The 288,358-nt window shown below is 42.3% G+C and overlaps 7 protein-coding genes across 23 annotated transcripts; 4 read left to right on the top strand and 3 right to left on the bottom strand.

The window, feature by feature from the left end:
* Positions 1-88,577: 88,577 nt before the first annotated feature.
* BRWD1 (bromodomain and WD repeat domain containing 1) lies at positions 88,578-140,850 on the bottom strand. Of its 2 annotated transcripts, none has more exons than XM_035114784.3 (42): positions 140,497-140,850; positions 140,222-140,280; positions 140,024-140,053; positions 139,773-139,832; positions 135,722-135,872; positions 134,263-134,361; positions 132,764-132,924; positions 131,705-131,926; positions 129,887-129,987; positions 129,477-129,547; positions 128,726-128,826; positions 125,529-125,569; positions 123,831-123,929; positions 123,060-123,210; positions 122,794-122,928; positions 122,246-122,374; positions 121,123-121,348; positions 119,818-120,003; positions 118,164-118,347; positions 117,544-117,637; positions 115,151-115,291; positions 114,748-114,833; positions 114,036-114,228; positions 112,674-112,772; positions 111,999-112,106; positions 110,493-110,617; positions 110,320-110,402; positions 109,801-109,912; positions 109,129-109,190; positions 107,841-107,996; positions 107,482-107,602; positions 106,284-106,409; positions 105,115-105,190; positions 104,336-104,377; positions 104,020-104,154; positions 102,032-102,184; positions 100,484-100,653; positions 99,515-99,744; positions 97,890-98,057; positions 95,469-96,362; positions 91,785-92,687; positions 88,578-91,046 (listed from the first exon to the last, which is right to left on the bottom strand). In XM_035114784.3, exons 1-42 carry the CDS (start codon positions 140,651-140,653, stop codon positions 90,007-90,009), a joined length of 7,680 nt encoding a protein of 2,559 aa, XP_034970675.2. In that variant the 5' UTR covers positions 140,654-140,850; the 3' UTR covers positions 88,578-90,006. The 2 variants fall into 2 exon arrangements, with proteins under 2 accessions (XP_034970675.2, XP_034970676.2); XM_035114785.2 differs by having other exon boundaries at positions 123,831-123,951; positions 140,497-140,816.
* Positions 140,851-149,815: 8,965 nt separating this feature from the next.
* HMGN1 (high mobility group nucleosome binding domain 1) lies at positions 149,816-156,740 on the bottom strand. Its single transcript, XM_035114575.3, has 6 exons — positions 156,529-156,740; positions 155,977-155,997; positions 155,846-155,875; positions 155,699-155,749; positions 152,326-152,457; positions 149,816-150,949 (listed from the first exon to the last, which is right to left on the bottom strand). The coding sequence occupies exons 1-6, from the start codon at positions 156,541-156,543 to the stop codon at positions 150,902-150,904; spliced, it is 297 nt and encodes a 98-aa protein (XP_034970466.1). The 5' UTR covers positions 156,544-156,740; the 3' UTR covers positions 149,816-150,901.
* A 133-nt stretch (positions 156,741-156,873) lies between these two features.
* On the top strand, positions 156,874-168,381 carry GET1 (guided entry of tail-anchored proteins factor 1). The gene is made up of 5 exons (XM_035114574.3): positions 156,874-157,503; positions 159,389-159,554; positions 163,171-163,238; positions 164,947-165,061; positions 165,563-168,381. Exons 1-5 carry the CDS (start codon positions 157,381-157,383, stop codon positions 165,634-165,636), a joined length of 546 nt encoding a protein of 181 aa, XP_034970465.1. The 5' UTR covers positions 156,874-157,380; the 3' UTR covers positions 165,637-168,381.
* LCA5L (lebercilin LCA5 like) lies at positions 167,074-182,840 on the bottom strand. Of its 5 annotated transcripts, none has more exons than XM_088667885.1 (8): positions 182,702-182,840; positions 181,153-181,599; positions 176,547-177,052; positions 175,706-175,843; positions 174,239-174,332; positions 171,260-171,357; positions 169,105-169,234; positions 167,074-168,655 (listed from the first exon to the last, which is right to left on the bottom strand). In XM_088667885.1, exons 2-8 carry the CDS (start codon positions 181,574-181,576, stop codon positions 167,901-167,903), a joined length of 2,145 nt encoding a protein of 714 aa, XP_088524011.1. In that variant the 5' UTR covers positions 181,577-181,599; positions 182,702-182,840; the 3' UTR covers positions 167,074-167,900. The 5 variants fall into 5 exon arrangements, with proteins under 5 accessions (XP_088524011.1, XP_034970462.1, XP_088524010.1 ...); XM_035114571.3 differs by having other exon boundaries at positions 182,591-182,719; XM_088667884.1 differs by lacking the exon at positions 182,702-182,840 and adding an exon at positions 182,591-182,698 and having other exon boundaries at positions 181,153-181,914.
* Positions 182,841-183,277: 437 nt separating this feature from the next.
* Positions 183,278-208,716, top strand: SH3BGR (SH3 domain binding glutamate rich protein). 3 transcript variants are annotated; one of them, XM_035114572.3, is made up of 8 exons: positions 183,278-184,615; positions 191,930-192,115; positions 197,225-197,305; positions 200,675-200,749; positions 201,486-201,578; positions 203,487-203,516; positions 205,868-205,998; positions 208,284-208,716. In XM_035114572.3, the coding sequence occupies exons 1-7, from the start codon at positions 184,571-184,573 to the stop codon at positions 205,955-205,957; spliced, it is 600 nt and encodes a 199-aa protein (XP_034970463.1). In that variant the 5' UTR covers positions 183,278-184,570; the 3' UTR covers positions 205,958-205,998; positions 208,284-208,716. The 3 variants fall into 3 exon arrangements, with proteins under 3 accessions (XP_034970463.1, XP_060129555.1, XP_060129554.1); XM_060273572.2 differs by lacking the exon at positions 197,225-197,305; XM_060273571.2 differs by lacking the exon at positions 203,487-203,516.
* A 17,019-nt stretch (positions 208,717-225,735) lies between these two features.
* On the top strand, positions 225,736-235,513 carry B3GALT5 (beta-1,3-galactosyltransferase 5). 2 transcript variants are annotated; one of them, XM_088667882.1, is made up of 3 exons: positions 225,736-225,800; positions 231,374-231,441; positions 233,646-235,513. In XM_088667882.1, the coding sequence occupies exons 2-3, from the start codon at positions 231,418-231,420 to the stop codon at positions 234,609-234,611; spliced, it is 990 nt and encodes a 329-aa protein (XP_088524008.1). In that variant the 5' UTR covers positions 225,736-225,800; positions 231,374-231,417; the 3' UTR covers positions 234,612-235,513. The 2 variants fall into 2 exon arrangements, with proteins under 2 accessions (XP_088524008.1, XP_088524009.1); XM_088667883.1 differs by lacking the exon at positions 225,736-225,800 and adding an exon at positions 230,595-230,700.
* On the top strand, positions 225,737-274,516 carry IGSF5 (immunoglobulin superfamily member 5). Of its 9 annotated transcripts, none has more exons than XM_088667879.1 (10): positions 225,737-225,800; positions 231,374-231,441; positions 244,974-245,053; positions 247,191-247,511; positions 249,289-249,597; positions 254,127-254,243; positions 255,622-255,646; positions 259,414-259,526; positions 263,187-263,263; positions 273,583-274,516. In XM_088667879.1, exons 3-10 carry the CDS (start codon positions 244,996-244,998, stop codon positions 273,676-273,678), a joined length of 1,116 nt encoding a protein of 371 aa, XP_088524005.1. In that variant the 5' UTR covers positions 225,737-225,800; positions 231,374-231,441; positions 244,974-244,995; the 3' UTR covers positions 273,679-274,516. The 9 variants fall into 9 exon arrangements, with proteins under 9 accessions (XP_088524005.1, XP_088524004.1, XP_088524003.1 ...); XM_088667878.1 differs by having other exon boundaries at positions 254,124-254,243; XM_088667877.1 differs by lacking the exon at positions 273,583-274,516 and adding an exon at positions 268,229-269,761.
* The last annotated feature ends 13,842 nt before the right edge of the window (positions 274,517-288,358 follow it).

Raw genomic sequence — 288,358 nt, 5'->3', positions numbered from 1 at the left:
CAAGCCAATACTCATCAGGCCGGGGCAAAACTATGGTAATCAGGTTCCACTGGCTGATCATAATGCCCTTACTGGGCATTGGAGGGGATGGCAGTTGTACAGGTAAGCTGATCCATAGTTATTTAGGGCTTTGTTGCAGAAGCTTAAAGCTGGCTTGATCGTTAGTGCCAATATATAGACATCTATTTTCCCCAATGTGTACTTTGCCATGGAAAAGATAGTATCGCAATTTCACACCCTGGTCTTAAAAGCAGACCTTCCCTCAAAAAGCTTCTGTGTCAAAGCAAAGGAGGAGGCCCTCACTTGATTTTTCAACTCTTAGCCCACTCAAGCCAGAAGAGCTCCTTGATTTTAATGGCATGTATCCAACAGTTCGAGATGGCATGTTTACAAAAATAAAGCTTCAGACATTTCTCTGCAGGCTCAATTAAAAGAATCCAAACAACATCATTGGCCAAATGTCCAGATTTATTTCCTCTGTAAGCCTTACTTCTGCATAAGCAGAAGAGAGGCATAAAAGTATTCCAATTCCTGAATATTTGCATCAAAGGAAGGAGAAATTTAGTCATTATACCGTTCATCTTTTTCTCTCTCTCTTGTAGCAGCAGGGACAGATTAACAAAAAAGCCATAGTCTAATAAAAAAAAGTTTATTTTGGGTGGGGTGGGGGGGAGTAAGGAAAACAAGGTCCCATATGTTTACCATAAAAATAACATGGGCTCCACCTTAGGGTATATAAAAATACAGTCCTCAGATTGTATGTTTTGGCATTAGTTTAAAATGCCTTTGTAAACATATCCTATTAAGTGTTTGACTGCAGCTTTTATCATTTACTGAAGAAACATATGAAAATTCTAGAATGTATTTATCCTCAAAGTAGTCATTTTGACACAGCTTAGTAATAGTAGTGTGTTTCCACAGTCAGAATGGCTGCTCAGTTGCAATATATTATTGCTAAGTCCTATTCAAAGACACCAGTGAAAATTGCCTTTAAAGTATGTCCAAGGATACTGGTTCATTTCTTAAAAAAACAGTGTCAGAGGTTTTCCCATTTTCATTTCATTTTTAAGTAAAGTTTGTACAAAACCTTGAACTGAATGTGTATAGTAGCAAAATGAAAGTTATTAATGTTGCATATAAAAAAAATAAAAACAGTCCCCAAAATGTTAATTAAAAAAAGAAGATTTGCCCACTAAGGAAGATTAATTTAAAACAAAAGTGTAAGTTTGTTAGTTTTGCTAACATATTTAAAACATAGGGAAGGAACAAAGCATTAGATTATTTTAGAAGTGTCCAAAGATTCATATGGAACCCAAATAATGAGCCAAGGTGAGGTGCTTCAGAAGGATTTGGGGTTTCTACAAAGCGAGGCTGGATCTATTCCAGGCAGACATGGGGCAAAACCTGAGTGCTCTGTGGCATCAGAGAATCAGACCAGAAAAGTGTCCATGAAAAGTGAAACTGTGTCTGTAAGCTTAACCATTAATGAAGAGGGGTACAGGGAGTCCACCCGTTTCCTGTCCCATGCCATCAGGGGCCCCAGACTCCTAGCTTTCATTTTTTTAAAAAAGAAAGTAAACAAATCAGACATTTTGGAAGAACGTTAGAGCACAAACTGTGGAGGGAACACTAATGCTAAGGATGTTTAATCACTGTTGCTAAGCAATCTGTGGAAGGGATGCCAACCAGCCCCAGCTGGGACTCAGGAGGGACCCTCACAGAGCATCAGAAAAAGCTGGATACGCTGACTGAAGAAGGATACAGGGGGATACTGTATATGTTAAAGCCCTTGTGTTCACATTATTTCATTCACTCCACAGGTGTGCTGCCTTTACATTATAAAACACAATTGACGACCTTTGATCTTTTTTTTAGTCAGAAGTAACTCCTTTGAAATAAATGTGGTTGCTGCACAAGACCTAGATAATACTATGGTTGGATTTTTTTGTGTTTTCATATTGGTGTGACAGATAGATATTAATAGCAAGACAGGAGCTATTGGCAGGCTTAAAAGTTCTGTTTAGAAGGGTCTAACCATGTCACAGAAAGATTACAGGGGAAAGAGATAAAGCAATGAAACCAACAGATCAGAAAGCTTAACTTAGTTTAGATTTTGGTTAGGAGATGTCTAATATGCATCATTTAAAATTATCTATAAAATGAGGGTTCTTTGTACACCTATATGGAGGCTTATTGGGCACAGTTATGGTGTCCTGGCTGCTTGCTATGACATCATATGTGTAACTTGATCTCAGCTGGTTTGCCCCATAATCCCACACAATGTCTCATGTGCAGGAGCTGCAGAAATTGGCTGTTTCAGACAGGATGTACACCACATCCAAACGTTGCTGATACACTATGCATTGCTATTCACTACATTTTATTTTATTTATTTATTGCCAAAGATGTTTGGGATTTTATTAAAATGTGAAAAAGCATTAAATACAGAGCTTCATTTTAATCATAGGGGAGACTAAAGTGAAATCTATATTTGTTAGAGTTTCTTTTATTAAAGCCTCACTCGTGGTATATTATCTGAAACCTTGTATCTGATGTCTAAAACATAAAATGCTTTTTGTTGCAGGAAAATACCCATGTGGCATTTGGACATATCTAGAGAGAAAAATAAAGCCTTGCTCATAGACTGAGGACCAGCAAATTTTAGCATCTGGACCATATTCCAAATTGCTGATTTTTTAAAAAAATACTACATATGTCTCACCTAGAAAGGATTTGTATACTTTGCATCTGCATGTTATATTTTGTGACAATAACAATTCCATCTTCTAGTACTGTATAAAACTCTTTGGAGGCAATATATACTTGCTGTGATTCTTCCATTTATTTAAGTGTTCTGTCTTGCTTATGTTATCCAGATATTTTCACTGAACATAGTATTCTGCAGCTACAAAACATTAGTGACTATTATAAAACTCCACTTGATTTCAGTAGGACCGATTATAAGATGTAGTTTTGATGGATGAGAATGTAGCTCAGGTGTGGCCCTCCAGATGTGATTCTTGATGTTTGTCAGACTTGCCCAAATAGATGGAAAGTCTCTAGGCAGAAGAGCTTATTCAAACTAGTTGATGGTGCTGGGGTTTAGAATCACTAACATTACAGGTGTGGCCAGACAGAAGTAGTGTTGGGTACCTTCAATATCAGTCTGTAATATATGAAGAAAATCTTGTCTATCTCTTCAATTGATTCAAATCCAATGCAGTTGACAAAGGATGTTCTCTTTTACTTAGTGAAATTAGACATCTAGTATGATGCTGGTGTATTTATTATTTTTTCTCCCTTTTATCTATTTTTTTCTCCTTTAATGGTTTGGCTGACTTTTTTTTAGTATTTAGCTTGGGATATAATTTTGTAATATCACAAGTTATCCTGTAGTCAGTGAGTATGTATACATGCTGAGATATGACAAGCCCTTCAATAAATCAAATGAAATCAATAAATAGGTATCTAGAGCACAGGCAGAGACAGTAATGAAACCATCATTAAGATTGTATAAAAATCAACCCGATCCCTTTCAAGAATCTCTTTGCAGATTCTTAGCAAGATAATAGCATACGGTCACCAGCAAATTTCAAGAGTACTCCAGTTTTGTAGCAGAAATGGTTGACTTACAATGAAGCTTCATGTGTTAATAACAAGAACTGCTGAATTATTGTGGCTCTAATATGAGAAGCTATAATGAGAAACAAGGACTGCTATAATGTACACAGTCAAATCGTCTGTGAGAGACAACAATTACACCTCTGTGTTTCCTAGAAATAACTTGTCCAGTCATGTCTACACAGCTAACTGGAAGGTTTTAATTAGATGTAAATTCCAAAATGTAATGAAAATACCTGAGGCAGGGACTCTGTTTTCATTAATGGTTTAACTGGTAATATACTAACCCTTGCTGAAATATTAGTAACAATATTGAAGAGCTGGGTTTCTTTTAGATACAGAGTGGCAATTTTTCAAGACCACAGTCTCCACACTAAGATCTGCCTCCATTTACACTCATATTGCTAGGAGCAGCCCAGCATCATTAAAACTTATTGCACTTTCCCACTGAACTGACCAGGAGCAGTTTTTCTCCTTGCAAAATCTGATCTGGAAAGGCATATTGTGCAGTCTTTCATCCTGGCCATGATTAAGCCTTTTGCTATTGGATTGTCCCTCCATTTATGGTGTATTTGTACCTGTAATCTAGACCAGCCTCCCCCAACTTAATGATCTCCATATGTCTTCTATTGCAATTCCCATCTTTTCCAGACTCCAATTATCCCCACAGCTGACTGGGGGAGATGGCCTTTGAGGTCCAAAACATATTGAGGGCACTAGATTGTGCAAGGCTGACCTGGACACCATTTCTCTCTGCTCCTTTCTTTCAGCAGGAGCGAAATCTGTCTATTTCATGAACTCATCTCAAGTTTCACTACCTCGCTGGTAGTGGATCTATTTTATCTCAGATATCTAAACAACAACTGCTCATGCACACTCCTACTGAGCACAATGCTATTGATCAGCGCAGCCAACCTCAGTCTTACACTATGCATCAGCTCATTCCATTTTTCTCTTTTTCTTTTCACAGAAAGTGGTGAAGTCATGCCAGCATGAAGTTGAGGGGTATGGTGGTGACTGTTCCTGTGTATTTCCTATCAAGTATAGAGACCACAGCGGGACGCGGGTGGTGCTGTGGGTTAAACCACAGAGCCTAGGGCTTGCCGATCAGAAGGTCGGCGGTTCAAATCCCCGCGACAGGGTGACCTCCCATTTCTCGGTCCCAGCTCCTGCCAACCTAGCAGTTCGAAAGCACGTCAACTGCAAGTAGATAAATAGGCAATGCTACAGCGGGAAGGTAAACAGCATTTCCATGTGCTGCTCTGGTTCGCCAGAAGCGGCTTTGTCATGCTGGCCACATGACCTGGAAGCTGCACGCCGGCTGCCTCGGCCAATAACGCGAGATGAGCGCCGCAACCCCAGAGTCAGTCACGACTGGACCTAATGGTCAGGGGTCCCTTTACCTTTTTATAGAGACCACAGCACTTCCAATTCCAGGCAGGGAGGTGAGATTTCATAGTCACCACTTATGAATTTGCATATTGTCTGAATCCAACACAGAATCGTGGAATTATAGCCTAGAGCAGGCATCCCCAAACTTCGGCCCTCCAGATGTTTTGGACTACAATTCCCATCTTCCCTGACCACTGGTCCTGTTAGCTAGGGATCATGGGAGTTGTAGGCCAAAACATCTGGAGGGCCGCAGTTTGGGGGTGCCTGGCCTAGAGTTTTAGAGTTGGACGGTGCCTCAGATACAATCTAGTCCCAGTTTCTCTAGCTTCATACAGGAATCTCATAACTGCAAAATCTCTGACAAATTGACATTCAGCCACTACTTAAAACACCTCCAGTGAAGGAGAACCTCCCAATTCTCAAGATAGGCTGTTCAGCTGTCCATCACTAGCTACCAGAAAAGGGGTCACAGCCTTTTCACACAGAAGGCCCCATTTTCACTCCCCGGCATCTCTAAGTAGGGCTGGGAATGTCCCATGGAGAGCCTCTGCCAGTCAGTGGAGACAATACTGAGCTAGGTGGACTACCAGCCTGGCTCAGTATAAGGCAGCTTCCTAGGTCCCTAAGTACCATTAGGAAGTGTCTCCTAATGTTTAGCCACAAACTTCTCTTGCACGGCTCCCCAAGCTAGGGCCCCAAACCAATGACAACAACCCTGTTCCAGAAACTACGTTCTAGGTTAATTTTTCAAATACATGCAGACAATATTATCATTCACCTTGGAAAGTAAAAGCTTTATTGGAATAATTCAGTTTCACACTGTATTCCTTAAACAGTATTAGTCACGCACCAAATATCATGTTTCAAGTTCTTCCTCCTCTTCTTTGTTTTAAGTACAAACAGAGAAAGTACATTTCCCAATAAACAACTTCTTGAGGCCTGGCGGTGCTTTGTTTGATTTACCTGATAAGCCCAGGTCTGTAGTTTCATACCCTATTACTCACAAGAAAGGGTTTTTAATAAACTAAAATAGATACCAGGGACCCTGAGTCACTGCCAAGCAGGAATCGGGCTCACCTGCAGATGGGAGACTTTCAGAAACACCCCGGTGCTTGTGAGTCAACTACACGTGACATCACAGAGCTAACATCAATGGGGCACTGAGATGGCTGGGATGTATATTGGTTAACAAGCAAATTCACTAAGAGTCGAACTCCACGCTCAGAAATATCAAGAGGGAACAGATTTCCTGGGACATACTCCAAACTTAGAGGCCCTCATGCAAGAGAACCTCAGTATGACCCTCCTCATTATGGCTGCCACCAGCTTCTGTTCTTCCCCCCTCACAATTGCTGATACCCACTCACCCATCCAGGTGAGAACCAGAAAGGAAGTGGCTAGGGCTCCTCCTAACCACCACCATTGTTCAGGTATTCATTCCCCCTGGGCCAGAAGGAGTTGACAGGTGACCAAGGAGCAGCAATGGGGGAAGAGGAAGAGAAGGGCAAAGGGCTCCTCAGTACAAACTCTAGCAGGAGCCTAACTATGTTAAAAACCCTGATACTGGCTTCGTATTTCAAATCCAGGTGAGGGTGATATGCTTGAATGCTCCTTGCAAACAGAAAACTAGCAGACCAGGGAAAAGGGTCCTCCTCCTCAACATACTAGCTTTGTAGGGTAGGAGTGAGGGACCTCCATACATTGTTGGACTGCAACTCCCATCAGCCCCAACAAGCATGGCCAATGGTCATGGGTGATGGAAGTCATAGTTTAGCAACATCTGGAGGCCCACACCTTTCTCATCCAGGTTGTCGGAGGAGAGTCTGTCATGCAACCAAGCATTGCATTCTGAAACGGCACAGTTTCATGTACGTGGTGTCACTTGTTATCTACCCACTTTGGTGATTCTAAGAGATAGCACTCCCTTCTGAACATTGCCCCACCGCTAGGGGTTTATGTGCATAGTGTGTTTTTTATATGGTGGGCCGTTGGACTAGGGTGGACAGCTGTGGGTCCTTAGTTTCCCTATCTTATTAATTTTGTTCCTTTGTAGTATAGAAAGAAAAGTCGTTGGTGGGGAAAGAGAATACAGAAGCCTTGTCCTATATGGAGTCTGACAACTCTCTTACTAACTGTAGCCCAAGCGTGACTGAAGCTGAGGACAGTTCCTGCCTACTGAGTCACAAATGCCACACTACATTGATGGATGGTGTCACCCGGACAGTTTTTGTTTGCTTTCCTTGGGCTACCCTCTCTTTCTGTGTTCTGAATGCAGCTCCTGAAATGGAAAGCCCTCATGAGCAATAGCTATAGCATCCCATGGGCTAAGATTGTTATGTCTCCTAGAATCTACCTGCCCTCAGATCTCAGATGACACTGAGCACCCTTGACAAACTAGAGCTTCTATGATTATTTGGGAGAAAAATGTTTTAAATATATGGTGTAGATGTGAAGGGTATCTACTGTAACCTCCTCACAGCCAAATCAGAATGAATGCTTATCAAACAGCCAATATAATATAACCTGCCTGTAAATACATCAGGATGAACAAGTCATCTGGAAACAGATCATGTATGTACACCTTATATGCAGAAAGGCTCTGTGCACAACACACAACCTCCCATTCATCACACAACACTTTTAGTGTGAACTGGGTCTCCGAGTGATTGGGAACTCAGATGAAGAGCTTTGCCTGGCTGACACTGTATGGCGGGAGAGACAGGATTGCCGTGTTGAATGTCAAAAAATCAGGGCCAACTTAAAGGGAAACTTACCTACTTTGCACTTCCTGAAACATGTGAACCCAAACAAAGCCATCCTTCTAAATTTGAATTTCTCTAAAAATTTACTGTGCAGTCTTTAGCCCAGTAATATGTACAAAAAATGCATACTCGCAGCCTTGCAGGACATATTCAGGAGAAGAAAAGGCTAAGGAGTAAACCCTACACAAATCCACAGTGGAGTCTCTAAGAGAGGTTGGGTTGAATCAGCGGCGTAGCTAGCCACCTGGCCGCCCAGGGCAGCAATCCCGAAGGCACCCCGCCAGGTGCCGACACATGACGTACGATGCATGCGCTCACAGGAGGGATATGCCATGGCGCCACGGCGACACAGCAGGCAGTGGTGGCCGGCAGCCGGCAGGCCTCCCCCTCTCCCTCTGCCCGTCCTTACTGTGCTCGAGGCAGTTCTCCTCACAGCCAGTTTGCGCTGGCTCCACAGGGGCTGGTCCTGCTTGCCCGCCGCCTGGCTTTCCTCAGGGCCATCGTGGAGGCGGGCAAGGGCTGTGCTGCTGGTGGAGGGTGGCTCCTACAGCAGGGAGGAGACGCCGTGGAGGAGCCGGGCTCGGAAGCCGCCAGAGCTTTTTCCGCAGCGCACCCCAGCCTCACCTCCACGTGGGCAGTGAGGGGCACTCGCAGTGGCGGCAGCCATCAAAGGTGGTCACCCCTGTCCAGCCTGCTGCCCCTCGCCCAGCCTGTCATCTGGGGTGGCACACCCCACCCCACCCCCGCATTACTACGCCACTGGGTTGAATGCTTCTTTCCGGCAACTCCTGCAGCCAAGCTGGTGCCGAACAAGTTGCTCTGCTTTCTTTTGGACCACGGCAGCAGGGCTGAGAGGGGAGTCTGGCCACCTGGGCAGCCCAGGACCTCCATGCACACTGCCAAGGCTTGCACCCCAGAGGTCACTTCGGTGCTGCTAACACAGCATAAACAAGCTGGGAGGAAGCAGTTCCAAGTTACCAGTCTCTGCAACCACAACAGGTGCTGTGATTCTCCAGCCAGGGCCGGCCCTAAGGAGAGGCTGGGTGGCACAATGCGTCAGACCACCAGGGGGTGCCGTGCTGCGGCGCCTGCCAGACAGCCGCACTGCGCCCGCAGCAGCCACATGGCGGAGGCCGGACATGGCACCTCCCTGCATCAGCTTGCTGCCCTCGCCCACCTCCGCCATATCGAGCAGCGCCCTGAGCCTCCGCCCCATCAGAGTGCTGCCTGCCCGGAGGGGCCCTCAGGGCATGGCAGCAGGAGCTGCCAAAGCACCAAGGCCCATCACGACATGCACGTGCTTTGCCAAACCCTTGCAGCGCGTGAGGGCTGCCAGGAGGCAGCCGGCCACTGAGGGCGAGCCCTGGAGCCTCCGCCTCTTCCCCGCTATAAGAAGGTGAAACAGTGTGTGTGTGCGCGCCGGAGGGATCTTTGAAGGGGGGGGCGCCGGAGGGATTTTTGAACCACGGCGCCAGATATCCTTGAGATGGCCGTCTCCAGCAGTTTTACTTCACCCCCTGAGGTGCACTCCATTGTCTCTCAAGGCAGACGTATGCCAACAAAAGATAAAGTGTACATAAAAATGCACACATTAGTAGAAATAACATACAAAAATGCATTCTATTAGGGGAAATATAAATATTAGAGGAAGTTGCTTGCAAAAGGGTGCAAATTAGGGCGAATTTTGTACTGTATAAAAATTTGTATATTAGAAATCTGCAGATTTTCCTAAGGACTTCATTTAAAAAACTGATGGGGAAATATGGAGACCAGAACTTAAGACCAGAAAAATGAGAAACTGAAATTGACAGTCACCCATCCCTACGAATGACACAAAAACAGTCATCTTTTGATCGCAACTGCCATAGCCCTTTAACCCAGGCCATCTGTCATCCAGCTCAGTTTGCAGCCTGCCAGCCTAGAACAGTGTGTCTCCTTGCAGCATCTTTGATGTTCTCTCCAGGTTTTTAAAGCATTCTGTCAAACATCAGCAGCTTCCGGTATTGAACCAAATTGTTTCTTCAGGGGCATAATCCTGCCAACACTTGAGATATAAAGCCTCTTACACCAGACCTCTTTCTATAGCACAATCCCCAATGAGAAAAAGCAATCATTAACTCAGCAGTAAACATGGCACAGATTTTTCACTCCTAAAAAATATTGGTTGATTGCCCATTTCCTGGTGTCTGAGAGCACCCAAGGTGAAGTCATCTTATTAACTGTTATTACTGGTCAACTTTTCTAGGTGGCACCTCTTCGTGAACCTATTGAGGGGACTGAACTGAGTCCAGCCCCAACAGGGTGGATCCCATCTGACTAGGGTTGGCATGCTGGGTGATTCATTCGAAAAGGTTTAACAACCAGCTACAATCAAGACGGGAGAATGGTATAGTCAGTTCAGTCACCTACGGAGCCTCCAACAGACTCATTTGGGGTCGGTGAAAAGTCAACAAGCATTCACCGCCTCCTTTTCAGCACTTGCTAAAACTTTTCTGTTTAGGCAAGCATACTCAGGCATGTAAAAGCTGGTGTGTGTTTTAATCTGTACTTTTAGATTATAGAATCATAGAATTGTAGAGTTGGAGGGGAACCCAACAATCATCTAGTCCAATCTCCTGCAATGTAGGAATCTCAGTTTATAATGTATACTTTTAACCATTGATTTTAGGAGAATGGAATAGCTACTGCATGTAATCAAAAAAGTAGCCAGTGCCAGAAGTTTTCCTCCTTTTCCTAGAAGTCCTACCTACTAATATAAATTTTACATGGCTTGATATAAAAGTAATATTTTTATTATCTTTTTTATTATTACTATTATTATGATACAAAATGTTTTACGGCATTGTGTACATGACTGTCTACTTGCTGAAAATCTGATAGGATAGGTTTTGAGTTTCCCCAAACCCTCCTATGCCGCCATTAAGAAGCAGAGATTCTCCGTTTAATTGGATCTTTAATTGGCTTTAAAGTACCGTGTGTGATGGAAAAGGGCGGCAACAACATGCTGCCAAATATACCAGCTACATAGATCAAAGGTTTGAATTGAGATAAGTTTTTCTTCAGAGTGAGAGTCAATTGGGGAGAGAGAAGCCCATGGTTTGTTTATATATGTTTACTAGCTGACCCGGCCATGTGTTGCTGTGGTTCTTTCCTGTGACCTCACCACCACCACCCTGTCCCGATCCATGACGTATCCTGCCCCTCCTCCCTTCACCCCGGCTCACCCCTGTGTTTCGGTAGGATACCCTTCCCTCTGTTGTCCCTGGGGAGTGTTGGCCCCTCCCCCCTGTATCTCCATACCTTGTCCCCCACCCTTCAAAAAGGAACTGTCAGCTTCTAGGTTCTATTTCCCAGCATGCACTTTTGTCTGAGCCTTCTGTTGTCCCTGGGGAGTGTTGGCCCCTACCCCCAGTATCTTCCTACATTAGCCCCCACCCTTGGAGAAGGAAATGTCAGTTTCTGGGTCCTATTTCCTAGTATTTACTTTTGTCTGAGCCTTCTGTTGTCCCCTCCCCCCTGTATCTCCATACATTGGCCCCTGTGCACGCATCGTGAACATTTCTATATATTTAGATTAAGGATCAGGGGTGCTGATGCGCCCTGGGACACAGAGAACTACTTAAAAAATCCCGATGGGTGTGTGTGTGTCAAATAGCGAAGCCCCACAGCCCCGTAGCAACAGACAGGCCCAGACAGAAGGAGGGGGGTCATATGGACCACTTGGCGCGGGCCTCCAAATCTAAAGGGGGCCTCGGTCAGCATATTCACAATCAGTAAAATGAAAAAGTAACAAAAGGGTTAAAAACAGGGCCACATTATCTACCTGGCCCGGGCCCTGCAAGGGCCTGGCAACAGAAGGTGCGTTCTGAAGCACCCGAGTTGTTCAGTTCCATAAAAAGCTCCCCCCACCCTACGTCAGCCCATGACCTATTTGGGCTCCTCCTCCCCCCACCTCCCACCCACGGCTCCATTCAGGATAGTATTTAAAGGGCTGTAGAACTGAGGCCTAGTCTGTAAAATGGAGCCAAGGCCTAGTCTTTAGGCTGTAAAGTAGAGGCGAGGCCTTGGCTTGGGCTAGTATTTAAATGTGACCCGAGGCCTCCACCCTGTCTCTCCATTCCTTGGCCTTGGCCTGACTCTGTGGGTTGTCTGGTAATAGGCCCCCTTCAGATCCCCCTGAACCTCAGAGTCCCCCTCTTTTACAGGATCTCGTGGCGGAGGCAAGGTTTGTGGGTGTGGCACATTGTGGTGGCTAATCCCTGTGACTGCCCCCACGTGTCCCGATCCATGATCTATTCTGTTTGTCGTCGTCGTCCCCCGTGACCGGCGTATCTCATGACGTTTTGAAGGATGGTATTTATTTTTGTATTGTGGCTATTTGGGGGGATTTGGGGGGGGTAGTGGTGCTAAATTGTAAAGTAAAAAGCCCTTGCTGTGCCCCCAAGTGCGTTGCTGTGGGTTATCTACCCCCCCCCCAGGCCTAGTGGGGGCCTGGCAGGGGCCTACATAAAACAAAGGCCTAGGGATCTGATAATGGCCGCCTTGGTGGTTTCAGTTGCTTGGTTGATGATGTCATTTGGTTTGTGGGTATGGCTTAGATTTCACAGGAAGGGAGGGGTGGAGGAGGGTATAACGCCACTTGAGGGCGCTGTTTGACTTGGTGGAAAACCAGGTTTCTACCTGCCCAGATGTGAAATTTGAGGGTTTTTTGTCCCCAACAACCCTCGGGAAGTGGCCTGGATCGTTGTGTCAAAATTTCAGGACGATCGGTCAAGCGGTTACGGAGAAAACTGCGGCCGACACTTTCAAGATTTTTACATTTTTATATATATAGATGATTCACAACCCTCTCCAGAATTTACAAGCAAGGAAGGGACGTTGGAGTAATATTGATATTAACAAGCAAAAATGGAAACTGCGTGTGATCTGAAATGAATAAAGGAGGGGGAAGGGAAGCTAAATTATCACTGTGTTGGAAAGACAGAATAATTCCCCTCACCTCCAAGAACAACAGACAAGGAAAAAGAGACTGGGATTAGTTTGTGCTACTGACTGAATGTTATCTAAGATAAAGTTTAATTGGGCCATAAATCTATTGCTGGAAGGAAAAGAATTTGGGGGCTTCTTTTGATAAGAACGCTGCGGAGATTCTGAAGGAGTATTAAACCTTCTGCACGTTTGAAAGCTGTCTACCTAGGCTGAGGGAAAAATGGCAAACATCAGCAACATGTTTTACATGTTTTACATGTTTTACATGTTTTACTAGTGAGACAGAATGGTTTCTAGCAGACTGTCGCCTGTTCTGAGACATTGACGCAAGGGACAGAGAGATAAAACCTCTGAAAAACCTCGGGATTCAGTTGTGCCCAAAGCCATGATGGGAGAAAACAGCTGAGGAGTGAAAGAGACAACACCATATATGGACAAAGGAATCTCCATGGATATAATAATTTTCACTCGCAGGACAGAATAAAGATAATAGTTTGAGTTCCTCACTTGAAGCTTTAGAAATTTATATATTGTAACATCATGAATGGAAATCATTAACTATGTACCTGTTGAGTAAGAGATTATTATTATAACTGAAATGTAAATGACATTAAGATTATGGAACGCAATGATATAAGATCGGAAATGCACCCAAACCATCATGCAGGGAGCCTCTTTAACTAAAATGTATTAATTGGAAGTTGATTGGCACTTGGATAATTGTATAATTTGGGAATTAATTGTTATTTTATAATTTGGCTATTATTGGGGGTATATTGGAAAACGAATGAAAACATTAATTTTTTTTAAAGGGTTTTGAGTTTCCCCAGCCTAAGGTGTGGGTGCTAATCCTAAACATTTCAGGTAGGATGTACATAGATGAAGGGAGAGCCCCTCTGTTGATATAGTTCCTTCAATGTCCAGCCTAGTCTTTGAAATTTTTCTAGTGTTCTTAGTCCTTTCAAGTCATGATAGAAGCCTCAAACATTTCTCCTGCCCACCAACTAAGCCAGTGATGAAGAACTTTCAGTATATGTCTGGGGCTCAATACGGTAGTTGTCTTCTATTTTTTTTGAAGTTGTTGCAGATATCACAGCTAAACAAACAGATATCACAGCTAAACAAATAGAAACAGCTATGCTTCTTTGCTTTTTCTCTAGTAACCCAGACAACGCTTGCGCCTTTCTGTAATCCTTGTTGTTTTTTCTTTTTCAAAACTCAATTAAAAAAGCATTTAAAAATCCTTTTACCAATTGAAACAGTAGCACTAAGTTCCTGCTTCCCAAGAACAGGATTTCCATCACCCATTTCCCAAGAATCTTGTCGGCACGCCTGGTTTCTGTCCTGGGCCCCCACCTCCACCTGCACATCGAAAGGCAAGGCAAGGCTCCATAACTCCTTTGTTGATATTATCATTGCTTTTCTAGGGTTTCAAAATCTTGTGACATTTGTAGAAGCAGCATCATTTGATTAGAACAAGCAGCCTTTATTTGAGTTGCCTGCCAGCTCAAAAAGCCTTTTCTCCAGGAAATGGCAGAGAGTTCGAGTGTGACAACCACTTGCAATAGGAGTTGTCTCAGAGATCATGCTAAACCTTTTGTTGGCTAACTCGTGTGTGTGTGTGTGTGTGTGTGTGTGTGTGTGTGTGTGTGTGTGCGCGCATCTAAATAAATAAATAAATAATTTGGGTTTCCAGGGGCAAAGCATCCCCTTATCCCCCTCCCCGCACAGTCATGTACATGCAAATAAATCAGCTTCATAGTACAAAGTACATAGTACATAGACCTCACTTTAATTGTTTGGTTAATAACCACACCTAGTGGTTGGGGTTTGTTTAAAAAATGATACTAAGATGAGTGATTGTGATTGGGACCACAGTATGTGGGATGAGGAGGTATTATTTTCCCTCCCCCAGGCATGATCCTGCTGAAAATGCCCCCCCCCGGCAGTAATTAGTATTAGAAAAGTGTTCCCATTAGTGCCAGTGGAAGGTTCCCCCCCCCTCATTATGAACTAGAGCTGTGCTGAAAACTGTGATAAATTATTTTGTGACCATTTCCTGGTTGGGTGAAGGCAGAATGAAATCCTCCTGAAAAATCGCAGGTGGGGAAGATAAAGTGTTCCAACATATTTGGGTGGGGGATGCTATTTACCTTATTTAACCTTACAAGGTGGCCAAGAGTTTTCTTTTATTCCCTTTTTTTGCAGCTTAAAAACAACAAGAATCCTGGAGTGTTCACAGTAGCACAAGGCTCCCCCTGCAGCTGCCTGCAAGCTGCACATTCCTGGCAATAGCCAGTATGGTAAACAGAAAATCTCTCCCCCAAAAGAAGTTTCAGATAAACTTCTCCCCTGCCCCCAAGAAAGCAGCAGAAGTCACAAATAACATTGTTTTAGGGCACACAGAATAAATACAGACCTAAGTCCCTTCCTAAAGCCCAACAGAGTCCTTGCATGGGGGCAAAAGCAATTCAACGGGTGCTCTTGGCTTAGAACTGATCTTAACCTTAATACATCTGGAATTATTTTGCACATGAGACAGTCACACTCAAGGAAATATTCCAATGGTACTTAGCAAGCACTGGCATTTCAATTGAAGGACTATTTAGCACATGGAAAGTATCACTGTCAACTATGTGGAAAGCTTGTTGATGCTGCGTATAATGCCATTATTTCCCTTCAAAACAAATTGGCTAGGGAAGATTCAGGGTGTTTGTAACTCGGTTGACTCGGTGTTTCAGCATTTCTTGATGAAGATGAGAAGACTTTAGAAAACTTTCATTACCTATAGCCCTGCTGATGCTGCTGGACTCCAACTGCCATCAGCCCCAGCCAACTTGGATTGAAGTCATCATGATAGAAGGCAAAGCCCATCAACATCTGGGTCCCCACTCTTGCCTTAAAAGGATTGCGTGTATGTACTCAAGTTAAGCTGAAACGGAACTCGGTGGTGTAACTTTGGCTCAATGCACATACATTTATCTTCAACAATTACCCAACTGACTGGTGATGTCTTCTTGAGATGATGGCCAACAGGGGTTTGATGTGTCCCTTCCTCCTCCCCCATTCACCCTGAGGATATGGGGGAAGAGAGCTGAACCCTGAAGCATGATGATGCTAGCATTAGTCATTTATCTATTTGTAGTTGCATAAACTGTTTCACAACAAAAAGTTACCAAAGCAGCGCACAATAAAATAAACAATGCAAAAGATTACAAACTTAGTATACTATTTGCTTCATCTATTTCAACAAATTGTGGAACAGTTTATCACAGATCTCTTTAAGTGGTGTACAAGAGACACAATACAATACAATACAATACAATACAATACAATACAATACAATACAATACAATACAATACAATACAATACAGACTAAGAATGAGTTAAAAACTATAAAATCAGAATTCAATTAAAAAGTCATCTGGATTTTTTGTTTAAAAAAGTCATCAATAAGCACCATAGGTTCAGTGGGGGGGGTGCCTTTCTCTGAGCATAACTGGAAGGGAGTTTCACAAAATTGAACCCACAACACTGAACACACAGCTTCTTGTGGATACAAGCCATTCATCTGAGCAATGGGGGACCACTAACAGTGACTCTCTCCAAATCCTCCATGATTGGGCAGTGATATAAGGGATCAGGCAGTCCCTGAGGTATCCTGAACTCAAGCTGTTAAGGCCTTGTAAATTAATACAAGAACTTTGCACCTGGTCTGGAAGTGCATGAGCAGCCAGTGAAGGCCAATGTTATGTGCTGGCAATTCAAAAGGCAACAAAACTATTTGTATAATTGAACACTTGAAGGTAAAGGTAAAGGGATCCCTGATCATTAGGTCCAGTCGCAGACGACTCTGGGTTTGCAGTGCTCATCTCAATTTATTGGCCGAGGGAGCCGGTGTACAGCTTCCAGGTCATGTGGCCAGCATGACTAAGCCGCTTCTGGCGAACCAGAGTAGCGCACGGAAATGCCGTTTACCTTCCCACCAGAGTGGTACCTATTTATCTACTTGCCCTTTGACGTGCTTTTGAACTGGCAGGAGGAGGGACTGAGCAACCTACCATTCCCAAAAATGACTGGGTCACACTTTGGGGAAAGCCCTTTTCAACAGAAACATATTTTAACATCATCAACATCTTTTATTTGTGCTCAAAGTGCCTCACAACGTATCAATTGAACAAGTATAATAATTCAATATTTATATATTAGAAAATTAGGAATAATACCATCAATAAAAACTCTGCAGTAACAACATAGGATTCTTAAGAGGTAAAAATAGGAATAAAATAGGGAATGTGATTTAGCAGAATGAGGAACAAAAGACAGGGACTGACCCTAATACACACGGACAGTTGAAATGTATGTATGACATCTCATTGAACATGGAACTCAAGCATCCAGACGCATGCTTACATGCACTTAAATGATCATGCCCATCTTTCTTTGGACTGCACAGCTGTTTTCTAAAGGCAACTGTGATTCCAAGGGACAAATGTTTGTATCTATGAGTTAGGCCTAAAGGACACATTGAGTCCCGTTTGGTGCTTGCTTGTGCTGCCTCCAGAAGTGAGGCTACTATAAGCAACTGCGCCTTGGATCCACCCACCAAAACGCCTCTTACCTGGCCCATCCCAGGTTTAACTGCTATGGCTACCTCCAAAGGATTCAGAAAATGGTATTTTTGCTATGGTTGATCAGACTTGTTTTATCTGAACTACGTCAACTGAAACGCAGCTACAGTTTCCATAATTCCTATGTTGGAAGCAATGGCAGGTTTGAAAATAGTTAAATGTGCAGCGTTGGTTGGCCGATTCAGTCATGTCCCTGCATTGCTGCTGAAGCCAGCTGCTTGGGCAAGAGCACATGCAGATGTTTGGGAAAGACAAGGGCTGAGAATTCACCTCAGGGAGGGGATAAAATGGAGAGTAGTAGAGTTAGTTGTGAATTCAGGAATTTACATAGTAGCTTGACAGTCTGCTAGTGAAGTGGTTGGCAGGAAACCTGTTCAGAAGATAAGCACAATCACAACACCTCTTCTTGCATGTCCCTTGCATGTCCATACAGGCAATGGGTAAAGTTTTTTTTGCTGAGCAACTTTCCAGAGGGCACATAACAAAGGTGGATAGTACCAGAGGCAAATGCAGGTAGGGTGGTGGTAGTGGGTATCATTCTTACGTTATGCAGTGAACTACATTCCACTTTCTACAGACACACACACCTCCATCCAGGGCAACACAAGGAATTGTCACAGTTCAAGGACACATTCTGGTTAAGCAATAGCAGAAGCTTGTTGCTTGGGAAGAGTGCCAGAAGTTGGCCAGAGAGAGGCTGGAGTCCTGTGTTCTGCCCCAGACCTGGGGTACCCCACCCCTGCACCATTGCCAGTCCACAATGAGTTTGCTGTGAACAGGGCAGCAGGAGACAGTAAATTATTTGCAACAGCTCTCCTGCACCTTTAGTATTCTCCTCCACATTGCGTTAAGCGCTGCTCCCACTGAAACGCTAAAATAAATTATGAACTATTTAACTAGACACTTTCTTTTATGGTCTTTTTTTTTTAAAAAAAACCAAACATGTAAAGTATTTGGCTCACATTAATATGGACAGCTATATGGATCTCATGGGGTCAGTCAATAAAACCTGCCTTTTTTAGTACAGGGGAAGTGGAGGATGTTTCCTGATTCACACACTAGGGCAATTTTAGGTGTGTTTACTCAGCGGTGAGTCCCACTGAGTTCACTGGGTCTTACTTCTGAGTAAGCATGCACATGACTGCAGAGAAACAGTGGCGGCTTTCTTTAGTTGTTAGAAAGGTCACTTTTGCACAGCCATACAAAGATATCTGGTTTGACTGCATTGTGGTCTTCTTCCCCAGCATTCAGAATCATGATAAATGTGGTCAATGAAAATATGGAAAGGAAGGAGAGACATATGCAATGGTGACAGGTGCCCTCTGGGACTAGCAGGATAGAAGACTGGGAGGCCAACAGTAGGTGGAGCCAGAGCCAATGAGAGGTGAAGCCAACTTCACCTCCCCATTCCCCAACAGAGTTCTATAAGGGTAACACTGAGATGGAGGAGGAGGAAGCTGACAGGCATGTGCCACCCCCTAGACTGGTTGTAAGCAGGAAGGCAGGCAGATGAGGGCTGTCTGGGGGCAGACTGAAGCTTGTTGGGCAGTGCTTCATTCATCCTAATAGACCAGCCTCCACTGGAAACCAGTTAGATCTCCACTACTGTTGCACAGAATTTGCATATTTTGGGGGACATGCAATTTTGATCAATTCGGTGCACTGAATTTAATTTCTTCTCCATTCCTAGTCTCAAGCTGATGTAAGCCTCCCCTTGGATCTTCAAATAGTCACTAATCAGATGACAGAAAAGATTGCAGCGTTGACTTTAAAAAAAAACACAAAATTTTAATATATTATAAAAATCCTTTTCAACCTCCATTGTCATTAGCCTGCATTGGATTTCTTGACTGGCTCAGAAAACCAACGTTGACAGCCTTGAGTGATCGTGGATGAATAAGAAACAAGAAGGTTGTTGGTGGAATGACGTGACAAGTATTCTCCATGTACAATTCACACGATCCTGCCAAAGTTATTTATTTATTTAGATTTATATATATTGTCCTTCATCACAAGATCTCAGGGTGGTTCACAATACAAGGTGAAAGCACAAAAAGAAATTTAAAACAAAAACAACAAAACAGTAACACCTGTACCCACAAATACATTTAAAAGGTTATAGAATATTAATCAGCCAAAGGTCTGGTTGAAGAGGAACATTTTCACCTGGCGCCTAAAGATATACATATAAGGAAGTTATGAATTTTAAAGTTCCAGGGGTATTCATGCATAGCTCTCCTAGTGACATCTATGGGACTTAATAGTGCTTAACACTGACTGGATGGTGCCCAAATAGGTCCTGAGGGAAAGTCCTCTTCTAAGTCAATGTCTTCGGGCATATTTGGATTCTGAGCAAGTGCCAATTCTCTCCATCTCTCAGCACCACCCCAAGAGACAGAAAGAGAGAAGGTTCACACAAACACACTTCACTTTTTCAAACATTCTGGGTTAAAGGCAGATCTAGTAGGATGAATCTAAGTCTTGAAAACACATAAAGCTGAAAGACAAAGTGGGAAAGAGCACCACTCTTCCAGCTTCTTCCTTCAAGTCTACATACATTTCAAGGAAGGAAAACGATAGTCACCTTCACCACCTCATAACTAAGGTGGTCGCGAGTTGGGTGGCTAAGAGGCTTGATGGCAGCCAAGGGAAGACCTCAAGACACCATGGCATCCACAGGCACCACACTGGTGTTAAGTGGTTGCAATACAGAATTTTTGAGCCAAAAAAAAAAATGGGGAGGGAAGGGTTGCTTGTTTAAGGAAGAAAAAACTCGAATACAACCATTTCACCTAACTTCAGTCAAAAACATATTTGTGTCAACTGTTTATCAGCCTGTGGTAATACTAGACATTGCCATTCAGGTTATACAAATCGCATACGATGAAATAACAAGAGGGATTTCGCTCTGTGTGATTTTTTTTTAAAGTCCCTCTTGTGTGAAGCAAGAAACCTCTGCTTCAGTGGGCCAGCTTGTGGCAGCAGCAATGGCGGTGGGCAAGTTGCCGAAAAGGGAAGAGTACACATTCATCTTTCTACATTGACTGTTGTACGGCATCGCTCAGTTCCAGGAATTGTAGATTGTAAAAATGATATGTGCTCTGTGGTTTGGCACTCAGACAGAGCTTCAGCTCAGGCACCGCAATGAGCTGCCAACATCTGCAAATTATTACGTGTTAAGAAAAAAAAGGGCCTCAGGCTACAGCGCTGACGTCATTAACTAGTTACACCTACTGCTGACTAACAGGGTGGAAATTTAAACTTGGAGCACAGCCAAGGCAGGTCACTGAGTTTGCTACTCAAGAAACTTCCCTTATAGTAATTCTGTGCTACGCAACAAGGTGCAGCTACCGTGTTTCTCATATTATAAGACATGTCTTATATTTATTTTTTCCTCAAAAAAACACACTATGGCTTATTTTCAGGGGATGTCTTATATTTTTCCTCCTCCTCCTCCTGCCATGGCCGGTATTGCTGCTGTGCCTATCACTATGTCTTATTTTCGGGGTATGGCTTATATTCCTTGAATGCTTAAAAATCCTGCTATGGCTTATTTTATGGGTATGTCTTAAAATAGGAGAAACAGGGTAAATGAAATGAGCGGTGAATGCTCTTCAGAGCGTCATGCCAGTACCTAGAATTCAGAGTGTATTTAGAGACAGAGAAAGAGGTCATATCCACACCATACAGGGAATGCACTCTTACAGCTCAGTACAGTACTGTTCCCAGAATTCTTTTGGGGAAGTTATTACTCTGAAAGTGGTGTCAGAGTACTTTTAAATATGTGGTGCGGATGTGACCCGATTGTTTATGGTGGCAGTTTCTGTACACACTTACCTGGGAGTAAGTCCCATTGAGCACAATGGAACATACTTCTGAGTAAATTTGCATAGTTTTGGATCGAGGGATGCACTCGGAAATTCAAGAAACTGTCATGGGCACTACAAAATACGTGCTTCACAGAAGGTAAAGCAGGCTATGGTCAGTAACATTCCACCATCAGCAGGCAAAACACCTACGCACACCCCAAAATAATTAAAACATAAGACAAAAAAGCAGGAATTACCCCCAACCAAGAACTAAAACATGCACACACAGTCCTCTTAAAAAAATATTTGGGAAAAGCAGAGTGTCTGAGGGTGCCATGTTGGAGACCCCATATTAAGCATAAAATACTAGGCTTTATGCAACTATGTTAATCAGTGTGAAGTGCTACTGATTTTTTCACTAAAGGCAAAAACAGTCCAGGAGACAAAAGTATTAAGGAACTGCACAGAACTTTCTTCCTCCTTTACATAGCTGGCAGTCATGTGTGTTCAGCCAACTAGATGCCCAAACGGTTTGCCCCACAATTGTGCAAGTGAAGCAAGTCTCATGACTGGCAAGCCCAGGGCAGATGCTTGTACAAGAAGTGTTCCCTTTGCCAACACCTGCCTCGTAAGCCAGTGTTAAGGCATCGTAGACAATTAAGCAAGGCAGTGAAGAATACTTCTTGGAAAAGAATCACCTGAGTCATAGGAGAAAATGGGTTGAAGTTGAATTGCTTTGGCTTAATTGTTGCCACGTGAAAAGGGACCAATGTGGTAGGTAAACAAGTTGGTTACAGTCAAACCTTGGTTCCCAAACAGCTTAGTTGCCGAACAGCACAAACCCGGAAGTAAGTGTTCTGGTTTGCAAACATTTTTCAGAAGCTGGACATCTGATGTGGCTTCCGCTTAAGTGCAGGAAGCTCCTGCAGCCAATCAGAAGCTGCACCTTGGTTTTTGAATGGTTTCAGGAGTCAAACGGACTCCCGGGACGGATTAAATTTGAGAACCAAGGTACCACTGTATTTCACAAGAAAAACAGTTGCCTGTTCTGGCTGCCTTCCCCAACCCAGTGCCCACCAGATATTTTGGGCTACAATGGGGGCATGCTAGCTGAGGCTGAACCTCAGGAGGACATTAGGCTGAGGGAGGCATTCTTAATTATTATTATTTTAATCCTCTGCTCGAAGTGTCACAAATGCAAATGCCATGAGTCATTGTGTACTTGGGGTTTCTTACACAAAACAAAGCTTATGAGGAATTTACGGGCTTACGAAAACATAGGAATTAAGAGCTGATTTACAGAACCATTTTTAAAAATATATATTTTCCATTGGTGTGATTCTCCTGTTTGTGATTCAATGTTGACCAGCGAACTGGTTTTTCCCAGTGCTCCAGCATGAGCCCTGATGCCGCTAACCTGCCGCCACACCAAATATTTAAACAAGGCTATGCTTGGAATACTAAATTACAATCTAAGTACAGCTATGACTATTCTGACGCGATGCCAATAAATAGATTTTAGTGAGGGTGGTGGGACAAAATGCCCCTTAATGAAGGGATGTAGATCCTTTTCCCCCCACTGAAAGGCTGCATATCCTTGGGGAAATGTGTCAGGAGCCACAAGATGGGGGCAGGTAAGGTTGGATCCCAAAGTGGTGTGGCTGCCCATACCCTTCTACACACATACCTTCCACCCCATCCCATCCATCCACCCATCCACACTGGCATGCAGGTATACCCCATTCATCCACCATTCAGTAATTCTCTCTCTCTCTCTGGAGAGGACCTGGGGGTCGCACAGGAAATCTCTAAGGGCCACATCCCACTCAAGAATGGAGGTTTCCCTCCCTGCCTTTAAATTTGCTAGGAAAACGTCCCAGAGGGTTTTAAAACAACTGAAATGTGACAGCTAAACATTTGCACACTAGGTCATGTCATACATTTAAAAATACTGCCCTGTCCTGATAGATGCATATAATATTCACCTTCTCTCTACAGTATTTGACTCAGTTTTCTCCATTCACTGCTGCCTCAAGACCTGATTCACCATTCATGCGCATACCTAGCAATCAAACCTATACTGTGTTAAAATATATTGGAGAACTTTTCCAAGCAAAAAGAACTCCAGTCCACGGACTTCAAGGATTACTGCAATACAAGAGTCTGTAAGCAGATACTGAAATTACAATATGCCATCAGATTGGATGGGAATGAAGCAATAGGATTTGTTTTCCTCGCAAGAGGCGGCAAAGCAGGGTAGGCTGTGGCTTATGCCCCAGCAAGTTAGGTGGGTTGAACCAGTCTCTTGGTTCCTGATCTGTGGAAGCAGCAGTTGCTGAGCCAGTGAGCTCACAATGGGCCATTCTATGGCAACACCCAGGAAAGCAACTGACACCACAGAGCTCTCTTCCTTGGCCTCCAGCTTAGCTTAGCTCTTAAAAACACATCTGGAGAGATCACTCTGCTGCAAATAACAAAAGGAGTGACTGCTGTATGTGACTATGGCCAAAACCAATTAAACATGACAGGTATCTGTTCATTGGGATCACTGTGAGGTGACATTAATAGTAGAGCAAGGGAACACATCACCAAGAGGCCAAGATTATTAACTGAACTGAACGATGGAAACCTTTTGAAGGGCACAATCAGGACTTGCGAACTGAGGGTTGATTACCTCCCCTAGAATGTCAGTGTAGTGTTGTGTCCATGCCTCAAAATATAACAAACACTGTGGTGCTGGGCTTTTTTCTGACTGGTTAGACTCAGATTTCAGTATAAAAATAAAAGCATGCCCGCAACTACAGCAGTTATGGTTTTATTTACACACACATTCAGGCTGAGCGTAAGGTGGAGGGGCTCATAGTATTAACACCAATTAGTTTTTATAGAGTCGTAGAGTTGGAAGGGTCATCTAGTTTAACCCCCTGCAATGCAGGAATCACAGCTAAAGAATCCCTGACAGTGGACCACACAACCTCTTGTTCCTACATCAGGTCTCTAGGGGCCCTCCAAAAACATCACTCTGGGTTCAGCACAGAGAACAAGTTAAGCTTCGTTCTCTCAACTCCAACCCCAGGCAAAAGTAGCCCAAGTCTGACCCATTGTTCACTTTCCAGTTAGGATGACTCTACCACCAGCTAGGGGGAGGGAAAGGTCTATCCCTTCTTCTGGAAGGCTGGGGGAAGAGGGGGTGGTTCTAGAGCAACACACCTTGACTTTTCAGTCAGCTGTTTATAATCATGCAAAGAGATACTTAGACCTGGTTAAAGCCATTAACTCAATAAAGAGACTAGCTTGAGCACTTCAACAGTTCCTCCTTCTACAGAATCCCACCATGCAAGAAGTAAAGCCACAGGCCTGGAGGGAACCCAAAGATGGCATCCAGACTAACCTCCCAATCCTATACCAGGAATTAATAGAGCAGCTGTGAGGATAAAATGGGGAGAGCAAATCATGTACGCAGGACTGGGCTCAGTGGACAAGAGGCAAAATAAGAATATAATTAATAATAGGGCCTTTGTGAGATTTCTTCCTCAGCCTGGCCTGCCTGCCTTTCACTTCCCTCATTGCGGTTACCCAGGCTGTAAGCATTCTGTGATGGTTTGTCCATAAGAACGTGAGGGCTCCTCCCATCCAGTTCAGCCTCTTGTTCTCAAAATGCCCAAAGAGATGCCTGTGGGAAGTCCATAAGCAGGACATTAGCACAACAGCACTCTCCCAACTTGTGCTCTCCACAAACTATTATTCAGACGCATTGCACCTCTGACACTGGTACCTTCATCATGGTTAGTAGTCATTGATAATCTTGTCCTCCGTGAATTTGTCTCATTGCCATTTAAAGCCATCCAGTTTGGTGGTCACCACTACCTCTTGTGGTAGCAAATTTAGCTCTGTGTCCCTGATGGTGACTAGTGCCCACTGGGACTCGGAGAGTGGAAACCAGAGGGACCAACCAGGGGCGTAGGAATGGGTGCAGCGGATCGCCCCGGGTGCCCTCACTGAGGGGGGTGACATTTGCCACGCCACCCACCCACAACTCCCAAGCCTACCCTGAGCCATTGGGGTGGGGTGGGGATCTGCGTCACTTTGCCAGTGGCATTCCCCCTTCCCACTTTGTTTTGACAGCTTGGGGGAGGCTTGGGAGTCACGGGCTGGTAGCGCGCCGAATGTCTGCCATGGGGGCTCACTCCACCCCCGTGGGTGGCTCACTCTGCCCCTGGCTGCAGGGCACACGCACCGCTCCAGACACCCAAGCAGCTATCCTGCGCCTGGGAGGGCACCCTCTGCGCCCCGCCCCCTCGGGAGTGCCCCCGCCCTGGGCAGCGTGGGCATATGCTCCACTGCTGGGGCCAACAGCAGGTTCAGCCACAGCGAATGTTAGGCTGAGCCAACTATTTCTAGTTTTGTCCCCATTCTCCCCCATATCGAGTTATACAAGAGTAACTCTGAAACTAAGGACTTCTTTCTTTTCAACCCAATATTTATCATTATTTGCAGGAAACACAAATGTTAGGGAATTCTCTTTTTTCAAGAAGAGGATTTTATATTCATGAAGCTCACATTGCCATCACCTGGGCAGCAAAAATTATTTTCAATTTCCCTGCCTTAACAATAACAAAGTTGCCAATTGGCACTAGTACTTCAGTGGCCAGGATAATCGTATTTCCCACAGTGATATCTACACCCTGTGTAACTTTATTTTAAAATATGTGAAAAATTCATTTGCACTTATGTTCAAGACTGCCTTCAAGCTTTTACAGGTTTGTACTTTGGTTACTGAGGTGAATTTTTGTATCTCTAGATAAGCCCACCTATTCGGCCTACTAGGGAGGTCATGCCTCCTTGATACAGAAGCTACTATATGCTTCTACAGGTAGAACATCATTCTTGTTTATAAAACCCAATTAAAATAAGAAAAATTAAAGAAAGTGGTTAGGGTTCTGGTAGTGAAATATCAACTCTATACTTTTCTAAACCATACCCTAGTTGAAGTTACTGAAAATTAAGCTTAAAAGGTTATCTAGTTACTAAATATATTATCATAGATTTATATTATATCTCTTCTAAAAGCATTAACATATGTCAAACTTCCCTTGTCTGGCTTGCCATTCTGATGGTGAGCTTCTTGAAGCCAGGGACCTATTTCCTTTTCTAAAATTGTGTAAGGTGCCCTACATTGGTGGTACGGTACAATTAATTAGCCTAATAATTAAAATTTCAGGAAACTAATTATGATGGTCCTAAAATGGGATTTAAATGACACACATGATGAAACATTTATACTATGTAAGTTGCACACTGTTGGTGTTATGTTGGTCACAACAACTGTTGTGTGTAAAACACATTTCAAGCAACATCTCACCCCATTGTTTTAATGCTAACAAGCTCAAAGAAGTAAATAAACATGGTAACCTTTTCTCACAGAGTAGTTTCTCCAGCCCTATAAACATTTGGTTCCCTTTTATGAACCTTTTCCAGCTCTACAATATATTTTTGAGAGGTAGTGACCAAGGGCGTACCCACCATGCGGCAAGTTAGGGCAGCTGCCCTACTCTAGAAGCAGGGCTGGTGGGCAGAGGCGGAGCACAGCCCGGCGGAGCGCAAGTTCGCCATTCCCGCCGCACCGCGCCGCACCCTCCCTCCAGCTCCCCGGCGCGCCCTCAGGCAAGGCCAAGCGCGGCGGGGAACCAGGGAGCGCGGCGCGGTGGGCGGGAACGCCGAACTCGCGCTCCGCTGGGCTGGGCTCCGCCTCCGCCCACCAGCCCTGCTGCTAGGGAGGGGCACAGCCCGGCAGAGCGCGAGTTCGCCGTTCCCGCCCGCCGCGCTGCGCCCTCCCTCCAGCTCCCCGTCGCGCCCTCTGGCAAGGCCAAGCGCGGCGGGGAACCAGAGAGCGTGGCGCGGCGGGCGGGAACGCTGAACTCGCGCTCCGCTGGGCTGGGCTCCGCCTCCGCCCACCAGCCCTGCTGCTAGGGAGGGGCACAGCCCGGCGGAGCGCGAGTTCGCTGTTCCCGCCCACTTTGTGGCCCCTCCCCTTCCGTGCCTTGGCCCCTCCCCTTGCCCCCCCTAGTTTTGATCCTGGGTACGCCCATGGTAGTGACCAGAATAGTGTAGTATTCCAAGTGCAGTTGCTCCACAGATTTGTATAACAGCATTATGATATTGGCAGATTTATTTTCAATCCCTTTCCCAATGATTTCTAACTTGGAATTCATCTTTTGCACAGCAGCCACACACTGGGCCAACAACTGTATCAAGCTATCTGCTATGACCCCAAAGTCTCTTTTTCTGGTCAGTCGCTGCCAGTTCAAAGGTGTATATGTGAATTAGCCATTTTTGCCCCAAGGTGTACCCTTGCGTACATTCCCAAGACATAAGTATGTTCCTGAACATTCATTTATTTCAGAAGACCACAAAGAACCAGTTTTCAGCCGGATAGGAATGTTAGATTTAAAAGATTATATAATGTTATGGCAGTGCCAAATTACACATCTAGGCTTTTCCGATATCTGGCTACAGTATAATGAGAAGCAAAGCGTGGGAGCAGTCATATTATGGGTGTGGTTCCTCAGCCTTAATAGACCTGAGCTGAATTAACTCCAGACAGGATGTTTTGGCCATAAATGGATTAGTAAAAGGGTGGAGACGTGCCAAGCCTTCCCTGAATGTAGCCAGAGAAGGCTACCCAGAAGTTGGTTAAGCTACTGCAAAACTTTGGAAGAGCAATGCAATATAATCTGGCAACTGGATCTGAGCCAAATCATTTACTACTAATCGGTGTCTCTGTCCCTATATGATAGGATGGCCGAGAGAGCCATTGAGGGGTATCAGATGCACCTTCATTTGTTGACAGTAGTTATAACACCACTGGTGTTATTTCCACACACTGCAATTCCTATCAGCAGCAGTTATAGCTGCACTCCAGTTGTGCATGAGGCAGTCATAGAATTGTAGAGTTGGAAGGGACGCCAAGGGTCATTCAGATGAACCCTGTGCAATGCAGGAATCGCAACTAAAGCATCAATGGCAGGTGACCAGGCCCATGCAAAGCTTGCCTGAGGTCTGGGGAGGGAGTCTTGTTAGAATAAAGTTATATAAACTCTGCTTAAAAACCTCCAAGGAAGGAGAGTCCACCACCTCCTGTGGGAGTCTGCTCTACTGTCTAAGAGTTCTTACTGTCATAACATCTTCCTGATGTTTAGTCAGAATCTCCTTTCTTGTAACATGAATCCATTGGTTTGGATCCTGCCCCCCGGAGCTGGAGAAAACAAGCTTGCTCCATCCTCCACGTGTCGTGACAGCCCTTTGCACACTGCCAATTGTGAGGTAATAGCACTGTAGGCACAACTAAATTATCATGTCTTTTCAGGATTTAGAGAAGACAAATGTCTACACTACAGCTTGTGGATTTAGGGTAGCAGAGGCTTTCCAGTGGATCTGGAAAGTCACCCACCGTTGTTTTTTACCTAGAATGCCAATGTAGCATTGCAGCAGAGCATGGTGGGAAAATAGCAGTGGTGGTATGCTTTTCAGAAAGTCACTGTTACCCAGTAAAGTCTGCAGCTAGAGGAGAGGGTGGACCAGCTGTGTGTAGGAGGGAGAGAGGGAAGGAGGTGCTCATCCTAGCCATATCCCATGGTGTATATTTATCCTTGCCAGTTTAATATCTGACATCATTTTATAAACCTTGCATGGATTTTAAAGTGCTCTGGTGAACTTTAAGTTGACTTTCATTTTCTTTCACTGTATGGTTCCCTGACCTAACCTCTGGAGTTTTATAAGCATTGTCAGACCTTTTCCTTCTTGTTTCTAATTGTGGCACCAACGGTTGCCAATAAGTCCACAGCCCTGGGTAGGTGTGTCAGGAATGATTCAGAAAAGATGAAATGCGCACGGCTAAAGAAATTGTATCCCTATGGAAACAGAAGAAATGTTACACTCTCCTGCCTATCCAATTTAAAAATCTCTCTTCTGATGTTCAGAGTGGCACGTAGCACTATGCAGCTACTTACTGTAACCAGCTGTTTATCTCTGTGATGCACCTAATGATCATCACGCTCAACAGATGTTTCACTTGAGAGCAAGAAAATGCATCCTTTTATCATACTGGTTGAGAACAACCTTATTAGATCCAGATCTTATCCTTGAAAGGGATAATTTATATTCTACATTATCTGAAATGTGTGGTGTGCACTTAAGTCTCACTGAAATCAATTGTTCTTAAGCATATCTAATGCTGAGCTGGGGTGTACTTTTTCCTCTCTCTTTCAAATAAATCTTCTTGAGATATAGCTATTAATGATAAATCAACATGTGCTATGAAGGTAAGACGGGGAATATGCAGGAGAAATGATTTTGAGGAGATATGGAAGGTATTTGAAGAATTAGTACTGTTGGAACGGAAAGGGGTCAAACCATTGCAAGAGGTGTTGACATTTTGAGAGGTGGGATAGTTACAATGGAATGGTCTCAGGGGTGGGGTGCACAATTTTAATTTTAAATTTTAAATTTCATTACAAGAAGAAGAAGAAGAAGAAGAAGAAGAAGAAGAAGAAGAAGAAGAAGAAGAAGAAGAAGAAGAAGAAGAAGAAGAAATTAAGATTACCAGTATGTTGCACTGGCAGCCACTGACCCACATCTGATCTTACATATGACATCAGGTGAGACAGATGAAGGGAGGTTATGTGGAAATGGGCTCCTAGGCCAAATCGACCTTTTCTGGACCTATTTAGGGTCATGAGCCAGAGGTTCTCCATGCCTGGTTTAAAGGGAAGAGTCTAGGAAAGCATGCATATTTGTCCGTGTTATTCTGAAGACATGTTTAGAGAAAACTACAAATGCTTAGCAAAATGGCTTGAATCTGCTCAGTGACAGTTTCCTTGGAACTAGCAAACTGTCTGACGGGGAGGTGTCGCAGGGTGTCTTGATACAGTGTCCCCTATAGCCAGTTCCTGGCAGAAGTGCCCCACTGACTGATCTGTCACATCCCAACACACACTGTCAATTAACTTTATTACCCAAGGCATAAATCTGGCATTCAGTCAGCCTGCTCTTCTGGTTTAACATTCCAGATTAATAAGCACTTCACAAAGAAGGGGGTGGGTATTATTGTGACTCAAAGGGCCATTATTCTTGTTTATGAGAAACACCTACCCATTTTAGGCTGGACACAACAGGCACATCTCCTTGGCCTCAGACACGTGCCAAGGATGGCACAATATGTGAAGGATACACAGTATTTCTAGTGATGTGAAAGTCATTAAAATATAATTCATAAAACATTTCTTGGGATTTATTTTTAAATCCTCACTGGCAAGGAACAAGTAGAATGTTTCCCAGAACTCAAAGAGGGCACTAGACCAGATGGAGATTCTTTGTAAGCAAATTGAGTATTCTAGCACCTCCTGGAATGGAAAACCATGCTTAAAATTCCAAGTAAACCTCATAGAACGGTGGAATTGGATGGGAACAAAAGGGTCATCTAGTCTAAGCCTCCCCTCAATGTTTCAGGAAACAGAAACTACTGAACAGCCTTTTAGATTTTAAGAGGAGAACCAATAATAAGCCATAACCAATACCATCCCAGCAGACTATTAAAACATCCAAAGACACCACTCTTGGACTAATTTTATTTAGAGCACAATCCAGCCACAGGTAAGCATTACAGACGCGGGTGGTGCTGTGGGTTAAACTGTGGGTTTGCCGATCAGAAGGTCGGCGGTTTGAATCCCCATAATGGGGTGAGCTCCCGTTGCTCGGTCCCAGCTCCTGCCAACCTAGCAGTTCAAAAGCATGTCAAACTGTAAGTAGATAAATAGGTACCGTTCCAAGCAGGAAGGTAAACGGCGTTTCCGTGCGCTGCTCTGGTTCACCAGAAGTGGCTTTGTCATGCTGGCCACATGACCTGGAAGCTGTACGCCAGCTCCCTTGGCCAATAATGTGAGATGAGCGCCCCAACCCCAGAGTCATCACGCCTGGACCTAATGGTCAGTGGTCCCTTTACCTTTAAGCATTACAGATTCTTTGGCAGAGTGGCTTGTCCTTCAAGGATTGGACAACTTTTCCAGTATGCAATTGACACCACAGGTAGCTGTGATTGATCAGCACCTCATTTAACATGCCAAAGCAAATAGACACCCACATCTCACACCCTTGGCTTTCTGACATAACACTAAGAGGTCAGTGCCCTGCTCTCAAACAGCAGCAGCAATCTGGCTTCACAGCACTCTTTTTTTCCCAGCAATTGGGTGTGATTGCAGTTTGTGAAACATGGCAGACAAAAGGAGAGGCCTGACCAGTTCACAAGGTTTTAGAGACATGCAGATAGGCAAAACAACAGGTCAGGCCTCAGCTAGGCAGGCTCATCTCCCATTTCATCAAAACAACCGGAGGCATTGTGCATTGCTCAGAAAACAGCTTCACTTCAAGCAATGCTCAGAGCTAAATGCTGGTCTAATGATGTTGTCCTGTTCAGCATCCCAGCAGTGGATTGTCCAACACCCATGTTAAAAAATGAAACAAAATAAAAAAAATTCTTCCATTGCACCTTAGAGACCAACTAAGTTTGTCATTGGTATGAGCTTTCATGTGCATGCACACTTCTTCAGATACAAAAGCTCATACCAATGACTTAGTTGGTCTCTAAGGTGCTACTGGAAGGAATTTTTTTATTTTGTTTTGACTACGTCAGACCAACACAGCTACCTACTTGTAGTTAAAAGATGAGCACCTGAGAAGGCAAACAAAAATTAAAATGAGGTGAATCCTGATCTGAGAAAGGCTGTAATTGAAGACCCAGATTATTGTGTGGTTAATGGGGAAGGAATGTCTTGATAGGTAAGATTTAAACAGCCAGAGGAGGAATTTAATTATACATGGTAGAGCAAGATACAGAATGAGCAACCTGCAAATATTGTTACACACCACCCCAATCTCCACAGCAGTGTGAGATGCCAGAGGTTCCAGCCATGGTTTGTGCTTCCTTTGGAAATGAGGCACAGCAGAGACTGCGGTGTCTTTAGGATATATGGTTTATTTACACATACTGTATATACAACCTGAGCCTGCAATGGAGGGGTTCAGAGTAGAGGGTCTCTTGCTTCTCCCATAAGCACAGCAGCCTTGGATCCAAAACAGAAATCAGCCATGCTCTCTGACTCCTTTCTGCAGCATCCAAGCAGTCAGCCTGCCTGGTACTGTGACCCCACCCCATGCCTGTCACCACTAACAGACTGAAAGGATTTTCTTTCAACCAGGCAAACCACAATCCTGCAAAACTCAACTCTTCTGGTCTTTTGTCTAACTAAAAACCAAGTTTCACCCATTTGGCTGTCTGACACTGAATCTCCAGGTTTGGCCATTAATCAGGCTTTGTTTCCCTAAGGACCCACACTCAGCGAGCGATAACCAGGCTGACCTGGCTTGTCTTTTTAGCGTAAGCTGAATCCAGGGGTTCAGTGCTTGGCTTAACTCCCTAAACCTTGATTAACTCTGAACTTTTATTGGAACCGGGAATTCAGGGTGTCTTGCACCCTACAAACCTATTGCAATATTTACACCTCATTCCAGGCTACTTGCAAGTTAATTCCCGTTGATGTCAATGGATCTTACTCCCAAGTAAGGATGCTTAATAATGTTGAGCTGATGCCTACATTTAGCTGCATAGCTCAGCTGGTCAGAGCATGATGCTGATAATGCCAATGCTGCAGGTTCGGTCCCTGACATTTGCATATTCCTGCATTGCAAGGGAGTTGGACTAGAAGATGATCCTCAGGGTCCTTTCCCACCCTATGATTCTGTGATAAATTTGGGAGTCTTCTCCCGCTTCCATTAATGCACATTGCCACCATTCACGAGTTACTGTATGTCTTCTTTTCTCGTTTTGAACATCTCCTCCTCCCCACCAGATGGTGCAGGCACAGACATTCTCCCACTTGCCTGTCTCAGCTGATGGCCCAAGCAACCCTTCCTGCTTGCTGGCCCAGTGACATTTCCTTCACTGCCTTGCCACTCTAAGAAACTGAAAGTGACTTAGGGTATTGGAGCACTGCGGGTGGGGGAAGAAATAAGTATATTGAACTAATGTTTCTTGAAACAGGACTTGCTATGCATCTCCTGTAGGGGAAAGGGTGGTCTCTAGAAACAGGAAAAGCACATACTTCTTCTCAAAGGAAACATACAGGAGCAGCCACTTCAGACTTTGCAGGTCTGAAGGGGAATGTCATTCTCCCATTTACTGAAAATACAAAGTTACTTCCAATCTCATAAAGCAAATGCTATGATTAATAATGCCTCATGGTAGCTGTCCAGAGAACCTTGCTGCAAGGCAGGATATAAATTCCTTAAATAATAAAAATAAATAAAAACTAAGGAAGATACGTACATCGAAAATAGGTGGGGACCCTTCCTTCTTTCTGGTCATGCTCAGTTAAATTCAGTTTATGATGTGCATCTTACAAAAGCATAATTTTTTCCCCTGTAAACTCTTTAAAGACCATTCAGTTTTTCCATGTATGCATGTTGTGGAAGTGTTTCTTTAAAGGGTATTTCTATTTCTCCTTCCTCCCCAGCACTTATCTCTTTACACAGGTTTTTCTTTAGGAAAACAAGGGGAGGTGGGGAGACACAGCAAACTTATTTTTAGCCAGCCTGTCAAATGCAGTGACGTGGAGAGCTCCACTTGACTTCTTTAAACATTTACATGGTTTCAACAGTGTCCAAAAAGCTGTAGTCACTGCAGGAAGCCAGAAGTGGAAGGGAGATAAGGAGACTGTTGAGGCTAGGACAAACTCTCTGCCATGTGTGTGTGTGTGTGTGTGTGTGTGTGTGTGTACACACACAGCATCCCATCATGTTCTTGCCTACAAAATGTTTTTCCCCAACCTCAACCCGTCCCCCTCCCCGTAAGAAAAACAAGTTTAAAAGGCCAAGCAGCGGGCAAAGTCTCAACCAATACACTTAGGATAGCCATGCTAGCCTGTTGCAGCAAACAGTTGTTATAGAATTGGGGTTGGGCAGGGCTAGATGTCCTCACCATACCCCTTTTCAGTCCTATGGTTTTTATGGTGGTATTATCTGACCCTGCAGCAGAGAAGGATAGCCTGGCACATTCCCTTTTGTTGGGAGAGTGAGGGTTTGCATAACTAAAGCGCTAGCAGGCTACTAGTGAATGTTACTGTAGGAGGACATACGGGGAGAGCCTTTCCAAAGGTAAGCTGAGGGGGGCATGTCTTCCCCCTCCCTCCCCTGGAGATGACATTCTCAAGGTGGGTGAGGGAGAAAGAGAACACAAGAGAGACTGGAGGTGGGGAAGAGACAGAGGCAGGCTTGACTTGCTCTCTCTGAAAACCCACTGTAATGGTAAAAGAAATCAAAGGGTCTTGTGGCACCTTAAAGGCCAACAAATTTACTGTAAAATAAGCTTTCAGCAGGACGTGGGTGGTGCTGTGGTTTAAACCACAGAGCCTAGGGCTTGCCGATCAGAAGGTTGGCAGTTCGAATCCCCGCAACAGGGTGAGCTCCCGTTGTTCAGTCCCTGCTCCTGCCAACCTAGTTCGAAAGCACATCAAAGTGCAAGTAGATAAATAGGTACCGCTCTGGCTGGAAGATAAACGGCATTTCTGTGCGCTTCTCTGGTTTCGCCAGAAGCGGCTTAGTCATGCTGGCCACATGACCCAGAAGCTGTCTGCAGACAAACGCTGGCTCCCTCGGCCAGTAAAGCGAGATGAGCACCACAACCCCAGAGTCGTTTATGACTGGACTTAACTGTCAGGGGTCCCTTTACCTTTACCTTAAGCTTTCTGCAACTCAGCCCCACTTTGGCAAATGCATGAAGTGAAATCTTCCTTGGCGGTAATTGAATGGCAATGTGATGCAAAAAATGCAGCCAGTGATTTTTGAAGCTTAAATATACATTAAATTGACACACCTTTAACCTTTTTTATAGTAGCAGATAGGTGATAATTGCTGAGGAGATTGTTGAGATAATTGCATTAACACCTGAAGTGGTGCAGGGAACTATGTACAAAAAAAGAGTCATAGATACTGCAGGTATCCTGGCATCTATGAGCTACTTAACACATGTACTGTGAGAAGAAGAAGAAGAAGAAGAAGAAGAAGAAGAAGAAGAAGAAGAAGAAGAAGAAGAAGAAGAAGAAGAAGAAGAAGAAGAAGAAGAAGAAGCCTCAGTATAATCCACAAGTGATGACATTAAACTTCTTAATGAATTCATTTGTTTCATGTTGTATTCTTCCTCTGAAATTCCTTTGTTCCAGAACGTCCACCTTAACGTCAATTCCAGAGCATCTTGGGAGGTTGAAATGTTCTTCCACTGGTTTCTAGATAATACCATTTCTCATGTCAGATTTGTGTCCATTTTATATTTTATTCATTTATTTTATGCAAAGATTCACAAACCACCTATTACATTATGCTTCAAAGCAGTGTGCACATTTAAGCCATTTTCTGTAGAGACTGCCTTGTCTGCCAAGAAGGGCACCATCGACGGATGATGCCACCAATCCCATTGGAAGATGGGTGGCTTAATGCTAAGGCATTGGTGGAGCCCCTGGAAAAATAATGGGGGAGCAGGTTCTATTGGAGTACAGTGCTACCTTGGTTTAAGAACAGCTTAGTTTATGAACAACTGGGATTAAGAACGCTGCAAACCCGGAAGTAGGTGTTTTGGTTTCTGAACTTTGCCTTGGAAGCAGAACATGTTCCGCTTCCTGTTGAGTGTGTTCCATTTGTAAATTGAGTCCCCTGTTGCTATGGGAAAGCATGCCTTGGTTTAAGAACGCTTTTGTTTAATCCGGAACGGATTAAGTTCGTAAACCAAGGTACCACTGTATTGATGCTGTGAACCTTTAGTATATGATCATATAAAGGTGATCTTCGTTCCAAGGAAGCCATGCCTTAGTGATATGCAAGGACCCCTGAAAGCACTCACTACTCAGAGATTGCAGTGCGCACAACATTGTCCTGTGGCAAAGAACAGATTTATTGCCACACACACTGGAACTCTAGACCACAAAAGCTTCTTCTACAATAAACGAAAACACTGTCAGCTTGCCCAGGATTACCCCAAGCCTCGTGACAATCCATGCAGGCATAGGAAAATCAAATTATCTTAAATCTCCCAGAATTGTGATGAAAACTGAAACCTTCGAAACTGAGCAACGGCTGGTGATGACAAGGGGTTGTGGTTTGAGATTACATTTTCCCAAAGAGAATATTTTAACAACTGCAGTAGTTGTGTGCTGTTATTAGAATCTTATTCTGCCAAGAAAGCTGACTATTTTGGCACTCTTACCTTAAGGACCCAGAGAGAAGCAAGACATATGAGTCACCACTGAGCGTCCAGTTACACAAGCTTGAGCCACATTAATTTAAATGGGAATGTTTAGCATATGACTCTTGTGAAATGGATCACAGCCATGCAGCCCAAACCAGTGGCCCCATGTGCTCTTTGAGGCACACACAAAGCTCCTGCATGTGCAAAAGTGGCTGGGAAGAGCTTGGTGAATGTACGGAGCCTCCAGCTTCAAAGCAAATTTCCAGAGCAGAGCAAAATGGTAGAAAGCAGAGAAAGTTATGCACACTCGGGTCCCACTGTCGCCAACCATGTTGTGACCATTATACACACCATTACAATTTACAATACAAATACCTTTATTGGCATTACAAGTTAAGACAGGCATCCCCAAACTGTGGCCCTCCAGATGTTTTGGCCTACAACTCCCATGATCCCTAGCTAACAGGACCAGTGATCGGGGAAGATGGGAATTGTAGTCCAAAACATCTGGGGGGCCAAAGTTTGGCGATGCCCGAGTTGAGACATTTCAAATCCGTGGGATAAATTGAAAAGGGACAGGAGTGAGGCTGTCGAGGGTCACAAGACACTCTATTGTTCTGCTTCACCCTGTCTATTCCCTAGAGGGATGATTCATTAAGAATCCTTTCGGGTAAGATGGAGACTAAAAAGAAAGCCACTGGGGCAGTGACGTCCTTGTCCCTGCCTGCTAGGAGGAACCTCATTTGACTCTCTCTCGGAGCTGTGGGTCGCAGGTCCAGCATCTTGCTCAGCATCTGTTTGCATTCGCAACACAGCATTCACAAATTGATTATCACCCCAGTTCTCCAAAGTGTTTTCTTTTATTTTTATACTCTCTCCTTAAAGTGTTTACAGTCCCATCCCCCACAATTTTATATCATCTGCAAACTTGGAGTTCTCTAAAAAATAATGATGGCAGCTTATTCCAAATTCCTATTAGGTGCTGAAATCCAAAAGCAGGAGTTAGAGAAAACCTCATGTGAGTAACCTTCCAATGATTCCCCGCCCCCTTCCACTAACTTCAAAATGGCCTTCTTTATCCTTAGCTGCCATTTGCCAGAGTTGTTTTTGGCCCTTCGATTTGCCTGCCACATAAACAATCATGGCCTAGATACTCTACCCACAATTATCTGTAGACACAGTTTTTCTTGGCTAGGGGAAGACAAGGCCAAGGCCTAGGTAGTACTTCATTGAGGACATTCAGTGCCATCAATTTCACCTGCAATTATTTGTACTCATAAGTTGTGAGCAGTGAAAAACTGGGCGATCATTTGACCTCAAGTGATGGAATATGCAAGGCAACTAATTCACAGTTTCAAATGCACATAGTGTACAAGTTTAGTGTGTTCCACCCAGTTATGTAAGCTTGTTCCTCCTTCCCTGCCCTCTGGGGCAATAGGTCCCCTATAGAGTTAAATTACTGCTGCAGACATATTGAAAATCAGACAAATAAGCAACCATACAATTACTGCCATATTATCTGTGACCCACTTCTCACAAAATTTATGCAAGCACATAGATACTTGCAGAAAGGAAAACATCCACACGTTACATCCACTGCTGGAAATATTCATGTAGGGCAAGTCAATCTAGCTTCAGTGTTGCTTACAATTAAAGTACTAATAGCATCACTTCTTTCCTTTGGAAGGAAAGGTGTGCTCTAAACAAAAAGGAGGGAAAGAGATTTTTTTATGTGAACTCTTTTGAAAACCACTGTCAGTGGTTTTGATGGCTCCCACCCCAAATACAGCTTTTTTTCTGAAAGAAATAATTATTTCCCAAATTTGGGAGGGACCATATCTTTCCCGTTAATAGAAGATCTGTTATTTTCCTCCAAATTTGTATTCAGTGATTTTAAAACAAGCAAACAACCACCCTAAAGTGAAGTTCAGTGAAAATTGGTTGAGGAATATCATTTTCCAAAAAATTGAAAGCTCACCATTAAAACTCGGCATGTTTTTATGGGTGTGTTTTTTAATTACTATCTATAAATGAACTATAATTGTGCTGTGCTTCATTGCCCTAGTTTGTCCAGAAGATGGTCAAATACGTATCTATCCTCCTGGGTGACATGATTACTGTTCCATGTGGTTAGCCACTTTTGTGAATGAGCACCTTTGTGATTTGCTCTGATTTTAATCACTCCAAAGAAAACCCGCACTTACAAGTGTTTTTCTTTTCTTTTCGGCTTAGTTATTATGAGTCTAAGCCACATAATCACTGCTTCAGCCAAGTGACTAATCCTCTGGAGTGGCACCTACTTGGTTTGCCCTCTTACAGCTGCCACACCAGCACACAGAGTAGCCTATTTAGTGACAATGATGAGTTATTCATCAGGTACTGAAAGAAATCCATGTTAGACAGCACTGTGTTGTTAGACGGCAATCTATGTCTCCTCAGAAAGAAGTCCCATGAAGTTCCATGAGGCTTAGGAAAGTGCAGTTTAGGAGATGTCCAGATGGTACCTTTTGATAGTCCTTGAGCATTGCAAGGAACCACTGTCGGAACAGAAAGAATCACATCCATTTATTTGTCTGGGGAGCCTAGTGTAAACCCTGAGGAAAGCAGTGGCCATGGTCACAAGAAACTAACTGGGTGTCCACTAGGAAAGGGTGGATATGTTGATTCCACTTTCTAATTTTTCCAATCTTATACTCAGTTCTCCACATTTCCACATCAGTTTGCAAGAAAAAAACAACAACCTCATGGCAGTTCACCAGCATTTCAACGTGAATTTCTCCTAATATACAAGTTAATATGCAATTTTGCATAACAAACATGTTTTGCAAAGCAATTTCCTCTAAAACAATGCATTTGGGTATGTTATTTTCACATTCTTATGGACATGACACTGCAGCATATTCATTTTTTGTGCATATTACTTGACGGGAGAACCACGTTGCAAAATGTGGAGAACTGAAAATGTTGAAGGATGGTTCTGGTTCTTCAAAAAGTGTGGATTCAGCAGGTTCACTTTTAAATGGAAACTGAATCAAATTCCTCTCCTTTTCTAGTGTCAGGTGATGAAAACAGCCAATGAGGTTTTCATCTGGCCCAACTGCTTGTTATTCATCAAACTCTGGTCTTGTTCCTCAGACCTTGCTATGCCATAGAGACCAAGGGCTTATCCACATTTACCTTTTTGTCCTGTTCTTTCCAGCACAGGTCCATTATTTAAAGCTCCGTGTCTGAGCACCTTTTTATTTATTTTTCCTTTTCACTTTGGAGATCCCCCCCAAAAAAACCCCCACTCATTAATGTTGAAGCACAACAAGTGGCAATTCAGGTTTTCCACCATTTGCAAGTGTGGATAAGCCCCAAGCTAAGCTACTTGCCTGCTTCACTTCATTGCCCCATTTGGTTGTGACCAGCCTTGTGCTTGCCTATCTCGCCTTGCCACCAGCCTCAACAGGAAGCACCAGAATGAGCCCAACCACCCAGCACTCCTGCATTGCAAGGATCAACATTTGTTATGAAAGCACAACGGATTTTTGCAGTTGGAGCCATCTGAACAGGCTTCCCCTGAAAATGTGAGGTGTGCAAAAATGGCCCTTGTAGGTTCATCCCTCCTCTTTCTACCTCCAAATATTCCAATTAATCCATTCCTTAACTAATGTCAATGCATATTTCTCAAGAATTGTCTTTTTATGTTAAGTAAAATAGTGGGTTAAATTTATCCAATCAAGTATGTACTGCAAAAGGCTCATCTTCAAACTCCTATTTTGAGTTATATTTTGTATTAAGTGCAAGTTTTTATTTATTCTTTCCTCCTCTTGTCCTCCAGATGTTCATTTTTCTAGAAGATTTTATTTACATTTGGAAGGAAAACTCAGCAGAGTATCTCAACCAATGAATGCTACATTGGAAGGTTAAGGTGACCATCCTAGCCTGTGGGCCAACACAAACATAACCCAAAGGGCTCTGTAGGCTTTAGATGGTTGTGCTGCTCACAGATACAAAATAAGCAGACCTCCCACACAAATATCTTCCCACAATCTGACCCTACAATAAACAGGACAAATGCTCTGGAAGGAGACAGTTTGGAATAGGCATTTGGGGTTTTTTCCTCATACACTGGGGGGGGGGGAAGCAAAGCTTGGCAGAGAATCTGGTAATAAGTGGGTTTTCTGGAACAACACACAGTGATCCCCAATACCTTACACAAGCTGTTCTTGGTTCCACTTGCATAATGACTTTGCCATGCTTAGCATTTATAGTGGTGCAGACTTGTTGGGGGTATTTTGAGGGGTGGGTGTGTGTGTGTTCTATGGCAAAAAGTCTGCCTTTTGTGAACAATCCAGAATGGTTCCTCAGTATTTTCATTTGTGTGGCCTATTTGTAAGCATCACCCCACTTTGTGTGTGCAGGGATAATAAAATAATAAATAATAATAATAATAATAATAATAATAATAATAATTTATTTATACCCTGCCCATCTGGCCGGATTCCCCCCCCCCCCGCCGCCGCCACTCTGGAGGGCTTCCAACACACATTAAAATAGATTACCGTAAAATATCACATATTAAAAACTTCCCTAAACAGGACTGCCTTTAGGTGTTTTCTAAACGTCAGGTAGTTGTTTATCTCTCTGACCTCTGATGGGAGGGCATTCCATAGGGCGGGTGCCACTACCGAGAAGGCCCTCTGCCTAGTTCCCTGTGGCTTTGCTTCTCACAGTGAGGGAACCGCCTGAAGGCCCTCGGCGCTGGGTCTCAGTGTCCGGGCTGAACGATGGGGGTGGAGGCGCTCCTTCAGGTATACAGGACCGAGGCCATTTAGGGCTTTAAAGGACAGCACCAACACTTTGAATTGTACTCGGAAACGTACTGGGAGCCAATGTAGATCTCTCAGGACCCCGGGGTTATGTGGTCCCGGCGGCTGCTCCCAGTCACCAGTTTGGCTGCCGCATTCTGGATTAATTGCAGTTTCCGGGTCACCTTCAAGGGTAGCCCCACATAGAGCGCATTGCAGTAGTCCAAGTGGGAGATAACCAGAGCATGCACCACTCTGGTGAGGCAGTCTGCGGGCAGGTAGGGTTTGAAGGGTGTGGTTTTGGAGATGTCTGTTCCATGTCACTTCCCTGTACACCAGGCATCCCCAGACTTCGGCCCTCCAGATGTTTGGGACTACAATCCCCATCATCCCTGACCACTGGTCCTGTTAGCTAGGGATCATGGGAGTTGTAGGCCAAAACATCTGGAGGGCCGCAGTTTGGGGATGCCTGCTCTACACTGCTGTTGGTTTGCGAGCTCAGTTTGGAGAAGAGAGAAGGCAGAGAGATAATGGTCAAAGTACCTCCCAGGACAACAATCATTCTCTGCGTACAGAATTTCATCACAATAACCAGGTTCACCATATCTCAGAGAGACCCGTAGTTCATCTTTTAATCTCTTTCACTCCCACAAGATTAGAATTCCAGGTGCAAGTACAACAGGCTGTCCCTGTGCTCATGCTCATAGGCTGTTGGAGGTTACGCAAAGGATGGGACGAGAGCCAGAGAACTTCTCAATTCAGCTGGAACTCCCCCCCCCCATTCATATGGAAAGGAAACCCCCTAATTCACTCTTTAATAATTGCAACATGTGACCAAGGTGCAGACAACCAGCTACAAATTCACTCATAAAAACATAAGAACAGACAGCAACTATACCACTATAAATGGTAAGCATGGAAAGGCTCTAAATGTGGAAGGAGAAAATGCTTGAGGACCATTCCCTTAGGATGTTGTATCCTGGGCCCAAGACACAGAAATTAGCATCTTCAGAAATATTTTCAGAAACTCGCAGATAATTTATGAGGAAGACTGACATTTAAAAAAAGAAAATGGATCAATTTTTTAGAAGAGGGAGATTTTTATTATTATTATTACATAAGGCTAATTCATCCCGTCCCGCCCTCCCCTTCTATGCTGAGGCTTTATTATTATGAATTTTCCAACTCTAGCTGCTGTTTGTGGCTTAGCTGTGTATGTTTTAGATTGCCTTTAATTGGCCTTTGTAACAACTGGGCTTTTCTTTAAAAAAGGATTTGTTTTCTTAAATACACAAGCATCTTTAAAGCACTGTTAAAGCAGGATATAAATGCAAACAAACAGTCAAACCTATGCCATCTGGGAACTCTGTTAGAGAGGTGGGACCACAGGATCAGTGGCAGAGCTGCTTGTATGCAAAAAGTCTCAGGAGCAATTCTTCCTGACCTCTTAAAAGCAGGGATCAGGTGGAAGGTAATGGGTAATAATTATTCCCTAGAGATCTGCTGCCAGTCACAGCAGGCAATGCTGATGGACTAACACGGTATATATGTCAGCTTCTTATATTCCTATGCAGATTTAAGTAGTGCTTTAGAAATTCCCCATTTGTCGTTGATGCTTTGGCTAAAGCCTGAGTGCATGGCAGAGGCAACGTTTTTAAAATAGGTCACTTATATGTCTGGAGGTGTACGGATAGACATGTTTGTAAAGCACCCAGGGAACTTGTTCCTGAAGGTGTGGTGTCTGTTGATCTCTATTTATGAGTTTGCAGCAATACAACAACTACGTAACACAAATGTACCCACAGCAATCCTGTGTGCTACATTATATGTGGGTCCGCCCCTCCTGGGTAATTCTGTAAGTGGGAAATACCTCCCTTTTTGAAGTGGGGAAAAAAGATCACCCCATTATCCAGCCTGTCCTGAGTGCTGGCAAGGGTGTTATTTCACAAGTGGGTCATTCAGACCTGATGTTTCTGTGTGAATTGGCATGGGAAGGTTTTGTCAGTCGGTCATTGTTACTCCTCTGCTTGCCCCCATGCTTGTCCCCATGTATGGGGTTTTTTTTGGTCCATCCCCTCAATCACTCCTCCCTCCTCCCCAAATTAGCTTACCGTAGGGCTGCCATACATCCAGATTTTCCCAGACATTACTGGGATTTTAAGGGCAGAATTGGCATGGGGGGGGGCCGAGTTCCAAAAGGCGGTGCTTTGTCCTGGATCCTAGCTTACAGGTGCGCTCTCTCTCTCTCTCACACACACACACACACACCTGTAATCTATATATATATATAAATGTTAAAATCTTGAAATTGTCGGCCGCACTTTTCTCCGTAACCGCTTGACCAATCGTCCTGAAATTTTGACACAACGATCCAGGCCACTCCCTGAGGGTTGTTGGGGACAAAAAACCCTCAAATTTCGCATCTGGGCAGGTAGAAACCTGGTTTTCCACCAAGTCAAACAGCGCCCTCAAGTGGCATTATACCCTCCTCCACCCCCTCCCTTCCTGTGAAATCTAAGCCACACCCACAAACTGAATGACATCATCAACCAAGCAACTGAAACCACCAAGGTGGCCATTATCAGACCCCTAGGCTCCTGTCATGCTACTAGGCCCCCACTAGGCCCAGGGGGGGAGGGCGAGCACCCAGATTGCAGGTCGCAGCATGGCCTTTGTTTTATGTATCCCCCTGCCAGGCCCCCACTAGGCCCAGGGGGGGGAGGACAAGCTCATGGATCACAGGCCCCCACTCCCTCGGCTCCATTTTACAGACTAGGCCTCAGCTCTACAGCCCTTTAAATGCTATCCTGAATGGAGCCCTGGGTGGGAGGTGGGGTGAGGAGGAGCCCAAATAGGTCATGGGCTGACGTAGGGTGGGGGGAGCAACTGTCCAAAGCCTCTCCCGGCGGCTGCATTAATAAACGCCTGGCAGCATTAAGCAGTCATTCATCATTTCTCCTAACACGCACTTGGGGGCACAGGGAGAGGTTTTCGCTTTATAATTTAGTGGGCGTTGTGTCACATGCGAGACTCTGGCGGCCATTTTAAGTAAGGGCAGTTGTGTCCCCTTTAACCTAGGCTTTACCGTGTTTCTCTGAAAATAAGACACCGTCTTATATTTATTTTTCCTTAAAAAACCCGCAGTGGCTTATTTTCAGATGTCTTATTTTTTATTACGTGTCCAACCTCGCCTCTTCCTTGGGGCCCTCCAGAACTGCGCCTATCACTAGGTCTTATTTTCAGGGTATGGCTTATATTGCGCAAATGCTTAGAAATCCTGCTATGGCTTATTTTATGGGTATGTCTTAGGAGAAGCAGGGTATATACTACAACTGATTGCAACCCTCTGTGTCTTTTTTTAAAAAAAACAAAACAAAACCCCATGCACTTTCTCTCCCCAGTTTAAGTCCTCAGATATTTGCAGTGGCCACCCGCCACCCCCACCCCATTTACAATCCCCTACCTTCCCCTTGCCACTTCCTGGGTTTTTTTATGGAACTGAACAACTTGGGTGCTTCAGAACACGCCTTCTGTTGCCAGGCCCTTGCAGGGCCAGACAGAGGCTCTGTTTTTAACCCTTTTGTTACTTTTTTCATTTTACTGTTTGTGAATATGCTGACCGAGGCCCCCTTTGGATTCGGAGGCCCGCGCCAAGTGGCCCATATGACCCCCCTCCTTCTGTCTTGGCCTGTCTGTTGCTACGGGGCTGTGGGGCTTCGCTATTTGACACACCCCCGGTCGGGATTCTTTAAGTAGTTCTCTGGGTCCCAGGGCGCATCATCACCCCCGATCCTTAATCTAAATATATAGAAATGTTCACGATGCATGTGCAGGGGCCAATGTATGGAGATACAGGGGGGAGGGGACAACAGAGGGCGCAGACAAAAGTAAATACTGGGAAATGGAACCCAGAAACTGACAGCTGCTTCTCCAAGGGTGGGGGCCAATGTAGGAAGATACCAGGGGTAGGGGCCAACACTCCCCAGGGACAACAGAGGGCTCAGACAAAAGTGCATGCTGGAAAATAGAACCCAGAACCTAACAGTTCCTTCTCCAAGGGTGGGGGCCAAGGTATGGAGATACATGGGGGAGGGGCCAACACTCCCCAGGGACAACAGAAGGCTCAGACAAAAGTTCATGCTGGGAAATAGAACCCAGAACCTAACAGTTCCTTCTCCAAGGGTGGGGGCCAAGGTATGGAGATACATGTGGGAGGGGCCACCACTCCCCAGGGACAACAGAGGGAAGGGTATCCTACCGAAACACAGGGATGAGGTGGGGTGGAGGGAGGAGGGGCAGGATACGTCATGGATCGGGACAGGGTGGGGTGGGGGGTCCCAGGAAAGAACCACAGCAACGCATGGCCGGGGGGGGGGGGAGAGAGGGCGAGAGCCCGGATCGCAGGTCACACATTGCCAAGTGGAGGTAGGGGCCTGCCTGGGGGGGATGGGGGGCCGAATAGGGAGCAGGGATACGTAATGAGTCAGAACAGGGTGGGGGGAGACACAGGGATAAAACCTGCCTTCTCCACAGTATCTCGCCTCGACTCAGGGGGACTCAGGCTCAGGGGGCTCTGAAGGGGGGCTATTACCCTCCATTTCACAGACTAACGCACAGCAACGCATGCAGGGCCAGCTAGTAATAATATAAGAAAAACAAATGGAGACTGCTTAGTGCTTTGACTGGTGTGTGGGTGACCAGCTTTTTGTAGATGAAATAATTCCTCCCCAACTGACATGTAACTTCAGCTTAAAGCATCTAGGGATCCAATCACGTTCCCTCAAGCCGCACCCACCTGCCCCCACACCAAATGTATGTGACGTCAGGTGTGAAGCAGGTACAGAAGCATCTGCATTGGCTGCGCAGCCAAATTCCCCATGGGGAACTCCATCATGCAGCTGCTTCCTGCAAAAAGCAGGCTTGAAACCACCACCCGCCAACTGCGTTCAAGCCTGCTGGATTGGCTGTGTGGCTGAGCTCCCTATTAGAAACCACCATTTCCTGCACCAAGGAACTTTGCCAGTCCTTGGGAGGCACCTTTTTTTTTTTTTTGGCCGACTCCTTAGCTTGTTAACTTTGGGGGGTCTGTTTTATTTGGAAGCTGCTTCTCTGGAGTTGCAGCTTTTAAGCTCATTTTAATATGTTTGATATACGACGGCATTTTAAAATATTTTATTATCAGCCCCCCCCCCCCGGCACTACGTATCATCGGAAGGGCGGGGTATAAACCTAAATCAACAAATGTGTCATTCGGCACAGCACATCCATGCTAATGTGACATTCTGCAGCAGTAAGATGGTGAACATTTTCTTCTCACAGGAAAATGTTTGTGATGATCCTAATCCAAACAATGCTTGGACATTGCCTGAAGATGTTCTGATTGCCGTGTCAACATGTCTTATATGAGACATATTGAGAGCAGGGCTGATGAATCAGCTTGAGAAAGTCAGTAGAAGGCAGCTTAAAAGTGCAGGCACCCTCCTTTTGTCCTTCATGCAAATGAAGCATCAGGAACAAATTCTCTGCTGTTGGTCTTCTGAGCACTTTCTACGCACATATATTGCATAATCCTGTACATTATTTCACAGACCAGCTTACCAACGATTGGCAATCACTCTGAGTGCAGCAGCTCAGTGTGGAGTTTGCTTTCACCATTTGCTTAGTAAATAAAATAAAATAAAATACCCACATTTACTTTTTCTCCTGCTTGTCAAACAAACTAGTTTGGTTTCTTTTCCTGAGGTAAATGATGGTCCAGCAGAGAGACTATGCTTCTAATCAGAGGGGCTTCTAGAAATTTAGGGCACATTCATTTCACCCTGTTTCCTTCTGCTGTGCCACAGAAAGTACTTCAAAACACCAAAGTCTGTTCCAGATCACCATCAGTGGCTGGTCCCTTTTGTGATACAAGGCAGAAAGGCCATCAGTGGGTGGAGCCAGAGCCAGTGACAAACAGAGCCCAAATTTGTTCCCCATTCTCCTCCCTGTTGTGTTCTATAATGGCAACACTGAGATTAAGGAGGAGGAAGCCAACAGCCAAGCCGAGTCCCTGGGCTGGTTGTCAGAAAGAAAGCAGGACAGTCTTGTCACCAAAAATCAGGTACAGTGGTACCTCTACTTATGAATTTAATGCGTTCCGAACGCACATTTGTAAGTCGAAAAAAATTGTAAGTCGAATCCCATAGGAATGCATTGGGAGAAAAAATTCAAAAGTCGAAGCAACCCTATCTAAAAATTCGTAAGTAGAAAAAATCCTATCTAAACCGCATCCAAGATGGCGGACGGAGCTCCATTCATAAGTAGAAACATTCGTAAGTAGAGATACCACTGTACCACCTTCGTAGGTGGTTTCAGACACATCTGCTGAGATGGAACATATAGTAGACTCATAGGCCAAGAGAGTCCCATTTGTGACCCACCTCATCTTTAAAAGCTTGGCAGGAGGGTGTGCCAACTATTGGGACATCTTCAAAGCTTCCATTCAGTGATGAACCTGTTCTGTCGCTCCTGTATTTTGGAATCTTAACTTTGGGACTTTGTGCTTGATGCTGAGCCTGCACTGCTGTTAGACTGAATAAAGATGTCTTACTTACTTACAAGTAAGGGTTGATGTTATTATGAGCCTGACAGTAAGGAATCTTCATGGTATGGTGCACCCACAGCTTTTTCACTGCTATGGCTCTCATGTGGAACTTGAGCTACTTCCTGATCTCTTCTTCCTTTCCTCCATAATAAATAGAAACTCAACCATCTGGCTCAATGGTTCTGGGATACCTTCCCACGCTTTTAAAACACAATCTGGTGCTTCCTGCACAAGGATCTGTTATCTTGAAATGAGAACAACTTCTCTTGCCTGAGCATCTGGCAGAAATGTGGACTTGCAGTGACCAAGTTCTTCCTTGGAATAGGATATGGAGTGAGGCTCCATTAGAAAGATACCATTAGAGTTCATGTGACAAAAACACACTGATTCAGCTATACGGCTTTGGAGTTCACACAATCATCATGCCAGAGAATTTACATCAGTGGTTGGACTGACATTTAAAGATGAAATGTTAAAAAGATGGAAGGAATATTCAAAGGCACATATGCAGACAAACACAAACCTGCATTGTGCTGATCCAGAGCTTATTTCAGCTCACTGTATATTTGCAACAAATCTTAGACATCTACCCCTAACATATATTGCTGCATGTTTGACAAATTCATATGACACAATGTGCCCTTTAATTTCCCTCCATGTTGTGCCTACATAAGACCAAATGGCTATGTGAAAGTGGGGAGCAACTCTGGAACAGACTCTGGCCATCTTTCAAAGATGCTTTAGATGAGATTGCTGCATTGAAAGCGTTTGGACTGAATAACCTTTAGGGTTCCTTCCAACTCTACAATAATTCAATGATTCTAAGTCTCCTTATCAAAGGATGTTCTTTCACTGCTTCTTGAAAACACTGCTTAGGGAAAATTTTCTTTCAACTTCCCTAAGCAGAATAGTTGTCCCAACTTCCAAGCAATCTTTTCAAGAACACTAAAGGAAATTCTGTTGAATCAGAATTGTAGAGTTGGAAGGGATCACAAGAGCTATCTGGTCCAACCCCCTGCAATGAAAGAATATTTTGCCCGATGTGGGGGGGGCTTAAACCCCACCACCCTGAGATTGCTTAGGAGACTTCCTGTGAAACTGTCTTTTTAGGTGTTTGAAATTTATGGAACCCAAGGTGTGTTTCCCTGTGCAGTACAACCACAGAGGCTGTACTTGATTTGAAATAGAGTCAGTCCTCATCTTCAGAACAACTACACCCACCAAAACCCTACTGAGATTCCAAATGAGTAGGCACCTCTGGCTGTATATGCAGTATTGCAAGATAAATTGGTTCACGGTACAGTTTAAGGAAAATTAATGTGCTGCAGTATGAACATTGATACCATTTGCTTCCTGATTACCTGTCCATTAATTATTCTTCATCCTGATTTGTTTAAACAAAGGTAGTGCACAAGTTATTATATGTTCACTATTTATTGAGCATTCATCTGATTTGTTTGTTATCTCAGACTTTCTAGTGCATTTTCCTATCACTTTCCTTCCTGCAAACAATCCGGGGGTGGGGGGGAATGGCATTGAACAAGAAGAGCAGAGAGCTTTATTCTACTTTAAAACTAAATTTGCTGCCATGCAAATGAATTCCTCCTGCAATACCAATGACAGTTGTGATGACCCAACACATAACAGAGACAGCGCTATCAGGCCACCATAAGTTGATAACTCATCAGGGGTGCAACCAACCTATAGAATAATACAGTTTATTCCCCAATGGAATTGCTCTGTGGGTTTGGAAGTACAACATTATCTTTTGCTTTACTGCTTTATATCAGTGTGTTGTAGCAAAGATGAATACAGTACATCAAAGACTGTGCAAACAAAAAAGCACCCCACAGGCCTCAATTTCTCATATGTGTCAACACTTTTCAACCATCCTTAAATCCCAAAATGCATCATGAAGGAAGCTGGGCTCATCTGAAGAAAAGCTCAGGAAGTAAGCTTGAACATTTATCTCTTTTGAAATGTAACTGTCAGGGAAAAAATAATGCCCTGTGTAATATGCAAAGATCCAGCTGGGATTCCAGAAATTTTGCTCATAAAATGCATTTTTAGGATTACTAAAAGCATTCCACTTCTCTGCTTTGTATTTCATTTAGAAATGCAGAACTACAAACATACGATTTGAAGAGGCATCCTTGGTATGTGGCAATAGGAAGGTCAGATCATGGGGGTTCTATTTCTACAGTTTTATACTGCTGACACATATAGGCGAATTCAGAAAGCTAGGAGTTTCAGATAGTCTGGAAACTGTAGGTATTTTCAGATGACCTGTTTAGTGAGCATTCATCCTGATTTGGCTGTGGGGATGTTAGGCAGCCATTTCCCTGTCTTAGTCCTTACCACAAAGAGGCTGATCCAGGGGAGCACGATTATTGCACAAGATCTCACTATCAATTGCCACTGTGAAACCTGGATTTGCTGGTATAAGCTTGAATCCCACCCCAAACTAGCAATTATCTGGAAGTGTCTGGTCTTTTTCTTTACAAAACGTCTACCATTTTTATCTTGAAGACCACAGAACCTAAGATACATGTGCAACACAGTCCACACTGTACATTACGGCAGTCGACACAACATTTGAACCTTGAGTGCTATTGGAGAACTACTTCTGTTGACAAAGATACTGAGATAATCTCTGCTATGCCCCACCCATGATATCACCTTTGCACTGAGTTTTAATCCTTTCTGGTACCCAAAGAAAGTTTCTGGTGGGGAAAGGCAGGAGAAAACCATGGCCAGTTCCTAACACTGTCCCTGGCTGCTAGCATTACAATGCCCAAGATCTACCAAGGCCATCTTATTGGCAAACAGGCCTAAGTAAAATGCCATATTCATGGGGATTCTAAGTGGCCGTTTCACTGTCATATGAGACTCCCTTCCTTGAGAGCAAAGCCTGAGCACAAGCAACTTCCCAATATTTCATAATATGAGACATGACTTAATTCAATAGTAGACTCCTAGGAAAAAACTCCTTTTCTGAAACCCAACAGAGATACTGTCAGTCAGTGTAGACCACGAATGGGGAACATGTGGCCAGTAGTGACTCATGGAGGCAGCAGGATGAGGCAGTGGTGTCCTCCTCACGGGCGTAGGAAGGGGGTGCGGGGGATGGATGCAGTCCGCCCCGGGTGTCATCCCCGAGGGGGTGACAAAATGACACACCGTGGGGGGTGGCACTTACCATGGGGCCTGGCCTGAAGTGTGCCTGAGCTATGTGTCTCTCCTGGGAGTGATGCCGTGGCTCGGGGCCCCGCGCTGCCCGAAACGGCAGCATGGGGCTTGCATCCGCCAGGCAAATCCATGGGCAAATCGCTGCGGTGCCCCCGTGCGCGGATTGCCCAGCCCCATGGGTGGCTCGCCCCATCCCCGCCACTCCAGATGCCAGAGCAGCTAGCTACGCCCCTGGTCCTCCTGGCTCCAGCAGTGCCGTGTTCATCCAGCCAGGGTTGAGGTGTGATGAGGCAGGGTGTGTTCGGGGAGTAAAGGTGGTGGCCACATGTAAAGGTGTGCAGACCAAATAAAATAATCACACTTCTTTCTGTAATTCTTTAGTAAAAGGACTAGGGCCTTCCTAGCCTCACAGATATACTCCAGAGCTCATGCCTTGATATTGGCAATCATTTATAGTCAGTTCACCTAAATGGGCAAGCACAAAATGGCATTTCTCAAGCCTGCCTTCGCAATAGAGTTTTACCATGACTGACCCACTACATGTTCCATGTCAGCGGCAGTTCAATAGAAAAATGATCCAGTTGAATGTACACCTTGTTCACGCCTTATTTATTTCAATGGGAGGAGTTAGCATTAAGCAGGCACATAAATCTCTCTCTGAAATGATTGGGACTTTGAAAGTGCTTCGGTTTGGCTGCACATAGTGCCCTTTTTGCAATATATAATGGCCAATAGAGGCTTTCGGTTAAATAGCAGCCGTTCAGGCTATGGGACTCTAACCCTTCTCTGTCTCTGTGCAAAACAAGAGCTGCTTACCAAAGGCAACTCTGTGGGATTCAAAGCCAGTCTGTTGGCGATTCAAAGCTGGCTCTTGGACATTTAATTCTGATAAGGTTTCTGCACGCAAAAATCATACTGCCCTGTTTTGCATTCCTCTTGCCAGCTCCAGTACTTTGGACAAAAATAAATTCCGAATTACCATCAGGCTTTCAAATATTTCTCAGATGGCTAAATAAGGACTGGTTTGTGCACTGTGTGGTTGCACAAGAGGGAGCTGGAATGAGGAAATGCTCTCTCTTTCTCTAAGCATCCCTCAATCAAGCTGACACAAGACCAAGTTTCCATTTCCAGTTAACTTTCTTATATACTACCGTAAGATTGTGCAATCTTGCCCCAACATCACACACAAAGGCATGTCAGATATGCCTTTCAGTACAGATATGCCATGCAGTACAAATGCAGATACTGTCTGGTTCCCCGAGTGGATCACAGGCCAGCAATCATTCAAAGAGTATGAGCAGGGAAAGCTTGGCTGGGGCCCTGCCCTTCATCTTTATGGGAGCTTTGACACGTGGGCATTACATAAGCTGCCAAACTCATCTTTCAATTGAAACAACTAATCTGGAATTCAAATTCAAAAGCTGTTTGGTTTTCCCCGTCTTAAACCGAACAAGTAAAAACCAATCTCCCTTTTTACCCCCCCTACTAAACAAACAGAATATCTGAAGCCTCCCCGCTCCCCTGCCACTGTCAAAGGAAAATCCCAGGCATGCGGCGACATGCATGTGCAAGCGAGAGGGAATTTTTGCAATTAAAAAACACAGCTCTGTCCAAGTACAGTGCAAAGCTTTATTTTGGGAAACAAGTTAGTTCAGCACATTACAGTTAGTGACGCACAATGGCTAAAGTTATAATTTCGGAAGGGGACTTTCTAAAGGGGTGGTGGTTAATGGTTCCAAAGTTTTACTGTAATATTGGCAATGTAAATAAGCAATATTGAGAAACTTGGCATCTGGTTAGGGTTGGGCTCAGTCTTTTTTTGTACCCCAGGCAAACCTAACATTGCCTGCCCCTGCTCCATAGCTTTTGTTTAACCAATTGCAGCCCCCTTTTCCTTTCCCACTCAAACAGTGAAGATCTGAAATCAGGAAAACGAGAAGTTTGGGCTTGCCCCATCCACCTCAGATGATCTATTCCCAAGGTTCTGGTCCATTCAGTCCAGCACCCTGCTCTTTACACGGCCAACCAAATGCCTGTGGAAAACCCACGAGCAGGATTTGAGCACAAGAGGACTCCCCCATCCTGTGGTTTCCAGAAACGGGTATTCAGAAACATTGCTGCTTCCAGCTGCGGAGGCAGAACAGAGCCATCCTGACTAGTAGCCATCAATAGCTCTCTCCTCCATGAATTTGTCTAATATTTTAAAGCAACCTTGGTTGGTGGCCATCACTACTACCGTACCTCCTGAGCGAGCCCGTTCCACAGTTTAACGATGCACTGGTAACCAGCGGTAGGTAGAATCAGATCCAATGTTTAACAAAGACAACTAATTCTAGTTTCACACACACACACCACCACCACCACCCTGCTTAGTTCTACACGGGGAACACTGACCATTTACAGAGCATAGGAGCCAGTGCTGCCTTCTTGAATTGGATGTAAGCAAGGAAGCAGGCAGGCAGGGGCTGACCGAGGTGGATGGTGGGGCAGCGTTCCTTTTGCCCTTATGGGTGAATCTCCACTGCTTACCCTCCGTGAATTCTCTCTGCAATTATGAAAGATGCACTGCCAGGACCTAGCAAAACTTAAGGGGACAAATATTCCTTAAAAAGCTACCGTCCTTTCCTACAAGCTCATCAAGTACCGCTAATAAAAAAACCAAGATCTAAAGAAAAGGTGGGTTCCCCTCTGCTAGCTCAAACAGCCTCTCTCTTTCAGCCTCCTTAATTGGCTAATGTTGTACACAGCCTCTTGTTTATGTGACAGCGCTTATTGCCACAAAGGCAGCTGTGACACTGCCTAAATCGGGCAGGAGACGAAGCGGGGCTGTTCATAAAGCACAGAGCCAGTGTTTACAGATAGCTTACTAATAAATCAGCAGTGCCTGGAAAACTAATACAGAGAGAACTTTGCATGTGATGCGAGGTTGGTTTTATGAAAGTGGCTCTGACGTGCAGCTGCAGCTCATCTTCAATGACTCATTAGCTTTGAAGAAAATTCCTTTCCCAAAGACAGCCAGACTTTTCTTTGCTAATGAGGATTTTCATTTTGCTCCAGCTTTGCCTTGCACGTGCTTATAATAAGCTAGTCTTGAAGCCACCATGGGAGACAAAAACCCACACAGAGGGAAGCAGGGGGGACGACATGAATTTTTGCAAAGGCTTTAGCTCCACGCAGGTCAGTTCCACAGGCCACTTTATGGCGGATGTGACAGTGTGCCTGCATCCCTGTTTTGCACAGCATCCACATGACCTCATGAAATATCACTTCTCCCATTTAATCTGGATTTGCCATTTGGCAGTGTCCGGACCGGGTGTGTGTGGGGTGTGTGTGTGGATTCCAATATGTAAAAAACCTCACAGAAATGCTAACTTCAGATAATGTCAGAGGGGAGGGTTATACGAAATGGCATTTTGACATGGTATTTGCCATTGTGTGGATGCTATGAAAAACTTGGGAGCATGAAGAGTCCGCCACGTGAAACCGCCTGTTGAAACAGCCAAGGCACAAATTATCATGCACAGCAGCAACGAAAACCTTTGCAACCACTCACATCTGATGAACTTAAGAGGCAGATTAAACAAGTGATATTGAAAGAGGCAATTGTTGGCAGGAATTCCTAAGTGTAAAAAGGGGAGCTGGGGACCATTTTGGTCCATGGGCCAGATCCTTATCAGGACATACTTCAGGATTTCAAAGCACAGCCAAACTGAGCAGGATTTAACACCCTAGGACAGGATGCATGGTCATTCTTGAATTCAATAAGTGCTGACATTCGCACTGCTTTTTTTTTTTAAAAAAAAACAACAACACTGGGTTTAGTTTATGGTTTATCAGGCAACTAATGTAGACCTGTGTGGCTTATGTTGAAAAAGACTGTATAGGACTTGGACTGCTAAAGATTTGTTACTGGAGTGTTTGCATAGATGATAATTATTTTATTATAATAAACTATTTCATTTCACTTTCCCATTTGAGTTCCATGTTGAACACATCCTGCTCTGACCCGAACAATGGATCTTTCACCAGAGACCAGTCTTGTCAAGTTAATTTGCATGGCCCAGCATTTTCCATTTAATGACAATTTTTCTCTTTAGCCCATTTCACACAGCCCTTCAAGTGTACATAATAAAAAAGACAGAGGGGGAGGAGGACGACACCTGTTTATTCTTCCTACCTATCCTTGACATGTTGTCTTTGCCTGCGTGATTAGAGCTTTCAGGTGTACATTTTGTACATATTTTGTACGCATGATTCCCCCCTCTTTCTCTGTATGCATTCACCATCCATGGTTAGAAGACTACAGTGTTTCTCCAAAAATAAGACACTGTCTTACATTTATTTTTCCTCAAAAAAAACAACCACTATGGCTTATTTTCAAGGGATGTCTTATTTTTTTATTAAGTATGGTACAGTTTAACTTACAAGGCTAAACTGCCTATCACTATGGCTTATTTTTGGGGTATGGCTTATATTCCTTGAAAGCTTAAAAATCCTTCCATGGCTTATTTTATGGCTATATCTTATTTTCAGAGAAACAGGGTATTGGGGCTGTTTTGTAAAGCTGATTTGGATGGCTCAGCACTTCCCATTTAACAGCAGCTGGAAGACTGTGTGGGTTTGCACAAATCCTCTCCGTTGTTCTCACAACCCTCTTGCAATATAGGCTCAGCGGGGTGGGGGGGGGAGAGAGAGAAGCAGACTTTTGTCCTAGGCAATCTAATAATCAATTATTTGTTTTATTACACTTTTTAATATTTGCTTTATTTAGACCATTTTTGTACTGTTAAATGTAGAATACATACTCCAAACCAGGAGTAGGCAACCTAAAGCCCATGGGCTGGAAGCGGCCCACGGAGGCCATTTAACCGGCCCACAAGCCACCCCCGAACTGAGCCGCCTGCTCAGTGAGTCCCCGTGTGCTGCGCTAAACTTGCACAGAGCAGGGACTCTCTTCCGCGGCTCCGGAAATCGCTTCTGTGCATGCCCAGACGCCGAAAATCGCGTCTGCGCATGTCTGCAGCACTGGAAATCGCTTCTGCGTATGCAGAAGGCAGAAATCATTTCTGAGCAGGCACAATTTTTTGGCGTCTGGGCATGCGCAGAAGCGATTTCTGGTGCCGCAGACATGATTTCCGGCGTCATGCTGCGCTGGCCCAGCCCACAGAGGATCTCCACGGGAGTGATCCAGTAAGCCTTGGCGACCCCTGCTCTAAACAGTATACAGAAAACTAAAGCAACAACAACAGACAGCTTAAACACCAACAATGCCCAGCTCCATATACAAATGTTACATTAATACAAAACCCCTAATAAAGAAAGACGGATCTCAGTTCCCTCTTATCCCCTCTCAGCCTCCTAGCTCTCACCCAGGACTCCACCTATCTGCTCTGGCTCTCACTCACAGCATAAACAAACTCATAGCTCATACACAAAATCTTATTTTTTCATAAAAGAGAGAGATCCAAGAAACTGCTGGCATCACCCTAGTTCTCTAGGCTTGCTTTTTATGGGCAGAACCAAGGTGGGTGGAGGCTGCTGACAGCTGGGTTCCAGGTGCAGCAGGCTTGGTGAATTTCACAGGGGGTCCCAAGGCTTTGATTTGATTATTTAATTAATTTCTATGCCGCTTAATAGATTTAAAATATCTTTAAGTGGTGTACAAAAAACTGAAGGGCCAACAGACAGCTTAAAGAAAATATTGCAAAAATACACAATTACATATAAAGATGTTACATCAATACCAAGTTACTGATATTAAATCGATATCAATTCACTTTCCATCTGACATACCCTCCCCTCTAGCTTCTCACCCAGGATCCAAACTAACTCTCAGCTCACCTACACCCAACACCCTTTTAGAATGTGGCTTTTTTGGGGGGGGGTTATTGGGTTACTGCATTTGGTTTGATTTTTATGTGTTATAGTCTTGTTGTGAACTGCCCTGAGACCTCCGGGTATAGGGCGGTGTGTAAGTTGAGTTAATAAATAAATAAATAAATAAATACAAAAGTCTCAAAACGGGAAGAGTTCCAGGAAACAGCAGACATCCCCTAATCACTCACTCTAGACTTGCTTTTTATGGGCAGAACCAAGGTGGAGGGTATTTTCTCGGGCTGCGCACAGCTGTGCCCCATTCAGCTGCATTCTCCACACTCAGTTCCAGGTACAGAAAGGATGGCTTGTAGGACAGTCCTCTACTGACAGTTGCTTCCCTGGCCTCTTCCTGCTTCTCCCCCTCCAGCTACTGAACAGAGGTGCCTTAAGTCTCTCCTGTACCTTAAGTCTCTCCTGTTGAAAACTAACATAAACTCAGAGGGCATTAACAGGTCATTCAGATCTGATTTTTCTGGGCGAGCATTCAGCACATTAGCTTCCACCCTTCTCTGTTTTGCATCATGGATGTTATTTGTTCCACCATTTGCCCTCCACACCTGTAGGTGGAGGCTGAATGGATGCACCTGAGCCTTTCTTCATCTGTCGCCTCAGCTACCCCCTTTCCATCTTCCAGTCCCTTTTCCCACTCTGGGCAGCAATGTAGGCATTTCTGTATCAGTGCTCAGAAACAAGTTTTTAAGAAGCACAATGAGTGCAAGAGTAAACTTTACCAACATGTAGTTATCGGCAAGAATGGAGGTTTGTGCTTTGGAGAGGTGGAGTAATATCCATTTCATCTGTTGTTTTTTTAAAAATAATAATAATGAGACCTTGCTCAAAAGTGATACTATGCTATCTCGAACTGCTGTTTGGTGGGGCTGAGGATGGGTGTATATATCCCATAATACTGTACTGGGGTTGCCCTGTAGACCCTCATAATGGTTAAAACCACAACAATGCATGGGCCACACACATACTGATAAACTGCAGCAGCAATGAAATACCAAATTTCTGATAAAGACTTCCATATTCCAGATGTTCTGAATCAGGTTTCAAGGTCTAAAAGCGTTTATAAGACATCCCATTATATTGCAATAGCAAGCTATACCCCTTAACTCCATCTCTTTAGAGAGCCTGTCAGCCAGATGACATTGGGTTGGAAAACAACTACACTACTACTGAAGAGTGCTCTCGGGAAACTCCTCCTTGTGCTATCAAGGGTTTGGTTGTCCTTTGTTACTTTGAATTGGCCAAATGAACAAACATTTGCCTTGGAGTGGAGACCTGGGCCTAAGCTTAGGAAGTAACACCTTCTCAAATATTCTAGTTATTAGATGCCAAATTGTTCCCAGCAATCTGAACTTCTCACAAATACAGCAAACAGGAAGGAAGGAAGCAGGATAGAGCAGCACAGAGTTTGATTTTGCATCGGGATCGTACAAATGCTTGGTGGGTACACAGAAATCAAGGGTGGTACCTGCTATGCAGTGCAGCCCCAGCTCCCCCATGCACGTTCACTGTACACGCACAGAAACACAGGAATATTGGAAACTGTTTTGTACTGATTGTCCTGAACCCCCCGGCCTACCTGGTGGCAAGTCAGTATGTCAAGTCTCCAGTCTGGGGTCACACCACATATCCCAAGTCCCAAGTGAAGCACAGTCCTGTAGAGGCCCTGGAGCATCCAAGCCAAGGTCCATCAACATAAGCAGTTGAGCAGACACAGCCCCTCAACTCTGCTTCGCTTTTGCACTTTGCATGCTGATTGCAGCATCTGGGCTTGATGAGTCATGTGACCCTCACCTGTTCTGAGTCTACTCCAGCTGAAGAATCACACCCCTCCTCCCAGAGCTAACGAGCCCCACCTGGCCAGCTAGGCAGCTGTAGGTCCTTGCCTGCCTCAGCTTCCTAGAGTGCACCTCCTGCTGCTCCTTATGCCTCAGAGCCCAGTGTGTTTGTGGGGACTGGGGTCCCTCTGGCTCTGGTGGTGAGTCCTGCTGCTCCAGTTCCTGTGCCCTGACCTCTATCCCTTCGCCATCCTCCATCACCCTGTGAGTATTTTCTACACCAACCTTTCCTTCTCTATCCTGAGCAGGGGCGTTGATAGCCACTTTGGCACCCGGGGCGTCAAAGCGGAGGCACCCCCCGGGGGCAGGGCGGGGCGTTGCTCTGCAGTGTCATGACATCACAACGCATGGGCGTGATGCCCCCTCGCTGGCACACCCCTCGCCTCCGTCCAGGGAGAGAGAGCGCCACAGCAGGAAGGGAGAGCATGCGTTGGCTGAGCAAGCCCTGCAGCGCCTAGCGAGGTTGGCCGACGCACACTCGGCTGCGGTGCACACTCTCCCTGGATGGAGTCGAAGGGCATCACAAGCATCGCCTCACTGGCCCGCCCCTCAGCTCCACCCAGGGAGAGTGCGTGGCAGCAGGAAGGGAGGCTGAGGGAGCAAGCCAGTCCCGGCAGCCACCCAGTGAAAACCTCGCTAGGCGCTGCAGGGGCTTGCTCAGCCAATGCACACTCTCCCTGCTGTGGCGCGCTCTCTCCCTGGACGGAGGCGAGAGGCGGGCCAGCGAGGGGTGTCATGCCACCCACAAGCGTGATGCCACCTTGTGTGCATTTTGGGTCGCGCCGCACACAGGGGCAGGACGCGTGTTTTGGGGGCGGGGTGGGCAGCCGTGATGGCGCCCCTGGGTTCATGCCGCTCGGGGCGGCCCGCCCCCACCGCCCCTATCTTCCTATGCCCCTGATCCCAAGCGTATCCCAGCCCCAGCTACACCCCTTGCCCAGGATCTTCTTCCTCCTCCTGCCAGTTCATGTCACCGATACACCACTAAAGTCCTATTTCCATCTGTTTTGTTCGCCCAGCTATCACACTACCAGCCCAAGATCAGGCATTAAGAGTCCTAATGGCTTAAGTGAGTATGCATTGCTGCATAAAAGTGTCTTCTGCTCATAGCCTCAGTGCGTGTGCCGGCAGGGCTTCACAACACGCTTAGCTTCTGCCCGCAGGCTAAATGGAAACCAGCCTGGAACCTCTCCAGACCCACAGGGCAGGCCTTCTGAAGGGTCTGTGATTAATTAAGGCTGAAGGAGAGCTTTGAATAACCCTTTTATAGAACAAAACGCACAGTCAAATAACTCTGCAGACAAAACACAACAAAACCAACTTCATGGTTTCGTTTGAGAAAACTATTACAGGTTCAAGCAATGAAGAAATGCCTTATTCAAGGCACTTGTGTGAATCTATTAAGTTCAAATTACAAAGCAGGGCTGCCCAGTTATAATAAAGCACAATAGTGCTTTATCCAGTCGCAGCCATCTGTACAGAAAGCCAGTAATAACATATTAGGTTTTAAATATGTATACAGTATGCACAACTTTGTTTTCAAAGAGGGCATTTAGAAAAAAGAATAAACATTCAGGTATCAGTCATTTTCTGTTGAATAAGAAACATAGTCCTGTTACCCAATATGTCCTTTTCTAGTACTTTGCTTCTGCTATTCAGTTATGTAATTGACTTCTTATAAAATATACAATGTTTAGGAATCTCTCTGATTTACGTCAGAGGCATAGACATCCTTCTGTTTTGTTTGCGGAAAACGTGGTTATATGAGAGTCACATATTAATTGAAAACCGATGATTTATCGGACATGGAACTTCTGTGAGGGTTTTGTTTTGTTTTGTTTTTTGCATAGCATAGTGAAAATGACTAGGCAAAAGTTTTGTGGAAGGGCATTCCTGGATTGCTTAAAAGTTGGTCAGTTATAAGGAGAAGACCAAAGCTGGAGGTTTAGGAGGAATAGTATTCTACAAGGAGCAATTCTACATGCTTCAACGTAATTAGATTAATTACTTCCAAGACTGATAGATTAACCAAAATATATTAAAAGAGTTGGCAGCTATATTGAAATGCATGGATTATAATATGCAGGTGAATCTAATTGTCACAGCAGAGTGCAAAACTTCAAAAACCCTTTGACTCTTTGACAGTGGTCTCAGAACCTTCAACAAACATGCATGTCTCTTACTTGAGGTATGAAGTACTTGTTGAAGATTCACTCCCCATGTCTGCTGTCATGGGATTGTTGTTTATCACATGCTGGTGTATGTTTTCATTCCACAGTGGGAAGTGACAAAGACAGAATGTTTGTGTTACTGTGTTCCCTGATGTGGGACTATTGTCTTTCTTTCTTTCTTTCTTTCTTTCTTTCTTTCTTTCTTTCTTTCTTTCTTTCTTTCTTTCTTTCTTTCTTTCTTTCTTTCTTTCTTTCTTTCTTTCTTTCTCTCTCTCTCTCTCTCTCTCTCTCTCTCTCTCTCTCTCTCTCTCTCTCTCTCTCTCTTCTGTCTTTTTGCTGTCTGATGCCAGAGAGAGAGGGAGCCATGTTGCAGTGCACCATGTGTACTTATGTGTAAATAAATGTAGATTAGCCAGATGCTGAGCTACTGAGTTCTGTTATGCAACTGTGCAAATTCCGCGGATCCCTAAGTGTGCTAATGCTTCTTGGCATTAGTCGCTGTGATGTTCAGGCTTTTGAAGCTCCCAAACGATCGACCAGGAGCGAGGGAACATGCCAGTTCGGCATGTGCTTCTGCCAGGGTCCTACTCGAGTGTAAGTGATCAGCATGAAATTATCCAGTTAGATAGCCCCAAATTGCCAGATGGAAGGTAGGGACAATATTTCATATTTCAGTGAATGAGAGGATGAGCCAAACCTATAGACAGCGTGAATGCCCAGTACTTGTTATATATTTAAGATTAAAGCCCTATTCCAGAGGTGAGAAACCACAGGCCCAAGTGACAAATGCACCCCTCTAGTGGGTCCCTGGAGCTCTTCCCAGGGCACATTCCTCACTGACCCTGCTCTGGCCCTGCTTGAAATATTTTGCCTTGCTGGACTATGTCCCTGAATTTTGATGATGTCTCTTGCTTGCCTGCGACTGGAGAGAGGTGTGTGGCTGCTAGAATGTAAGTCACATCTGTTGCTCTGCCCACTTTGGCTGCCCTTGGCATTCAGCGTGAGGGAATGTGGCCTTCTGCTCTGCCTACAACAGGTGTCTGACCCCTGCCCTATTTTGGGCAACCAAATAAGGCTTAAATTGAGGGCTCTGAAACACTGTGGCAGTAGGATGTCTTATTCCAAAATGTTTTCCTTCTACCCAAACCTATTCGAAGGTGATGTGCCTCTTTGTGTTTTTGTATCTACTCTCACAAGGCAATTCTCTAAATAAAAGATAGCAAAGCTCTATATAACTGTTGAGATTTTTTTAAAAAAATCTTGCTTCTGCCAAACTGTTCTAATAAATAGTCATAGCAGATGAAAGTTCAATTGCAGGTTCTATGGTTTGTGCTAATAGTAATGAGCCATAACTTACCGGGTATTTTATAAGCTACTCGGGGGATGTGTGCACTCTATAGTGATTTAACCCCTTCCATGCATGGCCAAACCTGGCCCTCCAGATGTTTTGGGACCACGGTTCCCATCATCCCTGACCACTGGTCCAGTTAGCTAGGGATGATGGGAGTTGTAGTTCCAAAACACCTGGAGGGCCAAGTTTGGCCATGCCTGAAGACAGAAGTTTATCTTGCCATGTTTTAACCTCTCTTCTCAACTTGGCCACCCTGCACTTTTCCTACTTACACAATCCCCCAGGGACAAGGAAAAAGGATAATAGCGGCAATATAATGCACTGCTTTTATGGAGTAGTATAAATAAGACAGGGCAATAAGGCAGCAGCAGGAGCAATAGTGAGTGCTACAGGAATTTTTCAGCAGCCATGAACCAGCATGCTGCTTGTTTCCACTAAACCAGGGGTCAGCAAACCCCACAAATAACCCAGAGATGCATTTTAAATAAACGCACACATTCTACTCATGTAAAAACACGCTGATTCCTGGACCGTCCGCAGGCCAGATTGAGAAGGTGATTGGGCCGGATCCGGCCCCTGGGCCTTAGTTTGCCTACCCATGCACTAAACCAGGCATCCCCAAACTCGGCCCTCCAGTTGTTTTTGGACTACAGTTCCCATCATCCCTGACCACTGGTCCTGTTAGCTAGGGATGATGGGAGTTGTAGTCCCAAAACATCTGGAGGGCCAAGTTTTGGGATGCCTGCACTAAACCATAGTTTGCTTTAAGCTATTGTTTAATGTGACATGCACACTGTATGTACCTCCACATCTCTGCCATCTCCCCTTAGTGGTGTGCATGCACATGCACACACAATCACAACCTCCACGTTCTGATAGCATCTTATTCAAGCCCATGGGCCTGGTTTGCACATCCAGGAAGCTCCATTTTTTGTTTACCAGCAGTAGTGGACTTCGGACTCTCAAATGGCACCCTGTGGAATGCTTAAATTTGGTGCCCACTGCTTCTTATGCTCCATTCTACAGCATTGTTTTGATGCCCCCTGCTCCAGTTGCGCCACCCTAAACCCGCCTCTGTTGCCAGGACCATGGAGGCTCACTGTTGGTTTGCTCCTTCCTGGCCCTTTTTGACTCCTGTGCCACATTGAGCTAAGACCGAAGGCACAATATTCAAGTGAGAAAGTGGTGTGTCTACACTCAGGCACATTAAACAAACAGATGCTACCTCCCTTCTTCTCACATGGGTGCTAAACTTGCCAGCCTGTGCAAATGTTTGCTTTGATGCTTTGTCACTGGAGATGAGAACCGTTGTCAGCTGGGAAATGCTGTGGCTCAGTAGTAGCACATCTGCTTTACATGCAGAAGGTCCCAAGCTCCATCCCCATGTAGAGCTAAAAGAGAGCCACTGCCAGTCATTGTAGGCAATACAGTTCTGAATTAGATGGACTGTCTGTGCAAGGTACCTTCATATATTCCTCATGCTCATATAGACCAACGTTCATCTCGGCCTCAATGAACTGAATCTTAGTGTAAATAGGGATGCACCTCTCATTGTGGTGCCACATGTAGTAGACACCTAGTTCTGCATAACTAACTAGAGCTGCTCAGTAATTTTTATTTCAGACTGCTTTTACCTTCTGTGTTTATATAGCCTAAAAAAAACACCCCATATTTTATTCTGTTGCAATTTTTCAACAGTTCTAAGTCACTGTTCAACAGTTAAAAGTTATTTCCAGTGGAAGTTATTATATAATATCTTCTTGCTGGCTCCTGCTATGAAAGGCAAGAGCATTACTCCAGCCCTGCTTAAGTATTTGTGAAAAGTTGCAGGCCCAAACCCACCCACCCATCTACACACCACTTCCATATGCTGACAAGGTGAGGTTTCCTACTACTGAATTAATACTAGCAAAAGACATAGGAGAATCCAAATAAACATAAACTGCAGTTTAGACAAATGTCTTCTTTTTAATTTGCAGAGAGCTTGCTAGAAGCCACGTTCCAGGTTCATGACTTGAGATGTCCTCTAGACTTCAGTGGCCTTTGGGCAACCATCTAAAAGGATACAACTTCAGAGTTCATGTGAAAAGTACTCTTTAAATCAAGCATTTCCCTAGGGCCACCCACATGACTCCAGAAACAGCTGAACTGATTCTGCTCAGGCTTTTGAGGAGGACCATTAAACCTTTGGCCTAAACGGAGCATGGAAAGCTTCAGCCTCTAAAGAATGACACTGACAAAAATTATGAGCAGTCTGAAAACAGTAATCACAATGGAAGTTCAAACTTTAGCTAGCTTTGCCCTTACCACAAGCTTTGTAATTGAGGTTTTTATTTATCCTGGAGCTTGTTTGTTTTTGTACCTCCAGACATCTGGGTTTCTTGAAGAAGCTTTTAAAACCAATGTCTGCATTCAGGTTCATACCGGTAGCATCGTGACATGGGGATTTGAATTGTTCGATGCAACTTCACAATCTCTAAATAAATCAATGTTTACATGTTAAAGTAATTAAAATTTTAAAAATTCAGTAGGGTAATAAATTTATTATGGCCAGCTAAAATATCACAAAGTAGGGAGCAAACTTTGGAGTCTGCTCTTCCTCAAGCTGGATATTGCTGAGCACAAAAAGGGCAGAGGGAGGAGCAGCTGTTTCTGGGCATGTGAAAAAGCCCAACTAATCTGCTCTTTGTAAGACGGTGTGGAGGAGGTGTTGTGCAGGCTTAATTAGGCAAGACCATACTGGGTGCAAAAAATCTTTAAAAGTCAATTAATTAAAACCATGCCAGAAAATTAATGAGCTAATCACCCTAACATTGTGCAGAGCAAGAAGAAGAAGAAGAAATGGTTAAGAGCCACAAAAGAACTAAAAGTGCTCTAAGTGTTTTACAGCTTGTATTGTCCCAGCCCAGGATGCTAGTAAAGGACCCCTGACAGTCCAGTCGCAAACACTCTGGGGTTGCACCGCTCATCTCGCTTTACTGGCTGAGGGAGCCAGCATTTGTCCACAGACAGTTTTTCCGGGTTATGTAGCCAGCATGACTAAGCCGCTTCTGGCGAAACCAGAGCAGTGCACGGAAACGCCGTTTACCTTCCCTATTTATCTACTTGCACTTTGAGGTGCTTTCGAACTGCTAGGTTGGCAGGAGCAGGGACTGAACAACAGAAGCTCACCCCGTTGCGGGGATTCGAACCGCCAACCTTCCGATCGGCAAGCCCTAGGCTCAGTGGTTTAGACTACAGCGCCACCCGGTAAGCCAGGAACTAAGCATGTAAAATTGGTTTGACCTCTTCAGCAGTTTCTTTTCCTGCAAAAATGGAATCTTACAGCTGCAAAATCACAGGGTAAGAGGGAACCTCAAGAACAATTCAATTTCAACAGATTGGGAGGGAAAATATTTTTCCCCTGGCATTTTCTATTCCCTTCCCTTTTTAGATTAATCCAGATTTGTCCAGTAGCAAGGCAGCGCTAGACGAAATAGGTAAGTCTGCTACTCTTTAATATTTTAAAAGAAACCTATTGGCGCTGCAGAGTTGCAGTGGCAGAGCAGGGAAAGGAGCATGCATCCACCAAAGGCATCCTTTTTTCCCTTTAGTAAAAAAAAATGGTACAGGGGGACTCGTGTCACTTTTCATTAATGACATCAAGGGCACTCTAATCACATTGTCCCCTTGTTAGCATGGAAAATAATTTCAAAAGGAAAATTGAAAATGTTTGAAAGTTTGCAAGGGGGGGGGGACTACCCAAGAACAATGAAGAATTCAAATGTCATTTCAGCTCTTCTCTAGTATTGTACTTAAAAACTTAAGCAAATGTCCTGCTAGATCAGGCCAAAAGGTCCGTCTTCTAGCCCAGCATGTTGGTCTCACTTTGACCAGCCTGATGCCTATGAAAAGCCCACAAGGAGAACCTAATTGTTGCAGTGCTTCCCACACAACGTATCTGCAAGATCAGAGGCAAAACATCAAAGTAATCAGCAGAAGGATCTATGGCTGTGTGCATATATATGGAATTAATAGGAACAGACGAGGGCGATCATCTGGCTATTCACTGGCTGATCATCAGCAATAGGTTTCAATAGGAACATGAGAAACTTCCTCACACTGAGTCAGACTGTTAGTCCCAATTGTTGACAATGACAGGCAGCAGCTCTCTAGGAAGTCTATCCCAGTGCTTCCTGGAGATGCCCAAGTTTAAACCTGGGACTTTGCTTCACCCCTGAGTCTTCTGCACACTTACTTGCCCCCTTCAGTCACATTTCATTCCGATAAATGTATTTCATAATTGAGCTTTGTATCTTAGTTCTAAATCCATTCATTACAACTTAACTGCCTCGATGTTGCACCACGAGCGATACTAGCAGCAAAGTTCAGTAAGATTCCAAGAAGGAAAGTGCAGTTTCACTTCAGGCAGCAATTAAAAATTTGTTTCCATCTATTACATCAAGCCTGGTCAGCCTACAGGCTAATTGTTCACAGCTTGGTAAAAAAAAAAAATGATACATTGGTTTAAATACCCACCCAGATCACACTGCTATCAGATGGGAGCATCCTCTTTCTACCTGACTGGTTTTCGATAGAGATGGACAAGTCTTCCCCAAGGCCTCCAGTCAAGGGTAGGTGACTTAGAATCACTAAGGGTGACTCACTGGTCCCTATTGCAAACCCAGTCACTTGTTCATTGAAAAGCATTCAGCTGAGCTCCATATGGCATCATCCAGCTGATCCGTGGAAGAAAGACCCAACCACAGCGTTCCCCTTGGTGTGGTGTAATCCTCCCACAAGTCCATACAGATCAGAGAGATGACTATCAAAGAGGTTTGTAACTTCTCATACATCCTATCACAGTAGGGAAGTCATATTAACAAAAGGGTAGGCTTTTGTTTTTAACAAAAACCATCCAGAGGAGATAGGCATTTCAGCAGCATAGCAGGGAACCACAGCCTTCACATGATCTGTTAAAAGGAAAGGAAAAAGTTTGCAGGGTAGAGGATGTGGCCTTGTTGCCACTTTTGTTGCTGAAAGAGCTAGCTGAACTCTCTTCCCACTTGAGTAGGACTTCAAAAGAGTGCTAAGCGGATAGTTAATCAACTGATTAGCATGGAGAGAGAGAGAGAGAGAGAGAGAGAGAAGTTTTAAAAGGAACAGAAACACAGATGCCCTAAAAGAGAGTTGTGCTACTCATCATTAGTTGTCGGCTAGAGCGCGTGGCGAAGAGGCAGGCCCGCGGGCGAAGGGAGCCTCGTGCGCGGTGCTAGTGACACTCATGCAATCACAGTCCACACACATTTTGGGCTTCCCACAGGCTTGATGGTTTCTGCCAGGCATTTGGTTGACCACTATGAGAACAGGATGCTGGACCAGATAGGCCATTGGCCTGATCCAGCAGGCTCTTCTTATGTTCTTTATCAAGGGGAGTACTGGAGAAGAGATTGAAACTCTCAGAGGCAACATTCTGCAGCTGAAGAGTTGAAAATAAGCCTTTTCCCAGCAACAGAGCAATCATTGCCTTGAGCAATCATTTATGGATCCCATGAAGCAACACCACACTGTGCGCTACAACAAAATCACCTGAAAAGGCCCCAAGTTAGGGGTGAGGAACCTGTGGCCCTCTAGATGTTGTCGGACTCCAACTTCCCTCAGCCCTAGCCAGAACGGCCAATGGTCAGAGCTGATGAGAGGCAGAGTCCAACAACATTTGGAGGAAGGCCACAGATTTCTTGCTCCTGCCTTAGGTCAATTCTCCAACGGAGCTTTTCCTGGAAGGATGAGAAGCCACCAGCTGCGTTCAATAAATGCTGATTACATGCCCCAAAGTGCAGTGATGATGCCTTTGTGTGAAGAAATGTTTCCAATGACAAGAAATGCATCAGATGCTGGGGGAGTTTCCAGTGTTTACAGAGGACAGCGTTCATGTGCGTAATGTCTCTGTAACAGAGATTCCAGTCGCATGCCATTATCCCCGTGAAATGCAAATATGGGTTGTGCTTGTACCTGGAGGAATTGCATTACAGGACCAAAGAAACATCGTCGGTGCTGATGAAGAAACAGCTAATACCTATAGACAATTTTAAACCCAAGAATGTGAATAGTAGCATTTGAGGGCAAGGATTGTGCCATTCAAAGACTGGGTAGTTCATGTAACTGTGTACATTGGAACTAGCGTGTGCAGCTGGTTGTGGTCTGGGGGCTGCATTCAGACCCCAAAGCTATTTTATTTGGCTCTTGATGATGCCGTACAAAGTGTTGCCACCAGTAGAAATTCCACATTTTAAAGATTGCACCTTTCTTAGCATGTAATATATATAAATGGGCATATCTGCAAGCTGTGCTGTGTCTGGCTACTTGTGCTGCATAACTGAAATCATTAGTATGATTTCACTCCACTGTCTGGAGAAGAGAGTGGCCTCTGAGAATGCAGAAATTAACCATCTCAACCATACTTGCCCTAAATGCTCAGGCATTCCCATTGGCAGAGGCACAGAAGATCTGGGGCTCTCCAGATGTTGCTGCACTCAGACTCCCATCAGCCCTGGCCATTGGCTAGGCTGGCTGGGGTTGATAGGCGCTGGAGTCCAACAATATCTGGAGTGCCATCGATTCCCTGTCTCTGTGTTAGCAGCTTGCATTTCCATTCTCCCTCATTTGAGATAGAAATATGCTTCAGGCATCACTTATGCAAAAGATGTACAGAATCCCTCTCTTTGTCATATGGCTGTTTTGAAGGAAAAGGTAGAATATGATTATTTTAACAGATACTTTTCTTTTTTCCTTTTGCTATGAGATGGAACAGATGCTTGGTGCTGTGATTCATAGAATGGTAGAGTTGGAAAAGACTCTAAGGATCGCCTAGACCAACTGCCTGCAATGCTAGAATCTCAACTAAAGCATCCATGAGAGATGGCCATCTGACCTCTGCTTAAAAATCTCCCATGAGGCAGAGTCTGCCACCTTCTGAGGAGTCCATTCCACTGTCAAACAGCTGTTACCATCATAAAGTTCTTCCTGATGTTTAACTGTAAAGAGGGAGTAACAAAGGAGCGTGTCAGTGGGTATATTGGCTGGATAGCTCAGTCGGTAGAGCATGAGACTCTTAATTACAGGGTCGTGGGTTCAAGCCCCACATTGGATGAAAGATTCCTGCATTACAGGGGGTTGGACTAGATGACCCTCATGGACCAACTCTGTAATCTGTGGTTGAAGTTTGGAAGTGCTTTGTCAATTGGACAGAAAACCTGCAACCAAGATTCCTATGAATCGGTCATATAGCTCTCTTCCGCTTTTCCCATTCACTAGCAAGCAATTGCCATTGGAACCATTAGTTATAGAGGCTTACAATTGCAGAGCAAACGCTGCAGCCATATGCCTCGTTACTCCTGCTTTGCTATTAAACATTGCTTTGGCGCCCTCTGTACATTTGGTGCTGAAATGCATGCTGAAGACTGAAAAGCTGGAGCAGCTTTCACCAGATGTACGTAAAGGGCAAGTCAGCTCAGTAATACACAGTATGCAGCTACCATCTAGCGGCACTGAAGAACATCCGCTGTGCTGAAGCTAAATGCAGAGCCTCAATAGCACAATCTTTAAGCCATCCATGAATGCAGCATCCAGCATGGCTCTTAAGCCACAGGATGCTGCTTCTGACAAATTACAGGGCATAGCCCTCAAGTGACAGAATGTTACTTCTGCCAAATAAGAGACCCGTAAGAACAAGTCAAATGAAATGCTGGCTGTGTGTGGAAAATTTAACTTGCCCAGGAGCCCCAGGCATCAGGGCCAGCCCCCCAATGAGGCAAGGTGAGGCGAAGACCTCAGGCAGCAGGATCCACAGGAGCAGCGGATCCTGATGTAGACCATAGCTGCCAAGTTTCCTGCTGAAAAATGCGGGATCAGCAGCGGCCCGGCACCAGAAGTCGCTCTACGCAACTTCCGGACATGCGTAGAAGTGACTTCCGGTGCCGCTCCGCCCATGCCTGGGCACCGAAAATTGGGCAGAGCGGCACCAGAAGTCGCTTCTATGCATGTCGCATAGAAGCAATTTCTGGTGCCGCTCTACCCGATTTTTGGAGCCAAGGCATGGGCGGAGCGGCACCGGAAGTCGCTTCTACGCATTTCCGGACATGTGTAGAAGTTACTTCCGGTGCCACGCTACCCATGTCTGGGCACTGGAAATCGGGCGGTGCCAGCACCCAAAATGGTGCCTCCTTGGCTGGTAGGAATGCCAGCACCCAAAATGGTGCCTCCTTGGCAGGTAGGGGGATTGCCGGGATTTTTTTCAATTCGGGAGACCAGCGGGAAATGGATTAAAATCCGGGGGTTTCCCGTGAAAAACAGGAGACTTGGCAGCTATGATGTAGACCTTTATTTCTCACCTTGTTCCTGGTTTAGATCTTCACTTACCCCTTCTTCCCTAGTGGGGAGTGGAGACGCCATTTTGTGATTCACCTCAGAAGCTAAAATGTATTGAGCCGGCTCTGGTAAGCATCATTTTGAGAAAGGTCCTTATCCCACTTCATAGAATCATAGAGTTGGGAAGGACCCTGATGAACATCTAGTCCAACCCCCTGCAACACAGGAATATACAGCTGTCCCATATAGGGATTGGACCTGCAACCTTGGCATTATCAGCACCATGCTCTAACCAACTGAGTTATCCAGGACTCGTGAGCGGCATCCGCCTGGGACCTGGCACACAGACATTGCATACCCATGAGCCGGCATGTGAGGGAAGAAGGTCCTTTGAAATATGATGTTGGATGTGTGAAGCTCCTGCATGGATTGCAGTCTCTGAAGAAGAATACTGGGTGTCCAAGCATTTCCAAATATAAGTTAAGAACCACCTCATGAGCACAATTTGGATGACCCATCTATGCTATGATTAAATACAGAAATGCAAAAAGGACTTAGGGCTAGCAAACGGAAGAGATTAATTCCTCCCAAATGTCCAACTGGAGGGAAAATATTCCTCCCTCGCTACAGTCCCTGTCTGGACCAGCAATCCTCCCCAAAACTGCTATTAAACATATATATGGAGAAACCTATTCACAGCTATCCTTTACATTAGATCAGCTGTTTTCCTAGGGTTCAGATTTAAATAGGAAAGTTATGTGTTTTAAATATGTAGGAGATCCAGCTGTTCAGCAATGAGCTGAAAGTATAAGGGAATGCTTGGCTCTGTCCACAACAACCCCTCTCAATTCCTGCTATTAAAGAGGTACTTTATAAAAGAGTTCTTCCAAGTTTAATTTCAAGCTTTAGCTTCATTTCATGCTTCTTTCTGTTGCTTCCTAGTCAGGTCAATTAAGGGGGGGGGAAACAGGAGAGAGGGAAGAGAACCAAACAAAACCCTTTTTGAAATTTGAGCCACCAACTTTTAAATGTACATAGGGCTTGCAATCTATTTTTGCCAGTTTTGGTGGATTAGTAGGATCGCACCCAAAGTTTTCCAAAAATGTCAGACAGTTTACCACAGCAATTAAACTGTCTACCATCTGCAAAAGATTTAGCCAGGAGGTTTCTTAATTCTCCCCCAGCCTCCCACCAGAATATATTTGATTTAAGCTTTTCAGCTATTTCCCCTCCCATTGAAATCCAAAAGGCGTTTGGTATTGCAAAGTGTTTCGAAGGAAACCTCTTTCCCTTCTCCAGAATTAATTGTGCCGTTGATATAATATGAATCATATGTGCTTACAGATGATATTATTTAGGTGACAGTAAAATGCCCAAAATCTGATTAATGTCAGCATTCATATTCATATTTGATTTATTTTGTGAATGTCGGCTCTCAAGATATATTGCAAATGCCGACAAGCTGATGCACCTCTGAGGTTCAAATTAGACAAGATACCATTTGTTCTATTGCCAATTGTGCAAATGGCTTTTTAAAAACTAAATTTCAGCTACGCACACAATCTGAATCTGGACCCTGATATAGATGGTAGGTGAGTTTAACTCTTCAACCACAATCTTTACCGGATTCAAGCCCCATATGTCTGCTATTTGCTATCTCCAATAGCAACTTTGCCCCGAAGGCAAATAACAGACATGCATCTCTCAATTTGGACTGAGAGGGCAAAGAGTTATCGGTAGTGGCGCCCGCCCTGTGGAACTCCCTCCCATCAGATGACAAAGAAATATACAACTTTTTGACATTTAGAAGACATCTGAAGGCAGCCCTGTTTAGGGAAGTTTTTTATGACTGATGTTTTAATGTATTTTTAATCTCTTGTTGGAAGCTGCCGAGAGTGGCTGGGGAAACCCAGCCAGATTGGCAGGGTATAAATTATTATTATTATTATTATTATTATTATTATTATTATTATTAAAGCCCCCAACTCCCACACCAGGGTCTGACTCTGGATTGGACCCTGTCCCTGAGATTTACTTCTTAAAAGCCGCTCACTCAGTTGCTGGTTGTGCAAGTGGTGTCTCCTCTATTTTGACTCTTTGAGTTTGCAGATATCCACAAGATTTGTCTGTGACTGTCAACGCTTTCAACACTTTGGCCATTCACAGTCACACACACACACACACACACACACCTCTGCCCTTCCCTTACTCTTATTCTTTTTTTTCATTCTTGGGAGATATTGCTCCCATTCTGGAGAACAAAAACATGTCTGAGGAAATACAGCCTGGGGGTGGAGATTAGCACTGCTGGTTCTCCTCTCAAAAGGTTTGCTATTTTCAGAAACATTAGCCCTGGCGTGAATTTAATGGGTCCACTACACTATGTTTAAAGGCTCCCTAAAAGAACACAAGGATAACTCAACCGACAACAGTGGAGTATATTAAGCGTGTCTGGGGAAACATTGCATTTTCTTGGCCAACTTTAGAATGCTACGTAGCCGAGCTAAAACTGACATGAGTGAAGGGTATTCTTTACTGCTACCGCCCATGTGGGTTGCAAGTCTGCTGATTGTTTCCAGTTGCCTGTCTCAGCCGAGTGTTATTTTTCACTCCTCTTGATGGAAACTATTCCAAAAAGCACTAGAGCTATAATTTTAACTCTCTTCTGTAAACACAAATTGCATATGACAAATAATCGAGCTGCTTATGTTCAAGGGCCTCTTTTCTCCTAAGTGTTTATGCGTTTCATCATTAGGAAGGATCAGGCCATACCAGCGGGAATCTCAACATGGGAATAGATGCCCATTGGCAAACCAAATTGCCCCCCACCAAGGGCCATGACATGCAGTGCAACTGCATTTATCTGTAACCATTGGCTGGCTTGATTTTTCAGAGTTCGCTGTGAATGGTCAGAAATTGTGTTTAATATAAAGGACTGGTGCCCCAATTCCCTGAGCTAACATTGCTCAGTGAATTGCACCTTTGTTGATCTCGTTTAACCTCTTTCTCCTGTGTCAGTGTAGGCATGGTGACAGAGAGTGCAGACAGAATAAGGGGACATGGTTTGCATGTGACATCCCATCAGTTGAAGTACATTTAGTTCAGGGCTAGACAATGTGATGCCCTCAAGATGTTCTTGGACCACAACTCCCACATCCCCAACTATTGGCCATGTAAACTGAGGCTGGTGAGAGTTGTAGTTCAGCAACATCTGGACGTAGGTAATTGAATGTCTATGTCTACCACCTCCAGCTGGATCAAGGAGAGTATTGTTCTGGTGCATCAAAGCACCATAACAGCAGAGGGGCAGCAGGTTCAGCTGTGATCAAGGGGACGTTTCCCACTGTAGACTTGTGGCACCCACTTGGGCCTTGGCTCACACACCATAAAAGCCATAAAATAGATGCCTTCTCCTCAACTTACAGAGGGTCCTTTCTTGATTGCTTCTGGTTTACAGAAATCCACCCTAGTTGTATACTGCTCTGATATATCCCAGCATTGTTAAAATGAGCTCTCCAAGCGCCTCCGGGGGGGGGGGGATATGTACCCTCTCAAAATTTACCCACGCTAACTCCACGGAACCCCAGGATTTGTGTTTATCCTGAAAGGCTCATACTCCCAGCTTTACACAGAGACACAGGAAGACAAGTTGAAGGGAAACCTCCATAAGATAAGGAATGTAAAGCATTTTTTCACCATTAAAATGAGAACACATAACAGTTGAATAGGAATAACAGTAGTCTTCGCCCTCAAATCCTGAGCTGTCAGTGGCAATTCCCCAAGTAGGTGTGCTATGTAGAAGCATATTGGTGTTTTGCCAGTTTGTACTTCTGAATTTTGTCATTGCTACTATTACTTTGGGTGTATTAACATTTCAATACACTGCACAGTTTATTTCAACAGTTAATTGCATGTTTTATAGGCCCTTAGTGATCCTTGAATGAAGAATACCAAGCCAAAAATTTTATTACTGCTCTTTCAGGAGCGAGCTAAAGAAAGAGCACTGTATTTGGAACTGCTGGCAGGACTCATGTTTGAGAGCCAATTCAAATGTTCAGAAAAAGCATGTGGATGATGGTATCACTTCATAATGTAGGTGGTGGTTTGTCTGGCACAATATATTCCCTGCATTTGGAAATTAAAACTTGGATCACATATAACCCTAAGCTATGGTTCATCAGCAGCTTAACTATGGGTTGTTTACTGCCTACATACCATGATCTGAAGTTTGTTGTTGGCTTATGAACCTTGGTTTGTTTTAACTATGGCTTGGCATAGTTCCTTAACTATGGTTTGTTTGAGCATTTCATCCTAGATGGTCACCACACTATGAAAGTAGGAACCAAGAGCAGCTACAAAAAAAATAAGTAAATAAACTTTGGTTTGTTTTGTTGCTTCATGGTTAACTTGTGGTTTGTTAAACAAACCATGACTTTGCATTTTGGGAGAATCAGGCTTACACATATCAAGGAGAAATGTCCTAAGTAGCTCACCTTTATCTGACATTTTGGGTTTCCACATGGAGTTTTTGATCATGAGGGAACATTCAACCATAAAGACCCCAGGCATGTAATTTCTGAATGTATGAATTGGATCTGACTGATTGTGCAAAACTGTCTTCTCCAACCTGGTTCCCTCCAGCTCCCATCAGTACCTGATAACATATGGAGGCCACCAGGTCAGGTGAAGACAATTGTAGAACATACTAAACTTAGGGCTAAATAAGGCAAGATTACATTTTTCCGCTAAAGCGTGGGAGATTTCAACTGGAGTCACAATTCAGGGAGAAGGGACCACAACGCATCCCCCATCCCAGCCAGGCACAGTGCATAGGGGAATATCCACTGCTGAGTTCACTTTTTAGCCATGACATCTGTATAGCCTTTGCTGATGCTGCTGTGCCCTTTAGTCATTCCCTTGTATGGAACTATTATTCTAGAGAAACTTGTAATGACCAAAACTGCCATGTGACACCCCGATTCTGGTGGAATTATGATATTACCTAGGAGTTACTTATCCTATCCTACCCTACCCTACCCTACCCTACCCTACTATACCTGAGTATAATATACCTGTAGCTCAGATCTAGGTAGAGTTCCCCCCCCAGTGTTTTTTGATAGATCATAATTCACTCTGCCTTTATTGTTCTGGTACCCTTGTCATCTTTCTCCCCAGCACAGTATTATTATGGTTGCCTGTCCTCCCTCAGCTACTCTGTCTTCCCTGTTTTCCAGACTAGAGGTCTAATGCCATGCTGATTAGTCTGAATGGAAAGGTCCATAGAGAACTTGCTTTGTATGCAAAAAGTTCTGGACTCAGCCTGCGGTGTCTCTTGGGTAGGTCAGCAAAAGATTCCCTGTCTGAAACCCTGCAGAGCCTCTGACAGTCAGAGCAGACAATACTGACCTAGATAGATCAATGGTCAGACATGGTTCTCTATGTTCTTCAGTTCCACCGCTGGTAGCGGTGCTGCCAACGGCAATGGTTCTACCGTGCTCCAGAACTTGAGAGATGCATAGGCCTTGGTCAGATCAGGACACGGCACTCTCAGGATGGGCTTGCAAATATAGTTCTAGTACAGAGGTCTCATGTCATGCTGATTAGTTTGGGTGTATGAATGGACAGTGGGGTTTTATTAAGGAACAAACTGGTGCTTTGTATTTTATAGACACCACATCAGCATTTTCCTCGGCACACAGCAGAATGAAGCCCCGCCGAGCCATTCCTTGGTCACCACACTGAAGGATTTGGCTTTAGTCAGGCAACATGTAGCCAGGACACATTGGCAAAGGCACCGTGGCATCCTCTGCCAAGTCTATTTACTACCAACATTGAAGCTGCCAGGCTCCTGTCAGCCTGATGCCATCTCTCTGGGGTTCTTTGCTGGATTTACAGCTACAGACCAGACCAATGTACCATGATGTAATGTCTCTAAACTCTAAGATATACAGTAGCTGATAGTATTAAACACATATCATACTTAAATGGCTACAGTCGCTTTCAATGAGCCTTAACATTTCTTTCCATTGAAAGCTATGCCAAAGATATCCTAGTAGTTCGCCGACAACACCGTTCCACTGCTGCACATCATCTTATCCTTCCCTATATCCTATGTCTACCTTTCACACGACATTTAAATGTAGGTGCTAAAATGTATATTTTAATTGAGTTGCAACTAAATGGTGTAAATTTGCACTTTAAACAGGACCTACCTTAGTGAGTAGTTCTTCAGAGTGTATCAAATAAGTTTTTGTTAGCGATAGCAAAACCAGGCAATTACAGAATTTCCATTTCCTCATTCTATGCTTAGGGCAAATACACTGATAATCTCGGCTGCAGTAATAGTCAATAGTAGTTAAAGCTCTGAATGTTTGCCCATTTCAGTTTTTGGAGCAAACCTAGTGTGAGGGGGGGGGGGATATTCTCATTGCAACCTCTGCCACTGAGCAAACATGCCTACTTGCTGCCATAGTTTCCCCAACCTGCTTCAGCACCAATCCCCCACTGCCCCCCCCCATTTGCAGCTTTCCCCCCTCCTTCATGGAGTGATCCCAAACTATCAGAGATCATGTTGTGAAGATGATTGTGTCATGATGTGTCATGATCTGCCCATCAGATTTGGCAACGATATGCCACTAGGGAGAAAGAAAGCTGCTTTAGAGTGAGGGCAACACTTCCTGCGTTTGTCATATTGGTGATCCTAGTCAATCATAAATAGGCAAACAAGACTGACTAGGGCAATTTTCCAAATTCAGTGTGTTTCAGGTGAAAGATTTTTGGATGGAGAAGGACTTCAAGCCTGAAGTGAGTAAAGATCTTATTTGTTCCTCATAGAAGTAAATCAGTTGCCCCCCCCCCTTCCCATACATCTGGTCCATATACGTAGCAACATTTATAAAATCTAACTAAATAAGCATATATGGTGGGGGGATGCTAAACGTTTCCAGGCAGTGGGTCACATTGATCTATGGTCCACCTACAGGAGCTGCATGTGAGAGTGAGTGTGGTTGAAGTGTAAGTGGTTGTGGCAAATTTCATTTCTCAAGGGACAGTTAAATGGGGGTGGGGGGGGTCAGAAAAATCTTTCACCTCACCTCAACGTCACAACGCAGCAAGGACTATGGGAGTGGTCAGCTTAGTCACCATTTGCTGGTGGAAGCTTTTGACACTTGCAAGCTTCCATGTGTCAAGCTAGCTTAACTGTTAAAGCTCTCTCTCTCTCTCTCTCTCTCTCTCTCTCTCTCTCTCTCTCTCTCTCTCTCACACACACACACACACACACACACACGGCCCTGTCTCTATCTATCAGGCGCAGCACAGTTGAAGCCTGCATTTGTACCACTTCCTATTAGAGATGCCTTATTTCTCACAAAAGATAACTCTATTTGCAATCTTTGGTGAGCCAAGATCTGCTCAATGGCTTCCATTCAAATGAAAAACATGGAAAGGGATCCACAGCACGTCACCCTTGAACGCAGCAGCAGATTGAAAATTCCTTCAGCTTCCTCTGCATAGCATCGTCTAGAAATAAAACATATGGAGTTAGCACAACGGCTGATTGGATTTTGATTGCTCTGAAACGTAGCCAAGTTTAAAGTGGAGAGTGCAGCCTGAAAGGAAATACAGTAGACACTAGACCATTTATTTGTTTCTGAGAGGGGACCTGGCTGACAGACTGCTTCGAAGGTGGCTAGCAAAAGCAATATGTTTCCATCTGGAAACCATATGGGGAGCTCAGCTAGTATCTTGAAAAATGGCAGAGTTGATGCATGTACCATGAAAACAGAACATCACAGCCTTGTAAACTTGAGTCGGTCAAGAGCATCACACCTGATGAACGGTCCTGATGAAGAATGGAAACAGTTCACCTACAAACAGGTGTCTAGTAAAACATGATATAAGCGGTACACTGAAGAGAACTATTGAATAGGTAACAAGGTGGTGTCGGAGACTGGCAAAACACCCCTTCAAAGAATCTCATTCATTTAAGGCGCATTCATTGGTCCCAAGCGAGTTCTAGGCACATGGAAGGAGTTGTGTGGAACAGCAAAGTGGCCAGGGATGGAGAGAGAGATTCTTTTCCAAACTACAAAATTATGCACCCAACAAGTTCAGTGATTAGTATTACAATGCAGTTTCATGCACATGTCCAGGTGTATATTTGCTGGTTGTGCATGTGTTAAGAAGATCTGTGTATGCAAACTTCCTTTACTGGGCTGGGGCATCTGAAAGCTTATCCATTCAAACAGGGCCAAGGGTGCATTGGGTGTATTTTTGATCTCAGTAAAAACTAACAGTAGCAATCAAACTGCACTTTATGTTTAATAAGTAGAATGCAGTTATGTCTCTGGTTTTTTAAAAAAAGTAATTAGAGCTGCTGGGGCCTGGCTGTAATCAGGATCCCAGCATGAGGGGGGTGGATTTATCTATTCACTCCTGAGGTGCAGTTTCTCCAGAGTCTCCTCCCCACCCCCAGTGACAACAGGATTTTTTCCTAAGCCTTGAAACCATGGGGAGGCCTTATGGCTGGAGAAGGGAGGGATAAACCTCTCCTCCCTGTGTGCTACAATCCCAATAGCCATCCCTCTTGCTGACTCTGATTAATTTAATGGGGAAAAGGAAAGATGTAACTACGTGTTATGTAAGAAATCTTCACATTTCATACTTTTTGCAAGGCTACCTTCCTGAACTTCGTTATTCAAGCACTAAATGACACCATAAAATGATGTCATGGGGAGGCACCCCAAGTGTTACACATCACAGCGGAAAGGAATCCCTCTTTTGCAGCATAATCTTTTTTTATATAAATAAAAATAGAGTGCTGAAGGTGACACAGAAAACATAAAACAGTAAGTGGCAATCAACATTTTTAAAAACCAATTTGCAATATGTGTTATCTGCAACTAAAAGTTGGAGGTGTTGAAATCAATAGACACCTAAACTGGGGAAATTTTGGGCCTCACCCTCTGGTAAAAACAAACAAACAAACAAACATCAAGGGGAATGTTGAGTTTCTTTAGAAACACTATTCCTTGCAATAGATGCCACAACAAAGAAAGCCCTGTTCCATACACTGAAATGCACTGCTTTAAAGAATGGCACATAGGACAGTAAATTGGAGCATATACGGGAGCCTTAAAATGAAAGTGTTCTAGCAGAACTTCTGTTCAGTTCCAGATAATCCAAATATGACAAAGTATGTAAATGTTGGAAGAGGCATGTGAAGGATGCATCTTAGAGGCACAAGGAATCTACATGTAGTTACCAGAGACTGGGATGGATACTCCCTGGCATGTCTGGAGATCTTGTGTCAGAGAGATAGCTATGTTGGTTAGAGCAGTGTTTCTCAACCAGTGTGCCTCCAGATGTTTTGGGACTACAACTCCCATCATTCCTGACCACTGGTCTTGCTAGGTAGGGGTGATGGGAGTTGTAGTCCCAAAACATCTGGAGGCACACTGGTTGAGAAACACTGGGTTAGAGAGTGGGTCTGAATCCATTGCGTTTGTATTAGTTGAGATTCCTGCATTGCAGGGAGTTGGACTAAGGGACCCTTAGGAGACCTTCCAATTCTATGATTCTATTATTTAGGGTTACTCAGGATGCCAGCATTTTAGACAAAAGGAGTTGCTATTTAAATTGGTAGGATATTACAAAAGGGCCCACATATTGAATTTGGATAATTTGTGCAATCAATATTCAGAATGAACATTTACAGTTGAAGCAAAGTACATATGAAACTTCAAAATCCATGTGCCTGTCTGGCAAAAGCTTTCACATACTTAAATGGTGACAGAAAGACCTCAAAACATACAAAAAAACAAAGCAGCAGAGGATTCAATTAGTATATTTGAATGCTCTGATAAAATTAACCTCAAGCATGCTTTCCCCAGACAAAATGAAGGATTCACATTATTATTCATAGTTACAGGTAGATAGCCGTGTTGGTCTGAGTCGAAGCAAAATAAAAAAATTCCTTCAATAGCACCTTAAAGACCAACTAAGTTTTTATTTTGGTATGAGCTTTCGTGTGCATGCACACTTCTTCAGATACACTGAAACAGAAGAGCCAGACCCTTATGTATATTCAGAGGGTGGTGGGGGTGGGTGGGAATGGGTGGTGGGCTGATAGGAGTGGTAAACCTGTTGATGGCTGTTAACGACTGCTGATGACTGCAATAGGTCCTGCGGGGGGAAAACAAGGGCTGAGGCGCTAAAGAAAGCTTGATCATGCATAATGAGATAAGAATCCTATGTCTTTGTTCCTCCCAGGTGGCTCCATGGTTTTAAGCTTGGTAATGAGTTCCAATTCAGCAACTTCTCTTTCTAGTCTGTTTCTGAAATTTTTCTGTAATAAAACAGCTGCTTTGAGATCTTGTATAGAATGTCCTGGGAGATTGAAGTGTTCTCCTACTGGTTTCTCTGTCTTGTGGTTCCTGATGTCAGATTTATGTCCATTTATCCTTTGGCGTAGGGTTTGGCCTGTTTGTCCAATATAGAGAGCTGAAGGGCACTGTTGGCATTTGATGGCATACACAATGTTAGAAGATGAGCAATTAAATAGTCCTGAGATGGTATGTTGGATGTTGTTGGGGCCAGTAATGGTGTTGTCTGGGTGTATGTGGCAGCAAAGTTGGCATCTGGGTTTACTGCAGGCTCTGGTACCAGTGTCCATGTTAAGTCTGGTGGTTGTATTATTGTGGGTGAGGAGTTGTTTAAGATTGGATGGCTGTCTGTAGGCAATGAAAGGTCTTCCTCCCAGAGCTTGAGAAAGGGAGCTGTCATTGTCCAGGAGAGGCTGTAGATATCTGATGATGCGTTGTACTGTTTTAACTTGGGAGCTGTATGTGATGACTAGTGGTGTTCTGTTATTTTCTTTTTTGGGTCTGTCTTGCAGCAGGTTCTCTCTAGGTATCAGTCTGACTCTGTTGATCTGTTGTTTAACTTCATCAGGTGGATATTTAATTCACAAATTATTTGCGAATACATCAACAACTTTACTGCTTGTATGGAATTATGACATAGGCAAAAAAGAAAGGACAACAGTATTTTGCAGAGCAGATCATGTACAAGTGTTTCTGAGCAGCCATAGTGTGAAAAAATAAAATGCTTAAACAATACTGCCCTCTTGTGCTTAAACACAAACTAAAAATTGTCACAATTCCCTCTAAGCCTTCATTAGAAAAAATTCTTGCCATCCAGTTCCTTGACACCGTTAATAGTTTTTATCACGATCCTTCTGTCCTAAGTTATCTTTTTATGTAAGAAATTAGCTATAATCCCCTGATCATTTTGATTGCCCTTGCCTGCACATTTTCATTCTCCTACATATCCTCCTTGATATGGAGACCACAACTGCACACATTCTTCCAGATGCAGGGGCACTTTAGATTATATCAATTCATTAACTCTGCAATCGTAAAGCTGATCACTTGGGCAGGGTGCGTGAAGGCAGTTCCCCACTCAGTTCCAAACCCCTGCTGAGATCTTGCTAGCAGAGCAAAAGTGGTTACAGTGGTGGTCTTGCACATTTGTTCTTTTAACTCCTGACTGGTTTAAATTTCACCTCTATTTGTGTGGGGGCGAGTCCTCCCCTGAACAACCCTGCATACCAAGATCTCTTTTGGCCTTATAGCGACATAGGCCCAGGAACACTTTCTAGGGGCCACAGGACCAAAACAACTTGGGATGCAATGATCACCTTCCTAATAATCCTTAATTTTTTTAAATTAGTTTTTATTAATGTTTTTTTGTCTCTGTTACAAAGCAAATAGATAAGCAGGGAAAGGCACATCTATTGTCTCCACTTTCAGTTCATTGTCTTTTTCACAGTTTGTTTACGTTTAGTGAGAGACACTTTTGTCATAGACATCTTGCAGTCGTGGGAGGGGGGTGGGGAAGAGATGGGAGTATTGTTCTTTCATTCTATTGCCTATTATTGTTGCAGGAGGGTTGTTTCAGTATACTTAATCATCCTTAATGTGGCATTGGCCTTTGTTACTGCTGGCACACATCAAACTGACTTTTACTATTAAGTTCTTCACCATTATATTTGTCCTTGGTAATTGCAGTTAACTCATATTCCCCCAGTGCATTGGGGGGTGGGGGGTGGTTCACACCAATACCCATCACTTTACACTTTGTTATAATGAATCATTACCGGTATTTGACATTTTGTTTCCCATTCACCCACTTTGATATGCTTTCAGGGCTCTTGACTATCTGCTCGATTTCCAGAGGCAGGGAAGACAAGCAGCAATGCCTCCCTCTCGCTGGCGAGAGAGGAGCGTTCTGGCAGTAGCAAGGAAGCGGTAGGGGGGGGTGCCGCCTCTTGCACTTATGCTGCCACAGGTGGGTGCTTCACACCACCACCTTGGTGGGCTGGCTCTGCACGCAATAAATCACGTTCACTTTAGTAAAGCTTTCCATTTACCTGAGAAGTTGCACATTTTTGTTAGATTACCAAGTTCACACCACCAGACCTGGCAACTTGCTTATGTTTACTTTGCCTGTTAGCCTTAGAACTATTATCTCTTGTCGCTTCTATATAATCATCTCAGTTATTAAGTCACAAAAGTGACTCAGATGTTTATCTGCCCAAAATCTTCTACAGTGAACTCTTGGACCATCTTTGCAACCTCCCTATCTTCCTTCACTCATTCACACCTTTCCTATCCAACTATGTCTGTCTCTGTCCAGTTCCTACTTCAGATGCATTTAAATAAACTTGCATTTCTTAATATAAAAAAGCAACATGACCACCCTTTATTTTCTTGCCTTATTTTATCATCAGCTTGTTCTGCTGCATTCTTCTTTTCTACTTCATTTGGGAAAGACTTTTCCTTTTTTTCAAGAAAGTCTCTTTGCCTTTTACGAGTTCCAAGTTCCTTCCCTCTGCTTGTTGTTAACCATCCTAGCATCCTCTTGAACTTGTTTCCACCTTTCCTAATCTGTGGGGGAAATTGTATCACTTTCTATTATAGTGCTATTGAATAACCACTAAGAATCTTGAAGATATTTGATGCTCTTGGCTCTCCCTTTCAACTTCCTTTCAGCTATTTGTTTTTAGATATTTCCTCTTTGGAAACTGAATATGACTGGGTTGAACTTTCTGGACATCATTTTCATGCATGCTGCATTTGAAAAGCACAGTGGCCCCTGTTCCTTAGGAAGTTGCTAGCACTTGAGATGGCATGCAGATTCCTTCTCCCCATTGTGCATTAAGTGGATATCCATGTGTACAAGAGTAGTGCTCCTGCAACTTATTGCCAAACAGGAAGGCTCTCGAGATCAGGGTCTAGGACCAATTCCTATTTCTCCACTCCCTGCCACCCCCAAAAATATTATTCCATGACAAACATTTTTGAATAGTTTGTTTTGGAATGGACTATGGAACTAACCTACATGATAGGATAACTTTCTTTTTATCTTTGAATATCTCAGCTGGGCTGCAGCTGGCTGACCGGTCATGAAAGTAAAAAATGAAGAGTTTGCTGAGTAACATAGTGGATGAATTTAGATGTGGCACAAACATGCGTACAGCCCCTAGCTTGATTTGAATGAAGTATACACCCCTTTCAAGATCAACTCTTATTTGGCATTCTGAAAATTATACAGCAAACAAATAATAAATTAGCATGAACCCAGATTTTTTTAAAAAATAATAATAATCTATGCATTAAATGCTAAAGTAATCATATTATAGTACATTTTATACATATAAAAAAATCTGGCTATGGATGCATCTTCAGTTATCTGCTTCCAGTTACGTAAAACTGCAATCCTTTGAAATAAACTCCGTCACTTGGCAAGGGTCACATTTAATAAGAGTTAACTGGTACGTAAATGTGTCAGACATGCTAAAGATTTTTTAACATCTGCTCCAAATAAATACAAAGAAGAACTTAAGTTGGTTATTTTAAGACCATCAAGATACCATTCAGGTGACAAAATTATTAAAATATGTTTCAAACTCAGCAAACATTTCTGTAACACAAATTCAATGTAAAGCCATTGTGGCTGGCCACAACACAAGAGTCTGGCGGCCACATGTGGATGAAAGAATGAGGTCAACTTTCTTCACTTTCAAACATGAAATACTTCTTTTCAAGTTCGGCTGAGAACATCCCTTTCAATATCAGATTATGAGCAGGTGATTTCCAGAAAGCCACTGGCATATATGTTTAATGGTATTTATATTAATTATAATTCACCCTCTCCCTAAGGTCAAGAGATACAACAGAACCTTTAGTCCAATGCAGTGAAGCTCTTATGATGTTCTCAATGCCACCGTATTTTCCTCTCTCATTTTCACATCATCCAATTGTTTTCTTCTTTCCAGTATCAGCTTTTGAACACATTCTGAATATAAACCATGGATGTGCATTACTTTTACTAGATGTGAGAATGGAAGCTGAGACTCTGCTCTGCCTAGAGGCAAGTCAATGAAGAGTGGAGTCCATGCAGTGCCTCTGCAAAGGCTACAGCTGATAACGGACCATATTGGCTAAGACTGATAGGACTTGGGAGTCAACATATGAGCCAACTCCTAGGGGTTTAGGCCCCCCAATAAAATATTAAAGGCCCCCCAGTTGATGAGCATTGCCCTTCAGATTGTGTGCATGCATCATGTCATCAATTATGCAGGACGGAGCTTACCCATTTTTTTGAAGTTGGCACCCCTGGGAGTCAACAACATCTAGAAGGCACTGTGTTCACTACCCTCGTGTTAAAATTGTGGATTAAATCACATAACATAGAAGCTACCTGCTGACAACAACCCTATCTCCCTTGAGAGTTCACAATAAAAAAGTGCTGGCAACCACGTGTGATATGGGACATCCATTTTCAGATCTTTTGACATTTTAGAGTGAGCTTTAAACATGCTTGGGAACCAAATTTGATCAGTGTGATTCTGGAGTGGGGTCAGCCTTTAACATATGTTGCATCTGTGTTTTGTACTGTTTCCCCTCACAGATACAATAGATTACGAGATAACTACCCTTCCCCCCAGCATTGCTGTTATTAAATTTACCTCTTTGGTAGTTACGAGAGATGCAGTCTTGGCTCTACCACATTTTGATGGCTTCTCACCTGCATTACAGTGATGATCTCATTATAGTCTCATATTAGCATGAAAATGCCCTAACTCCAAATAGGCTGATCATATACTCCACATGTGAGAATCGAGCTATACCAACCAACCTATGCATCAGATTCATAGTTCCCTACATTTCAGTCCTATGTTTGTCTACTCAAACCAACTGAGCTTTTCCAGACATGTATAGACCAGCATTTGGCTATTCCTAGAACAAGACATCACATATTAAACAGTGGCTACAGCCAATATTTAAATTAACCAATGAATTATGCAAAGAATGGTTAAATGCCTAAGCAACACTGATGAACTAGAGAAATATGTACACTTCGCAAACCATTTTACCCAAAACTACAAGTGGACTGCTTACCAATATGTGGAGTCAGTCTGAGCCAAACAGTCTGGGGCAGATTGGTGTTTCTGTGACAAGCTACTTATGAATGCTATGGATGAAGTGTATTGTGATTACAGTAATGCCTTTGACAAATTTCCCCATGATATTCTTCCAGAGAAGCTGGTAAAATGTGGGCTGGATAAGGAACTATTAGGTGGATTTGTAGCTGGCTGGCTGACCAAACCCAAAGAGTGCTCATTCATGGTTGTCACCCCGGGAAAAAGTGACAAGTGGGGTGATGCAGGGTTCTGTCCTGGGTCTGTTGTTTTTCCAACATCTTTATAAGCAACTTGGATGAAGGAACTGAGGGGGTGCTCATCAGATTTTCAGATGACACCAGACGGGTAGCTAATGCTGCAGGAGACAGACTTGGGATTTGAGATGATATTAACAGATTGGAGAACTGGGCCCCAACTAATCAAAATGATCAAGTCAGCCCAGTCAGCCTGACATCAATACCAGGAAAGATTCTAGAGCAGATCATTAAGCAAACAGTCTGTGAGCACCTAGAAAGAAACTCTGTGATCACTAAAAGTCAGCATGGGTTCCTGAAAAATAAGTCATGTCAGACTAATCTGATCTCATTTTTTGACAGAATTACAAGTCTGGTAGATGAAGGGAACGCTGTGGATGTAGCCTATCTTGATTTCAGCAAGGCCTTTGACAAGGTGCCCCATGATATTCTTGTAAAGAAGCTGGTAAAATGTGGGCTAGACAATGCTACCATTCAGTGGATTTGTAACTGGCTTACTGACCGAACCCAAAGGGTGCTCATCAATGGCTCCTCCTCATCCTGGAGAGTAGTGACTAGTGGGGTGCCACAGGGTTCTGTCTTGGGCCCAGTCTTGTTCAACATCTTTATCAATGACTTGGATGATGGGCTTGAGGGCATCCTGAGCAAGTTTGCAGATGACACCAAATTGGGAGGGGTGGCTAACACCCCAGAGGACAGGATCACACTTCAGAATGACCTTAACAGATTAGACAACTGGGCCAAAGCAAACAAGATGAATTTTAACAAGGAGAAATGTAAAGTACTACACTTGGGGGAAAAAAATGAAAGGCACAAATACAGGATGGGAGACACCTGGCTTGAGAGCAGTACATGTGAAAAGGATCTAGGAGTCTTGGTAGACTACAAACTTGACATGAGTCAGCAGTGTGATGCAGCAGCTAAAAAAGCCAATGCAATTCTGGGCTGCATCAATAGGAGTATAGCATCTAGATCAAGGGAAGTAATAGTACCACTGTATTCTGCTCTGGTCAGACCTCACCTGGAGTACTGTGTCCAGTTCTGGGCACCACAGTTCAAGAAGGATACTGATAAGCTGGAACGTGTCCAGAAGAGGGCAACCAAAATGGTCAAAGGCCTGGAAACGATGCCTTATGAGGAATGGCTTAGGGAGCTGGGTATGTTTAGCCTGGAGAAGAGAAGGTTAAGGGGTGATATGATAACCATGTTCAAATATATAAAAGGATGTCATATAGAGGAGGGAGAAAGGTTGTTTTCTGCTGCTCCAGAGAAGCGGACACGGAGCAACGGATTCAAACTACAAGAAAGAAAATTCCACCTAAACATTAGGAAGAACTTCCTGACAGTAAGAGCTGTTCGGCAGTGGAATTTGCTGCCAAGGAGTGTGGTGGAGTCTCCTTCTTTGGAGGTCTTTAAGCAGAGGCTTGACGGCCATCTGTCAGGAATGCTTTGATGGTGTTTCCTGCTTGGCAGGGGGTTGGACTGGATGGCCCTTGTGGTCTCTTCCAACTCTATGATTCTATGATTCTATGATTCTATAATAGAATGAAATTAGATGTCAGCCCTACATTTAAGACAGCAAGAAAATGCTGCACAAATGTAACACTTGGATTGCCAGTAGAACATATGAAAAGAATCTAAGGTCTTAGTAAACTACAAGCTTAACATGAGTCAACAGTGTGATGTAGCAGTAAAAAAAAGCTACTGCTATTCTAGGCTGCCTCAACATAAGCATAGTATCCAGATCAAAAGAAGCAATGAATAGTATCATGCTATGCTGCCTTGGTCAGGCCACACCTGGAATACAGTATCCAGTTCTGGGCATCAGAATTTAAGGACATTGACAAGTATCTTCCTTCATTCGAGGTTTTTAAGCAGAGGTTGGATGGCCATCTGCCATGGATGCTTTAGCTGAGATTCATGCATCTCAGGGGGTTGGACTACATGACCCTTAGGGTCCCTTCCAACTCTACAATTATATGATTCTATGAATAATCTACAAGCTTGCAACTCTTGATGTATGCTTTACTTTAGTGACATCAGAACCCTTGGGGCATCCGGCTCCTCTGGCAGTCACAATGGTTAGTTGGCAGGTGTCATTTACTTGAACTAATATGGAAGATTGGTCACAGACGTACCATTATGCAGAACTTTGGAATGAAGAAACTAGGATTTCAGAAGCTTCATTTAAACACAGAATGTGCAAATTTATCCATATCAAGTATGTACAGTTTCTAACTAAACATACAAAAATAAAGAACTTTGATCACTAGGAGTCTTTATTAACAGACAAACCATGTTATCCGGAGTTTTACCTTGAGAAATCAAGAAGTGGAAGACAAAAACCCAGCTTTCTAGGACAGTAGTTCAGGGTTTTGCTTCATTAAAAAAACCCACATACAACCCTGAATTAATAGTTATCAAAAGAAACCTACAGAGATAAATTAAATACCTGGTATACTTATACAGAATTTTCACAGAATTAGAACAAATGGGGGTCATACAAAGCAAACAGGTCACTCCCCAGGAAGAGGAGTAAGTTTAAATAACATCCTAGAGAAGGTAATCCAAATGGGGTAGTATTACTATTTACTTCCATTCTTGATATACAATAATGAAGTGAAATTACTTTTGTTTCCAACAGTGCCAACCTAAACACCACCAACATGAAGGTGCTTTACTTTGAAAAAAAATAAATCAGGAGCTGGGGTGGCTTAAGTGCACCAATTATCTAAGTTATAAATAATTATATCTTAAGGAATTAGGCATCAAACTTTAGCAAAAACACCTTAAATACTAGCACTCTGAGCATTAAAAGTTTTAATGCTTTTTGAATAAAAAAAGCACAAAGCACAGGTTTTACTTAAGTTTTTGCTTGTTTGTAACAAAAATTCACACAAAGAAAAATCTTAGGCTCAAGTGGTCACCTGTATTCTAATGGTCTCAAATTTACAGTATGGAAGCCACATATCTGACAGCGAAGTTTTTTATTGACATATTTATAAATCAGGAAGTGTTTTATCCCCCTTAATTACCGATTAGTTCAAGCTGTGTTTTTCAGAAATTCATAGCACCGCTCATTTTAACAGGTTGTTACTTTGGGTGCCTATTTATCATATATCTGGTCTGTGTTTTTAAATCAGTAACCACTTTTAAGTTGTTTACAATATACAGTATGAGAGGCTAGTCTTTTACTGATATACAGGTTCTTAAAACACCAGGTTGTTCAGATTCATCTGTTCTTTAACACACTAATATAGTAAGACATAGGTAGTGTCTCTCTGCAGCACCATAATACTGTCTAAACAAACAGCTTTTAAGCTGTGTTTTGCCTAATGTTTTATTCGGCCCCCTCCCACCACTTACTATATTTAGCAAAATACCATTGAAGACAAAGGTTTGCCCCTTACAATGAGGCACATTTTGGCATATGTGCTAAATGCTGCTACATAGGCAGGCATGTGCAAGTCATATTATGAAAAGGAGAGCCTCCACATTTAACTTTTTCATAGAAAAATATAAATATATTCCCTGAATTAGAGGAAGAGAAGATTCAACATGTTGCTAGTATCACTAGCAAAAGGAAAGTGGGCTAGATTTTCCTGTCAAGGTTACATTTCACAGTCATCTTCATCATCTGCATATCTTACAGTTCTCCTGCCCCTATTTCTAGTTCTAATTTTGGAACGTCGATTCCCTCTTTTATACTTTGTATAATCCAATTCCTCAGAATCATTCTCTTCATTCACTTTTGGCCGTTTCCTTCTCTCTGGTATTTTGGAAGGTTCAGAAAAGCCATCATTTAAAGTGTCATCTATTGAAATGGCTTTCCTTTTCCTCTTTTTTGTCTTTCTAGTTCTCCTACTGTCAATATTTTTTGAGTCTGTTTGAGATTCTGAAGCAGAAGAATAATTGGAACTGCCATCAGGTTCCGGTTTTGATTTGCTTGAAGTTCCAGGGTTTTTTGACAAAGAACTTCTTTGTTTTCTCTCTCCTTTTCCAGTCTCTGTTGTACTCCTCACATTTTTATCATTAGCTTCTTTTTCCAATTCGGAAACATTATGGTTATCAGGAAGCAGTGGCTGACTTGAATCTATGTGCTCTGCAGATGTGCTACTGGAGGATTCATCTTCAGAAAATTCTACTGTACGTTTTTTCCTTTTAGGAACTTTTTTGCGCACAGGTGTGAGAGCTCGTCTCCTTGGGGTTCTGCTCTGTCTGCTCTTTTGTTCGACCACACTTTCTACTTCAGAGTCCAAATGTTCCTGATCTGGTTCTCTGCTAGATTTTTTAGCTCTGTAAGAGGAGGTCTGAAACTGTTTCTGCTTGAGCTCACATTCCTTTAGTTCCGTTTCGCTTTCAGAGGGTGAAGGTGCATCATCCACTATCATCTTTCTGGCCACAGCAGAGGCATTGCGATGAGGCAATTTTCTGTACCTGCTTTTAGGGTATCTAACTTCGGGACTTGAGAACTCTTCCTTGGCATCACTAATTAGCTTGATTTTGCTTGCAGCCACAGTAGCACAATGGCGTGGGATTTTCTTTCCATTAGGGGGTTTGATATTGTTTGTTTCACTATTCAAATCTGCAGAATTTTTGCAATTCTTCCTGTTCCGGAGTACTACTGGACTTTGCCTTAACACTCGGGTTTCTACAAGAGAAAAGTTTAAAATTTCAAAATACTTTATTCCCAACAAACATGAGTGCATTTAGACAAATGATATACTGAAGTAATAATTCAAAACCAAACTCTATTATATAGGACAACAGTACAACTGTGAAATTTAAGCACGCTTAAAATATTTTTAATGATGAAAGTTCTAAGCAGACTCTTAATGTTATAATCACTTCACACTGCCTAGGGGAAGCAAGTACCCACTAATAATCCCATACACACTTCCCTAGGAGCAAGCAGCATGGAACTCAATGGAACTTACTTCTGAGTAGGCATGCATAAGACTACACTGTTAGCATGGCAGGCATTTCTTTAACTTTCTAATTCCTGATCATTCAGGATGAACTTGCAACACTTATTTCTTATTTTGACCAATAAGGAGACTCTCTTAATCTATTTCAGTACACCAGATCATTTCCATTATTTTCTATAAAGCCCAGTATTTAACCTAGGCATTTTCTTGGTTTGTTTTGCCTTCTCTTCTATAAATACTGTAGGGTTCTACATACCCCAATAGTTTTTATGTTAGACACTGTTTTTATAATGCTGATACTGTTTTGAACAGACTTTATATATTTTAAACACAAGTCATTGCACTTTATTTCCAGCTAGTGCTTTAAGAGGTCCATTTGCTCCCAACAGCAGATAGATCCGTTAGCCTTACCAGTTCCCTTAGGCACTGATTTAGAAATATATTAGTACAAGAAACATTACCTTTTCTAACATCTTCTCTCTTTCGTTTCTTTTTCTTGTGTTGCTCTGTTGTGGCATCACTACTATTGGAGCAGGATTCAATTTCCAAATCAGAAGGACAACTGGAGTCCACTGTGGATTTATATTTGGGCTTTCTTGAAAGTTCCTTGGTTTCTGGCAGAGAGTCTGTTCCATCCTCTCTATGCTCTACATCAGATTTTGCAGTGGCTTTGCTGCGATTTTTGTCTTTTGATTTACTAAAAGAATCTACAGTCTTCCGAAAATCATGCTTCTTCTTAACTTCCTCACTGTATTGGTCTAACTCAGAATCTAGTTCAGATTCATAACTGGTTACAGTACTATGCAAATATATAGAAGGTTTATCAAGACTTCTGCCCTTTGGCATATGGCTTTTGGGGATATTTTCTGAAACTTCCACCCTGGGTTTTATATTAGAGGATTCATCACAAGCAGTTCTATGCTTGGGCCCATGGGGTTTAACATGCCTGTTTCTTCTTAAAGCACTTTCAGAATCTGAACTATTTTCAGACTCACTATCATATCGCTTAGCAGAAACAGCTGACTCAGTCTGACGACACTTTCTCCTGCTATATCTCCTATTTTTTCCTTCAGACTGTTGGTCTCCATCCCCTGAACTGTTTAACTTCCTAGTTGTAGAAGCTGCATTGTGATGGTTCAGCTTTTCATCATTTTCAAAGCCTCTGGTTTCTGAGTTGGAGAGATTTTCCATATCATTTATGTTCCTCAGTTTATAAGCTGCCACAGTAGCACTTTTACGAGGCAATCTTCGGTAACCGTGATGGTTGCTATTTTGTACTTTATATGTTCCCTCTTCTTGAGAATCACTTTCATGCCTCCTTTTCCTGGCAGAGCGTCTGCACCCATTCTCTTGGATGACACATTCTATAAAGGCATACAAAGATTATTAAATAAAAGCAGACCTGGCATGTATAGTAAAATATTAAACATTAACAAAAGCTAGTTTCATTGAAAAAATTGTACATTTACAGACTACTTATTAAAGCTAAGCAGCTAGTACATGCATACATCTGATGGTAAGATATAATCCACCTGTCATTAATCCACATCCACACGAACAAATCAGCCCCATGTTACACTCATTGTTCCACAAACTTTAGTGCTTGAGCTAACAAAGTGTTCTCAAAGGCTTATAAAGAACAGATTTGGGAGAGGAGTTTTCAGGGAGAAATAGAAGTTCTGTTTGTATTAGTAGGATGCCACAACTGGACAGCACCCCAGATATTTGACTTTTAAGAAACAAGTTCTATATCCTCAGTTTAATATTACATAGCATGTACTTCTTCAAAACAAAATTCAGTTAAGCAAGGTCTTTTAAATCAATCATGCCTGGAGGCTTCCGGGTTCAGCGCCAGCGTCGATCGGCGGGGTTTCGTCTCGTCTCCGAGACGGCCCGTCTCTGCTAGGAGTGGGGAGGGCAGCGAGAGCAACGCTGCGCCCCTTAGAACCTCGGGAAGGGCGTCCCGAGGGCAATTTGCTCGGCACAGACCCAATCCGGACTCCCCAACTCTTCGGTTAGCTCTAATAAGAGCTCCGGAGCGAGGAGGGTAGAAGTCGCGGGGGCCATTTTGAGCGGCAACGTTATTCTAGCAGGGAGAAGCTTCAAGCCGAAGGCGGAGAGCGCTGGATTCTTCCGAAAATAAAACGATTGGAAAAGACTGTAAGTAACCTCACGATTTGGATTATAAAACAATTTGGTCTGGGAGAGAGGGGAGAAAAGAGGAAGCCACCCCCCCCCCACGGCAACAAAGAGACAGTAAATAGAAACCCGAAGCCATAAACAGAAGATTTGTAATTCAAAAGGATCCCTCAAAGGCATCAAAGAGAATATCCCCTTTGATGCAGGGTGAAAAGGGGAGAGAGACTGTGGTTTATGACTGCCCTGCAGCAATGAGGTAAAGCCTAAGAAAAACCTTTCTTTCCCTCGGGAGCCGGCAGCCCAGGCAATCCAGTGAGTTGATCAGGATTTATAAGTCAATTTTTACTTCACTTTGTATTTCTGGACTTTGTGGAATTTCTTTTTTGGCTTAAGTGCTTGTGAAATGTGAGTTCGAACTTTATTGTTAACAAGACTTGAAGAATGCAGCCAGCTTGTTAAAATGGAGTCGAGAAAATAAACTGTGATCATATTCCATCCCACGTGATAAGTTTTGACCTTGGCAGGACTGGAATATGTCAACAAAAAAGTGTTCCCCTGAGTTCCAGCGGTCTGTTTTGACCTTAATGTGGGAAACAAGAATAGAGTTATGTCAAGAGGAGACACGACGACAGGAGTTACAGCAGAAATTTCAGGAGGTGATGGCGGAATATGATTTTCTAGGAGATGAAGCTTTTGACACTGAAAAAGAGCAATGTGAGAATGACAATGATGGGGAAGGAAAAGATGAAGATGAGGACTGTGATGATTCAACACAAAATGAAACACACCATGAAAAAAATGATGACTCTACTCTACAAAAAGTTGGATGGAGTGCCCTGCCTTTGAGGGGGGCACGATTGGTATTATTGGAACTCCAGAACGCCCACAGGGAAGAAGGAAAAAATATGCAGAGAAGAGAAGAAATTCAGGGGTCCTGTATGGTGACCTGGATGGCAAGAGACTGTAAACAGGGGGTGGGGTGAAGGGAAAGTGATGTTGTGATTATAAGGATGGATTAACAGGTTTATAACTGGTCTGCTGATTTTGGAATTTGCTGGATTGGGGGGGGTGGAGCCGGTAATCGGGGATGTAAGGTTAAATTGAGAATAGTTATAGTGTTAAAAGTGAATGGATTTTGGAAAATGTGAAAATATGGAGGCTTATAGAGGGAGAAAAAAAAAATTAGGCACGGGAAGAGAAAATGGGAGTTTGAATTTTCAGTGATTTGAATATTAGATGAAAATGTTAACAATTGATTTATAAGTTGTATAAGATACAAAGGTGTATTTTTATAAAGTAAGAAACTGTTGCAGATGATAAAAAAGGGATGAAAACCGGGGAAGGGGGGGAGGGGAAGCCCATAAAATATGGTTTTTCAACTATGAATGCAAGAAAAATTTTTCTGTTTTGTATTGTTTTTTTCTTTTTCTTTTTTTTTCTTCGCCCTTTCTTTTTCCCCTTTTTTTCCTATTTCTATTTTTCTCTTTTTTTGGTATAACAATAGATGGTTGGATGGATGTCCTCCTGCGTACTGCCCTGGTTTGCTGGAGCTCCCTGGTGGCAGGGGGGGGCTTTGGGGTCAGGGGAGGGGGAGGAGGACAGAAATCCAAGCATAAAATGGACCATTTCTGACTGTTCACAAACATGGGATACTTCTGTGGCAGGGGAGGACCCATGTGGGTGGGTAGGAAGGAGGTGGAAAAGGGGTTTAAGTATGTACCGTTTTTTTTGTTTTTTTGTATTTTGTAAAATTAATAAAAAGTATGTTAAAAAATAAAATAAATCAATCATGCCTGCAATAGTTGGTGACTAGGAGGGACCAGGATTGCTATCTTGAGAACTGTTGTGCTGCTTAAATCCCAGATTATGATCTAGATATATTTTATTCATCAAAATTCAAACTCTGCTGAATAATGGATAGTTTCGATTACAGTGGCTACAAGGATAAAGCTTTTTAAATCTGGAATGTGCATTAAATCACATTTTATACATTTAAAATACATCACCTTTCCTGGTGTTTTTCCTTCTTTTTGTTGAGTTGCTGCTATCAGTTCCAGACTCTAAATCAGATGAGCACTTGGAGCTCTCTTTGGGTAGTCTTGACATCTTAGAAGACCCTCTGCTCTCTGAAAAAGTGACACGCTCATCCTCTTTCCCTGACTCCAGTCCATCCGAGTCACTTAATACCTTAGCTTTCCTGATAGGGGTTGATGTTCTTTTACAGGTTTGTTTTTCTAAACCATTGCATTTCTCTGGCTCAGAATCTGCCTCAGAGATATTTCTGTTATTACTTCTGGATGCAGAAGGTAACTGGTAAGAAGCTTTTTGAATGCTCCCATCCTCTGACACAAGGCTTTTGGAATCATCTGAAAATTCAACAGGCGATTTTATTTTTGGAGATGCACAGTAACTAGCTCTTTGTGACTGCTTCTGGCCATTAACGTGACAACCCTTTAGTGTTTTTTGCATGCTATTTTCAGAATCTGAGCTCCCGCTTTCAGATTCACTAGCATGCTTTTTTCGAACAGCAACAGCACCTGAACCAGCTTTGGAGGTTTTCCTTCGGTTAGATTCTTCTACTTCCTTGTCACTTTCAGACTCTATAGAACTTTCCTCAGAGTCATTTAGCAATACTTTTCTGGCTGCAGCAGAAGCATTACGATGAGGCAGTTTTCTGTTCTTGCTTCCAATATCAACACTTTCTGAACTGGATAGCTCCTCTTCTACATCACTCATTAGTCTTAATTTATTTGCTGCTACAGTAGCACTTCTACGTGGAACTTTTCTGTGCCTTCCAGACATGTTACACAAAGTCTCATACAGCTCTTTTGAATTATCCATTTCTCTTTCATATATTCTTTTTCTGGTAGTTCTTTGGCTATTTCCGTTCTCTATATAAGCTAGACACAAAAAGGAGGAGGTTTACTTATGTTGAACATTTTAAAATGTGTACAATTTGCCTATCACTAAGCTCAGAACCATGCAAAGCTCTGGAACAATACACACAGGTCCCGCTTACTGAATGAAATGTGTTCCCTGGAAACTGTTCATTAGGTGAGTATTTGTATAACAAGTACACAATTTCCATTATTTCCTGTAGAAATCGTATTTCTACTGCAGAATCTGTCCACTCTCCTTTCCCACTCCCTCTATGGTTTATTCCTGAAATGACTGCTGCCAATCATCCAAGGAAAGACAAAGTAAAAAGCTGATTTGAGTGAACTCTTCCTGCTTCGTCCAATCTTGCTCCATGCTCCATCTTTGCCTGAAAATGGCTACCACTGACTAGCAAAGCAAGCAAACAAACCAAGTAGTAAGGAAGCAGGCAATTTGGATAAGTGACACTGCGGAGCACGTAAGTTGAGCACATAACAAGTTTGGGGCATATGAGCATGGAGATAGTGGAACCTGCATGTAGTTCATGAAATTGTATAGTGAAAATCTGATCCACTTTAGAAATAGATTTAAAATATCTCCACAATCACTCAAAATACTATAGCAAAAGAGACATCTGAGAGAATCTTGGCACAATTGCATTTTAGTCTAGCATTTCCCTACTCAATATTTAAATACATGCAAATCAAGATAAAAAAAAGCACACATCGTCACAAGTAGGTTTCTGGGCTTCAATTTAATTTTCGAGTGTAACTCAAAATACAAAATTTGCCGTTTAAAGCTAGGTGTGGGGATCAGTTTTCCTCAAATTACACAAACTTGCCCAAACATATGTCACATGTGACATCAGGCATGGGGCAGGTGAATGTGTGACTGCTAAGTCAGGAAGTTAAAGTGTGCCCCCAATTGTTCCTTGGCAAGTAGGGGTTGTTGACAGTGCCAGTCAACTGACTGGTGCCAACAGCATGCCTTTCAAAGCGATGTTTTTCCTCCACAGATGGTCTTTGCAAAGGAAAAGATCTTTTGGCAACACTGTCTGAATCCATACCATGCCTGAAAACAAACCCATCAAGATGGCCCATGGAAGGTTAGGATCTGGGTCAAGGTTACTACAAGGAATTCCTACTGCATGACTTCAAGATTTCAAATCATCTGATGGGGCTTGGCTCTCAGCACTTCCACCATGGAGCTCTTTCCCTAGGCAGACCTGCCAGACTTACTTGCATTTTTAGAAAGCTAGTTAAAGCTCAATATTTTGGATAACCATTTGAGTAGCAACTGTATACTACTGTGCACTATGGCATCTGCAATAACTACCAGGATTATTGCTTTTAATATTATTGTTCTTGATAGTTTACAAACATTGTTTATGTGCTGGTTTTATATTTCTTTTATTTTTGTGGCCATTACCTTGAGGATCTCAATTGGGCCAATCTAAAATAGATTTCAAAGTAAATTCACAACTATATTCTTGGGAATAATGGAAGCAGTGACCCAACTTCTGCAATGAACATTAGCTGAATTACTCTTACCCATTTGCTTTTGCTGATAGACTCTGTTTCTAGTAACTCTGAAATCACTTCTCCTTTTCCTGGATATTCCATTATGTACTACAGGGGATGAGATTTCTGCAGAACTTTCTTTGCTTTCCTCTGAACTACTTGAAGATGAAGCAGTTGTTGAGTGGTCCAGCTCACTTTCTGGAAAGGTAAATAATTGTATGCTAGTAAGACTTCAAAATATATTTCCCCTTTTCTTCAAAGATACATTATTATTATTATTTGTATATAGTCCTTCATTCGAAGATCACAAGGCAGTTTACAACACAAAAATAGAAAATAAGAACACAAAGAAATAACAAACCAATAACCCCACATCCACAAACACATTTTAAAGGCCATAGGGACCCAGGTGGCGCTGTGGGTTAAACCACAGAGTCTAGGGCTTGCTGATCAGAAGGTTGGCGGTTCGAATCCCTGCAACGGGGTGAGCTCCCGTTGCTCGGTCCCAGCTCCTGCCCACCTAGCAGTTCGAAAGCACATCGAAAGTGCAAGTAGATAAATAGGGACCACTCCTGCGGGAAGGTAAACGGCGTTTCTGTGCGCTGCTCTGGTTCACCAGAAGCAGCTTTGTCATGCTGGCCACATGACCGGGAAGCTGTCTGTGGACAAACGCCGGCTCCCTTGGCCTTTAAAGCGAGATGAGCACCGCAACCCCAGAGTCGGACACGACTGGACCTGATGGCCAGGGGCCCCTTTACCTTTAGATTGTTTAATCAAAGTGCCTAGTTATAGAGAAAAGCTTTTGTCTACCATCTAAAGATATGTAATAAAGGTGGTAGATGAGGCCCTCTGGGGAGAGCATTCCACAAATGGGGAGCCACTGCAGAAAAGATCTATTCTCATGTTGCCACCCTCCAGACCTCTCGTGGAGGGGGCACATGAAGAAAGGCCTCAGATGATGATCACAGACTTCAGTTCTAATGTCTAGGAACTGCAGATACAACAATGCGTTCAAACTGTTCCATATTACTCTTGGTATTCTTAAGTCAATCAAATTCTATTTTCCCATTCTCAACATTCTAAAGCAGGGGTGGGCCAACTCCCAAGAGACTGCGATCTACTCACAGAGTTAAAAACTTATCTACCCCCTTTTTGGAGGTTCAGGTCAAAGTCGCTGAGGTTTTTTTTTTCAGGGAGGAGGTAAAATGTTGAGGGTTTTTTAGGGGAGCCATAGTTGTTCAGCTTCTTTGAGGGGAGCAAATGATCTTCCAGTGATCTACTGCAGACGTCCAGTGATCTACCGGTAAATAACGATCTACCTGTTGGACATGCCTGTTCTAAAGCAGCTCCCATCTGCTCAGCAAACATGGCCAAAAGCTTGTGTCAAAAGTACATTAAGAAATAAAGCAGAAGTATACATTTAAGAACTGTGAAGCTCCACTTCCACTTTACAGTTCACAAAAAGAAGTTCAATATACCAAAGGTAAGAATACCTGGAAAATGACGACAGAATTTTGTATGGTCTGATTACCTTAAAATCATTAAGATTATGTCTGCTTGAGTTGAGAGCAAATTTAAACCGCAAGACAAAGGGTGTATTTACAATTAGAGAGAAAAGTTTATTTTAACCATTTCCCCACAAACTGATCACTCACCTGATGACAATGCAGAACTGTGTGCTACAGCTGTGCTTCTTGTTCGTGCATTTTTCCCAAACGATGAGGTTGAATCAGAAGATATGCCGGCAACACTGCGGCTGGAGTTGCCAGCATACATTTTATGGCTTGTAACACAGGACTTTCTGCTTGAGGTATTTTGGTTAGAAGAATCTTCTGGCTCAGACTGAATTTTACCCTGAGATTTACACTGCTTCTGCTTTGCATTTCTTGACAAACAGGAGGAAAATAATATGCAGTCTATAAATATGGTCGCATTTTATAAAATTAATTTTTATTTCAGTGGTACTTTCCCACTCGTTAAGATGCTTCTAAGATTGTATTAATTTTAATATGCAACACAATCATTGCAAAGTACTTGAGCTGAAAGCCTGACCTATAACATAGCAATGTACATGTTCCTTTTATCATATTTAAACCTTTTAACCAGTTATAGCAGCACTGCTCTTTTGTCATATATATTTTTAAGTTTTAAATTCTTTTTATTCTGTTGGCATTTTATATTATTTTAATATGAAATTACCTTGAAAGCTCATTTTAACAGAAATGTCCTTCAACATAGTAGTATGTCCCTCAACATACGGTATCAAACATGTGAGAAGCACTATACACCAGAATCCAGAGCAGATTTTGAGAGTATTCAGGGGAGAGGGGGAGGCGGAGGTCAACTCCCATTGCACAATCTTTGAAAGTATTCAAAACCACACTGAAACTATGCTCCTTCCATCAGTCAAAAACCTCAAGTTAATCAGATGAACTGATTTACATTGTTTATCTTGCAGCACAAACCTATGCCTGTTTACTTCTCCTCTAAGGTAAGGGTGCATCACAGGACTGCAATCTTCGCATCTCAATCACATCCTCAAATAGCTGGCCTCAGGAATGCTCTACGAAGTATCATTATTCATTTTGCCAATGAAGAATATGCTCAGATTTAAGAAGATTTACCTGAGTGTTTTGGTAGATTGCTGTAATTTACTTCGACTTTGAAGCTTCCTATTGTGCCTCTGACTTCTCCGCAATCTTTCATTGTATTTTTGTCCAGTTCTAAAGTCAGAGATAATTCTACTCATTTTTTCCTCAAGCAGTGCAGATAATCTCAATGTCATACTATATATCTAGATTGCAAAAGAAATAGGTTAATTTTTAATTTTTTAAAAAAAGTTTAAGCCATTTGCATTTGGTGATCGATCCAATTGTAAAATTTTATTACTTTAAGAGTTTATAAACTGCTTAATATAAAATATTCAAGCAGTGAACATAAATTATAAGAGATTTATGAACTAACTGTACTTTCTACTACATACAACACAGGACCATCGCTTGGACTACTGCAATACGCTCTATGTGGGGCTACCTTTGAAGGTGACCCGGAAACTACAACTAATCCAGAATGCGGCAGCTAGACTGGTGACTGGGAACGGCCACCAAGACCACATAACGCCGGTCCTAAGAGACCTACATTGGCTCCCAGTACGTTTCTGAGCACAATTCAAAGTGTTGGTGCTGACCTTTAAAGCCCTAAACTGCCTCGGTCCAGTATACCTGAAGCAGCGTCTCCACCCACATCATTCTGCCTGGACACTGAGGTCAAGTGCCAAGGGCCTTCTGGCGGTTCCCTCACTACAAGAAGCCAAGTTACAGGGAACCAGGCAGAGGGCCTCCTCAGTACAGTGGAACCTCGGTTTATGAACACCTCGGTTTATGAATTTTCGGTTTATGAACGCCGTGGACCCATCTGGAACGGATTAATTCATTTTCCATTACTTTCAATGGGAAAGATTGCTTCAGTTTATGAACGCTTCAGTTTATGAACAGACTTCCGGAACCAATTACACCCATGCTTCAGTTTATGAACGCTTCAGTTTAAGTACTCTGCGGACCCGTCTGGAACGGATTAATCCACTTTCCATTACTTTCAATGGGAAAGTTTGCTTCAGTTTATGAACACTTACTCCGCGGACCATCTGGAACGGATTAATTCACTTTCCATTACTTTCAATGGGAAAGTTCGCTTCAGTTTATGAACGCTTCAGTTTATGAACAGACTTCCGGAACCAATTGTGTTCATAAACCGAGGTACCACTGTAGTGGCACCCGCCCTGTGGAACGCCCTCCCACCAGATGTCATAAAGAAAAACAACTACCAGACTTTCAGAAGACATCTGAAGGCAGCCCTATTTAGGGAAGCTTGTAATGTTTAATAGATTATTGCGTTTTAATGTTCTGTTCTGTTGGAAGCCGCCCAGAGTGGCTGGGGAAACTCAGCTAGACGGGCGGGGTATAAATTGGGGTATAAATAAATTATTATTATTATTATTATTATTATTATTATTATTATTACTATTATTATTATTAGAGTGCAGCCTTTAATTCAGGGACAGGATTTGCAATTATATAACATATGATAGGGTGATCAGTTTCTGTTTGGACACTTGCTTTCTTCCTTTCTCCCCCTTGATTTGACAAGTTAGGTAAATGGCACAGAAACATTACCTTGGATCTTTTGTTTGGTGTGTATGCTTTAGCATTGCTAAATACTAATCTAATATCTTTGCAAAGTTCCATTGGAGTGTCATAGTTCCCAGCTTCTAATGTCTCCTTCACAGTACCAAAGTCCATCGGTGTGTCTATAATTTCCCGGTAGTCCTAAATAAAGACATCCAAATAACTCCACTATTTAAGATGTGGGGAATGGGGTGAAGTTTCTTATACACCGATATGTAAACCTGAAATCCATTTAAAACAAAACAAAAACAAAACAGGAACACTTTGTGCTAAATGATCCCAGTGACTCTAACATACATTTTCCTAGGGACTGAAAAGAAGCAATTATAATTGTCAAGTTTGGCCATGCATCTTGAACACAGATTTGGAAATTAATATTCCCTTTTTAAATATTTTAAGGATTATTATTATTTGCTTACGTTTTACATATCAACACAACAAAACATTATCTTTTGGAGGTTCTCAACACCCAGACTTCCCCCCACCCTCCTCCCCAGTTTCCCATCATTACCTCTTATCTTTTCTGAGTCTGTATATCTTTATCTTATTTATTCATCTCCCTTATTACAAATTTTACCCTAATTATATCACCAGTGCTATTCTAGGCTGTAAGGGGGACTCCCTACAGGGAGCCAGCCCCCATCATCCTAACGTCCACCTCATCAAGTACAGAGAGCACCAGTGGTTTTGAAGCAGCCAGAGGGTGAGGAAGAGACTCAGAGGGGGAGAGAAATCAGAGTGAGGGACAATGGGAAAGCTCGGAGGCAGAGGGATACAGGCAGACGCTTGGGGATACTGCAGAGCCAGGGAACCGACTGCTGAGGGAGGAAGCTGAAAGGGCATTGCTCCTTTCGGCGCCAGAAGTAAGGAGAGCACCGCAACACAGGTCAAGGGGGTGGCGTTTTGGGGTGCTGAGACTACTTTGCTGGCGTACAGACGTACGCCATTGCCAGATTCTGATTCGGGATGAGAGGTCATGTTTTAAGCTGTCTCTACACTGTAAATAAATAGCACAATAGACTTCTTTGAAGATAAACTGGACTCAGGCGGAGTTACTCTAGAGTAGCCACGACGACCCTCCGACATAGGCCTAAGACAAAAAGAATGAACTAATTTTGTAGAATATCTGAAGGAGCATTGTAAACATTAAAAAATATTAGCAGGCCTAGACAGGCCTGGAAATTAATATTCCCAATGGGTTGCATCACATTCAGTGTTGACCCCATAGATTTTAGTGGGTTCACTTTTGGGTATGATAAAGTTAAATCAGAGTCATTATGCTTTTTCCTGTATAAACCTGCCTGCCTAACATGATCTTCAACAGAGATCCTCTCATATGTCTCAACACACATCTTGTTTGGACCACAAAGAGGGCCTTACTATTGTCTGCACCCAAGCTATTAAGCTCCCTCCTAAAGTACTAAAAACTTCATTTTCAGTTTTAAATGAATTGTTTTAATGCTGTCTTGATGTAGTTAGTTTTTTTAAATTCTCTCTCAGTTCATTTTACTGGTTTTGCATGGTTTTGCTTTGTGTTATAATTGTTTTAATTTTATTGTTAATCACATTGATATATTGAAGAAAGCAGGATATATTTTAAATCAATAACCATCAAAAACTGACATTAATCAATGTCCATGAAATACTCAAGGCCTTCCAGTACTCTGAATAAATATGATAGATTGAGATTTCAAAGCCTGCTTATATGATGGACACAAATTCTATTTTACTTTATTGTCACTGTTAACATAAAGCCAAATGGTAGTCACTATTCCACCTGACTGATCTGTAGGTGTCCTGCCACTTTAACAGTTAGCACCCTGGAAATAATTATGGAACTCTTTGACATTGGAGTGTGTGGGTTCTCTCATCCTAAGCTACTCAAGAAAACTCTTACCCATTTCTTTTCATAGTAATAGGAAAAAACACTGGATGCTGGAAATGCAATATGAAATGAATGTCAATGAATAACTTACAGGATATTGATCCAGGTCAACAGGTTGTCTAAATGGCTCAGAATCTTCACACTGGAAAATTAGATTAACAAGTTCCATACATTGCTTCTTCCAAGTGTTTTCATCATAGCTGAGTCTCCTCTTCAAGCCCCGGCTCTTTAAAACAGAAATACAGTATTTCTAAATGTAGAATGGAAGAACTGGCTGCCAAACATTTAGGATAGACTGGGACACAGCATTTAGCATTCATCTGTATAATGCCTAGGAGTATCATGGAAAAATCCAGCTACTATCTCACAGATTGGGCAAAGGTTGTTGTCAAGGTAAACAGACTTACTCTTCTCGAAGATGCTCTAGGAACATAGGTCTCTTCATCATCCTACAAAACAGACCAGAAATGTTCATCAAGAGTGTTCGTTCAAATACTGATTCAGATTTTTGCTCCTGTGCTTTTCTATCCAAAACTACTCACCATCAGACTCTGGAGGTTTCCAGAATATAAACAAATCTTTACAAAACACCATCACGACCTAAGAGGGAACTCCCTCAAGGTATAAAGTATTTGTGGGGGAAACCTAAGGCAAGGCAAAGGAGGCAGAAACCCCAATGACGGCCCCATGACCACAGAATATTAAATGATGGGGGTGGGGGGCAGGACACAGCAAAGATATAAAAAAGGATCGAGAACCACATTGTTTAGATAGGACACTTTCAGGTTCATACTGACTTTTATGTCCCCAGATACAGAAGTGAGAACTGCCCATACAAAATTTTAATGTAGCTGGATTGGACATCAGCAGATCCACATACCCAGCCCTTCCCATCCCACAAAAATGCTATCCAACTATTGTGGGGAAGCAGTTGAATAGAAGTAACTGGAATGGAACTCTACACAGCAATATTTTCTTAGAAAGCTCCACTTGAGGATTTGGGGTCTTAAGTTGTCATTTAGAGAAAATGTGCCAGACACCATCCTGCTGTTCAATGAACTTACAAGTCTGAGCCTACTCTACTATTATTAATAGGGTGAAGGGAAAGGGCAGGGCTTAATAAAATAGCACTGAAGTGGGAGGAGCTAGCAATTATCTAGGCAGGATAAAAATAAGGTTTTATTACCAGATAATCAGGATCAATGCTGTCCCCATTGTTAGTTGCAATGCACAACTCAAAAATATCTGTACAATCTGGATTCCTGGAAAATAAAAATGTAATGTTACAATAGTTGTATCTTGTTCTGTTGCCTTCGCTTGTGGAAATTTCTTTAATGCCCTTAGAGGCACCTTGAATGAAAAACAGGGTGATTTTAGCAGATTTCCATTTCTGTGTTCAGTCCTCTGTACACACTCATGAATCTACTTCAGAGGGTTCAGGGACTCTTTGAAATAGTGTAGGAGGTGGCAATGGATCTACAAAAGAATGGAATGTTGCTCAGTTACTGTGAAAGGGCCTTTTCTGGTAGACAACACAGCAACCACTGCTGGGTTCATGTTGTTCTAGGAGTCCTCACAGAAAACCTCTGAATTATTTTAAATACTACTACTCCTTCCCTCTCACAGTCTTCTCAGTTTCTGTTCTGGCCAAGCTGCAAAGACCTTCTCAGTTAATATACCTCTAGAATTGAACCACAGCACCAGAAAAATAGGTACTGTTATTTGTCTTAAATTTGTGTTTCAGTCCTGTGCAGTACCAGTGAGCAAATTACTACAGGCTGCAGCATGGCTGTGTGATGTTGTCTGTCAGAAAAGGCCCCTTCATGGTGACCAACATTCCATTTTCATGGCAAACTAGCCACACAGCTGGGACCTACCAGAGGATAGAAAATGAAAAGGAAGAAAGATGCCATAAAGAGAAAAGGCAATGGAAAGAGACTGACAAAAAGAAGAATGAAGCAATTAGCGCACACAATAGAAAGAGAAGGAATGAGCCCAGCTGGCAGGAAAATGAAGCTGAGAAGATGGCAAGAGAGAAAAGAGGAACATTTAAGATAATCAAAGAAGTTTCCTGATTGGGCTGCTAAAGAAACTTGAATCCTGAAATGGCTGTGTGGCTAATTCGCCAGGAAAAGGGGAAAATTTGAAAAAAGCAAAGCAAAGAAAAATTGTTTCCCTTCCTCTTCTTGTTTACAGAAGCCTCCACTTGAGGCAAGAGCCTTCTGTGAATACTGTATCTATTCTGAACATTGACATGTAAACCATGGTCATAAGCAATGACCAGAAGTAAGACAATTCTGATTTCCTTTTAAACAACAAAAAACCAAAAATATTTCATCCTGAAATATTGCTTACCTAATGAATTCTAAGAGTTGATCTGTGATTTTCTGAGCAGATTTAGCAATAGTGCTGTTGGGCACATTGAAAGTCCGAGCATTGCTTTCAAGACATCTTACTTCCCAAATCAATGCAGAAAGCCTCCTATGTTTAATAGTAAACAAATTAGTTTTAATTAGGAGAAAAGTATCATGCAACAACTAGATCTGGAAATGTTCAATCACTAAAACTGGAAATGTTTAAGTGGAAAAAATATTGCTTTTCATTTATCATGGAGTTTTAACAAGCTTCTTGCTGAATCCAGACATACTCCATGTTCATGTCAGTAATATAATAGTTTCTTTAACAATGATCATTTCATGCAAAAGTGCACCAGTGCCATTCACACTTCACACTTTTAAACCTCTGAAAGTATTATTTCCCATTTCCATCACCACCCACCCTGCGCTTACTTTTATCACAGTTACATGAAAAATATTCTGTATCCACTATTTCTTGATAGTACAACTGTGACCCTTTCTTCACTCAAGCCACCAGAAAATCCCTCCCATATACAACTTTTTTCCTCACTGTGTTAGAAAGGAAAGATTCAGTCAGGCAGGCATCTGTATTTAGGTAACCTGCATCTTTCGCAATCACAGCTTTGCATGGGTGGGTAGGGAATGAATAAATGAATGAATGAATGAATGAAGGGGAAACCCACTCTCCATGTATCCCCTTTCCCCACCTATCCCACACAACTCTGTGATTGCAGGCTTACCTGTCTTTGGGAAGGCGGCACAATGGTTCTCGTAGGGTCCTAGAGCCCTTGCATCACTTTCCCAAGGCCAGGGAAGCCATCCACCTTGCAGAGAGCCCTTTTCTATGGCTTCCTAGCTTTACCTGTTTTTTTGCATGCACTTGGACCTCCGGAACCTAACCCTTGCATAAGAGGTGAACTACGTACGTTACGCTAAATTCTTAATATAGGTAACTAAAAGCTATTTAGAAATACTGAAAACTGTGGTATTGCAGCTAAACCCAAAGTCTGCCATATTTTAAGGGTAGTAAACATCCAATTCCTACTGAAGTTATAATGTTGCCTCATCTCAACTGTACCTCAGCAAAGGAGCATATCAAGGATTTCCAAAATATGCAATATTACATGTGGCTTAACTTTTCAGCAATTTTATAAGACAGATATACTATCATCCTTCTAGCGCAGTCTCAGACCAACCTGTAAAACCTGTTGACAAGTCTCATTCTGATAGTCCAAAGGTCTGTTGGATAAGCTATTACTGTACTGTACTTTGGATACCTATTCAGATCAACTGGGCCAGCAAATGCTGCTGAAATATCTGTAATAAAATGAATAAAGAAATAACAACAACAGTTGAAGCATCTAAATTAATGTATTTAATTTACATACATCACAGATTTACATACAGTCTCTCAGAAATTAAAAACAGATTAAGCAACCTTTTAGAAAACTTGTCAGACTGGAACACGGTCTGAGTATTTGCAATAGGAATCCAAAGTTTTTAATCCACTACACAAACATGATGGGGAAAAGGTACCAGATTTCTAGATACATACCTAGTGCCAAAAGCTGATCAATTCCACGGATAATCCGTTCACATTCTTCACTCTGGGATTTCCCCTGCCATTCTCCCTTTTGAGGTTTGTATAATAATTTTGCCATCTCTTCCGCAGTCACAGAAACACTAGCTCCCAGTTCCACAGGCTGATCAACTAGTTATTTTCCAGAAATACAGGAGACATTAGGCGAACAAAACAAAATGCAGTAAATTTATTAAATTACACTTCTTATATAAACTTTTAAAGTCAGAGGTAGCCAGGCACTTGACAATAACGTCAGTTTGATTTCTGTTCACTGAATATCCAGGTTCAGATCTATCAACATCAATTCTCTTAAAAGAGGTGTCCAAATTAAATCTGGACTTCTGTAAATACTTCAACAGGTCCTTTGTTTTAAGACTAGGTACAGTATAGAGGCAACAGCTAAAATGTAAGCTGCCCACTTCCTTAAAGGGCAAGGCAACACATCAGTGTCCAATTATCTGTTATTTAGTTCAGTAAAATAAAGTAATACCAGGGCTTGGTTTCTCCAAAACTCTAGCCCAGGCATGTCCAAAGTTTGTTTCGGGGGCCTAATCTGGTCCACTGATCGATTTAATCTAGCCCCCGTGGCAGTATATGTCCTGGGGTAAAATTATAAAAAAGCTCAACAACTTCAATCCTAAAAAAAGCTAAACAACTGTGGTTGGCCCTCACACATGTTCACTTCATCAAATCTGGCCCTCTTCGAAAAAAGTTTGGGCACCCCTGCTCTAGCCTACGTAAAATAAATCTGGCTATTGAAACAAAACCTGTTTACCTGCTAAATAATTGCAAAGCATAACTACTGGTGGAGCTCCATCTTGAGCAAATATGGGATGTGTTTGGACCCCATAGCCAATCTTTAGTTTAGACAGGAAATTTTCTTCCTTATAGATCAGGGGGATAAGCACACATGCTGACAAGGAGTGATGCTTCACAAAATCTACTAGCCAGATCTAATGCCAATATACCTGCAAGCACAGCAAACTCATGCACACATTTGTTTTCAGGCTCATCACTGCATAACTTTGTGGATTACCCTCTCTCAGGGACAAAAAGGCAGACACTTGTCTGGTGTGCCCATGAATCTCAATCACCGGTTTCTGAAAAACTAGCATTGCCCAACCCTCACATCTATCTTCCCCGAAAGGTAGTAGCAGAAGAACAAAAGCCCACAAACCCACAATTGTTTATTGACCTCCTAACCCATTTATTGTCTGTTTGTTCAACAAGAAAAAAATGACATCATCTGATTTTTGTATACCATTGTCTGGAATAGGTTCCATGTCCCATGGGCTAAGTCTTTCAGTTTCACCATTGTCCCATCTATTTAAAAAATAAGCAAAAATAAAATAAATTTTAAAGATACGTAAAGGTATTTTCAAACAGAAAATAATCCCCAATAATGATCAGACTTAATGTTATATTTTAAGGTAAAAGATTTTAGAAAACTTGCTCATTCATGGTGAATGAATTACAGAAAGGGAACAACAAAATATATTTAAAATTCCCTGTTTATATTGCTCCACACCCTCCCACTCTTTAAGTTCAGAGAGTCACAATCCTTTTCTCTTACATGCTCCGTACAAACATCAGTGCAGATGCACTGGTGGGAGCACTGGGTGAGCTCTGGGTGATATACCTGCACAGCCCCAACCTCCAAGTCCTTCTCCCTCTTAATAAGTGATAGTGACACCGCTGCTGTGAAGCTGGTGTTGTGGCCTGCCTCTGCATCTACATTCTTGCTTAATGCAAAAGCCAAAGAAGAAAAGGAAAAGGTAAACTTAAGAGTTTATTTTCCTCCTCCTCTTTAGGTTCATTATAAACACCAACATGCCTTTGAAAGATTACTAACAGCAGTTAAAGTATGAATGCTCTTTTGTTTTTAAGGCAGCTTTCAATATCAAACTCAAATAACCATGCTAAAAACACATACTTAACACTGTAACACTGAAAAGGGCTGTCAGGGTATTGTGGCTGATATGGCTCTTGGCTCAGAACTGTTCCAAACCACCAAGCATCATCAATAATTGAACGAAAGCGATCATCTGTAAGGAAGACATGAGATGCTATATAGTTCTTCCACATTAACTTTTAAAATAACTAGTCTAGGATTGCACATGCAACATCTGACTATTAAAATACTGTGTTTCATTCACAATACAAATGGTCAATCACAACACAATTAGACAGTCACATGATCCAACATGTTTAATCTGTAGACTATGGATGTTATCTATAACAGTTCTTGAATTCAAGCACTACTGCAAAGTTCAAAAAAATCACTGATTCTGTAACATTAAAATTCAATTCCTATCACTTATGAAGAAATAACTTACCATCACAACAACAAACCAGCCCATGATTCAGATAGCGAATCATTCTAAATTCTCTTTCATTTTTTCCTAGTTTCAATGCTTGATGGCACATGGGAGTATTAAAAAAATAGACTTACCAGGTTGCCAGTTCCTTTGTCGTGCTTCCTCATGGAACTGACTTAACACAAGGAAGTCAATAACATCTGGCATATCATGGTATCTAGGAGAAAAAATTAAAACTTAGTCTTCAAATGTGTTCAGACTGTCTGCATTATGCTTTTTTTAAAAAAAAAAGTGAAAAAATACATACATGAGGGAAAATGATTTGTCTAGAAGCTGTCCTGTAATGTGATCCATAAGGGTAAGCTTAAGGCAGCATAGTGTAGGAGGCCCAACTTCATAATGTATCCCAACAATTTTTACCAATTCTTGTTCCTAACAGATGGACAAATAATAAAGAATCCCATTAATAATAGTGCAATTATTCACAATATATGAAGTGTGAATAGAAAGAGTCCAGCAGTAATGGGCATAACACAAACTTAAGACAGTTCACAACCTTACCCCCCGAAGAAACAAACCCCAAGTTTAGATTTTTGATAGGTATATGTTACTAGATTTCCCACTGGGCAACTTATTTCTGAGCCAGAATTCAAAACTCAAATCATAGGAACCGAGTCATACCATCTAACTCAGTACTATCTACAAGGATTGGCAGTGGCTCTCTAGGATTCTCTCCCAGCCCTATGTGAAGATCTCAGGGACTGAAACTGACCTTCTGCATGAAAAGCAGGTGCTCCACTGAGCTATGACCCTTCTCCAATCCTAGAAGCAAAACATAATGTAACCTGTACTCATTTCCAGGTGCTTAAGCTTCCTAAGGGTTAATCCTTTGCTACATTGGCCATTTCAAAAGCACAGGCATAATTCTGTTTCTATAAATGAACAGATTAAGATAAATGTACTTCAGGGGAAAATGGAAGGCAGTATTGTTTTTAACACTTGATTGGGAGCCACCCAGAGGGGCTGGGGAAACTCAGCCAGATGGGCACAGTCTAAATAATAAATTATTATTATTATCATATTAAATCCAAATGTGCAGCAGGTGTTTTCCACTTATTTTACACCTTGCAGTAGAACGCCGCCATTTCCTTTCTGCTTGTGGTTCTTTGGATCCTAATCAAACTTTCCCTATATTGATTTTAAAATATACATTATCTCCTTCCTTGATCCATCTGGTTGCCCTTTTCCGGGCCTTTTCTAGCTCTACATTGTCTTTTTTTAAAGTGAGGTGACCAGAACTGTAAACAATATTCAACATGCGGTCACACCATAAATTTGTGTAACCGTGTTACCGAGTGGCCCTTTGCCAAAAGGGCTACCTATTTTAAGATGTATGGTGCAACCTATGCATGAGTACTCAAAAGTAAGTCTGACAGAGTTCAGTGGGGCTTACTTCTAGGTAAAGCAGATTAGAAATGCCTTCCCATTTTGCTGTGAAATTGGACTGACTCTGCCGAGGTTGGCCAAAGGACTTCAGGTTCCAGCTGAAGCTTCCTCAAGCAACAAGGTCTTCCTGAGCTATAAACTAAAAAGCCCCAAACATTCTAACCTTTACTAAGAAGGGAGATTCTCCAACCCTTTCATAATTTGGGCTGCCCTTTTTCTGAAACATTTCCGGCTCTACAACTCATGTTGTGCACTAGGCTCACCACTGCCTCATCCTTGCCTACTTTACTGGTTCCTTTAAGGGACCAATGAGAAGACTTGTAAAGTACTTTGTAGTATGCAAACACCCATGCTGAACCAGTCTTACCCTAAGAACCAGTTTTCTCCATGGTTCCTTCTGAGGATTCAGTTCACAAATATTGCTTTTCCTCACTGCTTCAATGTAGGCTTCGTGGCCTTGTCGAAAATATATTGCCTAACAAAAATGATTTTTTTTTTAATCAGTGAATGAAATCCAAAACTAATTTAACTGAGAAACATTTTCTCTATTTACTTGCAAGGCTAGCTACATTAACAGGGGGTTGGCTACCCCACTGGCTTTTTCACTCACAAATTCCCCCATGCCAAAATTGCATAGTCATCCAAGTTGAATGGAAAGAGGGAAAAGGAAACCAGCCACTCCTACACTCTCCTTCCATTCACAGCATAAAGCTGAGCACAAAGACCAATTACAGTATGATATGCTGCTATTCACATCAGCTGTACATGCAAACAAGCCACGTCGCTTCTGCCTCAAGGTCCAGAAACCCTTTAAGACAGAATGGGGAAAGCTGGCATGCTAGGACCCAATCCCAGCTTGCTTTCTGTTTTTTGCTTCTGTTTTTAGGTGGCTGCTCCTTCTTGTAGTTTTAAAAGCTAAAGAAACCTTACAAGAGAACACCACCACCACAGCATAGCTTGCTACTTGTGGATGATGGCTACTTTTCCAAGACATATGCTACTTTTACCAAATCAAGCTTAGATTCAGTGTAAATTCCCTTACCTCGTCACCCATTTGTGGAACAAAAGGAGACCTTCGGAGTCTGACATCTGTTATCCAATCAGGAGGCTGAACTTCCCAGGACTGCTGGGGTGCATCCACCTGTGCATAATTATAAAGGATTACCCAAATTATAACACAGTGTTATGACTGCTAATTTATTTAAAAGGTTTTTAATCTGTATTTCAAGGCAGTTTACAAATTTCTAAGTCACATGAAAATAAAACAAAACACAAACCCCCATGAGCAGCTAATGATTCTCCCCTCCCCCAAGTACGGCACAATTCAGCCAAACACAGCCTTGAATAAATGAGACTTCAGAGTTTTTACAGAGATGAGGTCATTTGCAAATCCCTGAAGAGGGAGTGCCAAAGGTGCAGGGCAAGCCCTAACCCAGGCATCCCCAAACTTTGGCCCTCCAGATGTTTTGGACTACAATTCCCATCATCCCTGACCACTGGTCCTGTTAGCTAGGGATCATGGGAGTTGTAGGCCAAAACATCTGGAGGGCCGTAGTTTGGGGATGCCTGCCCTAACCCTTCTATTCCATCTGTTTAACAGGTCTCAGAGGCAGACCAGAAAGCAGGGTCTCCTGATTTTAATACTTACGCAGGTTCTTACAGACGTAGGCGACACTTCAGATAATGTTGTCTCAAATCATTTAGAACAGACATGTCAAACCTGCGGCCCTCCAGAAGTTTTGGACTACAATTCCCATCTTCCCCAACCACTGGTCCTGCTAGCTAGGGATCATGGGAGTTGTAGGCCAAAACATCTGGAGGGTCGCAGGTTTGACATGCCTGATTTAGAACTTGGAAGACCAAAAGCTGCTTCTTGAATTGATCCCAGAAATGAACAGACAGCCAATTGATACAGAATAGGTCTTATATGATATCAAGGTCCAACTCCCACAAGTGCTCTGGCTGTATCATTCTGCACCAGGTAAATTTTCCAAACCAACTTGTTGCTGGACTTAACCCCAACAACCCTGACCATTTGCCAATCTGGCAAAGGCTGATGGGAAGACTCCAATAACATCTGGAGAGCCACAGGATCCTCATCCCTGCAGCAGTGTTACCTGGCTGTAACCAAAATTTATATCACTGTGGCTAAGGTCCACTTTAAATAGGGCTGCAATTACCTTTAAGCATGTTTCCTTGTTCAAGCTTAAGCCATGGTTTGGAATAGCATTACGAACCAACAAGGACATTACAATGTTTATGTCATGGATTGCAATGCTCCTGTGCTCATCTATTCATAAAAATACACTAATAATTTTTAGACTGTCTTCAAAGCATGGAAGAAATCTAAATCACATTAACTGATTGCGTGTATCTAAAAACTGACAAAAACCAAAATCACTACCTCCTCATGCTGTTTTGGTTTGTATTTTTTCCGTCTTTTTTTCTTTCTCTTTCGCGTAGACATTTTTCCTAGTGGTACTTCATCTTCAGAAGAACTACAGTATTTAATAGTTTTCCACCGAGAGCTTCTTACAGGAGGCTGAAGGTTAATCCCTGCATCAGCAATCCAATCAGAATACTCACTTGAAGAGTCACTGGGCGGGGGGAAGAGGGGGAAGGGAAACACACACAGCCAAGTTAGAGATCTCAGAACTGACTGCACTTGAACTAGTTTTAAAGTTTGTTGGATATTATTCAGAGCTGACTTAATTTCAACAGTAGTTCTGTAACTGGCACACTATAAAGTCACGTACATAGAATTTCAAACATTCAAACTACAATGAGGAACTATATAGTTCTGAAAGAGGTGGCAATTACCTATCTCCCCTCTTCTTGGCAGTACATCTCCTGGTGCACTGAACACAGTTTGCAGAGGAAATAGCCTCTCTCTCCCTTTTTCCACCAGAGTACACAGAAACATCCCAGTATAGAGGGTGTGTCATTGATATTACTGCAAGGTACTAATTAAAATCTAACAATCTGGGAGGTTTCTTAAGTTTGACTTTTCAACATCCCTTAATTTGCTGCTAAACACCAAACAGCATTATTTCCAAGATGAGGGCTACTACCAGGGCTCACAAACATCACAAACTGATACGTGAAACTGATTTTACCTGGAACTATCACTGTTGGTTCTACTGTCACTCTTCCACTCTTCCTCATGGGAAGACAAATTCATCCCATCACTTTCTTCTGCGTCCTAGATTAAAAATGGGAAAATATTTAGAGTTGTTCATTCTTTCTCTTTTATCACCACTAGGTTGAAGATTTACAAAACTACAACAAAAAAAAACAATACTTAAGAAAGAACTGATTACATAGTACAACACAATAAAATGCATCACTGAAATGTCAGCTTCCTATATTATCTGCACTGAAGGGGGCTCTGCTAATTGTATCTAATTGATACTAATTGTATCTACCCTGCCTTTGTTGGTAAATGTTAGGACTTTGAAAACAAACGGAAATCAGAATTTCTGTTAGTTCTAATTACTAACATGAAATCGGAGCAGTCACCTGTTCAATGAATCCTGAACCTCCATCTCCATCTTCACTAGAAGAATCAGATTGTTCAATTTTATTCCGTGCTTGATACAAAGCATATTTCCGTCTATAAAGCCTTCTCTTGGATTGTATCAGTGAATCTTCTGAGTCACTCTGAATTAGGACCATTAAAAAAGAGCCAAGTTAGAGGTGAAGTATGCACTACGAATTACTGGAAAGGAGATAAAAGGAACCTAATCTGTCAAATTCTAAATGAAAAACATTCAAGTAGTCACAGTATCATAGAGGAGGCTTTGTAGTGATCTAGTCTAGCCAGTTGCTCATGTAGGAAATCCAGAGCCGGGTAACCCCCTCCCCCAACAACAGAAGGCTGCCCAGCCTTTGCTTAAAGCCTCTAACATGGGAGAACCTACAAAGCCTTCTAGGCAACTGGTTCCACTGAACCAAGCTTCTACCAATACAGTGGTACCTCGGGTTACGAACACGATCCGTTCCGGGTCGCAGTTCGTAACCCGAACCGCCATTTTGTGCATGTGCGCGCTGCTTTTGCGCACGTGCGTGCGGTGAAAATACTTCCGGGTTTGCACAGTTCGTAACCCGAGGTGTTCATAACCCGAGGTACGACTGTACTCAACTTAAATTTACCCTGTAACAAGTCAATTTGATCTATCTCTTAGGTAGCAAAGAACAAGCAACCTATGCAACAGTCCTTCAGGTGTTTTGAGTGCTATCATCTCTTTTCTCTTTTACTGTACAGTGGTGCCTCGCTAGACGAAATTAATTCGTTGCACGGGTCAATTCGTGTAACGAATTTTTCGTCTAGCGAGTCCCGGTTTCCCATAGGAATGCATTGAAACTAAATCAATGTGTTCCTATGGGCTCCGGGGGACTGGCGGCGGGGAAGGCAGGCAGGCAGGTGCTTGCTCTCTTGCCTGCCTGCCTTCCCCACTGCCTGTCACACAAAAATAGGCGGGCGCTGCTTGCGGGGCTTGTCAAGCCCGGCAAACAGCGCCCGCCGATCTTCGGATCTGTGTTGTGTGACAGGCGGGGGGAAAGCGGAGATCGTTCTCCGCTTTCCCCCCACCCCCGCCTGTCACACAAAGATCGGCGGGCGCTGCTTGCGGGGCTTGTCAAGCCCCGGCAAACAGCGCCCGCCGATCTTCGGATCCGTGTTGTGTGACAAGAGGGGGTGGGGGGGGAAGCGGAGAACGATCTGTCGCACAGAGGGGATCGTAGGGCGCTTCTCAAGCCCCTACGATCCCCCCTCTGTGACAGGCGGGATGGGGGGGAAGCGGAGGGTCTTTCTTCCGCTTCCCCCCATCCCGCCTGTCGCACAGAGGGGATCGTAGGGCGCTTCTCAAGCCCCTACGATCCCCCCTCTGTGACAGGCAGGATGGGGGGGGAAGCGGAGGGTCTTTCTTCCGCTTCCCCCCATCCCGCCTGTCGCACAGAGGGGATCGTAGGGCGCTTCTCAAGCCCCTACGATCCCCCCTCTGTGACAGGCGGGATGGGGGGGAAGCGGAGGATCGGCGGGCGCTGCTTGGGGAAGGCAGGCGGGCAGGTGCCTGCTTCCCTGAGCCGAAGCACATAGGGGGACAGAGCCGAAGATCGGCAGCCGCTGTTTGCCGGGCTTGACAAGCCCCGCAAGCAGCGCCCGCCGATCTTTGTGTGACAGGCGGGGGTGGGGGGAAAGCGGAGAACAATCTCCGCTTTCCCCCCACCCCCGCCTGTCACACAACACGGATCCGAAGATCGGCGGGCGCTGTTTGCCGGGCTTGACAAGCAGCGCCCGCCAATCTTTGTGTGACAGGCATCTCTGAACGTCTCTGAAGTTGCCTTCCATGTTGGGGGAGGCAGGCGGGAGGCGGCGGTGTTCCCGTTTCGCTAGATGAATGCCCTGATTTTCTGATCGGAGGTTTTTATGGCCACTTTCGCAAGACGAAGCGGTGGCCATAGAAAACCTCGTCGTATAGCGAGGCAACCTCCGATCAGAAAATCCTTTCGTTAAGCGGAATTTTCGTCTAGCAGGGCATTCGTCTAGCGAGGCACCACTGTATCTACATTAGAACAGATGGAGCTGCCTTGGATAGAATCAGACCCATGGTCCATCTAGCTCAACACTGCCTACTCTGACTGGCAGCAGCTCTCCAGGGTTCCAGATATGGGTCCTTCCCAGTCCTAACTGGAGATGCCAGGAACTCTAACATTTATTCCTAGTTGCAATGTGAAGAAGTCATTTAAGAGCATAGAAGGGATTTGAGGAAATAATGTATACATTCACTGCTGCAACTCTGCCACTCAACAAGCTTTGCACACAGTTCTATTGCATTCAAATCTCTTCTCTGAGTAACAACCTGTGTACCCTCATGTTACTCATAAGACATTCTATATCTTACATTTCCTACCTTTTCTGATGAATGATATAACTTCCTTTTTTGTTCCATTGTATATATGCGTTTCTCTTCTTCTCCTTTTGCAACCCTATACTCCATTTGATTTCTGAAAAATGCATTTTAAATGCTTGTCAGACAAAGCAGAACCACATCAGTGAAAGGTAAAGTACTTACAGTATACAGTTCTGTTGCTTACTCTGGTTTGAAGGAAAGCTGGTGCATGTATACACCAGTTTCATGCTACCGTTATGTAAAAATGATAGGCTAGTGTTTCAATTAATGCTGGTCTTTGGCAACAGTGACTGGATGAGAAGCAGAACAAAAATAAAACTAAGTAGCATGTAGAACAGCAGTGTTATAGCTCCTGCCCAGAGGCTCTAATCTAGAGTTAATAGTATGAACATGAAAGGTTAAAAGAGAACTGGATTCTAAAGTTAGGGCAAGGGTAGTAACTGGTAGTAAACAGACCAGAAACGTATGTTTATGCTGATCAAATGATGTCTTCAGGAAATGATACTTTAAAACCAAGTGAAAAATATTTCTCAAATGCCTAATTTTTTAATTTTTAATTAAATGTATGAATACTTGTAACTTGCTTCCATAACAATCTTTAGTTCAGTAAGCCTGCACACCTAAATATACTGGGTGTCACGTCTGGAACAACTACTCTCCGTCTCCAAGCCTGGAGGTCTCTTTCTGTAGCAATCTGACTCCTTGGCGCATTCTGATGCATCTGGCGCACACCTTCAACTTGACCACTACGTCTCAGGCCAATATTAGGAGGGGACTGGATATCAGAGCTTGGCCTCCAGAAATCTAAAGGAAAGATATATTCATAAAATACATGCAGTAAAAACATTCCAGCAGCGAATAGCTTTGGCGTGTTGCATCTTCTATTGAATAATTGTAGATTTCAGACCAAGTACTCTTCTGGATGACCCAAGAGATTTATGTATTTATTTACTACAAAGTATCTACGCATTCTACCGTGTTTCTCCTAAAATAAGACACGTCTTATATTTATTTTTCCTCTAAAAAAATACATCGCAGCTTATTTTCGGGGGATGTCTTATTTTTTTATTACCGGTAAGCATGGTACAGCATTATTAAGTATGGTACGGGGCTTTCTTGCGCCGCCCGCTGAGCCTGCTGCTGGGTCCCAGGGCTTCACGCGGCACGGCTGAGGCTGCTGCCGGCTCTTGCCGGGTCCTGTGGCTTCGCGTGCCGCCCGCTGCCGGGTCCTGGGGCTTCGCGCGGTGCGGCTGAGGCTGCTGCTGCTGGCTCCTGCCGGGTCCTGGGGCTTTGTGCGACGCCCGCTGCCGGGTCCCTGGGCTTCACACGGTGCGGCGCGGCGCGGCTGGGACTTTGCCCCGGCACCTGAGGGTGTGCGCTCTCTTCAGCAGCAGCTCTGAGCTGCTGGGAGTCCCCTGCCTGCGCGGCCACCCCGCCAGTGCTCGAGAAGCCATGAGCGCTCAGGAAGCTGTGCCTGCTTTTCGCTTGAAGTCCGCCCCTACATCGCCTGGGCGGGCACTTCCCCGCCGATCAGCTGGAGAGCGGCGGTGTGTGCGGCTTCAGCAACGAAGCTGCCTTTTCTCCGACCTCCTAGGGGGGCTTTCTGCGGAGCTTCTTCTCGGTTGGAGACGCCTGGGGGCTAACTCCAGCAACGGCTGCGTTGGAGCGCTCGCGCTCCCCCTTTCATTTGAGGCTCCTTTGTGGCGTCAGACGGCATCGGGGCCAGAAGGATCAGCCGCCGCTTACTTGTTTTTTGCGCGCGTGCCCGATTCTTCCGCAGGGGAGTTCCCGGGTCTCCTGCTACGGCCTCACAGCAGGGTTGAGGCGGCTATTTCCTGCCCAGGAGGGTCCCGCGAACGTCAGGGTCGGGTAGGTACCGGTACCCCCAACACGTCTTATTTTTGGGGGATGTCTCTCTTTTTTTGCCTTTAAAAGATCATGCCATGGCTTATTTTAGAGGCACGTCTTATTTTAGGAGAAACACGGTAGCTGGACATTAGTAACTTCCAAAGGTGGAGAAAACAGTAACGATAGGCATCAAGTCATGTTTCAAAGGGGAGGAAGTTATATAATAGGGATGACACTATGGAGACAGCCATATTTCTCATTTTTTGAGAGACAAGATAGTGTCCCAAATTGGCTTTTTGACCTGTAATGTGATACATCAGTATGTTTTTGACCTGTAATTTGATACATCAGTATGTTTTATGTCAGAGATACTAGTAAGCAGCAAAAGTTTATAATTTCCCTCTAATCTTCAAAGCAAGCACTGACCTCTTCTAGCTATTTCATCTCCATTTTGTGGCCCAGGTGGAAGCATGTCTTGATCTGAACCAATTCTTTGGTCTTGCTGTTGCTGTAAATGTCTAATCATGCCATCAAGTATGCTAGGTTCCAAAGCCAGTTCCTCCTGGTCAGTAGTTTGTTGACCTATTACTTGCTCCACGACCTCTCCATCACCTTACAAAATTTAAATGAAAAGCACACACATTTAGCAATTTCAGAATTAATAACAACTGTCAGAATATTGACCCCATTCTGACCAATCTCTTAAAATATCCTCTACATTTTATGTTGTTTGTTTTTTGCCTGCTCTCTCAGTCATCCTGAAACAGTCAATACTCTGCTGAATAAATAGGAAATGGAGGCCTTTAGCAGCCATGGCTAGGATCCAGAGATGCGAAAAGCCCTCAAATTCCTCCTTGAGGCTCTTGCTTAGAAGGTGCCTTCCAGACTCTCCAAGCTGCTTTTTACATTCCAGAGTTCAAAAACAGTTTAGAACTTATGTGCACTAGTTTAAAAAGAAAGCCAGGAGAAAGTATCCTTGGCCATACCTAACCCTTTTTCTTACAATTTTGGAGAGCATCTAAATTGGTGCCTACTTCAGAACTTGCAAAACTATCTCAAGAGTGATATGGGTTTTCCAGAGTTTTGAACTGGAATTTCTTGAGTTTGCTAGAGCAGGCTTCCTCAAGCTCGGCCCTCCAGATGTTTTTGGTCTACAACTCCCATGATCCCTAGCTAGCAGGACCAGTGGTCAGGGATGATGGGAATTGTAGTCTCAAAATATCTGGAGGGCCGAATTTGAGGAAGCCTGCCCTAGAGAGTGATCCAATTAGCATATTAATGTTACTTGTATTTAGTCAATGAATATAAACTGTCCACTGTCTAATATTTATTTTCAATTAGCATGCATTTGCTGCTACTAATGAATTTAGGAAATGGAAAAATTTCTGCAGCAAAATAGCGCACTAGAAAATTTTATATCTTGGTTGATTTTCTACCCTAGATCTCAAGTAAATGATTAAGAAATATTGTCTTAGATATCAACAAATAATGTTGCCTGTCTTTAAGACCTGATTCCTTTTCAATACAATTTCTACAAGCACTGAGTATTAAGAAACAATATTGTTAACCGATCAAGTTGCACAATACAAAAAAAAAATCCAAAAGGTTTGTTGAAGACATAACTAACATAGCATACCCTAAACATAACACCATAGCTACTTAAGACTACAGTATGGATTGTATTGTGTTTTCATGAGATCAAAGTTAGAGGTGGAAGACTGCCATTCATACTTGTTGCTACATATCCCAGCTGAGGTAACAGATGCTCATCTGCACAATTCTCTCTTCCTGGTACCAACCGCTGGTATTTTGGTGGGTGAGGGTTTCCATCCACATCTACCAAGAATGGTGGGGGCATGAGGTGAGGAGCCTGTTGAGTCTGCTCATCTAGGACATAATTGTTAGAATCTCGAATCAGTGGTCGGTAGTCAGTGTGGAAGAACATCTGATCAGGAATCTAGAAAGAAATGAAACTTAAATATAATCAACTTTGCAGGGAGGAAAACGACATTAAATACTATAGTAAACTGAGTAGGCCAAAAGGATGAAGGGTGAGGCAGGCCTCTAGCTGGTGCCAGAATGCTGTTATTAGTTTTATGAGGAACAGCCAACATGTTTCAAACACACTGGACTTCCTCAGAAGCAGAGGGTCTTCATAGTTCTTATTTTCAATGAGCTAAACAGTTCACTCAGTGTGTTTCCCAAACCAATGTTTCTAACACCTAGTAGGGGTCCACCTCTTCCTCCATTCTGTCAAAATGATCTTTATTTTTATTTTTTTAGCATGCCCTTGTCTTAACCCCTCTGATTAAATTTTATTCTAACAGATTTATCAAATGAAGCTTTAGTTGACTAAGGCTTGGTTCAAACATAACTCGGCAGCTTTAACACACTGCGGTTTGTTGAAGCATAAATAAGTAATGAGATTGGGCAATTCCTCATCCCCTTCAATCTGGTTCATACGCTCAGATTAAAAGCAGATTTCAATTAGGAGCCACAGTTTCTAAAGATAACCAAACAAATGACTTGTGATTTAATCAATGGCTGTAAAGCAGGATTGGAAACTAGACTTGTAAGCAGCACTCAAATGCCACTTCCTGTTTTGGACGGAACAGGAAACTGATTTAACAAATCAGAGGCATCTCTCAAGCAAGGTTTGCAAGAACAGAAGAAAGCACTGTCCTAACAATCCAGGTTCCACTGGAACTGGGACTAAAGTCTGATTGTCTATATACTATACAGTACACATGAATCAGAAAACAAGCTCAGAAGAAATAAAAGCTGAATATGAGATACATTTATTAACACCACTAATTTTTCTGACAATGATAACTGAGAAAGACTGAAAAAATACCTTTTCATATGGTTTGCTACAACCAAAGCCAAATATCAATAGATGTCCATGAGAATCTGTACAAGCAAAGTGTTGTCCATCTGCTGAAAACTTGCAGTCAAAGACAGCACCATGTCCTTGTCCTTCAATCTAAATAACAACACAGAATTTACAAGTATTTTGCTATTTTTAAAACAGTCAATTGACAAATGTTCCATTAGAGGAAATGTCTCCTTCCTATACAACAAGCAACACTTGCCACTTACTACAGTGCACTATGTTGGTCTATATGAAGATCTTAATTTTATAACTTGGCACACAGCAAAGAAATACTGCAAACAGAACACCAATTTTAGAACTAGAAGGAACTGTAATATTCAAGAGACTTCTGATAGTGAATAACAAAAGGCCAGGGTTTAAATAAATGCTGTACAAGGCCTGTTTAATTCTACTGCTTTACGGGAGACAATAAGTTATGTAGTTCTTTATCACAGTTGTTCAAACAAGTGGATAAATACGGAACATAATGGGGAAATGAACACAAATTGCTGAAGAGAAATAATACTTACTAAATTAAAATAATGTTTTATCTGAATGCCTTTCATTATATCCCAGATAAAGATGTTCCCATCATGGCCCGCAGACAACATTATCCTGGAATCAAATGGGTGGTGTTCCAAAACAAACACTTCATCCACATGTCCCTTTTGAATAGGAGTAGATAAGAGATGTTACTTTTGAAATTAGCTGGAATTCTTATTTTAAAAGACTGAATGTAGAATACAATATTTGAACTATTTTTATATAAAATGCCACATTCTGAATCAGTGCTTACTGTGAGATCATGAAGTAGCTGCCCAGTATAAGAATTCCACACTTTCAGCAGATGATTGTTCACAGCAGTAACCACCAACGTATCATTTTTACTCCAAGCTATCATGGTCACTTTTGGCTTCAAAAATCTGTCCTCTTCTGAACACAAATCACTATTTCAAATAAATTAAACCATTTCAATACATTAAAACTTTTTTAAAAAAAATGTTTAAAATTCTAACAAAATCAAGATAGAAGTTTAACTAATCTGCTTGCCAAATAAAAATTAAACATTAAAGTAAATTAAATTAAAGTATTGATCTAGAGATTTAACAAACAATTCAAGTGAAAATTTAAATTTGAGCTTGTGGAAATGCAAGTGTCAGATTATATTGGAAATCTCTTTACAGAAAAGATCAAAACAAAATGAAAATGACAGGCACTCCTTGCTCTGGAAAGTGAATGAAGCAGTAACAGCTCTTTCAAGTTTGTGTCAGATTAGCACAGAAAATGAGAAAAATACGGTAAGCAAGCAGAAGCTGGGTGCTTCTTTCCTTTTCTTTGATAGGTGTTCCTACTTCATACTAGCAGTTCCTTGCAAGATATACCACTTTACCACTAGAGCAGCTAAGCATGCTCATTACTGTTTTCCAACAAAAACAAGCTTTACACTCCCACCCTACTTAGCAGCTTTCATTTGACTAAACAAGGTAACCATATATTACAATAATATAGTTCATTTGATAGTCACTTAATGTAAATACCCCATATTAATGAAATACACTACACATACCCAGATAGCTTGTCAGCCATGTCCAACAAAACACTCTTCCACTCAGCTTGTTGGAAGCGCCATATTCGGGCTGTTCCATCTCTGCTGCCACTTATGAACCTTGGCATAAGTTTAAAAGATACTATGTGACATATAAAAGATAAGCATAGTGTTCAGATTTAAGAGGCACCTTTCAGAAGTTTTAAATATGCATGCTGCATATACAAAAATGGTATGACTGGAGAACACTATTCTCCAAAGGCTGCCTCCAACCAGTTCAAACACATTTCTCAAGGACATAGGAGAGAGTCAGCTTTGCAATCAGAAAATTCGGAAGTGAATCTAACTCCCCACAACACTCCGAAGTAAAGGAGTGCTGTATCACAACAAAATGTATTCAACTCCCTCCTAACACCTAATCAATGGACTATCTTTTTCTGCGCTTTGTTTTGGTAAATAATTAAAAAAATGAGGTGCCTGTAGATAAGAGTGTTGTAGGTACCAGCCCCAAACAGGTGCCATGAGCAGTAAAAAAAAAAAGTGGAAGTCTTCTGTACTAGAGGGCACAATCACAAAAATCCCACTGGTCTTTCTAATCAAATGATGTTTCCTCATCCACCACTTTATGATCTCTCTCTCTCTCTCTCTCTCTCTCTCTCTCTCTCTCTCTCTCTCTCTCTCTCTCTCTCTCTCTCTCGCAAAAGAAAATTCCTGAATGGGGCCTATACATGGGTGTCGTCAGAGAAGAGCATCAAGTTGATATGTTCTTGCACTGAGGGAAGTGATGGTGATTGCTGGCAAAAACACTAAAGAAGGGTGCAAAACAGCCTGGTAATGAGTGTTGCTGGGGTAAGAGTATGACCTGAAGAGAGTTGCAAGGGTGAGAGGCCTGGCGGGATGCATTCACTTCCCATGTCCAAGGCTACTCACCCCTGTACTAAATAAAGGTCAAACAGTGCATCTCTAAACTTTTTAGAACTGCATATCCAGCGCTTTCCTACACCAATCTAGTATATGTGATCAAAAGACTTCATGCACATGCTATTTCCTGAACCAGGGCAGGAAAACTGTCGCCCTCCAGATCTTGCTGGGCTACATCTCCCATCAGCACCATCCTCACAGCACAATGGTCTGGGATGATGGGAACTAGAGCTCTACATCTGGAGAGTTACAGGCTCCCTACCCCTATCTTACACTAGGGGTGAATGACATTGAAGTCATGCTCCTCTACTCCCTTCCAAAATTGCTAACTTTGACTAGTAGGAAAACGAATAAAAAGGGGGGAAACATTTCATGAAATTTATCAGGCATTTTTAGCAATTAACCAGAACATTATTACCGGTAAATCAATTATGCTGTCTTGAAGCTACCAAAAGCCTTGAAATAGAACATTCCTCAAGATTTATAATGTAAAAATCAGACCATGCTGTGAAGGAAAAAAATGAACCTTCAGTGTGAAGAAACAGGAGTTTAGCAACATCCAGTTAAGCATAAGGCAATTTCTTATGTCTAGTCTATATGTAAGTGTGCATTGTAACTAAGATGGGAAACCTGTACACTCCTGACCACTGGCCATGCTAGATGGGCTGGTGAGAGTTCAATTCCAATGTGAATTCTGTTCCATACTAAACTGTTTTTCTGTTTTACAGTATTGCTAGATTTTCTTAGGACTCTCCAGTTTACTGGTTTTTCCACTCAGCATCTCTCAGTGTAACATACCTGTCATCATTATTAGAAAACTGGATGCTGTCAACTTTGTCCTACAAGAGAGAAAGATGTTACAATAGAATGCAAACAATGCCCATTAAATCACTTCACTCCTGTTTTGTGATTAAAGAAATATTAATTATAAAGATGAAGGACCGTAACTCTACAGTGTTTTGAATTCACCCCCAAAGGCACACTCCTCCATTGTCTCCCAGGACAAACGGATGTCAACAATCGGGACTGTCCACGTATAGGAAAGAATTGGTTATTCTCCTCTTGAATTTTGAGTAGGGCCAAGAATTTAAGAGCCCTGTTATATTAGTCCAAAGATCCATTAATTGACCCTAGGATCCAGTTTCCCAAAGTGGTCAGCCAGATTTGTCTGGAAACCCACAATCTAGGCACGAGAGCAATTACCTTCTTCTGCTCTTGTGCCCCAGTGAACTACACAATGGTAACCTTGCATTAACTGGATTACTGTAATGCTTTCTACATGGGACGGCCTTTGAAAACGACACAAAAGCTGCAGTTGCTACAGAATATGGGGGCCAGGCTGCTAAGTGGGAAGACATACTAGAGGCCTTACAACACCCGTTTTAAAATACAGTGGTGCCTCGCTAGACGAAATTAATTAGTTCCGACGGTGAATTCGTCCAACAAAAAATTCGTCTTGCGAGGCACCGTTTCCCATAGGAACGAATTAAAAGTGAATTAATGTGTTCCTATGGGCTCTGGGGACTGGCGGCAGTGGTGGCGCTTGCTTGCTTGGCTCCCTGGAAGGCAGGGAGACAGGCGGCAACAGCCCCACAGCTCTCCTTGCTGTCTGCAGTGAAGGGAGAGGAACGAACGGGGAGAAAGCAGCCCTTCCCGTTCGTTCCTCTCCCCCCAACCACCGACAGAAAGCACAGATCCCGGGTTGCCGGATCTGTCGGGCAGCGGGAGGGAAGAATGGAGGACCATCGGATCCTCCGTTCTTCCCTCCCCCCGCCCGCAGATCCAGCCTTTGGCTCTGTCGGGTGGCGGGAGGGAAGAACGGAGGACCATTGGATCCTCCATTCTTCCCTCCCCCCGCCCGCAGATCCGGCAACCCGGGATGTTTTGCAGGCTGCGTCCCCCTTGGTTTGGGGAAGGCAGCCGGCAAAACCGCCCCCGCATCGACGCGCTTTGGCCCCTTGACCCGGAGCCGAAGCGTGCCGGTGCAGGGGTGTTTTGCAGGCTGTGTTCCCCTTGGCTTGGGGAAGGCAGCCAGCGAAAACGTCCCCGCATCGGCGCGCTTCGGCTCTGGGTGACGGGGCCGAAGCGCGCCGATGCGGGGGTATTTCGCCGCCCCCCCCGCAAAGCAGGCTTGCTAGCCGCCATTCCAACGGCGCCTAGCAAGCCCGCCCAGGTGAGGGGGTGGGCGGCGGGAGCAGCGCCCGAAAGGGCTCCTTTCGGGCACTGCTCCCTCCCCCCCCTTTGCAACAGCAGGCTTGCTAGCCGCTGTTCCAACGGCGCCTAGCAAGCCGCTGTCGGGCGGTGGGGGGGGGAGTGCAGGATCCTCCGCTCCCCCCCCAACTGCCCGGGGATCGGACGAGGCTGGAGAAGCCTCGTCCCATCCTCGCAGTGTCGGGCGGTGGGGAGGGGAAGCGGAGGATCCTCAGCTCTCCCCCCACACACACTGCCCGGGATCGGACAAGGCTTCTCCAGCCTCGTCCCATCCCCGCAGTGTGTGGGGCGGTGGGGGGGCGCGGAGGATCCTCAGCTTTCCCCCACCACACACTGCCCGGGATCCGACGAGGCTGGAGAAGCCTCGTCCCATCCCCGCAGTGTCGGGCGGTTGGGGCAAGCAGAGCATCCTCCGCTTTCCCCCCCAGGCGGCGGGGGGAAGAATCCACTTCTCCCCCCCCTTCTTCCCGCGCTACAGCCTTTGTGTTCCGCTGGTCTCTGCCGGTTGCCCCTCACCGGCAGAGACCAGCAGAACACAAAGGGGAATGAGCTGCAGCGCAGAAAGAAGGCAAAGGAAGATCAGCTGAGAGGCGGTGACAGCTGTCAGCGCCTCTCAGCTGATCTTCCTTTGCCTTCTTCCTGTGCTGCAGCTCGTTCCCCTTTCGCTAGAGGAATGCCCTGTAGGTTTTGTGATCGGAGGTTTTTATGGCCATGCTTCGCAAGACGAAGCAGCGGCCATAGAAAAAAACCTCGTCTTGCGAGGCAACCTTCGATCGCAAAACCTATTCGTATAGCGGAAAATTAGTCTAACAGGGCATTCGTCTAGCGAGGCACCACTGTAAATGCACCGGCTACAAATACTTTTCTGGTCTAATTTCAAGGTGTTGCTGATGATTTATAAAGCCCTAAACAGTGTGGAACTAATGAATTTGGACTGTGTCTCAGTACACTGTTCAGCCTGCATTAACACCTTCCAGGGAGGCTCTCCTTTGCATTTCACCATTAGGAGCTGTACATTATGTGAGGAGGCCTTCTCAATGGCAGCACTCAAGCTATAAAGCACCTTTCCTGTCTGAGGCTCATGTGGCACCAACTCTAGATTTTTTCTAGTGTCAGGTCAAGACTTCATTCAGGTATTTGCATGCTGTTAAGTTTGCTGTCTAATATTGTGCTCTGCTTATTGTTTTAAGATTAGTGTTTGTTACTTATGATTGCGTATGTTGTGCAATGAATTATGTCCCCTCTCTTTGAGTGGAATACTTTATGAATATTTTAACATTATAATGTATTCATATTTATAAAACATTTAATAAACTAAATAATAAATAATCCTTTTTGAAATGGTGCTTCCAGTGGTACACATAATATTCCAAATTTAAATTATGGCATCCCGATCCTGCCTTGTTTAAAAGCAATTAACCATTGTTTCCTGGTTCAGACACAATGGAAAGCTATGGTTAAACTTTGGTTTTATGGCTTTTCTGCCCTTGCATGCAAGGGTGCATGAAGCTTGCGTTTTCTGACCTATGAAACTGAGATTCTGAATGTATAAAAGGTGGCCACTGTGCTAAGATCAAGGTTTTACGTTCACACAAAACCTTTAACAGAACCAATCTGTTAACAGTACAATTTGTTCCATCCCTAATTATGTCAACCGCAGTAACCTGGATTTTAAGATCAGTTCTTAAGTCTGCATCAGTCAGATTTTAGAACAGCTTCTTTCAATGTGAAAATATATATAATTAAAAGAGAAGTTCTTTTAAAGTTTACATTGAATTACTTACAGCATGGCTCTTTAGCTCTGCAACTTTTTCAGGTGTTTCAGAACCAAAGTAATATATTCTGATAACATGGTCAGTACTTCCAGTTGCTAAGAACATCCCACCTGAAAATTTAAACAGTAGTTTAGAATGCTAACAGGCAGGAAGCTATAAAAATATGGATTGGATCCAAATGGGTTGCTTGCACTTAAGTCCCACTGATTGCAAAAGGACTGAAGTTCAACCAGCTTAATCTGGACTCAACCCATTATTTCTAGAACTAATATACAGTCATACCTCGGGTTACAAATGCTTCAGGTTCTGTATTTTCGGGTTGGGCACCGCACCGAACCCGGAAATACCGGAACGGGTTACTTCCGGGTTTCGGTGCTCGCGCCTTCGCAGAGACACCAAATCACGACCCGTGCATGCGCAGACGCAGCGCTGCGGCTTGCAAACATGCCTCCTGCACGGATCACGTTCGCAACCCGACCGTACACTGTAACTACTTATAACACTGAAAGTCTATCTCTAGATGATGATGAATGCATAGCCATCAATGCTTAACAACTGAAAAGGTATTCTGCTTCAATTAAAGCCTTTTTAATTTGTAAAGTCCCATACAGTCTGAATTCTGTATAATATATGAAGAAGGTACATTACCATCACTATAAGAAGTAATACTTTTTACATGCTTTACCAAAAGCAAAATAAAAATCTTCATGGTTTCTCAACTGAAGACAGAACAACCTGCTTCATTAGCATGTATACTTACCAACACTAAATGAAGAACAAAGCATTTGAACTCCAGGTCTAGGTTTTTCTGTGAATTTCAGTGGCCGGTTACTTTAGAAACAAAAACAAGTTTTAAAAATACATTTTTTTAAAGTACAATAAATTCCACAAAGATATTCATTTTAGAAAATACAACAATAAAGCCTGCTTCAAATTTCTTCATGCATCTAGATGTTGCAGAAAAGTTGCAGTATCATCTTTATTTTGCTTACTTCTCAACAGTATTATTAATTTCATTTCTATACCGCTTTAGATTTTCAAGAAAAGGATCTCAACAGACTATTACCTGTTTTGAAGCTCACACTTTATTTTCTATGTCACAATATAAAATTAGATCTGACAGAACTAAAATGCATTGCATCATGAGAGAACTTAAAGATGGTTACATACTTGAATTTCATAGAAATGGTATCCCATTGCCAGAAGCAAATTGTTCCATCAGCACCTGTGGAAGCCATGTAGCGCACTGAGTCTTTGGCCAATGGACTAAACTGTAAGTTAAAACCAATTGAAAGTTACTGTGCAACTTAAAGGAAACAGGATAACAACAATATGCAGTGACATTCACTGTCTAAAATTTACTTTTAGTTTTTAAGCCAAGTTTCCTTTGCATGCATCTTCTACAAAAATATTCAAAAGTAATTTTACTAAAGATCAAATGTTAAATTTCACTTAAGGCAAACAAGTTATAAACTGAGAACCAGTCATACTTTTCTATTACATACATTTACTTGGCATTAATACACATACACCATGCATAATTTATACAATGCTAATGTTATACTATGGGAATAAGACATAGTATAATGATGTACAATGTGATTGAATAAAGCTGAGCATGAATAAAACTGAGCAAAATATCAGAAAGCAAAACTAAACAAAAATGAAACCATGATAATACAATACCAGTACAAGAGGAGACAGTGAATACTGTACCTTAGAAATGACTACTTAAGTCTCACACTGGATGCTTTTGTATTACCAGCCTCTATAAAGGACTTCTTTACACATCAATCGGTAGCACGTGTGTCACTGCTACTGTATACACACAGCTGGGAGTTGTGGAAAAACCAGGTACATGTGCTATAACACCTGGAAAAACACATGCACTGCCACTGTGCCAACAGCTTTTGAGCTGGAAGCTGCATAACTGATGCATAACATATGCAAAATAAAAAAATTCCTTCAGTAGCACCTTAAAGACCAACTAAGTTTTTATTTTGGTATGAGCTTTCGTGTGCATGCACACTTCTTCAGATAAGAAGTGTGCATGCACACGAAAGCTCATACCAAAAGCTCATACCAAAATAAAAACTTAGTTGGTCTTTAAGGTGCTACTGAAGGAATTTTTTTATTTTACTTCGATCCAGACCAACACGGCTACCTACCTGTAACCATAACATATGCATTAGTTTCCTGTCATTTAATCTTCTATGAGGAGACTAATCTAGTACTGAACGCTGCAAAAACTGATGATCTGCACCTATGCAAACAATTTCACTCAGATTTCCCAAACTTATATTCATCTACGTTTACAAGTACAATGGTACCTCGGTTTAAGAAAAGCCCTGTTTATGAACTATTCAGGATACGAACTCCACAAAACCGGAAGTAGTGTTCCGGTTAGCGAACTTTACCTCGGTCTATGAACGGAAGCCGAACAGTGGAAGGGCACCAGCGGCGGGGGGCCTCATTAGGGAAAGCACACCTCGGTTTAAGAACGGACTTCCGGAACGGATTATGTTTGTAAACCCGCAAGACAAATGCCTCGCGCAACGAAAAACTCACAAAACGAAAGCGTCTTGTGATGTTTTCGACGCTTCGCAAGACAAAGTTTTTTAATTGCTGCAAGACGAAGGTTTTCAGCAGTGGTTTTTTGTTTTTTTGCCGCGGCAAACCGCGCTTCGCAAGACAAAAAATCTCGCTAGACGAAGCGACTCACAGAATGAATTACTTTCGTCTTGCGAGGCACCACTGTACCACTGTATAATTTTATTTTACGATACGAGCAAAACAAAATACAGGTTGTTTACCGAATCTCCAATAATTCACAGTGGGAGAAACAGTTTTTGCCTCATTTTGCAGAAAACTTATAAATTAGTGTCCCAAGTATAGCAGAAAAAGGCTCAACTTTTTAAAAACATTGGAGTATACATTAGCGCATGTTTCACACAAAAACAATCAACATCCAGCTAGCTAAAAACTTACCTGCAAAGAAGTAATTGATCCTGTGTGTCCTTGCAGAACAGCAATCGGAGCACATGTTCTGAGGCACCATACTCTGATAATTTTATCACAACTGCCAGCAGCAATCATTGTGTTTTCATAGTTTACTGCCATATCAGAGATTTCTGCTGAATGGCCTCTCAGTGTAGCAAGTAACCGGCCATTGTGTGTGGACCAAATCTTAACCAAACAGTCATCCGACCCCTTAAAGAGAGAAAAAAATACATATTAAGCTGAAAGGCACATTAGAGAAGTCTGAAATATGGCTTAAAAACAAATAAGCAAAAAAAAAACCACCCAAAAACACCATAAAGACCCACATACAAAAGCATCAAGAATTCCAAAAGTCAGTTGAGATAAATTAGTAGCAATACTGCTGGATTATCATCATCTATGAATCAGTCTAGCTAAAACAAAGAACAAGTGAGCGAGAGAATGTTTGTTATAGTGCTTCTTTTCTATTCATTGAACATTCATGAAGTTTACCATGCTGCTTTACCGAAAAGTAGACTAAAATATTGCTGTGTGACAGAACACACTAAAATATGCATTACATTTCTGATTACTGTTTGTGAGCACTCAGTAACTCAAGAGCAAAACCACTTTTAAAAAACAGAAGTGTTATCCACAAATACATCAGAAATTTCTCTTTACCAATGTATAAATAATTATAATATTATTTTTAATTTTGTAAGTTTCTTAAATCCAGCCTTCACCATAAGGTCCCAGGGTCAGGGTAAAACTGAAAATTATAAAAACAGGTGAAAACATTACATCTATATACCATTCTACACAAAACCACTCTAAACAGAACAGAAAATAAATTCGGCAAAAATACACATCTATTTTAGAGAAATAAAATATAAATAATTTCAAGGGACAGACATCAAAAAGCAGCAACCAAAAGAGTAAGCGAAAAATTGTCACAGAAGTAGCTGTTTACCTCTCAATGCATGTAAATACATTAACAGAGATGGGTGGTTCTGCTACAGTTCAGTTTTTCCTACAGGGGACAAAATTTCAGAATGCACAGAAACTCACAGTGAATATCCTGTGCCCAGTCCTATCAAATACCACACAGTAAACTGCCGAGAGGTGACCAAGAATTCTTCTGTGCATCTTCATATGCTGGTACATGTTGCCTTGGAATATAGAACTGGATCTTGTACATCCGGTCAACTGTTTTGCATAATTTACTTCCACTAGAAGAGAAATAAGTCAAACATTCATTAAGGATTTTTCAAAAAGACATCACACCGATGTAAACCTGAATTTAAGGTAATTATGATGGTCGGAGTACTCTTAAAACAACTTCAAAACAGTGACATAGGAAACTGCCCTACACCAGGTCAAACTATTTGTCTATCTAGCCCAGTCTACTGAAACAGCAACTCTCTGGGATCTCATGGCAGAACCACCTGCCACTTGATCCTTTGAACTGGAGATGCTAGGGTTAGGATCTGGAACATACTCTGAGCTATCACAAATATGTTCCTTTCATTGCGTTTCAACTAATAAAAAATCCTGAATGTTTATCCATCATCTTTCCTTCTTTCTAGGTGGCAAAGGCCACCTGCATGCATGATGCACCTATTTCTTTATGTGTGCTGTGGCATAATTAAAAATAGGCAATAAGCCTTACCCACTTTTCTCAGGAATCCCTACTCATGTTTCACTTTCCTTTGCAAAGGCATAAACTTTGTGGAGGCATGTATTCCCCCATGAAATGGGAGACAGGAAGCCCTTTGCTGCTACTGCACTGCCATGCACATCAGCTGGGAAGGAGCCTGCTGGAACCACAGTAACCAGTTGTGCAGCTCTTCCTGCTCCCTAGAGAGCCCAGGGCTCAGGGGAACTTTTCCTTTCTCCCAGGTTCAGCTGAGCCTACCTTTGTCCTCCTCCCCTGTTGAAATTGGGGGGGAGGGGGAAGAGAGATCCACCAGAACAAAAAGGGAACGAAGCTTCAAAATAAGGGGGAATTGAAAGAGAAAGAAAAACAAGAAAAATAAGGCGGAAGTCAATGAAATTAGGCACTGATTTATGTCAGTGCCAAGCTCAAAAGACAGGAGAATGCGAAATCCCTCAACAAGCATCTACATCTGACCCTGCCTGCCCAGTCAGAGGAGAGGAGCAATCCCAGTGTTAAAGCTGTCCTCCCATGAGCCTCTGGGGAATGTCCACCTCAAATGACTATGTGGTATTGCAGAAGTATATTGTAATATAATATAAACAGCTGGGAAAAGGACAAAATTTGCTGTAGGAGTTGTACCCTGTAGGAGTTGCTTCTCCCATTATTTTACTTTTAAGTAAAGTTCAGCATAACTAATACCAGCTATTTTAATATATAAGCATTAGTATGAACATATAGTAATAGTTTGTTCCCATCTTTCATGCTATGAATTATTTCCTTATTTTACAGTTTCAGTTTCTTGCCCCTACTGTAGCAGGGCACAAAAAACAAAACAGTCAGTACAAAACAAAGAAACCAGAAGTGAAAAAACTGAGAACATAGAAGGTTAACAAGCGAAAGATACACTTACCAAAACTTGGTGCTTTATCACAGTTAACAGGAATTTCTGGGGGTCTTCCTCTATGAAGGGTAGCAATGACTGAGCTTTTCCAAATGGGATTTCTGGAATCTGCAAATTGCATTTCAGTTGAATGCAGAGTTACTCAGAAAATTTATTCAAACACCATTTCAAATTTTAAGAGTCTTAAATGATTAAAAAGTTCACTGGTTTAACTAGAAGCATGTTACACCTGCCTTTAGTATTTTAAAACTTCAATCAATGGCTCTATCAATAACATATTGAACTAAGGACTTCTGTACTTTGGGGGACATTCTATATCAAGCATTAGTTACAGCACAACGGTTTCAAGAGTTTTATGTTTTACAAACCCCAAGCGCCAGCCCCTGACTGCAGGATATGGTATCCTGATCATTCACTAAAATGAACATTCAGTGTGCCCACTTGGTTGATTTTGCGTTTTCCTGTTTTATGTTCCTTAACTATTTCTCTACTCATTTCTCCAATTATGAATATTTATTCTTGATAACCAAGGATATTTCCTCTTCACTTTATGAAAAGAAACAGTTGTGCCTAGTATACTAGGAAGCTCTTGGCCATTAGCTGACCCTAGAGATGCAACCAACATATACACAAATGAGCTGCCATAAGGAGATGTTTTGCATTGTTAGCTACTCTGTGTTCTTAAATGAGAAAAATGAGGAAAGAGCAGTTGTGTAATACATGGAGAAACATAAGCAAAGTACAAAGCAGTTTCACTCCACAGGTTGTCAGCCAAGTATTTCTAGGTTTCTCGCTCAGATCCCCCCCCCCTCAAAACTGTTACAACTACAACAGATTTAAATTTTCTTTCTACTGCTGGTCATGCACTTGGTGATAGCATAATTTCAGAAATCTCAGGCTGAGCTACCCCCCCGAAGTATGGTTCAACAACATTTGGGATGTGGCTATCTCAGAATGACTAAGGGCTTAGAAAGGTAGTTACAAAGAGACACCTGTTGAAACCTGTCCCCTTTCTTTTCATATGTAAGGGAAGGTAACAATTCTCTCCCACCATTTGTCTCTGGAGAACCTATATTAACTATTAATGTCTTAAGAATCTGCTTGAAATGACACTAAAAACTCAAAAGTAATGTTGTTTGTGGAGATGGTATCACATAACTAGACTTGTAATTCCACCCCATGAAAAAAATGTATACCACCCTTTATTTGAAGATCTCAGATGTCTGTGTTTGCAGCAGATAATTGTATTCTACATAAGATTTTCTTTTGAACCCCTAGAATAAACCTCTAAACCAAAATATCAATAACCACTATGTCTGTGAAAGGAGGAGCTCAAAGTAGGATATGCGCTGACAGCATGTATTAAATGGGTGACAAGTTCATGCATCCTAGTCTTGTACAAATGCAAGGTTCATATATAGTCACTAGAATTTAACACACCATGCCACATTAAAAAGTCAAAATATACCTTTTGCGGTTCGCAGTAACGACTGCTTGCCTGTACCCAATAGAGAGTTCACTCTCGGAATGCTGGGTGGAATCTCTTTATCCAGTAAAGGGCCAATCCGCCTGCAAATTTGCAGCAAGTGATCAGGAGCCACATGCTTGTTAGACAAGACCTTACACACAAATAGGATTAAAACAAGTTAATATAACCTAATTCAAAAATAACAATTATTTACATAAGATAAACATTTTAAAATTAGTATTTTGTTAATTATGTGAGAAAAAGCAAGAAACAAACTTGACCTCATTTCACTATTTCTTAAAATCACTTGACAAACTCCTAATGAGTAAAGTAATCCTAGGGGGCCCCCTCCAGATATACTCACAAACCAGGGGGAAGGGACTGTACACAGGATGTTCTCCCAGTGACTTTAATGTTGTTCTAGAAAAGGCCTATGCTTTTAATTGCTAACTAAATCATTTCAATGTTGCTTTTATTCCAATGTTTTGCTTTTTGTTTCAATTCTAGTTTTTTTTGCTACTATTTTGTTGTAAGTTACTTTAGAAAATTCAAAAATTGAATGGCAAACAATTAGATGAACTAGTGTTTCATATTATACTGCAACTGCAAGTCCAACTTAACTTTGGACTATTTAATCTATGAGCTTTCCCATTCACTTAAATGTCTTGAAGTTCAAACTACAACTTTTTACTCCCCAGTCCTCAGCACTGGTACCTGCTGCAGTGAACAGGAGTTTTGTTTTATGATCCATAGTTTATTTTAACTGTGGCTTAAATGAGGTACCAACCAGGCCTGCAGTAACACTAAGCCATGCTTTATCCTTCCACCTTCATTACATCAATTTTAATTTGACTATAACCTCTTCCATTTTTCATCTAGCATGAATCTGATGAAGTTAAATTGTAAGCACAAGAACAAGATAAATTATATCCACAATACATCTTATATGCATGTTACTATTAAACTAGAGCAATGCATTATTCTCTCAAACAAGTTACCCCCCCTAAAAAAGATCCTGATGTTATATCTTGAATCCTGTTCCAAGGTGCAATTCTCTAGATCAGTTTTTCCCAACCTTTTTCCTGCCGTGGCCACCTTGCCACCTTGTTTCCTTCCTGTGGCACCCCATGGGCATAGCCAAGGGGGGGGAGACAGGGAGCAGCTGCCCCCCAATAAGTAAAAATCAATACAAACCTGAAGTTCTCCCTTCCCCAACCACAGCCTGCCCCCTAAATAAAATCCTGGCTATGCCCATCCCTCCCCGTCCTACCAGTAGAAAAGTAGTTATTTAAATGTTTTGTTTGTAAACACAACATTTTATTTATGATTTTTATAATTTATACAAAATACAATTACCTAAAATGATAGGAACATAATGAAATATTGTTGAAGCAGAAAAATATGGATGCTAAAGCGTCCATGACAGATGGCCACCCAACCTCTGCTTAGAAACCTCCAAGGAAGGAAAGTCCAGAACCTCCCAAGGGAGATCTATCTTCCAGGTATTATAAAAAGTAAACAACACTTATTTGACCCCAGTTATCTGACACAGCGTTTCCGTGCACTGCTCTGGTTCACCAGAAGTGGCTTAGTAATGCTGGCCACATGACCTGGAAGCTGTACGCAGGCTCCCTCAGCCAATAAAGCGAGATGAGCGCCACAACCCCAGAGTCCGTCACGACTGGACCTAATGGTCCGGGGTCCCTTTATCTGACACAGAGGGGAAATCCTACAGATACTGTCCAAAAGGTGCACAGGGAGAATTTTAAAAAGCAAGTGGTCCTCACTGACCTGACCGAAAAAGATCTTATTGTTCAGAGGAGCCCTGGCTGCCTATAGCCCCACACACGCTTACATGGCCTACTAAACTCAGTGCGGCTTTCTTCCGAGTACACTTAGTTATTTACTAGATGCAAGTCAGCAGCACAGGATGACCCCGCTCAGCTAGGGGCTGAGGTGGATTTCAACCCCTGGTGGGCCACCCCCTTACCTGCTTGTTTGGCCAAGCAGATAACCAGCCAATCAGGATTTATTTATTTAAAAAATGATTTATTTTTTTCTTCCACTTCCACTTCTCACTACCCTCTATGGCTATCCCCATGCTGCTAACCCCCATTTACGCAATTTTCACCTGGGGCCCCCTTGGAATATCCTGGGGCCTCCCAAGGGGCCATATGGGAAACACTGCTCTAGACCATAGCTGCTAACTCCTAGGGGCAGAGGTCCCTTCTCTCCCACCCCACAGCTGACGGGCACTGCCGTTAAAATGATGTGTGCGCACTGTGCCTTGTAACTGATTATGATGGGCAGGGCTTACATGTGTCCCTCCCCCAATATTTTATTCAGGTTGACACCCCTGCTCTAGATATTCCACTTACTCAAACAAAATTTCCTTGCAAGTATCCATTTAATATTTCTGTAAGCATTTAATGTAGTACAGCGGCAATATACTTTTAGTATGTATGAATTAATGAATGATTTATTACGATCGGAGACGGGTTTATAAAAACACATTTTGGGGAACAATGCCGGAGGACAAAACATACATATAAAACATTGAACAATGGTAAAATTACCGTTTATACATGCAATAAGCATATACTTAAAAACTTTAAGATAAGCAGCCACAGAGAACTGACCCTGGGTCGCTCGCGGAATCATGTTTAGGGATTTTCTAACGAACTAGTCTATGGTCTATGCCTGCAGATCTGAACACAGAATCTGGCAACCATCTGGGTCGTCTTCTGATCTTTGCCTAACAGGAGCAGGTCGGATTTTTTGCTTTTCTGGGAGGTCAATATACTTTTAGTATTTAAAGTCTATGAAAACTTTTTCCATTTCTCTCAACTGATTACATTATATCTATCATTTCCTTTTCAGACCCAAACTGATAGACAAAAAAAAACCAGAATTGTTTACAAACATTTTAAGATAAACAAAGAGTAATGTCAAAGTAGCCTTTTTTAAAAAAAGGACAATGTTTCACAATAATATGTTGCACTCCTCACTCAGGCTTGGCTGCCCGTGCAGCAAAAACTGTTTCCTGTATCAATGTAAGATAACAAACAGTTTTGTCCCAGCGTAACCCTCTATACCATGTGTTCACCACCTCTGGAGAACCAGGGAGCACATCTTACGCACCTCTACTTAGAAACCCTACAAAACTGAATGAATGTCATATTACCATCACATAAAAAACTCTGCTGGCATTTTTCTCAACTAAAAGGGGAATGTTTCCTCTTATAATTCACATCTAAGCTTCCAAAAATAAAGGATCCCATGTGAAACACAGTGCAAACTTAAGAATACTAAATGAAGGAAAGTCCTTTACAATCCATGGTACTGTACTTAAAAAAATACATTTAGGATTGTAGTGTATAATAATTTTTGAAGCAATTCAAGTGTTTAACAATCTAACATTTGGAGGGAGGAGGGTGAGCTGCTGAAGAACAAAGCAGATGCAAAAGTCTGACCCTACAGTGCAGCATTTCAAGTCCTGCTCATTTCCCCACCAGCTTCCAAGTCCACATGGAAGAGCTTTTTATTTGTTGTGAAGAGAATAATAAGCACCCATTAAAAATATACTGAATCTTCAGAACACTTATTTGAATCCTAATCCAAGCTGCTCAATGTAAATTTGAAGCCATTAAACAACTCAACCCTCTAGTGGAAGCCAGTTCTTATCTTTGAGGAAAGCATATTTTGGGGTAATCAACAATAAAATATTGTCAGATTAGTGTTATTTAGCAAATCATCTGTAGAAACCAAGAAATAAAGGTTCTTTTTCAGACTGCTTTATCCTAACAAGCCCTGATGATACATTCACACCCCGCCTCCTCTGTAAAATGACAACATCCTCTGTTCCCAGAGTCCCATTTATGGCTTCTGTTGACTAGCACAATAATAAATACCTTCCATAAAACAACACAGGCTTTTAAAAGCATGAAAAATAGCACGATTAGTTTGAAAAAGCAAATACTGATGATTCCCCCCAAAAAACAATCCAAATCTTGTTTGGGTTCCCCCCCTTTTTTTTATACAAAAGTCTCACCCAGTCTTCATAACTTCTGCAATGTTCTCTTCCTTCCCAATCCAATCTTTTAGGGAGCAACTAAAATTGAAAGGGGGAAGGAGAAAAAAGCCAGATGAATTGGAACGAACGGGGCACAAAAGAAAGCTATTACAAAGGCTTGCACAGATGGCAGAGTTACCGTCTCTAAAATACATTGGGATTATTAAAAAGCGGGGTAAAAGCGAATGGCATAAAAGGAAATTTTTAAAAAAATGAGTAGCCTCACAGACCTGGTGCTGTTCCAGTTCCTGCACTAGCACCTGTAGGGGGAAAAAAGAAGCTGATATTTGGCACTGGTGGAGGTTTTCCGTTCGGGTTTGCTTTTTGAAGCGCCGCTTCTGACCAAAGTGAAGGGGGGCGCTATGAAGCCGCCCTTCGCGGGGGTGGGGTGGGGGCAGTGCAGAGGGTGCAGGCGAATAACAACTCACCTCCGCTGTCCTTCTGCAAGGCCCAGTGGTCAAGAACCGAGCTATGAGGAAGTACAGTTCTGCGAGAAGGAAAAAAAGAGGAGAGATGAAGTTGAAGCCGGGCTTCGTTGGGGGATGGGGAGGGCGGGGGGGCGGGTTGGGGGGATCCCCCTTAGGTGACTGTAACTCATAACCAGGCTCAGTAAGATGGCGGCGGAGGCAGCGAGCGCTCGCCTCGCCCGGCTCTTCCATCCTCTCGCTCTCCGCACCAAGCCGGCGCTCACTCTTCACATTACCTGATTCAATGAGCGGCAGAGGGCCGCTGCCGGCGCCCAAAGGAGAATTGGAGGCCGGCAAGGGCTCGGCCATATCCGCAGCGGCCGCTGTTGCCAGGAGGAGATTAGGGCTGAGGGCTCTGTCTGGCGCGGCGGCGGCCCAGGCCTGGCTCGACATAATCCTATCAGCGCTTCCCCTCCCCCACGCGCCTTCGCTCTATTTGTATGTATGAGGGAGAGGTCCGGCGGGCGGGAGCGCGCACGTCCGTCGTCTGCGCACCACCCTTCGACGCCGCCACGGCCGCGCTCTACATTAATCTCTGCCCAGCCCCGCTGCCATTACTGCTGAGGCGCCCCGCGCGCCTCTGACGTAGCTCCGAGGGAAGGCGGGGCGGAGTGGATAGTAATAGGGAAGGAAAAGGGGGGGTGAAATAGTCCCTTTTGGAGCGAACGAAATGGTTGCGTTTAAAAGTTTAAAAAACACACAGAGAGACCGCAAGCTTATAAAACACCACTTATGTATCGTTGTGTAGTAAAGAGGTTGCTTTACGTGAGGACAGGCCAGGTGGTGGTGGTGGTGAAAGGCTGTGAAGGCTGAGCGCGGAAGGAGATGGGCCATTTTCGACATGGCAGTTGGGGATTAGACTTTGTGGAGAATTAAAGTGGGGAGGGATGGGAGCGAGCGGCGAAGGGCTCCTCCCGCCCCTTGTATGGCTGCCTCCTGCAGCGCCCTCCTATTCATGCTTACTTGGAAGTAAGTCCGTACGTGCCATGGAGACATGTAGGACGACGCTGACAGAGGCACCTTCTTCCGGAAAAACAATGCGCCATTTTCATACAGATAATCCCCCGAAGAGGCTGATGCGAATCTGTCCAGGTTTTCTCCCCTGGTTCGCTCTCCTCCGTCTTTTCTGGTCAGGGTCTTTCACAATGTCCGGCCGAAAATCAGTAGGCAGGTTTACGTATGGAGATAAGTCGCCCTTTGTTAAGGACAGTTTTGTTTATTAATTCCCAGGTAAATGTTTCTAGGATTGCAATTAAGCGAGGAATAGTGCGGATCGGTTACAAAACACGCAAATGGTGGACTGGCTGTTTTTTTCCAAAGGGAAAATGTTCGCGCTTCACTAAATAAAAGGAGCGTTTTGGGAGTGCCTCGGTTTAGTGTGAAGTCCCATTATTTTAGACTTTCTCACGTAAAAACGCAAGGGATTGCAGCCTTATTTGAATCCTTTGTGTGCTGCCTTGCCAAAGCAGATCATTAGTAAAAAACAAAACCCCACAATAACCGTAACACATTAATAAAACAAATAAAGAACAAATGATTCATTGGAAATGTGTGAAGAAGAGGGGGAAGATAATGGGAATGTCGTTCAGGAATTTTAAAGTTCCATTGGCCCTAGTTCTTTGGGTACAATCCATCTTCAGCAGAATAACCAATGCAGCTCTGCTAAACTACGACGGTACTACTACTACTTATTATTATTATTATTATTATTATTATTATTTGAATTTATATACAGTACCACCATATACCCAGAGGTCTCAGGGCGGTTCATGGAAAAGATTACTTACTCTTCAAAAGCCTGTACACTACAGTACTACATAAAAACAACACCACAAGTACACTTATTTTCAGATGGTTCTCTGGAATTATCCATACTACTAGCATTCTTTTTTTCACTCAGCGCAGTCTGATCCTATATATTTTCCCCAAAGTCACACTCTATTCAATAAGACTTCCTAGTAATAGTAAGCATAGTAAGCATGCATGAGATTACAACCTTAAATAAGGGCCAATGGCAACTTGTGTTATACTGCTGACAGGTCCTATCTCTTGTGCAAGGACATGGCTGTGCTCTTGTTCCCAGTTCCCAGCGTCATGTCTGTGGGCACTGTGGCTGCCTCTGATACCAGCCCCCCTTCCTGTCTTATATATTTAAAAAGTTAGCGTAATTCAGCTTTTGGAGGGGAGTTGTTACCTGATTTTTTTTACTTGTCTGTGTTATTTAGTGGGGGCATTGTAAGTGTTTTGCCTAGTTGGAGCATATGGTTTCCTGCCCTTTGTTCGGTTTCTTTCATAATCTTTCTTGAATGTTTTCCATATAACCCAAATAATAAAATTGAACTTCATGAGACAAACACATAAAAACCAAACCAAGGTTGGCATTAGAAGTTTCTGAAATAAACAAATTAGGGTCTTATCTATATATAAGAAATGTTCATAAATGTACCAAGCTAAAACATGCAAGAAGACAATCCTGAAGCCATTCTGACTCTCCCAAAACTGAGGGGTCTTTTCCAGAGAGTCTTCTCATGAGGTGGCCACAATATTGGAGCCTCAGCTTCAGGATCTGTCCTTCCAGTGAGCACTCAGGGCTGATTTCCTTAAGATTTGATAGGTTTGATCTTCTTGCAGTCCATGAGACTCTCAAGAGTCTCCTCCAGCACCATAATTCAAAAGCATCAATTCTTCAGCTTTCAGCCTTCTTTATGGTCCAGCTCTCACTTCCATACATCACTACTGGGAAAGTTTATTACATTACATTCACAAGAAATGATAAAGCTGGTTATGGAATTAGTATTGCCCATCGTGACACACAAACGAGTGGGGACCATTAAAGCCTACTGTATATCTAACACCATAGAGGATTATTTAGTTAAGATGTCAGAAATTGCTGCCTAAAAGAGTATCTTAAATAGCTACTCCCTGCCCAGTGGTAAGAAGTGAAATCAGAGAGGGAAAGCCTTCTAAGCAGGAAGCTTCCTATTTCACAAAGTATTTTATTTTCACCCTTCCCCGTTCAAATCATGGAATACATAAACATTGTTAAACCATAAATTAAACAGAATCAACAGAAACCTCAACAACACTACAACTACAATGAGAAGGATATTCAGTTCTCATCCACCACCCAGGCTGGCGCAAAAAGATGCCTGTATACCTGATACCAAAATATAAACAATGAGAAGGCATTGCACAACTTGTTCCAAACCAACAATTTATCACAATATGTACATAAAATAATCCAAGCTAAAAATATATTATCAGTGATTAAGGTGTGAAGATGAGAATGGTAATTAACCTAAATACACCTCGTGGTGCTGGACCAATTAAGATAATTAACTGAGGTAGCTTACAAAGGTTCCACACTCAGTGCAGCTGGCAAGTCATTTGAAATATTTCCTTGCCATCCAGGAACGCTTTGGGGCGGTATTTTAACTTACTAATTTTGATTTCAACTAATCAAAAAACAGAGACAGGACACTTAATTATTATCATTAAATCTATGATTTGAAGTTGGGTTCATATCCTGGCTTGTTCTGAAACTGCTTACAATAGTTTCCTAGAAAACTCGATAATACTTCCTGTTTTGTTTGCAAATGAATGTGTAAAAAGGTTGCATGGATGGCCAAAAGACCTGTTAATATTCTACCGTAGTTTTGCATTGGCTTACAAAAGCCCTACACAGCTTGGCACCAGAATACCTAAAAGATCACCTCATCTTATATACCCAGCCGCACTAGAGGGCCTCATGCAGATACCTCATCAGGAGGTTGGTTCTGTAGTAATTGGGCATTTAGCATAGTGGCACCTACCCCTTGGGACACCCATTACATACCAGGCATATACTTTTCAGTTCCTATTGAAAATCTCCATCTTTCAACAAGTCACCTAAGTGATCTTCATCCCAGTTCGTATCTACCGTATATTGAATTTGATAACATTTTGATATTCGGACAGCTGGCAGGGTTTAAATTGAACAAAATGAAAACTAAGGTATTAAGTAAAAATTTAACTTTTGAGGAAAGCGAGAATTTACAAAAAAATACTGGTCTGACATTTGTGGAAAAGGTGAAATATCTGGGGGTAAATATGACAGCTAGAAACATACAATTGTTTAAAAACAATTATGAGAAATTGTGGAATGAAGTGAAGAGAGATTTAGAAATATGGTCAAAATTGAAATTGTCCTTGTTAGGACGTATCTCAGTGATAAAGATTAATGTATTGCTATTGTAGAGAAACAGTCATGCTTCCGAGATTGGCAAAAAGCATTATCAAGATTTATCTGGCAGGGGAATAAACCAAGAATTAAATGTAAGTTATTGACAGATGTTAAAGAAAGAGGAGGCTTCTCCCTGCCAGACTTGAAGTTATATTCAGATGCTGCGGCTTTTTGCTGGTTGAAGGAATGGATTACATTAGATAATACTGATGTTTTAGACCTAGAAGGGTTTGATAATGCATTTGGATGGCATGCATATCTTTGGTATAACAAGGTCAAGGTTCACTATGGCTTTAAGTGTCATATTATAAGAAAATTGTAGTTCAATGTTTGAATCAGGTACAAAGATCTTTTAGAAAGGAAAACACCCAGGTGGATATCACCTTTAGAGGTAAAAACCAAAAAAAGGTTGAATATGGAAGAAAAATGGTTAAAATATAAAGATCTATTAATACAAGTTGATGAACAGATAAAGCTAAAACCATATGACCAGATAAAGGATCAATTATGTGATTGGTTTCAGTACCATCAGATTAATGAATTGTATAGAATGGACAAGAAAGTTGGTTTTCAGCTTGATAAATCTAAATTGGAAACAGAATTGATAGAACCTAATGCTAAAAATTTGTAAAGGATGTACAAATTGTTGCTGGAATGGCATACAAAGGATGAACAAACAAAATCGGTTATGATCGATTGGGCAAAGGATATAGGTCATAATATTATGATAGAAGATTGGGAAAGGTTATGGAAATGTAATATGAATTTCACTGCCTGTAATGTATTGAAAGAGGATATATACAAGATGATGTATAGATGGTATCTCATGCCAGTGAAATTGGCAAATATTTATCATAAAAAGGACAATGTGTTGGAAATGTACAGAATCAGAAGGGACCTTTTTCCATATGTGGTGGACGGGCCCCCGAGTAAAGAGCTTCTGGGATAAGATTTATAATGAGTTGAAGAAGGTGTTTAAAAACACATTAGTTAAAAAACCAGAAGCTTTCTTACTTGGAATCATAGGGAAGGAGTTGCCAAAAAAAAAAAGATATAACCTTTTTTTTCTGTATGCCACAACAGCTGCTAGAATTGTATTAGCCAGCACTTGGAAAACAGAAGATTTACTGACGATTGATGAATGGCAGATGAAGCTGATGGAATATATGGAACTGTCTGAATTGACTGGGAGAATCCGCAATAAGGGAAAGAAGACGGTGGAAGAAGACTGGACAAAATTTAAGATTTATTTGGAAAAGAATTATAAGTTAAAAAATGGACAATAAAGGTTGTGGTAGTACAAAGACGCTACAGAAGCAATTGTTTAAAGAAATGAGGAGTAAGATGTGTGATTTTTAGAGTTAAGAGTTAATGTATAAATTTATAGATTTAAAATAACAATTGGGTTGATAATAGATATAAGGTTAGTATTAGAAAACGTGAAGAATGTTGAAAACGTGAGCGCTGAAATAGTTACTACAGTAGTAGAAACGTGGATGGGAGGAAGGAGGAAGTCACTGATACAATAATTATAATAGTAAATGATGTATGGAATTTCTGTTCTTTTTATGTTTTGTGATTTGTTTTTGTTGTATTTTTTCTATTTTTGTGTTTTTCTATTTCTATTTTGTATTTCTTTCTGAAAAATTAATAAAAAATAATTATTTTTAAAAAATGATAACATTTTGATAAATGAAATTGTTTTATATGTTTTATTGTGGATGTTCATATTGCCTTATTCTTTGTTGTGAAATTGCTTCAATAATTTAGGAAGAGATTCAGAAATTAAATAAAATAAGGCATGATCTAACACCATGAATAGGCCTGTACAGGCAGGACGACTAATAACAACTTGTGGGCTTGTAACTTATGAAAAATTGTTTTGCAAGGCAAGCCTAAATTAATATCTGTCCATCGACAGAGAAGGTTGTAGCCTATATGGAGAAACATTATTCAGTACTGCAGCTCTAGAACACATGATCAAGGCTTGGTCATGTATGAGGACTCTAATTTCAGAAAGTTTATGTGTAGTTTGTAGGTACTGCCATTCTAAAAGTTAAGCTGTATGTTATGTTTCTAGCATTGTTGTTGGTTATTTTGACATTTTCTGACATATAGTATGGTTCTAAAAGATAAAGAAGCTATTGCATTGTGCTGAAAAGAACATCAACAGCATCTCCTTAACCGCAACTCCCCTGTAGCTGCCGAGGTCCTCACAAATCCCACATTACTGTACTAGATTCCTGAAAATACCACTCATGCCCCTGTGGACAAAAGACAAATAGAATCAGTCACATAGTATCTGCCTCTAGTATCTATTTTCTACCCTAAGTTTATCAGTTGGTTGTTCTAGGGCAGGGGTTCCCAAACTAAGGCCCAGGGGCCGGATGTGGCCCAATCGCCTTCTAAATCCGGCCCGCGGATGGTCCGGAAATCAGCATGTTTTTACATGATTAAAATGCATCTCTGGGTTATTTGTGGGGTCTGCCTGGTGTTTTTACGAGTAGTATGTGTACATTAGTAGAATGTGTCCTTTTATTTAAAATGCATCTCTGGGTTATTTGTGGGGACTGCCTGGTGTTTTTACATGAGTAGAATGTAATGTCCAGCTCCCCACAAGGTCTGAGGGACAGTGAACCGGCCCCCTGCTGAAAAAGTTTGCTGACCCCTGTTCTAGGGAGTGGCATTCAGATAAATGTACTTCCTTACGTTTAATCAGGATAGGGATAAGATAGTAGCAGGTCTCTGAAACACACAATGAGGATTTGTGAATGTTGTACAATAACTTAAGTGTGATATGCAGGTTTTGAGGAGTGATTTTATTGTACTGAAACTGATTGGAATATTGTATACATCAATAAAGGTTTGCGAATTTCAAAGTGACAAGCAGATTGAGTATAGAAGAGCTCCAGAGGAAGAAAGCCTGTGGTACTGACTTTAGTAGTTTCACAGTATGCTGAGGAAATAGTCTTTGACCCTTATTGGCCATAATCAGGATCACTTCTGCCTTCCTTTTGAACTACCGGTATACAAAGTATACTCAGGGCAGACTAGAAATTGACAGGTAATCAAAGAACGGGTTGGGGGGAAGGAGAGCACTTGGAACCTTCCGGAAAGCCTTGCAGGAGGGGGAACCACACAAGTGGAGGCTATTTTCGCCTCCATTGTTGACAATCAACCCCACCCCCAAGTGCTCCATCTAGAGCAGGCATCCCCAAACTGCGGCCCTCCAGATGTTTTGGCCTACAACTTCCATGATCCCTAGCTAACAGGACCAGTGGTTGGGGAAGATGGGAATTGGTAGTCCGAAACATCTGGAGGGCCAAAGTTTGGGGATGCCTGATCTAGAGCAAAAGTGTATTTCACCCGATAGATCTAACATGGTTGACTTTGTGCCATGTTAACATAGGCTTTCCCATGGTGTTCCCCATTTTTCCCAAGACGTGATTCTAGAAGACAAGATTCTAGAAGACTTGGCTTGCCAAGCTGCTGGAAACTTCTTTCTGCATGTGCTACTTCCTGAGGGACGCGGTCCCTGACTACTCATATTCTAATAACCTATTGTAGCAGAAGCCTCCAGATGTCTCACTGATTGCCAAAGTGAACTTGTATATTGCAATAGGTCTTGAAGGAAGTTGGTGTCACTCAAGTTGGAGTGTTGTTCTTCCTGTGCCTCAATTAAGTTTGTGTGGAAATATTTAACTGTTTGCAGCAATTTCTCATGAATTACCAGGGTGTGAGGCTGCTCTATACCAGTGTTTCTCAACCACTGTTCCGCGGCGCCTGGTGTGCCGTGGGAGAATTACTTTATATATAGTCAATATAGGCAGAGTTGATTTTTTTAACATTTTCTAATGGTGGTGTGCCTCGTGATTTTTTTCATGAAACAAGTGTGCCTTTGCCCAAAAAAGGTTGAGAAACACTGCTCTATACTATATACGGTACCTTGCCAAAATGAATACTAGACCAGACCCACATTTAAAATGGAGACATTTTGGCAAGTCTTGTTCTTCAGACAATGTGTCACTATCTATGCACTATGTGTTGGATCTCTTTACATTCCCCCTCCTCCTGTCCAACTGGCAAGACTATCACTATGGTGGACAGAAGACTCAACAGTGCTTCTGTCAGGATATTAAAAGCTTGTATTCATCTGTTCTCCTTACCTAAAAGTTTGACAGGGCAAACATTTTCCTTCACATATTATTTCAATAGCAGATATGCTTTCTGACCCAGGATAGGTTAACTTTTGCCACTGATCCTGTCTGACTGAAAAAGTTTTCAGTAATGTAGTTTATTGTGTTCCAAAGTTTGTGCTATTGTTTGGATTCTGAAAACTTCTCATAATAGCAAAACTGTACAGTGCTTACTAAAGCTCTGAGACTCTAGCTTCATCAGGCTTACCACTCCATTAAATGTCACCTGTCAGGCAGCAGCCATTTCATCAGACAGAAGAGATTAGGAAACCAAGGAAACCCATCAGCTCAGTGGATGGACCCATTTTCATTTTTGCTGTTGATATAAGAACTAGTGCCTTAGGTTGCAATCCTAACACCACTTATCTGGTAATAAGTCCCTTCAATAGGACTTGCTTTTAGAAATTGTTAAGATTGTGATGTTTGCTTTTTTCTCTCTCCTCCCACCCAATCCCTATTTCCGTTGTTTAGAATTGTAAACCTGTCTGAGGATACAGACGGTCTTATTATTGATCTCTGTAGTTGTTTTGAGTCTTATTTGGACTATAAAGACAGGAAACATAAATAAAGGGGAATACAAGCAAGTTTCTACCATTGAGAAAGTTTTCAAGTTTGCTGTCATGTGAATTTCACTTCTTAGAAGAGCCTGCTGCTAACAAATTCTCAGCAATGCTGTGCTCATGAGTAACAAAGATAAGCAAAGGTTAAAGACCACCTTTACTTTTGTGTGCTTGATCAATGGAGTTTTTTCATCACTATCTTTCCAACTCTCTTCCCATGCAAAAAAAAGGCCAGAAACATTGCATATACAGTGGTTCCGGCAGTCTGTACTTAACCTGAAGTAAACTTTCCCATTGAAAGTAATGGAAAGTGGATTAATCCGTTCCAGACGGGTCCGCAGAGTACTTAAACTGAAAGTACTCAAACCGAAGCGTACTTAAACCGAGGTATGACTGTAATACCTAAGCTGCCATACAACAGATACTGGGGAAGGCTATAAAACCATAGACTACTGAAATTTCATTCACTAAAGTGAAAGCATGTGTTATAGGAATACAACTGCATGTTTGCTTGTTTTTTTAAAATCTACATCCCAATTAATTTTCAGTCAAGCTTAAGAGAAACACACACCCAATGTTTATGACCAATATTTTATTGGATCTTGTTTGATGAACCACAGACATTAACTATTTGTACTGATTCTTCTTCCAATAATTTGAATGTAAACCAGTCATCTGACAATTATGACTTCTTTGATAGACCATTAATTCAAAGTAGAAAAGTACCAGTGTCTCAAATACTGTCAGGTGAAAGTCATGTCTGCTTAACCAGAAATTTTATCTACTCAGTAATTGAACACCACACACACTACACACCCAGATTTCCAACCGTTCACAACACGTTACAAAGCTGTTGAAAAAATAAACTACCACTACCAAAAATAACTCTTGTCACAGATAAAACAAATTTGGGAGATCCAACACCAGGGAACAAGTTGGGTTTTCTGAGGAAGCAATCTACTGATGACAAATCGAGGGGGATACGTGTTAAGTGTAAAGACATTTTCCTACTTGTCACCATGTCAACGTTTTATCTGTGCTATGCTTCTTTTAACAATTACAAAAACCACCCCACAGTATACAGCAGGTGTGAGCAACTTGTTTGCCTCTGGGGACGAGACTGGCATACGCTGGGCATATGTTTTCCATTATATATTCAAATTTATTTGAAAAGGCTAAAAATTTAAGGAAACAAAGCTAAATTTAAAGTAACTGAAGTCCTGCATAAAAATAGCTTTAAAGGGCCACATGTAAATTGCAAGTTGCCCACCCTGGCCTCTGGAATGTTAAGGCTGCAATCCTATGCACACTTATTAAAGAATAAGTACCACTGAAACCAGTGGGATTTAGTTCTAAGTAAACATGTATAGGATAGCACTGTAAGTAATCAATATTTTGAAATTTCTCCTTAATCTAACATTCCATTAATTGCTGGTTATATAGAGACAACCAGTACATGATTTTTACCTTTTAAAAACAAAGCATTTACACTCAAAACTACGTTAAATGGGATATTGAGGGAGGGATCCCCTCATGCTTAAAAAATGTCTTTTCTAAAACCACTAAAAAACTTGCATTTACAAAATAGTTGATAAAAATATTCCTCTGAATTGTACAAGATGGTGGCAAACAAACCACTGATTAAGAGACTTTGTACAAGATGTTACTCAGATTTTGCTTCTTTTTCTCCTGCTGCATCAGATACTGGGGCCTGAAAAAGAAAAAAGTTTAACATAACAACGGTTTTATATATATATATATATATATATATATATATATATATATATATATATATATGTTTCAAAGTTCAAACCCAAGGACTATTAAAACATTGTTTTAAAAGCTATTTTGTATTCTAAACATGAAAGTTAGGGTCAACATAATTTTTTTATGCTATTACCAAGCCAAAACATTTTTATCAACCAGTTTGAGAGTGACTGGCCACAAAGGATTAATATATTCAACCCACAAGTAGAAAAACATTGCTTTTAATGGTCTATCTACAGTCAAATATTGAACACATAGCCCCACATTGATAAACCTCATATTCCATTACGGTATTTCAGTTTACAGCTGTAGTTTGAGTTATCATATTCTGCTTCTGTGGATTTTCAGGAATGTTCAGTACTGCTCTCCATACTAATTTCACTAAAACTCCATCAAGCTTTCTTATGATATAGTCATATCAGAGGTATTCTGCACTCATATCCTGCTAAAAGATTATTTTGTGATTAACAAATAACACATTTACTCATAAAATTACTGGACAATATGAATTCTCTGCAGAACTTTGTAGTTCATGATGAACTTTCCAAATACTCAAGCTTATACTTAAAAGTTTGGGTTAATGCTTGTCCTTAGGCTTCATTTCAATTGGCGCAGAGTAACTTTAATTTCAAGGACTTGAAATAGTTGTGTTTCATAACAATAATGTTTCTGACTAGCTTAGAAATAGAACATCTTAAGTATATACTTCCTTTTGAAATAATATACAAATTAAATGTAGAATAGAAACTTATCACTTGCCATATGTTTGGTGAACTGATCTACTTCGCCCAATCATCCAGGACGGCAAGAGCCTGGACTGGGAATATTAGTAGTGAAAAAATGCCAGATCCACTAGCGTGAATACTGAAAGATGCTAGTGGAGGATGAAAGAATTTACTAAAACGCATAGCAACCCCTTTGCATTGCTATTTGAAGCCAGAGTAAGAATGTCAGAAAATCCCTGCTGAATCAGGCTAGAGCAGCAGCCTGTTCACATGCTAGCAAACCAAATGCCTATGAGAAGCCTGCAAGTGGAACCAGAGTGCAATAGCACTTTCCCCACTTGCAATTTCCAGAAACAGGTATAGAGAGGCATGAAACCCAATGCCAACTCCTCTTCTTCCCACCTCATTAGCCTCCTTTATCAATGTAAATATTTTCTCTGGGAAAGTGGAAAGGGATATTAAATTTATTTAAGTGTCCTCATGCAACATCCATACAAGGCAATGCTGGGACATTCTCTCTGCCAGTAAGTCAGAACAGCCATTTTGAATTCAAACCAGAAAACTATAGAATACACAACAAAGCCATAAAATTTACCTCATCACTTTTTGCTTCTCCATTTTCTGCAGGCAAGTTATCCTTTACTTCCTCATTGTTAATCTCTTCAGCCTGTTTACCTTTTGGTCCCTTTTTCCCTTTTGCTGGGGCTTTCTTTTCCTCAGGCTTATCCTGCAATGAAATAAGACAATCAGCATTTAGTCTTTTAAAGTAACTCATTTGTCAGAATGTGAAGATTTGTGGTCTTAGCTTTTCTTCCAGGACAAAAAAAGGTGCCAGTACTATGTACCCTTGAGTAGTCCCAGAAACAACACTGGTGTTAATCAGATTAAAACGTATTTGGAAAGATCTAATGTGCCAGGAATGCTATGCTGGCTCATATATGCATCTAGCCCCAAAGGGTACTCTTTTAGTGCCATGTTGTCTTAGCACATTACCAGGACTTACTGCATATATTTCTATGCATGGTGCAAAGCATCATTCATTGGAAAAAATGAAGCTGTTAGCATGGTTTGAGCGAATCTGGCTGTTCTTAGTTATTCCAAAGTTTGCACTACAATCAGTCTATATCAGTTGTGGCCAAACTTGGCCCTCCAGCTGTTTTGGGACTACAATTCCCATCATCCCTGACCACTGGTCCTGTTAGCTAGGGATTATGTGAGTTGTAGTCCCAAAACAACTGGAGGGCCAAGTTTGGCCACCACTGGTCTATATGGAATACTAAAATAGGTCTTGCCCAACATTGGATGCCACCCTACATTTTTCTGTGTAAACTGATAATAGATATTTTGGTTACAGATTCTCCCCCCAAATTTTTTATTTTATTTTCTTAAACTTTATTTTCTTAAATTATTTATTTGTTCAAATAAATCAGCAACTGAGTTCATAATACAGTTAGTTTAGAACCAAATAGAATTAATCTGATGTTCTTGCCCTTTTCAGTGAATGGTTGCTTCAGGTGATGCATGGACTGGGTGGAGAGGAATGGTGGGAGGAAACAGCTGGGAAACCAACAAGGGAAGTAGTCTCAGAGCCTACAGTGAAAAGTGAGCACTTTGGTATATGAAACATTTTGAACATACGATATGCTAGCAATGTTTATAACAACCCTGTACAATATAATCCCCATGCTGCCAAGGTGAGGGAAAGACTGAGAATATTCTGTATTGGTTTGGCCAAGCCCAGCTACCGTGTTTCCCCCTTTTTAAGGCGTAGTCATAAAATAAGCCATAGCAGCATTTCTAAGCATTTGAGAAATATAAACCGTACCCCGAAAATAAGCCATAGTGATAGGCGCTGTGTGGAAGAGAGCACTGAGCTCCCCGAGTCAGCAGCAGCAACGCCGGCCGCAGCAGTGTTTGCTGAGTCCTTTCTTGCTTTTGGGACTTGGTTACTGTGCTGGCTTGGGATGGTGTGTGTGCAATTGCTGTTGCTGCTTCGTGTTTTTCAGCTGGATTCTCTGGGTTCTAAGCACTTTCCCCCGTTTGTTTGCGAAGCAGCACTCGGCTGCAGCCCCTGCCTCTCCCGGCGGCTGCATCGATCCCCAGGAGGCTGCATTTGATCGCTATCTCCTTTTCTATTTCTTTTGTCTTTGAGCACCCGGCCCCGCCCCCTCTCCCCTTCGTGGAATGAAGAACGGAGTTTTAGCAGCATTTCCTCATTATAAAAAAAAGGTCAGGAACTTTTACTTTAACCTCAAAAATGGGATATTTCCTCTCTCTAAAAACAACTCTGACCTGAACACCAATAAAACGGGGGTAGATCACTTCCAGTTTATAAATCCGCAAGTAGATCGCAGTCTCCTGGAAGTTGGGCTCTATACTTTGGCTGATTGCAAGCCTTTGCATCTTTAAAAAACAAAAACCATGCGCTTCTCAGTCTTAATTTTCCTTTAATTCATCCCCCTATACCCTCCTCCAACCATTGCCTCCTTCCATTTATCCATTCCTTACCCCCCTCCCTCTCTCCCCACTTCCCTCACTCCTGTGCGATCTCATTGCTTTTTCTGTTGTGTTGTCTATTTTATATTTAATATTATTACCCTTTATGATGTTATTTTTTCCCTTGCGATAATTATTTATTTTTTATCTTTAACTAACTTTCCTTTCCATATTTTTCCATATATAACTCAACACTTTCCCATTCCTTCTTAACTCTTTGGATAGAGTGCCCCCCCCATTATTATTGTTAATTTTACAATTCCTGGATTTTTTATGGAACCGAACAGCTTGGGTGCTTCAGAATGTGCCTTCTGTTGCTACAGGGCTATGGGGCTTCACTATTTGACCCCCCCCCCAGGTTGGGATTTTTAAAGTAGTTCTGTGGGTCCCAGGGCGCAGAATCACCCCCGATCCTTTCCTTTGTCTAAACAGACCTCTTCCCCCCCTGACTTTGGAAGGCTGTGCTTCAAGGGTGATACCAGGGGTTTTTTAAGACCTGCGCCTCTTAAGGATTGTTACGGTCCATAACTTCCATTGCTTTCTACAGGGTTGGGGGTTTAAAGCACTGCCACCCCCACCCCACCCTGCAGGTGCTCGGAACTGGCAGCGCCAACAACGCGCCCAGCAGCGCGCAGAAGAGAGCACTGAGCGTCCTGAGCCAGTGGGTCCCAGTTGTACCAGCACTTTTTTTAAAAAAAGACACCCCCTGAAAATAAGCCACTGTGTGTTTTTTTGAGGGGAAAAAGTTATAAGACGGTGTCTTAAAAAAGGGGAAACACGGTAGTGAGTTCACGACCAAGGCACAATTGATCAGAAAACTCTTTACCGTTATCCTACACTAGGTAGCTATCACTTAAATTTATGTTACTATAGTTTTGTCTAGCTTTGTAATTATGAAATTGTTTTGTAGTGTTTGTTTTAAATGCATCCATTTCTTTGTTGTAAGACACTTTTACCTTGAATCAGTTTGTGGGAAAACGGTGTACAAATACAACAAATAAAAATCCCTTTGCAGCCATGACTCGAATTTAGTACAGCTTAAATGTAGCACCTTTTCCTGCTATGCTACTTTTGGCAGACATCAAGTACGTAAGTTCAGGAGCTCCTAATCATTCCTGAATGGATTCAAACCCACAAAAGTAGCATGGCAGGAAAACACACCAAATTCAAGCCGCAGGTGCATATGGACAATTGGGAGCCCCAGCTTTATCTTTCCAGTACTGAACCCTGAATTGTATCAGGGGGACAGATGAGCATGAATTTTGCCATGCCAGCTTCCACCCTTGAGCTCACCATTAGTGCAATGTGGCACATAGGGTGACCACACTTCAATCGTGACAAGTCCCAAAGTAGTTTCCTGCTTCTACTGTCAAGATGTAGTAACATTGCTCCATTTTACAATGAAATAATATCTTCAGCCAGCTTCCAAAAAGGATTTCAGACACTTTGTCTCCCTCCCAAAAACCTCTCACCTTTGAAGCTGGCTTTTTTGGTTTGGTTTCAATTTTGGCAGTGACAGGTTTCTGAAAGAGAAACACCACACAATTATTATGTTTTGATTCTAATATTCACAATAAGCATAATGGGCAAATAAGAAGTCAATGCAATTCTATACTTACAGCAGACAGGCGTGCAGATCGCCGTTTTGGCTACAGCAAACCAAAGCAAAAGGAAACAGTATTAATGGTCTGCTTAATACTAACAATCCTCCTGGATCCTTTAAAATACCATACAAATGTTTCCTACTTACCTCTTCTTCAGCGGCGTTCACCTGCAATGGAACATAAAAAATGAGAAAGGAATGGGGGCGGTAGAGCGAAACATCGCATGCGCATTAACGCCTGCTCTACACCGTCCAGGCTCCCTGACGTCACCGCGCACACGCCCCCCCCTTCCCGCCGCTGTGTCGAGAATTCGAACCTGAGGCCGTATCCTTAACCAACGTCCGCGTAAAAGTTCTAGACGTTCGAGAACATGCGAGACGCTCGTTCCTCGGCTGCCCGAGCGGAACGGGGACGCGAGACATTACAGGCCGCAGTTCGGCAAACCTCGCGGCCATTTACAACCGTCACGCCCCCTCCCCCCTCTAGAATAGAAGCGCGAAAACTGGGCCCTCACGACGAAGTCGCCGCAGAAAAAAGAACCCCCCCCCCAGTATGAAAGAACAGCCCGCTCGCCTATATTTTTATATATAAATATATTACATTAACAAGGGGAAGGAGAAGGGTAAAGGAGCTCAGGGAGGGAGAAGGGAGTACGCGCTCTCGGCGCACATTAAAGTGTGCGCGCGCCCGTCGCCAACCTTTCTCTTCGGCATGGCGGAGTAAACGGCGATGCCGAACGACGGCGCTCGGCTTTCCCTTGTGCTTTTATTTGTTCCCTATCGTCGGGCGGCGGGAGCGGTGGCGGCGGCGACTGGCACTTCTTACTCCAGCCCCACTGGGAAGTCCGACTCTCACTCCTGCGCACAGACCAAGAGTGTGCCCGCCCGCCCGTCTGACCCCCCTTCTCCTCACGCGACCATCCCAGCAGCGCCAGCGGCACCGCAACAGGATCCAGCCGGATGGGAAGGGAGGGGGGAACGCGTACGCACGCACGAACGCGCGCGCTCCTCGGCGCCGCCCCCCTCCCCGCTCCTAGGCGCGCGCGTCCCTATTGGACGAGCCCACTTCGCGCGCCCACTTTTTAAATCACAATAGTCCATCCCACCCATAAGGAGAGATCCGTCGACTTCAATGCGTTCCTAAGTCGAGAGAGGCGGAGGCGGGCGGCTCCCCCTCCACCTGGGCGGGTTTGATAGGATGTCTCGGCAAGAGGGTGACAGTAACTGTGACATGTGTGCGCACGCGCACACATGACAGGAGCGTGTGAGCTCAGCGACCGCGGTTGTTATTACGAAGAAAAAAAGTCCAGCGAGGCACAAACCACGGGGCGGGGATGGTGGTGGTGGAGCGGGAGGATGTGCGCCTGCGCAGTTTGAGAAGCGGCCGCGAGCCCGAGCCTTTTCTGTAGTGTTCCTTCTTCCCCGCCCCCACCCCGTTATTATTCTCTGGCGGAGGCGGGAGACTGGTAGCCGCTTTTCTCCGTCTTCCTCGCGTGTCTCTACTCCTTCCCCTTCCCTCTGCCCCCCTCCCAGTCCAGTCCGGCCTGAGACATGGGCGAGGAGGTTCTAGTGGAGACAGGAGATGTGACGGGCGACGGCGCGTGGTTCCTCGTGTTGAGCTCCGTGTTCTTGTGTAACCTCCTCAAAATCCTCCTGCCCTCTTGCTCCTCCATTGTAAGTGACGTCAGACCGCCGGGTTCCCATAGCGACGGCTCCCCGATCCGCCTCCCTCCCTGCCTGGGTGGGGAGGGCGGCCGCCTTCCAGCTGGGGGCCGAGTTCAGGGGAGGGCAGAAGGGGCGGTCGGATCGGGTCGACCGGAGCGTCTCCCAGCCCGGCAGCCGAGATCGCCAGTGACGGCCCCATCTTTATCGCCCATCTTTCCTCGGGAGTCTCCCTGTGGGACTAGTGCACACTAAGCTTTACTCTGAGTAGACCCATTAATGAACATGTCTTTAAGTTAGGCCAATTAATTTCTATAGGTTATTTTGAGGAAACGTCAATGCCACCCGAAGTCATTTTTGTTCTCGCAAGTATGGAAGCAGTGAGGTCACTGGATTAGCAGGCAGGCTATCCAGGTGATGGATGTGGCTGTTCTGTTGTTTTATTTGAAAAATCAGAGGTCAGATGATCATCTCTCGGAGCCATTTACATTGATTGCACTTGGAGGCATTCAGGGCAGAGAGTGTATGGAATAAAACGGCCTTATGGTTGGGAAGCTGTATTTCAAGCTGCCTTGCTTGATTTCTAGTCTGGAGAAAAGGTGGGATATAAATAAATATACTGTAATAATAACATCAGAACATTCTTTGGCTGTGAGGTTCAGATTTGGAGTCAGCGGAAAAAGTATGCAGCAGGCTAGTCTTTCAAATGGAAATCTCTTACCACCTTCCTATCTATTTGGTGAATTTTGCTTTTCTCCACATTGTGGAGCCAGCACAGCCATAGGGCAGGGTGAAGCCGCTGTCTCAAGCAACCCCCCCCCCCAAGGTGCCCTGCTCCTTCTGCAATTGGTGGAGAAGCACCACCAATTTTGGGCAAGATTTCATCCATTTGGGGTGAATCCCACCCAGAATTAGTGCAATTTTGCCTGAAATTGGCGCCTTGCAGCAGCACAGCACACAATGTCTGTGGCAGCAGCAGGTATGGTAGCAGCAGGGCGGCACTTCCCATTTGGCCTCAAGCAGTGAAACAGGACACACTGCCCCTGCCAAATTGCAACACAATTCTCAGCAGTTTAAATGTATGCATGCTTTAAGAGAAAATACCCATCATTTAAAACATAGTATTAAAACACTTATTTTAAAGAGGGTTTAAAAGAGGATCAATGTAAAAAATTATGAGTGAAAACAATCAAAAGTGGCAGACCAGAAATAGATTCACCCATCCCTTGGTAGGGGTGTATTTTTTAAAATAAAAATAAGGTAGCTTTATTCATCTTTAGGTTCAGAGTTTGAGAACACAGCCTTTAGTTTTTGTGCGTTGGGACACTCTAGTCCAAGCATGATATATTGAAGAGTTGGGAAGGAGGTAGACTGCTAGCAAAGGTCTTTCTAGGAAATTATTCATTGCTTTTCATTTAAAATTCCGAGAAACGTACAAATAGGGACATACCTACCGGTAGTAGTTGGTTAGGTTGGCCCCCATCAAAGGCACAAACCCTGCAGGAAGGGCACAAAAATCACACCTCTCCTTTGCGCCTTAGAGTGGCTAGGAGTCCGTCTGCCTGTGCACTATTAGAAGTGTTCACTGGCGGAGCATGAAAGGCAACCTTTTTGAGTTTTTGTTCCATGAGGGCAGGGTGGGGGGAATGGGGTGCCGATGTAACTCCTAGGTCAAGGGTGCAAGGGAGCCTAGGATGCCTCTGCTTACAAAACAAACATAAATAACTTGGGGCACGCTTCAAAGTGTACTTGGATCAAGTTATTTAGGAGAGGGACTAAAAGACTGCTTAGAGAGAAGCAAGCAGTAACTGTTTTAGAACAAATAAATTCATTTTCTTTTTTTAAAAAGAGGAAAGTGATGAATCAACAGGTGTTTGGACATCTTTCTCTTTGTCAGATATCCAGATTGCTACAAAAGGATGCTGAGCAGGAATCACAAATGAGATCTGAAATTCAGAACATGAAGCAAGAACTTTCTACCATTAGTATGATGGATGAATTTGCTAGATATGCCCGACTGGAAAGGAAGATTAACAAAATGACTGATAAACTTAAGACTCATGGTAAATACTTGCTACTTATGTTTGCATCATTAGCCTACCTTTCACTTCTGTTTAATTTTTTTAGATTGCTTGTACTGTTCTCAGTATTTTTTTTAAAAAAACTTGCATAATATAAAACATGGCTACTGTATATGAAATACCTCCTTCTTGGATCACTGCCTTGAATAACTCAGAGAAGCTATGAGCTATGGTGTGCAGGGCCACCTAAGGCGGACAGGTCATAGTGGAGAGTTTTGACTAAACGTGATCCACCTGGAGCAGGAACCAGCAAGCCACTCCAGTATCCCTGCCAAGAAAACTCCATGGACAAAAACAACAGGCATATAAAAGTTATGACGCTGGAAGATGAGCCCCTCAGGTTGGAAGGCGTCCAACATGCTATGAGGACAAGTACAAGTAGATTCAGAGCTGATGAAGCCGCTGGGCCAAAGCCGAAAGGTCACTCAGTTGCAGATGTGCCTGGAAGTGAAAGGAAAGTCCAATGCTGTAATGAAAAATATTGCATAGGAACCTGGAATGTAATATCCATGTACAATGGTAAGCTGGATGTGGTCAAAAATGAGATGGCAAGAATAAATATTGACATCCTGGGCATCAGTGAACTAAAATGGATGGGAATGGGCGAATTCAGTTCGGATGACCATCATATCTCCTACTGTGGACAAGACTCCCATAGAAGAAATGGAGTGGCCCTCATAGTCAACAAAAGAGTGGCGAAAGCTGTACTGGGATGCAATCTCAAAAATGATAGAATGATCTTAATACGAATCCAAGGCAGACCTTTTAACATCACAGTAATCCAAGTTTATGCACCAACTACCGATGCTGAAGAAACTGAAATTGACCATTTCTATGAAGACTTACAACACCTTCTAGAAATGACACCAAAGAAGGATGTTCTTCTCATAGGGGATTGGAATGCTAAAGTGGGGAGTCAAGATAAAAGCAACAACTGGCAAGTTTGGCCTTGGAGTTCAAAACAAAGCAGGGCAAAGCATAATAGAGTTCTGTCAAGAGAATAAGCTGGTCATCACAAATACTCTTTTCCAACAACACAAGAGACGACTCTACACACGGACATCACCAGATGGGCAGCATCGAAATAAGATTGATTATATTATCTGCAGCCAAAGATGGAGAAGCTCTATACAGTCAGAAAAAAACAAGACCTGGAGCTGACTGTGGCTCAGATCATCAGCTTCTTATAGCAAAATTCAAGCTTAAACTGAAGAAAGTAGGGAAAACCACTGCACCAGTAAGATACAATCTAAATCAAATCCCTTATGAATAAACAGTGGAAGTGAGGAACAGTTTTAAGGATTTAGATTTCGTAGACAGAGTGCCTGAAGAACTATGGATGGAGGCTCGTAACATTATACAGGAGGCAGCAATGAAAACCATCCCAATGAAAAGGAAATGCAAGAAAGCAAAGTGGCCATCCAACGAGGCCTTACAAATAGCAGGAGAGAGAGGGCAAGCAAAATGCGAGGGAGATAGTGAAAGATACAGGAAATTGAATGCAGATTTTTAAAAAAATAGCAAGGAGAGACAAGAGGGCCTTCTTAAATGAGCAATGCAAAAAATAGAGGAAAACAATAGAATGGGGGGGGGACAGAGATCTGTTCAAGAAAACTGGAGATATGTAAGGAACATTTCATGCAAAGATTACCATAATAAAGGACAAAAGTGGTAAAGACCCAACAGAAGCAGAAGACATCAAGAAGAGGTGGCAAGAATACACAGAGGAATTATACCAGAAAGATATGGATGTCTTGTACACCGCAGATAGTGTGGTTGCTGGCCTTGAGCCAGACATCCTGGAGAGTGAAGTCAAATGGGCCTTAGAAAGCATTGCTAATAACAAGGCCATTGGAAGTGATGACATTCTAGCTGAAATTTGAAAATTTAAAAGATGATACTGTTAAGATGCTATACTCAATATGCCAGCAAGTTTGGAAAACTCAGCAGTGGCCAGAGGATTGGAGAAGATCAGTGTACATCCCAATCCCAAAAAGGGCAGTGCCAAAAAATGCTCCAACTACCACACAATTGCACTCATTTCACATGCTAGCAAAGTTATGCTTAAAATTCTACAAAGCAGACTTAGGCAGTATGTGGACCAAGAGCTCCCAGAAGTGCAAGCTGGATTTCAAAGGGGCAGAGGAACCAGAGATCAAACTGCAAACATGCGCTGGATTATGGAGAAAGCTAGACAGTTCCAGAAAAACATCTACTTCTGCTTCATTGACTACGCAAAAGCCTTTGACTGTGTCGACCACAGCAAACTGGAAAGTTCTTAAAGAAATGGGACTGCCTGATCACCTCAACTGTCTCTTGAGAAATCTCTATGTGGGACAAGAAGCTACAGTTAGAACTGGATATGGAACAACTGATTGGTTCAAAATTGGGAAAGGAGTACGACAAGGCTGTATATTGTCTCCCTGCTTATTTAACTTATATGCAGAATTCATGTGAAAGGCTGGACTGGATGAATCCCAAGACGGAATTGAGATTGCAGGAATAAATATCAACAACCTCAGATATGCTGATGACACAACCTTGATGGCAGAAAGTGAGGAGGCATTAAAGAGCCTTTTAATGAGGGTGAAAGAGGAGAGCGCAAAATATGGTCTGAAACTCAACATCAAAAAAACCAAGATCATGGCCACTGGTCCCATCACCTCCTGGCAATAGAAGGGGAAGAAATTGAGGCAGTGAGAGATTTTACTTTTTTTGGTTCCATGATCACTGCTGATGGTGACAGCAGTCATGAAATTAAAAGACACCTGCTTCTTGGGAGAAAAGCAATGACAAACCTAGACAGCATCTTAAAAAGCAGAGACATCACCTTGCCTACAAAGGTCCATATAGTTAAAGCTATGGTTTTCCCAGTAGTGATGTATGGAAGTGAGAGCTGGACCATAAAGAAGGCTGATTGCCAAAAAATCGATGCTTTTGAATTATGGTGCTGGAGGAGACTCTTGAGAGTCTCATGGACTGCAAGAAGATCAGACCTATCTATTCTGAAGGAAATCAGCCCTGAGTGCTCACTGGAAGGACAGATCCTGAAGCTGAGGCTCCAATACTTTGGCCACTTCATGAGAAGAGAAGACTCCCTGGAAAAGACCCTGATGTTGGGGAAGATTGAGGGCACAAGGAGAAGGACGACAGAGGAAGAGATGGTTGGATAGTGTTCTCGAAGCTACGAACATGAGTCTGACCAAACTGCGGGAGGCAGTGGAAGACTGGAGTGCCTGGCGTGCTCTGGTCCATGGGGTCACAAAGAGTTGGACACGACTAAACGACAACAACATATTAAATACAGCAAGCTTAGGCATCTGCTGATACGTCAGTTTCAAGGCAATGATAGTATTGTGTTATTAATATTCGTGTTTTGTGAACTACAAAATGTTTTTGAAAAAAAAGCAAGGAAACAGGTGCCGGAGACTAGTTTTTATTTTTCCTTTCTAATTATACACCTAAACCCTCAAGAATTTGAATTTTAAAGAAGCAAGCATCCTTAAAGTGGAAACAAAAGTTATTTTTGCCAGTTTAAAGTAAAATCATGTCTCTTATTTATGTAAATAATGCAAATCATACTTGTTTCTTTTAACAGTGAAAACGCGAACAGCTCAACTAGCCAAAATAAAGTGGGTAATAAATATTGTATTCTACATTTTGCAGGTAAGTAAAATTGGTTTATATATGGAAGCCTTTCAAAGCTAAAGGGGTTCAGCTGATTAACTTTGCATGACTTTTAAAATGTGTTTATGGAAGGGGTCGATTGGTCTGTTTTTGTTTGATTTTGTATTTGCATTTTGTACTTTTCTGTTGTGAACTGCCCTGGGATCTTCGGATGAAGGGTGGTATACAAATTTAATAAATACTAAAAATTGATTCTCAGCCATCCTATATAATAATGTCCATGTTGTCCCGTGTGTCCCTGGGTCACTGCGCATGTGCCCCAGGGATACAGGGATTGGACAGCAGAGACTGCGCGCGCACTCTCCCCCCAGTCTGCCTCCTCCAACCGCCGCTCCCGCCGGAACCGCCGCTCCCGCCGGACACCGCCTCACTGCAGGGCACGTCAGGGAAGCGAGGGTGGAGGCCAGCGAAGGCCTCCTCACAACCCTCCCTGGCCGTGAGGAGCGGCGGTTGGCGGAGGCGGGGGGGAGAGTGCGCGCGTCTTTCCTGTCGGCGGCTGGGGGAGAGGAAGGAAGGAGGAGAAAGCAGCGCTTTCTCCTCCTCCGTTCCTGTCCCCCTGCCGCCGACAGCAAGGACGGGTCCCAGGGTTCGGAGAAGCGCTGCGCAAGCGCTTCTCCGAACCCTGGGATGTCTGCTTCCTGTCGGCGGCTGCGGGAGAGGAACGGAGAAGGAGAAAGCAGCGCTTTCTCCTCCGTTCCTGTCCCCCTGCCGCCGACAGCAAGGACAGGTCCCAGGGTTCGGAGAAGCGCTGCGCAAGCGCTTCTCCGAACCCCAGAATTCTAGCGCCCGTTATTGAACGGGCTGAAAACCACTAGTGTGCAATAATATCCAATGTTTATATTCGGAAACAAATTCCCTGCACATAATAAATCAGGTATTGTTTCACATGTTCAGTTATGTGATACGCATGCACACACACTTATTCTCTTTGGTTGGTATTGTTTTATATGAAGGTACATTCAGTTATGTGATACACGCATATACGCCAGAGTTGTATAGTCCAAGTACAGATTTACCCTCCAAGTGAAAATTAGGCCATAGGTTTTCCTTTGCTCTATCTTATCATCTGGCAACCAATCACGTGAAGCTGTGTCCAGTGCCATGCACTCTGAATAGTCCAGCATGGAAAATGCAGACTTCCCAGCTGTTACAATGCAAGCCAAGAAGTGATGGCTAGCAAAGAAGAAGCTGTGTTCCTTAGGCAGTACAATTATCTCATATGGGGCAAGGGACCAGGGTTCTCACTTTGTGTGGCACTGACTTTGAGGTCACAGTACAGTCGTACCTTGGTTCTCGAACGAAATCCGTTCCGGAAGTCCGTTAAACTTCCGGAAATGTTCGAAAACCAAGGTGCAGTTTCTGATTGGCTGCAGGAGCTTCCTGCACTCAATCAGAAGCCGCAGAAGCCACATCGTATGTTCAGCTTCCAAAAAACATTTGCAAACTGGAACACTCACTTCTAGGTTTGCGGCGTTAGGAAGCCAAAATGTTTGAGTCACAAGGTGTTCCAGAACCAAGGTACAACTGTAGTTGTATTGATTTTTTAAACAGTGGGTTATTTTTAAGGATAACATGGGCATCTAGCACTTGCTAGGCATCAGAAATGCTGGTTGCGCAGCTAGATGTAAAGCACTTTTTTATTTTGAGGTTTTCATGCATAATCATGTAACGATGGTTTTAATTCCAGGCTGCCTTAATGATCTCACTAATCTGGAAGTATTACTCTGAACCAGTTACTGTGCTTCCAAGCAAATGGCTAGCTCCACTAGAACGTTTAGTAGCTTTTCCAACAGGAGTGGCAGGTAAGCCTATTTTATGTAACTGCTTCTCAAGCTTTTCCAGGAATTTCATATATCTTTCCTTTCTTAATATTATACATGTTGATTTCAAATGCATTGCCACACCTCTGCCTTCCCAGATTCCTGAGTAGTTGCAGAAGCTAATAAGGCTTGGCTCACCATGTTGCTCACCATGTTGAAATGAAGAAGAGATGTAGTGAGAGCACAGGTTGTTGTGTAACTCCATAATTTACATTGGAGAAGGAAGAACTTAGTGGATTATGCCCATAGTCACACACCTAACCACATTTTTCATTTGCATAGAGAATCCAGATTACACATTAGTGGTACTGAGTTTTATATAATTCTTCTGAATCAATAGTTATAGATATATCCTTATGCAAGTGTTTTCTGCAACTACTGGTGTTGCTACTGAATCTGTTTTCTTGACCCTACATGTTTAAATATGTATGTTTTAGTTACTGAGAATACTAGTGTCTTATAGCATGTATTTCTTATTTTTAGGTGGTGTTGGCATTACTTGTTGGTTGGTGGTTTGTAACAAAGTTGTGGCCATTATGCTTCACCCTTTCAGCTGAGAAGGAATCCTAGTTTCAGCAGACTTCTCAGTTTCTTGTGAAATACAGCATCCATACATTGTACCATCTGGAATGTACATGCCTATGAAAAGCAGGCAGGGTTTGGGATTGAGTAATAAAGCATCAATAAATCTTATTGTAACATTCTGTTAATATTTTAATGTATTGTATTGTGTAAATTTCCTTTTCAGTTTGTAACCTGCAGTGCTGGGCATAAGTTCTATTTAAATTGATAGTTGATCAATCCTAACCATGGCTACTCAGAGTAAGTCCCATTGAAATCAGTGGGTCTTAATTCCAGGTAAGTGAGGTTAGGGTTGCAGCCTACATGCATGTAATGGTTTTAAAGCCAAGTAGACATTTTAAAAGTGAAAGGAAAATAGGTTTTTAAAATAATGTGGTTTCTTGTAACTTTGTCCACATTTGTTTCTCTATTGTAATTTCAGTGTTGTCAAATATGTTATGATTTAGTGTTCTACTCCACTACCACAGTACAAAGACATAATATACCATAGTTCACTAAACTAGGAACAAGTGTCAAGTCCACATTCTACCAACTTAGCACTTCAATCATGGGAACTACAGGTCCCTATTACATCAGGCTAAGATCTAAAATGAGGATCAGTTTATGGTTTCAGATTCCGGTTAGTAAGTTATTATGAAATCACAGGTCTCCTAAAGGCATTGTATGAGGAGACGGGGAGCATACCGGTCCAACATTTTTTATGGCCAGGAACTTTCCAGCTAATCTAGCCTGTATTCTATTTTTGACTGTATCTGCCTGATATCAGTTCCTTCCTTCTCTTCTGATTCTTCTTTAAGATGATTTTGATTAGTGTCAAAATATTACTGGAAGGGTGTTTGCCTTATGCAACAGTGGCTCTTTCACCCCCTCTTGGCCACATGCTGTGTTTTTGCTTAGAGAATTCAGCATGATGCATATTTTATTCTAGCCACTTGTGTGTAAGAAATAGGAGGAGATGTGAGAAGTTACATGTTAGATAAAATTTCCAAACAATCATTGACACAAATAAACTTGCTGGATAGGTTTGTACTAAATCTGTACCCATTTGATGACTGGAAGCTTTTAGGTTCCCATGTAGGGAATAATATAGTTCTTAACTTCATCTACTGCCCAGGTGATCTGCCGGCTCTCTGCAGCACATGTTCCTCTCCCACTCATATTGAGCCCATGGCTGCTGCTTTAACAGAATACTGTACAACTGAAGTGGTGCTGGTGTGCAGCTTCCCTGATCCTAAGTGCTCTACCGTAGGTACATCATGGCAGTAAGATCGATCTCCTATTTGTTAGGGACATGCAGTGATACATTGTTGCAGTTGTGTGTGTTTAATCATACTGGATCATGTTGCATATACTGTATTGACAATTATGTTCAATATTTTGTGTTCTAAGAAGGAAAATAAAAGAGAACAAAGTTGTGGGTAGCACAATATTTAATATTTAAATTACCAAGAATGTTTGATTAGAAGAAGAGCTTTTAATGGCTGTTTCGAATGTTACTTGTTTTCCATATTTGGGGTTCAGTTACATTGTAAAAAACAATATGGATATCCAATTATAACCATAGAAATTACTGTAACAACATATCTTCCTGCACTGAGAAGTTTGTATAGACAGATGAATTAGTCTGTGTAGTCTGAAGATGGCCAAATTTGAGAGTTAATAAAATAGGCCATACTGTCATTCTTCTTTCTGGCAACAGCCCCATAACTTGCACCCGTTATGTCTATATCAGATTACACAAATCAACATGGATAGGTCAAAAGCGCCCTATCTGAAGGCCACTTCATCTAAGCATTCACTTTCCTAACTGGAACCATGTAGATAAGTTGAATCACTGCATTCGTTTAAGAGGCTTTGTGGAATGGAATAAGTGATGCAGTGCCTCATTTTTCTATTGTAAATACACATTAACTGTCTTTTTCCCCAATAAGTTTTACCACCAATGTCTATTCAATGCAATTCTTTTCAATGTATTCTTATTTAGAGCTCTAGTAATAGACCTGTCATTGTGCTTCATTTTAATTTTTAAAAATGCACTGCAATGTGATGATTTCATTGTTAAATATAAACTGATAACTTATCTTGCATGCATGTTTTTCTGCAATGGAATATAAAATGTCTACCTCTTATGGTAAATGAAACTTTCTCTTGGGGGAAACCCAGTCTGCAGCAGTTAATGAGTTATTTTCACATACCGTGTGTGTTTTAAGATGAAAACATTGTTAAATTATAGCAGTAATTATTTAAAGTTTTCCAGGAAGGCAAATGTATGGAAAACCTTTATATGGGCTTGTTTGGAATCGCCACACTGCAAACCATCATTGACTTGTGAAATCTCATAAGCCTTTTCACTCATCAAAGTTTTTTTTTCCTTACCTGCCTCTTTTAAATTAAGTTTTGAGTGACTGTCCTTTAAGATGCAGCTTGGACCAAAGAGTTCTTCCATAAGAGTGGTTTTCTTTTCTGTTGATACTGCAGGAATGTGTTCTTTGCCATGTGTTGACATGGTGTCCTTTTGCCTTGTTTTGGTAACCTTACCAAATGACGGTTCATAGGCACTGCTTGAATTTTCTGCCTTCAACTCAGCTATTTCACCCTGATGTCTATTCACTTGTCTACTACTGCAGGTAGTGCTTGTGTTGGACAGTGGACCTGTTGAAGGGTATCCCTGATGCAAATTTTCAACAGCTTCTGAAAATACATACTGTTTCTTTAATGTGGATGGTGTTTTGTATCTTTGTGTTACTGTTTCCATTTTATCACAGTTCACTTGTTTTGGCTCATTTTCTTGTTTTTCAGTTGCAACTTCTTCCTGGTTATTCATTTTTTGTTGGATGTCATGTGTGGACTCCAATGCTTGGTCTGTCCTTAATTTCTCAAACTCTTCTTTCAACAAGTTGAGCCTTTGTCTTTCTCTCCTGTTTTTCTGTCTTTCTAGGTTTTCACATCTGAAAAGCTTTTCTGTTTTTGGACATATCTCTTCCCCTAATAACTCTACAAAAGAATATTATTATTTCAACAGTAAAAGTTGTTAGAAGTCAGTCAATAACATTTTATATCATAATTTTTATATTCAGACAGAAATTAAAACACTGCACGCACATCTATAGATTTAGTAGCTACAAATGACCTTAAACACAGAATTGGCACCCTTAGCAAATCAGCTTCTGGGAACTCCCCACCCACTGCTTAGCTGAATTTCATGTGTCAGCTGAGAAGAGGTAGGTTGAGCAGAGGGCAGAAGAGGCAGTGTGTGTGATTGTGTTGATATGTTAAATGAGTGACTGCTTGTCGGGTACTGTTCCTTTTGGGTCTGGCCCCATCCAGCCTGGCTCAAGAGTATTACACTAAGATAATCTGCTCTTTGGGCTGAAAAAAGACACTGCTGCTGAAAGGTTTGCTATATCTGTAGACATATCAGATTTGAAATACTGTTAAGATACCTGTGCATGCTATATTCGAAATCTGTTGCATTGTTAATTTTTGATTTTGATGAACTTCTGTTTTTGATTCCATCTCTTTATCCACATCACATAGTTTGTCTTTGAAATTAATATCTTTGGTTATCAACTCCTAAAAAAATAATAGAAAGAAAAACACATATATGTCAGTTTGATTTGCACTTTGTAGCTTTCGAATGTCTTTGAATAGCAGCAAGTGATGGATAGATTTCAGTTCTCAATCCATGACCTAATTTGCCTCCATAAAGTAAACAGAATCTATCTGAACTTCCCTCAAATTAACATAGGCTTAAGAGTACGCTGGCTTCAGCCTCATACTTTGTTTGGAGAGATCACACTAAAGTCCACAACACAGGAAGGTAAAGGTAAAGGACCCCTGGATGGTTAAGTCCAGTCAAAGGCGACTATGGGGTTGCAGCGCTCATCTTGCTTTCAGGCCGAGGGAACCGGCATTTGTCCACAGACAGCTTTCCGGGTCATGTGGCCAGGATGACTAAACCGCTCCTGGCGCATGAAGGACCATGACAAGTGCCAGAGCGCATGGAAACGCCATTTTCCTTCCCGCCGCAGTGGTACCTATTTATCTACTTGCACAGGCATGCTTTCAAACTGCTAGGTTGACAGGAGCTGGGACAGAGCAACGGGAGCTCACCCCATCGCGGAGATTCAAACTGCCGACCTTCCGAGCAGCAAGCCCAAGAGGCTCAGTCAGAGTAGAAAAATGTCTTTAAATAAAACAAGGACGTGTCCCCTGTGACTTTCTGACCATAAATCACAGAAACAAAGTGGAAGGGAGGTTTTTTTTTTGCTTTCCTCAGAAGTCCTGTTTAAGAACTTAAGATTCCACCTGGATCAGACCAAAGGTTTATGTCAGCATTCTGCTTACACCAATGCCAAAGGCTCACAAGTAGAACATGATCACAACAGCACTCCCCCCGCTCAAGATCCTCAGGGACTGGCACCCAGGGATATAGGCCTTTGATACTGGAGGAAACGGAGCCATCAAGACTAGGCCACTGATGTCCTTGTCCTCCATGAATCTGCCTAAAACCCTTTAAAAGTCATATTAGCTGTTGTCCATCACTGCTATGCACCATGTGAAGAAATACTTTTTCCCTGTCCTGAATCTCTCAACATAGCAGTACAACCCATGAAAAGTGTGCAATGCAAACATGTCTGTCATTTCCTGCTCTTATCCAGGAACTGGACAAAAATTATGATATGAAATGAGAAGCCCACAGTTTCTCTCATGTCCTTACCAAGCATAGGAGTGGTGAAGAGACATTGTGCAAGGCAATTTAAGTTCACAGCCCCTTTTCCCTTCACTATCCTGTTGCTAAATTGTAATTACTATCTCAATATCCTCTTGAGGATGGTGCAGTCATACTCTAATATATGGTGTAGGTAGTTGCACAGATTTTTTTCAATGGGTGTTCATACAGCTGTGCCAAGAGCAAATCATATAACATTAGGTTCCCTGTGAATATCTTATGTCTTATCTAGCCCTTATTTATAGCAGTTGGACTTGTTTAGCCAAGCTAACACAACAATCCTCAGTGTGTTTACTGAAAAGCAAGTCCCTCTTCCTATTATTATATTATTTAATAAATTTATATACCACCCTATACCCACAGGTCTCAGGGTGGTTCACAGCTGTAGGCCTGCTTTGCTCATAACACTAACTCAAGTAATGCATTAGTCCTGAAAAACTATGAGTGGCAAGCCAATAAGAAGCCTATAGCTCATGGCTTATTTGGAGCAAGACAAATCATGAACCAAGGTTCCATCATAAGACAGACAAACCATGGCTTAGCCACAGGTCATGACATCCACACAGGGCTTAGGAAGAGTGCAGCTGCCACCATGGTCCTTACTTTAGGAACCAGCGTATTTGCTTGTTTGCACTAAGCCAGCATTTGTCTCAGTGTTTCATGCAAGCTGGAGTCGCCTCAATGATGAAGTAAAACTATTTCAATGAGGACAATGTTATTTTCACAATGTTGCTGTGATATGATTCAGGAAACTGAATGAATGTTAAGGAATCTGCAATTTGCAGGAAGAAATGAAGCTATAAGGCACAACAGCATGGACAAGAGTGGTTTAGAGTTGTAAAAGGATTAACTCAGATCTGCCATACCTCTTTTAAAACAACCGAACTTTTCTCTGCCTTGTGCTTTTGAAGAGCTGTTGCTTCTAGTTTCACATCTACTTGTACTGACTTGGAGACATTGACAGCTATGAAAAGACAAGAGGAAGTAAATATTGAGACGCATCCCCTCTGCACTCTTGAAAAATGAATAGGAAATGCTTATGTCTGGAATTGGTGGTGTGCTAAATATGGGACAATAAACTGAAATTCAATCCTGAGGAGACAAAAGTTCTATGGGCAGATTCATCATCAATTCAGGGAGATGGTATTCAGCCATTTCTTGATGGATTACCTTTCCCTTAAAAGTCGGGTCAGTGGATGTTCTGGTAACATCCAGGATCAGGTACTATAACATGTTATAGATATGACTGCCTGGAAGCTACAGTGCAAAATGCCACTAGCCTACCAGCTTGGACTGGATGTTTGGGTCATTGCAATGGTGCTTCAGGAATTGCAATTGCTTGGACTGTCTCCACCAACTGGCAGTGGCTCTTCAGGATTTTAGACAGCGCATTCTCAGTACTGCTTGGGGATGCTGGAGATTCTACATGCAAAGTAGTTCCTCTTCCATGAAGCTGAAGTCCCTCCTTCCCACTTTTTAAAAACTCATTTGGTGTGGCATACATTAAGCAGTCCAAGTTGTTTGAAAAAGCTAGAGTAAGGTGTTATTTTTTTGTTTTGTGGCTTACTGAGAAACCTACCTTTGAGCTGCACACACAAGCAAAGCTAGTTTCATCTCAGATGTCCTCAGAGAGGTTGGTACTTCAAGGTCCTCTGCCTTAGTCCAGTACTGGACATACAAGATGAGACGAATTCGCCAGTGAGTGGTCTTCGCTACCCCCCCCTTTTAACTTCATTAACAAAAAGCAGTCCAGCAGCTGAGCTGTTCTACCACCTTGCTGCTGCCCCACAAACTGAAACCTCGAATGCCATTTCCCTGGCTGGGAAATAGCTTCTGCTACATAGAGGTAGCCATTTCTTTTTCTGATGTCCATTGAAAGGAAACAGAAATGACATTGTTTCCCCACAGTTGGGATTTAAGTTCACATGGTGGAACAGCGGCCTTTGGCTTAATTAAGTACAAAAGGAAAGAATGAACAGACCACCCACTTGCCATTTTATCTCACAGAGAATCACACCAATTTATTTTTTATTTAGTTGAACTAACAAAGGCTAATTAATTATGTGGCAATTGATGAGTAGGGTAATTACTTGAAGAAATGGTGTGGGTGATCAGGAGTGGGGATGCCTATTAGCATATGAGTTTATTTGAAGTGATTTGAATGGGAAATCATTTGGTTTGCCTTTTGCAAAATGTAAGCTATAATAGTTTACATATTATAATAGTTTACATGTAATAGTTTTTAGAAGACATCTGAAGGCAGCCCTGTTTAGGGAAGCTTTTAATGTTTGACGGACTACTGTATTTTAATGTTTTGTTGGAAGCAGCCCAGAGTGGCTGGGGAAACCCAGCCAGATGGGCGGGGTATAAATAATAAATTATTATTAGTTTTTAAATTTGCACCTATGAATATAAATTAGCACATACAAATGTGCACCTTGTCTTTTTTGTGTTTGGTGCATATACTCTTTTGTGGTGGAGCAATGCATAAGTGGGCGCCATAACTGGACTTGCTCCCCCCAAAATGTGCAGGAGATTGCTGTCTTTCTTTACAATGCTAGACAGTTCAATGAGTGTTACTCTCAGGTAAATATGTATAGGGTTGCAACTATAAACAAAGAAACGTTTGTGTGCGCAAGTGTATACACACATACACACACAGCTATAGATAAACATATATACACATACACACCCCTGGATACATATTGCGCAGTAGTATTCATGGAGCTTTTAACTGGTCAACAGGAGGGGCTATACAGTAATGTTAACCCTACCCAATGTGAGGGGAGAGTTCCATGGGGGCTGCAGTCGATATGCAAGCTGCTTTACTGTACCACCTCCATATTTCTAACTTTAAACCAAGCTGTTGGATATAGCTTGTTGTGTTATAATTAAACATTTGATGCTGCATTTGCGTATTTCATCAGCCCTACAAAAATTACAGAGTGCAGGGAAATGCAGTGACATATCTTACAAATATGTACTATTAATACCTGCAACTGAACAAAAAATGAAATGAAATGATATTATAGGCACTCTTATTTTGCTGGTGTGATATCAAATGCAGGCTTACCCAAGACACTTAATCAGGGCAGTAGAAATTGCAGGCTGAGGACTAGGGGGAGCTATGTACCTAAATGTGTATTAGAGTGGATTGGTTTTTCTTATGGAATGACAATGATGCAAAGTTTTAAATCTTGCACAGTAATCTAGCCAATTTACTCCTGATTACCCCCAGCCCAATCATTCTCAAAGCCATAAAGTTATGAAAAAACTGTAAAATAATGTTGAGATTTTTTTAAAAAAAAATACAAAAGTGTTGTGATATTTAGAATTTGTTGCTGAAACCTCAGTTCAGTAAGTTGCTGATGGCAGAGCGATCCCTAACCCTGGCTGGGCAACAGCAGACTTTGTGCATCATAGGTGCCACTGCTCACACCAGCCAGGGTAGAAAGGGGAGCAGGGGAGAGAAAAACCTCCTCTGCAGTGCACCAGCCGGTGAGTGGGTCTAGATTGGCCCAGTGCCATCATGTGCTGGCAGTGGAGCTGACTCAGAATGTGGTGGATCCCAGGGCGGCCCAGCCCCTTTCACTCACTGGAACACCACCCTTTGGGGCTTTCTGTTTGAATTTCACCAGTGATAACACCCACTCTTTCACTGAGCAGTACAGCAAAGCGCTGAGCCAGAGGCAGTGGCACCAGTGGATCTCTTTTAGGCTGGTCAGGGGGAGGGAGACATTGCAGTCATTAAAAATAATAATAAATACTGCAGAGTTTTCGAATACAGTTTTGGCACATGAAAGCGACATTCCACATTAAAAGTGAGCAGAAAAACATTATGCTACCTTTGGGGGGAGACTCTGAATCTCCTTTGTCCTGTTGGCCTTTAAGCATCCGATTTGCATAAATATTTCTCACACCAAGTTCTCGTTCTTTTTCCTATAAAAACACAGCAGTAAGCTAAAAAGATGCAATATGATTTATTATATGGACCTCAATTATCTATGAAGCCTAAATAGATGAATTCACTATGCATCTTCCATAAAGCACCATCTTATTTTATTCTCCGTAAAAAGCATCTTATCTTAGTCATAATTTCAAAAGGCCAAATCTTCTATCGCTTGTCACTTGAAAGAAGGATGGAGCTTGTTTGGTTGAGATTGCACCTGAGAATTCTCTTTGGCATGTCCTTTTAGAATGGGGAGGGGGGAATCTTTTTCATCCGAAGGCCATATTCTCTTTTGGACAACCTTCTGGGGGCCACATACCCATGGTGGGCGGGATCAGAGGCAAAAGTGGATAGAGCAACAAATATAAATTTTACATTTGTGCAGGAGGCTAGTTTCTTCACACTCACAGGACACATTCCAGCCAGGCAGAAACACACAGGAAGGGTACAAAGCAGGTGCATAGCTGCCAAGTTATCCCTTTTTTTAAGGGATTTTCCCTTATGCTGAATAGGCTTCCTCGCGAGAAAAGGGAAAACTTGGCAGCTATGAGCAGGTGTGAGATTCCTGAGGACCAGAAAGGTTCCCTATCCCTGTTTTGCGTTTGCTGAGGGACTCCATGGCACCACAGCTGTTCCTGACAATGTGGTATTCAAAGCACTAATTCTTTGCACTACAAGTTCAGCCATTACTAAAAGGGTAACTTCTAAAGCAAAAAATCAAAGCTGGTGAGTAGTTAGCTCAACCTTTGCTTCTTATCTGACATTTGTGCAACAGTATTAACTATTTACTTGTAAATGTGCTGTAGCTTTTTTTTTACAAATGCACCACAGCAGCTTTATGTAGTCACATCCATTCAGTGGAAGACCCTCCCAAGGGCGATTTGACAAACCTGCTCCAAAGAAAGTTTCAGGCAGATAGTTAAAACTCACCAATTTGACAAGGATTTTAAAATCCCTGCCAATGTTTTATCTTGTCTAGCTGCTATCTTAGTTTCAATTTGTGAACTGATTTTCTTATTAATTGTATTGCCTTTTATAATGATTATAGTATTTTAAGCTACTTTTTGAGGACATGTGATCCAAAAGCAGCCAGGAATCTAATTATAAGCAAACAAAATCTCACTATATTTTATCGTTCACAGCTTATAATGTCTGATACTTGAAACACAAGAAACCAGCTAATCAATCTGTTCTCACATTCAGTGTTTAATCGCCACATTTAAGAATACTTTTATTTTTGCACTAGAATACATGTTTTTAAAATAGCATCTCCTCTCGCCTGTACTAGACATTGGAAGATGTGCAAATGCTCTCGATAAATTGCTAATTCTCTTATAGTAAAATAAACTTGAGGCTTAAATACCTTGATTTTTTGGTTAAGCGACTTGATTTCCATTTGCAAATTCGTGGTAATCAACTGAGCTTCAAGAGTCTTTTTCTTCTCAACTGCTAACTGATGACTAAAGGAGGTATTATTCAACAGCAGCTGCTTTTCTAAGACCTAAAGATATTACAAACGCATGACCATGTACTTTATCTCCTGCCTACTGAGAATTATACAATATTAAATGTAACAGGACCGAAGTACTACGACAGACATTGCAAATTTTAATAAACTTATTTGGAAAGATGAAAAGCCCCATTCGTATTAATGATATCAGTGGTTTATACTACTCTTAAAAATAATTTGATTTTTTAAATAATGAGAACAAGTATGCTTATGGTAAACAAGTCTAGTAGGAAATTGTATCCATAATCAGAAATATTGTATCATGTGTTCTCTCCCTCTCCCTCTCTTTTGAAATCTAGAAGGAGAATCTTCCATTCCCATAGCAGTTAGTTAGTAGTGAAAATCTAATGTGTGCCCTAATTTTTGCAACATAATTTGGCCAAAAAAGGTGTGCATTGCATTCGAGTAAATACGGTAATAATAGCTTTGAAATAAGCTGTTCTGGTTCCTAAGCTCCAAGTGTGTAGTTATGCGCATGGAGTTCCTGCCTGAGAAGGTGTCCTGTGTTATGGTGATCTGTGTACAGAGCGGTCCCCATCCCTAAGGTAAATAGGAAAGCCTCAGCACACTCATGAATTCCTGCACATCTAAACAATAGCTTGGCCAGGACTGTTAATTAGAAATCTAGCTGCACTCTGCTATTTCTTGCTGTAATTCTAGTTACACTGCACATTAGTATACTGCACATTAGTACCTGAATTTTCTTATCTCCATTTTCCATTCTTTGTGTGAGGCTGTTTAACCTGCGTCTAAGTTCTCCTCTTTCTGCGAGATTCTTGTCTTCTGAAAGTTTCTGCAATGCCAGTAAGGTATCTTTTGTCTTTAGCAGTTGTGCCTCAACTTCTCTAAGTTTCTTGGACGCACTGCGCTCCTGCTCTTGAGATTTCCTAAGAAGTACCCTTAGAGTCCTCACTTCACCACATTGTTTTGCTAGAAGATCAGGCAGATTGGTCTCTGCATTTTCGTATTTACTTATTGCTTTCAAATGTCGATATTGAAGCCGCTTCAAGATCTGATTTTCCATGTTAGATGCCTCCAGTTTTTTCTTCAGAGCAGAGACTTCATTTTTCAGCTCTTTAACTTTGTGAAGCCTGGCTGACAATAAGCGGCAAGCTACATTGTTCTTCTGGGAAGTGATTATCTTGCTAGTATTGAAAAAGCTCTTTTGCTGCTGTTTCTTCTTAGGAAGTGTTTTACCCCCTACATTAAGAACAAAACAAGCTAAAATGGTATAATACTAGAGAGAGTAAGAGAATGTAAATCCATATAACAGAGATGGGGGACCTGTGATCCTCCAAATATTACTGGATTACAACTTGCATCATCCCTGACCATTGGCCATGATGACTGCGGCTGATGGGGCTTGAGTCCAAGAACATCTAGCGGTTTTCTGTCATTTCTGTATAAGTTGCTTACTAAAAGTTAAATACACCCTCAGGAAGTGATAGAATGCGCAAAAGACTTTATTGTTCAAACATGTTGAGCTTATGTATTCATTGCATCAAAAAATCCCCTGCGATTCCCCCAAAGATTGTATAACTGATACAATCAGAGTGTCAACCCATACAGGTGATCACACTTGAGGTCTCCTTAAATAACTAAAAGATTAGGCATGTGTGAATGTGTGTGGCCATGTTCAAACATCATACTAAAGACGGATCAGCATACTTTGAATGAGTCATAGTGTTGCCTCAGACTCACATACCCTCCTGCTTCCATAGATGGTGAAGAGTTCAGCAGCTCTCAGTTCTGCTTTTAGTTAACCAAAACTTAGTATGTTCCTCAGAGCCAGAAATGTGGTCAGCATTAACTATGGTTAATTCAAACAAACTAGCTGCAGAAACCATGGTTGGCTTGTTTTAAACTAACCATAGTTAATGTTAATACCACAAGGAACTTTGGTTAACCACAGTTTCCAAACACAAAAGTAGACATGAAAGATTCTGAACTCTACTGTGCAGCTGTGCAGGAAGTGGGGAAGGAAGAATCACAAGTCTGGGGCTTGTGGACACCCATTCATATTATGCACATTTTTTTAAAAAAAGTATTTATCTGGGATGGTTATAAACTTCTAAACATTACAAAAGACTTCTAAACATTACAAAAGGGGAAGCTAAAATACAGCAATCCATTAAAATAATAAAAACAGATATAACAGTTCTCAAAACAAACAAAAAACCCACACAATTGGATATTGCCTGTAAGTCATCATTCTGTGACAGCCTGTACAATAATGGAGGGCACACACTCCAAAGGGCAGTGTGTTCTACAAGCAGGAATTTGAAGAAAGGGTATTGTGCATTTGTTAGCCTGTCCAAAGTGTCAGCATTAATATGAATAATACCTGTAAATTCCCCACAGAATACTGGAAAGCTTTTACCTGACTCCATTTCATACAGGTGACATCAATGTTCAACAGGAGAAAAATCTGGGAATACTAGTCCAAGACAAATTATGCATCTATGGAGCAGCAGCAGTCCTGGAGGGTTTGCCTCCATTTATTCCTGAATGGCATCTTGTTTTATTCATTTATTTACTTTATTTTATTTTTTTAAAAAACCAAAAAAAGGTCTTTATTTAAATAATTTATATACCGCTTAACCACAACTTAACTTGAAGCGGGGTTTTTTTTTTAAAGATACAGAAAGTTTAAAAAAATGGAAACCAGTTAAAACTATAGAAGCATACTTTCGTCTAAAATACCTGCTGGAATAATAGCAATCTTGAAATGCTGTATTAAAAAGAACAGGCAGCTGTCTCTAAGCAGCTACTGCTAAACAGGCTTGCAAAACGCAGTAACTGAACAAGGCCTCTAAGTTGGCAGTTACACTCCGACATGAGAGGTCACAGAAATGTTTTCAAAAGCACGCAAAACACCAATGGATACACACAGCATTTCTCCACATTCTTACATCAGAGAAAACGAAAAAGTGAGTAGCAGTGGGGCAGGCGGGGGGGGGGGCTGCACTGCTCACCTGGCTTCCCAACGGCAGCAACGCTGTTGATTATTGAGAGGGGCAGAGATGGGGCAGAGAGGCGAGGGAGCAGAGGGAGCATCAGATTGGCTCCACCCGCACTGCTGCACTGAACCAGCTTTCCACCTCCCACTTTTGGTACCCAGAAGTGAAACTGGCGTTGCGAAGCCGCTCCATCCCACTCTGCCCCACCAAACACTACTGTCTAGAGCCCTTACTAAGGAATATGAAGTCCTGGAAAGCAAAAGAAAAACAAAACAAACTTTCCATTCCAGGGAACTAATCAGTAAGTGATTGGAAAGGTAACCTCGTTTGAGGTAAAGGTCTCTAAACTCAGAAAAAAGAGATTTGGGTTCTGAATTCTGAGGGAATAAATTCATCCAGACAAGTGTCCCCTCTATTTTAATTTCATTTTTAAACTTTTTTCTTTCTTTTCAATTTTTAGTTGTCTTAGTGAAGCTCCAATACAAAATTCAGTTTTAGGTTTTTGTTGTTTTTTTTACTTGGAATTGTAAACATATTTTACTTCTATGCGGAAATTATTGTTTTTCTCTTTTTATAGTCTGCAGACCACTTCAAGATGTTCTATTTATATTATTCTATGTCTTAGCTCCCTATGATGTTCAAACACTGTTTTTGTGTAACTCCTTTCGAAGAGTTACAGTTCTACAGATTTTCAAAACAGGGTTTCTTAATTAATGGGCATCATGCTCATTAGACAGTAGATAGCGTAAGTTGCATGGAATTCAGCTCCTTTAGAGTAAAGCACAGATTCAGAAAAGTTAAAGCAATGTGCATGTCCATAAATGAATCTTTATTTAGGTCTATGCAACCTACCTACATTCGTGTGTGTGTGTGTGTGTGTGTGTGTGTGTGTGTGTGTACAAGAACAGAAAGTCAGTGTTGGCTCCAGGTTTGATGGCTTGTTTTTAGGTTCTCCTGACAGTATTACCTGGCATTCATCGGAGTGTTGCAGTCACCATTAATGTCGGATTCCCGGGGTGTGGGTCTGGGTAGGGGAATTTTAATATTTCACAATACATTGCCACAATGTAGCATCACTCCAGAGCACTGTGGGAAATTAAACTGGTGGCTTCCATACCCCTAATTAAGGTAGCCATTTTAATTTCCCACGGTGCCCCAGATCCATACTATGTTGGGGGCATTGTGGCAAATTCAAATAGCAGGTCCCAAGTGGGGGCTTCCCAGTAGTCAACAGGAGGCCCAGACCAAGTGACAGTGGTGCACGCTGTTCTGAAAGGTGCCTGAGGATGCCATGTGTTGATGCTGGGTCTGGGGAGAACTCTGGACATAGCATGCAAAGCACACTGTGATTGTGGTAGGGAAACAATGAGCAAGAGCAGGGACATGTTGGGGTGGAAAATAGAATGGATGAATACAGGGGAAGTTTGCCTAGACAAAGGTAGAAGGAGAAGGGCATTGTTATCATTACATTGCAGGGTGATGGGGAAGGAAGGAAGGTGGGCTAGAGATGCATTAGTATGCCTTCATAGCAAATAAAAAACATTGCATCTCTCTTTTGCATGATCGAAAGAAGCAGGTGTGAAATCAATAAGGTTATCGGGACTATGCTCATTTATTGCCTTTCAACAGTTCAGAGCTTTGCTTTCAAGGGAGAAGAAACCATAGCAATTTCCCTCAAGTAAATCAATTAGTTTCATTTGGGATTTAACATTCTTTGGAGCAGATGCTGGAGGAGGGAGTGTTGCAAAATATATTCGGGGCATATCTCTTAATTTTACACACAAGTTTTTCAAGATAACAGGTAGTTCTAAAATAATGTGGTGGATTATGGATTCTACTATGCCACTGCCATCATTTGTTTTCATTCATAATGCTTTCAATTCTTTTTTGTCTCTTTTGCACACATGAAAACTACAAAGCTTGAAGGTAATGCTGAAGGTTAACTTCGCCTCAGAACTTTACCCACAGACTGCCATACCCAAATACTAGTGCTGGGATGGAGAGCTGTCATATAGACCCCGGAGGGCTGCCCACAAAGTTATGGGAACGTCTAGCAAAACATAACATACAAGCTGGCACTAGTTGACTTCGATTCTCCTTTCCATCTGGTTTTGCCCTGCCTTTCTTTCCTCTGCCCCATACCCTCCCTCTTTTTAATGCTTCTTCCTACAAGTGGTTTCCAAAAAATATAGCATTTGAAGCAGGGACACTTCAGCAATAAAAATGAAGAAGCACAACTGCCAGTTCCCCAGCAAAGCCTTGGTCTTCATTAGTTCTGACATAATCTGTCAACAGTAAGCTAACATTAGCAGCGATCAGCGTGGTCCACCACCTTCTTACCTTTGGCTTGGTGATCATTTTCCTTTGTTTTCATGGATAATTCCTCCTCCTTGGTTTCTGGCTGTTCTAAAATACTGCTGTAGCCACTGCCATTGCTGCAAGGGGTTTCTGAAGAGTATGTGTGAAAATCTTCATAATAGTAGACCTGAGAATTTCTGCAATTGTCCTCCTCTGAATAACTGCTGCTACTGCTGCTAGCCCTTCTTGAAACATCCTGGTTGAAGTCATTGGAATAGTCAAGCTGAAAAGTTCCACACTGACTGGAACATTTACTACAGTGGCTAACTTTAGTGCTGCATTTGCTTTGGGTGCTCTTGCAGACCCTACTAGGAGAATCACTTGGACTTCTACTTTTTGTAACTTGTTCACATTTATTGTCTTCTTGGACTACAAAATGGAGAATGTAGTCATCTGAAGCCATCATTCCATTGTTAAGAGATCCACAGCCTACCAAAGTCAAGAGGATTGTCAATTATATTGAAAACCACAAAAAGAACATGGTGCTTAAGTCAGAAATTAAAATTATGCTGTTTTCTCACTGCTTATGCACAGCCTCATCCTTTGTTCTTTGGAAGTAGATTGTTCTAATTCTGCACCAATAAATCTCCACTGTTTCTGCCACCTTTATTATATAATTTACTTTCCAAAGATGTGATATGCTTGTACTATAGTATAGACTATATTCTTAGCATTGTCATCCACAAATGGCAATTCCTCATGAACATTCCTTGAGTTCCGAGTTCTCTCAAGGAACTAAAAAGGCTAAAACAAAAGGAATAGTGTTGACATTTTTACATATTGCAATGCAAAGGATTTAAACTTGCATGGAAAATTTTTGCATCAGCCCAAACTGCCTCCAGACAAATGTATGCAGCCACAGCATTAATCTTGGCAATTAAACTGAGAAAGGGGAACGGCAAGTCACCCTTTGCTACTGCAGAAGCCCACAAAGAACCAAAGGCCCCTAACTGCATGAACTACCTTTAATGTTTAACTTGCTGAGCCCTCTACTACACAGCTTTTATATAAATGAAGCTGAATTCTGAGATTCAGAGAAAGGCAACAAAGCAAGCGCTGGGAGGAAGTATTGAGAAGCGACATGGAACAATAGTGGTGGGAGAAGTTAAAAAAAAAAACTTCTGAAAAGTTTCAAAAATTAAATAAAAGAGGAACTGTTGGGGGAAAGTATCACTGCCCCACGGGATCAGTGAACCCTGGAGCTAGCTAGGTACAGGGCTGCAATCTCGCTGCGGGTAGCTTCCCCCTCTCCTGCTGGTGGGGCTGGAGGAGTCGCAGGGGATAAACGACAGAAGCAATTCCGGCAAGTTCAGGAGGAAGGAGAAAGGAAGATCTGCTGCCCCCCCGAAGGAGCGCGCTTCCTACAGTCCTTTGATGATCCCCCACGTGCTCCGCCCTAACCTTCTTGGACCTCGCTTACCCAGAGCCAGGACCAAGAACAACTCTTATTCCCTGTGCAGGGCTTAGGCTTCTTCCCTTCTCCCGCGCGCAGACAGAAGCTTCCACCCCGCCGCTCCTCTGTCCACGTTACCTGGTTCCTTGGGCTACATGGGCGGAAGGAGTTGTTTTCAGGTCTCCGTTACTGTGGCAACCGCAGAACTTCGCCGAGCGTCATGGGACTAGTAGGGCAGGACAAAGGGGCCTCGCCGCTCGCTCGCTGCGCAGCCCCCAGCCCGCCTCCCCTTCTCCACCGCGGCTCAAAGGTTTTCTTGTTTTATCCCGGCAGCAGAGGCCCCAAGTTATCCGTCCGTCCTCCCCGCGGGCCGTGAGAAAATGAGATTGACTCGAGAGATCGACTTCCTCGGCGATCTCGCCCAAAAACAAGGGCGCGCACTTTCCTAATGGGCAGTGTGATGAGTATCACGCATCTCTCAGGGACTCTTCAGGTGTAGGGTAGCCAACGTGGCTTCTGTCCAACTAGAGTAAAGGATCCTGTCGGATGAAGGGGCAGACTCCAGAGACTGGCACCCAATACAATGTGCTGTGTATTTTTAGCAGGGGAAGTTTCTCTCTTGACTTCTTGCGCCGCTGGACCCTGGAGTGGCAAGGGAACCAAAGTTCTGCTCTCCTTATAAAACAATAAGTTGGGGTCGCCCTCCCTTTCCAGGTGGGGTGAGATGGGCAGAAGAGGGAGCTGCAGTTCAGTTCAGACTCGGCGGCGGCGGCGGCAGGTTGCGGATGGGTTTCTTTGTCCCACCGCCAGGGCCAGCGAGAGTAGCTGACGACGATTACGTTTCTTTCCTTTTGACATCTCTGCTGTCTGAAATGAGTGGAAATCTGGATAGGTTTCTTTTTCTCAAATACGAGGTTTGGAGGAATGTCACTGGCCTTTATTTTGGAATAAATAATTACGTTGCTGGCAGCATCGAGAGTCTATTGAAACTGTCAAATGGCTGATTTTTTTGGTAAAAATAAAACCATAAAACATTTTCCATCACTCTCATACACACACAGAGAGAATACACCATTCAAATGGACATGTTTAGTAAGAGTTATACAAGGTACTAAAACTTGAGATTTTGGAGGAAGCAGGGTCCAAATTAGTTTTATATTCTGATGCTTTTCATCCAGAGTTTTTCAGGTCACGGTGCAGGACCAACCTCATCTCAAGACATGCCAATACTTTTTTTTGCCTGGCCATTTATGGGAGCAGCCCTAAAATCCACTGTGTGCAATAAACAACCGATCACTGGAACAATGGCCATGGAGGAGAAGCCAGCGCATTTCAATGGCCCTTCTACCTCATTCTTTTTAGTGTTGTTCTCACTTTTGGATCCTGGTTTGCAACCCGGCTTAAAACTGAACAAGCTTGGGACCTGAGCTCTTGTTTCCGCGGCAGTTCTTGTTTCTACTTCCCTCCTTTTGGGAAAAGGAGAGGAAAAAACTTCGAAAGTTTTGCTCGGTTGCCTGCCTGTACAGGACCTGACGTGCCTTGCTTTGACAAGAGAGTATATATGCAGGCCCTTGGACGCAGAAGAAGCCGATTGAGAAAAAAGCTGCCCCACATAGCTGTCTCTCTTCTCTCTCCCGGCCCTCCCTCCCCGCCTTGCCCTGCCCTGCCTGGATTGGTGCACCGCCGTCCCTGGCCTTTTAAGGGCTGTCCCCCGGTCAATCTAAAGCGACGAGCGCGGGGGGCAGATGCAAGTCCTTCTGCAATGGATACTTTTACCAGCCAATCGTGCCCTGGCCCGTCTGCTCCCCAAATGCCTTGGAGCCAATGAGATGATGCGGAGCGGGGTGGGGGTGGGGTGGGAACGGCAGGGAACCAGCGGAGCCCAGGAGTCGCGGGGATTCTTCGGGGATTCTCGCCCGCGGGCTGCACTTCTCGCGCCTGAGCTGACACGGAAGGCGCGCTGCTGCTGCTTCCCCTTGCTGCGGGTTCCCTCTGGGTGTCGTCGGAATGGTGATCAAAGTGTTCGTAGCGACGTCCTCGGGGTCTACCATGGTAGGTATACCCAGGCCAGGCGATGTACGTTTCCACGGTTAAGAGCTTCCAGAAGCTTTGGGAAGGACTTTGTTGACGAGGAAAGGGGCGTGGTGCACATACGTACCGAATGCGTTTTGGGTGTCTTCTTTTTGCAAATCCAGGAGGGCCATGGGATTGGTCTGCAGCTGCAATTGAAAGTGAACAGCTTAATAATGCATCTCAGGAAGAGGGTTTGAGTCCACCGAAACTGACCGACACGTGTCCGTTAATATTTAAACGGACGGGTACCGCAGCAATTTTCCCGGCTGTTTCAAGGTGCATAGAAACACGGAGGCTGAAATACTCTACTTCCCCCAGGAGTAAGCCTACTTGAACTCACGGGGACATTCTTCTGAGTAGGATTGCCCTGTGGAGTAACGCCACATCTTTGTGCATGCCTGCATATCAGTGGAAAAAACAACCTTTGCACAACTTATTCCTTTTAGCAAGTTTTGCAGAACTTTTTCTTTTTTTAAAAAAGCATGCTGCTTTTGCTATTTGGAGCAATAATGATCAGGCGTGGTTGTGGTGTGTAGAATTTTTCTTCTTTTGAGAAATATTGCTCTATAAGGGGTACTGCTCATATGCACAAAAATTAAGCACATGCTATCTTAACATTGCTATCTTAACATTTTAAATCTTTCTTACCCTGAGTTTTGAGCATGCCTACTATTAAGTGATCAGAACAGCTATGCTGGCTGAAGCAAGCAAAGGGCATGCACTGAGAAGTTTGCAAGGTGGGACCTGGGCATGAACTGTTTCCTTTTATATCCAGTTCCCACATGAGCTCAAATTGCAGCCCTGGCTGAGCAATCAGTCACAGTGACACTTCTAAACAAACTGGCTGCTGCTTCCACATAGCTCTGAGGCTGCATTGCTAACTGGCTTGCACTAACACAACCTCAAGAAGTTTCCAGAGCAGAAGGACTGAAAAGGACTAAATGGAAAAGCTTGTCTTCTCCGCAACTGCAGGCTACTCTCTTTAGCACCTGGGTAGCAAAGCTTCCATTTGGCCCAAAATACTTCAAAGAGAATCGTATTTGCATTTGATTGTGTATAATGGATAATGCCATTTGCTCACCACCTGCAAATATAACATTGTCCCACACCTGTAATTAGGATGCAGTGCTTATATAGTATAATCCCAAGCATGTGAGGCTGCAGTCCTATAGTTACTAAGACTCATTGAATTCAGTTGGACTTTCCTCAGAGTGGATATGCACAGGATTGTGGGGAAAAGCTTCTTGGTTCAGAAATGTGCTTTTTTTAAAAAAAACAAACAAACAAACAAACTGAAATTGCTAGATTAATCAACTAAAACAAATAGAATTCATCAATTAAATTTATTTAAGCAGGTTGCAACTCTCATTGTTCCACTAATTGTCATGTGTGCAGTAATGGCAGAACTTAATACCACCAGTAGTATATTTGATCCATGTTATGAGTACAGTCAGAAAAGGATTGGATATGGAGCCAAGGAACTTCAGACACCTCTTACTGGCTTAGCATATACTTACTAGTGTGAATTGGGGTGTGTATAAGAGTCAAAGAAGGCATTTTTAATTCACTGGATTCCCTAGCACTTTTGTTTTAAATAGGAATAGTATTCTTCTAACACCACCATCCTAATCATGTCTACTCAGGGGTTAGTTCTATTGACTTCAGTGGGGATTCCTGCCAGGTAATTGATATTAGGATTGTACCCTAGATGCCTTTTTACACTCCTGTTTATTTAGCATAGGCATCTGGGTCCAGTTATAAACCATCCTCCTTCCATTATTTTCATGTATACTATAAGGTAAAGGTTAGGTCCAGTCACGGACAACTATGGGGTTGCATGCTCATCTCACTCTATAGCCAGTGTTTGTCTGCAGAAAGCTTCCAGGTCATGTGGCCAGCATGACTAAGCCGCTTCTGGTGAACCAGAGCAGTGCACGTAAACGCCATTCCCACCAGAGCAGTACCTATTTATCTACTTGCACTTGAGGTGCTTTCGAACTGCTAGGTTGGCAGGAGCTGGGACCAAACAACGGGACCTCACCCTGTAACAGGGATTCAAACCGCTGACCTTCCGATCGGCAAGCCCTAGGCTCTGTGGTTTAGACCACAGCACCACCTGCGTCCCTTCAGGTATACTATAACTTCCCCCCAAGGCTCAGAGTGGTTTGCATTTTAAAGGTACTTCACTTTATACAAATTCATGTGACTCCCACTACCACCTGCATTTCACATCTCTCTCGTCTTTTTTTTTACAATACAGATAACATTTTAAACAATATGACCACAACCTCAAAAGCAGCTTAAACACACATACATGCAAGCAATGCTAACTATGCACTGAACAACTACCAGCCCAAACATTTTGCATCAACAATTTGTATACCTATCTAATATATTTGTAGCTGAATCCACAAAAGGTCAGTGAAATTGAAATCATCATACCTGTTATATGCACATTTACTTCATAGGAAGTTCCATTGCAATCAATATGATTTACAGTACTTTTAAACAAGTATGTTGAGGATATTTTGTTTACTGCATGGAGCTGTAAATCTTGTTCCCAAATCTTGTTCCAGTACTGTACTAATGTACATGGATTATGTGCATCTATGGAAAGTATGGCAGACTAGGATCATTCTGTCCCACTTGCTATACACAAGTTGCCTTGTTATCTATGGTGTTTTGCATAGCAGCACTTAAAACCAGTACCTAACATAACATTCTGCTCCAAAGTTTAACTGTCACCTGAGAGTTACTCTAGATATTGAATACTGGGTTGTGACAAAAGCACCATATGGCTTTTTCTTCTTCTTCTTCATTTTACTTGAGTCCACTTTATAGTTAGCCTGTTGGGATTTAAGACAAATTATTTGCGCTTAAAGGCTGAACTGAGAAATCCAGGTCTTTCTACTCAAATAGATGGTGAATTAGGTTGTTGACAATCTTGATTCCATGCAGTTCACTGTTCAGGAAATGGGTGTGTGTCTTTTTAATTATGTGCCAAGGATGAAGTATAAATTCAATGTTCCTTCCTTCTGAGCAAGACCACTTCAGAATCATTCTTATACAACTTTATAATCCCTTGCTACAGAAGCTTGTCAGCCTAGTAATAGTATGTTTTACAGTGATAAAAGGCAACTTCAAGTTTCAATCTTTGCATGAAACCCTCCCACCCCCATTTTGTGGGGCACAATGTTGAGTTAAAAATACAAACTGAGAATTACAAACAATGGCTTAGAATGTAAGAAAATGATTAGAAGTCTAAACAAGGAAGGGGTAGGGTTAAAATATACATGTGTGGATGGATTGCATTTCTTGCAGGTCACCTGCTTCTATTCCAAAGTCAAATTTATTCTTCAGATACCAGAACTGAGGTTTGCCTTTTAGCTTTTCGAAAAGCTAAATTATTTTAATGACTTTTTAAATTATTCTAGTGACTAGTAGAATCTAGCCATCCAGAACTTCCTTGAACGAGAAAGTTTGCGATATAAAATTCCTGCCGGCTAATTTCTGCTCAATACACAAGGAGAATGATGGAACCTCCTTACTTTCAGAAATACACTGGAACATGAAAAGACCAGCCACAAAGATTGATGCCAGTTTGTGAATAGTATAACAAAAGACCCTTTTTATTTGCTTCTGCCCTGTAAGGGAATAATTAGTATCACACTGGAGTGTCTCCAGGAATGAAGTTAGTAGAGTTGGTTAGTTTTTCATAATTTCTGTTGCTGTACCGTACAGGATGTCATGTCCTGTGATGCTGGAAAATAACAATCGAGCACATGAGGGGGTGAATAAAATCACAACTTCACCATAACTTCATTCCTACATTGCAGGGGGTTGGACTAGATGACTATTGGGTTCCTTTCAGCTCTATGATTCGATAAAGTGTTTAGCTTAACCCTTAGTCCTCACTCTCCATCAAAATGAAGTCTAAATCTGCATTCAGTCACATCCATCTCTCTTGCTTTTCTCTCACCACCTCTTTTTGTGTTGCTTGTTAACATTGCTTACATTCTCTCCTCCTTTGTGATCCTTGACACTGTTCGAAACTTAGACTGTAAGCTACTTGACACAGGAACTGCTTGTTTTTATGTTACTCTGGAAATTGCCATACACATTGATGGCACAATATAAAACAATAACAAGTATCTACAGTACAAATAACCTTTTAATAGTATTTTAAGGTTTGAAGCACCAAATTCTTTCAAAATAAATCCTGCCCCCATCATGTCCCTAAACACTGTCACTCTCAGCACATAATAAATATTTTATTTTATTTTTAAAAGAACAGTGGTTTCACAACTCTTAAGAGGGGAGCAAAACCACCATGTGCTCTGCAAGCATCTTTCTGCAAAGAACCTCCTTTCTGCCTTGGGAGTACAATATGCTTTGATTTCTGTAGTTTAATCTATGCCAGGGGTTGCCAACCCTCCAGGACCAGGGGGGAACATTTGGAATTTTGAGGAAGTGCTGTGGGCACCACTCACAAGATGTATGCCGTGGGGGGTTGTTGCATAACATGAAGTGGCTGTTGTGATAGGTGTGACATAACACAAAATGTTTGGGTGACGCGTAACAAAAAATGGCTGCTGTGACATCATTGCATGGCGTAATGGATGCCACATCTGAAAGAAGAGAAACGGGGATAGGAGCACAAAATAGTGTGGGCATGCTTTCCGCACCAGCTGCCTCATCAATGGGGGAAAAAAGCACCTTTATCAGTCATCATAAATGGGAGGATGCACTTCCTGTCCAGTGAAACATGGGCATGTTTAGGGGGTCGTGTTTAGAGGTTGATCCAGTGTAAACAGGAAATGAGCAGGAAGAGCAAACAGTCTGTTGTGCATTGTGTTTTTTGTGGTCCAAAGTACAGAGGGTACTGGCAAGCACACTGTTGTCTATGGGTGCCATGTTGGCAACTTGTGATCTATGTGGTTGGGAAAGGGTTGAACTAGATGACAGTTGATTGTCTTACAACTCTGCGGTTCCATAGAAATCTATTGTACTGAAACTCTGACTTTATTATACAGCAGGAGTTTGATGAAATAGCAATGTGCTGAGTTTTTGTTTTAATTTTAGTAGAGCACTGGTTTCCAAGGGATAAACAAAACGATGAGTTTGGTCACGTCTAAGGTTTGAACTCATAATTCAATAAAAGGAGACTGATGCGAAGCTACAACAGAAACCGTAAGCACAGATAATTCTGTGTCAGCACATAGTCAAACATACGTTGGGTTTTTTTCACTGCCAAAGCAAAGAGACACACCAGCTTTGCATGCCAATGTTAAATTCCTTCCCTGCTGCTGCAAAAAAACTCAATTCCAAGACCCCATGGCCCTGCCTGGATGTGTATCCTACTTTACAGTAAATAGTTCTCTGTTGGAAGGAGTCCTCTATTTGAAGTGCTGTCCTGCCCATATCTAGTTTAAACATAAAGAACCATAAGAAGGGAGAGCAGAGATTCTGAAGATTAACAATCCGCACTTGACAGAGCATATACACAAAATACCTGGTCACAGCTTTGCCCGCTATGGTGACATTTATTGTATTTCTATTTAAATTAGTAATTGTTTCTGAATTAACATTTATGCATACATAAATTTTAGGCAAATCTGTGTTCTCTTTTTGTGAGTGTACCAATGGTCTCTGTGTGTATCAATGGTCTTTTTTCTCCCCTCATGGCTCCTCATTCACCTGGAACTTTAGGATCAGGTGCATATTCTGACCACCTTCCATACATTTAGGTGACCCTGCTCTTGAGGGGGAGCCTTCCGAAAGAACAGCGGCTTTCAAAGTGTATTCTGAGGGATGCTGGGGCTTCTCTGAATTTTACCAGAGGTTTGTAGTGATGGACAAGATTCCCTGAAAGACAAGGGGGGAGGGGAGGGAATTAAATGTTTGGATGCAGCCTTGTAATCTGTTACACTACTTGCGTGACCTCATCGATTTTGTCATTCACATGGGTTGCTTAGGGGAGATTGGATTTTAAATTGCATGATGAAGTCACAAGCAAAAATTATCTTTGTGACCTCATTCAAAATGACATTTGAGCATGGAATTAAGTTGCTATAAAGTTGGCAAGCAGATTGGTGCTGTTTCAGAATAAATTGCATGTACTTAGTTGGCGTCTAGGGTTATTAGCAGAATTTGCACAGTGGCTGCCTGCCCTGAATTTGGCTGAGGAATTTGCCATCATTACAACCCTTTTTCAAGACATGTTCATATTGCTGTAATCGGGAGACTGGCTGCACAGATGCACCTGCTTTTTAACAGCACATTTATATAGGATTCTTCCTTATGCCTGATGGGACCTCAACAGCACAAGTACAGGCTAAGAAATATGCACACGGAGCATATTGCTTTGCATTTAGCACCGGGAAGGGGGTGGAGAAGAATGGGAACCTGTCAGGTGAACATGCTTAAACTATAGGGATTTTTGAAAGCAAACTTGGTATTTACAGTAGCTAAAACAAACAAACAAAATACAGAGAAAATAAATGGGTAAAAATCAAAACATAACATTAGCATTGCTTATAACAGGCTTGGTGAATCTTAGCTCATTAAAAAAGTTCAGAGATAAACCGTAACTTCCATTCTGGACAGCAGAGAGGTACAAAGAGATTATCTCTGAGTGATCATGATGGTGGCTGGTGTGGGTGTCTTTCCACCTGGCATTGATAGGGGAACTGATGCAAGGTCATGTCTGCACCATTTTGTAGTTGTTTTTTTCTGGTCTTTTATATGTGGGTGCCATTTTATGTTAATTCTACGCTCCAACACCAGCCATTTTGTGACTGCCATCACAGCACTTCCTCAGAATTTCCAATGTGCCCATTGGCTCTCCAAAGTTGGTGACCCTGTAATACAGGTTAATATAGTGCTTTTTTCTTGGGGTACACAGGGGTATGCATACCCCTAAACATTTTGTGGATCTAACAGGAGAAGAAACTAAAAAAAAAGTTTCTTCTCTAGCACAGTGAATCGTCAGTTCTGTTGCTACCCCTGATGGTGGCCTCATTTCCTTTCACAGTGTTTCCTGAGTCTTAGATGGAAGCAAGTGTTTAATGTGTGAAGTAGGAGTTGGAATCTAGCACGGTGATTGGTCAGTTTCGTCGTTATCACATTCGATGGCAGCTTCATTTCCTTTCCCAGTGATTTTCTTGAGTCAAAATGAAAGTACCCCTAAACATATATTTTTAAGAAAAAAAAGCACTGGGTTAATATATTGGATATATCCACTAAGTTTAGTTATTAAATATCAAATTAATTTTCTCTCTCTTTTCTAACCAGATTAAGAAGAAACAGCAAGAGGTGGTGGGCTTTTTAGAGGCCAACAAGATTGACTTTAAGGAATTGGACATAGCCGGTGATGAAGACAACCGGAAATGGATGAGAGAGAATGTTCCGGGTGAAAAGAAGCCACAAAACGGAATCCCCCTCCCTCCACAAATATTCAATGAGGAACAGTATTGTGGGGTAAGAAGTGTAAAGGTGTAATACGTTTAGGCCAGGGGTCAGCAAACTTTTTCAGCAGGGGGCCGGTCCACTGTCCCTCAGACCTTGGGGGGGGGGCAGACTATATTTTGAAGGGGGGGGAATGAATGAATTCCTATGCCCCACAAATAACCCAGAGATGCATTTTAACTAAAAGGACACATTCTACTCATGTAAAAACATGCTGATTCCTGGACCGTCCGCGGGCCAGATTTAGAAGGCGATTGGGCCGCATCCAGCCCCCGGGCCTTAGTTTGGGTACCCCTGGTTTAGGCATTTTAAGTAAATGTACAGATTTGTTTCATGAAGTTTGCAAAACGTTTTCTTGGTCCTCTGATTGCATTAATGTTATGCCTGCTTTTGTGAACTCCTTGCACAAGATGGTTCTGGGTTTGAGTTTAAGTTATAGCATAGGCATCACAGAGGTCCTTGCTGTGTCCCGGAAGAGCTTGGTGGGCAGAAAACTACCCCTGGCTGTAAGGTCCTGAAATAGGGTGAGATTAGATTGGGTTGGAGCTGGTTAAGGATCCATTGGAACCAAAGAAGTCCCATTCCCCTGAGAAGGGCAGCTCCCCCCTGCCCCCACATTGCTTCCCAAGGGTGTGTGTGTTAAAAATAGATGACTGTTCCAAGTTGTTCCCTCACCCCCGCCATTCACCCCACTTAGGATTGCTGTGCAAAGGAACTGTACTGGGAGAAACACTGGAAACAACTGGTTTGTGCATTTTCTGGCTATTAAACACTAAGAGAATGAACCTTCTATGCACAGAACGGGAGCACGCATAATGTTCTTGATCCTTTTACCATCATTATGATCCCTGTGCTGGGAGAGGTTGTTGGGGGGGGGGGAGGAAGGGTGACAGTGATATGCTAAACACACTCCTTTTCATCTAATTCCAGGGGAGTGGAGGGATGAATTCATACTGAAGGTAGGATGGGTTGCAGTAGAGAATGTGCCATCAGATCTCAATAGCAAGCCCATGCATAAGGGTTTGGAAAGAGTACCTGTGTGCAGGCATAAAATAAACCAACCAAATTTTAGAGTTTCTGGAAAGAAATTCATTTTTTAAGTAAGAGCATAGCCCACGACAGTACAGCTGGTGGATTCCATAAGCATTTTTACCTTCCATCAAATACTTCCAGGCTATAGGAAAAACAATGCGGATGGGCCCCTCCCCCCCCCCTGTTTTGCATTACTCCAATTTTTATCCCTCAAACTTTCAGTGGAAATAAATAAATATGTGCAGTAGTCCAACACATGGATCTGATTATTTTATGCATCCACTGTCAGTTCTTCTTCATCTTGTAAATCAAGGCAAGCTCCTTCAGAAATGTCTTGCACCGTGGTTGTAGCAACCAGGAATGACAGTTTAAAGCTGCCTCCATGGTAGCTGTTTGTGTGGTTTGCCCCTAAGGGAGCTTCACATTAGGTAGGATAACATTTCAAAACAGCAACAGCTTTCTCGACTAACCTCTTCTTTATGCACATCCTGTAGCAAAAAAGCAGCAAAAACAAGTATTCAAATGGATGGGATACAAACAGCTGGTTTAGAAGCCAAGTACGAAAAATGTAATCATAAATGGAAGAGATGTTCTGACATATGATTGAGTTCTTAGAATTAGGGCCAGAGCTATGATTAATGTCAAAGGGAATGGGGTGCAACTAATCCTTTCAGGAATAGTCCAGGTCCTGAATCTGAAAGTACAATTTTCCTGTGTTTTATAACATGTACAACATACTTTAGCTCTTTCACACACAGAGCTATAAGGAAATCTGAGCTGGCCAAAGACATTTTTCAACCCGAGGGAAAAGCAATATAAAACCTGGTCCCTATTCCATGCACAGAAACCAACCGGACAACCCTCTTCAGCATGTACAAGATGTGCTGCCATTGGTCATGCTCATTGGGGTTGATGGGAGTTGTAGTTCAGCAACATCTGGAGGGCCAAAGGTTCCCCACCTTTGCTCTACTGCATCTGAGGTGAGCAGGCTCAGTTAGGAGGTGCAAGGCAAATTGAGTGATGCTCAAATCTTTGACCTCTCCCTACCCCTCTGCATTGGCCACTTGTAATGACCATCTCACCCTGCCTTGCCCTGGAGAAAATTCATGGAATTCACTTCCACAAGATGTGTTTAGCCACCTGCTTAAGGCTGCTTCCACACAGACCTCTTCTCAAAAATTTGGCTTTAAGAAAACACAACAGCCATCAAGGAATGAACATTTAAAAACTAATGTGAGCCAATGAAAAAATAACCACTTTGAAACCTTCCCCTTTCCACATACTCGTGGAATTAGTGTTTCCATAGAGAACTACATAGTAGAAGATATGTTGCCAAAGAGCAGCTGCTATCGAACGTCTGCACAGACTCTAAATTAGTAATATACAATATCTCTGACTCTGCACAAGGCTATTTTAGGCACCAAGCAGTTGACATACCAAAGTACACGTCTAAGGGCCTTTCCAGATGATTAGAAAGACCACTTTATATTCGTAGTACAGTATTTGCCCTAGCCCCAATGCAGCACCAACATAATGGCACACTGTCCCCTTGCGATGGGGACGGTGGGCAATGGCTTCTTTCAGGTTGGCTGCTCTTAAAAAGAAATGGTGGATATGTGTGCTGTCAAAGAGGGCCAAAACGGGGTGGGAAGGATTATGAACTAGCAAGGGACTGTTGTGAGTGGAGAGGGGAGCTTTCTTGCTATTTGCAACATAAGCTTTTTTTTCTTTTTAAAAGAGTAACATAAAGGCCAGCAAAATGCAGCTCTCCACATGTTGATGGACTACAGTTCATAGCTGTCAAGTTTTCCCTTTTCTCGCGAGGAAGCCTATTCAGCATAAGGGAATTTCCTTTTAAAAAAGGGAGAACTTGACAGCTATGCTACAGTTCCCATAATCTCTGACTATTGGCTGGAGCAGATGGGAGTTGTAGCCCAACAACATCTGGAGGGCCACAACATCCCTATTGCTAAACGATTGCTTTAATTCTTGAAGAGTCCAGCAGAGGGAGGGCTCAGCCTCTAAACAATTTTTAAAAATAAAAAATAAAATGGCCTCTACCTACCTACCTACCTACCTACCTACCTACCTAAAGACAAGCAGTATCTCTGTCCTGCTGCTCTGGATGAATAGAATGGTCCCCTTCTTTCTTAATCTTTAAGCTGAAAGCAGGTGGTTACATGGCAAGTCATCCTAATCACCTTTCCGAAAACAAACAGAAATTTTGCTCAAAGCGGCTCACAAGAATGGGAACAACAATATGTAAACAATACCAACAACTACAAGAATAGTTTTGTAATAAACAATAAAGCAGCAACATGCAACAAATGCCACAGCAAGTAAAAAACAACAAACTATCAGGATTATAAATGTAACCAGGGAGTGGGGAAAGTTTCACCTTGGTTCTATGTTCTAACTGCTGCTGCTATGCCCACAACAAGTGAGTCTGCTCAAATGTCTGGGCCTTAGCTTCCTCAAAGGATCATTGCCCCATGCCATCATCATTCAGACAGCAGTTTATCCCATAACGTTACTCACAGTCTCTCTCCTGAAGCAGCTTCTTATAATATAAGGCTTCCAAAAGCAGGATGTGGGTTGCTGGGAACATCTCTTCCATGATGTTACTCACAGTCCTTCTACTACAGCTGCTTGGCTAATACCAAAATTGAACATGTAAGGATGTTTGAAGAACAATTTTGTTTTGCTTTTAAGTACGTGGCTAGGAAGATATGAAAGCATTCTTCTGGACAAAAGTTCACAATGTGCAATGTGAGCTTTAGAATTAAACAGATCCATTTCCTCATAGGAAGAGTCTTGCTGAGTCAGACTAAAGGCCTTTTTAGTTTAGCATACCATTTCCCACAGTGACCAACCAGATGCATCTTCTGAAGCCACCAAGCCACATAGGAGGACAGTAGCCCTTTCCCACTGTCATTTCCCAGCTTCTTCTTCTTCTTCGGTGATCACACATAGCCGAGTAAGATTGTCTTCCATAAACACGGTTATAACAATGGGTCTGTAAGTGACTGTGGAGGCCAATTCTGGATCCACACGTCCTTCCACAGTGGGGACGTTGGTTTCCAGGCGGGAGTGGATTTGCCAAGCGTGCCTTCCTCTTAGCACGTTTCTCCCTTGCGTCCTGAGATTGAGTTTCTTCAAAGCCCATGACGCCTTTGGTAAAGGCTGTTCTCCAACTGGAGCGCTCGCAGGCCAGTGTTTCCCAGTTGTCAGTGTTTATACTACATTTTTTGAGATTTGCCTTGAGACAGTCTTTAAACCTCTTTTGTTGATCACCAGCATTACGCTTTCCATTTTTAAGTTTGGAATAAAGTAGTTGCTTTTTCCCCAGCAAGTGGTATTTGACAGGAGTGTGCACTGCCTCTATGCATATCCCAAATAACAAGGCAAATCAGGGTGATTTGTGATGGTCTCTTTCACGTTACCGAGTTGCATCATGCTGTTAACAAGGCATGTTGAAGCGGATCAGGGAGCACCCAACTTTCCAAGTAACTTTCCAAGTAACCAAGTTGCCTGGGGAAATACCCAGGACTTAAGGGGTGGGGGGAGAAGTGTTAAAGGAGAGGGAAAGGGGTGGAACGGTGTTTGTGATATTTCATTTTGCCAAACAGTTCTAACTTTTTATCATGGTTCACACATGCATGTACATTCCTTGCATGTCTCCTCAAAATAACACTCATTAATTTCAAAAAGGTTCACTTCCAGCCAGGTGAGTCTGCTTGGATAATCACACTTTGGAAGGGGGAAAAACAGCAGTCATTAAAGACTGTGTCTTTCATTGTTTTTATCCATGTCAAGAAAATTGTTTAATTTGAACTGTGGCCTGATTTGAATTCCATAACTCAGTCATGGAAATAACCTTTTTGAGCATTAGCAGAGTATCTTTCTGTAATGCCTAGCTGACTGTCAAAACAGCAAGACTTAGCATTTACAGAAGGACTGTGGCCTTAATGTATAGCACTAATTTTGCTTCCTATTTTCAGTGTTTTAAATAGGTTTGCAGAATCTAGTACTTATGAACATGTTTCTTATAAACTTTTTTATGTTTGTGTGTTTCTATTTCCTTTTTAGGATTTTGACTCATTTTTCTGTGCAAAAGAAGAAAATATTATTTATTCATTCCTAGGTCTTGCACCTCCACCAGGCTCATCGGTATGTTTATAACATTTGCCAAGACTTATTCATCTTAATTTAGTGATGAATTAGACACTGATGCAGCATGTAAAACAATGTAGGTTGCTATGCAATTTTTTAAAATTGTCTTTGCACGAGACTACAAAGGTTTTAAGGACTAATTGATGCAGATCTTGCAATAAAAAAATTGCTGTGAATTAGTCAAAAGCCACCCATTTACACTAATTTATAATGAGTACGTCCTGCTTTTTAACATTGCTTTCAGTGGGATATGGATTGCACCCAACTGACTATGGCAGCAAACAATTATAGTTGAATGGATGCCCCTTTTATTTTAGCAGAGCAGGTTCTGAATAACTGTGCTTAGAACTTCATAAGATTCTGAAATGTTGCTAGTTTAAAACAATAATGGCTTTAATAGGAAACTTCATTAGAGATGTTGGGTTTTTACTCCACACATAACAATAATACAGAAATTCCAGCAATTTCCATTTAAGAGAAGCTATATGACCTGGTCCATCTAATCACTGACTTCCCTTTTAAGTGAGATTCTCACTACTCGGTTGTCTCCATGTGGCATGATTTTCTATTATCACCCTAATTGTTAGGATCTCAGTCACTTAAACTTGATTAACCAGATCTTCATATCACAGTTCATGGTGCGGGTTCTGTGGAGCCCCCTGTCAATGTATCTTTCTGCAAAAGAAAGTTCCTTGTACAAAACAATCAAATCCTTGGGTCACATAGGCATGCACAGCCCTTGACTCTCCATTTCTTAGACTCTCAGCACTGGGCGTGTGATCTGTTCTGTCCCAAAGGCAGCATTACAACGTTAGGCAACATTAAAACTGCTTCTGCATGAGGAACTCCGGTGCTTTTCTGAACACAGTGCTGCTCATTCCGATTGGCGGCGCCTTTCTAGGTTTTCAGACAGGAGCTTTTCCCCAGTCCAGTGTGCATATGTGGGGTGTTGAACATAGGACCACTTGCATGCAAAGCATGAACTCTGTCACTGAGCTACAGCAACAAAATACTTGCATCTCAGGACCTTTAGCACATGGGCTACTTCCAGCTGAAGCAGAAGCCAAGCCATGTATAGGACAAGAGCAGGCAGCAGAATGTTGGAAGTAAGATGTCGAAGGTAGGGACGGGGGGATAATTTGAATTAGTTTCACATCTAAAGGCAAACCTACCTAATTCACACTTTTTGAAACAATATGAGAACCGAAACACAGCTAGCCTTCAACATTCACACTTTCCCGAATTTTGCAATGCCATTCTCCAAGTAATGTGCACAAAAATATAACCTGGGGTAAAGTAGCCATAAAAATGCATATATTAATGAAAATAACATTCAAAAATGCATTATTTTAGGGGAAATCACACTGAAAACTGCACAGAAATGTGTATATTTGGGAGAAATTTACACAAAAATGCTTATACGTTTTAAGGAGATGTACAAGGGCTCCAGATCTTCTTCCTGATCAATGCCCTTTGTGGAATTGAACCTGTACGTAAACTACCTTATGATGTGTGTGAATAGAGCAAAGACCTTGAAAAAATTACTATGCAAACAAGTCTTTCCAAAGCCAAACTGTGACTCCCGTAGTTTCTTAAAGCATAACATACTTTAAAGGTAAAATGACAAAACATGCTGTAGGGTGTGCAGAGGGAGAGCAGACTAGAAAAAGTTGTAAGAACTCCTGGTGACAGCCTGAAGTAATCTGACATGTCACCAAGCTGGTCTGCTAAGTTAGAGGAAGATTTTTTCCTCAGAGTTCCCCCTCCTTTTAATATAAGTATGTAATTTGAAACTAGAGTAGCTTTGTGGGGCAGCTAGCTGTGCTGAAAGGATGGAGTTACATCTCTGTTGTCAAGATTCTTGATTTTGGTCTATTAATGCATAGCAGTGGACCTTCACTTTGTCCATGTCATAATACGCAATGAGATGAGTTGTTTGGGGGGGGGGGAATACTATGAAAGTTTTGGAGATCTATTTAAAGTGATAAGGTCAGTAGCCACAGAAGAGGCAGCCACTCAAAATGCTATAACATCGAAGTACAGTGGAACCTTGGTTCTCAAACAGCTTAGTTGACAAACAAATTGGCTCCCGAACGCAGCAAACCCAGAAGTAAGTGTTCCAGTTTTCGAACGCTTTTCGGAAGCCAAATGTCCGACGCAGCTTTCGCTTGAGTGCAGGAAGCTCCTGCAGCCAGTCGGAAGCCATGCCTTGGCTTTTGAACATTTCGGAAGTCGAACGGACTCCCAGAGCAGATTACATTCAAGAACCAAGGTACCACTGTATATTTATCTCATGGATTGTTATTATTACTTGCTTATAATCAGCTTTATGATTATTATTTTTAAGAAATATATATTCATTATGGTAGAAATTAACAGCATATGGCAGCATATTTCTACTTTAGTGAAAACAATCTACCCATTGCTTTATTCAAATATATGCTTTATTCAAATAATTTACGCATGGATCTTTGCTCTTAACCACGGCTGCCTACCTTTGATGCTTTTCAGTGTTGATGGAATTGATAGCATCTTATTATGTTTTTATATCACTTTTCAAGAAACAGAATTTAAACACGCAAGTGTGTGTGTAAAAGCACATTACATGGTTTATTTACTTACTTATATTAAGACAATTTATATACCAGAGTGGGGCAGAATCTCTAAGCAGTTTAAAACTTAGCTTCATAAATAAAGATCAAATACAGAAAATACTAGGGGTGAAATATCATGGTATAAAACACCACAATTGACAACGGTACAGTGCATCCTTTGAAGTATCAAAATAAAATACTACACATGACAATCAACTACAGAATTAGAATGAAAATTACACATTCAAAACATAATTAATAAAATATAATCTAAGCAGTAGAATAAAATATCACAAAGCGAAATCCAAATATCAATTCCTCAGTTTTTAAACACGCAATTGTCAACTAAGGAGAAGGGGGGTGAAACTCACTTTCCCCACCCTACAACATTCCCAATCACCCATACAATGAAAAACAAACAAATGTGGTTATATTCTCAGCCCACTATGTAATCATCAACACAATTAACCATCTATCGGCAGCTAAAATACTTCCCACAGGTCTACTATGGTCTACTCAATCACACTGTTACCTAGTGAACACATCAAAATCAAATATGCAAGCTTGATAAACCAATATAATCACTCTGAAGCCTCCCTCACGTTCTCAATCAACAACTCACATGTCTACGCCATGAGACCCAGACAAACCTAGACAGATACTGACATTCAAAGTAAGCAACAATACATAAGCCCTAAGTATTGTAAGTATTCAAACCTAGTACTTGCCCTCACCACTCAGTTCTGAATATTGTTTGAATTCTTTATCATAGGAGGGAAGGATTACCGAGGAGATACCGACTGTGCCAAATGGTGAAGTTTCAGGAGAAGAGCAGAAAACGGAAGAAGTAATGTGATTTTTTTTTTTTAAAAAAAAATATCTCTCTGTATAACAACAATCACTTAAGTGCTTTTTTGGAAGCCATGTTGCTATCTCCCAGAAACTCTGTGCGAGTGCCAACAGTTCCCTAGCATGACTCACATTGCCTGGCTGGCCACCGCATCAGCCTTTGCCAACTCAGTGTCCTGCAGATGTTGTTGGACTGCAGCTCCCATCATCCCCGACCCTAGGCCATCTTGGAGTCCAACAATATCTGGATTGCTGCAGCATCCCCATCCCTAATATGGAAGGAACAGCATGACCTATGAGAGCTAAACATTTTGAACTTGCCGCAACATTTCTGCTTAAGAAACGCAGGAAAATAGCTTGACTTTTAAAAGAGAAAGTTAACAATCATCCAGTGAGCACAATCACATGAGATTTGCCAAATGCATTTGAGAGGTGAAGAATGAATCCGGAGTAGCAGTACAGTATGGAAATTTTCAATCAGCATGTGCAACAGAATATTCCCCCTCCTGCCCCTGCACACCCCTTAAATCTGTTCTGGGGCTTCTCCCAAACTTCTGAAGCAGATTTGGGGAGGGTGTAAATGAAGGGAGCAGTGGGGGAAATCTAATTTCAGGACCAGAAATCCTTGCACTGGCAGGACATGTTGATTGAATACCATCCTAGATTTCTTTGGTTTAAGTTGATATTCTCTTCTGCGATGTTACTTGTGTTTTTCTTTTTTGTTTCGTTGCCAGGAGATTGAAAAGACAGAAGGAACTGAGGAGAATGAGGCAAACACAGAAGAGGTTGCAGAGGCTGATTCTGCTGAAGTGCCAACAGAAGAACAGGTCATTTCCTTTTCTTTTCCCCCTGCTTGCCATTTCTGTCCAAAGCGTCCTTCACATCTCTGATATCCAGGCTGTGAGCGCCATCCGTTGCTTTTGCAGCCAAAGCAGCACTACCAACATGTGAGAGGGAGGTATTGGTGAGCTCTGAGATTTGCAAAAGTTTTCCTAAAATCATTAGGGGGAGAACAGCCCAATGCTCATTAGCCAGGGACCATTGACTCACTGCTGGGGGGTGAGGACAGAATAGAAAATCTTGGTGGGGAGGGACTAATGGAATGGAGTGGTTGGAATCCTGAAGAGGAAACGCTCCACACTACAACATTTTGTTGCAGGTTGCACTTGTACACTTCTAAATTTTGCATAAGGATTGCATTCATTTGGGTGGCTGTGAGGACCAACAGCTGGGAGGGCGATAGGTTCCCCAGCAGGGCACCACCGGCATCCTCCTGCTGCTTAACCATTCACAGCTGCTTTTCTGCTGAGTAACAATCAGCTTCCCCTCACAGACACATTTATAGTCAGGCACCGGCAGCTGATTCCGAAGTGTCACTTTCAATGTATCTGCCCGCATGCTTGGAGAGGAATGAAAAGCATGAGCCGCAGCTGCTACCTCATTAGAGAAATAAGACAACATGGAGATGACTCTGAATTCCACTGCATATGCAGCAAACATGTAATTTCTGCGTGTGAAAAGAATGATTCTGCATATTAGCAGACTTGCAAAAGAACTCTTTTTGATGGTTTGACCCCGCAGGGGCCATGGAATGGATAAATGCAGAGTCAAAATGGTTATGATGCACATGTATGCAGAAGGAGGGATCTCGGTGTGTGTGTCAGTATTCTCAGTTGCACCTGTCTTCTTTGAATGGCTGTCACAGATGTTCTGTATCTTTTGCCAGCAACAAAATCCCAAAGTCCCAGACAGATGCTATTTTCTGGATGTAAAGTTATTCACTGGGCAGGTCAGATCTTAAAGGTTTCTTAAACATCTATCCTTTTCACAGCTGTTGGTGATTATTGATACAGACACCACCGAATATAAGTGTTTTCATTAAGACATTAGGCATTTATTATGTGGTGTTTTCATGCTGCCCAGACCTTCTTCTCATTGGTGGGGGGAAAATGCTGCAAGAGCTGGGCACTTCACTGTTTTGTGAGGGCCATCGAGAGAGGCAAAAATGTTCTGCTTTGCTGTCATTCCCCTGCCATTCCTCTTCTCACTTTGTTTTGGGCTGAACCAAAATGGGCTATTTGGGGGAGGCAAAATTGGGCCGGTAAGGGAGTTTTTGCCAAATGTTCAGTTGGGTTTTTTTTTAATTCTCCAACACATTCCCCCCCCCCCAAAGAATTGTCTTTTGGGAGATTTTTTGCTCGCTCAACGTTGAATAAAATTCTAATGTTTGCTTATATTGTTGGGTGATGAAAGGAGGATAGGAAGAAATAAGGACAAAGCCAATTTCTTCCTTCACAACAGTATTAAAATGACACTGGACAGTACATTAGCTTGATTTATAGTTGCACCCAAAATCCATGGAGAGTGAAATGGTCAAATATTTGCCCAGCATTTTCCAGGAGAGGACTGAAATTCTCCAACAGATCAGGAGCAGCTGGAAAAAAAGTGCCAGAAGGTTATCTTATATTAATTTTTGATTCAGCCCTGCTTTGTGTGCTTAAGTTAAAGGGGGGAAAGGAACATAATGCCAAAAAAAATGCTGCGTTCTTTAGGGTGTAACCCAATGCACATTTATCTGAGAATAAACACAGCAGTATGACTTTCTTCTGAACAAACATATATAGGACCCTACTGTATAATAGATTCTAGTTTTTCTCAATAGTATTTTTTGTCATTGATTGCTATCTGATCTTTTTTATTAGTCTGTTTTAAGGGATGGTTTTTCTCATTTGCAGGAAGAAGGCGAAGAACAGCCAGTGACAGAAGTATGCTCAAAAACGTATTGTAGTCTTTGCTTGCTGACTAATTTAAAGCATTGCTTGGCAAACCACTTCCCCCAAGCTAAATCACAAAACCAACTGGCATCTAGCAAAGAATATTTATGTCTGGGCCTGTTTATCTTCTGGGACCAAGAAATTCGTTCTAACCATTTTCTCAGAGCAAAATGGCATGCGCTTGAACTGATGTACCCAGGCAGCACCTGGTGCACCTATATAACTATGTGGACATTCATGCCTGCTTGCACACACCTGCACAGAGTCCACATCAGAGACATAGGTGTAGCTTTGTCGATCAGTCAGGTAGCAGGTAGCTTTAGGCTAAGTTGCAGGACCTTGGATAGCTCCAAACAGACAACCTGCTGGGCCTGAAGCTCAGTGGAGACCTTTTATCCTTAAAGGAACAGACCTCTGGCTTGGAGCGTCTCAGCCAGCTCCCGCCTTGTTTGTTGCATGTGTTTACTATTAAAGCCAATTGAAGTTATTTCCTGGGGGTTTCGTTACAAATCTTAACCATAATTTTGTTGTGAAAATCAAATATTGTTACATACCTAGGCAGTGCATCTGTATGCATCTTCTGCCTTTTTTACTTTCTGCATTCATTTTTTTCCTCCTAGTACAAGTCCACTGCAGACTTAATGCTGCTGTTAAGATAAAATTGGCATTCCAGGGTTGGTGCAAGAGGATTGCTAACGACATTGTTAGGGGCACACTGCAGGTTTTGTGCTATAATGCAAGTAACAGTGACCTACTTCTTCATCGTCTCTTCTTTTCAAACCAAAATTGCTTCAGGAGGAAGGAATTTAGAGCAGAGAAATGGTGTGAGAAGAAGGGCTTAAATTGGGGAGGGAGATGAGAGCATACATGCCCAGCCTTCCCACATGGAAGATTGTCATATGTTGGTATTGGATGTACTCTTCATGGGACATAACCTTAGCCTGGGCCACAAAAACTACTTGTGAGTTTGGACACATAACTTGAATAACAATGTTTTGGTGCAACTTCTTATATCACTGTGGGGATGATGGGATTCTCTTGGTGGAAAAATGCAGAAGGTGCCACATAATTTAATACTCTGCTCTTCCCTCATTATGGTCATTCTTACTGATATAGCACCATCCATGCAAACGAAACTTCACAAAGAATGAGAGAACGCGTCCCTGTCCAAAATGGTTTACAATCTAGAAAAAACTGCGTAATAAAACAACAGAGGAAAGGGACGAAAATGGAGACAGGGTAAACTGGGTAAACTGGTTCCCTTCCAGTTGTGTGCTTCAGCAACACATTGAGTGTGCAGGACACTCTGGTGTAGACATTGCCTCTGTTACAGTTCATGATACCAGTGCACTGTGGTGCAGAATCTACCACAAATGCCCATGCATTAATCTATGCAAATGCTGTGGAAATGAATAGGAGCAACACAATAGCACAACTTGCCTTTTTCATTAATTTGCTAGGTGATGAAAGAACAAAGACATGTAGGCTAGATTATGTATGGTATGTAGATAATAGTCAGATACTGCCTTCTGAATGGGGAACGTAGGCACTAGAATAAGGTTACCAGACATCCCCGTTTCCCAGGGACAGTTCCTATTTAGTAGGAAGTTGAAAAGTGTCCCTGGATTCATTGAAAAAAATCTGGTAACCTTACTCTAGAATAACTTTTGCTATTGTTTCCTTCTAACATAGGAAAAATAAACAGTAGATCAGAATCTACAGTAACTTGAACAATATTATTCTGATTTGTAGCCACATACACACACTAATATGTATACTCTCTCTCTCTCTCTCTCTCTCTCTCTCTCTCTCTCTCTCTCACACACACACACACACACACACACACACACACACACGAGAAAGTCAGAAGGCATAGAGACTACTGTTGAGTTTATTAGTTTGGTTGAATTATGCTTCTGCTCTTCAATCATTAATCATTAAATCTAATGTGGTTTGTCTGCATGCGTTAATATAGTAAAGGATTCAACATTCAGCTGCATCATGCTTTTAAAAAGCTTGTTTTTTCTATTTAGAAAAATGAAATGTGCTAGCAACGCAGTATGGCTGCAAATGGAGTATGCACCCCACCTCCAAATTAAGCTTTTCCTTCTTGGAGAATTACACATGATTGATGTCAGAAAAATAGCCCAGGATCTGTGAGCAGGAGACTAGGTTCTGCCCCCACACCTTTAAAATTGTAGTAGACTTTGCATTGCAGTATAAGGTGCTTTCTCACAGTTTTTGAGGGAGCGATATGCATGTCACATTTAATCTACTGCTTCAGTAGTTGCTCCTTTCCCTTCCCATATTTGAACGTTCTCTCACTCCTTTATATCAATCAGGAAGCACAGGAGGATGAAGAGGAAGAAGAAGTAGAAGAAGTAGAAGAAGTGGAGGAGGAGGAGGAGGAAGAAGAAGAAGAAGAATCTTAGTACAATTCTATTATGACTTTTTCCTTCAGAAGACTGTTCAGGTAATTTTGCTGACAGCTGTCTCATTTCAGCCTTTACCTGAAAATCCTGATCCCTGCCACCAAAACTTTAATTTATCTCAAAGGAGAAGTAGAGAATATTTTCCCTGCTTGTTTTAAGCAGACAACAGTATGTGTACTGTAAGTCTGCTTACATGCCTTCATTTATTTTTCCAACATTGGGTGGGATGTATATAACATTAATGGGAGATAACCAGAGGATAAGCCAAGTAATTTAATCCACTTTTGTTCCATCATTCTTAGTGGCGGAGAGTCAAACATGTATATTCTTCTCTTGTTGAAACTGATGGGACTTAAAAGTGTAAACACTGGGTTATTTGTCTAGATTGTTTCCATAGTTTTAAAAAAGAGAGTTTTTGTAGAATTGTATGAATCAAGTTTGAGGGGCGTTTGGGACAGAATGTACTTTTTTAAATCGGCAAAGAAGCTCCATATTCCTGCTCTGATGAGAACATTCTGCAACCGTTTACACTGAAGTAATCCACGGATCCCAGTGACCTTCTGTCCTGTTTGGGACTGGACACTCAACATTAATCAATATGCTCCTTCAACCTGCACCCAATTCATGGATATACAGGAAGAACTGCATTTTCATATATTTTTCTATTTATTTCTTGATTACATTTATATATTACCCTTTCTCACAACAACCCTGTGAGGTAGTTAAGGCTGAGAGATAGGGATGGGCCGGAGGTAACTCACTGAGGTTCATGGGGATTTGAACCTGCGTCTCCCCAGTCCTAGTTCATTGCAATCAATAAGACTTTATGTATGTGTCATATCAGTCTTATCTCACATGGTTGCCACCCAGAATTGCAACATCTTTGTTATCTTAAATTTACACAGAAGCCCTGATGTGACTGAATTAGTGCCAAGTCACCCAAAGAATTAATGTAAATGAATGGAAGGCATGCTTCCTCCTTGCAGTTACTTTTGTGCACTTAAGCACAATATATGCTGCGACTGGGTGTTTCTGGTGTGTGCATTCTCTTTATTGTGTTGCCAGTCGCTCAAAACAGTCATTTGGCAGACTAATGCCCTCTAGTGTTTTAAAATGAGGTTGTAAAAGCAAGCAGGTATCCCAGCAAAGCACACTTGGACACTGCCTGGCACACACGTCTGGAACATCCGGTTAATATTTTACAGAAATATTAAGTCAGCTCTCCAAAAAGAACTGAGTCAATGACAGGAAAGTCATTCCTATAGTGTAAACATAATGCGCTCTGCACTGCCTGTTGACTTCTTTTTATGATCAGAGACCATTTTAAAATTAATTTCCAGCAGTGCTGTTAGATTAAGGTTACCAGACGTCCCCGTTTCCCGGGGACAGTTCCCAGATTTACAATTCAGTCCCCTGACAAAATCCTACCGTTCCGACTCATTTCAATGAAGTGTCCCTGGATTCATTGAAAAAAATCTGGTAACCTTATGTTAGATCGTCACTTGACCCATGACTAACACGGTTTGTAGATGGCAAACCAGCCATAGCTGGAAAAAAGGCACTTCTAGACCCTGAGGCCACCTGAGCTTCCAGTTCCCCAGGGTTGGATCTAGGAGTACCACTAAGTGCTCCTTCCAGGGAACCACGGCCCCATCTAGAACAAGCCATCTCCCCACCTCCTGGACTTGATATGCCTTGTTTGGAGCTGAGTTGGTCCTTTTGTGCATAAGGCTGGATGTTGGATACATTGCATCAAATATATGTCAGGGACTGGCAGGACACTGAGGATGGTGCACCGGGGGAAGGGGGCTGGAATCTGACTTGGGAGAGGGGGGGCAGTGATTTGTGGGGAACTGTACCAGCCAGGACAGGAGTTCAGAGGCAGGGGAAGCTTCAGCGCTGGAGGGTAGAGCACTGGAGGAAGAGGCAGGTCAGGCAAGTGAAGGGCCGAGTGCTTCCCCACCCTGTCCTGCACCACTGTCTCCCAGAACCAGGGGAGAATTGAAATGGGAAGAGCAGAGGCAGCTTCCAAGCAGGCATAGTCTCCGGCTGCATGTGCGCAGCCCATAGGAGGAAGATACATAACCTGGTGGAGTGGGCATGCACCCTTGTTGCTGCAGCTGCTCTATAGAGTGCAGACTTGGGAATAGCTGCATAGACACTAGGTTGGTGTGCATGGGGGTGGAGGGAGCAGTATTCATAGCCATGGAAACTACTGTAAAATTGTCAGCTTTGACAATAAAGAGCTAGCTATCTGCCGTGTGCATTCCTTTTGCTAGGGAGAACCCTTGGCAATCTATTCAATGTTTTTTCCCCGCCCCCACAGGAAACAGAAGCCCATGGCATCACTGCAGTGTGAAGATAAAAGCAATCACTTCCCCTCCATGAAAACACCATTGGCTTTACTCTCCAACTCCAGATATCGGCATAGATGTCACCTGAGGCATCAAGCAGCCCCGCAGGCAGCCTTTATATGTTGTGTCAAATGGGTCTTCAGAACTTGATGGCCAACAAACGCTGTGGGTCTGACTTTAGGGTGTAGGTTTCTGTGGGCAGGGATTGTTTCTCTCTCCATGTTTGTGCCCTGCCAGGCACATGCTGACAACGCTCAGAGGTGATGGCAAGGCTGAACGGAACTGGAACCTGCAAGGAAGCTCCACCTCTTTGTACCATAATGACCTGCTTGTTTCTAAACTAGCCTTTGAAGTCGGTATTCTTTTTAATGTACAGCAACTGAAATAAAGCACATTTCATGTTGACTCTCTGCTTATTCCCTACAGGCATTAATTTATCATAGTAAATAAGAAAACTCGAAAGTTATGCTTGTAGCCTGCATGGTACCTTCACTTAAGACAAGTTCTCTGTGACTGGTTGCCTTCCTGAGTCTGTATTTTTGTGATAGCCCTGTACAGTATTAGATTTTATTTTCATTATTTCGTTGTTCATGGATGTAGAGTTTTTCAACAGACTCTGAGGATATTTGCTTACTTATCTCCACCCCCACCCCCACCCCCGCTCTGCCACTGAAAAGCTATTTTCAGCTCTCCCTGTGATATAGTATATTTGGACAAACACTGCAACTAATCGGTAGATGCAGGGCAATTTTTTAATTCTCTTGCAATTATTTTGGAAACTGCAGTAGGCTGTGAGAAACTTGCACTCCATTGGGAAATTGTTTTGTGGGAACCCTAATGAAATTAACAAGCGCTGTCAAAAAGCTCATTCTAGCATTATGGTAATAAGGGAGTATACAGAGCAAGCGTCAAAATACCGCATATGCTTTATTGCAGATTGATTTATGTTGGCAGCTACAGACAGGTGGACCCAGGTGGCGCTGTGGGTTAAATCACAGAGTCTAGGCCTTGCTGATCAGAAGGTCGGCAGTTCGAATTCCTGCAACGGGGTGAGCTCCCGTTGCTTGGTCTCAGCTCCTGCACACCTAGTAGTTCGTAAGCACATCAAAGTGCAAGTAGATAAATAGGGACCGCTCCGGCGGGAAGGTAAACGGCGTTTCCGTAAGCTGCTCTGGTTCGCCAGAAGCAGCTTTGTCATGCTGGCCACATGACCCGGAAGCTGTCTGCGGACAAACGCCGGCTCCCTCGGCCTATAGCGCGAGATGAGCGCCGCAACCCCAGAGTCGGACACGACTGGACCTGATGGTCAGGGGCCCCTTTACCTTTACCTTACAGACAGGAACAGCAAGGACATTAGACAAGATGCATGAGACGTTTGCATAGGATCTCCCAATTAAAAACAATTATAATGGCAGCAAGGAGGGATTGGATTGAGACCATGGGATTTAAAAAACACATTTCTTTTGTGCGGTTTTTCTAATTTCTCCTCTCTACTACTAAAGTTCCTATTTGCCCTCCTGGGCAAAACGTACAGATTCCTGCATGCTGCCTGTATCCTTTGCCCAGTTGTGTGTGTGTGGGGGGGGGGGTGTTTAACTGGAAAAATAGGATGGGGGGAAAGGGTTTGAAATACTTACCAGTGTAGTGGCCCTGATCCAAATTGGGCCACTGCAACTGCTGCTAACACTTCAAAAACGTAGGAGTTCCTACTCATCACATTAAGTTTGTCCCTGATTCTGGATTCTCCTGTTGAATTTCCAGGCGCCATTAGACCTTGGCAGTCATCTCTAGCTTGGCCTAGATGATTATTACAGTTGGACACGTGGCTTATATTTGAGAATCGGGGGGCGAAACCTGACAGCTCTCTAGCAAGGCAGTTTTCATGTAGTTATAGCTGGCATGATATGTTTGTTTTTAAATACTAGTTATTGAAGTGCTAATGCCTTGTTTAGGAACACATGCTTTTAATAAAGACCACAATACAAACCTGGCTAATAGCGCGACAGCCTGTTTACTCCAGGATAGTCTCATTGTAATGAAATGAGAGTCCTTTCATTTCAATGACAGTAAGGGGATTGTGGCCAAAAGAAAGCTCTAATCCTTTCTCCAATGGTGAAGCATTAAGCACTTTCATTGCACAACCTATAACAAAAGCATTGCATAATTATCCTAGAAGTGCTAGGATAGCCTTGGCTTACATTAGTTCTGCTTAACTCCTCCGAATAAACATTTTATTCTTGTTTTGCATCAGTTGGTGATATTGCAAGTTCCTGTTTTCCGGTGGAGCGTTCTATCTGTCCTGGTCATTGGGAGTCATTGTAGCCCTCAAGTATACAGTCGCTATGCGTTAACTTCCAGTGCTGGAGAGTATTATTTTGGCGAAAACAGAAGCAATTGTCACTGCCAGTAGCAGGGGTTGGGTTGGCACAAGTTTACCATGGGCTGTACACTGGCTATAAAATCAGCTTGAATTGTAACATGTGGGGGCAGCATTGAACATTTTTTTATAAAAAAATCTTGGCTATACATTTTAAGGCCCAGGACTTAAAGACTTGGTAGGCCAAGTGTGACTGACGGTGTTCTAGACTTTTCCTTTTCTTGTTTCACGCATTTGCCTGCCTTTGACTTGAACTACTAGCAGCACACAGGGATGAATGAGGCAGCCACATTGTCTGTAATGACTGTGTTATTTTGTTTATTCCTCCCACGGTGCCTTTGTGTTAGTGTAAGAGCTGATGGAGACTTCAGTGTACTTAAACAAAACCTTTTTTCTATCCACCTGTCTGTGTTGTCATTTATTTTCACGTGACAAAGAAAGAAACGTTAACTCGACATTGAAATTACTATGGAGAAACTCAAGGGAATTCTTTTTTTCTATTGAAGAGAATTACATTATGTTTGCTTTGAGAAAGTTGAAGAAGACAAGAAGCTGCCTTATAGATAGACCAGGCCATTGGTCCATCTTGCTCACTACAGTGACAGCCCTGCAACTCTCCAGGGTTTCAAACGGGACAGTTCCAGGCCTACCTGGAGATGTCAGTGGCTGAAAATGGAGTTAAGGTGCATCACTTTACACTTGTTTACATCGATCAGCATTTGCCATTTTACTACCCATTCACGCAGTTTGGAGAGTTCCTTTTGGAACTCTTCACAGTCTCTTTTAGACCCTGAATCATTTAGTATGATCAGGAAACCGGGCCACCTGCAAAATCCATTTACCACGCTGGCTCCATGCCTGGGTAAACATCTCCAGTTTATGGGCATGGAAAAACCCAGACATGGACAGTAGGTGAAGAAAATCCAGTGTTGTGTCCAATCAAACACACACACACAAGCAGCAAAGTTCCATCAGTAGTAGTTTACTGAGGTTCAGCTGCTTAAGAACATAGTTACATCATCACTGGGTCCCCAGTGACAGTCAAAAGCTTCAAAACGTAGAGACATAACAGAAGAACAACGAAAGACGAATGAAGAAAGATGAATGAAAAACTCCTGCCTAGAAGCCCAGATATATCTCAGATCTGTGACCTTGGGTCTTTACAGACTCAGCAGAATCAATTCACAAACAATAGGTGCACGGATGCCATAAAGATAAATTCTACACCCACAATAAGAAACATACCCTGACAGTATGGAGGGAAGAGAGCCTTGCTGTGTGGTCTATAACTGCAGCTTTAAAACAATATTTTATAAGAATAGAAGAATAAAACTTCTTATAAAATAGTTTGGAGATGGTATTTAACACCAGTCAGATTAAATCAAATAAACGAGGAATATTCAGTGTTTATGTTGGGAGGGGATGCCAGGAAACCAGGAATTATGTTCACGTGGTGGCAAAGGGTGTTCAAGGAGAGCACAAAAATCTCTTGGTGAAAGCTGACCAAAAGTCCAGAGGTAGCATTATTATCAATTTATGATGGGATAAAAGGTTTGCAGGCTATGAAGGACTTGCTCACAAATTTATTGACAGCTGCACGAATTATGATAGCTAGGAAGTGGAAGGGGTAAGCAGAATATAAAATGGAAGAATGGTATAAAAAGGTGTGGGATATAGCTATTAATGATAAATTAGCATGAGCCATTAAGGTAAGATGGGGAATATACAGGAGAAATGATTTTGAGGAGATATGGAAGGTGTTTGTAGAATTTGTACTGTTTAAACGGAAAGGAGTCAATCGCAAGAGGTCAAAATTTTGGGAAGTTGGATAGTTACAATGGAATGGTCTCAATGGTGGGGTGCACATTTTTAATCTTATTTATTTATGCTTATTACGTCAAAATAAAAACAAAAACCCCAGTAATATATTTTTCCTTTTATTATTTTATTTTACCTTTTATTATTAGATATTCCCACTAACACAAGAAGTCAGGCAGGAAGAATATGTAGACTCCAAATGTTTTCAATAAAGCTAGACACCTGGCTTGGAATAGCTAAAAATTACTTTGGGCAAGTTTGATTTTTGAAGTTTTTTCTTTGAAGACCCCCCCCCCCCCAATCCTGCATTTGGAATGCATATGAAACTGTCTTAGAAAGTCCTTCTAGGGCCAAAAGTGCCTTTGCATGTGGCATGAATGGCTACTATTCAATAAGTAAAAGCCCAAGACCCTCTTAGGCATACAGAACAAATGCTATTGCCAACCCTGCCGCCTCATACTGACATATACCAACAGAAAGATCATACAGATGGTCTTCAGCAATGCTTCAAACAAATTCTCCTGCAGACCTTCGGTTTGATGGCTCTATCATCCTCAAAAGTTCCAAGGTCTTCTGCTTCTTTGGGTCATAATGAATTGTAGTCGGTGTTAGTCATACATGACAGATCCTTTGAAATTAACAAATAGAACTAGCATAGCTCAGTTAATTTAAATGGGCCTTCTCTGAGCAGAACCTAGTTACATACAGCCCATTGACCTGCCTATTTTCCATGGGCTCAGTGAGATATACAAGCTGGAACATGTACAGAGAAGGGCAACCAAGATGATCAAGGACCTGGAAACCAAGCCTTATGAGGAAGAGTTGGAAGAGTTGGTATGTTTAGTCTGGTAAAGAGGAGACTGAGAGGAGATATGGTAGCTATCCTGAACAAGTTTGCAGATGACACCAAATTGGGGGGGGGGGGTAATACCCCAGAGGACAGGATCACACTTCAAAATGACCTTAACAGATTAGACAACTGGGCCAAAGCAAACAAGATGAATTTTAACAAGGAGAAATGTAAAGTACTACACTTGGGCAAAAAAATTGAAAGGCACAATACAGGATAGGAGACACCTGGCTTGAGAGCAGTACATGTGAAAAGGATCTAGGAGTCTTGGTAGACCACAAACTTGACATGAGTCAACAGTTTGAGATGCAGCAGCTAAAATAGCCAATGCAATTCTGGGCTGCATCAATAGGAGTATAGCATCTAGATCAAGGGAAGTAATAGTACCACTGTATTCTGCTCTGGTCAGACCTCACCTGGAGTACTATGTCCAGTTCTGGGCACCACAGTTCAAGAAGGATACTGGCAAGCTGGAACGTGTCTAGAGGAGGGCAACCAAAATGGTCAAAGGCCTGGAAACAATGCCTTATGAGGAGCGGCTTAGGGAGCTGGGCATGTTTAGCCTGGAGAAGAGAAGGTTAAGGGGTGAGATGATAGCCATGTTCAAATATATTAAAGGATGTCATATAGAGGAGGGAGAAAGGTTGTTTTCTGCTGCTCCAGAGAAGCGTACACGGAGCAATGGATTCAAACTACAAGAAAGAAGATCCCACCTAAACATTAGGAAGAACTTCCTGACAGTAAGAACTGTTCGACAGTGGAATTTGCTGCCAAGGAGTGTGGTGGAGTCTCCTTCTTTAGAGGTCTTTAAGCAGTCTTGACTGCCATCTGTCAGGAATGCTATGATGGTGTTTCCTCCTTGGCAGGGGGTTGGACTGGATGACCCTTGTGGTCTCTTCCAACTCTATGATTCTATTATTCTATCTTCAAATATCTAAAGGGCTGTCATAGGGAAGATGAAGCAAGTTTGTTTTTTCCTGCTCTGGATGGTAGGATCCAAACCAATGTATCATTACAAGAAAGGAATTCCAACTAAACAACAGGAAGAACTTTCTGACAGGAAGAGCTGTTTGACAGTGGAACAGACTCCCTCGGAAGGTGGTCAACACTCCTTCCTTGGAGGGTTTTAAGCAGTGGCTGGGTGGCCATCTTTCATGGATGCTTTTGTTGAGATTCATGCATTGCAGGGGGTTGAACTTGATCGTAAGGATCCCTTCCAACTCTACAATTTTATGATTCTGTAATCATAGCAAAAGGAGGAGAGACCGACGCCTGCACAGCAAAGGATATACAGGGTGAGTCTTTTAAAAGAGGCCCCGTGGAACATGTGCACAGTGGTACCTCGGGTTACAGATGCTTCAGGTTACAAACGCTTCAGGTTACAAACTTGGCTAACCCAGATATAGTACCTCAGGTTAAGAACTTTTGTAGGAGGCATATAAGCCTGACTCCATTTGGCCAAAGCAGCGCAGTCACGTACAAAGAAATATCTTGCTGAAATTGTAAAACCCATTGCTAAAACCCATTGCTAAACCACAGTGAATCGATTCCCAGCATGAGCTGACCACAACGCCACGTAGTTAGAACATGAGCCAGGTCATGCAACGTGTCTGTGAGGAGGTTTTGCAAAAGAGGATATGGATAAGGGTATAAAAAACGGCAGCAACCTCTGTGAAGGTGTGTTGCTGTGAATGATCACGCACCACCTTTTTGCACTGCCTGGCATTGCGAAAATAAAGCCTTTTCTCTAGAAAGCCCTGGTGTCTCTTGACTCCTTCTTCCTCCTGGGGCACGCTGCACCCAGACTGAACCTAAGGCTACACTTTGCTTTTGGATGAGAACAGAAATCGTGCTCCGGTGGCGCGGCGGCAACAGGAAGCCCCATTAGCTAAAGTGGTGCTTCAGGTTAAGAACAGTTTCAGGTTAAGAATGGACCTCCGGAACGAATTAAGTTCTTAACCAGAGGTACCACTGTACTCTGTATCCACGGGGCCTCTTTTAAAGGGCTCACCCTGTATTTACTGACACCCATTCCATCATGGTGGAGCACAGAGGCAGAAAAGAGAAGCAACAAGGTTCTATTGGCCAGCAGCCTTTTGCTCTTTCCTTCAGCTGTCACCTAGTGGCTGCCATTCCAGTTCAGGCTACCTGAACTCTTTCCATCCCAAATGTGACCTTAGGAACTGATTCCTGAGTTTGCTTTTCCCCTCCATGCTCCATGCTCCCGATCCCCTTTTCCTTTTGTGTTACTTCTTCTGGACTGTAAGCCTGAGAGGAGGGTGTGTCTTGTTTATTTATTGGGAAGTCCCTGAGTTTTTGTTTTTTGTTTAAAAGAGCTATAAACGAATAAAAGAGCTATAAATGAACAAAGAAAAAAACCCAAACAAATTAAATATAGAGGCAGGAAGTACACCACCTGGTTTGTAGGGTCATAACAGTTATATTGAGGCTTGTTCCTTTAAATATGTTATTACCAAAAACTACAGGGATTTTTGCCAAGGACTGGGAGGTGGAGTGGGTATCTCTTGCAAGTAATGAATGCATAGATAAAGTAGTGAGGAGGGAAATGTTACTATGACACTCATTTTCAGAGCTTCTTTTTCTAGTGGCCTATGGCCTCTTGGGGAAAATAAGTTTTGTTCATTACACAAGACCCCACACACTCCTTTGCCATCACTCTTGCTTTGCAGTTTTTATAATCCTATTAGCATGCCTGGCGCCTACCCTTTGATTTACCGGTACTACCTCATTCACTTGTCAAAGTCATTTCACGTTACTATTTACAAATGCACAGAAACCACCACCCCCATTCTCTGCAGTGACAAAACTACCAGCTTTGAGGTCAAAATAACCTTTTCTGTTATAATATATCTTTCTGCTAATTGCAAAGCTTCTTTCCAGGAAATGGCATGAAATAAAGAAATCCCTGGCAAAATTTCCAGGAAATGGCATGAAATAAAGAAATCCCTGGCAAAATGTAAGTATCTTCTCTGTTCTCAGCGGGCCTTGTTTTCAAGGCCCATTTAAAGCTTATTACTTCACCGAAAAAACTCTGGGAACTGTTTTTTTGTTAAGGGTGGTGGGAACTGTAGCTCACTGACGGGTAAACTATAGTTTCCAGGGTTCTTTGGGAAAGCCACATGCTTTAAATGTATGGTGTGTACATTTAGATGACCCATTGGAAACAGTACAAGATGTGTCCAGGAAACAGTCTTATCACTATTGCTATTTAATTTTCAGTTATTTCCACTTGAGGCTGAGGTCGATATGCTTGGGGAGGTTCCATCCACGAACACTGTGATTTTTGTTTGACATGGCTAATTTTATATTGCCAGGCACAGTTAACTGCTGGAGAGCTGGAGGTACAGGTACTTAATAGGTACTCTAGGTGATAGTACTGAGACTATTTGTGACCATGTGTGGCCGTAGCAATTAATGGACAATGCAATATAATGAAAAATGGGCAGAACAGCTTTCCATCATTTAAAAAATAAGTCAATATTCATTTAAAAAATAAGTCAATATTCACACCCACTTATAACCACTTGTTCTTGCGACCACCTACTTCTTCTTGGTGGGACATTTATCTAGTACAGTATTTAGTTTTGCTTCCAACAACTTGGTTTACTTTCCCATGGTTCTCCTTTATGCCTTTATTATGAAGCAAGCATGCTTGATGAGCTTGGTTACTATGAAAACTACTTTGTCGCAAGGAAAGCAGTTCCCACTATCCAAGAGGCTTCCATCCCAGGAGCTTTAATCTGTGCAACAAAGGCTTTTCTGTGCTACAGGGAGCACAGAAAGGAGGTTGATTGTAATATTAGCACTGGCATATCTTGAGCCTGAGGACTCAAAGAAATTGTGTGCCTTGACATGCTTAATTACTCTCACAGGGTGTTAGCGAGAAAATTCTGTCTAACTAGGCATTAGCTAGACAAATGGAGCTTTCATTTAAAATGTGTGCCTTTATTAAGTTTGCATACCGCCATGTCCTCAAGGAACCCCAGGGTGGAATACAGGTTGATCCTAGAACACCAATTTTTGCCCAATCTAACTACTCCACCACAGCAGTCCTTTTTTGGGTTGGGCTCTGGGTGTTCAATAAATATGGCAGGGCAGAATCATGACCATAGGTTCAACCACTCTCTTTTGCTCCACCATACACCAGCTCGGTGGTGGTGCTGTGGGTTAAACCACAGAGCCTAGGGTTTGCTGATCAGAAGGTCAGGGGTTCAAATCCCTGCGACGGGGTGAGCTCCCATTGTTTGGTCCCAGCTCCTGCCCACCTAGCAGTTCGAAAGCATGTCAAAGTGCAAGTAGATAAATAGGTACCACTACAGCGGGAAGCTAAACGGCATTTCCGTGTGCTGCTCTGGTTTGCCAGAAGCGGTTTTGTCATGCTGGTCACAAGACCTGGAAGCTGTACGCCGGTTCCCTCGGCCAATAATGTGAGATGAGCGCTGCAACCCCAGAGTCGGTCACGACTGGACCTAATGGTCAGGGGTCCCTTTACCTTTACCTTTACACCAGCTCCGTGCCTCCACTTGCATATACGTTGTAGACATGTTATGGAATGCAAAGGACGGAAGCAGAACCTGCTGTCCCTCTCCAAGACACTTTCAGACCTCTCCCTTCTGAGCATCTGAAAGTGGCAACTGTCTCTACCCGGTATTATTTTAGGATCAAGGATGATTTAAATGGGCACAATCCAACTGTTATAGCGCTTTATATCATCTAATATAAAGCGGATTGTGGTAGGGCTGCTAGGAAATTTAATATAGGGTTTGGGGCTGTAGCCTAGGCCACAGGTCATGCTGAGTAACAGGGGTGCGGTCATGCAAATCTCGGTTCCGTGATTGGTGGAGGGGTCTCCCTTTTAAGCTTCTGCCCTCCATTTTTAAACTCACTTTTGCCTTGGTGTTTGAATCCCCTCCCACCCGCTGCTTTCTTTTGCAGGTTAGCCTGACATTGCTATGCCTTTGGGGCTGCCTGTATTCAGGGGCCAGTAGGAATTTTTCCAATTGGCTGATTGGCTTTGCCTCTTGGTTTTCGCCTACTGCTAAGCAAATTGTCAAAACTTGTTAGGTTGGCGGTTAGGCTTTTGGTTGGTTAATGGTTGGAAGAGGGGTGTGGCATCCAGATGCCTACCCCACCCACCTTTTGCTCCACATAGAAGTACTGTATTCCGTTAAAGGAATCCCGGGGCTTACGCTCTTGTCCTTACCATCCCGCCATTGGCGCGGATGGAGGGGCCAATTATAAGAGTACGACCCTTGGGGAACATTCTTGGAAAAAGAGAGGAGGGAATGCCTGGGCTCAGCCACCTCCTCTCCCAGGGATGTTCATTTGACATCCCTTTAGGAAGTCAGAGTGGGTACTGTCCAAGCGGACAGTGGTGAGTTCTGTCCCATGGGGACAGCTGAAGTGAGTCCTGCCCCAAGTGGGCAGATGATGTGAGTCCTGCCCCAAGAGGGGGCAGATGATGTGAGTCCTGTCCTCAGTGGACAGATGGAGATAGTCCTTCCTAGGGAAGGACGAGTAGTTAACCAAAAGCCTAAGCCAACACTCGGATGAAAATTGTGTAATTAAATAAAGTTGTGGCCTAAATTAATTGCCAAAAACCAAACCATAATTCTTGTGTCAGTTGTGAGTTATTTTAAGGTAATTTCAGAGGCAATTTCCATGTGTCCAAAACAGAAGGTAAACTGTGGAACTTCACTTTTAAATCTGTTTTAGAAACAAGTCCCTGTTCAAAACCAAAACAAGGACACTGAAGGCCTATATCACTGAAGGTCCATCCAGCTGCTTTGGACTATGGCTCTCATCAGTCCCAGCCACCCTGGCCATGTTGGATGGTTGATAGGATTTAAAGCTCAAAACATCTGAGGCTAGCTGGTTGGGGAAGAGAGTCACTTCCAGTTCAGAATCCATGAGCACATACATGAAACTGAGATCTTTTTGTACTGACATGCATCACTTTACACTTGTTTACATTGAATTGCATTCACTGGTTTACCACCCATCCCTTAGGTTTGCAGAGAGTTTTTTGGTCCTCTTCACAATCTCTTATTGTTTTAACTCCCTGAACATTTTATAATCATCAGCAAACCTGACCACCTCACTGCTCACCCCTAACTCTAGATTGTTTATGAACAAGTTAAAAAGCGGGGGGGGGGGGGAATTCCTCAACTTTTCACATCGCTCCATTTGGAGAACTGTCCATTAATTCCTACTTCGTGCTATTTAATAAATTCCTGATCTACAAGAGGACCTCTCCTCTTATTCCATGACTGTTAAGCTTACCCAGGAATCTTTGGTTAAAAGCTTTTTGAAAGTCCCCTTCTGTAGCCTAAGAACCACCAGGAAACAGGAAACACCAATGAGCAGCCATGCACACTTTTTGTTTCAAACAACTTAATAAAAATAAACATGGAAAAATTATTGTTTCATAACTCTTGCGAAAGAACAATAAAATAGTGTTCAAATTAAATTGAACGTGTCTGAGTGATTAACTTATCAAAACAATTAAGATAAGATATCTTTATTGTCATTGTCCCCTTGCCGAAACAACGAAATTACTCGGTTGCTACATCCACTCAGATAAAGCATTCCGCATAATCCAAAATTACAAAACCTAATTAAAAACAGTAAATATAATACAAATAACAAATAAAATAAGATGACTTCAAAGTCCAGGCTTTCCATTTAAGGCCAAAATCGCTCTAGAGAAGGAACTGTTCCTGAGACGGCTCGTTCTTGCCTGCATAGTTCTATATCTCCGTCCCGATGGCAGGAGCGGAAAGAAATGGTGACCAGGGTGCGTTGGATCTCTTGATATGTCTAGTGCTTTTCTATGGCACCTGGTGGTGTAGATTTGTTCTAAGGTGGAGAGTGAGCAGCCAATAATGCTCTCTGCTGTTTTAATAATTCTACACAGCCCTGCTCTATCCTGAGAAGTACAGCTTCCGTACCACACACATAAACCGTACGTGAGCACGCTCTGTATGGCACAGTGATAGAAGGCAAGCAGCAGCTTTTGTGGAAGATGGTTTTTCCTTAAAAATCTCAAAAAATACAGTCTCTGCTGCGCCTTCTTCACAAGCCCCCTTGTATTAACACTCCAGGACAGATCCTCCTGTAACTCAATGCCTAGAAATCTAAACGTTGTTACCCTCTCCACACAAATTCCGTCAATCAAAAGTAGCTGGACCTCGTTCTTCTGTCTCCTAAAGTCCACCACAAGCTCCTTTGTTTTCTTTGTATTTATGAGCAAGTTATTAACTCTGCACCACTCTGTCAGCCGCTCCACCTTATCTCTATAGTCCGTTTCACCCTCCTTATCAGAGATGAGCCCGATCATGGTTGTGTCATCTGCAAATTTGACAACCCTATTACTAGGGTGAGCAGCGACACAATCATACGTATAAAGAGTATAAAGGAGCGGACTAAGCACACATCCTTGTGGTATTCCTGTGTTAGTCCTAAGCATGTTAGACATATAAGGGCCCAACCGGACCCTCTGGGAGCGATCTGAAAGAAAGTCCAGTATCCACCCACAGAGTGATAGCGGGAGCCCTAACTTGAGATGCTAGAGACTGGAGTTGAGACTTCCTTCATGCAAAGCTGATCTCTGACCCTTCTCTTGTCAGCTTCTCATCAACCTCATAATAAATGTCCAGTCTTCAAACTAGTTACAAATTAATTTCAAGAGAATTAAAGGCTTTCCCCTTGGTATCTGAAGAAGTGTGCATGCAAACGAAAGCTCATACCTATGACAAACTTAGTTGGTCTCTAAGGTGCTACTGGAAGGAATTTTTGTATTTCTTTACTTTTTGTTCCGACTACGTCAGACCAACACAGCTACCTACCTGTAACTAGGCTTTCCCCTTGTATTCCATTGAGGTGCTGAACCCTAACTCTATCGAATCACAGAAGAAAAAAGCATGTCAAAGTGCAAGTAGATAAATAAAGTAGATAAATTATTTTTTGCTCTTATTTCCATTGTCATTTCTATGTGATCTAAATTTCTGATACGCTATAAAACATGTACATTATCCCTGGACTTTTAATGCCTGGGAGGAGAGCCCACAGTCTACTTTTAGCCTGCTAGTGAATGTTTATTTTTCCACCCATCTTTGTAGATTTTCCATCTGTTATCACCTGGCTTTGCAGAGAATTACCCTGTTTTCCAGGGACAGGGATTTACAGAAGCCATCCTGGTTTCTGATTTGATCCCGGAATGCCCCGCTTTTCCTTAGGACACCCCTATTTTCATTGGAGAAATGGGAGCCAGAGCACCTGCTCTGATTGGCTCCTCAGCAATAGAGGCCCTGCCCATCGATCTCCACAGCTGTCCAAATGCACTTAGAGACCATGCGGGAAAAGGTTCCACTGTCTGCTTGTCACACACAATCACAAATTTCGGTTCCCCATTCAGCCAGGGGAAGTTCAGGTTTTCCCCTCACCAGGCTCGCTGGGGAACCCAAATTAGTCAGTAACCTACTAGTCAGTTGCAGCAAACTTAAAAAATGAGTCTTGTGGCATTTGGTTATGACATGAGCCTTGTCTGTGTGCACATCTGTGTAGATATGGTCAGTGCAACCTAGAAAAGGAAGAGATGTAATTACAGCATACATCTAAGACACATTTAAAGCACACATACACAAATCCTGGGAACTGTATTTTGTTAAAGGTGCCAGGAATTGCAGCAGTGGGCAGGGTAAACTACACTTCCCAGCATTCTTCGTGGTTTTTTTTTTAAAAAAATGTGTGGTGTGTGTGCATAGCCTTACGTCTTTTATGTCTGAGAACACGCTAACTCAGGAGGGTGGGGGTCAAAGGTATATTGGGATGTACGGGTTGATCACTAGGTGATTTGCAGTTGGTGTGACCCACAATTGTACAAAACTAGTGAGAATAAACATGTCCCAAATGAAACAATGGGGCTGTTGAAACAATGGATGCTTCGGGGAAAGTGGGAGTGGAATTTTGTATGAAAGGGTTTAATAATAAACTCAGTGGTGGCTTTGAAATCAATTCTTGGACACAGCACATTCTCATACTTTCCCTTACTTCTATGGGTGTGCTTGCCAATCTGAGCTGCTATTTCCCACCTAGCTCTTGTTGGTGGAGCCAGGCATTCTTGAAATAAGCAATATAGGTACCACAAACTGAAGTCTGCCTGGCCATTGCCAGAAGCCTGGGACATTTTCACATCCCGGAGGCTATTTCTGCAAAGTTCTCTTTTACTCTGCTAGTGGCTGTTGCTTTTCCTGTGGAAAGGCATAAGGATTTGGTCTCTGAAATAATTAAAATTTCCGTGTTCTCTAGCAACAGCTGAGTGTGCCTGGAATTGCTTGTCTTGGGGTTGTTGTTTTTCCTTGAGTACAAAGAGAGAGCATTTGCAGACAGTTCCTAACTTGGCTTTTGCTGACGATCAGACTGCGGAGGCTGTCCTGCCTGCTACCTGGAGGGAGAGAAAGAAAGAAAGAGAAATCTACCGCTTGGATTCCCTTTACTGCACAAATGCTGTGTTTGCCCCTCCCAGTCTAATAAACTCATGGAGATTGTCACTGATGAAATAGGAACAGAAAGGAGACACAAACCGTTTCCTTTAAAGATCTAACAACTCACTGGAGCTTTCAGGCAACATGGCTAGAAAAACAGAGAGATGTATTGCAGAAGGAGGTAAGGAAACTAAAAAAAATATCTTATCTTTCTTTCTTTTTGGTGCATGGTTTTCAGCTAAATCGTTTAACTCCTGAGAGCTCTCCAAACAGCTTTCCATAATCAGGAAAGCAAAATCAGACTACCATGCAGACTTCTTTCTGCTGGCTAGAGAAGATGAATGGCATAATTTGCCTCTTTCAAATGAAATGTTCCGTGTTGTCTGAGTCTAGGGTTCAGCTCCGTGCCTTGGAGGACAGAGCACCTGTGCGTCGAGCAGTGGTGTGGAAGAGAGAATTTGGGCCAGTGGTGCAGTTTGTTGAACAGTATTGCAGAGAGAAGAAAAGGGGCACCTGCAGGCAATTCTGTTTTCCTATACAAAGCACAAGAGTCTTGCCTTCCCATCGGGATCTAAATCTGCAGACCTCTTTAACAACCCTTTTCACACACATCTACATTCACCCTGATCCAAGTGAGCCCCAATTTGAAAATGTGTTTAATTTCCTTAATAATATTTATAACATACATCTTCAACATGTGGTCACATACATGGCAAGTATATTAGATAGCAAATCTAATCATGAGTGAAACATGCTGTTTAGTGTGCCAGAATTCCTCTATATGACCAATCTAGGAGAGTGCTTGGCATGGTTAAAAAAAAGAGGCTTTCCATAGCAAAGCAGACTTTGTCCACATGTGGACATTTCCAATTTATTTCCAGACTAGCTGTTACCGACCACGCGTTGCTGTGGCTCAGAAAGAGAAAGCAATCATCCCCCCCCAAAAAATACTTGCCCATGCGTGTTCTGTTAAATCCACCCCACCCCGACCCATTCATCCTCCCCAAAGGTAGCGCCCCCGTTCCTCACCCCAGACATCACAACACCTCTCTGGTCCCCCCGCTGTGTGATGTCATCTTCCTCCCGTGTGGCACCTGTCACTCTGACCCTTCTCTCTCTACCGGTAACCCTAACCCTAACCCTAACCCACCCGCACACCCCATGTGCATCTTGGGAAGGGCCTGGTCTGTTCCCCTGGCTGGGCAATGCCATGTTATTGTGATATCACAGATAGTCTGTAGTCAATGACAGCAGCTGAGGCATTGAGAAATAGAGTGGTTTTGAGATTTGTGGGGTGGGTATTAAAAACTTTACCAGGGCTTTGCAGAAGGAGACGACAGAAGATGAGATGGTTGGACAGTGTTCTCGAAGCTACAAACATGAGTTTGACTAAGCTGAGGGAGGCAGTGGAAGACAGAAGTGCCTGGCATGCTCTGGTCCATGGGGTCACGAAGAGTCAGACACGACTAAACGACTAAACAACAACAACAACAACAACAGGGCTTTGCAGAAGCCTGTATTGCCATAGACCAAACTGCTGGCAAACTTGGTAAAAGAAGCCAGTCTTTCACAGTAGTTGCAGCTGTGAAAAGAAGAGACTGGGAGTGAGATGTTTCAAGATCACTCCCCTTTATTGATAACCATAGGAGATCAAAACTAGGGCTAACAGTCTTTCTTTGGCACTGATCCTGAATTTTACTGACAAGTGCTCTTGGTTTAAAAAATTGTTCATCTATTAAATCCTTGGGTGTTGTTGGATATTAAGTTCTGGGCAATTTGTATTTTGCCTAGAAAATACTTTGCTCATTAGGCACATTCCTTGTAATTTGTTCAGCTACACTATTCATTCCTTTTTGTATCTCCTAATTTATTCTGTTCCATGACAAAGAAAGCCTAGAAGACACTTGTCTGCAGTTTGGCAGGTATGTTGTCCAGGGACATCTCTTTCATGTCTGCAATCTTCAGACAAAGTGATTCTTTTTTCACCACGCCCAAGCTGTAAAAGCTGACATTGCTGGGAAACTACTGTAGCTTGCCTACTGAACTTAGGCACAGGATTCATGCCCTCAGAGTATGGCCTAAAAATTTAATATAAGTCTGCCCATAAAAAAGAAAAAGTTCTGATGTATTCCTAAAAAAAAAAGTCAAACTGAAAATATGTTCAGTGCAAAAGCTCCACACCCATTTGCTTGTAATGTGGCAAGCTTAAACATACTGGAGGAGCTAATATGCCTACACATTTTATCCATTCCTGTAAAAAGAAGAAAAAATTATAGCTGGTTTTAAAAAAGAATTTTCAGTAGAGATGAGGAGTGTGTAGAGAGACAAAGCAAACTCAGACAGACCTTATGTCAAACTGGGTAGCCTATGAAATTCTCAGACCAAGATGGGCTGTTTTCTGAAGTGCCAAACCAGGGTCTGAACTAAATTTGTGGCTGGTGCACATTTGTACTGGATACAGGTTAAGAAGGAAGAAGGTAAAGCATTTTTTTTGTTTACTGAAAGATGATAGGTAAATAACTTTATTTGCAACGGCCACAGCAATGATAAAACATTACAATATATACTGACTGCTGCCAAGTCCTAGAAGCAGATATTCTGCCTGTTCATGTCTGGTTGGTAAAGATTTGGGATCTAGCTGGGATAGAGAAATTATCTGACATTATCAAATTAAGAGATTGTTCAGTTAGTTGTTTTAACTGAACAGAATAAGTAGATGGTTCGTGTGATCACTATTCTGCATTGGCTCTTAAAAATGGTTCTCCAGAAAATTCAGTTGCTAAAGTTATAAAAGTAATTTTGCATTGTTGTATTTCTAGATTTCTCCTCCCCCTCTGAAAACCACTAGGACGACCCTGCCACCAAGTCTCTCGGTTCAGACCCAGAACCTGCAATACTCCTGCTGGCTTAGTGGTGCCTTTTCTACATGATCCCCTGGGTAAGTCAGTCAGTTAACATTCACCCCTCCTCTCCCTCCTCTCCTCGGAAGGGCACACATGCCATGTGGAGAGTTTCTTAGGTTTATAGGGAATCCTGTCGTCTTTCTGCATGCTACCAGTGAGAGCAAGAAAAGAAAAGTTTATATTTACATACACTAATTGTTCCTCTTTGCCAGGCAAGGTATCTTAGTATTTTCTATGTGCCATGGATCGAATTAAAGAGTTATAATTTTGATCCTTTGTGCATCTTAGAATCAGAATTGTAGAGCTGGAAGGGATCCCCAAGGGTCATCTAGTCCAGGGGTCAGCAACCTTTTTCAGTGGTGGGCACCGCGGTCCACCATCCCTCAGACCATGTGGTGGGCCAGACTATATTTTGGGGGGCAGGGGGGGAATGAATGAATTCCTATGCCCCACAAATAACCCATAGATGCATTTTAAATAAAAGCACATATTCTACTCATGTAAAAACACGCTGATTCCCAGACCGTCCGTGGGCTGGATTGAGAAGGCGATTGGGCCATATCCGGCCCATGGGCCTTAAGTTGCCTACCCCTGATCTAGTCCAACATCCTGCAATGCAGGAATCCTGCCCACAGCCATCCCTGGGTGGGCTTAAACCACCAATCTTCTGATTAACACTGAATCATTGCGCCACATGGGCGTCCAAGTGCACCAGCTTTCCTCCAATTTTAAATTGACCCTCAATTTTCTTAGGATGTCAGAAATACATAATGTACAATCCATTTGAAAAAACGAATGGTGTTCAGCATAGTCTAAAGATCTATGATGATTGTTTCCTTCCTTCCCTTAATTGCTTATATCTCATAATTTTGTTCACTAATATTATATCCACTATTTTATTTTTCCACATCTTCCCTATCAAGACCTCTGCTGTTAGCAGCATGTGAGAGACCACACAAGACAGCCCTTCCTAACCACGTAGTTTGCATAGCCCCAAACCATTGTTACTAGATTTAAATGTAACTCAGAACTCCTAATATCCTTAATACCTTGCTAAATCCCCAGAAATCCCTAACCAGACAACAATCCCACCGTATATATGTTCAAAGGTGCACTTTGCACCCTCGCCTCTCCAACATAGGAAACATTCCACATAAGCATAGGAAACATTCCACAGGGCTGGAAACACAGGCACACCTCATGCACAAACATGGCCCACTGCAAACATTAAACTTAAGAAGCTGCGCAATTTCCCCCCATGAAAGGAACCATATTACAAACACATCTACAAAGGCAAAAGGTAGGTTGGGAAAGAACTAAGCAACCCCTTTCTGCCGCCTTCTCACTCCAAGCCAAGCCCGTCAGAGTGGCTTTTGGGTACTTTTGCACGTAACATATACTGTACAGTAGTTGGACTCTCAAAAGGCTAATTAAAAATTCAAGGCAATTTTATGTATTGTAAGAAGTTTATGGCTGCACTTCTTTTCTGAGAGTAAGCCCACAGAACACAATGGGCCTTACTTCTGAGAAAACATGTACAGTATAGGACAGCACTGTTAAGTACTGTCGCTTTCCACTCAATTGCAAAGGCTGTGGTTTCCTCTAGAATTTCCTGCCTTTTCTTAGGCAGAGGAATTCTTTACTACCTTCCTCAATTCTAGCCTGCATTCTCATTCAAAACAACGGAAGCCCTTGCCAAACACAAGGTTGCCCGCTTGTGTTCCTGTGAAATGGAGGCAGTGGCAAAGGCAAGATCTGCAACGAAAGCAAAAAACTCTACACTTGCACTATATAAAACCCCACTCAACAGGAAGAAATATGATTTAGAATATGATAGAAAAAAAATGGAGTGAAGAGTTAGGGGTACAGATAACAAATGCTATATGGGAGTCAAGTATAAAATCAACAGAAATAGCCTCGATGGATCTAAGACGAAGAATTATTCAACGGAAAATAATATTCAGAGTCCACTGGAACTATACCAGAAGAAAATAACAAGTGCAGACAACTGCTGGAGATGTGGGGGTAAAAATGCAAACTTAGTACATATATTGATTAACTGCCCAATGATAAGATCATTATGGTACGAGGTGAGGATATTTATAGCAAGTGTAATAAAAAGAAATTGTTATGTAGGGGAACTGAATTTAATTCTAAATTATATTCCAGAAATGTGGGAGATTTCAAGGGGTCAAAAAAAATGGATGTACCGTGCTATATTAGAAGCAAAAAACAAAAACAAGACTTGTTTTGATGAATTGGAAGAGCCGCAAAAAGATTCCACTGAGCACATGGATTGATAATATGGACAGATTAAGGAAAACAAATTTGAACTGAAATCCTATGAACGTCTTAAAGATAAATTGAATGATTGGTTACAATACCATCAGATTAATGAGATGTTCAGGATTGATGGTTTTCAAGTTCAGAAATCCAAACTGGAAACGGAATTGATAGATGTAAAGATGAAAAAATTATCTAGAATATATAATTGGTTACTGGAGTGGCATACGAAAGATGAACAAGTTAAATCAGTTATGATTGATTGGGCTAAGGATGTGGGGCATAACATAATGTTGAATGACTGGGAGAAATTGTGGAAAAAGACCCTTAAATTTACGGCATGTCCTGTTTTGAAAGAAAATATGATGAAGATGATGTATAGATGGTATTTAACACCTGTTAAATTATCAAAGATGCATCATACTTCTGATAATAAGTGCTGGAAATGTAAAGAGAAAGAAGGGACCTTTTACCACATGTGGTGGACATGTCCCAAAGTAAAAGACTTCTGGGAAAAGATTTATAATGAGATGAAAAAAATGTTGAAAAACACATTTTTCAAGCCTTTTTACTTGGAATAGTAGGGGGAGAAATCCCCCAAAAGATAGTATATTCTTTTTGTATGCCACAACAGCTGCCAGAATATTACTGGTACTTGCCAAGAATTGGAAGACACAAGAGATACCTACGATAGATGAATGGCAAATGAAGAGGATGGGCTTTATGGAACTTGCTGAAATGACTGGGAGGCTACGTGACCAGATGGAAGAGACAATGGAAGAAGATTGGGAAAAATTCAAATAATATTTGAAAAAAAATTGTAATATATAGAAATTATATCCTTTAGTGAAGATAATATAGGCTATAAGTGTTAACATTTGGATTTTACAGGGAGTTAGTAAATGTAGAATTTAAATAATTGGTTAATAAATAAAGGAATAATTAAATTAAATTAATATTTGGTTACTAGATGGTAAATAAACTGCTAAAGATGTAATATAATGTAATGTATTATAATGAAATTCAGAAGGAAGGGATTGAGGGAAGTCATTTGATGATGTTAATGAAAACAAGGTTTATATAAGAAATGTTTGTATGTTTTTGTTGTTAGATTTGTTTGTTTAGTTGGTATTGTTGTATTTTGTTCTTTTTTGTCTGCTGTTTCTTATAAAATGAAAAAAAGGACAGATTAGCTACATACAAACAAATTGCATGTCGACCAAAATAAGAATGGATAAATATTAAGAAATCTGGAACGAATATTTAAGTGATAAGGTGGGATAGTGGTGGGAAGTAGGGGAAGGAGAGAGAGGTGGGAAAATATTGTTAAAAAGGTGTAGTCATAGGTATATCAGTGTATTCGAATCTGAATGGTCAAATTGTGTTATTATTGTTATTATTTTTGATGTTTGTATTGAAAAAATGATTAAAGATCTGCTGATTTGGGGCAGGGGGAAGCAAAGCTTGACCATTAGTAAGCACTATGCACATTTGCCCCTAGGAAAGCAAGATGGGGGTCGTACAGGCAAATACTTCAGGTCATATTCTGCCATTAAGCCTGTTGCTGTGAGAGAAATAAAGCTGATTCTCACCCTAGAGGCAGGAAATGGCATAGATGACGGGAAAGGGTAGAGGTGAGACCCTGCTCAATTTCAGGGTTGGCTTAGTACGGTTGTGCCAGTGGTGCTGTGGTGGAGCAAAAGTGCATTATGTCTGGGGTTGCACACAGCTCTGCAGAGCAGGAGGCTGCATCGGGCTCCTTTGAGAGGAAGAGCAGGATATAAATTTAATTAATAAATAAAGAAACTTTATTTGGGCCGTGAGGGCTGGTTTTTTTTTTAATCAGAAGGCAAACCAGCCATTGGCAAAACATGACAAAATGGGGTGTAGTAGTATTAATAACAACCTCTATCGCAGCATTGAGAGCTCTGTTTAACAATCCTGACCCTTTAAGTACGTGTGCTCGCTAACATTTTTTGAAAAAGGGAAGTGCAGAAAGTGGTGGTGGTGAGGCCTGCAAAGTTGATTGCAAAAGCAGGCCTGGGCAGGGGGCAGCTGGGTACATTTGCCTGGGCCTCGGGCAACAAATATATGAAAATAATAAGACCAGTATTCTTTGCATGAAAAATAAAACCTGAGGTAGGGAAAGCACAAACTTCCTTACTGTTTCCCTTACTGTTGGGGGGGGGGAATTCTACTGCCCCAAGCGCAGCTACGCTAAAAATTATGCATTTCTATATTGTTTCCTTTGGGTAGCAATCTTTCTCCCACAAGGGACGTCCCAGAAAATAAATAAAAATAGAAATGAACCAGCAAGCCCCTTCTGGAGACAAGGAGTGCATCTCTTTTATTATTTGTAATCTCTATGACTTGTATACTTCCCTCCTCCCAATGCCAATCATAGCTGCGGCAAAGCCCTGAAAAGCGCTACCAGGAGTTTCTCACAGAAGAACCACCAGGCACTTATATCTCACAGATCAGCTTCTGATATTTATGTTTTAAAATAAATAAATAAATATAAAAATAAAGACACCACCCCAGGTGGGCATTTGATCTTGCTAATGGTGGAAATGGGCCTTGGTTGGGTGGGGAGGACTGAATCCAGGGAAGCCCAGGGTGCTTGGCAAAATGGCTGCCCTGCTGATGGGACATGTAAGAAGTATTTTCCATTTGGGAAGGGGAGATGTTCAGCCCCTGCCAAAATCAGTTTTGCCTAGAGAGGATCGTGACAGGCCCTGGACTTTTCTCAAAAACAGGTTTATTTTACCATTTAGAGGGACAGGATACTGTAAATGGGTAAATATTTAGTGCTGTCAATCACTTCATACAGCATAACTGACTTTCTGAGGGAATTTGGAAACATTGCTGTTTGCCCAGGCATAGGAATGTTGAGCAGTCCTGATCCTGGGAACCCTGAAATTATCGGCTGGTAGAATGTTTTCTTTAAAACTGTTGTTAGAAGTGCTTTTTAAAATGCTTTTTAGAATATAATTAGTGATATTATTGTTAATGTGTTTGCCACCCTGGAAATAATAGTAATAGTAATTATTATTAATGATAATAATAGTGATAATGAAGGAAGCTGACACTGGAAACTAGAATTATCAGAAGAAGAAATAAATGACGAATAAAAAATAAAAATAAAGTAGCCTTGCCTTTGGTGGGCAGGGAATGTTAAGACCAAGAAGAATGTAAAGAGAACGTGTGCCCATTGTCAAGTTTGCCTGTTGGAAATGTTTATCAACACATTTAAGGAGATACTTGTTCATTTTGTTTATGGGAATAGAATTGCATTTGGAGTTCACCAACACTTTTCTTGTTCTAGATTTTATCAGTTGCTGTCTTGGAGCCAAAGCTTTCTTTCTCCTCATGAAATTCAAGCATCCATTAAAGGTAAGCTAAATCTGCAAAAACACGCAGGGGAGGCTCACCTGGACTCCAGTTTTTAGTTTTTGTGAATTGCTTAGAGGCTCTGTTTACAACCAGGCAGTATATAACTAAAATAAGCTGGTACTTTGTTCAGTAGATGACTAAGGGAATATTTAGAACCTGTTAGTGACAGCCATGTTTAAAGGGGGGAAAAACAAAACCAGTGCCATCAATATAAAAACTTAAGAAGAGCTTGCTGGATCAAGCCAATTGCACTCTGCCCTCAACATTCAGAAGCATTGCTGGGTTTTATTGCCTCCAACTGTTTGAGGCAATAAAGCCACAAGTAGCTTATTTTCATGTGAGGAGCTATTTGCATGAAATATTCCCTATGTAAATTTATCATATGAAACAGGAAGCAGTGGCTTTTCATTCCCCCCGCCCCCGGCACAACGTGGGCTTCTCTGACACTTTCAACTTCCTATGCAAAAAGAAGGGAAAGTCACATTGGGATGCAAAGAGCCTTTAACACGAGGAGAACAGGTAGGCAGGTTTCCTTTTTCCTGAAGTGGAGGAGGAGATCCATGGATCTTCTACTCGCTCCCCTAGATTTGACCAATCAGATTTGAACAAGTCTTCAGGAGACTTCCCTTTCAGTTCCTTCCTGCCTAGCTCTGACAGGGGGCACTTTAAAGGAGCTGTCATCTTTTATATTAGCAGCTGGGTGAGGGGATTACACCCGCCAAACTACCGGTATTCAGTTTGCCTATTTCTATCCCTCTTCAGGGGGACATAAGGTGGAAAGAGAAATGATTTTAAAAGAGATAACAGTTTTTGAGAAAGTTTAAATGGACTGTAGACACCGTGGCTACAATTTTCTTGCCCAGGCAGGAGAAGACATCCCTGCATTATCAATGGCTCTGAAAGGCGCTTGAGCAGACACAAGCAGGGGATGTGCGCGGAATTCAGAACCCAGAGAGCAAAGAGCACCCGTGGATAGTGTGATTCTATCCTCAGAGCTCAGGAAGCAAGGTGCACCTGTGGTGGTGTAAGCCCGGGGAGCTGGCTGAACCCAACATGATAGGTTTTAAAAAATAAAATGGGTTGGGATATCAGAGTTTATAAAGTTTGGAAGCTGGAGCTGCCTGGAGTTCCTCAGCTCCAATACCCATTGTGTCTCATTCATACATCACTAGCATTGCTTTAAGGGGGGGGGAATAAAACACAGAAATAAAGCAGAGCAGGCTGTTTGCTTACAGCTACTACATATTCACAAGAATGACTACAAATTGTACACTACATGATTGGAGCTACCTCTGTGGTATCCTTGTGCAAGAAAGTGGGAGGAGAGAGCGAATGTACAGGAGGAAGGGGCAGAACTTAGGTGGGAAACCACAAAGTATATTTTATCCTAGTTACAGGTAGGTAGCCGTATTGGTCTGAGTCGAAGCAAAATAAAAAAATAAAAAACCAAGTGTATTTTTCAAGTGTATCTGAAGAAGTGTGCATGCACACAAAGCTCATACCAAAATAAAAACTTAGTTGGTCTTTAAGGTGCTACTGAAGGAATTTTTTAATTATATTTCATCCTGTAATCTGTTACTCTCAACCCTGCCACCTACTGACTAGAAACATGCAAGGCTGCATATCACAGCACAATGTTCTGTTTTCAAGACTATTCCCAAAGAAAAACCTCAAGTACAGCTCTTACTAAAATTCTTACAGGTTGATTCCAGCTGCTAGTGTCACATTTAAGGCCAGCTCTTTGACAGGGACGCAGGTGGCACTGTGGGTTAAACCACAGAGCCTAGGGCTTGCTGATCAGAAGGTCGGCAGTTCGAATCCCTGTGATGGGGTGCGCTCCCGTTGCTTGGTCCCTGCTCCTGTCAACCTAGCAGTTTGAAAACACATCAAAGTGCAAGTAGATAAATAGGTACAGCGGGAAGGTAAACGGTGTTTCCATGTGCTGCTCTGGTTCACCAGAAGTGGCTTTGTCATGCTGGCCACATGACCTAGAAGCTGTACACTGGCTCCCTCGGCCAATAATAATGCAAGATGAGTGCTGCAACCCCAGAGTCAGTCACAACTGGACCTAATGGTCAGGGGATCCCTTTACCTTTTACTTTGACATACACAATGCCCATTTACCATGGCTGTAGGAATGTAATCTCCCCACTACACTGATTTGCTAGACATTTCCACATAGCATTTCCTTTCCTTTCTTTCAGATGGCTTCCAAGAGACTTGCAAGGATGCTTGTTTTCACTACAGCTTTGGTTTGTTTTCTCTGTTTATATGCCATGCTGGGCACTTTCGAAATCTGTATATTCTGTGAGACAAAGCACGAGTTCTTTCCCTTTAAGAGAGATGGACGTTTTTTAAGGAGGCCTAAAATGAATTGCAGACGGAATCCACCATTCCTGGTCATTCTTGTGACATCATCTCACAAACAATCCAACGCTCGGATGGCTATCCGTGAGACATGGGGCAGAGAAAGAAACATAGACAACAAACGTATTGTGACCTATTTTCTCCTGGGAAGTACTCTCACTGCTGTTGACCGGCGTGCTATTGGTTATGAGAACAAAAAACACAGAGACATTATCCAGAAGGATTTTCTAGATTCCTACTACAATTTAACATTAAAGACTATTATGGGCCTTGAATGGATTCACAAATTCTGCCCACAAACCAGCTTTGTGATGAAAACAGACTCAGATATGTTTGTGAATACCTACTATCTCACTGAACTTCTTCTTAAGAAAAATAAGAAGGTTAGCTTCTTCACTGGCTTTTTAAAAGAGAATGAGCATCCAATACGAAAACTGATAAGTAAGTGGTATGTGAGTGAAGAAGAATATTCAGGAAACTTGTACCCTCCATTTTGTTCAGGGACTGGTTATGTTTTGTCTGCAGATGTTGCTAGTAGTGTATATAAAATTGCCAAAGAAGTTCCTTATTTTAAATTAGAGGATGTTTTTGTAGGCATGTGCCTCGCTAAACTCGACATCAAACTGGAAGAACTTCATTCAGAACAAACATTCTTCCCAGGGGGGGTTGCATTTTCTCCTTGTCGTTTTAGGAAAATTGTGACAAGCCACTTTGTCAGACCTCATGAGAATCTTGTCTACTGGGATGCACTGGAGAGGTCCCTGGATGAAAATTGTCATCCACGGACCTATCCAGGTGGCTGATAGTTTTCAACAGAGGCACAAAACTGCATAGAACATAAATCCTGAAACTTTTGCTTAGATACTGAAGTCAAATCTATTTTAGATAAGGAGATGCTGACATTACTTTTTACAATCCAAGCCTATGCTTGTTTGCTTAGGAGTAAGACTCATAATGCTTACTCCCAGGTAAACAGCCTGAAAAACCCACTGCAGTAGTGTGAAGAGGATAGGGCTCCTGAACTGATGGATAGTTGTGAAGAACAAGGAATTTCAGCAAGTGTAGCTTGCCAAAGAAGCTTCGTGAGCCTTAGGTGCTGAAATTGCATCTTCTCCACAATTATTAATGGTGCCGGAGCCCTGCCCTCCTTTGTATCTGGCAACTCTAGTTCCATAGCAGGCTGTGCAGCAGGAGAGTTGCTCTGGTAGTGGGCACACTTCATAGCAATATAATGAGTCACCATACTCATCTTCAAGGTTGTTGACTAGCTCTTTAAACAGGCACTGTTCATCCCCTGATTTTAAATAAAGTTAATGCGTGAAACAACTTTTGTCCCAACATGTTTCATACACAAGGTTTGTGCACACATTCTCCTGGTGGATCATACTGTTAAATGTGATCAATTCACTTGTGTCAGTATTGAGACACTTCATTTCTTTCTTTCTGATGGAAGAGTAGGATCCAAAGGGGTGTGTTGTAAGTCATGATGTCAGAGAACTTTGACGGAAGCAGAATTTGCTGATATTTGCTTATTTGTTCCACTTCTGCAACAGAAATGAATCCACAGAATATTTGTGTTATTTGCTGTTGTTTTCAGTCCACAAATGATACATAATGAGTTTCCTCCCATTTGCCTTGCATTTTCTTTGTATTTCTGTGGTGTGGCATAACTTTTTTAAATAAATTTTTATTAATATTAAATCAATACAGTTTGTAAATACTACAATCAACTACATCCCTCCCCCCCCCCCGGACTTCCCTCAGCTCCCTTTATCTGATTTATTTTTACATATTGTTTCTGCATGTTGTACAATTTTACATATCATTTCCCTAATAGTTCACGTTCTTCTGATAAAAACGAAATTGTGCATGTTTATTCAAAGCCTGGCAGTGAATGTAGGTCTCTTTGTTGATTTTTCAAATAGTTTGTAAAAAGTTCCTATTTTTCCTCGAATTCCCGATTGTCCATTTCACACAGTTTGTAAATTTTGCCAGGTCCGCATAATTCATCAATTTCTCTTGCCATTGCTCTTTCATTGGTATTTCTTCCTTCTTCCACCCTTGTGCTGGCAATACACTTGCTGCAGTGGTGGGATACATAAATAGATTCTTCATTTTCTTCGGCAGATCTTGTCTTAAAATTCCTAATAAAAATGCTTCTGGTTTTTTTAACAAAAGTCTTTTTGAACATTTTTTCAATTCATTATAAATCATTTCCCAATATTTTTTTTAACTTCTCTACATTCCCACCACATATGATAAAAGTCCCTTCTTTTTCTTTACATTTCCAACATATATTTGACCCAGTTTTGTACATTTTTACCATTTTAACTGGTGTAATATACCATCTATACATCATTTTCATGTAGTTTTCTTTCAACAAAGAACAATCTGTAAATTTCAGATTTACTTTCCATAACTTTTCCCAATCTTCAAATTGTATATTGTGTCCCAAATCTTGTGCCCATTTAATCATAACTGATTTAACCTCTTTATCTTCTGTTTCCCATTCTAACAAAATGCTATAAGCCTTCTTCAACAATTTCCTCTTCTCTTCTATAACCTCTTTTTGGAATCTGGAGGTTGTATAGCTGAACATGGGGGCTGCGCCATGGGGTTTGACAGGAGAGTCCTGCTCTCCTGGTTCACACAATGGTAATTGTGAAGTCATTTGAATGGCTTCTACTTCCTCCCACATGGCATCATAATGCTGTGACTAACATCACCTCTGTTCCCTTATTATTTGTGAGATGGCTGAATATAGCCTACCATTTACTGAGAAGCTTGATAGAGAATCTGTCTTGGAGGACTCATCCCTGTGAAGAAACATTGCATTATGTATTTTCTTCTTCGACATATGGATTTGCTTCAGGTGTCACTTTTGAAATAATGCCTTTTCAATATTTGAAGGATTAGCACATAATACTTCTAGTAGCTGTTAAGTCCCAGTGGATTCACTCTGTAGTCCATGCTAACTTGTTGGAGCTTATTTCTGTCATTCTGGTTTATCACCCCCCAGTCCTGCCACAAGTTAGTTTTACTTTCAGCAAGTAGAGTCAATTCAATATGGGAAACTTTAGATGTGCTACATTTTCAATTTAACCCTTAGGTCAGTGTCTAGCAGTTATTTTCTTGGGATATTTGGATCTGGCTCAAGCATACACACACAGGAAAACCTGAGCCCCTAGTTTGGATGACTGAGTAGCAATCTCCCCCCACACCCACACACCTGATATCTGATTAAACGGCATGATAAAAAACAATAGCAGCATTCGCAAGAAAGACAGACAAAATCATAAAGTCATCCCCATGCTCAAAACCAGGGCCAGCCAACCTAGGAGGCAAGGTGAGGTGCCCACCTCAGGTGGAGGGTCCACCCAGGCAGAAGTTCCCAATGTTGATCTTTCTTCCCTGCCCACCCACTGATCTAGGTCTTCCCTGACACCTTCCCTAGTAGGGGTTGGGGTGTCATTTTGGGATCTGCCTCAGGTGTCAAAATCTATTGGTCTGTCCTGCTCGAAACTGTCCACCAGATCTAGATGTGCCAACGGAAGTCCATGTCCTTTGGGCCTTATTCAAAGTTAATTCAAGGATGCAGTCAGTGTGATGGCTTTACATGTTCCATAAAGATGCAAAACATGAGAAGCCTGCAACGTAAATTTTCCAGCAAGTGTCAGCAACGCATTTTGGTGCATTGCAGACGCTTCAGCTAACCCCATGTCAACAGCAAATTTGTATTCCAACCAGCAGGTGGCAGCAAAGATTGGCCTCAAATCACATTTAAGTCTTGATTCAGCTTCTGGTCCTGTGACTCAAGCCTCCGTCCAAATAATGATTTCAGCCAGGAAGGATAGAGCCACCTACCATGATTTTAGCCAATAGGAATTGCAGTATAGGAGCTCCTGGTGGAACTTTACTACAAAGGTTAACATATACTATGATAGCCATCTTTAAATATCTAAAGGGCTGTTACATGGAAGATGGAGCAAGCTTGTTTTCTCCTGCTCTAGAGGGTAGGTTCCGAACCAATGGATTCAAGTTACAAGAAAGAAGATTCCGACTAAACATCAGGAAGAACTTCCTGTTTGACATTGGAACGGACTCCTTTGGAAGGTGGTGGACTCTCCTTCCTTCCTTGGAGGGTTTTAGGCAGAGGTTGAATGGTCATCTGTCACAGACGCTTTAGCTGAGATTCCTGCATTGCAGGGGGTTGGACTAGATGGCCCTTCGGTCTCTTCCAGCTCTACAATTCTGTGATTTCATGATTCATCCTGAGGCATTTTCCTGAACTATAGCTGAGCACTTGCAAAAGCAACCAATCAGCTATTTGATTAACACAATAATAATGTATTTAGTGGTGGATTTATACTGGACTGTCCGCACATCTTCCACTTTATTAATTGATCTGTGATGAGTCCCCAGTGCTACCACATTACTGCTTTTGGAAAGGGCACTCTGGCACTGTACCAAAAGCGGAACAACCACCTGCCTCACATATCCTGGAACACTCGTGATAGAAAAAAATTACAGGGTTTTAATAGGAAGCTATGAGACAAAGCAGTATGCTACCCTGAAACTTTTATAGGTGCAAACAGTCTGGAGAGTGGCATCACATATAGAATCATAGTATAGTCAAGTTTCAAGGGACCATGAGAGTCATTATTCCAACATTCTGCAGTGCAGGAATCTTTCGCCCAACATTGGGTTCGGACCCACAACCCTTATCCTTCAAGGATAAGAAGAAAACTAGAGATTGCTTAATACCATCATGAGCACAACTCTTCATGAATGCACAATTAAAAGGACACATGGAGGGGCCCCCAGTGTGCTCTTTTGAGGTGTGTAATTTGTATAGGACTATTTCAGGGACCAGATAGAGTGGTTGGGTGTATTCTGTAAGGGGGGGGGGTTCTGGCTGGAAATCCTTCCCTGCTAACAGTGGACTACCCTGAATGGAAACCATCTCTCACTCAGCCACAGTCACAGCCCCCCCCCCCCAGCATGGAGTAATATATTGTATTGGCACAGGCAAGTCAATTTTTCAATGTTTCAAAAGTAAAATGATAAGAAATCCAAATAAGACCAGCATTAGACGACAAAGTCCTGTCTTTGCTGCTATTTTTTGTCTGGTGAGGTGGCATGCAGGTTAAAATCCTGGATTCTTCCACTGTTTTCTTTGAGCTGCTTTAAGTTCGGTCATGTGGGGGAGAATAGAAAAGCACTTTCAAAACGAAACAGCAAGCTCCATTTCTGAACAATAGAATTGTGTCTTGGGTTGTGACTCACCTCATGGAATGTGGGAACGGGCTTGAGTCTTGCAAAATGATTGGGTGGAATATTGCCTGCACATTTCCCTCTTTTTATGTACGTAGGTTATGTTCTTATGCTTAATTCATTAATTCAGCAATCATCACCATATTATGGCACTGCTGAAATAATTGCACTGGCTGCCAATTAGAGGTATGAGCTTAGTTCAAGGTGCTGGATCTGGGGTACAAAGCCCTAGGTCATCTCACCCCTTATATACCTAATGGATCACTGAGCTCTGCAGTTGGGGGCCTCCTGCAGATTCCACCTTATTAAGAGGTCCATCCTGCGCAATAAAGGAATGTGTCATAAGCTCATACCTATGACACACTTAGTTGGTCTCTAAGGTGCTACTGGAAGGTTATTTTTTTGTTTCGACTACGTCAGACCAACACGGCTATCTACCTGTAACTAATAAAGGAACTGGACTTTTAATATGGTAGCCCCTTCCCTTTAGAATCTCATTCCCCGCCATCGAATATCAGACAGGTATCATTTCTGTTGTCTTCAAAACCTACTGAGGACCTTCCTCTTTCAACAAAGCTTTTACGTGGAAATCTTACCACAGTCTGCATCTGTACTGGAACTATTAAAAAACTTTTTATAGGTGAAATGTTTTTAAAACATTTGTATTATTTTTATTTATAGAATTGTTTTTAATATCAACCTGCTTCTAGACTCATAGAATTGTAGAGTTGGAAAGGATCGGGGGGGGGGAATCTACTCCAACCCCCCACAACGCAGGAAACTAGAGATGGCCATCCAACCTCTGCTTAAAAACCTCCAACAAAGGAGAGTCCACAACAGGCATCCCCAAACTTCGGCCCTCCAGATGTTTTGGACTACAATTCCCATGTTCCCTGACCACTGGTCCTGTTAGCTAGGGATCATGGGAGTTGTAGGCCAAAACATCTGGAGGGCCACAGTTTGGGGATGCCTGGTCCACAACCTCCTGAGGGAGTTCGCTTTAATTGCGTTTTGCAGTAGTTTTATGGTTGCAGTTGTTTTCTGATTGTATATTTTATTGTTGTAACCCATCCTGGGACCTTGTGGTGAAGAGCAGGTAAGAAATCTACCAAAATAAAAGTGAAATAAATCAATAAAAAGAATTAACATGCATCTCATGCATGTGTAATAATGTGCTTTTGAGATGCTCAGTCGTTTGTGATTTGGCTCCTCTGGAGTTTGGGGAGCCTAGATTACCCCTCTGCTTTCACTTTATTGTTTCACTTCACTAGTGGCCTGATTGTAGCATGAATTGTGTGAACCCAACTCTTTGGCCATTAGGTCCCCGCCCTTAGCAGCTTTGAAAAGGATGGAAGCCCTCCAGGATCTGAGATACAGCTAAGGGCTGTACCTCAGTTTTCGAATGCCTCTGTACTCGAACATTTCAGAACTCGAACGCCAAAAACCTGGAAGTAAGTGCCTCACTTTTCAAACGTGCCTCAGAACTTGAGCAGCAAATGTGACTTTTGTTTTGACTTTTCTGTATTGAGGCTTGCGTTTTGAGGCTTCCGCTTTCGTGTTTTAAACGTTTCGGTTTTCGAACGAACTTCCAGAATGGATTATGTTTGAAAACCGAGGAACCACTGTAGTATACTTGAGGCTAAGAGTGAGTCTTTGACTTGTACTACTTTTTCCTTTACTTGTACTTTTCCTTTTACTTGTACTTTACTTTTTCCTACTAGACTGCAGAGGACCATGGCGAAGAGAGTGTTGGGGCAAACTGAGGGATTCATTATTTTCCTCAGTAGCAATTGAGGCAGTTCTGCGAAGTATGGGGGAACACATGAAGGTTGCTATGTCCCTCCCACTTCCCCTGACAGGGATCTTGTGACTTTAATACTATTGCTATGAAAAATGTACCCCAAAATGCGTTGCCTTTTAAGAAGGACAGACGCGGGTCGGAAGCTCCAAAATTTGCACTAAGTTCAGCTCCGCCGGGAAAATGACAGAGACCACACGATGCTGTCAGGAAAAACAAACTGATCCCTTTATTGCAGAATGCAAAGCTACAGCTGTAGGGTCCCTGCCTCTGGAAAGAAGGAAGGAACCCCGGGAAATGGTAAAGTCCCCTTATATACCCTCCTGTCCCTGCATGGAAATCTCTGGACTGGGAGGGAGGGGGAGACAAGGGCGACGGGTGGGGGATCGGATTAGCTGGGTGCGGAGATGACTTTTCCTTTCAGATGGAGAGATGTCAATCGCTCTTCTCCTGTCGCTGATGGTGGTCCCTGTTGTTTGGCAGGAAGGGCAATCAGTCGAGATGGGTGCAGAGGTGGGGCAGTTCCTGGCGATTTCCGTGGGGTGGAAGTCCGCCCGGCAGGTGTTTTCCTCCAGGCCATGGAAGGGTGGGCTACGTTGAGGATGGCAATTTATTTGAATAAAGTTGTTCCAGCTAATCCCTCTATTGTCCGTGTGTCCTTGAATGGGTATAGGGTGGTAGTAGGGCAAGGTTCAGGTGGGTTGGGATCCTACAGGGTTCATACAGAAAATATACCTGGAAAACATACCTAATACAGGGATTTCTAATTAAAAGGTAGCAATACAGTTCTAAGATATAAAACAGCAATTCCAATACAGAGAGATACTAGCAATTCTAATACAGAGGCAGCGGATAGAGATTTCATGGTAAGAGAACATATAATAGGCTGTATTATTAACTTGAGTAGAAAAGTGTCACTTTGGATTTGGGCGGTTCCCCCCCCCCCTCTTCTGGAACACTGTTTTGTTCTGGGCGGAGGGGAGGTGGAGAGGGGAAATGTGTGAGTTTATGCTAACTGTTGTGCATATGCAGATCCTTAAGCCTTCCTTCAGGCAGGGTCACGTCCTAGCGGGAGGGGTGGGGAGACAGGGAAGATGGCATTGAACAGGATTCTGGGTATTGCAGCTGTCAAATTCTGTCACCCCTCTCTGTTCATTAATAATGGTGTCCTGCAAACCCCCCCCCCCCAATATGATTTTATAACACAGTATAGAGTGTTAGGCAGCAATATAGCAGATAGAGTATGTTCTCTTCCCACAAAGAGATGCAGTAAGGGGAAAATGGCACCAGATGAATTTTTCACATGCCATACCAGTCAGGAAAGTGCTAGAGCAAGGCTTGATCATTTTGCTTCCTCCCTTTTAGAAAGAATCTTCTGGTGCCTGCTGGGCTGTTAAACATTGCTTCATTATGACAATAGGTGTCGTTGTTTCCACACCTACTCAGTTGGTCCTGTACCTGCCTTTTACTTTTATTTTTTGATAGCACCTGTTAATTATTAAAAACCATGGAATATGCGCATTGGTTGCACACCTGACTCTTATCTTTTTATGAGATAAAAGGTCACTGCAAACAGAGTCGCACAAAAGCTGCCTCAGAAACCAGAAGTTGCAGGAAATGCTTTGTGTGGGGCCTTCCAGCTGAATGATATAGAAGCCAGTTGAGAGCTAATTGGAATATGTGGGTGTGTGACTATATGAGGAGTTACTTGGATGGAAGGGATAGCAACGAACAGATTTTCTTTCTCGGAAGGGACTAAGGTTTTTTCATGTGGTAATCTACTGGTAAGAAGGTAAGGAACTCTCAAGTCTATGATAGCCAATTTAATATGGGCGAATGACTGCAAAATGGATTTACTGATAAAGAATCTGCAATTAAGTAATGATATTTGGAAAAGGATGTTTGGCTCTCCAAAGTTAAATTAGCAAAATCCAAATGAGAACAGAAAGTAGGAAGTACGATAGTGTAGAGGCCTCTGCTTTTGAATGTTACCTGTTTGGCACAGTCTTAGGTATATTTACTGTGTATCATGTGGCTTAAAACTTAGTGAAAGTGCTGACAGTTGCAGCTTTAATTTATATGTCTAATCACACACATGTGGAGAGCAACTACTACGGTATATAGAAGCGTATTTTTCTGTTGATCCCACAGCTCTGAAATGGTCTGCAAATGATCCCTCTTGGTTAATGAAAGCCCAGGAAATGAGCTTGTGTAGTCCACCCCTATCTGGCACGTTGATCTGTTATCTTACAAGAGGAGATGCTTAGCACAATGGCAACTCCTGCCTCAAATAAGTAGAGTAAAGCTATCTCCAAATAATTGTAGCTTTCTGTTGTGAAAAACATTTTTCCAGTTCTAAAAGAAATTGAGCCGCTATGGTATAGTTTTGCTGGAAGTTCCTGGGGCTCTCCTTCCCACAGAAAGCCTTTTTGACACCTACATCACTGAAATACATTTCCAGGCAACAGTCTTATGCATAATTACTAGGGAGTGACAGGTAGGTAGCTGTGTTGGTCTGACGCAGTCAAAACAAAATAAAAAAATCCTTCCAGTAGCACCTTAGAGACCAACTAAGTTTGTCATAAGTATGAGCTTTTGTGTGCCTGCACACTACTAGCGAGTGAGTCTCTTTTAATCAGTGCTGTTAGCATTTACATTCAAGTACTGTACTGTATATGCATAGGATTATATCGCCCATCCTCTGCGCTGATAAATCTCATATTTTTGCTATTTTGTGCAATATAGGTTTTTCACAATTACACAACAACACTAGCAATAATAGTTGTCATGAGCTGAGATCTGTTTTATGCTTAGCCCTTCTGGGCATTTCTCTGAATGAGGATTGCTATTCTTAAAAAGATTTGATTACATCAGCAGCTAGGATAGATATCTCCTAGCACTGGAAAAATATGGAATCATGTCTGGACAACCAAAGCTTGTGGCAGCTTGCTCTTGAGGACACACTTCAGCAGGAATTGTTTTGTAGCTTATGCTGGGAGATGAATTATGACTTTGCTGAGGGTTTGTTGCCATTCGTATTGCTATGAGTTTGTGGATTTAGAAAGCGTTAAAATTAAATAAGATTTGATTAAACTGTGCCAAACACTAAAACTCCCTGGATTTAGTTTATGCTAACAACCTCTGGCGTAGCTGCTAAGAGGGGCCATTAGCAGGAAACAAAGGCTAGTGATGGCCCATCAAGGGAACCATCAAAGGCCTAGACTACAGGACAAGGAGGGGTTCCTCTTCCAGCTGTGTTAGTCCGCAGCAAAAGAAACGGTTTAAGATTTCAGTGCTGGATTATGCAGACTGATGGAAAATTGTGGTGTTTTGCAAGAGGTTTGAAAAAGTGGGAGAGAAAGGGGGCCAACAGAACTCCTGGTGGGCTGGCTGGAGCAGGCTGGAACAAATGGGGCAGGCAAATTCCCTTGTTTGTAGACCTAAGCCTGCTGCTCCTGAGAGAGGAGCAAATAATCATCTTAAGATGTGAATGCTCTGAACCCTTTCTGCACAGTAGATGACCAGCCTGGATAGCTCAGTTGGTTAGAGCGTGGTGTTGATAAAACCAAGGTCGCAGGTTCAATCCCCGTATGGGACAGCTGCCTATTCCTGCATTGCATGGGGTTGGACTAGATGACCCACAGGGTTCCTTCCCACTCTACAGTTCTATGATTCTATTATTCAAGTTGTATATATGTGTAAATAAACCATATATCATAAAGACACTGCCGCCTCCACTGTGCCTAATTGTCCAAAAGGGAACATAGACCCTGTGGAAAGCATGCCATGCCAAGACCGCTGGAATCTCACACCTCTTAGAGATTGGATGCTTACATGAATCCAGCCCAGGATTTTTTTTCACAACTGCTCACCACATTCCAGAAGGATGTGATCTCTTCTTAATAGTCAAACACGTTATTTAGTGACTGCTCATATATGTATGGTTCTCTGTTTATAATCTAGTAAATATACTGCTTTGTTGTTGTTCAATCCATTTGAAGCATGATTGTTTTTGTCTTTGGATTTGTAACTTTGAAATACTTGATAAAAAACATGTGTTTTACAGCAATGCGCGGGTGTTCTTTTCTTTTAGGTTCATCAGAGGAGCTTGCTAAATGGATAGATATCGGGAATGGATTTGGCTGGCTTTCAGCCTTTTAGTCTTGCTAACAGGTATTATTACCCTTTTCTCATTTACCAACCAAAGTGAGGCTTTGGGTGTAACTTGTTTGTTTAGCACTTCTTAGGCCGCCTGTTATATAGTAACTCTATAGAATGCTGAAATACTAAAACTAAATTTGGCACACATAATTCAGGGTGTCACATTTTAATAACAACCCAGCCCCTTCCTCCCCACCAATTCTCAGGGGGAGAAGAAAAATGCAAAATATTGCTCGATGCAAGACTGAAATGTCATATGGAAATCATTTAATATGGATAGTAAGCTTCCTATACCTCCATTAATTGTTGTCCACATGACTTTTACCTCCAAATCACTGCCTTCCCACACGTAACTCTGGATTTTCTCATACCCCCCTCCTTCTCAGAGTATCCTCGTTATGAGAAAATCTGGACTGAGGAAGGGGAATGTATGGGAAAGTAGAGATTGGAGGAAAACATCAAAGGGCAATGGAGAATTGGGGGAGGTAGAAAAAGCTTACTATCTACATTAAATTACCCCTATGGGTGTGCACATTCAAGGTCAACATTCTGAATTTCTATTATAAATTCTAACTGGACTTCCACTCTGTTTTCATGGAGGCCAGGAAAGATGCAAAGCAGAATGCAGTGCAATAGCTCCCTTGAAGACTGACAAGTTGGAGTAAGAGATGTGCATGTTCAGGACACAAGGAAAAGGAGGGAAATTGAACACAATACAGGGTATCCCTTGAAAAGCAAGCTACTGAATGAAAGCTGAAGTGTACGTTCAGTACAGTAGTCTGCATTTCAAGCTGAAATCCTAGCTCAAGTCCCTATGCACTTTGCATAGCTACCAAGTTATCCTTTTTTTAAGGGATTTTCCCTTATGCTGAATAGGCTTCCTCGTGAGAAAAGGGAAAACTTGGCAGCTATGGCACTTTGGGTCAGTAAAGATGTAAAAGACACCGCCTCCCTTAAAAGCATCGGAACAAAGGGTCACATGTACATTTTGAACACCAGCTGATTATTATACCTCCGCAGGTGTGTCTTTGTGATTCATTTCTTCAACTTCTCGTTCTGCATTTTTTTTGTATTGCAGTAGCTGTTTAGCTCATGTCCCATGTGAATTTTTTGATACAAGTTTGTGAGTTTTGAAACTTCTTATGATCCTTGAGCATTAAAATGCAATTTAGTACAAAGACGATGATCCCTTTAAGTCCCTCGGGTAGTTTATACAATAAGATGGAAAGAATGTAATTATCTTGACTTATAATGCCAACATACTTGGACTATGGTCATTAGCAAAGGATAATAAAAAATGAGAAGTGCTCTGGAATTGGTTCACATTGATGGGAATTACGCTACTATGCCACCCATTCAAATGACTCTTGTAGAGTATTTAGGCTGTGGTGCAATTCTTGGCTCTTGGAAAATCACATGCCCTTTCTGTTAATTATTTCTTTAAAGAAAGTAAAAAAAAAAGATTAAGCCCAGTTTTGCCAGCATGAGGATTTATTAAAGTCATTGTCAATCAATCCGCAGAGCTGAGCACAAAACTTTGAAAAATTAACTCTTGCAGATCAATGTGTCAAAGCTATACAGGATGGATTAAGAAAACCCAAAATGTTTATCCTGAAAGCTTATAATGGAGCAGGCAAGAGCAGCACTACCAAACGAGCCACAACTATTCTCAGGATAGGATGAATCTGCTTCTAGGCACCTGGTTGTTTAAAACCAGTTTAGGTCCAAAATGGGAAGGCTTCGAACCAGAACTCTGAGATCCATTAAGCAACTGCTATCAACTTAAATTGAAGCAAGGCCTTTCCCCTGTTTTCAAGCACAGGGCAAAGTTACAATACAAGACGACTGATAGCTTTTGTTTCTAACGTTGACAGCAAAGGTTCTTCAGACGTTGTACACACTATCTGGCATTAATCAGTGTTACCAGTACATTAACCAAGTTAAATGCCTCCTTCATTTTTTTGTTCACATGGACGCTTAATGCTCCTCAGATATTTATGCAGAAGGGTGATGTCAGACCTATATACATTTATTTATTTTTAACTGTTATCATGATGATTGTGTGAGATAAGCTAGAAACACCCTTATTGACTTTGGTGTTGGTCTAGTTTCAGTTCCTGAGTGATTCCCCCCCCTTCCTGTTTTGCAGATACTGGGTTTGGCTACTCCATCATAGAAGGTCCCAGAAATTTAACAATTCTATCTGGTTCAGTGGCTCATTTTAATTGTACAGTGTCAGAAGGGTGGAAGGTTTTGATATGGCTTTTCAATGGAAACCCTATATTGACTGTACTGAGTGACGGAACAGCTATTATAACAAATCCAAAATACAATCAGGATGGTTTTCAAACTGGTACTGAGTTCACCTCCGGACTCAAGATTTTTAATGTCCAGCTACGTGATTCTGGAGAAATAAAATGCAGTCTCCAGAACGTACAGGACGATAAATACGCATTTCTTTCTGTTCAAGGTGTGTATGCATTTTTGTCATTATTCAGTTTTAAGGAAAAACATTTAGGCCAATTGCAAGAGTAATTCATACTGATATTCCTCTTTCCTATTCCATCTATACTTCCTTCTCTCAGCACTTTAAACAGTATTGTGGCATTTAAACACTAATCGATGTGCTGCAGCACAAGCCTTTGTGGACTATAAAGCACTTTGGTAGATGAATAGCATAATTTTCAGTTGTATACCCTCCAACATTCTGGTCCTTTGGTGCCATACTCCCATGCAAACCAGCTGAGGCTTCCCAGTCCCATGTCTCTGGTGCTGGCAGCAGCTCCCTCAGCAAGCGGCAGACCGGCACCTTCACCTTCTCTTCCCTGTCACCAGCTTCATCTTTGTCAGCTTCTTCTATGCCTCTGGCAGGGATAGCATCAGTCAGAGCAGGCATGGCCTCTGGGTCTGGCTGGGGCATCCTGGCTTGCACCACCATCACCTCCTCCACCTCCATGGGTTCCAGCCTTCATTTGCATGAAAAATGTGCCTCTTTTGGTGCAGAGCTCTTATGGGAAATAGCTGACTTGTGCAAGAGCTTGGCACCAAAAATGAGACATCCAATCAGAAGCCATTATGTAATCTGTAATCTGCAATTCTGGGATGCCCTGGTCAAATCAGAACTGTTGATGGGTATGTAATCGACATATGTTTTTATATATCACAGAGAGAGAGAGCACATACAGATGTCTGTAGCATCCTCTGCTTCTAGCGCCATAGAAATGCTACCATAAAGCTTGTGGTTAGTGGATACTAAGCCAGCATTTGGGAATCATTACAATAGACCCTCATCAAGATATCAGATGCTCCATTTGACAATACAGTGGTACCTCTGGTTAAGAACTTAATTCGTTCCGGAGGACCATTCTTAGCCTGAAACTGTTCTTAACCTGAAGCACCACTTTAGCTAATGGGGCCTCCTGCTGCCGCCGCGCCACCAAAGCACAATTTCTGTTCTCATCCTGAGGTACTATTTCTGGGTTAGTAGAGTTTGTAACCTGAAGCGTTTGTAACCCGAGGTACCACTGTACTGCCAATCAGCATTCTTTAGAGCAGGGGTGCCCAAACCTTTTTCAAAGAGGGCCAGATTTGATGAAGTAAACATGTGTGAGGGCCAACCACAGTCGTTTAGCTTTTTTTAAAAGTATCGAAGTTGTTGAGCTTTTTTATAATTTTACCCCAAAGTTTTTGAGCTTTTTAAAGGATTTTACCCCAGGACATATACTGCCACAGGGGCCGGATTAAATCAACCGGCGGGCCAGATTAGGCCCCCGAATTGGACTTTGGACATGCCTGGTTTAGAGAATGCATATAGAAATGATAAATCATCTCTAGGCTCTAAAAATTGCCAAATGAAGGGTCAATTTGCAGTGTGGCATTTTCAAAATTCTTGAAAAATCCAATCTAATTTATTTTTTTAAACTGCAAATGGAAAAAATAATACTCATTAGTGCATAATTCTGTAGCTCAGAAAGATGCACCTATCATAATGGCTACAAAGCTTCAATAATTAACTTTCAACAATAATCTGGGAAACCTGCCTCTGTTTCTAAAGCCACTAATGGGCTGTTAGAAATGCTTTAAAGGTTACTTTTTCAACATGGAAATCTGGGTTTCAATTGGGGGGATGTAATTCTCTTGGTGGCAACCTGAAACCAAATTGAGAAAATAAATTCAACCTGGCCCCATAAAAATGTGTAGTGTAAACTATTCTGATGTAAGGAAAACATCTTCTTTTCCCCAAACAGTTAATGGATCTTTGACTATCAAAGCTGGCAACTTGACAGTAAGAAAGAACCAAACAACTGAGATAATTTCTGAAGCTCTTGGATGGGCTCCTGCTCCACAGATTTCCTGGATGGTAAATAATAGTATATTAGATAATTCCATGTACATTACCAACCAGAGTCAAGGATCAAATGGCTTGTACAATGAAGAGAGCATTTTAACCCTGACACCAATGACCAATAGCACTGTGACTTGCTTTGCCGCTATAGATGCACTCTCTGAGCCACAGTATGCAACTGTGACCCTTACTGTGTATGAACCTCCTTCAAGTAAGTGACTATCTTGTGGGTGCACTTCTTGTTTCATTTCCTTCCTTCCTTCCTTCCTTCCTTCCTTCCTTCCTTCCTTCCTTTCCTTTCCTTTCCTTTCCTTTCCTTTCCTTTCCTTTCCTTTCCATTTATTCAAAAGTTACAATACAGCTTTGTCCACTGCCACAATATCACAAAATGACCACTCCAATCCTCAATCCCACATCACTGTCATCTTCAAAAATCTTTAATACTGAACTTGGATTTTGATCATGGCTAAAATATTGGTGGGACATCCATTCACAGACTATATGAAATTTGGTGAGTTTCATGAGATGGCTCTGGAGTGGCCCTAGCTTTGGCCCTCTGGCTTTTGACAGCCTACAACTCCCATCATCCTTGACCATTGATCATGCTTGCTGGGACTGATGGGTTACAGTGCACAAACACCTGGAAGGTTTCACCATCCCTACTCGAGTTGCTTCCATTAATGTACAGTACCAACAATGGACATGAATGAATATCTTCTCCCTCACACAGATTTAATGTGCCTATTCTTAGAGAATTTGGACAATTGTTTGAGACTGGAAATCAACCCTGAAATCACATGATCATTCTTTTGATCCATATTTATTGCATTTATAATAGTCACAAAAGCATTTCTTACACAAGACCTAGCCTGTGATTTTGGAAATTGCTTCAAAGAATTTAATTGTGTCTAAAGGACATAACAACACGCCTCCAATTTATCTTTAAGCCAAGCATTTGTAGTTCAATCACTAACGGCAGCTAGAGAATTATGCCTTCTTTAGATAAAAAGGGCATGCAAAACTGACCATTGGATACTATGCTTTTTGCAGAATTATATGTAATGAATCAGGCAGATTTAATATGTGAATTAAAGAACCAATAAATGCTATTTCTCAGGGCTGTTAGGTTTCAGAATTGCTCTAAGAGTTTTAATAATTATAACTGCATAGACTTGCAATGAAAGTGTGAGGGTTAATTCTTGCATGAACACATATCACTGCTGGTATGACCTTTGCATGAGGGCTTTTTTTGACAGGAACAGAATGCTGAAAGAGGCAGAGCAAATTGGTTCCCAAACACTATTCTCAAAATTCTCTTTTTTAGATGCTGATATTGAATATTCTTTAGATATTCTTTGCATGCTCAAATATGTGGATTCTGATTCTTTATTTAACACCCAATGATGCTTGATTTCAATATTTGATACTTGATACTTGATAGAATGTGAGAGTTGGTAGGCAATTTTATTTAACATTTGTCTATACTCCTAGTATATCACAATGATATACTTTTAAGTTTCTGTTTTCAGTGAGAAGGCTGCAGCTGGCAAGATGCAATTGCATGACTGCTGACTCAAATATGCCCTAGATGGCATCAGCAGCCCGCAATTGTGTGCACTGCATGGCGCTGGCTGTCACACACACACCCCTCCACCAACTGCATCCTGGTGCTTAAAGGTATGGACAAAAGTTTCCCTTCCATCCTTGATCACCACATAGTAGCACCCAGTGTCATGTAGATCTTCCTAGTTGAAAGTTACACACCAGCATCGTTACATTAGTCCAACCAGTAGCACAATTGGTCCAATACTGTCCACTCTGTCCATCAGCTCTCCAATATCGCAAGAAATCTTTCCCAGCACTGCTATCTCAGGTCTTAAATCTGGGATCTTCTGCATACAAAGGAGGCGTTCTGCCACAGGGAAATGATTCCTCCCAAAAGTTACACATTGATTTTTATTATTGGTAATCCTTAGTATGTTATGTGGGGCAAAGACGGCTGATAAGAGGCAAAAGTGATTGCTTTATTTACATCAATTGTTGGGCAAGGTTTTCTGGTCATAGTTTCCTGGTCATAGGCTTCTACTTTGTACTCCATTTGTGTCGGTACCTTGGGGACCCATTTCCTTGTGTGTTTCTGTTCTAGAAATGACCAGAGTAGATGTTTCTAATTACTGACTAAGCGAAACAGAATCCATCAGGACGATTCTGTTTTGTGGGTGATGGGGGAATTAATAAACCCTCTTGTCTAGCTGTCACTCTGAAGAAGCAGCCATATTCAGTTGCCATAGCGACATGATATAACTCGGAATGGAAGAAAAGCAGATGTCACAAAGTGCAATTACTGTGTACTTACTGATTTATCTAGGAACATTCTTCATTTTATTCCCCGAGAAGTTGTTTGTGCAGTAGGAGAAACATGTGAGTTGTCAGGGTTGGAGTACATAAAAATCTTTTAATGATTAGGCTGAAATTGAGATATGTCAGCAGTAATGAAGAAAACCGCCTCTCCTCTCTCTTACACACATTACTTCATTACTTTCATAGTTTCCTGACAGCTTTCTTTAGTGTTTTGTGTGGTCATCATTCACTGGGCTGAAGGAAGTTTCAATGGGAGGGGGAGCCATCTATTACAATGTAAAAGAGAAGATTAATTTAGAAGCATACACTTCAGTCACCAGAATCAGGCCTGCTCTCCTTGGAGGAAGTGTGCAGAACACTTAAACTGGTGAGGTTGTGAAAGCAGGTGGTGGAGGTGTTGGTTCTTGCCAAAAGGGCAATGGAAGATTTTCGATATTTTAGGACTGAGAAGTGCCCCATAGAGCATACCTTTTGAAGTACAGTGGGCCTGCCACTAACACTCACCTTACTTCTGCTATTGCAACTTTATGCGGGTGGGGGAATAAATAAATGGAGTGCTGGGACATTAGGATGTGCTTGGTCCCTTCCTCTGCCGTCTCCAAGGACAAGGAGGGGCTTAAAGTGCCAACTCAGCAGCAGGAGAAGCCACAGGTTGCTGTCAGGTGAGGGGATTTAAGTTTAGGAAGAGGCATGGCTATACTGTTGCTTCAATGGTCCAATTCAGGGCTCAAACCTGGGACATAGATGCCTAGCTAGCTACGTAGAGGGAATGGTTTGTATACCGTGTGCCCCCGAGGAGATGCTGTAATTGAGTGGCTTACCAATAAAGAACTAACCCTCGTTTGTTCTCCTTGTGCTGGGCATGCTCACTCAGGACAACACACCAGTCTGAGTATGAGAGCCTTCAGGGGTGCCGTATTATGGGTTTGGTATCCTTGAAATGAAGGTGACTGGAGACTGTGATGTCTTGGTGATATGTTTTTTAGTTACACATATATACAAGCTAAGCAGAAGATGAAGAGACTCACAGCATTAACACTCAGCCTAACAGATCTAACTTGCCCATTTGGGTTCAGGTTTCCCTCTGAGTTAGGGCTTTGGGTTCAGCACAGAGTGCAAGGCCATGTAGGCAACCCCAATTATTTTGTGACCAGTATGCTCCCACTACAGGTTTGGGAAGTGGTGTACACATGGCATTAGTCAAAATCCATATACATATTGCATCTATCCTGTCATTTCTTAGGAAATAGTGTGTTTTGATGCACACACACACACCCCGCCAAAACTAGCTTTATCCGAATTGAGAAAAAGAACCACCTAGCTGAATTTTAAGTAGGTAATGTTTACATGACCCATGTGTCATCCCATCTCCACTCTACTTCACATCTTGCCAATTGTCCTCCTACACCTAGGATAAAGTGTCTAGTTGTTTCTTTGGCAACATAGCCAGATCTTTAGTCATGTAAAAAGGATGCTTAACAGGTTTGACTAGGGCCATTAACTTGACAAAGAGACTGATTTGACCATTGGCAGTTCCTTTTACAACAAAATCCCATCTTACAAACAGAAAAACCGAGGGCTTGGAAGGAGCCCCAAATGGCAAACCAACCAACCAACCCCCCCCCCCCAAGCAATCCTGTAACAGTAACACTATATAAAGTGGCAGGTAGGTAGCCGTGTTGGTCTGAGTCGAAGCAAAATAAAAAAATTCCTTCAGTAGCACCTTAAAGACCAACTGAGTTTTTATTTGGTATTACTTAGTTGGTCTTTAAGGTGCTACTGAAGGAATTTTTTTATTTTACTATATAAAGTGGCAATGCTGCAGTGGGAATTTAATCAGATCTTTCATACATTTAACCCAAAGATTTAAAGGAAAAACTTTGGAAACTTGAAGGTTTAATGTGTAAACAGCTATGGTGTGTTTTGCACAACAATGCCAATTATAATCAAAAACCTTCTCTCTAATGTGGTCTATAGCTATGATAATGCTTTTAAGATAGATGAAATATAAAGCCACTGAAGAGGACTGTTCAGCTGAAACACATCTGTTGAATTAACTTTTTAATTGGATGCATAGTTTATTAGACTAGGAACTAATTTTCGCCCACATATTCCCTTCTCCTGCCTCTTCCATGCCATACTTTCCCATTACAGCCAAATTGACAACTATGTCTCTTGAGTAGAAACTGATGCATGAAATCAGAATCTGTTGGAATAATAAAAATAAAATAATAACGTATCTGGCAAAGACTCTTGGACCTCTAGAAGCCGCAACATTACTTAAGAAAGCACAGTAGTCTATGAGTAACTCATTAAATTCATAGGGAGACATGCATATTTTACTGTGCTTCTTAACATTTATTAATTTTTATCTAGTAGCAGGCGATGACGGACGAACTCGAACTATAATTTTAGCAGTTGTATTGTCAATTGTTGGTTTCCTCCTACTGATCCTTATTATTCTGCTTATTATCTGCTGCTGCAAAAGAAGGAAAGGTACGTGGGCTCTCTGAACCATTTAAAAACTTGGAATTATTTAGGGAGGGAGATTAGGTCCAAATAACTGACTTTTGTGACAGTGGCAGATTTCTACTTGTATTCTTGATAAATGTAGATACGAACACTAAAAATAACTGGGAGAAAGACTGGGAGCTACGGTAAACACTGATGGTGAGGAATGGAGTTCAATGTGGTATAAATCAACCTCAATCAAATATAGAGAAACAGCCTGGACCAGAGGGGAAACTGTTCCTCGTAATCTTTTGTTAAATTTCTTAATGGCATACAATCCAGCAGTGAGCAATTTGTAATTAAAAAGCAATTGGAAATGACAAGACTGTTTGAAACGCACTCTTAACTGTTTACACATCAAGGCCTCGGTAATTGGCACAACTTATTTGAGAAGTTGCTTTACCATTCAATATGCATATAAAGTAAACGATTCCAACCAACACCTGGGCACACACATCCTCTGTTGCAATTGTTCCCTGGCAATGTGGCCAGCCATTCTCTTCCCAGGTCTTCCTGCATGGATAACCCTGGAGTTTCCAGCAAGCTGCTCTTCCGCCGAGCCCCATTCTGTTGTGGGAGAAGGAGAGGGTGGCAGCTGGATGCAGACTTGAATAGTCTGCTTGCAGCCTGTTATAGAAATAGTGACACAGAGGTGCATGTGTGTGGGGAAAGGATAATAGGTGGCGGGTGATGGATGGTGAGTGGTGGACGGTGTCCCATTGAGCCACACCACATCCTGCTTTCCATGTGCAAAGGGAGCAAGATCGCAGACCAAGTTTCAGAGGAATTTGCTGCAGAGTAATTACTTATTTTTGAGATATACAGTCATACCTTGGTTTCTCGAACAGCTTAATTCTCGAATGTTCTCGAACGCTGCAAACCTGGAAGTGACTGTTCCGGTTTGCGAACTATTTTTGGAAGCCGAACGTCCGACGGGGCTTCCGCGGCTTCTGATTGGCTGCAGGGGCTTCCTGCAGCCAATCAGAAGCAGCGGTTGGGTTTCTGAACGTTTTGGAAGTCGAACGGACTTCTGGAATGGATTCCATTCGACTTCCAAGGTACGACTGTACAGTATAGAAGAAATGTATAGCATAGTGCTCCTACATGTGAGTTATGAAGGGAAGTTCTTCCTGCCTACAATAATTTTCTCTCTTGTTTCAATGAGGAATCCAGGTCCACACAAGAAAGCACCTCCTTTTTACTTGAATGACTGAGGGTTTCTGTGCATGGACAATCTCAGTTTGAGCACTGGAGCACCTTTCTGTATTGAATTAATATATTTAAGAAGACTTTAGAGTATTCTTTTCAACTAAATTGCTATGTTTCTTTTGAATATATTCTAAAATCTGACCTTTCCCCCCAGACTCCAAGTATCAAGAGGAGATGAGGTAAGCTGATTATCATTTTTGTTTCACTCATTTGGTAAAAAAATTATTTATTATTTTGCCCAGCTTGGCCTGTGGTCAGGGATGATGAAAGATGTAATTCAGCAACATCTGGAGAGTCACAAGTTATCCACCCCTCTATTATTAGATTTGAAACATACAGGAACATACAAATTATTTGCCATGGGTGGTATATATATTTTCTTTCAAAATGTCCAGATGAAAATAAAAGGGAAAAAGAGATTCTATTTCATTATAAAGGTAAGTGATTTTAAATTGCTGAATTATCCAGGCTCTAGGGGTAGGCTGGGTGGCACAGGGCGCCGGGCCGGCAGGGGGGTGCCACGCAGCACGCGTCGCCCACCCACTAGGGTGGGGGCGCCGGAGCGATCTCCGCACCACGGTGCCAGGGCGCCCGGCATGCTTGAGATGGCCCTGGAATTATCTGTCATCATCACATGACATTTGACTGCATGAATAGTACATGACTTAGGTGAGTTTCTGGAGTTTCCTTACATATTTTGAGTGCAAGTAAAAGCAACATGACTCCAACTGAAACTTTGATCCATCAAAGAACTGTTTTGCAGTGGAACATTCTTAAAGTAGCCTTAATATGTGCAACATATTTCATTTCATATGTTTGAGTTAAACATTTTTATACCACCTTTCATTAATAAAAATTCCAAGGCATTTTGCAACACATAAATACTTGGTGGAAACAGGGCACTAAAATCTAGTAAATGCTACAATTACAGCAACAACCACGGGAGGTCACTGTACACCAGAATAGCTCACTCCTCCTAGCTCAAGTAATGATTACAGTAGATGTGCCAATTCTACAGGCTCTTGGAGTATAGAATTTCTGTTGTACAGAAACAGAACTGAAACCGAGACAGGTTGGCACATGTTAATTGGAACCAACTGGTAGGCAAATTAGATGGCATTCACTGCTTTTCTAAGACTTATTTGAAAGCAACCTTTGGAGAGAGAAAAAATATGTTTGGTAACAAATTGTTTCTAGCTTAGCAAAATTAGTTTTGACCACTTAAAATGAAGTAAGCTAATTGTCTTTATGCTAGAATGCATTAGGTTGTTAAGCTTTAAAATGTAAGAGTGCTTTCATCTGTATTGAGAAGCTGTTAATCAATATTGAACGGAAACTTTAAAATGATGTCATTGTGGGTTTGCCAGGGTTTTTGTTTACGTTCGTCTTCAAGACTGAAAGATATCCTGTGCCGTCAGGAAAGAAGGAAACTTAATTCTGATTTGGGCTAATCAGTGCAATTGCTTATCTAAGTATACCATATTTTGTTTCACCTTAGCTTGGCAGTTAGATCATTCAATCTGAGTTATAGTAAAAAAGGATCTGGCTTGGTTTCACAATCTATACAAAAACCTTCACATTTCAGAATTGATATTTTATGGCAAAAATGCTAATTGTCATTAAAATGTATTACTTGCTGTTCAAGAAAGTGGGGGAGATTAATCATGCCGGGTTGGTCTGTGCCATCTGTTGACACCACCCCGATCTCCAAGTGGTGCGAGATTCCAGGGCTACCAGGGCTTGTATTTCCTTTGGGAATGAGGCACAGTGGAGACTGTGGTGTCTTTATGATATATGGTTTATTTACACATATATACAACCTGGCATTAAGGGTCTTGTTTCTCCTATAGCCTCAACTTTGGATTCAAGCAGAAACCAAACATTGTGCTGTGCCTCTCTGGCTTTCCAGCCTGCAGCTTCACTTCTGTGTCATATTACACTAAGATTACCAGTTTTTTTCAATGAATCTGGTGACACTGACTGCAAATAAATAAATAAATAAATAAATAAATAAATACTTACTTACTTACTACATGTTCAGTACATTGATGCTGCAGCCCCTTCCTCTGAGGCTTCTATCTCCTTTCTCCATGTGCCTGGGCAGCCCCTGAGTTGTTGGTTCTTCAGTGGTGGTGGTGGGGAAGTGGTGCGCGGTGTGTCAGGCATGGAAGGTGGAGAAGGAGGGCGGATAGTGGCAGCTGCGGTTAGGCTCGGGCAGCGCAATACCTCCCTTCCCATCAGAGCAGCCCCAATCCCACTCCTACTCGCATGCAAGCAGGAGGGGGCGGGGATCACTCAGCTGGGAAGGGAGGTTTCACACTGCCTTTCGAAGCAGCCCCATCCCAACTCCTACTTCTGTGCAAGCAGCATAGCTGCCAAGTTTTCCCTTTTCTCGCGAGGAAGCCTATTCAGCACAAGGGAAAATCCCTTTAAAAAGGGATAACTTGGCAGCTATGGCAAGCAGGAGGGGGCAGGGATCTCTCAGGCAGCGTAATGCCTCCCTTCCCATCAGAGCAGCCCCAATCCCATTCCTACTTGTGTGCAAGCAGTAGGGTGTGGGGATCCCTCAGCTGGGAAAGGAGACTTCCCGTTGCCTGAGAGATCCCCGCCCCGCTCTTGCTTGCATGCAAGTAGGAGTTGGGAGGCTGCTCCGATGGGCATGAAGCCTCCCTTCACAGCTTCGTTGCTGGGGTCAGGGAAGGTGGAGGCAGCCTGGAAGCTGCATCTTAGAGCCCCTGCACCACCATCATATGGGGACTTCCAAGTAGCTCCTGAAGCCAGCCAGCCAGAGCCAACTGCTCCAGGCTGCTGAGACTGCCACTCCTGCGTTTCCCGGTGACATTAGATGAAATCCGGGGACAGTCCGTGGATTTGCAAATCTGGGAAATGGGGACAACTGGTAACCCTACATCACACACACTAAACACTGGCCCTTTGCCATTCTCACTATCTAAGAGCTAGAGGAGGGGGCCCACTCATTTGCTGTCTGGCCCAGAGCCCCCTCACTTACTTTCTTAATGGCCCATCACCCAGGTAATTACCTGAACATGAAAGCTAGCCTGGTTTATTTAGTTTTTAACCCTTGCTGTGTCCAGGGATTACATGTCTGTTGTCCAGTTTAACACCCCAAACCTTGATTAAATTCTAACACTTCACTGGATCCAAGAATTTAGTGGAGTTTAGCACCCACAAACTCATAACACACCCAAGGATACTTGCAGTCATTGCAAGTTGTTGAAAGGGATTTAGTTGGTCCAGCACTTGTGATAGGGCAATGCATGGATTATGTGCTGGGAAGAGGACTCTGGTCCCAGACTGCTCCCCTTTCCCTCTTTTATCACAGCTAAAGCAAAGGCAGTAGGCTCCCCATCAGGCATTTCCTAGTCAATACTCAGGAATGGGACTTGCACAATAGAGCTAGTTGGCTTTACTCCTTTTGCCTGGCATCTGACACTGCGTTTCTGTAACAGCTGATCTATAGAATAAGCCTGGAAAGCAGATTAAATTCTAATACTTTGGCTTAAAAACAGCCCTGGATCAGGCTGTTCCTTAGCTAGTTAGTAACTATGTACTGAAAGCTTTGAGAGCATGCCAAATAGCTACTAATGTATTACTTTTGCAAGTTGTACCTGGAGTAAAAACTGCTGAATTCAGAGTTTTTGGTAAATTAGATATGAAGTGAACCCAGAGACCGTGCTTCAGTTCTGTCCCCAGAAGAAACTCACTCTCATAGTATCGCCCACTAAGTGTACAAAAAGTCCCATAAATTCAATATAGGTGATAGGTTAATAATGGACAGTAATCAGCGGTACTGGCTGACTTAACATGACCACTTAAATTGTCTATCTGCCACAAAGCTGAAAAAATGAGGAAAGTCTTCTATGGTTGCACTGAAAGATCTCCTCAAATGACAGGGGTTCAAATATAAGCATTTTCTATTTTCTAGAAAGGCATCAGAAAAGAAAACTGCTGATAGAAATTTGGAGACAGACAGACACAACGGACAAGAAAATTATGCATACATTCCAGAGGATACAAGGCATGCTGGGGAAATGACAGGTGAGCAAAAAGTTTGGGAAAATTTCTATACATCACAAAAATGCATTTGAAATGCTTCTCTGGAGCAGTCTGATGGGCAGAGAATAGCCTGAATATTTGTTTTGTTCTCAGAACAGTGGGATATTTGGCTAACCACTGTGTGACTTGAAAAGCTAAGATGAGATGACCGAAGACCCGAAGCTTGGTTATGGCATCAAGCTGAAATCAATGAACTGTTTCCTCTAAAAGTCATTTAAGGGCAACTTTCAGGGCCCGCTTCCCAAACGTAGATCCATATTATCCATCTGTGCAAATGCCCCTCTATGCAGGGCAATGTGTTTCCTAGGCATGTGCTTCCAGTCATTTGCGTGTGAAGACCCCCAAACCCCCTCCAAAATAAATCACACAGGACACAGAATATTTGTTTAAGAATTTTTTGGCATTAATTTGGCCACAACTTTATTGATTACAGCTTGTGAGTGGTTGCTTAAGCATTGGTTCAGACTACCTGAACCTGCACCGGCAGGAACAGGACTGACAACTGGAATCTCCAGAAGTCAGTAAGGGAAAATATACTAGGGCAGGCTTCCCCAAACTTCGGCCCTCCAGATGTTTTGGACTACAATTCCCATCTTCCCCAACCACTGGTCCTGTTAGCTAGGGATCATGAGAGTTGTAGGCCAAAACATCTGGAGGGCCGCAGTTTGGGGATGCCTGTACTAGGGGAGCAGAGAGGCGGATTTCCAACTCTTAGTTCACCCCAGATGTTCCAGGAACTCTGGCATGGCCCTACCCCTGAGAGGGGATCGGACAGAGCAAATCGAGCCCCCGGATTCCTTTAACGGAATTTCCTAGCAGTAGCAACAAAAATGAGGGGCAGACACAGCCAATCCATAACCCCCTCCACCAAAGAATGAACCAATGCCTAACCACCAACCTTACAAAGTTGTGACGATTTGCTACACGGTAGGCAAAAACCAAATGGCCCCAGCCAATCAGCCAAGTGGCAAAATTCCTACAGGGCCCGTGCTCCAAAAATAGACGACCCCTAGACAGGCCTAGCAAGGTCAAAAACACAACCTTAAATTATAGGGAGGGAGGAAGATCTGCTGCACAATGCAAAAGAGAAAGTACTTTGCCACGTGCAGCCCCTTTAGTAGCCACTTAAATCCCAATCAAATTCCAACCAACAACATTTTACCCCAGCAACAAGAGGTGCACCTCAACCAATGAGGTGCAGAGGTCATCCAAACGGGCCCACCCCAGCAACAAGAAGGCAGTTGGGTGATCTCACCGCAAATCGGGTCCTCCCTGCAAGAGAGGGCACGCGTTGTGGTGGGACCCAGCAATCAGGCCTAGGTGTTGGGGCGGGGACAATTGGAGCAGCCACAACACCCCATTGCTGGTCCCTCTTACAGGGAGCAATTGGGCTAAGGGCATGCCAGTCGAGGAGTCAGAGGGACCACTATTTAACTGCTGCACGTGACCCTTGAGATCCTCTTTTGGGGTCACAGTGCATCAGAACACCTGCCCACCTCTCCCTAATTTAGGGCTTGCGCTTGATCTTGCTATGCCGTCGTGTGTCGCCTGTTGTTGGGACAGGGGCACAGCAGGAATTTTCCTCATTTGGCTGATTGGCTGGTGCCACTTGGGTTTCGCCTGCTGCGTAGCAAATCGTCACAACTTGTAAGGTTGGCGGATAGGCTCTGGTTCCTGTTGATAGGGGTGGCAGGATTCCTAGCCATCCGTATGCATGGGTATTCCTGTAAAAGGAATCCTAGGACTCATGGTTGGTCTTTCCCAAGCGGGGTTGTGCCCTGAGCCAGAGTTCAGGGTGCATCTGGGTGGACCCGGGCCCAGTCATCCGACGGCTCCCATCCCAGGTGTTCACCCAGGCTGACTCATGGTTTGCTGCCCAGAGTCAGCGCTACCGGAGGTAGCTTCGTGAACCAGAGCCTATGCAACCACTCGCTTGATTTGTAATCAAAAAGTTGTGGCCTAAATTCTGCCAAAAACCAAACCAAAAATTTGAGTCATGTCTGAATTTATTTCTAGGCCAGGTTAAAGGGTCTCCACACGCAACACGTGGCTCTCCATGATTTGGAGGACACAATTTCTGGTTAACGTGTCTAAAGGTACCATGTGACTGATAAATATTAATGTCATATATGCATATTTTAAAGCAGGGGTCAGCAAACTTTTTCAGCAGGGGGCCGGTCCACTGTCCCTCAGACCTTGTGGGGGGCCAGACTATATTTTGAAAAAATATATATGAATGAATTCCTATGCCCACAAAGAACCCAGAGATGCATTTTAAATAAAATGACACTTTCTACTCATGTAAAAACACCAGGCAGGCCCCACAAATAACCCAGAGATGCATTTTAAATAAAAGGACACATTCTACTCATGTAAAAACATGCTGATTCCTGGACCGTTCGTGGGCCGAATTGAAAAGGCAATTGGGCCGCATCTGGCCCCCGGGCCTTAGTTTGCAGACCCCTGTCTTAAAGCCTCAACTCAAGCCTTCTCTATTTCAAGTGGTTTGAATATCAGTTAAGTTATGCACAGCAATCCTAAGCATATAAACTGGGAAGCAAGATGTATTTAAAAATCAGTAGCAGCTTAATTTGATTATTTTTTAACAAAATGATGTGAGGTTTGTTGGATTTCTTTTTTAATCCAGGGTTACATTGTATAAACCCATGTGCCATGCATGAATAATAAGGTAGTATGGTGTCATCTGAATATCCTGATTCGATTCCCAGCTTCATGTTGAGCAGCAAAAGTGAGGAAGCAGGGCCCTGTGGCAAGAGAAGCAGGCATACAAACTCTCCTTCCTAAAGCATCTTGTTGGAAATACCGCCTAGAATAATGGATATTTACTTCCTCCCAGGAGCTCAAGGTGGCCTACATCGTTCTTCCCCACCCATTTTTATCCTCACAACAACTCTCTGAGGTTGAGGGAGTGACTGCAGTAAGCTTCAGGGCTGAGTGTGGATTTGAACCCTGGTCTCCCAGGTTCTAATCTGAAATCCTAACCACTATGCAACACTCTCTGTATTTCATTATCCTGAAAAAGATGTGCACAGATGCCATGATTAAGTCCTGAAGATGGATGGATACATAGAAAAACAGACCGACGCACAGGCCTTATGTTGTGTCATGTTATGCTATATGTGCAGTATGTGCATTGTTCACTTCTGTGTCTTACCCTACACATACCATATACGCAGGGAATGTATGTGAACCTTAGTGCGAGATACATGTAAACAAACTTGACAAATGCATTAGGATTGTATGCCCAAATAGATAATCTGTGTGCAGCTTGTTGGGTCATGATTACATTGGTCCTCCTTCAGTGCAGAACAAGCTGCAGCTGCACCGAAGATCGTCCTACTGTAACCCAACCATTTATAAATGGTGCAATCTGCAGCGGATTTGCCAAAGGGTACATTGGAGTGCTTGAATAGATAAGTCTCTACAAATTTCTTAGTGGGGTTTTAACAAAGCACCCACCCAATTTACAGCAAATTATTCCGTTTCATGAAGAGCGGTCTGTTCTCTTTACACAACAGGGGCATCTAAAAATACCTCCATTTGTTTGTATTCTGAAATGATTTATAGTTCCTGCCATTCCGAAGAATCAATAACAGTTATCCTTTGTATATTGTCTTGCAGGAGTTCCCTCTTTCTCCCCAGATATCTCTAACCGGTACACTCCAGACTGGGATTTAGACGTGAATCCTGCATCACAGGTAATTGGAACAAGTCTTTTACAGACTGTGACATATTCCATAAACATGTAATGGACTTAAGTGATGGTTTCTAAAAGGACTGGAATACCGTGTGTGTGTGTGTGTGTGTGTGTGTGTGTGTGTGTGTGTGTGTAGGGGGGAATGCATTCTAGTTTTCTGTCCTTAATGCTCTATTAGTCTATTGAATGTTCTTTCAAAAACATCCTTAGCACAGCAAAACAGCATTTTCAAAACATGCAATTCATATCAGAAATTTGGATACAAAGATTAATATTTACAAAAGAATAAAACAGCATCATCTTGAGTGCTTGGTCTAAGATTTCATGCACCCTGGAACTTCAGCTTGGAGAGGGTGGTTCTGAGTCGGAAATTTGGCTGTGGAGAAAGGGTTAACCCCCTTCTCTTTGTTGGTCCCTCCATTAAATATGTAGCCTCCTGCAGCATACACACATGCACACACCTTGGGAGACTTTTATATGTCTTTGCTGTGTTCTTTAAAGCAAACAGTACTTTAAATCACCTGTGTGCTTTATAGCACAAGGAGTGAACACAATTATGCAGGACACCTGCCTTAGAATCATGAGAAATTTGAAGATGTGAAAATAAGATATACACACTTGAGTGGAATCCATAGAGTTAATTCTCTGTGAAGGAACAAACGAAAGGCCCATGTGGCCAACATTTTGACTGGTAAATTCCAAACAGACTAAATGGCTCCCACTCTAACCAAGAGTCCATTGGAGAGTCCCCCCCTCTCTTCTCATTCCCTAATTCATGCTGTCTCTATTACCCCCCCCCCCTATTTTCTTTCCCGCCCCAGTTTATACTGTAATAGGACTGAGGGTTGGGCTGGATGATCGCAAGATCCTTTCCAACTGAGTAAGACTTTAGTGGTAAGGTTGGCATCTAGGTTTATTGTAGAAAAGAATTACATGTTTCAAGGTGAAAACAGTAAAAAAACAAACAAACTGTACCTTTGTACATGCCTAGCCAGTTGCCCTCTGAGTGTAAAATAGTTTCAGTAAGAAGACAGGAATGATGCTGCAGTGACCAGCATCACCTCTAGTGGGCATAGGCTCTGATGTGGTACCTGACTGCTGCTCTCTCCATCATCTGCTGCTTTCTAGGTGGGCATGTGGGGCCCAGGACTTCAGCCCGCCCCGCCCCCCGGTCCAGCCCTAGTTGCACTGCTTGCTTTCCCCCATCTCCTTCCTCCTTCTTTCTTATTTCATATCCTTTTCATGGCAAGGCTTCATTGCTACAAGCACAATACAAGACAGGAGCATTTTGAATTATGCTCTTTGTTCAATTATTTGTGAATTTCGATGTGGTATCTGGCTATTGAATGATTTATTGGTCTGGCAGTAGGTCATTGTGCAAAGCTGAGGTTACTGTGTTGGCTATTAAGATCGGGAATGCTGTATTTCAAAGAGTTTGATGTTTGGATCATACTAAAAACATGCCTTGAGCCTGCAATTTGCAGGGTTTTTTTTGCCATATATCATAGTCTGCTTGCATTTTCTGTTTGCACCAGCTTGCCAGGACCTTCCAGGTTCTGTCACCGTGAACACATTGATACTGTACCAGTATATAGCATTTATTGTATATCTGATGGCACATAAACCATGTACCCATCACTCAGATCCTGTTTCCTGAGACCTCACATTTCAGACCTTTTGCTTACTTTATTAGCTATCTCAGGGATATTCCATAACTTGTGAATATTTTCTCGTAATGACTCATGATAGACTTGGGGGTGCATCCTTTGAACCTCCAGGTCCCAGAAGTTTGAACCCCATTTTTTCTCTCCTGAGCAGGCCAATTTTCTGATATTACGCTCCCTCTCAGGGTAACACAGAGGTCAGTTTCCTTTAGAATGTTTGTTCTTAGAATGTATGCCTTTTTCAATCTGTTTGATTTAGAGCCCGGAGAACAGTTGGTGTTGAAAGAACAGATCAAAGTCACCTTAACTGTGGGGCCATCTCTTGATTGAGAGAGTCAGGCAATTGCAGGAACAATAAAGCATCATGGAGAGCGAAGTAGATCAATTTCATAATGACCTAGTAGTCTGTAAGATCAGGTGGCTTTGCAGGAGGATGGTGTAGGTTACAAAGAAGTTCTATTTTAACAACACCATGGCCAATCAACATGTTTAAAAAATTAGTATTTACCTGTAGGTGTCTTCATGACCTTAGACTTAACCTGACACCAATTTCTGGGCTCATCACTGAATGTTGTAGGGTGCCTTTTCTCATTTGAGAACATGACAAACAGTTGTTGCATCGCATTACGAACAAGGCAATCATTTGATAACTGTGTTTTTGCTTTATCAAAATTTAACAATGGCTTCTTAGTTTTTGGATAGATCTAGTAGGTATAAGGGACGCGGGTGGCGCTGTGGGTTAAACCACAGAGCCTAGGGCTTGCTGATCAGAAGGTCGGCGGTTCGAATCCCTGCGACGGGGTGAGCTCCCGTTGCTCGGTCCCAGCTCCTGCCAACCTAGCAGTTCGAAAGCACCTCAAAGTGCAAGTAGATAAATAGGTATTGCTACAGCGGGAAGGTAAACGGCGTTTCTGTGCACTGCTCTGGTTCGCCAGAAGTGGCTTAGTCGTGCTGGGCACATGACGTGGAAGCTGTACACCGGTTCCCTCGGCCAATAATGTGAGATGAGCGCCGCAACCCCAGAGTTGGTCACGACTGGACCTAATGGTCAGGGGTCCCTTTACCTTTACCTTAGTGGGTATAAAATTTCATTTTTTTTAAAAGGAATGAGGTTTTTCAAATGAAAGTGACTTTAAACTAAAAATAATCTAGCTTCACCAGTTCTGATAGTGTCCTTGTGCTGAGTTAAGGGGAGCCTCAGAGTACGCAGCTCATTTGTGACTCTTGGCATATGCCAATCAGGTGCCCTGAGCCATCTCTTTGCTGAGACATTCCAGGGGAGGGGCACCTCATGATCAGCAAGGCTCCTGGCACCTGCCTCTTCAAGCCCATCTGCTGAAAACTCTCCAGTCTTTTATTTACTCCCCAGTAAGCAACAGCGGGATGACTGACTGGTGTCAGGTGAGTGGTGATAACCCAGCTGCCATCTACTGTTGACAAAAACTCATTGCATTTTATGAACCTACCATTGTTTTCCCTGAGTCACAAAAAACAACAAAGTGAAGGTTCCTTTCTTTAACTTTAATTGGGCACATTTGTATCATGCACCGTCTGGTGCACGAAGCACTGTTGGATGAATTTGAAAGAAGCATTAGCAGGCGAGTCTTTCTGTTGCAGTGTTTGTCACTGCCGGCAAATCAACATGAAAGTAGATTAAATGGCAGCACCTTTTATTGAGGATCTCATGGTTGACAACAGATGCAGATTGCTAGGCTGCTTTCTGGAAATTTGATGGCATTTTTGCATTTCTGCTCACGACGTCAAATCAGACTGACAGGAATCTGGGTTTTTCTGTTGTGGGGAACAGAAGGCTTCTGTCAGTGCCATTGTGATACAGTGATGATGTCAACGGAAGAGGCACCTGTGCATGTATAGCTTGGCCTACAAGATCAAGGTGGAATACTTCTGAAGCTGCTGAAGCTCATGAGTTCACACCAGGTCAAATGCCTCTCCCCCATAATCTGGATTCCTTAGAGGGAGTTGGGTGTTGAGAGATCATCTTCCAAGATTCATGACTGCCAGATTTATTCTGAAGTCGAAATAGGAGATTTGTCCACCCCTACTGAAAAGGGGCACAAGCAGTATATACCAATCACAACCTCAGTTCTCCAAGAGCTAGTCCGAAAACAGCAGTAACTATTCACAAGAGGGATATATCTCAAGGAACATGAGATTTGCAGAAGTCCAGAAAAATCATTAGGAGAAAATAGGTGCTGCGTGGATTACAACAAAAAAAGAGCCCAATGTGGACTGAGTATGCTTAGTGGGCATGTGATACTGACTGCTCAAGAAGAGGGAAAATGGAAAGCTAAGGAATATCCCAGAAGAAGGGATGACTGCACAGGAGCCTTCCAAAATGCAATATTCTGTGGCAGGTCCCACTTGTTTTTGACAACTGGAACACATTCAAGAAAACTTTGAAATGAGCAATGGAGTGTCAAAACCTAGGACGTATGACAACTTATCAACCATAAGGGCTCAGTCCTAGAATCCAACTCTTCATTGCTCATTTATACAACAAAAGTGGATTTTGTGAGCCCTTATGGTTGCTAAGAGACTTATACTTTAAACCTGGAAGGATAAATACGGTACCCAACATCTACTATGCAATGGTCTGAGGATCTCCCTGCCCTGGCGACATTTGAACATTTTTCATATAGACATCAATTTTGTGTGGATACCTATTTGGACAAGTGGATTGCTTATATTACCTTAAGATACTATCAAAGTGCCTGTGTGCCTTCTCTCTGGGGGGAAAAAACACACAACTACTGCCTTCTTTGTGGGTGCATGTGCTGAGTAATTACTGCCCAAAAGAGAATTATATAACCAATGCAAAGTCTTGAGAATTCATAAGCTGAAGGCATTAGTGGAATATTGCACTAGTGTTAACCTAAAAAGTCTCAGAGTTCTCAGTACAATAGGCAAGTTCCATCACATCCACCCTGGCGAGGTGATGGAAGGGGATTCCCTTCCTTTAGAGTAGCCCAACTTTCTGTAGTATGAGGGGGCAGAGGGAGGTTCCATTTGCACAAGGGGAAGTCACAAACTAGATGCCTCTAGGGCATGAGTGATTGGGGCAAGGCCAGCCATTTTTAGATAGGGTCATGGCTGGCATACCAACCTTAGCTACTGCTGTCACCTGCGCATCCACGGTGAGCTTCAAGTTCAGGTGAACCCACAGGCTATGAGCTCGGTCCTTTGGAATGCAAGGGCTTCGATGTAGCCAAGAAGCAATGGGTGTCCACTCCTGATAATGCAGCCTGTATGTTTATCGTGTTCTGCTTCCTTTTCCTGCACAGGTCTCACCACAGTTTTCTAGCTCATCACAGTCTCTTCAGCGTATCTCCCCCGTCCCATCTTTTCATAAAGTTAACCGACGTTCACAGAAAGGTGCAGCACAGCAATCCTGGACTATTCCTGCAGTGCGATTCAGGAGCGTCTCTTCAAAGTCCCACAACTCCAGGGCTCCCCAGCTACGTAGTTCAAAACTGCACCCCCATATTCACCGATCTGATGGCAAACGTCGCTACACCAGGAAGGTGTACCCTCAAAGGTGGCAATCTGGTGGCCAGCATAGATACACGAGGAGGCCAACACACCATCCTGAACAATCAAAGGCCCAAGATACTCAAACCCACTATTCCAGAAAGCAGCATTTGCCTCACAGAGGACAACAGAAAGAGAGTCCACCTCGACAAAGTGAGCCTCACTCCCAACCGAGGATGCAAGAATTCCAGAGAAAACAATTCTATCCTGGCACCAGGACAAAGGTGCTCAGAGTTCGGCCTCCCTGATAAAGAAATTACTATTATTACTGATGATGATGGGGAAGCAGAAGTCCAAGCCCAGCACATCTGAGGTCTCTGCATAATATTTGGACCAAGAATTCCCCAATGTCCATAAAAGTAGTTCAGGGTGCAATCCAAACTTCCCAAACAGGTGGACGGGAAGAAGTGGGCCCGTGGATTTCCTGTTAGTGTCTGCGGTGGAAGCCAGCAGAAAGCCCTCGGATGGGGTGTTCCATGGATGGTTTGAACTGCCTGGGTTCAACTGGATCCAAGGTTGCCCCACTGCCATCAAATGACAGCATCAGGCCCAATCCAGACCTGATTGCTGCACCACCTCCAAGCTGACACAGCAGCTTTCCTGCATTATCTTCCACCATTGGAGCCAACCTTAGGAGCCAAGATGTCTTTGCTCCCCTACCCCTTAAAATATTTGAGGGAGCTGGGCTCCACCCAAGTTGACAGGCATTGCTATTCAAATAGGGTGTGTGCACCATGTCATGTGGTCGATTATGCGAGGCGGGACTTACCTGGGCCACCCAACATTTTATTCAAGTTGGCACCCCTGTCTTCTACTCCATCCAACATGTGTCAGCGCTGTGGAAGCTCCACTGATCATCGGCTAGGGATAGGGTTGTGCTCTTACTTTTATTATTATGATTAAGCAGAGTTACTGTTATTTTTCAACTTTTGCATCTCTTCACAATTGTGGAAATGTGAACTACATACTTTGTAATTCTATGCCCATTTACTTCAATAAGACTTGCTTACTTACTCAATGGGACTTATTTCTGATTGCACTGCTGTTCTTTTTGCCATGAACAAATGAGATTGGATTATTATTTTTTTACCATCTTTGATTAACAGACTAGACCCTATGAATGAAAATACAGTACGCTTATTTTTCTGAGATGTCTAAGAACAATTGAAATGAGTAGGGAAAATTCCCATTGAATTCCCCAGCATTTAGGTCATGCTTTTAGGACTGTCACTAATCCTGAAAATTTGATGACATTGAATTTAAAATTGAAATATACATTTGCTAAATGAAATAAGCAAAATGCCATGGTAATTTCTGGAATCGAAATGAATGTTTATACATGTATTTCTGTCCTTTATTATTAATAATACATGATATTATTTATTACATTTATATCCTGCTTTTCCATCATGGGCCTAAAGGTGGTGATCATGTAATTACAGGGGTTATTTTCTCTCTCTACAAACAATAAATAAGAGAGCCATTAGATAACCAAATCCCAAATTAAAAAGCATTCAAAATGTTTGCCGGATAGAATTAGAAATATATCCACTCTGTTGTCCTAATGAATTTATAACATAAAACAAATTAGACAAGTAATTAAAGGAGAAATTAATGCAGTAAAAGGGAAAATGGAATCATGAAGCTCAGTCACTTTTGTAAATGGGCCTATTAGGATTTATTGAATGAAGGAGAAAATAGCTGACAAGCAAAATGAGCAGGGCGGGGGAAGGATCCAAAATCTCTGTGTGCGAGGACCAGAAGGGATCCAATGCGAATGTAGCAGGCAAGATTTACCGGTATATTTGCTGTTCCTGCACACTTTAAAAATAATAATAATACAGGGACACACCAGGACTCTGAACAGAGCCACACACCCATCTTTAAAGAGAAACAAAGGAATGGGAGAGTAGGCAGAGGAGCTAACAAAGACTCATAAACATAATCTCATGGTTTACAGAAAGGCTTGCGATAAAAATCTTCCAATAACATTACTGCCAAATTTAATATGTTGTTCAGTTCATTACAGTCTTTCTCAGATTTGGCTACTAGCCGAGATGGTGGGATACAAAGGTGAGGGGGGCACATTTTGGGGAAGGGAGGAAGTAAAAGAGTTCATGTTTTCAAGAAATAGTGAATTATGTTCTGAGGGTGCAGCATTTAGAAGAACAACGTACCGTTGTTGAAACCCTGTTGGAGTTGTTTCTAAAAGCGGCTCACTGGCTCACACAACCTGCTGAAAAGAGTACTGGTCTTAGGAGATTGACCTGTTGTTGCATCACTGTGTAAGGGGAACTTGCCCATCCTTTTCCCAACTGGGAGCAAAGCCCAGCTGCAGTGCTGAAGCAGCTTTTGTTACCAACTGCACTGTGCAGCAGGGGTGAGGCAGGGACTAGAAAGCTGATGCAACTCTATTTGCTGAGTGTGATTTAGCAATTCTCTTCCACACTCTCCTACAACATCCTTATGGACTTTCTAGCCACAAAAGAGAAGCGGAGACTTGCATAAAAAGGCACAGTGAATAAAATGACCACCTTTGCCTCACATGCTAACGGAATCATACTTAATCTGCAGCATTGCAAAGTATTTGCTTATGCTACTGTAGCATGCCAGTCCATATGACTGTCTGCTGGTTGCACTCCTATATCATATAGGCCCTGTTTGTATGCTACACTAAACCATGGTTTAGCAACATATACTCAGGTAGAAGGGAACTGCTGTGAGCCTCAAATTTGTGCTTTACCTTCTCCTGGGGGAGGAGGAAGGGTGCGGTGGGTGCGGACCACCCCGGATGTCACCACTGAGGGGGGTGACAAAATGCTGGGCGATACCGCAGGGTCAGCAGTGCGCCCGAGCCACTTGTCTCTCCTGGGAGAGATGCAGTGGCTTGGGCACCTGAAGGCTCTGTGCTGCCCCAAATTGTCCGCCCGCCGCTTCCCCCTCAGCTGTAGGGCAGCTGAGTGGGAGGAGGCAGGCAGACTCCGGAGGCCCCGTGGAGCGTCCTGCCCTGGCTGGCCCCACCCTACGGGCGGCTGGCCCCACCCCTGGGCCCAGGACGCACGCACCACCCCAGGAGCCCAATCGGCTTGCTCCACCGCTGCCTTCTCCTTCTCTGATGCAGTAAGGTGAACATTTGGTTTTACTTTACTTTAAAGTCAGCTTTTTTGTGAAATCTGGACCAGAGATTGTGGTTCCTAACAAACCTGGTTTGACTTAAAAAACCCACTTCAGAAACCACTGTTGGGACAACTCAACAAGGTGAGATTCAGAGAAGCGGCAGTCAAAGTCTTCCATCTGGTCCAGTGAGTAGAGAAGAGAGAAGTGGGGCTCACAGCAAGTCCATCTTGCTAAATCACCCTCTCAGTTTCCAATAAGTACATACAAATTTGCATTTGCAAATCAGTGTATGAACCTGTGTCACAATACTTCATAAGTATTAATGGTACAAGAGTCCCATCTTCTATGACAAGGCCAGATTAAATGTTTGGTGTTGAAACTCTCACTTCAATACGTTGTGAAGCAGAAGCAACTCTGGTATCGCGGTTCAGCAGCACCTCTGGCTGTTAGTAAAGATAACAAATGTGTAAACACACATATTCTTACCCTGCAATTTCCCCAGCTTATTTTTTATTTGAGATGCGTAACAGCTGATAGGATCTCTGGTTTGTCTCACACTGCTATAGCATCAGTGTCTGAGGAGCCGCCATCTGGCAAATTAAAACTTCACAACTCTGTGCCCAATAACAGATGTGCCCATATCATGCATCTCATAGATGTCATAACAGAAATTATGGGATGCTTGCAGTAGCTGAAATCCTTGTCTCACTGTCTGAAGATCAGCTGTACACATCCAAGTTTTGAGATGAGTGGCCCTAGCTGCACATGCTTAGTTTCATCTGGGCTGCGTCTACATCTTTGCAGCTTTCTGTTGTGATGCTAGACATGAAAAGACACATTTCTTTGTCCAGTCAATCACTCAACCCAACCTTACATATTGGTTGGTATTTAGTCAACTCATTTCTTGCTATATCCTTCAAGACAAGTGGATGAATGAAGCTACTGATTCTGAAATGGTATCGGGTATTGGGCCATCTTTCAAAACCATGGTATAGCTGGATAATTTTACCATCCTGCTGGGCAACAGGGACCACCCTGCCTCTGTCAATGACATGGAGCAATCACATGCTTCTTCTAATGTAGTAAGTAGACCTTTCTATGGTTTCAGGTCCTACTTTTTAACATAAAAGCACTTTATCATATGAACAAGGTAAAGTGAACTGTTGATTACTATGGCTCTTGCATTTTGGAGATAGTTACCTTAATATGCCAGCTCTTTAATGAAAGCAAAATCTGGGGTAACTTTGAAGCCGCTTATGTACTGAAGGCAGTCTGTGGTCCTTTCTGTTCACAAGGATTTCACTCATGACTAATACGTTTTCACTTTTATAGTTTGTAGTGCCTGAGGGTATGATATGGGCAGCCCAATATTTTACTTTGCTCTCCCATCATCTACCTCAGGCTTGCTCAGCCTCAGCCCTCCAGATGTTTTTGGCCTACAACTCCCATGATCCCTAGCTAGCAGGACCAGTGGTCAGGGATGATGGGAATTGTAGTCTCAAAACATATGGAGGGCCAAGGTTGAGGAAGCCTGATCTACCTGACTTCTATTCTTTGCTTATGACAAAGGCTATATACTGAAAAATTGGTTTTCAGTTAGCATGTTGGGATCCTCAGCTTGGTCGCGTCCCTGATCTATTATTTGGCCTACCTGCATTTTATTTTTGTTTATAGTTTACATTTTTATGGTTATGAAGAAAAATGGTAAGGAAGGGGAAGGAAGAGAATTTAAAGTTGATTCCCTCTTTTGGATTTTGAGTCTTGAGTCAGAACAAGTTTAAGATTATCTGGGAAACTCTTGGTTTCATTTACCCAACCACTTTATTTTGTTATAAATTTGACCAAATCATACCACAATATTCTGATACATTATAGGTCTTATCTAGTGCGTTTTGGGATGGCAGGTTTAGCTATAACCGGGTCAGGCTACTTGAGATGGATATAATTTTGAAATGTTTTACCAAAATATTTTTATCTGTGCCATTTATAGGTTTCTTATAACGGACGTCATGATGGAGTGCAGCCCTCAAGAACTACTGCTGTCCCAATCAATCTAAGAAAAATCAGAAATGTGACACACGTATAGGAAATAATTTTCTCTTGTCTTTGTTCGAGTCTCACATCTTCCAAAGCACTTTCTTTGCTTTTCTTGGTGAATTTTGATGCATCAACACAAAGATTCAACACCTTTGCAAGATCTGCATTCTCCTTTGTTTTATCTGAGAACCATCAAGTACCACTCACGGAGGAAATTTAATTAAGGAGGCATTGCCTGTTGTCTTTTTCTACAGCTGCTACTTAGAATAAAAAGGGTGACACTCCCTCTGCCTTTAAATACTCCTTTCGTGTGATGAATAACTCTAGCAAATGTGAAAGCACCTTCAAACTATTGGTTGATCCAATAGAAGATTTCATCCTGTTGATACTTTTTGAAAATGTACGCATTTACCACACTGGGAAAATGACATTTTTAAATCTCAACATAGAAGCTTTTATTCCTCACCTAAAGTGGATAGGACTGATGTGGCAATAAGATAAAAGCAGGCACATCCAGCGATATCTACCAGATCACAGGACTGAACAAGTTACGGGGGCATGAAATTACCACATACTGTAAGCTAAAGCTGAAGTGAGTTCATGAAGATTCGTATGTCTCAATAGTTAGTCAGTTTTGAATCTGCCTCATACAGAGCTGTGATGCTTGTCAGCTTAAATGCTTGCTATTAATATTTCTAATTATATTTCTAATAATGTGTCAGGAGCTCAGCAGTCCCAAGATATTACAAACTACTGCTCCAAGGGAAAATGTGTATTCGATTCCACTTTTTAAATTTAACTTATAAAGCATGGCTGTCTTGCTTCGGTGCTCATTAAAAACATATATTGAAACATTTAAAAATCAATAAAACACATTTGAAATATCATGCGTGCATGCACATACACTAACATGATCCTAAGTGCATTTATTTGGAACTATAACTTTTTGAAATTAATTGCTTTTGTTTCCAAGAAGCTGAATTTATGCCCCAGTGCAGAAAACTTTTTTGTGACAAACAATTCCCCCCTCTTGTTCAATGACTTCTGAAGACTTTGCATAGAATATAAGAGATTTTCTACCACCCAATCAATTCTCTGTTGGTGCCATATTACCCATATTACCCAAATAAAACATACATAATTTCTGCTGCATGTCTGTCTCTTTCTGCATGTTTTCAAGAGAGGGAAACACATTGGAGTAATGTGCTGTTTTATATTTTGTAGATTTCTATTGTTCTGGGGAAGATTAATTCAGGGAAGCTGTTTGATTTATTGAAATCCTATGCCTAATTCAGCAAAGGACTGGGCAGCAAGTTTTAATCTACATTTTAATCTTTTAATCTACATTTATTCACAGAAATCAACAAGCTTGTGGAAGACTTGGGGAGACTTGTTTTGCTCAGGAGTTCTGAGGCAACTATATATTTTGGTTACCAAGACTTACAAAAGAGTGGGGTGATTCAGGAATGGCAATTTCTGTAGCTTTATTGTCCTGTTCCTGCTTAATGAAAGAAGCTCTAGACTTTGCAGTTTAAAGCATTTCTTGTCTTGAAGGACCTCAAAATCTCAGAGCTCTCCGTAGCCAATTGATGGATGATACAGTGCTGCTTTGATTAGATTAGAAACCAGAGGAAAGTTGGACATGCTATTTGATGATTTCAGAAGGGTCTACACTAGTGTCCTAGAGCCAGGTTTGACAGTTCCTTGTCCTTTTCAACAAACGGTGTTGGTGGAAAATGTTCTGGTGCATCTTGTTGGTTTCCCAGATCCCTACTGGCCAACTTCCCAGACAAAATGTAGCCTTTTGAGCCAACACACCTTGGAGGGACACATGAAATGGTCACCGGACATTGCAAAGGAGACTTCTTCCCAGATTTCTTCCCAGCTGTATTATCCATCCCAGCAAAACCAACCCACTGCTGGTGGATGGAGCACAGTAGCCTCTTACTGATAACCATCACTTTAATGTATTAACTTAGCCTGAAGTTATTGCTAATTCTAAAATGGTACGTGTGTACAAGTGTGTTTTTACCACATGCATAAGTTGGTTACACACTCCAGGGACTGTGATTGCTTGTTGCATTGTTCGTACAGTGACATACTTGCATTTGCTGTTAGTTTTTTAAAAATATGAAGTGGCCCCATGTTAGCTATTTTTATACTATGGGCCTTGGTAATTTCCCATTCTTGTACTATGCTCTGCATTTTTGCAATCTCAGAGGAGCTACTGATGGACTACAGGGGCACCAACCTTTTTGTTTTTGGGTCAATGGGCACATTCGGGAACATATGCATATACCGCTCAAAAATGAACACACCAGAGCCACCTGCACACACATGCACACTCCCTTCCCCCCAAAGCAATTAGGCTGGTGGGGGGGGCACATTTTAAGCTGCTCTCTCTCTCTCTCTCTCTCTCTCTCTCTCACACACACACACACACACACACACACACACACACACACACACACACACAACGGCGCACAATAGGCTTCTTTAGGACCAATTTCCAAGTCTAATGGAGATGATTTTCAGCAAGGGTTGTGACAGCTGGGGAGGGAACAATTTTTCCCTCCTCAGTTGTGACACACCCCCCCCCCCCAAAACCACACCACACCATTACACATAGGCTTCTGAGAAGCTTATATAGACAGTAGAAGACGTCTTTCAAGCCTTATTGTAGTGCAGAGTTTTTTGTTCCCAGACTGTGTGTTTGTGTATCCTCACCCCACCCAGCAGTGATCCTCCCCCAATGCAATTAGGCTTGAAAGAATTCTTCAAGAGGGTTTGCTTCAAGCCTAATTGCTTCAAGTGCTTCATAGCCTCTGAACCCCTCAACCATCTCCCAACACAATTAGGCTTGGAAAAAAGCCTTCTGTTGGTTACAATGGAAGACTTCTTTCAAGCCTAATTACAACAGGAAAACGAGACAGAGGAGACACTGCAGGCACCTGTGAAAGTCTTGTCAGGTGTATGGGTGCTCAGGGGTGCTGCATTGATGTCCCCAGGGCTACTATGCAATATGGCAGGCTCCTATCAGCTTCGTTGATCACAAATTTTGCAAGAGTATTTATGTACTTTTGTTGCTTTGTATTGTTTTTCCCTCTCATTTGCTGAAAAAACCAGGATTGCCGGGAAATACTGTTAAACCACAAGCTTTATAACTCATGAGCTAGGGCACATAGACACAAATGTCCCATAACCATACAGGGTTTCAGTCCTGTATAAGCTTACCTCAATTTTTTCTCTTCAATTTTGTATTTCACATAGAATAAGAATACCTTTCCTGAATCCTCTGACTCATAACCTGTTTAAAAATAGCAATGGCTTTTCACAGAGGTGTTCCCCCCCCACCTTGACAGCCGAAAGAAGCATTGAATTTGAGTAGGCTGCTAAACTTAATGGATGTACAATTTCAACATTGCTGGTGATTGCTAATCACAATATTGACAGTAAATATTTAATTGCTCATTTTATGGGACAAGGCCTCAAGCTATACCTCATTTCCAATATTTATGGAGTGATGGGGCAAAAACCTCCCTGGACTGCCAGTGATAAAGTTGACAGTTTAAGCAAAATTCTTGTAGCAAGTTTTGTAGAACACATTCATCTTGTCTTGATATTAATTATAGTATCTGGTTCCCTATATGATGGGGTTTAGGGTACTGCAGCTACAGCTGAATTGATTCCTTGATGTTAAAAGGTTAATCTCATTGCTTGCTCTGGAGCGAGTTAGCTGCAAAGGCAGAAAATTCATAATGTTGGAGTGAAGGCCATGAGGGAAAATAACACATATTGTATTGAGCACCTCAGCAATTTAAGCACAACATTGTGTTTATTGATTTCACTTTTCCATAAGAACCAGGGGAATTTGTAACACTATGCTTTGTATATATTTTACATTCACTTATTTTAAGAACAGAGTGTTCCCTAGGACATAGCCAGGGGGGCTCTACATTATTTCTATTACTAATTGTTATGGATGCTGTTGGAGCAAAAGGCTAGTCACATCTTCAGAGAGTAAAAGAAACTAAATACCCATCAGTAGGCAATACTTCCCAAAAAGGAATTTTGTCCTGCAAATTATCTTCCAATAGTAGATGTTGACCCCTGGTATCCAGATAAATCAATACCACAATGAACTTATGCTTGATTATTATTCAGATTTTAAAAACTGGCCACTATCAGGAAGTGTGGGTGAAAGCAAAATTATCTTTGGAAGAACCTGTTGGCTTCATGGTGTTGGGCACATAGCTTCAGAAAAGATAAAATGTAAGTGTCAAATCCATGAAAGTTTGGTCACAGAGCAGTTGGGATTAGTGGTATTGCTTTGGTCTGTAATTTCAGGGGTAGGATGGGTGGATGAGTGGGGTTCAAAAGTTGTCTGAAGGTTTCTACTGAAACCTTACTCCCCACATCCTTATAGAATGACTATAAGAATTTCCCCAGCCTGTGGAATTTCCCTTGACTGGGGGGAGTGTGGTACAACACATGGGCTGTGCAAAAGATTTACAACATTCCTGGGGGCAGCTTTTCAAAGTAACGACTATTTCCAGATCTGCAGTACATTTATCAGATTCCCAGATGTGCCCATTGTCACTGATATTTGAAAGAACAACTAACACTGCACCGCATATGGAAGTGGTGACTTTTTTTTAAAAAAAGAGCAACTCCCAGGCTTGTAATTTAGTAAAACTGGAAGGTGTTGGGTTTGCTGGACAATTGGTGCCAAAAAGTCCAGAGACTGTGAAAAAAGGAAACGGGCAATTTCATCCCCCTTGCCAAGAGCCCTTGGAGCTGTAGTTTGTTAAGGGTGTCAAAGAAGAAGAATAAGTTAAGGGCGCTGTGAACTATTGCTCTGCCAGGGGAAAAGTAAAGTTCCAGAGGGTGTGTGTGTGCTTTAAATCCATGGTGAAAAGGCAGCCTAAATTTGTGTCAAAACCACAGAACTCTATTTGCTATAGCAAATCTTATCCTGATTTGTGTTTTCGTTAATTTCTGTTACTGTACAAGAATCCTTCAAATAAGAGGGCTGATCTCCGTAAAACAGGGCACATGGTGACCATAGATTTGGGTTCATTCAAAGAGAATGCACACCCCTAACATTTTACCAAAGATACCAAGATAACATTTTACCAAAACTGAATGGAGGGGGCAGGCCCCAGGTGCACGCGTGCACACACACAGCATTTTTGGTTCAGCCCCATGCAGAATTGCAAAATGAAACACAATGTTCTGATTTGATTAAGAACTTTGAAGGAATGGACTCAAAGAAAAACCGTGGCCTTCAAAGCCTTTCAAAATATCTGGAGTTCTTTCTGTTTACTTCAGTGGGCTTTGGGCCAGGCTTTTTATTAGTAATCACAATAAAGTCTGCACTCAACACAGCGGATTGTGATGAATTGCCAAACAGATTCTTTCAGGCATGAGGAAATTAATTTTTTAACAAAATCTCTTCTCAGGACATTTTTCAACTATTAGGCTTTCAACAACATTTAAAAAATAAAATAAAAATAAAATAATTATCCAGTTGCATTTCTCTTTGTTTCTGCCACGGTTGCCCATATCGAAAAGAATTTCTATGACCCCTGGCTCCAGAGATTGATCTGCAGCTCCACTAGCCAAGAGTGTTTGTCCTTAAGGTACCGTCAGGTAATTCTCCAGTTCAGATGGAGAACCCGATCCCTTGTTGTGCTAGGCCCATTCTGCAGTAAGGACCACTGCATGACCACACATCAGTTAAATTTTAAATCAACAGAAAAGGAAAGAGGGATTGAAGAGGTCCATGTCATGGACTGGTTGGTTACAGACGAATGGCGAGAGGATCCAGCTGGGGAACCACCAATGGAACAAGGCTCAGAGCCTGGGAAGTGGTGGTGGGACAACGAGGTGTGGGTGACAAATTTGATTTAATTCTCTTTTAAGGGCAAACCTAACTTATTTGCACTTTTTAAAAAACAAAAACAAAATGCGAACCAAAACACTGCCATCTTTCAAATTCTGCACTTCTCCAGTTTTTTGCAAGGTGGTTCGCCAGTAAGGCAATGTTTACAACAATGCATATACAATGGGAAAGTGTGGATCAAAAGTTAAATATAAGCAAAAATAACAAAAAAAGTATATTAGGGAGAATACAGTATGCTTTTCACAAATGTGTATAATTAGGCAAAATTACATACAGACGTACATATCAGTAGACATTTGTGTGGAAATGCTGATGTATTTTCATGAGGACTTTTAAAAAAATTGCAAGCTGGAGTGGAAATGTGGACAACTGAGCTTAAGACTGGGAAAATGAGTAACAGAGAGAAACCAGAATTGACAGATTTGTCCATGGTTTAGGTTTACCTCTCTCCAGAGCATCTTACTATATAGCTGCAGTTCTAGGCTGCAAACCCTTTAGTGATCATCTCATTTCATATCTCAACACTGGATAGAAAGGACTCAGAGAAATTCCTAGGTTTTTTTGTGGCCATAAGGCATCAAGCATCAAGCCAAATAACTACAGCTATACATAGGAATTAGGTTACAATAGTAATTGCAATTTTTTCTAGGAGTAAGACCAATTGAACTAAATGAAGCTTGAGTAGACATGCATAGGATCATGCTGATAATGATTCTTTCTAGTTTTTTTTTGTTGCAAAGTACACTAGTTTAAAAAATGTGCTCCGTGGACTTGCAGGACGATGTAGAAATAATAGATATCTGTAATGAAATCTATGCCACTTCTTTGTCAAGCTGCCAACAACTTTTGCCCTGTGTAACACATGCTTCAATTACCCACCACAATTAACTGAATCAGAAATAATTAATGAAGACCTTTCAAAGAACTCTGATAGGGCCAACACCAATCTTGCCATATTATGTGATCAGCAAATTTATAGTTAATAGGTTTTTTATGTCCCTTAAGGGTCTATCTAGAGTGATTCCTTTACCAGAGGAGGATGGCATTAAGGATCTCATTTTGCTTCTGATATTAAAGAGAAACTGAAAACTGCAACAGAAACTGAAAACCCAATGGACTACAGTTATCAGTGTTGCATTACAGTGATGCCCATCTGTTTGTTATTAGCTAACTCAACAGTTTAATAGGAGTGCTTAACAAACCATACATACTTTCACCTCTCGCTTGACACCAAGTTCTTTTATTATAGTGTAGCTAGAATAACAGCAGCTGAAAGAGTAGGATAGCTCATGACTTGCCCACGTTAACTTTTTCCTGCTCAAGCAGCTTTCTCATAAGTGTAGCTAGACTACCGGGTATTGGGAGACCAGGGTTCAAATCCCCACCCAGCACTGAAGCTCATTGGGTGACCTTGGGCCACTCACAGTCTTCTACCCTCCTTCACAAGCAGGGTGGTGAGGATAAAATGGAAAGGGGGAGAATCATGTATGCCACCTTGAATTCCTTGGAGAAAGGGTGGACTATAAATGGAAAAAAACTAACAAAGAAAGAAACAAAAGCTGCCTATGATCTTTAGGAGCCCTGGCAAAAATAAAGGGAATTAATAGCACAGCTGCCCAGGACCTCCATGCACACGGCCTAGCCTTGCACCCTGGGGAGGTCACTTTAGGGCTGCTAACACAGCGGTTTGCCTTCACCACAGAGGTGCACTCCATTGTCTCTCAAGACAGATGGATGCTAACAATATTTATTTATTATGAAAGGATCTAGAACAGGCATCCCCAAACTTCGGCCCTCCAGATGTTTTGGACTACAATTCCCATCATCCCTGACCACTGGTCCTGTTAGCTAGGGATCATGGGAGTTGTAGGCGAAAACATCTGGAGGGCTGCAGTTTGGGGATTCCTGATCTAGAACATATTTCTGATGAAGATGTTCATAAGCTGTTATCACATCAACAAATCTTAGGCTTCTTAAGCAGAGGTGCAGTTTTCAGATTTTGAGGGCTGTGTGTGGGCCTATATAAGATATAGGCACTAGGGTGGTGGTTTTTTCATTTTTTTTTCTCAAAAATTATTTCCTGTAGCACAAATGGATGAACTTTTGCCTATTAATGACTAAAATGAGGTATATTCTATTGAAATATTTAAAAAGGTTATGCACAAACCGTTTTTAATTTTTTTGTATGCTGTTTTACCATTTCATAAAATTGTACTAACAATTCTATATATATTTCGTATCAAATTTGGACACAACTCCACATTCCACAATGGGGAGTGTTCTTAGCAACATAGGGTATACAAATGTCACACCTGCGCAAGGTGAAAGCCCCTTTTTGGGACCTCAAAACTTAGCCAGCAGACCCTGCTGGGCATGCTGGGAAAAGAACCTACAGGAGAGGTAGCAAAACATTGTCCTTTAGCGGCGTCTATACTGTTACTGCAGCTAAAAAAAGCTTCCTTGAGTGTTTAATGACCCTATATAATGTTGTATATATGTGACTCTAAGGCTTGGGTTCAATTTTATATCTGCTTACAGTGACTTCAAAAATGATCAAAAAACTGATAAATAATTTTTTTAAAAATCATTTTGTGCGTGGTTTTTTATATTAAATCTCTTTGAAAGTAAGATTTTATCTAATCTTTAATGATACAGGGAAATGAGGTTGTAAAAAAGTCATAACCCTAAGAGGCACTTTTGAATCAGAACGACAAGACTTGTGACACAGTCCAGTGCTGTTGATGTTACAGGTAGGTAGCCGTGTTGGTCTGAGTCGAAGGAAAATAAAAAAATTCCTTCAGTAGCACCTTAAAAACCAACTAAGTTATTATCTAAAGAAGTGTGCATGCACACGAAAGCTCATACCAAAATAATAACTTAGTTGGTCTTTAAAGTGCTGTTGATGTTTTTGAGGGTTTTTTTTTTAATGAGGGTGGGGTGGGGGTGGCAGAGCAGAATGCTCTCAAGGGAGGGATGGTACATTGACTATAGCAGCAATGTGAGAGAAGCATAGCTGCCAAGTTTCCCCTTTTCTCGCGAGGAAGCCTATTCAGCATAAGGGAATTTCCCTTAAAAAAAGGGAGAACTTGGCAGCTATGGAGAAGTGGTGATTAACTGCTTTCCCACCTAGAGGGGATTTAAGGGATGGGGTCGTTTTTGTTGGTAGAAATGTAGCACACTTGAGATGAGTATCTGAAGAAGTGTGCATGCACACGAAAGCTCATACCAAAATAAAAACTTAGTTGGTCTTTAAGGTGCTACTGAAGGAATTTTTTTATTTTACTTGAGATGAGAATAGTCATATTAAAGTACATTTTGCCCACCCTCTACCCCCAAAAGAGAAAAGGGTGGCTATTCGACCTGAGCTGATAGCACTACTGTAGATATTATGAGGTACAAATCAATACCCGTGTTTCTCATATTATAAGACATGTCTTATATTTATTTTTTCCTCAAAAAAACACACTATGGCTTATTTTCAAGGGATGTCTTACTTTTTTCCTCCTCCTGCCGCGGCCAGCATTGCTGCTGCGCCTATCACTATGTCTTATTTTCGGGGTATGGCTTATATTCCTTGAATGCTTAAAAATCCTGCTATGTCTTATTTTATGGGTATGTCTTAAAATATGAGAAACAGGGTAACCACCACAACATATGCGCTTAGAATGCTACATTTGCTTTTTGAATTCATCCAAGCATGGCCAACTGAACCTTGGCTGCTGTTAATCTTAAATCTTCCACCCTATCCCTGTGTGACAAACCTCTCCCACTCTATTACTAAAACGCGACACAGGAATCCAGAGGTGAAACCACCCACCCTCTTCTCCTGCCGCCTTAAAATAAACCCCTTTTTACTTGTGGGTTTCTTAGTAAAGAGTGTCTTCCAGCTTACGTGGCCTGGTATCTTGAGAAACTCTAGGCTGTTTGATGGAATAACCTCTTGCCTACAGTAAAGGGTCTCACTCAGTTTGATTCCCCACTGCAAAAGTTTGCCCTTTCGTGGCACCCCAGGTTATCCTCCTAAGCCTCCTCAGTGTAACTCTAAGACACAAACTGTCACCTCTATTCCTGAGGTAAGTTTTGTCCTCTATTGAGCCACCACTTCTGTGAGTTCTGACACCCCGCTGGAACAATAATGATGATTCTTCTTGACACAAAAGAGATAAATTTTATTATCTTAAAACATAGTAGTGTCTTTAACATTTAATGTGTTTATCAGCTTTGTTTCATTTGTACAATAACTCTGTCAAACATTTAACATCAAGCTTTCCTAAACCATATCTAAATTCCCACTCTCCTGGCCTCTCAACTTTCTTCACTTCACATCACCCCCTCTCCCTAACTGACCAAACCGCTCCTCCCTCCTTTTAAACTGGGAACAGTCCCGCCCCCATCAGAATGTTATGTCAGTCAGGCTGGAGGTGGATTAACTCTTTTCCAGCCAGGTAGGAATAAATATTTCAAAACTGTGTCAATCCATTACACCCTGCCATCTGAAATGCCACACCTGCACTGAATTTGGTCTTGCCAAATAAGTTGAACGAGGAAAGACTTATAGTAGCTTGATAACAGCTGTGGGAGATGGCCGGTTGTCCTTTCAATGGGCAGCATCAACATGAGGTAACAATGGCCTACTCTCTACTTCAGGAGGGCAGTATCAGTATGGCAACACAATGGATCAGTCTCTTGTTGAAGAAGGTGGCACCAGCCAGGGGGCAACATGACTTCTCCCACATAGAGGGAGCAGAAGCAGTCGTGTGTGGCCACTCTTTTTCTCACTGATGTGAGCCTTATAGGGTTTGGGCAAAGTGACCATTAGTATCTCACTGAAATGGACAAGCAACAGAAGCAGCAAGGCGTCGCCAAGGGTAAGTCCTGTCTCATGAATCATATATATTATATTATATATGTATAAATATTTTTTTAAAAAATTAATCTTCCATTTGACAATATATAATCACATCATTATTATCCACTTTACCTCTCTGGCTCTTTAGAGCCTATTGACTTCCTTCCCTCCCGCCTCATGGCTTTCAAAATTAACCTTTATATCATAGTATTTTATATGTTTTCCGATTCTAATTGAACTCATTACAAAGTTAAATAAATATAAAAAGGAAGAAAGTTTCTCAGTACAAGTCTTCAGACAACCCTGCTAGGGATGTTAATTGCTTACAATGCTCTTTCAAATATCATATAAATTTAGTCCAGTCTTTTTGGAATACTTGATCATGCTGGTTCCGGACTTTTCCTGTCAGCTTCACCAGTTCTGCAAAGTCCATCATTTTCATCTGCCACTCTTCTTTCGTTGGTACTTGTGTCAAGAAGCATATAGACACTGACCTATTTTGTATATGTGGATCTGGTCAGATCTCTCTCTCTCTCTCACTCTCTCTCTCTCTCTCTCTCTCTCACACACACACACACACACTCCCCATCTGAAATACCTGAAACAGCACACCTGGTCTTGCAATGAATGTAGACTTGCCAGTCAAAGGCTTGCTGTAACATAATGGCTTTACAATACACAAAACCTGAATTATTTGCATGGTCTAGGGTTGGCATTGGTGGAAAATAGGGTGCTTGTACCTAAACAGCTATGTGGCTATTATTATTATTATTATTATTATTATTATTATTATTATTTTATTTTATTTTATTTTATTTTATTTTATTTTCTATACTGTTTTATACTTTTAAGGGGGAAAATCTCAAAGCAGTTCAAGAGGTTGAATCTTTTCTAGTAGTATGGAAAGACAATTGCGGGAAAACCTTCACCTGTTCCCATGCTGCCTGTCAGACATTTTATGTGTGTTGGCAACTGTTTGGGTTTTTTTTTTTTGCCCTCTGCCCTACATGTAAAAGAGGACAGAAATTTTCATATTATATGAAGGATATGCAAATTATATGCAGACTTGTCTTCTTCTGTGATGGAAGGAAACATACAGCTTCCTGGGCCCAAAACAACGGCTCTTTCACTTCAGTTTGTTTTTGTGATGTTGCCTGTTGCCTCACAAAGACACTTCTCAAATGGCTGGAAGCTGCTAGAGATTCTTTGTTTTCTAATATTCCCCCCCCCCCTGCTAGCAGCTAAATTTTATGTGGGTTCCAAGAGCTGACTGAAAGGTCAGTTGGTATAATCTATAATTTAAAGTCATAAAAAGGGTTATCATTCTTTCAGTTTCATGACCTTAACCACCAAGGCCTCCCCCCTAGGTTACAATTGGCATTTCCAGCCTAGTAGAACAGCATTTTACAAAGATAGAGAAGGACATCCTCCAAAATATAGAATATTTGATAATGGAAATCTATTCTGTGGGTTTTGACATTTAATCTCTTTTATTGTTTTATATACAGTGTCTTTTAATTATGTTGCTGGATTTCCTTGTGATAGTTTCTGATGAAAAATGCTGTTTTCAAGCCCCCAGACAGAGCATTTCCTTGAACAGTCCAAATTTCATGCTTTTCTCTGAGTCATGTTTCTTCTGAACAGGCTGCTTAAACTTAAACCCAATAAATGGATCCAGCAGTGATCCAGGTAAAGGAGAAGAAAAACATCAATAGGCAATGAAACATTTCTCTTCCCATAGGCAGTGTTTGGGAACCATAGCTCCTGAAGGTGGAGGGACCCCCCACCCTGTTATATAAAGGAGGGGGAAAACAAATTCACATGAAAAAAGGAATATGTGCCCAGAGCGGCCTGCTCCTTTGAAGTCAATGGAGATGCCATTGCGCAAGGAGTCATTGTCAAAAGCAGCAGGTGGATTGTTGAAAATCATGTGTGTGATACCCTCAAAGTGTACTGCCTTCACATTTCTCCTGAGGTGGTATTCTGCGTAGCTATGTTATGCTATATCTCTGAATCACACCAAAAAGAGTAAAATAATACAGGTGGTTCCCATTTTTCACAGCAGGATGCTCTGGCAGCAAAGAAGTAAGCCAGTTGCTAGTCTTCTGTGAGTTAACTGTATGCTAGTCAACACTTATATTGATTATCAGGTGATGTCATCTACACACTATTACATAACATCATTAAATATTGAACTCCTGAAACTTTAAATATAAAGGGGCAAGACAGTAAATATTCAAGAGAGCCTGAGATTATTTTTCGCTGACCTTTGGATGCTTGGAATAAACAGACGCATATATATACACAGAGTAAACATATATAATTCATGATCCAAATCCAAATATAATAATGTATAGCACACACATAGTCCTAGTTATTAGTCACGCCAGTGTTCCCCAACTTGGTGCCCTCCAGATATTTTGGACCACAACTCCCATCAGCCCCAGGCAGCATGGCATGCTAGTTAGACCTGATGGGAACTGTACTCCAAAACATGTAGGGGGCACCAGGTTGGGGGAGGTTGGGTCATACAATGTGCATTCCTGTTCATACTATATAAAACAAGATATCCATACTATATAAAACAAGATATCCTGATACTCTTAAGTATCTGGTTTCAAAGTTAGGAAGAACACAGAGGTGGTTGATTATTAAAGGGGTGTCTCCCAGCTGAGAGCCCTTACTTGTTTATTACAGCCTCCCACCCCCAGTCATGTGGGGTTATTTGTTTGTTTGTTTGCTTGTTTCTTAAGGTCTAATACGGACTTTGAAATAAATGTTAGTAGATATCACTACTGAATATAACATGTACTGCACCAGTAATTCTTGGAACCATAGGCTGGGTACTATATCAGAGGAAGCCTTGCTGCGATGTACTGAGGGCAACAGATGTTGTGTTGGATGGAAGTGGAGAAGAATGTGGAGCTGGCTTCATCTTTTTGCCAGTGATGGCACATAATATTAAAGCAGCAGGGATCTATTGCCAGTCCTGGGGTGCTTCCACACGGCAGTTTATTGTGGAGTTTGAGCAGCTCATGCATGCCAATTTATTGCAGCATCTGCACAGCATCACCTCCATCAAAACACCACTCTCACCCCCCCCCCCTAAATTTCATCCAGATTTAACATTTCCACAGGTTTTTCTTTTTTGACATATTGGATTTTCCATGAAAATGGTAAATCCAGACTAAATTGGAGGGACCCCTTGACAGTAGTTCTGTAGATTTTAATTGGTTAACCTTAGTTGTATCCTTTGCTTCCAATATATTCTCATCTTCCAATTCAAGCCCCTTCTCCTTAGTGCCATACATGCTGACACAGGGAAGCTCCATAGCACTGGGGCAAGGTATATGCCTTGTATGCAGAAGGTCCTAGGTTCAACCCATGGCATTTCCAGGTTGGGTTGGGAGAGAGAGCCTTGCCTGAAACCCCAGAGAAGCCACTGCCAGGCAATTTAGACAATACTGAGCTAGATGGACCAAGAGTCTGACTCAGTAAAAGGCAGCTTTCCTATTACTTTGTGCTCAATAGAGGGCGATCACAAGGTTCTAGTCCTCCTTAAACATAATCTAATGAGGGCTCATGTTTTCCTAAGCCCTTAAAATATGCATGCTTTGTTATATGCATGCGTCTTTATACTTGTTTACGGGATACTTTGCTTTAGAAATCCAGAATAACACCATATATATCTGAGAGAAAAGAGTTTATTCTCTGCCTTGACTTTTCCTAGTGTCAGTCAGGGAGAGCTGGGGGAAAGGGTGTACTTTTAAGCTTCAGCCTTTCAGAGTTTAAAGAAATAATGGTGGAGGATTTCCCTGAAGCTGTTAATTCCCTTGTCGGCATGGAGATTGAAAATGGTTAACTGATAATTAATATGTCTCATTACCTTTTAATTAAAAAGTTAGCTGCCATGGGTAAGTGCCACAGAATCTTTTCCTGACAAGCAGTTTTCTGCAGGGAGCACTACTACACTGA

The sequence above is a fragment of the Zootoca vivipara genome, chromosome 4, assembly GCF_965207765.1.
Source record: "Zootoca vivipara chromosome 4, rZooViv2.hap1.1, whole genome shotgun sequence".
In the NCBI taxonomy this organism is placed as follows: Eukaryota; Metazoa; Chordata; class Lepidosauria; order Squamata; family Lacertidae; genus Zootoca; species Zootoca vivipara.
Note: the sequence above shows the minus strand (reverse complement) of the source record. Positions and strands in the feature narration are given on the sequence as shown.

Coding starts and splice junctions, on each gene's coding strand:
- SH3BGR (XM_035114572.3), top strand. CDS start 184,571: ATGGTGATCAAAGTGTTCGTAGCGACGTCCTCGGGGTCTACCATG. Junction 200,750..201,485: donor AAGAGCAGAAAACGGAAGAA/GTAATGTGATTT, acceptor TTTCGTTGCCAG/GAGATTGAAAAGACAGAAGG. Junction 201,579..203,486: donor AAGTGCCAACAGAAGAACAG/GTCATTTCCTTT, acceptor TCTCATTTGCAG/GAAGAAGGCGAAGAACAGCC.
- LCA5L (XM_088667885.1), bottom strand. CDS start 181,576: ATGATGGCTTCAGATGACTACATTCTCCATTTTGTAGTCCAAGAAGAC. Junction 175,844..176,546: donor ATGGAGATAAGAAAATTCAG/GTACTAATGTGC, acceptor TAATATCTTTAG/GTCTTAGAAAAGCAGCTGCT. Junction 168,656..169,104: donor TTCGAATATAGCATGCACAG/GTATCTTAACAG, acceptor ATTCTTTTGTAG/AGTTATTAGGGGAAGAGATA.
- BRWD1 (XM_035114784.3), bottom strand. CDS start 140,653: ATGTCGAGCCAGGCCTGGGCCGCCGCCGCGCCAGACAGAGCCCTCAGC. Junction 129,988..131,704: donor GATCAATTACTTCTTTGCAG/GTAAGTTTTTAG, acceptor TTTAACTTACAG/TTTAGTCCATTGGCCAAAGA. Junction 120,004..121,122: donor GCTGGGATATGTAGCAACAA/GTATGAATGGCA, acceptor AAATTTTGTAAG/GTGATGGAGAGGTCGTGGAG.
- HMGN1 (XM_035114575.3), bottom strand. Junction 155,876..155,976: donor TGAACGCCGCTGAAGAAGAG/GTAAGTAGGAAA, acceptor GGTTTGCTGTAG/CCAAAACGGCGATCTGCACG. Junction 152,458..155,698: donor CAAAAAAGCCAGCTTCAAAG/GTGAGAGGTTTT, acceptor ATTTCATTGCAG/GATAAGCCTGAGGAAAAGAA.
- GET1 (XM_035114574.3), top strand. CDS start 157,381: ATGGGCGAGGAGGTTCTAGTGGAGACAGGAGATGTGACGGGCGACGGC. Junction 159,555..163,170: donor TGATAAACTTAAGACTCATG/GTAAATACTTGC, acceptor TTCTTTTAACAG/TGAAAACGCGAACAGCTCAA. Junction 163,239..164,946: donor TTGTATTCTACATTTTGCAG/GTAAGTAAAATT, acceptor TTTTAATTCCAG/GCTGCCTTAATGATCTCACT.
- IGSF5 (XM_088667876.1), top strand. CDS start 244,996: ATGGATAGATATCGGGAATGGATTTGGCTGGCTTTCAGCCTTTTAGTC. Junction 245,054..247,190: donor CCTTTTAGTCTTGCTAACAG/GTATTATTACCC, acceptor CCTGTTTTGCAG/ATACTGGGTTTGGCTACTCC. Junction 263,264..268,228: donor ACGTGAATCCTGCATCACAG/GTAATTGGAACA, acceptor TTTCCTGCACAG/GTCTCACCACAGTTTTCTAG.
- B3GALT5 (XM_088667883.1), top strand. CDS start 230,610: ATGGTGGAAATGGGCCTTGGTTGGGTGGGGAGGACTGAATCCAGGGAA. Junction 230,701..231,373: donor CTGCCCTGCTGATGGGACAT/GTAAGAAGTATT, acceptor TTCTTGTTCTAG/ATTTTATCAGTTGCTGTCTT. Junction 231,442..233,645: donor AATTCAAGCATCCATTAAAG/GTAAGCTAAATC, acceptor CCTTTCTTTCAG/ATGGCTTCCAAGAGACTTGC.